Here is a 251,300-nt window from a genome sequence, read left to right on the forward strand (position 1 = left end):
TAAATCCATCCTTATAACTATACCCCAGGATACGGTTCAGGGAGATCAAACATTTGCATGTAGAAGGTGAAGCCATGAAATTGTTAGAAGAAAAGACGGTGAACTCCTCCAACCTTGGAGTGGAGAAGGCCTTTCTATGACGTGTCAAGATCCAGAGACCAAAGAATAAAAGACTGAAAAGTCCGACTATAAAAATAAAAACATATGCCTGGAAAAAAAACATAAGCAAAGTCAAAAGATAAACAAGCTGAAAAAAAAAAGGGAGTATATATCACAAAGGATGAATCTTCCTAATAGACAATATATAAAGAGCTCCTGAAAATCAAGAAGAAAAAAACCAACCCAATAAAAATAGGTAAAGACGTGAGCTCCCCACCTCCGACTTCAGATGCCAATCACAATCAGCAGGTCCCAGCAGACCCTCCACTTCAGACCACAGGCTGCAAATCAGGGTTCCCACGACCCCTCCTCGGGTCTGACGAATTTGCTAGAGCGACTCACAGATCTCAAGGAAACACGTTTACGGGTTCGTTATATAATAAAGGACATGATAAAGGGTGCAGACGAACAGCCAGATGGAGAGGCGTATGGGGCAGGCCCGGGAGGGTCCCGAGCACAGGAGCTTCTGTCCGTGGAGTTCGGGTGCATCACCCTCTCCATGTGGACGTGTGCACCCACTTGGGAGCTCTCCGGACCCCGTCCTGTTGGGATTTACGGGGGTTCCTCACGGAGGCCTGCGATGGCTCATTGACCCATTCCCAGCCCCTCCCCCTCCCTGGAGAACCGGGGGGAGGGGCGGGGTGGCCTGAAAGTTCCGAGCTTCCAGTCACCGCTGCTCTTTCTGGGGACCAGGCCCACCCAGGAGCCCCCCCGAGTCACCTCATTAGGACAGAAGATGCTCCGAGTGCCCTTGTCACATGGGGAATGAGGAGGGCCCCAGGAGCGCCGTGCCGGCCGCGGGGCCAGAGACCGGTACGGACGTTTCCTGTGATCTCACACTCATCAAACTGGCAACAGTGTAGATTTGACAGCCCACCCCGGGTGGTACCATGGGAAACAGGCCTGTCTACACTGCTGGTGGAAGGACAAAGTGCAGCCAGCCTGTGGGTGGGGATTAGCAGAGTCATCAAGCTGCAATGTCCACACTACCAGCCGCTGAGCGTCCCCAGGGGCCTGGGGGGAGGGGGACGCCGCAGACAGGCCCCGGGACACTAGGACTTCTCCCTGTGTCCTGGGCTATATGGTGAGTGTATTAACTACTCGGAGAAATGAAATGGGCTGTCTAACCCCTCCTATCATTTGAGAATCCTCCTGGGAAAGGGGCGATTGTTCTTATTGGAACTTTATGCCGAGACATCCTAACTAAATAAAGCCAGCCGAGTTTGCGGTTCCTTATAATAAAGAGGTGCCTTCAGGGCTTGCTTTCTTTCTTTTTTTTAAAGATTTTATTTATTTATTTGACACAGAGAGAGGGAACACAAGAAGGGGGTGGGGGAGAGGGAGAAGCAGGCTTCCCGCGGAGCAGGGAGCCCGATGCAGGGCTCGACCCCAGGACCCTGGGAACATGACCTGAGCCAAAGGCAGACACTTAACAAGTGAGCCCCCCAGACGCCCCTCAGGACTTTCTTTAAAATCAGGTAGGCCCTTTCTCATGAGGCTAGCTAGGCCCCTGTGTCCCTCTGGGAGGAGGGAGGAGGCCTGGTAACCATGGAAACGGCTGCAAGCAGACTTTCCTCAGGCAACAGTCCCTTGCACTCAGGGGTCCTGGGCCTGTGGAAGCCCCTCGACTCCCTTGCAAGCCAGTGTGCTCAGGCCTCCGTTCTACCACTGGAGGTCCAGGCCTGCGGCTCTGTGTCATTCCCCTTTTAGTATATGTGCTGCTGAAGTGAGCGCCGGGCACGTGAAGCTCCTCAGACGCTCGGTGTGGTTTGGAGGGTCAGGGAATAGGGGCATTCCTGAGAACAGAGGTGCCGGGCTGTAGCATGTTCCAGAGACACCGGGCACACGTCCCCACGCCGCCCCCCCCAGGGCCTCCACCGTGGACGCAGGGAAGCCAAGCACGCACATTCCCAGCCATGCGTCAGCCTGCGCTGTTTGCAGGACAACGTGCTGGCCGGTGAGATGCAGGTGGCCGTCTCCTGGGCCAGACAATGGCTGTGACCTTGTCAAGCTGCTGAGCCAGGTCACTATGGGCTCCTGTCACAGGAGAACACGACCCTGTCCTCATTTAGGCCTCTGTTCGCTGGGTCTCCCGCTGCTCGCAGCCAAGGCCTCCCGCTGCGGCCCCCTGAGAGTGGGCGTCGCTGGGAGCGGAGGGGGCCCCGCCCAGCCCCTCTGGGTAGAAGCTCGGCGGCGCGATGACTATGTGCCAGGCACTGGGCCTGGGGCCCCGAGGTGCCAGCAGGGAGCTCCTCGCTTGCCGGTCACAGCAACATCCTGCCGGGAGAGGGCCAGCCCCAGACTATGGGGCCGCTGCGGAAGCCGGGGGCACAGAGACACAGCTCCTCCCTGACGGAGCTCTCCGCCCGGGAGCTGTGCTCCCAGATCCACGCACACCCTGGTGCCTCTCGGGGTTGCAAGAGCCAAATCCTGCAGTCTGAGCTGAGACTGGCACATGCTGGGAGCCAGCTGGAGGGCGGAAGATGGGAAGTGCATCCACGGGGGTTACTGATGAGCAGAGATGGGCAAACAGCATCCTGGCCTCCCCAGCCACAGGATTCGTCCTGATGCCGGACAGGTGCGGACCCCGAGCCACCTACGACAGAGCTCCCGGAGACTGAAGGAGACGCTGACTCCAGGCCTCCCTGAGCCTTTCCAGATAGATCTTGCAGATCGATCCTCCCAAGGCCGCCGAGGATCTGGCAGGAGCCGTGGTCATGCATTTTTAAGTGGCCATTAGTCGGGGCCCCTTCTAAATGGGTTGTGTGGCTTTGGAGGCTCCGGCTGGGTGGCAGGAAGGCCCTGGGGTGTCTGCGGGACGTGGTTATACCTCCACCCAGGGTGGCCTCTGGGCCGGATCCCCATGTCCCCGCCAAGAACAGGACACTCTGCTCTCCTCACTCTGATACATCATGTCCCCAAATGACTTCTCAGGCCAGGCTGGGAAAACCAGCATCAGCGTCTCCATGAACCGCGCTCTGGGCCAGGCGCTCTTGGGCCCCTAAAAGAGATTTGACCTTGGTCCCTGGATGAACTGATCTCACTCCCTACACACTTGTGAATCTTAATTCTGCATTTTTAAAGTAAATGACACCACCGATAGCTTTGTCTTGGGGTCCAGCTCCCCTTATTTGAACAGAATTTTAATTACAAGATGTTTCTCTGATGTGAACGAAAATGGCTTCAGATGGTGAAGGGTTTCAGGCCGGACACTGACAGGAGTGCCCCCGGCTGTCGCTCCGAGCACGTCCCTGGGCAGTCGGTCACCCTACAGCAGCTGCGCTGAAAATCGGGCCCCGAATCTGACTGTAAGGATGAGACTCTCTCAGTCTGCCCACCACTAAGGGGTTTCGGGATGTGGGAATTCCAGGGCTAACACGAAGACGGTCTCAGGAAAACTGGGATGGTTGTTCACCTTAATCAAAAGGGAAGCAGGGACACCTGGGTCAAGCATCCGCCTTCGGTGTGGGTCATGATCCCAGGGTCCTGGGATCGAGCCCCGCGTGGGGCTCCCTGCTCAGCGGGGACCCTGCTTCTCCCTCTCCCTCTGCTCCCCCTGCTTGTGTGCGCTCTCTCTCTCTCTCTGACAAATAAATAAATAAAATCTTAAAAAAAAAAAATCAGAAGGGAAGGAGAGCTGCAATGCACAGGTGTCCTGTGCTAAGGACAAGGCCCTGATAGGAACAAAATGGGACCTGAGACTCAGGGCGGTGGTGAAGTTTACTAGACAAGCCTGAGAATCTTGAACTCCGAATCCCCCCGACCTGTGGGCCAACAGGAGCAGCCCCCCTCCCGCACAAGGGAAAGCGCCCCCTTACCTGGAGGGCCACAGACACCCTCACCTGGTCACATGTCTCACAAAATTCCCCCACCCCACTGCCCTCCTCACGTACAGAACAGTAACCCAGGCCTCCGCCTGTGTTGGAGGAGAGTCAGGGCACAGGGCCCTGGGATTCTGGAGTGACGCCGGGCCTTCTGCTTCAGAGAGCTTAACGCTATTGGAAAGCAGCCCCTGGCATGCTCCTGGCTCCTAGTAGCTGCTGAGGGCCTTGCCATGGGACAGCACGTGAGACTGGAGCTGTCCCTCCAGGCGACGTACAATTGGACCCACTAGGTTGCAAAGTCGGGCAGGTGCGGCAGCAGTCTGTCACGTGAGGGCCGCGGGACATTTGGGATCGAGCAGGAACAGGCCGGAGGCACAGACTGTGGTCCCCACCCTTCTATCTCCAGTGCCGCCCTGACACCTGCCTCCCAGCACACACCTCGGCCCCTTGGGGTGCTCCCCACGATTGCCAATAGAAAGAGCATCACAGGTCTGATTCATGAGAGGCTCCGCTTGATAGGATGGTGTAGACCACAGATGCGCCGCGCTGTAGTCCAGCCCAATCCACGTGTGTCCCCAGAGGCCCATGGGGAGAGGAGACCCCCCGACGTGCAGGGCTGGAGGGGACACTGTCGCTCTCCATAGAGGGGGAGAAGCAGTGTGGATGGTTTGGCTTACTAGTCATGTGCCTGGAAGCAGCAACATTGGAAGACTGGTGTCAAGAAAGTTTGGGGGAAAGGCGTCGGCAGGATGCCTTTGGGGAAGTGAATTTGTCTAGGGGGTGGGACAAAGTTTGCGGGTCTTTGTGTCCCATCAGTGCGCACAGAGCGAGAACATGCCCTGCAGGGGACAACAAGGTGGACAGATGGCTCCCCTGGCAGATGCGAGCCTTCTTCGCTCTGCAGCCAGACCAGCGAGGGCACGATGCGCTCATGATCTGAGCGGCCACAGTGCAGGGACGGAGCCCGTGTGTGGGCCAGCAGCACGAGCTCCCTCCCGCGAAGGGTGAGGTGGCTCAGTGTCCCACCCGTCCCACCTTTGAGAAGGGTCTTGTTCTCAAGGAGTTCAACAAGCCCCTTGGGGTCCGGCTGGTGACAGGAGACGCCATCCGCGCTGGAGGGCAGTGGGTCATCGTTACCAGAGCTGATGGCAGTTCGGGCCACAGGCTGGTCTTTCCCCCCATGGTGCCTGTGCCCACATGGCATTCAAGGCCTCTCCTAGGCCAGATTTACCAGCATGGGACCTCACAGACCACAGCCTCAGGTCAAAGGGCTCGTTTTATAACAAAAGAGTTGTGACCACAGAAATCACCAGTCTGTCGGATCACATCACCCAGAGCAGCCAGCCTCTCGGCACTTCCGTGCCTAGTCAGGGCTCGGCAAGGGCACCGACCCTGTGGGCTTGGGCTGTTAACCTCCAGGGTAGTCGGTCAACAGCTGAGTGTGCAGTGGTGTCCTGTCTGCAGTCAGCAGAACACACCACCTGGGAGCCAGGAGATGGGCGTAGGACAGGCTCCTCCACCACCGACCCCGGAAACACTGGCAAAGTGTGCTTCTCATCCCTGCAACCTTATATCCTGTGGGATTAGAGGTGTTGGTTTGGGAGGAATGTGGGGGAAGCCCCCACTAAAGTTGCACCGTTACCTGGAAATAAAGCAAGGGGCACTCCTGGCCACTGTGAGTTCTTTATGCCAATGGCCCCGTAATCACAGAAAAGAGTCGCTTCACGGAAGAGGGTCATTGTCTTGATCACACTGATACACGAGGGCAGGGAGGAGTATTTTTAGAACTCAGGGGATTTTCTGGGGCATCTCTTGCTTAGACATTCAATGGTAATAGTATGTTTAAAATGTTTTAACTACTAAAAGGACCAAAACCATGAGCAAGGACCATGATACTATATGAAAAGAATCAGTATTTTTTTTTTTATATCCTAGTGATGATAATGTCAAAAATAAGATTAAGACTCAGTGGACTGTTTAAAGGGAAGGTGAGATACAGCCGCTAAGAGGATTTCTAAATTAGAAGATAGACAAGAAACTACCCAGAGTTAAGAGAGAATGCAGCACAGAGAGACCACAAGATGGGACACAGGGAAGAGGGTCAGAAACCCAGGGACAGAAGAGCAGGTATTAGAGTTACAGGATGAAAATCAGAGGGAACAGGGCAGAGGCGGTATGTAAAGAGATGGTGGCTGGGGAATTTCTAGAACTGAAGATAGACTATTCTAAGATTCAGGAAGCAAATCAAATTTCAAGCCAGATGAAAAGAAATGCTTATGTAGACACATTGTCGTTCAGCTGGAACCACCAAAGGGAGACTTGCAAAACAGGCTGAGAGAAAGGAAAGATTACCACCTGGGGGATAAGACGGTCAGCCGACTTCCCAGCAAGAAGAGTAGAAAGTATCAAAAGTATGGAGAGAGAGCAAAGACAGCCTCTAATTATTCCCACCACCAAACTCCCATTACAAAACCAGAGTAAGAGAAAGAATTCCCAGAAAAACAAAAGCTGAATCTACCTCCAAGGAATCCCACCAAAGGAACTTCAAAAAGGTTTGTTTCAAGAAAGAGAATGATCCCAGAGGGAGTTCCTAAGATAAAAGACGGCTGATGAGCACAAAAACTGCAAACGTGGGTAAATCTAAGCAACCACAAACTGTATGTGAAAATAAAAGTAACAGTAATTTTAGGTGTAAAAATGGGAACGAGCGGGGTGCCTAGGTGGCTCAGTCGTTAAGCATCTGCCTTCGGCTCAGGTCATGATCCCAGGGTCCTGGGATCGAGCCCCGCATCAGGCTCCCAGCTCAGCCGGAAGCCTGCTTCTCCCTCTCCCACTCCCCCTGCTTGTGTTCCCTCTCTCACTGTCTCTCTCTCTGTCAAATAAATAAATAAAATTTAAAAAAAAAAATGGGAATGAGCTACGGATGCTGGGAAGTGTGACAGGTCACACAAAGGGGCAGATGCTAGCCCCGCTGAGCACTGTCAGTGACCGGAAGAAGGCTGAGTCGTGGTTAACCTCAGGACTCGTCACACGAAGAAACCATGTTAAGAGGAGCCACTGAGAGAATAAATATAACGAGTAGAGGAGGAAAAGCGGGGGGAAGAAAACTTGACGGAGGAGGCAGAAAACAAACAGAAAACGCTGAATAAGATGCTGAAAATAAATCCAGTAATAAAAATAAATGTAAATGATCTAAGCTCACCGGTTAAAAGATATTTCTTTTCTTACTGGATTAAAACCAAAATTGATCAGGATATATTGTTTACAAGAGACACAAAGGACAAACCCAAACTATAGGTCTACGGATGGGTTAAAAGGAAGGACGAGTTGTATACGAGGCAAAAAAAAAAAAAAGTAATGTGTCACTATGTTAACATTAGATTAGATCTAAAGCAAAAAAGCAAATGGAAAAGTTCCACTCACAAGAAAACAGAACAGCTGTGAATTCATATGCACCTAGCACTGGAAGGCAGAAAGGGACAGCACCTCTAGGAGAAATGGTCCTTGTCATCTGTGCAGGAGACCTCACCGTCCCCCTCCCAGGGATGGAGTAAAGCAGACCAGAAGAAGCAAGGATTCCACGCATCGCACAAATCAAAGTGGCAAGTTTGACTTTAGGGACACACGTAAATCTGTGCAGCCCGAGTCGAGCATCTGGTCCTCGCGGACGAGGGACACGCATGACCTGTATGGAAAACTCACGCAGCTTTACTGGAAGACAGAAAAGACAGCTGGTACGAAGGGGCAGGAGAAGTGCCCGCACGCGGGACGGCTCAACACTGCAACGATTTCTATCCTCCCTATGAGCACAGCCCCCCAGTTCCAGGGAAGATCCCAACAGGTTTTCTTGTTTTTTAAATAGAACCAATGAGCTGATTCTAAAATCCATGTGGAAGAAGAAAGGTTCATGAGACAGCAGGTCAGATTTGAAGATCGAAACATGGGGGCTTCTCGAGAAGCCACACCCAGCAGAGGCGTGGGCCCAGAGTCGGAGCCGCGCTCTGCCCATCCCCAGCTCACACGGCCACGCGGGAAAGGTAAAATGAAATGGCATTGGGTTCAAGTTCCACTTGAAAGATGAACGCCACAACTTCTGGAACAAAATGTAAGAGAATCGTTTTAGGACTCCAAGAAAGCAAAGGATTTCCTAGCAAGACACAAGACAAACACAATCACGAAGGAAAAGATGAGTAAATTCAATTCCATTAGTGAAAAAAATTCTGTGTGTCAAAAAGACACAGAAATAAAGGAAAAATACAAGCCAGAAATGAGGTTTTGAGAATGCATAAAACTGACCCCAAAAATAGTGCATCCAACTTACATAAAGGCAAATGTTTTTTTTTTTTTTTTTTAAAGATTTTATTTATTTATTTGAGAGAGAGAGAATGAGAGACAGAGAGCATGAGAGGGAGGAGGGTCAGAGGGAGAAGCAGACTCCCTGCCGAGCAGGGAGCCCGATGCGGGACTCGATCCTGGGACTCCAGGATCATGACCTGAGCCGAAGGCAGTCGCTTAACCAACTGAGCCACCCAGGCGCCCCATATAAAGGCAAATGTTAATTGGACTTACCTGGTGATCATTTCACAATATATACAAATATCAAATCATTATGCCATACACCTGAGACTAATACAATGTTATACGTCAATTATACCTCCATAAAAAAATAAAATTTAAAAATGACAAAAAGCGAATGTTTATAAATTAATAAGAAAAAGGCCACCACTACAGTGGGAAATAGAGGGAAGCCCCCACAGCCCGCATGCACCTGCCACCCGCCTGGCCCCCCAGAGCGGTCAGGGAGGCGCGGGCTGAAGCGGCACCTGCACTCAGCTCGGGCGTGGGAGCAGCGCGCCCGTTTGGGGAAACAAAGGTAGGATCCGGGAGGGCAGGGCCTCACTTCCTCCATGCGGTCGTCCCACCCCCACATGGAGCCCAGAGCAGTTTGGGCATGAGATTCACGGCCGCATGGCACAGGGCAGCAGGCTTCCGGCAGCAGCACGGATGGACCCCGCCTCAGTCACACAAAGAAACTTTGTACAGCAGCCAAGATCATCTGCAGCTCCCTGCGTGAGTCCCGCACCGACCCCGGATCAGCCACAGGCGGTGGGACAACCGTCGGTGTGACTCCGTGTGTCCCGGGACATGCACCTGCGGGACGCAGAGGCAGCGCGGCGCCAGGCCGACCGGGGAAACTGTGGCGTCGGGGTTTCCTCCTGGGTCGTGGTGACCCCGAGTCGATGCCCAGAAGTGCCCAGGACAGCGCGGGGCCAGCGACGTCACCACGAGAGCATTCGCTGTCACTGCTGTTCAGGGATAAACAGACCCGCGGGAGGGAGGGCATGCACATGGCGGGGCAGGACACGTGACCCCGGGGTGGCTTTGGGGACGGGCACCTGCTATTCATCTTACTATTCTTGACGTCTTTGTGAGTGTTCCAAATACCGGAGTATGTGGTCGCTTAGTTGGTGGTACTTTGTTTTCACTTTTTTCTTCTGAAGGTGCCTCTTGGGGCTTCTTTCCAAATCCACCCCTGCCGCCCCCACCCCGGCCCAGCCCGCTGGTTTTTAGAGCAACAGAACTGTCCCCGGTGGGGGGACAGCCCAGGTTGAGGGTTCTACCCGGGGACTTGGGTTTCACTGCGACATTCCCCGCCCTCCACCGTGCAGTGACCTTCCTAAGTCCGTTCCGGCAGCTTCTGTGTAGGTCCCCTTCCCTCGGGGCTCCGGTCCCCTGGAGGCTGCGTCCCCAGCTCTGTGCCCTGCTTGTGGACCACAGCACGGGGCACTCAGCAGGACACCGGAGCTGGAGAGGCCTGGGCCTCGTCCCCCAGCCCCTCGCTGCCGGCCGGTGAGAACATCAGGGCCGGACCCTGCGCTGAGACGTGGCCAGACACGAGCTCAAGGCTGTTGTGTCCAGGATGACCCCAGTTCCTCCTAAAATGCTCAGGGCTGCACGGAGTCTTTACTGTTTGTGCAGCCAAAACCTGGGACAGGCCGGGGGGCCCTGGAGCCCCTCTCGGAACAGTTCCCAAGAAAGCTGTGTGATGAGGAAAACAACTGTCTTTCCGAGTTGCTGCCTGGGCATTTCACAGATGACAACCCGCTCACACCCCGAGTCTGGACATTCAGATAAGGACTGGGCCTTAGGAGGCCTCCCCGCAGTTCCTGCTTTGCTTTTCCCAGGCACGTTTTAAAATGACCACTCAGGGGCGCCTGGGGGGCTCAGTTAGGTGAGCGTCTGACTCTGTTTCTGCTCAGGTCACGATCTCAGGGTCGTGGGATCGAGCCCCGTGTTGGGCTCCGTGCTCAGCGGGGAGTCTGCTGGAGATTCTCTCTCTCCCTCTGCTCCTCCCCCTGCTCTCTCTCTCTCTCCCTCTCTCTCTAAAATGAATAAATAAATCTTTAAAAATAAAATAAAATAAAAATGACCACTCACAGTTGAGTCCGTAGAAAGTTAGCGACCTCCACCCCAACCACCTGGTAAGAGGTACCCGTACCATCTGCCTACCTCCTGCCCGCTCGTGACCGGGGACCAAGGACGGCCCTTCCTTGGCCCATCGAGTGTCTTCGACGGGGATCTGTAAGGAATAAACCTGTGACTCTACTTCTGTCATGGGCTGGACTGAAACCGCTGGTCAAACTGGCGGCCCGTGGGTCTCCTGTCCCCGAAGGCTGCTGAGGTCCGGGTCTGTGGCCATCCTTCAGCTGGTCCTAGTTCAAAATACCAGCTCCAGCCTCACAACACACCTTGCGATTCTAAATCCTCTGCACTTTGAGATGCCCATCGTCCACCGCCCAGAACTGTCCCCTCGAGGACCCGGGAGTGGCCATGCCACATACACTAGGGACTCCCGCTCTCCCTCCCGGCCCCCCTGGGAGGTCAGGGCCCGACCCCGCGGGCGCCTTGCTCCGAGTGCACCACGGCCTCTGTCCTAGGGGTCCAGGAGTTTCTTTCTCCTCCGGGGAGGTGCCAGGTAGCCAACCCAGGTGACCTGGTCGCATGGGCCCCCCACCCCGGCACACATACCGCCCTCTGAGCCTCTCCTCTGCACACCTGGCCCCGGAGAGTCTCCAGCGTCTGTCCCAGGGAAGCGGGGCTCGGTCACGCTGGGGCCCCTCCCTCCTGCGGCAGCTCTCCAGAACCAGCTCAGTCTTTGCCGCCTCAGCCCCTGGCCAGCTCTGTTGCTCCCCGACAGTGGCCAGGGCTGGCTGCTCCTTGCCCCCCCATCTGCAGGGGCCCCGGCCTGCCCTGTCCTGCGGGGAGTCCCTGGGGAGACTCTTTCCTGCTGGGAGGGAGTTGGTAACGCAGCCTGCCTGGGGTGCCTGTCACATGGCCAACTCCCTCTGCTCGTCTGCGTGCTTGGGGGGCATGGGACGATGACCGGCTAGGCCGTGTGGCCTCGGCAGGTGCTGGGCACACAGGACCCAGGACCCGCTTGATGGATGACACCCGAGGTCCATCTCCACCCTTCGATTCCCACAACCCGAGACAGGGACACCCCAGGAGAGAGGCAGCCTCCCGGCAGCTCTGCTGTGCTCTGAGGAAGGGGCGGCTGTCCGCCCTCAGACTGTTTGCACTCGGGGGTGGGTGCAGGGGGGCGGCCAGTTCGCTCTGCTGTCTTCCCTCCGTGAGAGAAGCCCTTTGGAATTCTCCCAGGCTGAGACCAAGCCGTGATCTGTTGACGTGCTTGTAACAGAGGAAGGCCCTGGAAAAGGTGTTTCCAAAGGTCTAAGCAGGGGGTGCCTGGGTGGCTCAGGTCGTGATCTCGGGGTCTGGGGATGGGGCCCCACATCGGGCCTCAGCCGGGGTCTCCTTTACCAGGACGTCAAACGCGTTTGAGAACAGTGTGGGGCCGCTATGCGCAGGAGGCCCTCCGGGCCCGCGCAGTGGTTGAGAGCCCCGCCTGGGCGAGGCGCACTCCAGCTCTGCAGCTCCCGGGAGTCCTTACGAGTCTCTGGGCCCTGGCATATGGGCTCCTGTCCCTCCAGGATGGAAGGAGAATCCCACCCTCCAGATGCCTCCCGAGGGGACCTTAGATCTTGCGGTGGTTTTGCAAACAGGCTGGAGCCAGCCGTCCTCTCCCCCGGCCCCAATCTTGGTTTAAGATCACTTAGCATTTGCTTGTGTCCAAGGACACCCCCAGGCCCCTGCACACACCTGCGGGCTCAGAGCGCTCTGGGACCTCAGTGAGCCCCTCCTGTGCCCTCCTAGCGCCTCCCCTTCCGTACTCAGCACGTGGGGAAGGGGGTCAGGGCTGGGACAGCACTGGGCTTGCTGCTCCTGGATGGAGCGATCATCCCTGCGCATAGACTTGCGCACCCTGTTCTACCAGACACATCCCTCGGGAAGGCAGTTTGCAGGCCTTGCTGGACCCCACTGGTGTGATCTTAGGGGGTCGGGCCCCGCTCCAGGCAGTGAGGGGGAATCCCCTCAACCGCCTGCCAGATTCTCGCTGGGGCAGAGCTGACAACGCCGTGCCCCTAACCCCCACACGTCACACCTTCCATACACCCCATGCATTTCTTCTGCCCGCTTTCCCCACAACATGCTCCTCGGTAGGATGTCCCTGCAGCTGTGATGTTCCGCCCGGGAGTGGGCGGAGCTGGAGCCTGCACCTGGTGACGTCACCGCCTCCTCTGAGACACCCCAGGGCAACTCGAGTCCTTCACTGAGCTTTTAGCCTCTGGGGAGCACTTTTGCCAAGAGGAGCTTTTCTTTCCGGAAATTGCACCGCTGTGGGGGTCGCCTGGACAGGTCAGCGGTCTCGGGCATTACGTGAAACGTGAGGAAACATGACAATAAGGATGATTTCCAGAGCATAAAGTTGTGATTTCCTACCATTTCCTAATGGGATTGCTCTTATGTGAGCGCCCCCTGCTTTCCCCTTACAGTTTGGGGGGGTGTGTTTGTGTGTGCGTACATGTGTGTGTGCACACCTGTGTTCACGTGCATGTGCTGGTGCCTACACGCACACACACACGGGCACGAGCCGACACACGTGTGTGCGCGTGCACACCCCCCCACCTCTAACATCGGGTGGCTGGGGGCTGGTGCCTACATTCGGAGCCCCCCCCGCAGAGCCAAAGCAGAGGTGGGGCGCGGCCAGCACGGCAGGTGGGCCTCACGAGGAAGCGTGGCCCGCCTCCCGGGCACCCCGGGTGGGCACAAAACTCCAGGTGAGGAGTCCGGGGTGCCCTCCACAGCCGCCTGTCTTTGCCAGCGGATAGTCGCGCTCCAACAGGACCCAGCACACGGGCAGAGCAGAGCTGCGTGCCTAGGGACGAGGGTCTGGCCCAACCCTGCCAGCCCCAAACGCCAAGTGGTACGGGGCCCTTCGGTTTTGTCTCCTGGGAAAAGAGGCCCCCTCGCCCCAGACCCACACCTGAGTGCGCATGTGTGTGCTGGTACACGTGTGCTCTGAGGACCGATGTTTCTATTGTTTAGAGGTTTATTTATTATTTTAGAGAGAGAGAGAGTGTGTGTGAGCGTGGGAGGGGGGAGGGGCGCCGAGAGAGAGAACCTCCAGCAGACTCCACACCCAGCGCGGAGCCCAACGTGGGGCTCGATCCCACGACCCTGAGATCGTGACCTGAGCCGAACCAAGTCGGATGCTTAACCAGCGGAGCCACCGGGCGCCCCTCTGAGACTAACAGTTTTTAAAATGAGTCTAGATGTGGGACTTTTGGGAGAGCCCATCTGAGCCTGGTCTCAGGTGGCCTGAGCGGAGTGTGGATGTGGCCCCGTCCCCGCTGCCACAGCCACGTGGGGGCAGGGCAGGAAAGCACATCACCGGGGGCTGCTGCCCCAGCACAGGTCACACCACGACTCTTTCAGCTCAATTTATTTTCACAAGACAGACAAATGAGAACCTGGAATAGCTCTTGGTTCTAACAAGAGTTCTTTTCTTTATAAAGAAGAAAAATTGTTCCTCGATTTTCTCCACAGAACGATTTTGTTGTTACAAAAAAATAATTTTTGATATATACATGCCTACTTTGGAAAACCTTTTTGTCCTTGATGGCTTTGAAGACCCACATTTAGGCAGAGGGCACTGAGCACTTTGTGCCCCAGCTGACTCTCTCCTGTGCCCTCGCCAGATGCTCACTCTCCTTTCCGATTCCCCTTCCTAAAGCATCTTACATGAAATGGAGAAGCGTGGGAAGCGCACCCAGCAGGACGGCCCCAGCTAGAGCGGCCCCCGCGGGGGCGGTCGGTGTGGGTGGCGGCCCGGGCGTCCACCGCCTCCCCAGGGGACCCGCGCACGCCGGAGACAACGTTTACGGATGTCTCCTCGCTCTCTGCGACAGCAGCAATGTTAAGAGGCGCACGTGGCGCCCGCAGCATTTTATCTAGAAAGTACCACCGCTCGGCAGGCTCGCACGCGCCCACGTGCAGAGTGATCTCCACAGAGCGTGGCAAACACGGCCGGCTGTTTGGGACGCAGGCTGGTAAAATCTCAGGTAGCTCGCCCATCCCCACCCCGTCCCCACAGGCTCCCATTGGCCAAAAATACCGCTATCCTCGACTACATAAAGCTTGTGAGTAGCAAAACTTGTAAAAATGAAGTGTACAAAAGGAAACATCCATATAATACATTTGCACCCTGTATAGAATTCATCACTTAGAAACTGGCCAACAGTCAGGTAGGACCGATCATCAGTAATAGAAAAAGAACCCCGACGTCCGTCGCACGCACCGAGTCGGGGGTTTGCGTGGTATTCCAGAGAGAGATGCTCATTTACAGTTACAGTACTTGCGGACGGCCTTTATGGTTAAGAAGCCAGTGGAATTTCCCGGCATTTAGGCGAGTCACATTTGATTGTCACAACGTACAAATCTTACAGGTCTGAGACAATAAATACAAGCAGATCGGATGCATTTCTTCATGGCATCAAGTAGCTCAGGTTTAATTTAACACGGCTTAGTGCATTTCAGGGCCTCATTCACAGTTCGACGTCTGTCCCATCACTTTTGCAACAGAAAGTTAAGAAACGGAAAAGTTTATGAGAAAAGAAAACTCCAGGTGGACGTGTCATTACAGAGCATAAAAACGTTAAGCAATTCAATTGTCTTTGAAAAGAATATTCAGCTGCTGACAGGGCTGACTGGTGTCCACTTCTCTGGCCATCTCCTCAGTCCCCTAAAAGTGCTCTTGTCCTTTATGTCCCCGAGCAGCATATGGGAATGACACCGTCACGGAATTGGACCGCGGCAAATGCTCGTGGTAAAACTGAGCTCACGTGTGTCCACCCCTCAGCCAAGCAGAACACGGTGTGACGTCTTCTGCCCCCGACCCGTCCCTGTGCTGGGGTGTCCCAGCCCTGACAGACGAGGACGTGGACCCCGAACGTCCGCGTGCGCCCCGGCTGCCCCACGGCGCTGGCGCTCACCGAGGCTCGCTTTCCTGCAGGAGCTCACTCGCTAGAGAAAGGGGCAGGCACCTGGGCCACGGACGTACTGTGTCCAGAGAGGAAGCAGGTGGGCACGCCAGGCCCACCGTTGTCACCCTAAGCCTCGTTACACTGCGGAAGGGTTAGAAGCCACATGACACCATGGGACGCTGAGCGCTGCGTGCTGGGGAGAGCATGCTGGTATCGGGGAGAACTTGGAAGCATGAGCTTATGCACAAGGTTGAACAGTTCAGCTGAAAATCAGCGGGCTGGAAAGATTGTGCAGCTTGTCCTCTAAGCGTCTCAGCAGAGACAAAGCAACATGCAGAGAGTGACTTATTCTTCACCCCAAATCTGACCCCCAGCGGTGGCCACGTGGACACGGACAGCCTGGAGACCGCTCTCGAATTGCATACTCCACTCTTTGCTCAGCTCAACTGTAATGCTCAGTAACTAAACGAGTGGAAGGAAAGGTTCTCATGCCTTGGGGCACAGAGGGGGGGTCAGAGGGACAGACAGGTGGAGATTCAAGATGGGTCAGTGCCCATTCCTGCATTGTTTACAGCTAAGTGCTGCTTACATGATTGTTTTATGTTGCTATTTAGTGGTTTGTATATTCAGAACTCATCTCTTCGACTAGACTCTGTGCTTCTTGAGGACAGGGACTGTAGGGACACCTCAGGGAGGGCCATGCTGCCACCAAGCACTGGATGGCCAGGGTCACTTCTTCCTTTGGATTAATCGCAAATGAGGACACGCTTTCTTTCTGACCAGCTAAGCCCTTCCCCAGCGCCTCCTAGCCCCCATGCAGTGGGGACGGTCACTTATCAGTATAAGTGACCTTAGGAGCCCCTGGAACTCCCCAGAGGGGGGTAAACAAGCTGGGGTCCTCTCCTCAGCTGGACACATGGGTAGTGACCACGACCCAAACTGCACTCACTGGGCAGGGCCGAGGTGCATGCGTGGAAGGTGCCCGAGAGCCGGGCGTGGGTCTGAGCCGAGGGAAGAGCCACCAGCGGTCCCCAGGCTCCGAGCTCAGGCTGTAGGGTGCCCGCGGGGGATGCCCAGGGCCCGGGGCCTGAGTGCACCCCAACCGCGGCCAGCCCACACGGTCCAAGCATTCGGCCTTAATTTGGACATGACGTCAGCAACAGAGGAAACTCAGTTGTAGGGCGTAAAGGGAAAAGAAAAGCACTATTCTGATTTATTTTAAAAATTAAAGGAGTTCCCGTTCCTTTTCCTTCTGAAGTGGATGAAAAGCAACTCCATCCCCCTCCAAAAACAAACAAAAACCCCCAAACATTCATGGTGTAGATTTTATTGCTCTCAAGGTCTTGGCGTCAAGTGCACAAGCTCATCTGTTAGATTGGGAAGGAATCACTGAGATTTAAAACCTGCGCTGGCCTGGGTCTCCGTGCGAACGGGAGTCCGCGCGGCTCGCTCAGCGACTCTGGGCGGACTCCCCCGGCGCACAGGGGTTCCCAGGGGAGAGAACTTCTCCGGGCAACGAGAGCTAGGGTTAACAGGTGGAAGATCTAAACTGAGTCTTGTAGGTGATGCGTCTGCACGGCGGTGCCCAACGGCTGTTCCAAAACGTCCCAGGTGCTAGTGAGTTAGTGACACACACAGACGGGGACAGGGAAGCAGCTCGCCAGGTGAAGGGAAAGAACCTAAGGCAGTCCCTCCCTGCAGTGCGGGGTCTGAGCCGCCAGGGAGGGGGGCGGTCCTGCCTCAGCCCTGCAGCCTCGCGGGGGCTGTGCTCGGTCTCGCCCTGCCCCACGGCGACCACACAGAATCCAGCGGTGTCCTCCTAAAGAGCGTGTGCGGTCTCGAGAAGTCCTCCCAAAACACAGACTAAGGGCTGATGCATAGTTATTTGTCCAGTTTAGTTTCTATTGTTCCCATCCCTCTTTCCTGCACCTCCTCTCCTAGAAAACTCAGCCGGCCTCTCTTCGGAACGCTGGTTATAGGGCACCAGACCTGACACCGCTAGTGTTCCTTCCCTGGCTAAACAGGGCGAGGGGAGTGTGACTTGCAAACAGCACGCCTGAGGTTTAGGAAGGAAGTCCGACGCAGGCGGGGCGTGCAGCGGGATGCTTGAGCTGGGGCCCAGGAGCCGGCTGCTGGGGGCCCCCCATGCGCCTCCCTCTGCCAGCCCAGCGGCCCCAGCCCCACACCTCCATCTGCAGAACACGCAGCTCCCCTGGGCCACGGGCCCAAGTCAGGTCATGGGGAGACACCCCATGGCGGGGGGAGCAGGGGGGAGCAGTGCCCCCAGGCCCCCGGGGTGACACCCGCCACACAGGGGCAGGCCACCCCCGGGGCCCCGGCACCTGCTTGGGAAAGGGAGGCTAGCGGAGTCGGGGGGGGCTCACCACCTCTACTTTGCATCAGGGAGCGGAGAGCCATCAATAGACCAACTGTAAAAATAAAACCTCTAGAAGCCAACGAGCTCCAAGTGAACAGTCTCCAACCACCTCCAGAAGCAAGGTTTGATGGTGACATACTTTTAAACGAGCATCCAAGGGCCCTGTGGGCTGCAGGGCAGCCCTCTCCTGGCACCGGGGACAGGGGTGTAGCCCCGTGGAGGCCGCAGGGAGAAAGAGGGACAGGGGGCTTCAGGTACCGGGGGAAGGGGCCCCTTCACTATAAAAACAGGTGTAAGGTACTTACACACGGGGTTGGGGGGAAACGGGCAAGCCGTAGTCTGACAATGAAATGGGGCTACCCGTCCATCCGACACTTGGCGTGAGCTTGTCCCCCCAAGAACGCTCTGCGTGCCCACCCCACCGGCCGGAGCAAAGGGGCAGTGCTGGGCAGGACAGGTGGGCACTTTGGGGGCCTGGGACCTGCAAGTCCTCCATCCTGGGAGAGCAGGGGAAGGTTTGCTGGGGTGGGGGGAGGAGGCGAAGGGCCAGGGTGAGTTCCCGAAATAACCGATAAAAACAAAAATGGGATCTAAGTTTAAGAAGAGAAAGCATCCACAGGCTCCCTCTAGCAGGCAGAGTCCTCTCGAGATGACATCGGGGCGGGACCGGTGATCCCAGAAGTGGCCGCCCCCCGCCCCCGCACACACGTGCCCCCCGCGCCCAGCTCCGTGGTGGACTCTCACTCCCTGTGCAGGGGCGCAGCCAGAGTCTTTGTCTGTGGGCCTCCGACGGCTTCACTCTTGGCTCAAGGTTTACTGGTCAATATTAGTCACCAGTTAATACGAAAAATAGTTTCTAAGGGTCTTTTGTTCCGATCTGTGTGTGTTGTTCTGTTTTTAATTGAGTTAATTGGATACCACCGTCAGGTTATGTATGTGCAATCACAGCCAGTAATTATTCCTTTTTCTTAAATTCTTGGTTTCCGTAGCTAGAGCCTTTTTCTATTTCAGTTACTCCTATTAGTCGGCGGACTCCAAAGGAAGCTTTAAAATAGGAAAAAGGCAAGGTTAGACAGGTCGCTTAGCCATCCAATTGGAAAAACTGATATTGGGGGTTCCCGACTTTTGCCTCTGACCCCCCCCATGGGGACTGCAGGCCAGCCCTCTCCCCGCTCCCTCCCCCTCCCACCGCAGCAGCCAGCCTGTCTGGGGGGCTCCGGGGGTGGGAGCAGGAGGTGGCCATGGGCCTGGTGGGGCTGCCGCGCCCTGCGAGGTGCCTGGGACAGACTGGGTGCCTGTCCGTCTGCGAAGGTTCTGGGGGAGTCCTAAGAGCCCAGGACTGTGCAGGGCTGTCGAGTAATGCCCATGTCCTCAGAGACCCTCAGACGGTCACCACGCAGACACGGGGCCCGCCCAGCTGCAGCATACGATGCTGATGCCCTGAGAGCCGGTGGCCGGTTGGTTTGTAGGGAGACGGCCCCGGGACGTGGCTGTGGTCCACATGACCCTATGGCTTAGTGGACAGAGGCCGGAAAGACTCCAGGCGGAGCCTGCTCCCTACGGGCCGGCCACCTCGACGGCCCCCGGGCTCGGGCGCCGTGGCTGGAGCACGGAAGGCCCCCAGCTCGAGCTGTGTTACTCGCATTCGTTACCTGCCCCGACGAACCCCAGGAACGTCAGGATCAGGAGGGGCGAGCCACTTGCAAAGACACCCAAGACGCAACTGAAGAGAGGAGACAGGAGGACCGTGGCCCAGGAGAGGAAGTTCAGGAGCGTCCACGGCCGGCGGGGGGGTTTGAACTGCTGCCCCGGAAACACGCCCTTCTGGTTGTACGTCTCCTGCAAGGCGTCCTGAAAGAGGGAGAACACGCAGCTTTAGATGCTCTCCTACCACGAGGGCCGAGGGCTGATGATGGAAATGACTCCACCGTCCACGTTCCCATCAATAAAGCAACTACTGTGTGTGCGACGGGTCGGGGACGGCAGGACCCTTGTGGAAGCTCGAAGAAAGCCGGGCTCATGCAGGCGCCTCCGGCCCCCGGTCGCCCCCGGCTACCTCCCGAGGGTGGGCTGGTGGGGCAGCGGCCTTGACTGGCTGGGGGCCCAGCGGCCCGGGCGCCAGTCCCACCATCGTTTGCACCTGCTACATTGCCCATGAAAAGCGACCTCGGCTCTCCTTCCTCTGTCTCCGGAGGCTAAGGAGCAGGTGAGCGCAGGGAGACGAGCTGCCAGAGCATGTCGCTGGTGGAAGAGGTGCACACGCATGCACGCCCCCTCGGCACACCTCTCTGCAGCCACGGCAGCCGTGCCCGGGGCCGGGCCGCCTCCTGTCACCGCATCCCCTCCTGTGGGCACCCCTTGCTTCCCGGGGGCCTCTCTGGGAGCCCCTCACCCGAGCCCACTGCCTCGACATGCCGCTGGCTTGGCCCCACGTCTACACCCGGGAGTGGTGGCAGGATCCTGCTCGCAGGTGTTGGGAGGGTCGGGGAGGTGAGCTCAGTTCGCCCACTGTCCTGAGGACCCACCACATGCATTCGGGGTCCGCGGCTTCTTCCAGACGGCAGCTCCATACCTTTCTGAACTGGGACCCAGTCCAGGAGGCGTAGCTGGTACGCACACATGCGTGTGGCGCGTGTCTGCCACGCGTGTCGGGGAAGCAGCGCTCACCCGCGGCACACGGGGACACTCGGACTCATTCCCGGAGAGGAAATGCTGGGCCCGGCCGGCGGAGGCCATCCCATGGGGCTGGCTCTCAGAGCTCATGTCCTCGCCTCCTCCCGACTCCGCGCCTGACCCACCTCCTCCTTCCCCTCACCAGCCTCTGCTGGAACGGCAGAGAGGGTCTCACCACCACCGCCTGCAGACCCCCCAACCGCATCCACCTGTGTCCCCTCCCTGAAGCCTGGCAGGCACTCGGTCACTGTGGCCCAGACACGAGTGGCCAGGAAGGAAGAGCACTGGACTCAGGACTCTGTCCCATTTCCCTCACCGCCCCACTGCCCGCCGTTCCGATCATGCAGCGAGCGTGCGGCAGGAGTGAGGGCAAGAGGCCGGGAGGCCCGGGACGCCCCCCTGCCAGCACCCGCCGGTCAGCTCCCACATCTGCGGAACGGGAAAACCGCATGGCACGAGCTCTGTGGTCCGGCTCCAGGTTACGACTGGAGCTAACTGGTAAATAACCAAAGGCGGGAGCCATCAATGCGTCTCGGAAGCTGTCTGTTGCATCAGGATCAAAGCGCCGAGGCTGGTCACTGCGGGGTCTGCATCTTGCCTGGCAGGGGCCATCCGGACCCTCCACTCACAAGGGGCATCTCACGCTCAGCTGCGGGACGCAACCTGGGCGGTCTCTTTGAAGCACAGCTCAGAACAATTCCGCGAAGTGCAGAGAGGCTCCGCCCACAGGTTACAGCGTGAGTGTCTCGGGGACACGCTCTGCAGAGGGGGACGCAGCCTGACTGCTCACAGACAGGAAGAGGAGGGACTTGCACGGCCGTCTCCCTGTCTCCCTGTGGGGGAGGAGTGAGGCAGGGGCGCCTGGCTGGCTCAGCCGGCAAAGCGTGTGGTCAGGGTCTTGAGCGCGAGCCCCATGCTGGGGGTAGAGTTTACTTAAATTAAAAACAGGGGCGCCTGGGGGGCTCAGTCGGTTAAGCGTCCGACTCTTGGTTTCAGCTCAGGTCCTGATCTTAGGGTCGTGGGACAGAGCCCGGCGTTGGGCTCCGTGCTGGGTGTGGGGCCTGCTGGGGATTCTCTCGCCCTCTGCCCCTCCCCCTCCCTTCTCTAAAAAAAGGGCAATAGAAAAAAGACCTTCTTAAAAAAATAAAAGGAGTGAATTAAATCTATTACGTCAATGCTGACAGGTACAAACACCATGGTGACTGACAGAAGAAAAAACAGAACACCTCACATATAGTATGGCACCCTTGATGTAAATTAATTGTAAGTGACACAAAAAACAACTGAAAATGTTATTATATATTTTCAGTAGTATAGAAAAACATGGCAAATAATAGAAAAACACCCCCCAAAAGTCGTATATGTCAAACCTTGCCACTTGCTGCATCTGTGTTAGATGATTCTAGAAAGTGAACCTTAGGGACAGAGATGAGGCCCCTACTCTGTCACCCCCAGAGGCTGCTGTGTCCTGGCTGGGCCCCTCTGTCCCCCCCCCCCGACACTGTTCACACCTGCACTGAACAGGCGTGTGCGTGTGATCACAGTCCGTGCACGGCCCGTACGCCACGCCGCCTTCTGCACGGAGCATGTGCGTGCTTGCACATTATGTATTTGCACATTATGTCCCCAAGATCTGGTTCTGCTGATGATATGCAGTTTGTTCATTGCGATTGAATTATCGCAAATGAACACACACAATGTCCTGTTTCCCAACAATGCACTGTTACATTACTTTTCCTCTTGTGTTGAACAATACTGTTGCTCACAAATGTCTATTGTAAGATTTTAAACTCTCACATGTTGCCCTGGATTCCAAGATGGATTCTTCTTTGCAACCTAGTGTGTTCAAGATCCATCTGCCTTTCTATCTACTTGATCACACATGCTGCATTTCTTCTTCACGTAGGCTTTATTTTTCTTCCAGAGAGAGTTATATTCTTGGAAATCATACATTTTACCTAAGTTTTCAAATGTATGAGCATAAAGTTAGGACGCTACTCTCATATTATTCTCCTCTGCCCCTTGGTTGGCTTACCTTTTCATTCCTATCAATGCTATCACTCTTCTAACGGGTCACTCTTGCCCGTGGCTTTCTATTTTATTAGTTTTTTTTCTTTTTAAAAGCATTTGGTACAGTTGATTCACTCTTTTGTAGCTTTGCTTTCTGTTAAAATGATTTATGCTATTTTTTTTATTTGTTCTATTCTCTCTGGGCTTACTCTATTTTTAATATGTCTGTGCACGTATAATGTATGTGTATGTCAGTGTGTGTGTGTGTGTGAGATTATTACGAGGATAAAACATGTATAAGACATTTAGAAGAGATCCTGACACATAGTAAGATGTGTCTAATGTCAACTTCACGATCATGCCCTCGAAGGAAGTATGTCTTTTCTCTCCGGTTACTCTAAGATCTTCTCATTGTCTTTCGTGTTCTGCAATTTCATCGATAAGTGGGGGGTGGGGGGGTGGTTGGATTTCTCTTTATTTACCCTGTTCCAGACTTGTGTTTCTTGAACCTGATGAATTCCAGAAGCTCTACAGTTGTCGTCTGTGACAGCTGCTCTTCACCACTCTTGTCTCTTTCTGGACCTGCCCGTAGTTACATATTGGACCTCCGGGTCTACCCTCTGTGTCTTCTCAACTTCCTTTTATAAAAGTTTGCACTTCCTCTGTGCTACATTCTGAGCAATTTCTTCTCAATCTTCCAGTTTACTCTCTCTTCAGCTGTATCAAATCTGCCATTTAATCTATTAATTAAAATTTTACTGTCAATGCCTAGATTTTTGCTGCCTATAAATTCTACTTGGTTTTTCTCAAATCTGTCTTTTTTCTGTCGGTATTGCTCTTTTGTTTTCAGTTCCTTCTGCTCAACCACTTCAAACATACTGATTTTAGTCTCTGTTGATCCACTGGCTGAAGTTGGAGAGTTTACCTCTTCTGTTCTGTGTCTCTGCGCCCTGTGCTCGTGGTCTGGTTACATGCTCATCTCCAGCAGGATTTTACCTGTGTTCCTCCAGGCCTGCACATGCTTCTCTCAGGAACTCTGGAATGGTTTGCCTGGAACCACTTGTTGGGTTGATATTTTGGCTTTGTTCTCCCTGAACTATATTGCTAGGATAAATTCAAACCCCAAGCCCCTCTGAGGGCTGACCTGTGATTATGAATTATCAGGGAGACCTTGTTGAGACCAAGAGGAGAAAGGTGAGCATCAAAGTCATTTCCCTGTGCCGGCACGTATGTTTCTTTCAGTTCACCGTGCGAGGTGAGTTCCTGCCTGGAATGAGGTCAAACCCCTCTCTTCTGTTTCCAGGTAGGCATTAAAACTCAGGACTCCAGGGTAAGGGGACCAGCAAACGCCACTTGGAGGAGTGTGGCATTCCTAGTTCACAGGCTCATGACCTGCTTTTCAGCTCCAAGTTCTTCTCTGACCCTTATTTCCTTAAAAGCTCACCAGTGCCTTTAAAAGGATATTTGTTGTATGTGGAAAGGATCCCGTCATTCTCTACGCCCCCCGCAATGCTGAAGATGAAGATACCGTGTCCTATATGTTTGTGTATCTAAAACACGCTGGCAGCACATTTCAGGGGAATGGAGAAGGAATGGTGTGCTTGGCCCACGGATCTCTTCACGTCACCTAGACTGTGTCTCTTCTATAAATCACCCACCCACACACACACACACACATGATACGTGTAGGCTGGGGATCTATCAGTTTTTACATGAAAAGATGAACCAAATGTGGCAAAATGTGATCAGCCACGGCTGTGTAAGGACCATGCCATCCTTTACACTTTCCTCTAGTGTGTTGATTTCTCACAAGTTAAGAAAGACACTGGAAAGAAGGTAGAAAGCGTTTGAGAGCCGCACGGTCCTCCCGTCTCTGCAATCCGCACGCGTGCCCCGCCTGCCCCGTGCGCCGCCCCTCGGAAACCTCTTCCCGAGACCCCGGGGGAGGGGACAGCCGTGTGCCTTACCTTCTCCTGGTACAGTTTATGAAGCCACTGAGCCGCTTCCTTCTCATCCAGTGGGATCTCTTCCAGAGGAAATCTCCTGTTTGGGTAAGAAGATTGAAAGCACAGTGGCTTACCCGTGGGATGGCGTCAAACAGGGGAGCAGTCGCTGCGTGGTGGGGGGGACTCGCTGGCCCCACCTTTTCTGGTCGGGCCTCACTCTCACGTTCTAAAACCACACACACATCCAAGGCATTCAGCCGGAGCGCAGAGCAGCCGGCACCTGGCCCGCGGGGCGGCGGGGGCCACGGAGGGAGGGCAGGGAGGTGTGTTCTTCCCCAAGGCACAGCCAACACTTTTCATGGGGGGGGGGGGGCTCACGGGCAGTTTAATGGAACAGACCATGCCCCCGTTTCCACTGAGAAGGGTGTGCACTTGTGAGCTCCAGCAGGAGTTTTGGTCTTTCCTAATAGTCCATTCTTCACAAATAATCAAAACTGAGAGCGTCTTCCATTAGGCAAAGAGGATTATGTAGTTCACAAAGGAAATCTACTTGCTCCAAATATGAAAAGCAATAGAGATTCAGAACTTTAATCTTAACTCACAAATAGCTGACTTCGGTGACACTTACTTATGACCCTAATCACCAGCGGGATCACCCCCCCAGGAGCGCAGGTGTCTTGGGGGGAGACAAGCAGGGCAAGAGGGTGCCCCACGGCAGCCGCAGTACCCGAGGCCGCCAGCAGGGGACGCTGGGGACATGCCGGAGCAGGAATGACCAGGGCGGTGGTCTTCCCGCCGGGCTGCCCACCGGGCGGGCCAGAGTGAGAGCAGCCTGCCAAAATCTCCGTGTTTGAAGTTATCCTAACCCTACTGTTTCCAAAAGTGGAGAGCTTTGCTTTATGTGGGTTCTAACCTGTCGATCTTCACCGTATTTGAAATGAAAACGGACACATGAGAACGAGGACATGGACACAGGAGCGAGGCCGGTGCCACGTGCACGCAGCCTCTGGGAACCACTCTACACTCCCAGGGAGTGAAGGAGACGTAGAACCCCTCGTAAACAAAGATGCTCTAACTCTGCGGACCCCGAAAGCTCTTGGGAACCGGTGCACCCCAGCTAAGGAGACAAAGCTCAGAAGGGGTGTCCACTGAGGGATGGCCACCTCCTCCCCTGGTTTGTATCTACATCCTGCGGTGGATCACCACACCCAGGTCCTCGTGTAGGTCTGCTGTATGCAGTATGAAAAGTATAAAATAAGAATTTAAAAGGATGATAAAAAATAAATAAAAATATGAGCACCTATCTCCCAGAGAGGACTCAAGCCCCTTTAAGGATGCTGGCCCCAAGTGCCAGATGAACGCAGGGAGCCTCAGGCCACCACCACCAAATGCCCCTGGCCTTGGCCCCAGCGCAACTGCACCGGGAGGGGAACAGGAAAAGGACTCAAAAGAGGAAAGCTCCATCGGCCGACGAGAGCTTTGCCTTGTTTGATTATAAGCATGTTTTGGACTCACTGGAATATTGCTTTCCTTCAAAATACCCAAAAGGTAAGTATCACAAAATAGCACATTGAAGCTTTTAGACGTTCTAAGAACTTGTCTGTTAAAATAAGATTAGGTGAAATATAATCCCAGGCTTTCTGCAACAAAGGGGACAATGAACAGAGTAAGGCACAGGTCTTCTCCTGCAGGGGTGACTGTCCACTAGGGGGAGCAGTGCAACCCAGTGCTCTGGAGCCGGACCAGGAGGGCTCGCCCAGCTCTGCCACCTCCCGGCTGGGACCTGGGGCGGTTGAGACCAAGCCCCGGGCCACCCCGACCACCCAGGGGCCAGCGAGGGTGAGGACAGGCCCCAAGCCCACCACTGCTGTCACTGCCCTGGGCCACAGCACATGTTCTGGTCAGAGCCATAGCCAGGGCTGGAGGCCACCAGGACCCCCAGGGCCCCAGATACGCCACCCGGTCCCCGCTGTTCCAGAGGTCTAAGGGCAAGGACCTGGGGCTCTCTCCCCGTCCCAGGATGGAGTAAGAGAACCTATACCTCCTCTGAGCCAATCCACTGCAAACCTCAGGAGGAAAAAGCCCCCTGGCTTATTCTTCACATTCACAAAGTTATTCCTGGGGGGAGGGGGGGAACCAGGTGCGGTTGCTGTTTTAGATGTGCTCGGGATTGACATGAAGTGGGCCTCCGAGAGCCCTGGGGGCCAGTCTGACCGGGGTGGACACTCATTGCTGGCTGGTGACAGGCAGGGGCGCTAACAGGGCCCATGACTTGTGCGCACACCAGGGAAGGTCTGGCCTTCCTGCACATTTGAAGGAACCAGGAGGGGCGGGGCTGCCAAGTTCAACTGGGACGATCCAACCAAGAGGAGGACCTGGAGGGCCGGCCTACAAATATGCTTGGAGCTGGGGTCAAAGTCAAAACCCCCTTTTATGAAGAACACCAGACCCCCTGGGCTGGGACAGCTCACCCTTCTGCCTATGGGAATCCTAGTCACTGCCCAAGCTGAAGCTCAGCCCCTTTTAAAAAGCCTCTGTGTCCCTCCAGCAGGAGAGGTTGCTCCTGTCTTCAGAGCATCCAGAAGGGTCTGCCTTCACCCCACACCCACTCCTTCACCTTGTAGGACAGCGAGTGCTTCTCGGGTCTGTCCCCACATCTGCAGTTCTGGGAGCAGGCTGCCTCCACTGGGTGCCCGGGGGCCCAGTGCCAGGGGCTGGGGACACGGGGAGGGGTGCTCACCTCACACACATGTCCGCCTCGTACTTCTTCCCATAGAGGATTCCCAGCAAAGACGGGTTCTTGTTTCCACGGAAATTCAGCGTGACGTCGTAGACGGCTGCGACTGCCGGGAGCAGCGGGGGTGAGACCTGGGCGGGCGCCTGCCTCGGCACCCACGCTCACACCCACACCCGGCTCGGCCCCGCACCCCGCTGGGCCCCACACCAGCACCCGGCTCAGCCCTGCAGGCTCCTCGCCTCACACGTGGGTGACGCACGGTACTGCATTTACTGACCATTTGTGTTCAGATTTACGGTCTGCTTGCTTTCTATTTGTACTCCCTGTTCTTTGTCCCTGTCTTTGATCTTGCCTCCTTTGGGACTCATTAGATATATGTATTTTTTCCTTTTATAAGGTTTTAAGTTACACAACTTTTTCATTATTTATTCATCATTTATTCCATTAACTAGCATTTTATCACCTCTGAAACGCGAGGACCAGCTTCCACACGGTGCCTCCACCTACTGGCTCTCCCTTTCCGTCCCGCTGTCCTGCGTTTTACACGTCATTCACTTATGCAGTCTTGGACTAATCACTTTCGTGTCCTGCTGCACGCAGAGCCCCGAGAGAGAGAGCGGCGGCCTCTTACCCGTCCCTCGGAGGCACTGGACCGCCGTGGTGAAGCCCCTGGTTCGGGGCAGCAGGTGGTACTTGAGGACGGGCAGCCCCTTGGAGATGGCCACCTCCATGCTGACGCGGTGCTTCTTCTCCGTGAAGCGCGTGCCCTCACAGTACAGGAGGAACTAGGGCATGGGGGGGACAGGGGTTATCCCAGGCGACGGGCTCCAACGTTCCCCCGCACCGAGCATGTGCTGCTGATCTGGAGCAATGACACAACACTCTAGTGACAAGTGAGGTGTCCTGTACAATGTGACTGGATTTAGGGCTGCAATCCACACTCCAGCCACACGGAGCCCCTCAGAGAACAGCAAACAGCACGGCACTGATTCTCAAAGAATGCCAAAGACAGCCTCCCAGAAAGAACTGGAACAGGAAGGGGTGCCCAGGCAGCAGCCTTCCCACCATGACTGGAAAATCGTTAGTCTGTTATCCATTTGCCTCAACATGAGGATTAGAAATGCAACTAAGTAGCCAGTTCTCAAAGAAATACTTCCAGGGACCAGATTAGAAACAGAAACGATGTTCAAACTGACCGATGGCCACTACTTCAGACGGCTGGCCCATCAGACTCATGGAAGGGGCTGGAAAAATAGGAGGAAGCCCCCACCCCAGGGGCGTGAGGGGTGGATGTTCTTGAGAGCAAGCTAAATCTTCTCTGAAGTACAAATTGATCCCTAGAACCACAGGGTCCCTGGGGTCTGCTGTGCAGCCTGGCTCCCCGGAAGCTACTCCCTGCAGAGAAGGCCCCCCAAGGGGCTGGGCAGGTGCTCTCAGGGCGACTCCATCACACAGCTGAGCCGGGGATGCAGGAAGGGGCTCATTTCCTCTCCAGGCCCCCTCAGCAGGGCTCTGGGTCTGCACTGGGGCAGGTAGAAGCAGCTGGCCTGGGAGGGGCCCCCCGGCCTGCAAGCTCAGGGGGTGAGGGCCCTGGTTCTGCTGTGAAATTGCTCCCCAGTGCGGGTTCTCGTCGGCCACAGCTAATCATGTAGTCGGGGCGGCGGGGGGGGTGGTCAGGAGACCTAAAGGCATCCGGACTGAAGCCACAGGGCACTCACCCACATGTACTCGGGGTAGTCGGACAAGCGCTTCAGCCCCTTGATGACAGTGTCCCGGTCCTCCTCCCATTTCCGCTTGCAGAACACGATCTCCAGGAAGTACCACGTCCAGCCGATGAGGGGCACATAAAGCAGCTCCCTCTTTGCGAGGACTTTGGAACTCTGGAGGGAGGGGGCAGGCGGTGAGGGTCAAGACCCCCACAGGCGCCCCTGGGACTGGCTTGGTGCTTGGTGACTTTGCTGTCAACGAGGAGGCCCTGCTCTGAGCATGACCGCTGGTTTCCGTACAACCCCAAGGGGGCAGGCGTGCTGTCCTACAGACAAGGAAACTGAGGCACAGGCTGGTGGAGAGAGGGGTGCCCGCTCTAGCCACCAGGCCCTGGGCTGCCTGAGGGTGACCCGGGACAGCCAAGTACAGCTACTTTCACTGCAGTGCTCTGCTCGGCCTGCCTCAGGGGGCCCTTGACATTTCCCTAAGGCAGCTCAGCTGGCCAAGGAGCTCTGTGGGGACTCTGGGGAGGTACGGGTTCACGGGGGCGACGGAATAAACCTGAGCTCAAGACAAGCCCTGGGGAGCTGAGGGCGGACCTGACCTCAACTCTGGGCTCAGAGGCTCCAGGGGCTACACCGGAAGAAAAGGAAAACCCAGACCCCATGCCACTCACCCCCAGCACCTCCCCGGGACCCCCATGTGGCTCACCCCCAGCACCTCCCCGGGACCCTGCACTGCTCACCCCCAGCACCTCCCCGGGACCCCGCACTGCTCACCCCAGCACCTCCCCGGGACCCCACACTGCTCACCCCCAGCACCTCCCAGGGACCCCGTGTGGCTCACCCCCAGCACCTCCCAGGGACCCCCGTGTGGCTCACCCCCAGCACCTCCCCGGGACCCCGTGTGGCTCACCCCCAGCACCTCCCAGGGACCCCGTGTGGCTCACCCCCAGCACCTCCCAGGGACCCCCGTGTGGCTCACCCCCAGCACCTCCCAGGGACCCCGTGTGGCTCACCCCAGCACCTCCCCGGGGCCCCCGTGTGGCTCACCCCCAGCACCTCCCCGGGACCCCCGTGTGGCTCACCCCAGCACCTCCCCGGGGCCCCCGTGTGGCTCACCCCCAGCACCTCCCCAGGACCCCCGTGTGGCTCACCCCAGCACCTCCCCGGGGCCCCCGTGTGGCTCACCCCCAGCACCTCCCCGGGACCCCCGTGTGGCTCACCCCAGCACCTCCCCGGGGCCCCCGTGTGGCTCAACCCCAGCACCTCCCCGGGACCCCGCACTGCTCACCCCAGCACCTCCCCGGGACCCCCGTGTGGCTCACCCCCAGCACCTCCCCGGGACCCCCGTGTGGCTCACCCCCAGCACGCCAAACCGCTCACACATGGTCCACCCACAGAGGAAATCAATTTCAAAGTTGTGGTTGAGGATGACGACCACGTGCTCCTTGCCGAAGCGGCCCAGCGTGGCCTGGTCGGTGAACAGCGTGCACTCCGTGCAGGACCACCACTCCAGCAGCATGACCAGCTCTGCAGACACAGGGAGCGGCGTCAGCAGGCCAGGACGCTGGGCCTGGGTACGGGGACCCCGCCGCGGGAGGTGCCGGCCAAGCCCGTGCTCAGGGGGCTTCTACAGAATGTTCACCCAGGTGGGGCTTCCCGCTAGAAATGAGTTTTGATGGTTTAGGTTTCATAAATTTAATTTTCCAAAATTGTAATGACCTTTTCTAAACAAAAGCCAGGGAAAAGACAAATGGAAAGCAGAAGTGGAAGAAAAGTGTAATCTTAGATGGACGTCTTTATGTCCTATTATGATTCCCACAGGTGCTGTGATTTGAGGGACGATCACATTTTATCCACAGAATGGGGGCACAGGGGGCGGGTGCATGCACACAGCCAGCCCCAGGGCCACCGTGGTCGGCAGTGTGACTATGCCCACCACGGCCAGGCGTCCTAAGAAAGGTGACCCCACAGACCAAGAAGCACGGCTTTCGCGCTCAGGATCACCATAGGACGGTCCCGTTGTTTTTGTGCTCAACACCAGCCCCTCCATCTTCTGATGGGACCGGCCCTTGGGGATGGAGGCCAGGGCTTGGAGAGCAGGCTCCACGCCTGACTGCCTGGGCCTGTTTCCCCATTTACAGAAAGGAGAAAATAGTGGCTTCCTTACAGGGCCCCTGGAGGACTCCACGGGCCACAGCTCATGACGTTAACACCCAAGAACCAGACGACTGGGGCGGGTCCCTCCTTCCCGATGGGCATCCCCACCAGCCTGGGCCAAGGTGGGGGCTGCATAAGCTCTGCCCCCCATGTGCTGCTGATCACGCAGCCTCTGGGGTCCCTTCCTTCTCTGTAAGGTGGGAGCTGGACGGAAGGTCTGCCCCTCAGATGATACCTGGACACTCACCAGCCACAGTCCCTGCCACCCGGGGGACAACCCGAGGCAGGGTCAGCGGAAAAGGCCACCTGTCAGAGGCAAACTCGGCACCAGTGACCCTGCTAGCCCTGGCCGCTTCTAGCCCGCATCCACAAGCCTGGAGAAAGGCGCAGGCGTGGAAGACAAACGATCCGAACAGACCTTTCTCGAGTATTTACAGGCGGCCCACAAGCACACGAGATGATGCTCAGTATCACCAGCCATCAGGATGCACCCAAACCGCAGTGAGACACCCCTTCCCGCTCCTCGGGATGGCTGTCACCGGACACCGACGGGAGAGACAGGAGCCCCGCCTGGCGCCATGCATGTACTGGGCACTTTCTCGGTAACTGGTGTCCACACGGAGCTAGGGGACGACCCCGCGATTCCACCCCAGGGATCTGCCCAGGAGCCACGAAAACAGGTGTCCATGCAAACACCTGTGCACGGATGCTCACAGCCACCGAAAAGCAGACACCAGCCAAATGCCCACCGAGCCATGGCCGGCCTCACAACCACTGTCCTGCCGCCGCGTCACGTGACCCAGCCGCAACCTGGGCGAGCCTGGGCAACAGTGAGTCCGTCTTGAAGGACCGACCCGTAGGGGCTGTATGCGATGTCCAGAACGGGCAAACCCACAGACAGGAGGCAGCTGACTGACTGCAGGGCTGGGGGATGGGCAGCGGCTGTGAGTGCCAGGGGGTTTCTTTCTGGGGTGACCACACCAGGACCACTGGGCTGTATGGGCCGTATAAAGGGTGGATTTCGTCTCGGTAAAGCTGTTGAAAAGAAAAGGAAGGAAAGCAGAGGCCAGGAGGCCGGCCACTTGTGCATCTGGAAGCATCCCCTGCTCATACGGGGGGGTCTAGCCGCCCCCCCCCCAGGGAGACAGAGCCCAGAGCCGCCCTCTCCCTCTCTCTCTGTGGCTCTTGTTTATCGGATGGTGGCAGCCCTGGAGGGCCTGTGCCAAGTCCCCGGGCGTGAGCTGGTTCACGAGGGACTATGGTGGAGACTGTTGCTTCTAAAGAGACTTGCTGGGGAATGGGGGAGTGTTTTCTCCATTATCCTAGTAAGAACGCTTGAGACGCGCCCTCCGAACACACCTCCAGTGCGCAATCCGGCACCGTTACCACGGGGCACAGGGCTGGACGGCGCACCACATCACCCACCCTAGGCCCCTCCAGGGTGCGGCCGATTTCAGGTCCCTTTTGGAAGCGGGATGGGGCAGTACGTGTCCTTCTGGGACCGGCTCACCTCACTTCACGCGATGTCCTGAGGTTTCATCCATGGTGTCCCCTGTGGCAGGAGTCCCTGTGTAAAGGCTGAATAATTTCCCACTGCATGTAGGACCGCGTTTTCTCTATCCGTTCATCCATCGCTGGACACGTGTTCAGACTGTGGGCTCGTGGGAACGACGCTGCCGCGGACACGGGCAAGTTCTTTCTTATCCTTTGTTCGAGAGGAGCCAATACGGCCTCAGCCTCCTGACTCAGAGCCGCCAAGGGCGGGAGTGCAGTGCGCTGCTGAGCCGCAGGCTGGCTCGGGGGGCCCCCTCCCCAGCTGTGTGGCCCCACCTGCGAGAGGGACGGCACAGCCCCCTCCCCGTAGGTGCTCCGGAGCAGGGCCGCCTCGCGGTCAACGTCCATGAACGCTGGCTCTCCCAGCCATCCCTGTGTTCCAGAGGCGCCCAGAGACCACAGACGGAGGGCCGGATGGACAGGCACCCCAAATCCCCCACAGACGTTCTGTGAGGACGAGCCACGGCCCGTCCCGGAGAGCGGCTCTGTCGGAGCGTCACCAGGCTGCTCCTCCCTGCCCGCCAGTCGGCAGCCCAGGGGACGGCGGGCGGGGGTGCCTGCCCATCTCATCTGGAGACCAGCAGCCTCTCTGTCCGTGGAGCGTGGAGCCGCCAGGCAGCTGCCAGCCCGCCGTCCATGCCTGCGACCCCGGCCCTGCGGGGGAGCACTCTGAAGGAGTCTTGCTGGTGGGCTCCTGGGCCCAGCCCTCATTTTTTGGTGTGATTTCCTTCATTCAGAACGAGCAAGCTCTCTCTTTCAGCCACTCACTGCGCATCGCCGTTCTCAAACTCCCTGCATTGACTCGATCTGGATAGAGCGGCTGCGAGGGAGGCATTTTCTCTTTTCCAGCCGGGAAGGTTCGGCGTGGCCAGGTCAGCGGGAGCCAGGGCCCGGACAAGGGTCACACTGGGAACGCGCTCAGGGCGGCTAGCGGGAGGGCGCCGGGCATCACAGGGTGAGAGCAGGGTTCGTGTCCAGCCAGACACTGGACAGTGGCTCAGGGTCATTAGAACAATGATGTGACTGCAGCCCTCCCCGCGTGCCCCTGCAATCTGGGGGAGCCTTCCACTCAGTCCAATTCGGAGGGGGACACCTGTGGAACACCCCCGCTTCAGCGGGTCCCTTGGGGGCTCCCACAGCCTCGCGCTCAGCAACAGAAGGGGCGCCGGCGTCTGGGATGCTCCCCGCACGAGGGGCTCACTCCAGTCTGCTTCCCGCCAGGAGACAGGTTTTGTTCTCAGGCTTTCCTCCACTTCGTTGTCTTTGTTACAAAAATGCACTTGTCTTTGCTTTTTTAACCCATCTTCTTCTAAGAGTTCTCAAGTTAGTCTGATGTCTGTTGCCCACCCCACCTTTTGTCAGCAAAGTCTGACATCAGAGGCCGCTGTCCTCCTGGCAAATACCAGAAGGAGAAGTGAGCCCAGTGGGACTGGAACTCTCCCCCAACGTCCCCTCCCTCCCCCACCCCACGCACACAGCCCCCCAGACCCCCACCCCCACTTCTGCCCTGCGTGGTTCTGGTTCAGCCTCACAAACCGGGCATGGTCATTACTTAACAGGATCGCTTAGATGTACCCACTCACCAATTTCTCTGACTGCCCTCTTTCCAGCACCTCAGACCCTGCTGTATGATAGCTTTTGTTCTTCCTAAAGAACTTCTCCGACGGGAATGTCACGTGCGTATCGTGGGCCGCAAGTGCCGCCGCTCTTGGCTGGCATCAGACTGTTCTAGGTCACCCTCGTTTGAACAACCGCCGTCGGTCGGTCTGTCCATTCCTGCCGGCACTCGGGCTTTCCCGTCTGGGTATTTCTGCACCTGCTCTTTGTCTCCGCTGTGTGTGACCTCCCTGGAGCGTGTCTGAGCGTGCGTGTCGGTTTATTTTCCCTGCTGGGAACACGCTGTCCTCGAGGAGTCACAGCACCACGTCTTCATCCACCCAGGAGGATCCTGTCCCAGCACCACCTGCCGCGCCCCCTCCGCAGATCCGGCCTCTCTCCCCGTCCTCCTTTCAGCCCGTGTCACCCTCTCCTCCCGGGTCTCTGCCGCACACTCGCGTCACTGTGCCTGGCCTCCCGTGAGCTGGGTCCAACGCGACGTCACATTCACCAGCACCAGCTGACAGTTCACTCTAACAATACTCTGCAATTACAATTTTCATTTATGCGCGTTCTATCTGATTCTTTTGTCACCGTTTGCTAGTGTTTTGTCTAAATCTGCCGGATGTTTCTTGTCCTCCGACTATGAGTTCATATTTGCTTTGTCTTGATCTGTGAGATTCTTTGAGCCTAAAGTGGGAGGTATTTCCCCCAGACAAGCTGACCCCAAGGGGCACTGCTAACCTGCTCCACCCCAGCCACGGCTCCGGGTCCAGTTAAATCCGGTCCCCCCCCCACAGCTGGTCCATCTGGGGCCCCCGGAAGGCAAGCTCGAGGTTCGGTGCCAGCCCCCCGCTCTCTGCTGAGGGGATGGGGCAGCGCTGAGAGGTTCCCTTTACGTACTGTGCCCCCAGCCACGTGCTAACAAGCCGGCCTCATCCAGGCCTGAGCTGTTTGGGAGTGTTTTAACCCTACAATCCTGCTGCAGGTAGAGTCACAATTTAGTTTTTATTAATTAGTATTTGCCCCTTTGGTGTGTATTCCTCTCACCCAATTATACTCACGAGCAGCTCATTGTATGTTTCACACGACAGGACTTTTAATTCTCCCTCCCCCACCCCCACAAAAATCTTTTATCTGAAAGAGAAACCAAACCCTGGGAACTGGAGCTGTTAAGCATGTAAGGCAAGCTAAAGCCATGGGCCAGCTCGCCGGTCTCGGCCGAGGCCGCGGGAAGTCGTGGGCCTCCGAGCCTCCTTGGAGGTCTTCCTGCCTCTGCTCCTGAGCTGGGAGGCTAACGGAGACTCATCGTTTCCCAGAGGATATAAAATGGGTATTGTTTTCTCTTTACTATAAAAGAAACATGGTCGGGGCGCCTGGGTGGCTCAGTCGTTAAGCGTCTGCCTTCGGCTCAGGTCATGATCCCAGGGTCCTGGGATCGAGCCCCATATCGGGCTCCCTGCTCAGCGGGAGGCCTGCTTCTCCCTCTCCCACTCCCCCTGCTTGTGTTCCCTCTCTCACTGTGTCTCTCTGTCAAATAAATAAATAAAATCTTTAAAAAAAATAAAAAATAAAAGAAACATGGTCTTAAGCTAAAAAATGTAAACAACACAAAGTCAGACATATACATAAATAAATGTAAATAGTAAAAAGGAAAAGGAAAAAAATAAAAACCAAACAAGCAGTAAATAAGTAAAACCTAACAATGCACAAAGCGGAAGCCCCTCGTTCCTCCAGTCCCTGGGTATTCGGTTTCCTGGCGACCCGGGGGACCCTCCAGGCACGACCAGCATGTACACGTGCACACCCAGCACACGCCGTCCTCAGAGAAACAGCAGTGTGCCCTGTACCTCGGTGTGCGCCTTCCCCTTTCGCTTGGAAATGTATTTTGCAGACGGCTCTGCGTCAGTAGGGAGACGCCCTCGCTGGTCAGGGCTGCGGGGGTCCGCAGCGCACTCACCGTACTCGCGCCCCGCGAAGGGGGCCCTACGGCGGCTGCCGGTTTGTGCTGATGTCCAAGTGGTAAAAGGAGAAGGTCTGCACCGACGGCGCTTCTGCACGGAGCGCTCAGGCACGTTCGTATCTTGTGGGACAACGGTCCAGCCCCGGCAACCGTGGGCTTTGCTGTGGGGCGCCGGCGTCTCTGTCACCCGGCAGGTGGGGACTGATTTTACACGCACACGCACACGCAGGTGCACGTCGGCCACAGACACACACGTCTACACGCATACGTGAGATCAAAGCGGGCAAGGGTCCTTGTCCTTGACAGACAGGTGCTCGCACGCACCAGAGAGCGGACAGGCCACCCGCGGTTGGCTCGCGGCGCCCCGCTGCCCGGCTGGCGAACCGAGTTCATGTCTGTCCTCAAATATCCAAGACCAGGTTAACCATACAAAACTGCGTCTTCGGTGGGTCCAAGCGGTCGGCTGTCGGGATGTCATTTGGCTCAACCCCGTGGAGAGGCTGAGCATCCTTCGTGCGTCTGCTGGCCACCCCTGAGCAGCCCCTCCGTTCCCGCGTGGGGACCGCCAGCCGGGCCCCACCTGCCGCACACGTCATCGGGAGCATTCCCCACCCCAGGGGCCCCCGCCTGGCAGGGAGTGCAGGCCGGTCTGTTCAGAGTCGTCTGGCACAAAGGACGTCCTTTCCCCCCACTGCCCAGCCCCCACCTCCCTGCATGCGCGGCGCGGGCACACTCACGGCTCCACAGCGAGTAGGCGAGGCGGCAGTTGAGCCGGCGGTAAAGCTGCTTGTTCACTGGCCAGAGGACTAGTGTGCAGAGCTGGACGAAGTTGATGACCAGCCCGCTCACCACGAAGACGAACCCGATGAGCAGGTGCACCATGAACTGGGTCTTCAGGTAGGCGAGCAGGCCCATGGTCGCTACTCAGTAGCGAGCGCAAGGTCCTTCACTGAGAAGAGCCGTCCTGGAAAGGACAGGGACAGCAGTGAGGACGGGCGCCCGGGACCCCGGCGGCGGCACGCGGAGGACAACCCACGGGGCGCGCAGCGGAGCCCGCCAGCCAGCGGCTCACTCACGCCACTTTCCGCGGCCTTTCCTTCTGGAAGGGACACAAGCCACTCATACGTCACGCACACTGCCCCCCACACACTACACACTCACACACACCACACGCACACAAGAAAGGAAGAAAAAAACCTAAACAAATGCCCCCAAATATTACTAGTGATTGATTACCTCTAGGAAAAAGCTTTACAGATAGTATTTATTTTAGACGTTTTTTAGCATCATTTAAAAGACCAAACTGCACATGAAATCTCTATAGAACAGATCCATACTATCTCAACGATTTACTTCCCACACTGGGGTGCACTTGGATGCTAACAGCCTCCGTCTGGGCTCTGGCTCAGCGCGGGGACTCACCCAGGGGCCCAACCAGTCTTTCTCCCCTTTCCACGTGCATCTCTTACTTCCAACGGTGAAGCCCAAAGCTCACACTTCTTGGCTGCGCTTGTCCCGTGAGCTGCCCTGTAACCCCCCTTGTGGCAGAGAACCAAGCAGGACGCTGTGATCCAAACTCAGGGCTGCCCGTGGTCCGCAGGAGAGGGGCCCGCATGCTCTCTGGGGATGGGGCGCGGAGCTGGCTCTGAGACAGGCTCCCCAACTCTCCGGGGCAGGTCCTGCTTCACTCTACAAGCTGAGCACACCTGGGGGCACCAGGGGGCCGGCTGCCCCCCGAGACCAAACCGACTGTGCTGGGAACAGGCCGCTGTGATTTCTGAGGCTGAGTCGCAAAAGCACAACTTTTGCCCGGCCCCTGGTCCTCACGGGGTCGGCTCAGGGGGAGCCAGTTGCCGTGTCAGGAGGACATTGGCAGCGAAAGCTGGCCGTCCAGGCCCAGTCAGGCCTTCGGATGCCACAGCCCCTCCGCAGCCCCGAGCCACCAGCCGCTGTGGCTGAAGGGACAGGGAGGGCAACTAAGGGCAGTGTGTCTCAGACCAGTGCTGGGATGGTTTGTTACTAACTGGTTACTCCGCAGTTACTGTAACTGATCCTCTGAACCTAAAGAACAGAAAACACACGGGGACAGCAAGACACTTCACTTCTTACTACATTGTTGGGGACGCTGCAAACCCTCCCCTCCAAGCAAACAGCAGCACGGACAGCTGACTTGTTCAGGGTCCAACCGTGAGAAGCAGTAGGACCAGATTCCAACGTAGGCAGTGAGATTGCATCCACACACTTCCCACGGGCAGGGGACGCTTCTGGAAGGCAGAGTCCCGAACATGCCAGCCAGGCCAGGCCTGACGATGTACTCCTTCCGTGTACTAGAGCTAATGGCTTTGTCCGGACCCAGCACCGATGCCCATCCTCTAGCACCTAACCGGCAGGCTCTCTACCCGCACTCCCACCACCTGCCACACAGGCCAGAATAACCAGGGTCCCCAGAAGCCAGCACATAGATTGCCGTACCAGCCGTGATGCTTTTAAAAGCAGATTCCCAGGTTCCATGGCCGACCTGCTGATTCCATCACCGGGGCACGAGGTACAGGTCCATCAAGGTGCAGCTCAGCACAGCTCAGATGTGCTCACTGGTGCTCAGCGTGATGGCACCTGGAAGGCCACGGCCGTGGGGGCCGTGGTCACATCAGGGCGCTTCCCTTCGTCCCTGCCCAGGCAGTGCCCAGGCCCTGGCAACGCCACCAGCCTCTGGCACTGTGGATCCGGCTTCCTTTTCTCTAGGCTCACGTGAGTAGAAACACCCGGCAGCTGCCTTGTGGCTCAGCACAACGTACGCACCACCGTTCAGCCTGAAGGCACGTCGACCTTCCACGGCGCGAAGGTCCCGGTCTGCCGACTCACCTGCCCATGGCGCCTGGCGACCATGCATGCTCGAGCACAAGTCTGTGCGAACGCAGGCTCTCACTCGGGAATCTATTCCAGCCCCGAGGTTATGAAGTAGCCGGTCCCTGGGCTGCCTGAGTCTCTGATGTAAAAGTCCATCCCCAGGATTCCCTGCAGAGCCGCACCCACCCTTAGACACGCGTTTCTCAGGGCCTCACCACCACCACACCCCTGTCTGCAACGCTGGCGTCCAGGGTCCAGCTGGCCCCCCTGCCCCAGACCCCGGGGCTCGGCAAGGGCCCTGATGAGGGCTGACGGATGTGGCCTGGAGCTTCGTTCCGACAGCTAGCCTTCTTTATGACTCATGTTCACGACCTGCCCTTGTCCTTCCACGGTCACCCCAGGTCGGTCCCACCCGCTGTCTGCTGGGCTCCCGGGACCCGAGGGTGAGCGTGGCCCTGGGCTCTCCTGAGGCTGGCGTGTTCTGACCTGCTGCTGGCCACCTGCCTGGGCTGTCAGTCTCTGGCTCGGATACCCCAGAAGTGGGGTCCAAATGCATGACTCCGTCACTCCCTGTGGGCCAGACTCCATACTAAGGAACGTCAGCTGCAGCGGTTCAGGGGTCCTCCCACATGCCCACCCCACGAGAGCTGCTGACCGTCTGCTTGGATGCTGCCCCGCTCGGCCCGCACGCCCCCAGCCTCTCCCCGGCCTCGATGGGCACAGCAGGAGTGTGGTGGGGGAGGTGCAACTCAGGCTGCCGAGAGCACCTAAAAACGGCTTAACTCTGACCAGACAAGCGTAAGTCAGGCTCTGCACGTTTGCACACAGTCCGGCACTCTGTCAAGTTTTACTTTTTAAATAGAACTCTATTCTTGCAAATGCAGCCCATGGGGTCTGACGCTCACGGCGCCCGCCGGCCACCACCACCACCGTCCGTGTTTAAAACACACAGCACTGAGCTCTTCCGTAAAGTCAGGAAATGCATTTCATTGCACTTCCTCTTGAGGTTCTCTGTAGGACCTTATTGTAATGTAGCAGGTGATGCTTCAGGGTCTAAGATTCTCTAACAGAAATCCGTACAAACACCCAAGCTTGCGTTTCTGCTGCAGGGCCGCAAGCTAAGCAGCTCCCCCTGCAAGCAAAGTACTTGGTGACGCTCCATCCTGATCATCTCCATCTGCGCGTCATCTCTGCTTATGACTGACCGTGCTCGGGGCATCAGGAACTCTGGGTGACGCCCCAGGATTAGGACCCGCAGTGCTGGGGCATGCTCATCCGAGCTCCTACAGACGATGCTACACGGTGCCCACGCGGGTTTCACTCGTATCCGTTTCCCGACAGCATACCACACTTCTGTAGGTCAGAGTCCCCTGAGCCCAATCCGGGGTGTCACGGTATCACACGGTGATCTTCGTTTGCAGGTTCCTAATGACTATGAAATGATAATAAATCCCGTAAGGTGGGTTCTTGGAGTCTAGACCTCCATGTTACAGATGAAGAAACTGAGGCCCAGCGGCTTCAAGACCTGCCGCTCAGGACAGGGAAGCCAGAGCCCCGCCCTTGGCCACAACGCTGCTCCCCGACGTGAGCGCCCGATACATGGAGAGGAGAAGGCCCAGCATGCAGCCCTTCACCCTGCCTAAAGGACACTGGGATGAGCCCCCTGCGCCCGGGCCCCCGAAGACGCCAACTGCTTACGAGGAGCCTGGAGGCAGGACAGCCAGCCTGTCCCCCTCCCGCGGCACCTTCACACTAATGCTCATGCCGTCGCCGAGGCAGCAAGGAAGCCTGGCCTGTCTCTAAGTCCCTTCATTAGATAATAGGTCTAGGTTGTTCCAGAAGGCTGCGTCTGCACAACTTGATCCTGACGGTGAGGTGGCTGCCTCCTGAGTTGCGCCCCTTGGCGAGCTGCAGGGGGCAGGGGACGAGCTGCACGCTCAGGCTCCTCAAAGCGGGGGTACAGTGTGGAGCCAGCCCCCCAGGCTAGAAGGCCCAGAACTGACTGCTGGCCAATCGACAGGGGCAGAGGGCCAGGCGGCATGGCGAGGCTGAGCTGAAGTTGTTCACAGAGCAGCAAGGTGGCCTCACGTGGGAGCTTCGGCGCCACCGAGCTGTCTGTGGCTCAGGGCCACGAGGGGAAGTGAAGAAGCACCGTGGCGCAGCTCAGCACTGTCATGAGCGGGGCCTGACCACTCTCAGACCCCACAGGGGCACCTCTCGTTATGGCTCAACGGAGTCCCCCAAAAGCTATGGCAGGGTCCTAACCGCCAGCACCTGAGAATGCGGCTGTATGTGGAGACCAGGTCCTTAAAGAGGTGATGGCATTAGATGAGGTCAAGGGGGTGGGCCGTAACGCAATCCGCCCGTGTCCCCAGGAGAGAGGTTAGGACACAGCCTCCCTCAGAGGCAGGCCATGTGAAGACACAGGCGGACACGTCATCTGCAAACAGGTTCTTCCCCCACAGCCCTCCGCAGGAGCCAAACCTGCCAAGCCCTTGATCTCCGACGTCAGCCTCCAGGCTGTGGGAATAAATGTCCACCCGGCCCATGGCGCTATGACCCGGCTGCCCCAGCGCAGCGATCCACCTCTTACAAATATTCAGGCCTCGTTCCCAGTCCCGTAATTCAAGAAGCGTGCAGGCCCACTCCCATGTCCTGCTGTAAGCTTGGCGCTGCCACCCAGGGCCTGCCCCAGGGCCTGCCAGTGAACTGCTGCCGGGCCTTCCCGAGCTCAAGGGCAGACCCGTCACCAGACGCCCGCAGACCCTCTCTCGCCAGCACTGGTCCTATTGTCCCTCTTCGTCATGAACTAGCCGGTCCGGTGGTCTGACCTTCAGATATCCTCCCAGGCACCCCCCCACTCCCCGTCTTGGTAGAAACCCCCATATTTCCAACAAAGCCTTTGCACGGGAACAGAAACCGAGGTCCACCATCCTCTACACGCTCAGTGGCGGCCGGTGACCGTGTGCGGACGGGCTGCCATTTGGTTTACGCGCGGACTCAGCGCCTTTCGCGCCTCTGCCCCTCCCCCACACGGTGTCCACGTCGCGGCGGGGAAGCAGCACGGGACCCTGCGACGGCACCAAGCGGCCCCGCGGCCGTGCCTCCAGCGTGGAGCTGCGCTCGTGACCCGCAGTCCCGGCCCCTGGGAGCCCGGGAGGAGGCGCCGCCGCGGTCGGCCACTCCGCCCGCCGCCCCGTCCCGCCGCGCTCAGAGCCCGGCGGCCTCAGCTGGCCCGTCTGAGGACGGGTGTAACCTCGGGCAGACGGGGGCTGGTGATGGCAGAAGACATTAAATACGCCAGAGATGCATGGCTTTTGACGTTTGATGCGTGGTCTGAATGACGGGCTAAGAACCGCTGCGTTCCAGGTGGATTTCGGTCATCCGCACTCGGAGCCCATCGTGAAGCAGAAGGAAGAGGCGGCCGCCAGCTCCCTCCCTCCCTCCGTGCCCGTCCGCTCCCCCACCCCACAGGCGAGCACCCCGTGCGGCGCGCAGAGCGGCCCCGGCCTGCTCCCAGGCGAACAGGAAGGCCGGGCTTTACCAGGCATGAGCCCCGGTGTTCGGTCCGCGTGTGGAGAGTTCTCCGAGTCAGGCAGCCCCGGAGGACACGCTCTCTGAACAGGACGGACTGCTGAAAACAGAGAGGAGAGGAGAGAGAGAGAGAGCATGGCCTCTCTCAAATATTCCTCAACTACCTAACAGAATGCAGGTGGCAACGTGACGCAGAACCAGGACCAAGCCTCATGCTGGCTGAGCAAACACGCTGCACTCACGGTAGGACTCTAGCTGCTTGACCGGCTCCTCCTGGCTCTTGCTGTAGACACGGCCGGGACGAGCGTGTCTGGGAGGTGCCCCGGGCCACGGCCGATCTGATGTGAGCCGGGAGCCCAGGGCCGCTGGCGGCAGACATCCTGCTGACAGCGACCCGGCGGGGCAGAGCCAGCCCGCGGCCTGGGAGGCACCGCCTCAGAGGGTGCCCGGCGCCAGGAGCGGGGCGCACACCCTGTGGCCCCTCGATGACATCACGAGTGAGAACACAATGCCGCCACTCCTGTCTGCGCTGAGCTCGCCCCGATGCCGAGAGAAAGCGCTGTATCCCCTCAGCGGGTTACTGAACGCGGCCAGGAAGCAGCAAAGGTATTTTCACGAGTCCAGCTAAAATTTCAGATTAGACAAACACAGTCCTCTTTTTGAGGCTTTAAGGGGCTACCTTCAGTCCCTGGGTAAATTCATTTACAGGGACCACCTCGTCCTTCTATCGGCCGAAAAACAGGACATATTACTTTGCTAATAATCATCTGTTGCCAGTCCAACCTCAGCATTTGGAACCACCAAGAAGTCTAAAAATCTAAGAGGAGGAGTAAAATCATCACTATTTGCAGATGACAGGTCTGTATCCTGTAGACCCAAGAGAAGCCGCTGTAACCGAAGCACTACCACGACCAGGGACAGGTGCAGAGTGGTGGAGAGAGGAAACACAATGGACAGAGATCCACGTTCTCGGAACATTCGATAACGAGCTGACTGAAGTCACTGAGGGCACCACGACAACAGAGAGGTGTAGTTATTTCTGACTTAGTGGTTCCAGGACCCTGGCCCCAGGGGGTCATCTGAGACCCTGGAGCAACCCAGGGGGGCTTCAGGGCTCCCCCCACAGACAGAGGCCTCGCAGCCTCCCCACTAAGTGAGGGTGGAAGGTGGGCCCCACGGCGGTGGATTCATAGCCCCAGGCGCAGACCGGCCGACTGCAGCCACTCGAATGACCCCAGCGGAGACCAGCAGCGGGACCTCCCCGCGGGGCCCAGCCCGGATTGCTGAGCCATGGAATCGTGAGCCAATGAGGCGGCGGCAGCTATGAGCACTGCGTCTAGGGTGGTTTGTTAGATAGTGATACATGATACACGGATGACACACGAACCAGTCTAAGATCCTTTACAAATGCAACTGAATCCTAATTAAAATACCAACAGGTCCCCACCCTGCCCTGGAACCAGATAGGCAGATCCTACAGCTCATATGGAAAAGCAAACAGGACAGGGAAGCCGAGAAACCGTGAGAAAGAGCCAGGGAGTAGCCTACAAGATATCCCAGCTGCTACAGAGCCTCGATAATGCAGGGTGAGGCCTGGGCCTCCGAGCCGACAAGCAGACCCGCGAAGGCGAGCAGGGCTGGCGCCCGCACACCCCACAACCACCACCCGCACCCACGTGCTGGACAACCCGCCTTACACATGCACTCACTTCCCGTCGTGTCTGCACTTGGGCACATTTGTCTTTCTATTGCATTTAATGCTGTTACAATGAACAGAACCCAAAATTGACTTAACGCCATTACCAGGCTCATGAGAATCCTAGCATCACATGTTTTCTCAACCAATGGGTAAAAAAGATCCAATTAAATGACATACGAAAACTTCCCCTCAGGCCCCACGAGTACCACGCAGCCTCTGTGGGCTCCCCCACCACACGACGCCAGGTGGGAATCGAACCCTAAGAGGGCACCCCAGCCCCAGATCTAAGCCCTAAAGGAACCCCACCCCCTCTTGGAACTGCTGGTCTGGGATGTGCGTGGGACCCCGTTCCAGGCAGTGGGACACAGGGAAGAAGTCCGCAGGGACTTCCAGGAAGGCATGTGCTTTCCTAGAATAAGAGACAGATCCCTCTGGCAACGCCCTTTGCCCTTGGCCCTCTTCAGCGAGGAAGGGTGTCCCAGCCTTCCTGGGATCCAGAAGACCCACAGTGTGGACAGGAGGAAGCCCCTGGTCCTCCGAGGCCGGAGACCATGCAGGCAGCTCCCGTCTGCGAGAGGCAGAGAGGACAGAGTGGCAGGATTTAACTCCTGGCTCCCCACCGCCATTTCTGTTACTATTACTCGCGCAGGTCTGCAGAGACTACGTCGGTGCTCCGTCCCGGTTTGCCACACGGACGACGCGTGCCACCTGTACGTACATTTGTGACCAGCAGCACGGCTTCTTCATCTTGAACCTCTCACACCCCACCATGCCACGTCCACGAAAAGGTTCCTGGAAGAACAATGGGACCAGAGCCTCTGGGAGCGCGTCCACCCAAGAGTCTCCTTGGAGAGCCTCAAACTCTGGGCCGACGCAGACAGGCTGCGGTCTCTGGGGAGCAGGTGCACAAAGCTCGTGGGAGAAGTGGCTTGGGGCTCAGAGAAAAGGGAGCTGCCAATGTCGCCGGACTGGAGACCCTCCAGGCAAGAGGCTTCCAGAAGAGCCACATGGATCAAAGCGGCCCCGGCCCCAGGCCACCCCCCGGTGAGGTAACACTCATCCCAGCAGGTGCCATCTGAGAAGGGAATGGGAACCGCGGACCAAGGACAAGGACAGTAGGGCTGTCACCCCCCGGTGGTGGCTGCCGGGTCTGTTCCCACCGTCACGTCTGTGGAAGCCTGGCAGGTGGGGGAGGTCAGAGCTGAGCATGCACAGCAGGGGCGGGGCGGGGGCAGTTGCTGAAGGACCTCCGGGCCCCCACCGCACCCCACCTACCCCAGCTCTGCAAGCTCCAGCGTCGTTGGTCCCTCTGAGGTGGTTCAAATGGTTTTACTGGCTGCAGCAGTGATGTTCGTGGTGGGAGGGACGTGAGAAGCTCCCACAGCCTGGTGACTACACACTAGATCTGTGACAAGTCCCTGGGCCTGCAGGACGCAGCAGGCGCTCCTCACACCAAGGCAGCTGGTGGTGCCAGAGCAGAAGAATGCTCTCCAGCGGGGGCAGATTGTGGCAACCGAGTCCCAAAATGCATGCATGCACACACAGGCTCTCATACGCGCATGTGCACACATGTACATGCTCTCATACACACAGGCACACATGTGCACATGCGCACACAATGCTCTCATACGTGCATGCGCACACGCTCTCATGCTCTCGTGCACCATGCTCGTACACAAAGGCACACACGTGCACACACGTGCTCTCATACACGCACATAAGCATGGGCACCACACACTCATGCATGAAGGTACACACGCGTGCACATGTATGCACAGTGCTCTCATACATGCAGGCACACGTGCACGTGTGATATACATGTGCTTTCACACACGCGTGCATGCACACTAATGCACACACATGCATGTGCACACGTGCTCTCATACACACATGCTCTCATACACATGCATGCATGTGCACACGTGCTCTCATACACACACAATGCACACTCTCATAATGCATGCACACACATGTTCTCATACACGTGTGAATGCACTCATGCACACGCATGCATGTGCACATGTGCTCTCATACGCACACACACAATGCACACTCTCATAACGCATGCACACACGTTCTCATACACGCGTGCATGCACACGCATGCGCTGCACACATGCTCTCATACACATGCACACACAATGCACACTCTCACGTGCATGCACACAATGCTCATACACTCATGCACGTGTGCTCTCGTGTGCACATGTACACACATGCATGCACGCACATGCACATGTATGCACACACATGCATGAACACATGTGCTCACACACACACAAAACAGTCACAGCTAAGTTGACTTGTAATTTTGTGACAATGAACTACCCATTATAATAACGGCATTCTACTTTTAGAGAAACAGATGAGGGTTTGCTCTAGAATTATTCAGTAAATTGGTTATTAATGCACTTTCCTACAAGTACAATATATTCCACAATTTAAAAAATTATATGGGAGCTCTGGTTTTCCCTGGGATGCAGAGAGCTCATCACTCCCACCCTGACAACAAGAAGAAAGCCAGACAAACTGCACGTTCATGGCTTTTCTTGGCCCACCAGAGATCTGAGGTCACAGGACAGCCAACTGAGAGGAAATCTAAGGCAAGATGCAGAAATGACCCCTCGGTTCCCTGAGGGTTCCCTGGCGCAGACTTGGGGTTTGGGAAGAGGAGCTCAGCTAGAACAGCAGACCTGGCGAGGGCCAGGGAGAGTGTGGTGTCCCAGAGCTGCCGGGGGGGGGGGCTCCCCCTCCTCCCCTTCTCTGTGACCTCATCCGATCCCTAGCAGGTGGTGCAGGGGTGCCTGGGGAGAGTCCTGGGAAAGCTTTTCAGTACAAACTCCAGAATACATGGGTATTTAACAGTGTTTACTATGTAAGAATGCAAACCTTAAAGGATGAACAAAGCCATTTACAAAGATAAAAAATGTCACATTAGCCATGAAAGAGGCATTGTGATTAAAAACTAGATTTAAGAGTGGCAGGGATTCAAAATGAGATAAGCGAAGTGGGTTTCAAATGGCCGTCCTCCACTCCCCTCAGAGCTGTGGGAGAGCCCCCACGTGTCCCTTCCCGTCCCGGACACAGGCGCGGTTTGGAGAAGGTCACCTGTCACTCCGCAGCTGACTCTTATCTGAGCTTCCTGTCTGAGCATAAACTCAGAACATCTCAGATATATATGGTTTATAGTACAGTCTCCAAAAACATCCATCAGACCTATGAAACACAGTAAGTAGAAGGTGAATGAAGATGGTCCTCCACGAAGGCCAGCGTCCCGCTACCCTGGGGCGCCGGCGGTCACCGACGCAGGAGGTGCACAGAGCAATGTGCTCGAGCTCACATGGCCTTGGGCAGCGGGGCCTGGGCATGGCCAGCACCAGGGCAGGGGGGCGGGGCACACCCTGCCCCTTCTTCCTTCCCTGCTGTCACCGTTCCCCAGACGGCAAAGCGGAAAGGGTCTGTGCTGGGGCGCCTCGCACACCACCAGGTCCGGCCCCCAGGCTGCCCCGCGCTGCCCCACCCCACGGAGTCGCGGGGACTGTGCTCTCAGGGACGCGCCGGCCACAAGAGGCTCCATGAGCCCTGGGGAGCGGGCCTGGGCTCGGCTTCCACGGCAGCCGCTGGACCCTGCGCGAAGCAGGGGCCCCTCACCTCTGTGCCGCACCCCCGGGAGAGCTTCTCACTCTGAAGTCAGGTTTTCCAGGACAGATCGGGCAGTGTGTGGAGTCCGGGGAGATATTATGGGCAGTCGCATCCTGTGGGCCCTCCCGGCCCTCCCACCATTTCTAAGTAGGTGTGGAAACCCAATTCCTGGATCTTCCTCCTTTGCTCTCTCTGAACATGGCCTCTTTCCCACGCTTTCTCTCTTCCTCTGCTTTCCCCAAACCCCCAACAGTTGACACCCAACCTGTTTTGTGCCCCAGTTTCTCTGTAATGGCAGCCAAGGCCCACAGCAGCACCCTTTCTTATATGAATCCCAGATGACCCCGCAGCCACGCCTCCGGGCCAGTCCCCCTCCAGGCCCCCCCCAGTCCCCTCCTCACGGCCCTGTGGAGGCTGGGGGCCCGCAGGCATGGGGGCCCGGGGAGGATTCAACCCCAGGGCAGGACGGCCACAGGGTGGGGAGGAAGGTCTCTAACTGTCCCCTCACCCCGGGCGTCCACCCCCTCACCCGGCTTGTTCTCATCCTGAGCCACGGCAGGAGTGGTTTTCCTATATGCATAGAGGAGTGCTGGTCCTACTTCCTCACCGGAGAGTGAGCAGAGAGCACTCCTGGTCTGGGACCCAACCCGGAGCAATGGTGCCCAGCGGACAGTGACCCCCACTGGGCAACCGCGGCTCTCCTGTGCTAGGTCTTCCCAGCTCCCTCCCGTTACACTGATCTGTCTACACTGTAACACCCACAGCCACGGGCCTACTGATGGGGACCACGAGATACTGCGCATGCCTACCAGAAGCACCGTGTCAGCACTGTGGACCCACCACGGCACCCAGGTCACGGGAGCATTCCAGCCAGAAACTTTGGGTCAAGAGTAGGGGAGCACCACAGACTTTCCCTAGAACGTGATGCTTCCACACACATTTCCAAAATGTGGCCACTTTACAAATTTCACAGAATTTTGATCCTGGGACCAAGAAAAGTAAACTTGGATTCCCTGATCCTTCGACTTCTCCCTGGACACTTTCCCTCCCCACACAGCTCTGGCTGAAAGGAATGACGCTCTCAGTAAGAATGTGCCGACTTACGGTTTTCACCTTCTTGCCACTTTCCCCAATCTCTGCCGGCACCTTTGTAATTAGGTCCTTTATTAAATCCTCCTCTCTCTGAACCCCGTTTCTTCTCTATCAGAACCAGAGAGACACAAAGAATGAAGACAGAAATTACAGCAGTCTTGAGATAAGCCAGTTTTCAGAAAATATGACTCCTGCTCATCCTTTGTGAAAAGATCACTTGAGGATGTAGTCCAGCAAAACAAAAAGGAAGCTAACAAAGAGAAAGGCACGGGATTTAAGAGAAAGAATTCACCCAGTTATGCAATGAAAGGAAATGCCAGGATAACCACCTTATGAATGGCCCAGAAAGAAACTGCTCCAAACCAGAACGGGAAATCTTTCAAGACGAATTTCTTCAACCAAAAATAATACTAAGGGGGGCACCTGGGTGGCTCAGTCAGTGAAGCGTCTGCCTTCGGCTCAGGTCATGATCTCAGGGTTCTGGGATGGAGCCCCTCATTGGGCTCCTTGCTCAGTGGGGAATCTGCTTCTCCCTCTGACCCTCCCCCCCGCTCTGCTTGTTTCTCTCTCTCATGCTCTCTCTCAAATAAAATCTTTTTTAAAAAAGAATATGATTAAGGAGAGAAGATTTTTGGTATTGAGGGAGGAATAGGTTTCCTTTCTCAAAAATAAAAAGCAAAGCAATTAATATTTTCAAGTAATAAAAAATGCTATGCTGGGAAACTGTGATCCAAACACAGATCACGTTAACATGGGGCAGGAGTTTCCACAGCTGGTTTCACATGGGACTTGATCTTCCTCCTTCAAGCAGCAAAGACTTAATGACTCTAACCAAAGATCTAGAACAGTGCCTGGCACGTGGTAGCTACTCAGTAAATACCTGCCAGAGATCTGAGCACAATTAGTAAATCAAGGAACAGAGCATATGCCAACTATTCAGGACCATAAGCAGGAACAGCAGTGTGAGTAGAAGACAGGTGGGAGCTCACTTTCCTTGAAACCAGGGCATATTATATTTTGGAGAAATAAAAATGTAAAAACATTTTAACGTCTGGGTTAATTTTGAATATGAGGTATCATTTTTAAAGATGAAAACAGTCCGTTTGTCACTTAGTCAAGTGCGAATGATCTGGAGAAAGTCAAGTCAGCCAACATGCCAGTCCCCACACCCACCATGTTGTTCTCCACTGAAAAGGAGGAGTGGGTGCTGGAAGCAAGCATATTGGGCCCAGGGCTCAGGAAACCATTCTTGTCCCAGGTCCTTGGCCTCCACACACGATGTGATCATTTTGAATTTCAGTTTCTTATTTGAAACTGAGGATAAGATAACCTTTACTACCAGTACCACAGGATGGCTCTGTTTGAGTGTTCTTAAAAAAATCTTCAAGTTATAGGGTCCCTCCCTACCTCATAAACACACTGATGTCTAAAAGGTCCTTGCTAAGCCAACTTTTAATGGGTATTCAGGTTCCCAAGCCAGCAAACAAGCGTGCCATTTTCTGTACAATAGATACTTGAATCATTTTGAGCATCTGTAAAACCCCACAATTCAGACACTAATCCTAAGAAATGACTTGCTACAAGAGGGTCTCACAGTCACATCAGTTTGGGAAATCCCGCATGCTCCACTCCATGCTGAAGACACCTGATTCATGCTCAAGAGCTCCACAGAGAAGAAACGGTCTGACCCATCACTTTCTCAAATTGTGTGTTCAGGGGAGCTTTTAGTATCTCTAACTCGTAAGCTTCATGCATTCAGACCCACTTTCCCTCGGGCAGTCAACATCAGTGAGATTTTAATTCTTTACACACACACACACGCACACACATCTAGTTAGAAGTCACTAACTTTTTCAAAACAGCTACGGCTATAATTTCAAATAAGGGCTTTGGTACTAGTTTGTCTTTCCAAAAAGAACCCAGAGGGATAACCATACTTCAGCTACGACAATGGGGGACCTTATCCACAAACCAGCCGTGGGGGGGACAGGCAGGCACTCGTGGGGAGGGGACCTGCGGGGGCACCGACAGCGTGCTAGAAGGAGAGCACCCTCGGCCTCTGCCAAACGTCTTCATACGTTGCAGACAAGCTGCTAAAATGTTTCTCCTATGAGGGTAGTTTTTAGAGGCAGGGATCTTTACTCTTTAAAAATGAGGAAAATGGGGGCGCCTGGGTGGCTCAGTTGGTTAAGCGACTGCCTTCGGCTCAGGTCATGATCCTGGAGTCCCGGGATCGAGTCCCACATCAGGCTCCCTGCTCAGCGGGGAGTCTGCTTCTCCCTCTGACCCTCCTCCCTCTCATGCTCTCTGTCTCTCATTCTCTCTCTCTCAAATAAATAAATAAAATCTTTAAAAAAAAAAAAAAAAAGAGGAAAATGCCTAAGCCACCATATCAAATGGCATTTAGTCCAGTGACCTCGTTAAATATTCGAGATACGAGAGGAGGGCAACAGAGCTCTTCCTGATTTCTCCCCGGAGGCCATGAGGCCAGCCACTGCCTGGCTCCCAGACTGCCTCCTGGTTCTCAGCCTCCCGCACACGACGCCACTCCTCGGCAGTGAGAAGGTGCAAAATAGATCTTACTGGGCTCCCAGGTCGTGCCCCGTGATGGGGGGTCGGCAGGCTCCTTTACCCCGATTTCATTCAACAACTTAAAGAAGCACAAACAAGGGCGCCTGGGTGGCTCAGTCGTTAAGCGTCTGCCTTCGGCTCAGGTCATGATCCCAGGGTCCTGGGATCGAGCCCTGCATCGGGCTCCCTGCTCGGCGGGAGGCCTGCTCCTCCCTCTCCCACTCCCCCCTGCTTATGTTCCCTCTCTTGCTGTGTCTCTCTCTCTGTCAAATAAATACAAAAAAAGATTAAAAAAAAAAAAAAAAGCAGCATAAACAAGTCCAGTGTTCATTTCACCATGAGGCTCAGGAAGGTGTGAAGTCTGAAAGCAGGTGCACGCCGGCGACGTGGCTGCACAGAACGGTGGCCGGCAAGAGACGGCAGGTGTGAGCGTGGGAGTGGGAACCCATGTCCCCTACACCTCACACGTGGGTCCTGGGGGTCCTGCACCCAAACGTGAAGCGAGGCTTTCTGAGAAAAGCATGGCTGCCCCCCGCCGCCCCAGCCGCTGTGCCCCGACGTGCCGCTCTGCAGACAGACCTGCTGGGCTCCCACGAACCTCACTCGCGGGCCAGGGGCTCCACGCGGCATCTTCTGTGACCCCGCAGCTCCGCCACACTGCCTTCAGAGAGGTGCTCCAGCACGGGGCGGTGAGATCTACCCCCCCGGCCACACTCTGGCCGCGACCAGCCCTCTTGCTAGTGACGGGCTCACCCCTGGGCCCGCGGAGAAGCCCGCTCTGGACAAAGTCCTCGCCTGCAAGAGGGCAGTGGACGAGAAGGCCTCCTGGATACTGTGATGTCGAGGGGAGGCGGCGGCTGCAGCCGTCTGAGGGGGCCGGGCCGTGCAGCAGAGCCATCGAAAGAACGTGGGTCTCCGACAGCATCTTGGAGCAGGACTTAGTATCTGCAGCTGAAAACTCCCCACCGGAGGCCATGAGCCTTCTCCTTGAAGGGCTTACAAATGCACGAAGCTGGAGGCCTCTTGAACAGAACGCAGTGCTCCTCTCCCGGCCCCTCCCGTGGACCGTCGGGGCTGCCACAGCGGGGAGGCCTCCTGCCATGCCGGCCGAGTGCTCGCCAGCCTGCGGCGGGACCCAGGGAAGGAAAACCCCAACGTTTTCACCCAGTTCTGAGCTTGGAGGACAAGGACAGCGACAAGGGCTGCCTGACTCCTCCACACAGGTCACAACAAGCTGCAAAAACATTCTCCAATCTGGACTGTCCACGCGTGGATGGAGTGCTGAGTGGCTGGGACACGCGTGGGGACCTGGCGAGGTGGGCGGTCTGTGGGGCGGGTCAAGCCTGACCATATGGCCTGCAGGCGGCCAGTTCTCAGAGTCACGCAAGCTGCCTCCCCCCCTCCTGACCTCCACTCGCCATCCATTACGGGGACGTGGGGGAGGGCATCTTCGCTGCCGCCACATCTGGGCTGATGGTCCCCCTACTCTCCAGAGTGTCCTGAAGTTTATGATAAAAGTCAGTGATGGCTCCTCCCAGGGGTGCTCCGTGGGGCCTGGGGAAACACCTCACACTCACCAAGGCCCAGAACTCCTTTAATAAGGGACGAAAGTCCTTCTTTCCCTCACCTGGGCTAATTCTTCCCCTAAATCACTCATGTGTTTATCTCCCTGTGTAATTCTCTTTGTAAGTTCTACCCTGTTTACATAAGATCTAAACTGCAAATACCTGTGGGGCATAAATTCATTCTAAAACAATACAGAGTTTGGGAGGAAAGGGCTCCCAGGTCCTGGTGGGCAGGAAAGGGCCACCGGGTCCTGAAGGACACGCCCTGCCCCCTCTGATGGCCGTGTTCCCTCCTCCTCCTCAGAAACAGAAGAGGCGTTAATCGGATCAACAGGAGAGAAGGCTTCCAGAGAGGAGAACTCCCAACCAGACCGCGTGTGTACTGAAGAAAACAAAACTAATGTGGGACAGAACCTTCAGAAGAGCTGATGTCTCTCCACCGGAAATCACCCCACCCTTGGCTCTAAAACATAAAGCTACCCCAGACCTGGGGTTCTGGGTTTCTCCAGAGCCACCCTGTGGGAGAAACGCCAGCCCCATGAGGCTCACTGCCATCACCTGGTGCCCTGGGTGTAGACTGTCTCGTGCAGACAGGGCAGACACGGTACCCATTTTACAGGCGGGAACGGATGACCCAGAGCACACACGCCCATCCACCATCACATCCTTGTGTGGGTCAGGCTGGAGAACCCCAGGCTCGTGTGGCCCGCACCAGCTCCTGGACTCCCCACCTCCCAGCAAGAACTGTGTGCGCACGGGTCCTGCTGCTGATTCGCCATAAACCAGCTCAGCATTTACAGGTGCAACAGGGTGGCGTCCTCCAATGGGTACCACCACCTTCTACTTCATTCACGGATCACCTGTAGACCCCCAGCACCCACGGCGGGCAGGCGGAGGGATCAGAGGTGAGGGAATGGTGGGGAGCGGCCCCTGAATCTTCTCCAGGAATGTCCCAAACAGAGAAGCATCCACTGATACCCTACCTGGTGCGGTGGGGGTCACCTGGGCCGAGCTCCGGACACAACTTCCCTGCCAACCATGAGGTCCCCATCCCAAGCATGCGGGACACGGGCAACAGGAGGGGGGCAGCGCTGCAGCCGCGGGGCTGGGACAGCCCAGAGCCCGCCAGGCCCAACTCACCAGTAGAAGTAATAGGCCAGGGCCACGGCCACCAGGGTAGTGCACACCCCCGAGAAAAGGTAGGCTGAGTAGCTGGACAGCATCTTCGGACCCGTGAAAGTGCGTGCGAAGGAGACCAGCGGCCTGAGTGGCTGTCAGCCTCTGGCTGGTGGATAAGGACGAGGGATTCCGTCCAGAGCTACGCTGCCTGCGTCCGATAGGCCGGGGCTGCCAAAACGGTCTGCTCAGTGAAAAGGGGAGCATGCACTTCCGGGGTGCCACCTTCCGACCCAGCAGCACCCTGTGAGTCTCGGAGACCAACTCGGACAAAACCGGGCCTCCCTGCAATGGTGGCCACCAGACCAGCCTCTCCTTCTCCTGCTGTGGGGCCGGCCCCGGGCCCACTAATCCAATAAGCAGCTTTGCCAGGAGCTGAAAACAGGGGGCGTCACGGGGCTCGGCCAGGATGCAGCTCAGCGGGCCCCGCCCGGGCACCTGACCCCGGAACCGCAGACCCCAGAGTGCGCACACCGTCTCTCCCCGACCTTTCCAAGGCTGACAACAGCACGACAACCCCTACACGGCGTGGCCGGGGGCGGGGCTGTGCGGCCAGCTAGTGGGGTGGGGCCTCCAAGGGATGGGCAGACACCCAGGCTCATGGGTCCCAGCTGTGACACAGAAGGGCTCCAGGACCACATGTACAACACCCAGGTCCCAACTCCAGCCCTTGTTCTCAGGTAAAGGACCGTGGGGAAGAGCCACACGTCTCACTCTCGGGAAAACAGCGCTGCAGAAACGGAGATAATGAGCGAAGGTGGGAGGGTGTGTCCTTCTCCCCGGTCTCCCCGCCTGAGGCTGCTGAGGTGACATCAGGTGACCCGGGACAGAAGTCTTCCCAATGAAGGAGGCCTCAGCAGACACTGGAGGAAGGGGGAGGGGAGGGGAGATTTGACGGTGGGAGCATCCTGAGGATTCTCCTGGCCGGTGTACCTTCCTTCGGGGCTATCACGCTGTCCTGGGACGAAATGAAGTCACTGCTTTGGGCCGCCTCCATGGCACCTGACCCAGGAGGCGGGCCCAGTGCCCCCATCTGCCCAGCGTGGCCACTCCCGCCCCTGGAGCCCTACACACTGCATGGCCGGCAGGGAGTCTCCAGTGTGGGCATGTCCCGGGGGACCCCGAGGTGGTGGTCCTCGGGCCTCTGGACAGCTCCTTCTAGAGGCTTCTGTCATCTGGCTCCTGGCCCGAGAAGCGGTCATTACCCTCCGCGGGAAGGGGCTCTGGAGGATTGCCCTGAGCATCATGTTGCTGGCTAAGGCTTTCCGAGTCCTTAATCCCCAAAGTGGCTGGAGGAGCTGCTGGCCTTGGAGGACCGGCTCTAAAATAGCTGTGCCGTCGTCCTAGGAGACAGCGGTGCCCCGGGGGTGCTGAGAGCCCGAGCAACAATCCTGATCCCTGCCAGGCATCCAGACGGCTGCCTTTCTAATAAACCATGAAAAGAAGACCCTCCTCTTGCAGAGAGCTGCTCAGTAGGTGCAGAACCACCCCTCGGGGGACCCTGTGTCTGTGACATGTGGGGACGCCGGCCTGTGAGCTTGTGAAGCCCCATGGCTGAGCCAAGGTCTCCACGAAGGGCAGCAGGTGCCCCTGACTTGTCCCGTGAGGTGGCACCTGGAACTGACCTTTGCCCGGGGCCATGCCCCGCACGCACACACCTGCACAGGCTTTCCGAGGCCAGGCTGGTTCCCTCCTTGGGAACGGCTTCTGGTGGCCGGTGACTCCTGTGCTCCAGCCCTCCCCCCCCCCCGCCCCCACGGCACGGCCAGAATGATGTGTCTGAAGTAGACACTGGGTCACAGCCCACCCCCAGCTGCCTCTGCCAGCCCCCCAACATACCTGCCAAATTCCAGGCCCCTGAGACGCGCCCCATGTCCTGTCCTTGTCCCCAGGCTCCTCTATGTTCACAGGGTGGGTCGTGGGTGCACACCCCCACACAGCTGCAGGCCCCCCTGACCGGCTCGGCCGCGAGACTGGAACCCCAGGGGCTCCTCTGGGCCACGTCCTGCCTGTGGTCAGCGCCTTCCTCCAGAGCTGTGGCACCCTGTTCACGGGGGTCCGCTTCGCTCCTGTTTTCCACCGGACTCTGGGCCCCCGGAGGACAGTGACGCACTCACCCTCTGTCCGAGTGCTTCGACACGTGGGGGAGAGAACAGGAATGGTCGGGCTGAAGCAGAGCCACTCCCGAGCCTCTGGCATCCCGTTTCCACGCTGGGCACGACGTGGGCCACAGGCATGTGGTGCTCTGGCTGAGGGACTGTGGCCCTCGGGGGCTCTGGTGCATGGTGGCAAGAGCCCCTTCCCTCCCAGCGGCACGGCAGGAGGCCCGCTGTCGGCCCTGGTGAGATGGTGCTCAGCACAGCCTGGATTCTGACCCCAGCTGAGCCTCAGTTTCCCCCAATGTGAGGTGTGAACGACTGTTACTCCGGGGGTGAGGTGGGGATGACATTTAAGAGGCGAGCGCAGGGAAAGTGCTGGGTCCTTCCCAGCCCCCTTCCTGGGGAGGACAATGGCCACAGAGATGAAAAGAAATACCCAAGATTTCTCTCCGGGCTCGGAGCCAAACCAGAGCAAAGCCTGAAACCTGTTCTTGGTGACGCCAACCGTATGGGACGTTGAAATAGGTATAAATCTTATTACTCTATATTTTTTGTGTAAAATTGAGAACGTTTAGATCCTGGCTGCATTTGTTTTGAAATAAAGATGCCCCCGTAGCTGTGTTTCTGCCGGACGGAGGCCCCACCGGGCAGGCTCCTGACCCGGGCCTGGGCCACGCCGTCCTGGCCTGAGGGCCGCCCCCACTCCCGCCGGGTGCGCGGCCCCCACTCTCCACGCCGCCTTGTTAAGGGCAAGGGGAACAAAGCTAACTTGAGCACACTGCACAAGAAAATGTCACAGGAATCTAATCTCTAGATTATTTCCCTGGGCCTGAAAATCAGTGATTTATATCAAAATAGTACAAGAGCAGAGCAAAGACTGTGTTGACGAAAATCCTGTTCAGGGTCCTCAGAGAAGCAACAAAAAAGGTATCTTTCAAAACTATGTAGCACCTTTACTTCAGACTGAATAGTCTCTCCCAGGGAAGCTCACATTCCCTCTCTCGTACACCTGACAGGGAAGCTCGGGGGAGACTGACTCTTCGTAACCGGTGGGCTTCATTACAACCAGCAGACACGGGGCAACGTGCAATGATGGGATATGTTGGGACCGTTACGCAGCGCGTCAAAGACTAGTTCTCCGTTTTCCCTGCTGACCCCTTCGTCCAGCGGAGTGGCCCATGATGATGATGAGGGGCCCCTAATGAGGGGCAGACGCTCTCCTGATCCGGGAAACGAGGTACCAACAAACACCCAGAAATAAAGTAGTCCTGGGCCGTGCTCCGCAGAACTCTGACTGTCCCCAGAGAGTCAGCCGTCAGAAAGTTCATAAAGCGCAAGCACCGGGAGGGAGGGGGGCAGGGGAGCCTGAGGCCGGGGGTGCAGAGAAAGGCCCCGTGGGCCACGCACTCGGCCTGCGGCGGCCACCGCTCCCCCACGGGCTGCACAGCGAGCGGCGCCTCTCTCCAGCCTCCAGGACAGACGCCTCCAGGGGAGGGGCAGGTGGGGCAGCGCGGCCAGCCCTGGGCTCCCTGCTCCTTCTGTCCGTCTCCCTGCTGTGAGCCCCCCGGCCCCATCCTGCTCTCCCCGCTCACCTCCAGTCCTGGGCCGTGCTCCGCAGAACTCTGTCTGTCCCCAGCTAGCTTGGCCCCACACAGGAACGGATGCCCTGATACCAGCCACCTGCAGTCCTGGCCCCTCGGGGTGGACACCCCTCCCCCCGGACCGTCCCCGAGTCGGGTGCTGATGACCCGAGTTAACGGGGAGGGCTTGTTAACACTGCGGTGTGAGAGACGGCAGAGTCAACGTGGGAGTGAAGAGAGACCACAGGGGCCAGGCCCAGACACGCTGGGGGGGTCTCCGGGGGGCCTTGCCCACATGCACGAAGCCCCACTGAGGCGCATCGGTGAGAGGACACAGACATCACACCCACACACATGGGTGAGGGGTCAGGCGGGCCACGCCAAGGCCAAGCCAAGTGACAGGTGCAACATGCAAATTACGCATTTAACGATCACAGTGGCTCTGCTCTCTGGGAAGTGCCACCAACTCCAAGTCTCTGGGCCCCAAATCACCAAATAGCTGGCAGACCCGGCATCTGAAACCAGATGTGGATGACGTGGCCTCTAAGCACGTTGCTGCCCCCAGCGTGGCCAGTTCCACGCCAGGCCCCCAGGAGCGAAGCCAGCCGCTCTCCGGGGCGGGCAGGGCGTCCTGGAGCTCGTCCGGACGTCTCCACGCCCCAGTCACATCACAGCCAATCACTGTTCCCTGCGGTTCCCCACAGACACTGTTGGCTCCTGACGGCCGGGGCCTCAGGAAAACCCTGCCGCCCCAGGGCTGCAGAGCGAAGCGCAGAGTTTCCAGAAGGGAAGACGTGCTCGGCGCTCTGCTGCAAGCCTCTGGCTGCCGGACTCACAGACACACGTGTCCTAGCAGTGAGACGCCCTCCCTACAAAGTCTCACCGCATTCATTAGGTTAACGAGACGCTGCCAGCCCACTGGGAACGCGCCATTTCACCAGCCTGTTTATCCAGATTTAGCGCAACATCAGAACCGGGGAAGAACCTCCGGGTGCCAGCAACACACTGCCGGCTGAGCAACAGGGAGAAAAGGGGCCAAAGCACTCATCGGCCTCCCTGGAAGGCGTCCTTGGGCCCCTCCTGCGGACAGTGGCATGACCCACACCTCACCCCTGTCCCCCACTGACCGCTAGGACACGGAGCTCCTGGCGCTCGCCGGCAGCCCTTCTTTGGAAAGGTTATGAGCTTCCTGAGCGTCTCTGCTGGTCCCAGGAAGGAGCAGGGAGAGGCCCAAGCGCAGGGAAGTGTCCTCCAGTCCTGGGCACTTCCAGGCTGTTCCGGAGGACACGGCCAAGGGTGCGGTCCGCTCCACGCAGCTGTGGGAGGTGGGCAGGGTAGTACTCAACCCACTCCGCAGCTTTGAATGCGAGACCAAGTCAGAAAGGAGCAGAAACCAAACTGCGTTCCTGGGAAGGCTCGCTGCTTGGACTCACTCTGGGGTAAACGAGACGGGGGTGGAGGATGCAGGGGTGACGCCGGCACTCTCGGGGATGGCTGACACGAAGCCCTTCCAATCCACACCGGGACACGTGGAGAACACGGGTTACTATGCAAACCAAACACAGGTAAACAGCCGAGGTGTGAACGCAGGAAAACCGGCGGCCAAGTCTCAAGTGCTTTGAAGCATCTTCGGAAACTCAGCACCAGCCGCTGTTTGTGCGGCTTATAATTACTGTGTGGCGCTGACGCAGGCCGGTCCGGACGACTGCGCACGGGGGGGTGTCAGGGCAGCAGGTGTCTGGGGAGAATGCTACCACTCCTGGGGAGGTGGGCCTGGAGATGACCAGCCACTCTCAGACACAAGGGTCCATGTCCCACGCCTCCCACAGACGTCACCCAGCTCTCCGGCCCTCGGCCGCCTCGGGGAACCATGCACTAGGGTAACAAGGACGCACACTTATTTTTCCAAGTCTCTGCACTTGAGACTGGTTGGCAGGCTGCGTGTCCCCCCTGCAGCTGCCGTCCAGGGGTGGATGATGGGGAGGAGGACGCGTGCCCGGCACTGAAGCCCCTGGGAGAACCACGAGGCAGCTGCTAGAGCGGCAACCTCCACCCAGGCTGGTACAAAGGAGCACTGCGGACAAATGTCAGCGTGCTATCCAAGTAGGGCAGCCGGGCATCATGTCCGGAGCCGACACTCCTGCGCACGCACCCCTCCCAGGAAGCCTGATGCTGTGGCCAGGACCCAGCGCCACCCGTTTGTCACTCATCCCCAAATACACTCCTACCTGGAAAGCAATTTGTAAATGAAATATAGTTTCAGACCTGAAATCTGTTTGACAACGATTGTGAATCCCAAAATTCATTTGCCTCAGCTTGCTTGGTTCCTCATCATTTCAACTAAAAATCACTATTTGAAGTTCTACCGAGCCTCTCCGCCCAGTGACTGGCGCACAGACAGCCCAGCTGGGGGGCTCTCTGCTCCCAGGCAGGGGGGTATGTAACCGCCAGGAAGCTGCCACCCTGCTCTTCCGAATGTCACCACGAAAGCCAGCGCACAGCCGGAAGGCAGCCCCCAGAGCACAGAACCCCGCGAAGCGCCCGCACCGGGGAGAGCCTGGGGGGTGCTCCGTCCATGCCCCGACTCTCTGGTTTGGTCTGACAGGCTGACAGCACGTGGCACCTGGGAGCTGGCATACAAAGCCCTCCTGCACTCGGTGATGCCAGCGGTAAGAACACAGTTGCGTGGAGGACCCCTGTTGTTCCTGGTGGCACAGTGCCTGGTGGGGTCGGGGGACTAGAGGAGAAGCTGGGCTGGACCCCGCCTCCCACTGCTGCAGGATGGCCAGGGGCTGGACAGGTGCGGAGCAAGCCGAGGGCCCAGGAACCCCGGGGGCCTCCCTCCCCTGCTTGCTGTGGGCCACCAGCTGCAGGTGACAGGAGGGGCTGCCACGCAGGGACGTGTGCCAGGCTGCTGTGCCCGGTGACCGGTGGCGGGACCACTAGTCTCCTGAGCGAGCTCCTGGGTGTCCTTCCCACCTCCACACACGTATTCTCAGACAAGTGCGCTTCGCTGTTGCCCATGTCCCTCTCAGGAGCACGGAGCCGCCACGGGAATGCTGCAGAGGCCCTGGGGGGTCAGGCGACCACCGGGTCTGAGCCCCCTGAGCCGTCCCCTCTCCTGCAGAGGGCCTTACTCTCCCCTCCAGGAGGCTGCCCAGTAGCTGGACGGCTGCTGCGTGCACCTGCTGCCCACCTGTCCCAGCTGCCCAGAGGGGAGTCTGAGTTCCAGAACCACGGTCAAGATGCTCTAACACACCTGGAGTTCGCAGTCCTACGGGGGGGTGACAACTGGTCAAGCCGCCTCTGCATTCACACTGTCACTGGGCATCCTGACGGCCCTGTGCGCGTCCGCTCGTTCAGCCCAGTCACACAGCAGGGAAAGAGCACAATCAGGATTCTGACCTAGGCCATCTACCTGCAAAACCACCGCTTCCGTAAGCAGGGACTGTGCCCTAAGCAACCAAGAGGCCCAACCAAGCAGAAATCCCATTCTCTCCTCCCACCAAAAGGCAGGTCTCGCTGACGGCTGACCACCTGGGCTTCCAGCCAACGATGGGAGCAGTGGAGGCGTGCCCACAGGGACACTGCTTAAAGGCGCGTTCTCTGGCTAGCTTCCAAAATCAGGTCTGCACAGATTGGGAAAAACTCCGAAGACACACCCTTCAATCTGGGACACTGTGATGTCACACCCACCCACGGGCTGGTGTAACCCATCCGCCCAGTTCTTCAGCTCAAATAAACATTTTAAAGTAAAAACACCCCAGGGACGCCTGGGTGGCTCAGTCGTTAAGCGTCTGCCTTCCGCTCAGGTCATGATCCCGGGGTCCTGGGATCGAGAAGCGCATCGGGCTCCCTGCTCGGTGGGGAGCCTGCTTCTCCCTCTCCCTCTGCCTGCAGATCCCCCTCCTTGTGCTTGCTCTCTCTCTCCTCTCTCTCTGACAAATAAATAAAGTCTAAAAAAAAAAAATTTAAAGTAAAAACACCCCAGCTCTCGAGCCCTAATGAGATTTTGTAAATTCGTTGGGAGTACGACATTCTTGCTCTAAAAACGTGAGACCGTGCAGAAGCAGGGCAGGGGACAGGAGGTCAGCCATCGTCTCCCCAATGCCCGGGGCTGACCGCTGCTCTGTCTGTTTTTGCCAAATGCTGGCGCACACAGGACACCAAGTGGGTGTCGCACTCAGAGCCACCTGCCAGGGACTGAAGGCTTGTGCCCGCCAAGTTCACGAGCTGGAACCTGATCCCCGAGTGACGACATTAGGAGGCGGGCCTTTGGAGGTGGTCAGGTCATGAGAGGGGAGCCCCCATGCTGCGGTCAGTGCCCTTAGGAAAGAGACCCCAAGAGCGCCCTCGCCCTTCCCCCATGAGGACCCAACAAGAAGCCACCAGCTGTGAAGCAGGAAAGGGCCTCCCCGACACCAAATCTGCCGGCACCTTGATTGTGGACTCCCGGCCTCCAGAAGTGTGAGAAGTGCATGTGCGTTGTTGATAAGCGGCCGGCCCGTGGGACTCTGCCAGAGGCACCTCCAGCGGTGGATGCCACCGTCTGGTTCGCGCCCAGAGTCTGCCAGGGTCTGGCGGGTCACACACAGATAACGAGTGACAGCTGACAGAGGACAAGGACTCAGCGTTGCCCAGGTGCTCAGCTGCAGGTGCTCTGCTCTCAGAGACCCCGCTGGGTGCCGCATCACCCACCCACACCCACGGCAAGCGCCACTCCGGCCCCTCCCTGCTTCCCCAGCCCGGGTGCAGCAGGGGGCTGGGGAAAGAAATCTAGCATCCTTTATTTTTGAAAATGAGTAGTGCTATCTTTATAATCTTTACAAGAGACTATCACAGCCCTGCCTGGTCTGCCAAGCCCAGCAGCACCACCACCTCGCCCTTATCCAGGCCACACGCCTGGATTGACACAAAATGTGCCCACAGATCCCGTTAAGACTCAAGCAGACCAACTGTGAACACGGGGACTTGAGACCCAGCACAACGACCCTGGTGGTCTCGCCCGACGCCGCCACCACGCTCCCTCACGGCCACTTCCTCCCGCACTGTGCTCGGGCTCTGTGGGGAGCGCCCCGGTGCAGCCAGCTCACCTCATCTACCTCGCCAGGACACGAGATGACCAGGAACCTTCTCTCAGGCACCAGGCACGTTCCTGTTGACCTGTGCTTCGAAGACGTCCTCCCTGACAGGCGCACCATAAACAGCCCACATACAGCCAACTCGTCCCAGCTCTGGGGCTAAAAGGCAAGCCCTCCAGCTCCCTCCTGATTGTGGGTACCCTCAGTCCACCCTGGGGTTTGCGGGTCAGACAGACCAGCCGTGGCACCTGTGCGGATGGACGTGCGTCTTCTGGTGCCCAGGAGATGGCATCTGGCCTTCCTGTCCCCTCCCAGGGCTGCCGGCCTGCGTGACCGCCCTTCCTTCCTGGGACTGGCCTGAGGGCACCATGCACCATCCACCCCCTACTCCACCAGACAGGTAACGAGGTGCCATCCATCAGCCCCTCCCCGCAGCCAGGGCTGTGTCACGGCTGAGGCTCCGCCAGGCTCGTGCATCCGAAACAGCCACGCTTTTACGGAGTCTTTCCAAACTGCTGCAGGAAACAAGCTTCATCTGGAGAGAAGTCCCGCTCTGGTTGCAGACTGTGTCCTGCCGGCTTTCAGACCCCTCTCGGGACCCTGACCTTGACTGGGGGGCCACGCTGCTCTGCAGAGCCTGCTCTCCCCTCCCCATGCGGCGGCCCCATGGCCGTCGGAAGGTTCGGTCTAGACCAGGGACAGGACGCCGCTTGGGGCTCTTGCTGTGTTGCGATGTTGGGGATGCGCACTTGGACAGAGGCCCAGCCAACGCCCAGCTTGTTCTGAAAGGTCCAGAGGTGGTGTCCTTCCTGCCCACTTGGCTCCCCTCAGCAGCAGGACACCCAGCACCGGCCCCCAGTTCCCAGCAGGGGCTGGCTGTCACGTCCCCGTCTAGCCCTCCCCGCCAGCAGGACGCCCCGGCAGCACGGCCACGGCCTCAGCCCTCCCCAGGGGCTTCAGTCCGTCCTGGGCCGTGGGGACATCTGCCGTAGTTTGAGCTCATTCTGTTGCTTTGGTTTCCTCGGGAGGCGTTCAACTGCCCCCAGCTGCATGCCTGGGCGCCCAGGTCTTCTCTAACAGGCCCCAGACGCTTTCTGCACGCAGCAGAAACCCCTCCCGTGGCCCCAGCAGGCTGCCCTCCAGCAGCAGCGAGTTCGGGGAGAATGGGCTGTTTGTGCTCAGGCTCAGTTTGGGGAGCTGCGGGTGTTGCTGAGCAGCTTCACTCAACAACAGAGCTGAGGAAATACCCCTGCAAAACAGGGAGGTCCCAGTGGTCACTCCTGCTGGCATCAGGCTGAATCCTCTGGACTCATTTGCAAATACAAGGAGCTAGTGATCAAATCACGGGAGGGAGGGACAAGTGTCGGGAGGGAAAGAACAGACGGGTGTTGCAGACCCTGCTCCTAGTCCCCTGGAGCTGGTAGTGCTCACTCCGCGTAAAGAAGCCGGAGCTGGGGGCCACGGGCGCTGCGTTGCTGGGCGGTGCGTGGGGCAGGTGACGCACACAACGGCCAACAGCTCCCCCATCGAGGGGGTCCCAGGGCAGGCGCGTGCTGCACCCCCGGGTCCCTGCTCTCCTGCCTCCACCTCAGGCTTCCCAATGACCTGAGCGGGCAGCCCACACCCTGCACTGCTCTGCACCCCCTTCCCACTCCCCCTCCGGGTACCGGCGGCAACAGTCACCGAACGTCCGATTGTGAAATGGACAAATCAATGGAAGGGAGCAGGCAACTTAATTCATGAGCAAATGTTTTTATCTCCTGTCTCCTGTGCCTGGAATGGGGCCTGTGACAAAGCCTCTGAACCCCGGGCCGGGCTGTCCGTCCGCCTGTCCCCGCCTCGCATGGGACTGCTGGCCAAGCCCGGGTCTGGCTCCAAACACACCCACCTGTTCCCAGTTGATTTCAGCTCGCAGAAACTCACCTCCAGGAAGACTGCAGACAACTCTTCTCTCGTAAATGTCCGGGTGCTTCCCTCGCAGCAACCCCCCAGCCTAAGAACTTACTGGTCCACGTCTGTCCCCGTGCACATGTGGTCCCTGTGCAGGTGCCCGTTCCCTGACAGACAACAGCGGAGCCCAGCCTCAGGCATCCCCAGTAAAATTGTGCCTTTGCCCCCATCCCAGAGCCGCGGGCTCCTGTCCTGCGTGTGTTGACCTGTCAGTTAAAGAAACAGTTTGCCAGCCAAGGAAAGCAGAACTGACAGCTCATCAGCCCCTCTCTATCGGGAGCACGTAAGAATTCTCCAGCTTTCACAAGCGCTGAAGAAGGGAGCAAAGAGGGAACGCGTGTCGCAAGCTAGCGCTGCACGGCGGGCCGGCCGAGGGAAAGAGTGAGCCGCGCAGGTAATTTACACGTTCTTGTAGCTGCATTAAAACAGCGAAAGCAAAAGGGGAGGTTAATTTAATGATGTATTTGATTTAACCCAATGTAGCCAAAATACATCCTTTCAACATATGATATTAAAGAGGCGAGGAGCGGGGGCGCCTGGGGGGCTCAGCGGTTAAGCGTCTGCCTTCAGCTCAGGTCCTGACGCCAGGGTCCTGGGATCGAGTCCCGCATCGGGCTCCCTGCTCAGCACGGAGCCTGCTTCTCCCTCTCTCTCTCTGCCTCTGTGCTTCCCGCCCCCTCTCCCTCTCCAATAAATTATTAAAAAAAAAAAAGGCTTGGAGGAGCCATTCACACTGTGTTTCCTGCAGGTCCGTGAGGCCTAGGCGCTAACTCCCACTGCCTCCTGACTCAGCCGCTCCCTTCCAAGGGCTCAACAGCCGTGTGTGGCCGTGGCGCCGGACATTGGACTGTCTGGCTCTGCCAAAGGTTACTCAAGTGACATTTGTGGCAGACAACAGCCTCTGGCCCCCTGAGCAGGGAGAACGTACAGACCCAGAGAGCACTCTGCTCCGTGGCCTGACAGATTCCAGTGCGGAGTCCCGAGCCCTGGAGACGGCCCTAAGACAGGTCCAAACAGGTCCTGGGCCGTGGGGACATCTGCCGTAGTTTGAGCTATTTACCCAGAGGCTTCGCCTTTGCTTTGGAGCTCAGGGTTAGGACGGATGAGCCACGAGGACTCTCCTCCAGGCTGAGCAAAGGTGGGGGGCTCCCTGGGTGAGTAACCCAGCCCAGCCCTGCTGTCCCAGGAACACACGGAGGGTGCGGACTTGCAGACGGGGGACTTGCAGCCACGAGGACTCTCCTCCAGGCTGAGCAAAGGTGGGGGGCTCCCTGGGTGAGTAACCCAGCCCAGCCCTGCTGTCCCAGGAACACACGGAGGGTGCGGACTTGCAGACGGGGGGGCCCCTCCACGCCCAGGCTTGCCCAGCAGCTGCACGGTGCACGGGGGCCCCTGCTCAGCAGGGAAGGCCATCAGTTCTGCGGGAGGGGGAGTGACACAGCCCGCGCTTACCTGAGGTCCCCTGGGTCAGGCGAGCCAGGCAGTCCCTTGAAAGCAATGGAGTGCACGGGAGGTGCTGACTTTTATTCGGCCCTCAGCCCCTCCCCGTCGGAGCCGCAGTGGGGCGGGCTCTCCGGGGTGTCCTTTTCACCCGTGACTTAACTCTGGGTAACCAGGAGGCAGAAACAGACAGCAGTGTGGCCTCGGGCAGCCGCTGCCCACGTCCAGCTCATGAGCGACGGGGGAAGAGCCCTGCTGGAGACGGAGGCTGTGGCCTTTCTCCTTTTTATCTCCACAGAGACCGAAAGCCAGGACCCGACTAGCCCCCCACGCTGAAAAACAGAAAGGCAAGTCTACCCGGGTAGAACCACCGATGTGTGTGGGGCACAGTGAGGAGGAGACCCAAGGACACGGGGCAGGACACTCCTTCCATCAAACTCAGGTCAAAGTTCTGGAATACGGGCTACTCTGCTGCATGGTGGGACGGAGTGGGCGGCCCACCCAGAGTCCACTGTCCTTCACTTCTGTACCAACAGGACAGACATCCTGTCAGGCAGGCCACCGCCGGCCAAGCAGGGAGGGACCCAGTCCCCTGTGACCAGGGCCGCAGTGTATGGCCTGGGAGACACAAGCCACTAGGAAATGGCCCAGACATGCCCTTCTCCTTCCTGCCTGGAATGCAGATGGAAGGGCCTGGGGAAGCAGCCCTCCTGAGATCAGCAAGCTGTAGTCAGGGGAACAGAAGCTGCAGGCAGAGGAGGAGGTCAGAGGGAGCCTGGTCCCTGTGGTCCAGGTAGCTGCTGCCGAGCCTGCCCCGGGCTTGCTGGCAACGGGAGAGAAACTGGCCTGTGCGCCCTCGGACGCAGACCGAACCTGCTCCTCACAGACGTAGAACCCTGCAGCACAGGTGTCCTTTGTCAGCGAAAACTATCCTGAGCTGCGTAGCCCCCCACCCCGGTTCACGAACACGGAGATGCACCCAATCCCAGGTCTCGTCCTTATGGCATGAGGATGAGGTCCGCACTGTAACAGGTCCCGGAGGGGAGCTTCTGTTCACGGACAGCCTGGAGGCTGCACCCAGCATGGCCCCAAGGGACGGTGTGCCCCATTCCTCCTCGAAGCACCCCTGCTCTCCTGGCCCCGTTGCTCCTCGTGCCAGCCCAATGCCGCCGGGCAGGGGCAGCCGGCTCTCTCAGGAACACACTCTCCTGCACGTTGGGAGGCCGAGCGGGGGCTCCCTCCCCAAGCAGGGCCCAGCTCAGAGTACCTGACAAGGGACAGGCTCCTCCACGCTCAGCCCCCCCAAGGGCCGCACCCCCCCCGCTAGTCACACGAGAAGCCGCCTCACCCAAGCTTTGCTGGCCACAGAGCCCCCAGCAGCCCTTCCACCACACGGAGGGCTCTGCCCCTGGGACGGAGCCCTCAGTGATGCCTTACCACGCCCCTTGTGGCACAGACGTCTATTTTTTATTTGGAAAGTCAAACACAAAAACCAACATCTCACGCACCCGTGCACCTACCACGGAGATGAAACATTCGCCAAATTGTTTCAGATCTTTGTTTCTAAAGAAAGCTTTGTGTGTGGTGTGTGTGTGCATGTGTGATGTGTATGGGAGTGTGCGTGGCACGGTGCTGGGGGTGTGCGTGGCATGGAGCCGTGGGTGTGCGTGGCACGTGTGCCATGGGTGTGCGTGGCACGCGTGCCGTGGGTGCGGGTGTGCGTGGCACGGTGCTGTGGGTGTGCGTGGCACAGAGCCGTGGGTGTGCGTGGCACGTGTGCCGTGGGTGTGTGTGGCACGCGTGCTGTGGGTGCGGGTGTGCGTGGCACGGTGCCGTGGGTGTGCGTGGCACGCGTGCCGTGCATACCTCCAGGACCCACAAGAAGTGGGCGTGGCAGCTCACTTCCCCCCGGACCCCCCCGGAGCTCAGGACACCTGTGAAGTCCTGCGGGCACCTCTGAAGCTGGGGCCACCCGTGTCCATCTGTCCACAGAGAAGGGGGCTCTAGCGCAGCCTCCTGCCTTTGGCCACAGGCCACATGCTGTCCAACTGGCCCCAGCCTGCAGGGACACATGCCAACTACCTGTGCCTATCGCCCCGTGCCTTGTCCTGGACTGCGGCTGTCCGCCCCACGTTGTGGAGAGGCTAAGCCTAAACACCCCGTTGGCCATGGCGGCACCCTGTGGGCAAGTGAATCTGGGCCGGCCAGCACGGCCACTCACGTCTGCCCTGGAAACATAGCCGTGTGGCCACCGGGCTCACACACTACCCGCCACCCACCGGGATCCTCCACACCTTGGCCTCCCGTACCTCCTCCTCCCCGTCTTCCCATCGCCGGATGTGCATCGGACCCGGCCTCAGCCGTCCCTCCACCGGCGGCTAGAACCTCTCGACGACGCTGTGCTATGCGGTCTGGTGGCGGCACGCTCACTGTGGCCCCCGCACTCCTGCCCCTCCGCCTTCCCTGCAGCCAGGGGAACCCCCAGGAGCCCCGAGATGCATGATCCTGATTTCTTCCAAACACACACACACGTGTGTGTCACACACACACACACACGCCCCCCCCCCCCGGTCATAATGTCCAGGAGACCAGAGATGCATGGTCCTGATTCTTTGCAAACACAAACGTGTGCACCATGCACAGCACACACGTCCCTCCCACACATGCCCAGTCACACATGCGTGCACATGCACGCACTCAAACCACAGCAAGTCTGGCTGCCCCCCGCCCAGCACTGCAACCGAGCCCCATCACCTTCTCCTGACCTCCACGCCTGTCCCCTGTAATCCACCAGGTTCTCTCTGCCCCGGGAAGATCATGGAAATTTTGTTCCCGACCATCGCCTCCCTACTACCCCCTGGAACGCAGCCGTCACGTGTGTCTGTGCCCTCCACAGAGGGGCACCTGGCAAGTGGCAGGCCCTCCGCCAAAGTCAGGAGATTGTCCAATGAGATCCACGCTACCTGATGGCAGGGTAGGGCAGCCTGCCCTCTCCCCGGCCACCTGGAGGCCTGACCTCCTGGGGACACTTCCTGGGGGCGAGTCCCCACCCTTCGCCCACAAACCACACTGGACACCGCAGCTCCAAACCCAGGGATCAACGGAAACTTTCCAGCAAAGTCTGTCTTCACTTCAAAGTTGTTTGGGTTTTCAAAGCCTCAACGGGCACAGTTCTTTATATGCAATTGGACTTCTGAAAAATCCAGCACGCATTGCTAGCTGTGCTGTGTCCCTAGCACGTGCAGCATTGAGTCACACAGCAGAGAGGACACCCCAGCGCTTACTGGACGTCTTACTGGAACCAAGAGCCAAAGCCTCCCTCCTCACCTGAGGGTCCCTCTCCTTCTGCTGACATCACGGGATGAAGGAGTTTAATCTACAAAAGGGAAAATCTTCATTCGACAGAATTTAGCCCAAATAAAGAAGCCTATGTCCTCTTGTAAACCTTTACAAAACAGCATCAAGGTCCAGAGAAATCAGCAAGAAGAGCTCGTGGCACCACCCCTTCTGCTGGTGAGCCACGATCTCCCTGTCCCTGCGGCGCGTCCCCTACCACGCTCGTCCCAAGTCCAGGCCTGGCCCATCCCAACACTCTCGTGACATAGTAATGAACACCTTCCTAGGAAAACTTAGCTCTGAGAATCAGCGGCAGGGAGCTAATTACTGATCATCAAAAGGACAACCTTTTGATGTGTTTTGTTAGTGTTTTGTTACCACTGAGAACAACTTGTCAAAGGCACTGAATAACTGAAGTGTTCTAAATTTGTTCATTGCCATGTTCAAGTCCAATGCCTCGTCAAGTTCTTAGTATCCCTGCGGGGAGCGGACCGGCAGCTCAGCCCAGAGTCCTGCGCTCATGCGGGAAGATGCACACACACGAGCACCGAGCCATCCACGGCGCACCTGCCCGCTGGCGGAAGGGTCCCCCTGCTCGGGGGTGCTGGTGGGGGAACGTGGCGAAAGCTACTGGCGTGGACTTAACCCGCGCCCATCAGGCCGTCTGTGGTCACAGCCGTGTAACAGAAAAAACACGTGTGGCCTGCATCCTGGGAGAGGCGGGGCCGGCAAGCGACACGCACACAAAGCAACAAGCCGGCCTGCAGTTTGCTCCAAGGCCCTTCTCCAGGCTCCAGGACCCTTGTTTGCAGGTGGCGCCCGGAGCCCGCGTCCAGAACCGTGGGGAGGACCCGGGGAGAGCGTACGGGTGCACACGCCTCGGTGCTGCGTGCCCAGGAAACGAGGGTTTGAAGACACTGCAGAATCCAAGTCCTGGTTCTAAGGTCTTCACGCTATTTAGGAAGAAAGTAGGGACACCGACGAGCCTGAGCGAGGCCAACCCACATGCCGATGCTGTGAGGACACCACCACAAGGGCACAGCGGGTAGATGAGCTAACAGACATCAGCTCAAGAGAAGGCAGTAAAACGAGGGGCGAGGATGAGGATGATGGCAGCGGTGATGCAGGGAGTCCCCGCGTCTCAGCGATCACAACAAGGACAAGCAGCAGGTGAGGCCGGCAGCTGTGAGATGTGAGGCAAAAGACGAGCCCAAACACTGAGTCACAGGAAGACAGAAACTCAAGGCCACAGACATGATGCTCAAACACCCACACAAGGCCACAGTAACGAAGCAAGGTGGTAAAATGGGCTTGAGGCAAGCGGCCCTGGAGAGACAGGCGGGGGCCGTGCCCGAGCCACCAGGAAGGACACACGGATAGGCTGGGATTAGGCGAAGCGCACCTTCCCAAAGGTCAACACCACCAAAGACAAAAACACAACCAAACAAAACAACCAGAAAGGCTAAAAACAAGGACCACATACAAAAGGATGTGTGTTTTGTGCACGGGCACACATCTTATCTGTCCCTCTCCAAATACAACCAAAGTAACAAAGCCCCGATGCAGACACGTGGGGACAGGCAGAGACCACCTGCTGAAAGCCAACTGTTTTCACACTGGCTCACAAAATAAAATCAAACTCCGCTACATATAAGAGAGATACCTCCCCCAAAGCAACTTAGCAGGGCTGAAAATAATAAACGTGTACTGGGAAAATGCAAAATGTAAAAGGAGGATTCAAAATCTTAGTATTGGACAGTAGACGGTCAGACCCGGTGAAATGAAATGAGACAAAGCAGGAATGTTTATGATGCTAGGAACTCAAATTCTTAAAGAAGACAGAACAGTTTCACCTCTGTGCACCAAATAACCCACAGCACTTTTCATAAAGCAGAAGTCACGGGGGATGTTAAAGAACAACTCACAGCACGCTAATAATGGGACATGCGGATCTGTCTCTTCCAACCCGAGGAAGAACAGCGGTCAAGAGGACGGTAAGCAGGGAGGCTCAGGAGGTGGGTCTAAGGCTCTGGCACTAATCCTGTCGCTGGTGAGGAAAGCCACACCTCTTTTCACCTGCCCGTGGGACATTCACGTATTAAGCAACAAAGAAAGAATCAACAAGTTCCAAATCGTATTTGGAGTGCAGACAATGTTTGCTAGCAACTAATAACAAGATCCAAAAACAGGGCCTTTCCCCTGAGAGGTGACCATCCATCCTCCTCTTAGACAGTCCTCTCCGGGGATATAGAAACCAAAAGTACACGATTTCTAAAAAGCACAATGAAACTGAAGCCGTGCTTAGAAGAAATGTTATCACATTAGGTATTTAAGTCTTTAGAAATGAAAGCATGAAAATAATAGAATCAAGCTTCCAACTCGAAAAGCTAAAAGAGAATTACAAAGTCAGGAAGGAATTAATAAAAGTAAAAACAAACAGTGAGTTTAAAAAATTCTAATTAATAGCTAAACTTGAAAAAAAATCAATAAAACAGTTAAGTCACCCATAGCAATAAAAAATAATGAAGAAAAAGTAGAACAAAAATACACAAAATAAAAAAATGGAATAACCATCAAAAGAAAACTTTTTTTTTTAAATCGTGGAAATAATTGCACATGTCTGTGCAAACAAATTTGAAAGCCTAACTGAAATGGATATTTTCTAGAAGGAAAAAATTTACAAAGAAAGGGACTACAAAAAAGAAACTAAGTAGACCTAATTTTTTTTTTTAAGATTTTATTTATTTATTTGACAGAGAGAGAGATAGCGAGAGCAGGAACACAAGCAGGGGGAGTGGGAGAGGGAGAAACAGGCCTCCTGCTGAGCAGGGAGCCCGATGCGGGGCTTGATCCCAGGACCCTGGGACCATGAACCCAGATGAAGGCAGATGCTTAACCGAATGAGCCACCCAGGCGCCCCAAGCAGACCTATTTTTTTAAAGATCTATTTATTTATGTGAGAGAGAGAGAGCACGCAAGCAGGAGGGGTAGAGAGAGATAGAGAATCCCAAGCAGACTCCCCGCTAAGCACAGAGCCCGAAGCGCACTCGATCGCACGACCCTGAGATCATGACCTGAGCCGAAACCAAGAGTCAGACACTTAACCCACTGAGCCACCCAAGCACCCCAAAGCAGACCTATTTTTATAGAATGAAAAGGTATCTGTCAGTTACTTGTAATGAAAGATGCCAAACTCAGATGATTTTGCAAGTTAATTCTACCAATCCTCTAAGAACAGGTTATCTTCATACAATTTAAAGAAATTTAAAGAAAAAGTCCAGATGCCGTTTATGAAGACAGCATGGCACTGAACGCACATGGAAGAAGGAACACAGAAGAAGGAAGCCTGTCTACATCGATGGCTCCCATGTGTGATGCAAGGAGCCTGGGGTCCCCGAGCCCCTAGCAGGGGACACAGAAGTCCCCTGTTTTCCCAGTATGTCTTGATGAGGCAGGGCTGTCTTTATGTACTTCAACCAAACAACACAGACTGAATTCAGGAGCAGCTGATTCTGGCTGCTTCCTCTGTTGCCAGACATGAAAGAGACTCGTAAAACTATAAAACTGTGCCACTCTCCTCACTCCCTGGGTTCAGCTGTGGAAAATGTAGTTTTTCTTTATAAAAAAGATTATTTATGTTAACATGTAATAAGTTTATTGCTTCTATTTTAAATGGATGATTAAATAAATATTTTTAAATGTTCTCAGGATTAATTTCTAAAATAGTCTACATGGACAGTAGGATTTCTTGACCAGGATACTGCTGAGATTTTGGACCAGAAGCTGTCCTGTGCATGGCAGGCTGTCCACCAGCGTCCCTGCCCGCGCACTGCTTACCAAGAATGACACCCTGCACCACCAGCTGTGTTAACCAAAAACATCTCCTGAAGTTGCCAAATGTCCCCTTGGCGGTGACAGAGGCAATCACCCCCAGCTGAGACCCACAAGACATAGGACTCGCACAGACACACACAAAGCTCTCTGCAGGCCTCAATAATTTTAAGAGAGTAAAGAGAACAAAAGTTCAAGAACCACTGCTCTTTGCTTATGAATATGAATACAAAAATTGGTAAAAAAAAATTATTAGCAAACTAAATCTAATAGCATGTTAACAAGACAAAACATCATGACCAAGTGGGGTCTGGTCCATGAACGCAAGGATGGTTTGATATTGGGAAATCAATAAAATTCTTTATATCTCTTTAACAAGAATGCTAGGCTGGTAATTTAACAAAATTCAACCTCACTTCCTGACAAAAACAATAAAGTAAGAGTCAGTCTGAAATATCCTACATACTCATTCCGTCTTCCCTGCAAGGTGATGATCTCTCAGCTCCAAAGCCACTTACGCACAGCACCAGCCGCACGTGGGCAGAAAGGGAGAGCCCGGGCCAAAGCTGAGGAGGCAAAGCCCACGCTCCAGGAGCCTGGCGGGGCTTCAACGCTGCAGAGCCCCGAGGCCCCTCGTCACCCTCCACGGACACCGCCTCCACGGCGCTCACCGGACCCCGGCTAGCCGCACAGCACAGCAACGAGCATAGCGCAAGCCCGCCGGGGCCACGCACGCACACTGCCAGGCTGGAGAGCGTGCGCTGGTTCTAATGAACCGGTAACTGGTAGCTGTGCTCTGAAACAGTAATGCAGACATTCCCTACGGTGTGTGGGTGCGTGTGCACGTACGTATACACACGCGTGCTCCAGAACACGCATGCTCCAGAACACGCATGCTCCAGAACACGCATGCAGAAGGAAGTCCTCGGAATGAAGCAGAGCTGTGCGTCGTAAAAAAACTTCCAGGCCAAGTCACAGTCATTGGTGCAGATATATATTATAAACACATATAAATGTGTTTTCGAAAACTCTGCGCGTGTATGTATGTTTTTACGTGTATTTTTACAAGTTCTGGAAGGATCAACCACAGCCAGGAAAGACTGGGACTTGCAGTGGAATAAAGAATGAAATCTTGATTATGTATTACATTTGGTTCTGTGTTCAATTTTCACAAGCATGCATTACTTTTATAATTAAATAGTAATTTAATTATTATTATTAATTAAATATTAATTATAATTAATTATTAAATAAATTATAATTAAATGTTAAAAAAATTACCTTGCTTGCTTATTAAGTTCTAACCTTTTGTCTCTACGGTGGTAACAACAGTCTAACCAATTACCCTGAGCACTGATAAGATTTGTTTTTTCAAGGAAAAAGCTCACCTTGTAGGATATCTGCCTTCTCTAGACACAACTTGGCCAGTCAAAGTCTGAGCCCTTTGCTTGGCCCCCTCATACCACCTGCAGGGTCAAGAATTCCTCCTCCCACAGCAGTGGGAGCTACCCCGAGAGCTCCAGGCACCTGGAGCCGCAGGTGCCCTGGCCTTCTACCTCCCCTGCTTTCTTGGAGAGCAATCCCTCCCCCTGCCCTCTGCGATCTTGGCTAGGAAGGCGCCTCCCCGCATTACGGCCTGGGTTGAGGTCCACAGGACACGTGGGCCACAGCGGGTTTGAGTGCTCGGTGAGGCCCTTTGCCCTCCTTGGGGTGCACGTCACATTCCACGACGGACCAGCGCCCCGCGGCTGCACGCCCTCGTCAACCCTGGCTCCGCACAGACTCCACATCGGTGCGTTTTAATTCTCAGTTCTCTGATGACTCATCAAGGTGCACACCTGTTTTCATGTGTTTATTAGGTATTTCGACATCTTTCGAGAGGTGCCGGTCAGGTCATAAACGAACGATTCGCTTTATTTCCGTGTTGAGGACTATCAGCTTTGTGGGGGTGGTCACTGTCACACATCATCTCTGTTGTGTTGGGTTTTGCTATGCCTTTGCTATATGTGGAACTTAAACAGAAGAACTGGGGGGATGGAAGGGAAAATAAAATAAGATGAAATCAGAGAGGGAGGCAAACCATAAGAGACTAACTCTAGGGAACAAACTGAGGGTTGCTGGAGGGGAGGTGGGTGGGGGGATGGGGTAACCGGGTGACGGGCATCAAGGAGGGCACGTGATGGAATGAGCACTGGGTGTTACATGCAACTGATGAATCACGGACCTCTACCTCTGAAACTTAAAAAAAAGTGGTCCACTGTATATATACACACACACACACACACACACACACCTAAAAGTCGTTTGGTTTGTGAATGTTGATTTAATCTTACTGGATGCTTGGTTATAAATCAGATCTGGGAAGGGTCCCATAGCTATTACCAGGCCTGGAAAGCACAATGCTCCCAACCTGCCATTCTTCCTCCCCTTCTTTCTGCCAGCCTCAAGTGTTACTTTGCAGTCCCCGACCCCAGAAATAAGGGAGATCAAAGTGATTTCCATCTCCACCCTCCCCAAATTCCATCTTGCTGGGAGAGGTCTGGCTGATGGCCAGTGACCCGTGGCCACTCTCCCCCAGAAACAAGCCATCGTCAGGGACACGTGCCTGCCATGCATGATGCAACATGCTTCACGGATCCAAAGGCTCTCGGCGGCACGCGGGGGGCCAGCACCCCTGGCCGGAGCCCTGAGGAGGGAGAGAACCTCTCCGGCTTGAGCATTGAGCCACCGTGGCCAGACCGTAATCAAAGGAAAGGCACCAAGAGCTCCACTGGAGGCCACGGAATGGCTTGATTTCCTTTTGCAGACAACCGGTAGCTTGCAACAGTTTCACAGTCGAGACCCCAAGCAGTGTTATGAACTCACCAACAGTGAGGAAAAGCAGGTGACCTTCTGTTGATTCAGAACGCTGGAGATGAGCTGCTCAGAGTAGCGGGTGGTTAGCGAGGGGATCACATCTACATCCCCGCTTAGCAAACAAGGGCTCATAATGAAACACTTGACCCTAAGGAGACCGTAAACAAAGTAACTTCAGTTTGAAAACTAAAGCGGTGCCTGTGTTTTACACAAGCCATGAGGGACTCCAAGTCTGAGGCTCCACAACCCCACTCAAACCCTAAGAGTTGTTTGTTTTTACCAAATGGTAGCTATCAGCACACTGTTTGTTGCAATTACCACTCAGGAGGTTAAACTTCCTGCCCACAATGTCCGGGCCTCTCTGCAGAAAGTTCTCGCAAAGACAGCCGACTCCCAGGCCCAAAGAAGCCCGGGCAGGCGGAGGCCCTGTGCTCCCGGCTCGACCGACAGAAAAGGAACCTGTCACTCGTCACCCAGTGGTGGAAGACCCCAAGAATGAGCGTGGGCGCAGGAGGGAACCTGAGAGGAAGGTCCCTGAGTGCTGGGAGTTGGGACACGGAAGGATGGGAGAGAGGCCCGGGTCCCTGGAGGCCACACCGAGGCACAGGCTCTACCCTCAGGCCCAGGAGAACCAGCACCCACCGGATTGGGTGCTGTCCCCCAACGCCGCTGGTTATCACTGGGCTTCGTGGGGGGGGGGGGGAGGCCCACAGCAGCAGACCGCCCCATGCAAACATGGGCTCTCCTCACGGCAAACACGCACACTGGCCTCCAGGTCACCCGTCCAGCCCTGGCTGCCAAAGCTGGATGGCCACCGCTCCGTCTCCTGACGGACAGACCCCTGGCCTTCCAGGTCTGCTAACCAAGTCCAGGTGCGGCTCTGCGGGTGTCAGCAGCTACTGGGCCCCCACAGAAGGCCCTGGACCGTGCGTGGCTTTCAGCGTGGCCCCGTTTCTTTTTTTTTTTTTTTTTTTAAAGATTTTATTTACTTATTTGAGAGAGAGAGAACGAGAGAGAGGGGGGAGGGTCAGAGGGAGAAACAGACTCCCTGCCGAGCAGGGAGCCCGATGCGGGACTCGATCCAGGGACTGCAGGATCATGACCTGAGCCGAAGGCAGTCGCCCAACCAACTGAACCACCCAGGCGCCCAGCGTGGCCCCGTTTCTAACTCAGTTCATCCCGCCCGGGAAAGAACAGAAGGGGAAAGCACTTTATCAGATTACCCAAATCACTGGATTTTGGACAAACAGGGACTGGTTATAATAAATACCCTTTTGGCCACAGGAAACCTTTAAAGTATCTACCTCCTCAAGAAAATCAGCCGACGATGCAGTAAGGCCTGGCTGGGCCTCCCGTGCTTCCCTCAGTGCCGTCGAGGCTGGACAGGCGGGGTGCGCTCGTGGCTGGGCGCCCATGCCTGCCGGCACGAGCCAGCGCCAGATCCCGGTGTGGACCCAGTCCAGCGCTATCACAGGGAACAGAATCACCACGCGTGTGCGCGCACACACACACGTGCACGCACGTCCCCGCACCTCCATCTGACTCACTGAGGCACGGGGCAGCAGGGCTGGTGGGACAATCGTCCTTACGGCTCCAACATGAAGTCTGAAAGCGAGAGGCACGAACACGACTGCTTACGGAGGACTGGAAACCCCACGCTGGCCAGAGCACGTGCCGTTAGCTCCAAATCAAACGGAGCGCACCCCAGGGAAGCTGAGAGCTGTGCACGAAGATGCCACCGACTCAGGCAAAACCAGGGATACGGCCTATTTGGGGCCCTTTCAAGTGCCGTTCCTCCCTCCCCACTGCCTGATAAGGAGGCGCAACAGATGGCTCGGAGATGAACAAACCCAGAGAGACCCGGAGGTCACAGGTTTCCCCGTCCCCTGCAGGCGCGGGGATAGCTGAAGGTGGCCGCCTCCGGGATGTGAAGCAGGGCGGCCTCTGGCCTCCAGCCCTCTGGAGGCAGAGGCCCCCCATCGCCCCCACACCAGAACCCCACCCGCAGCCACCACTGCCGACCCCATGGGCGCAGCCCCCTCTCTGGCACCGCGCCAGCGGGCGTCCACAAAGCAGAAGCCCAGGCTCGCTGGCTAAATGTGGCTCTTGTTTCAGTTTGTTTTAAACTGTGGCAAAACATACAGAAATTTCCCATCTTAACCATTTCTAAGTGTCCAGGTCAGTGGTATTCAGTATGTCCACACTGTGTGCCACCATCCCCAGCGTCCACATCCAGGAACTCTGTCCCCAGGAAACACTGACCCGTCCGCCCCCAGCGCTGGCTCCCACTGCTCCCGGGACCTGTGGCTCTGGTCGTCCCCGGGCCCGCGTCTAAGTGGACTCACGCAGGCTTCATCCTCCTGTGTCTGGTTCCCGTCCCTGAGCACGACATCGTCAAGGTTCATCCGGGCCGTAACGTGGGTCCGAACGTCGTCTCTAAGGCTGAATAACACTCCACTCTGTGTGTACACCGCATTTCTTCTCCTGTTGATCTTACAGCTTCAGCTTTCACATTCAGGTCTGTGATCCATTTTTAATTTTTCCATAGGGGATGAAGGAGGGCGAAGGTTCGTTGCTTTTGAACAACAAACACATATATATATGTGTATATATATACACAGGGGTCCAAGAGTCCTGGCTCCTTTCCCCATTGAATCACGTTGGCACTTCCGTTGGGAATCAATGGACCATAAACGTGTGGGTTTGCTTCTGAAATCTGTTCTGTCCCGTTGATCTTCATGTATACCTTTTGCCAGTTCCACAATGTCTATATTGCTATAGCAGTGGAGAAAGTCTCAAAATCAGGTAATCTTTTGTCTCTTAAAATCATCCTGGTGGTTCTAGGTCATTGGATTTCTGTGTAAATTTTGGAATAAGTTTGTAAATTTCTACAAAAACCCTTGCCAGGATTTTGATCGTGATTGCACTGAATCTACAGATCAATTTTGGTAGAATTAACATTTCAGTAACATTGGGCCTTCTGGCCAATAATAGACTATAGGTCTTCCCATTTAGTCTTTAATTTCTCAGCATACTTTTTGCTTATATTTATCCATAAGAATTTCATATTTTTGAAGCTCTTATAAATGGTGTTTTATTATAGCTTTTAATTGTTCAATGCTAGTATACAGAAATAAAATTAATTTTGTTAGATTGACCTTGTACCCTGTAAATTCACTAAATCCACCTATTCTAGTAGCTTTTTAATAGATTTTTTAGGATTTTCCATATAAACCATCATGCCACCTATGAATAAAGACAATTTTACTTCTTTTCCATTCTGTACATCCTTTATTTATTTTTCTTGCTATTTTTCTTGCCACTTTTCTAGCATAATGTTGAGCAGAAGTGGTGAGGCATGCTTGCCTTGCTCCCGATATGAGAAGGAAAGCCCTTGGTTCCCCAGCATTAAGTACGGCGCTAGCTGTAGGTTTGCACGGATGCCCTTTATCAGACTCAGGTGCCTACTACTAGACTGCTGAGAGCTTGTGGGTTTTTTAGCATAAATGAGTATTAAAGTTTGTCAAGGGCTTTTTTTTTTTTTTTTTTTTTGCATTAGGATAGTTATATGGTTTTTCTTTTTTGTCTGTTAATACAGTGAATTACAGTGATTGATTTTTTTAAAATTTTTATTATTTATTTGACAGAGAGAGAGACAGCGAGAGAGGGAACACAAGCAGGGGGAACGGCAGGCAGAGGGAGAAGCAGGCTTCTCGCTGAGCAGGGAGCCCGATGTGGGGCTCAATCCCAGGACCCTGGGACCATGACCTGAGCCGAAGGCAGACGCCCAACGACTGAACCACTCAGGCGCCCCTACAGTGATTGATTTTAAATGTTAAACCAATCTTGCATTCCTGGGGTAAATCCCCCTTGGTTATGATGCAGTGTCCATTTTACACGTTGTTGGATTTGACTTGTTAAGATGTTCTAATTCATGAAGGATTTTGCTCATGAGGGATACTGGTCTACAATCTTTGCCTGGTTTTATATCAGGGCAATGCTGGCCTCATGAAGTGGGTTGAGAAGTACTCAACCATCCTCTTCCAATGACTGGGGGACCTTGTGCAGAATTAGTATTATTTCTTCCTTAAATGTCTGATAGAATTCATCAATGAAGTCATCTGGACCAAGCATTTTCTCTGTTGAAAGACTTTTGTATATAAATTCAATTTTTCAATAGATACAAGGTTATTCAGGTTACCTATTTTGACTTGAGTAAGTTTTAGTGATTTGTATCTTTTCAGGAATTTGTCCATTTCATCCATGTTCTAAAATTTCCCCAAAGTTTTTCAGAATATTCCTTTGCCATCATTTTAACACCTATGGGATATGTAGTGATTTCTCATCTCTCGTTTCTGATTTTGGTGGTTCTCTTCTCTTTCTTCTCTTTCTCTCTTTCCTGATCAGTCTAACTAGGGGTTTATCAATTTTAATGATCCTTTCAAAGAACCAACTTTTGGGGTTTTTTTCCTATTGTTTGTTTTCTATTTCATTGATTTCTGCTCTTTGTTATCTCTTTCTTTAGTTTGCTTTTTTTTAAGGTTGAAGTTGAAATCATTGATTTGAGAAGTTTTATGTTCTAGTATGATCATTTAATGCTATAAATCTCTCTAAGCACTGGTTTACCTGCATTCCACAAATTGTGACACATTATGTGTTGACTTCCACTAAGTTCAAAATGGTGTCTAGTTTCCTTTGTGATTTCCTCTTTGAACCAGTGGCTATTGAGAAGTATGCTTATTTTGTTTCCAAATGTTTGGGGATTTTTCCAGATTCCTTTCAATCACTGATTTCTAGTTAATTCTCTGTTGGTCAGAGACCATACTTTGCATGGTTGAGTCCTTTTCCATGTTCTGAGACTTGTTTTATTGTCCAGAACGTGGTCTGTCTCGGGGAACGTTCCGCACGCGAGTCCTGCAGCCGCCGCCGCGTGGGCTACTAGTCTATAAACCCAAGCAGGCCGAGCTGGGTGATAGCGCGGTCCGAGTCTCCTACATCTTTACTGATGTTATGTCTACTTGTCCTATCAGTACTGAGACAGGAGTGCTGAAGTCCCCAACTATGACTGCATCTGTAGGTCTCCTTTCAAGTATATCATTTTGTGCTACTTTTATTTTGAGGCTGTTATTAAGTGCATACCTATTCAACATGTTATGTTTTCTTGATGAGCTGACTGCCTTTACCAGGATAACATATCATTCTTACTCCTGGAAATACTTCTGGTCCTGAAATCTAACTTATCTGACTCACCCATCTTCGGATTTGCATTTGTGCAGTACAGCTCTTTCCAACCTTTTCCTTTAAACTGGGTCTTTTGGGGGTCCTGGGTGGCTCAGTCAGTTAAGCATCCAGCTCTTGATTTTGGCTCAGGTCGTGACCTCAGGGTCGTGGGATCAAGTCCCACGTTGGGCTCCCTGCTCAGCAGGGTCTGCTTCTCCCTCTCCCTCTGCCCCTCCCCCACCCCCACTTGTGCTCGTGCATGTGCTCTCTCTCAAATAAATAAGTAAAATCTTTTTAAAAAATGAAAAAAATAAACTGTCTTTATATTTAATGTGGATAGCACTTTAATCTTTTTGATCTGACAATCTCTGACAAAATGTCTTTTATTTGGAATTTTCAGGCCATCCGTATTTGATGGGATTGTCAGTATGGCTGGGTTTAAATCCATCATCTCTCTATTTGTCCTATCTGAATTTCTTTACTGCATTTTTTCTTTTTTCTATCTTCTTCTGGCCTCATGATTTTTTTAATGATTCTATTTTATTTCTACCACAGCTTGTTACTAGACCTCCCTGCTGTTTCTTAGTGGCTGTGCTAGGGTTTACAACACACCTTCACTACATCCCTGTCTACTTTCCAATATTTTAACGCTTCCTGTTCATTTTAAGAACTTTATAACAGTTTCCATTTTGTTCCTCCTAGACTTTGTGCTACATTGTTGCAGACCTTTTATTTCCACTTACATTGCAAACTACAAGATGTCATTATTATCTTTAAACAGTAAATCATCTGTTTTTTGGTTTTGTTTTTTTTTTTTAACACAAGGGGACAAAGGTCTTTTCTACTTGCCTGCACTTCTGCTGCTCTCCATTCCTTCAGATCCAAATTTCTGGCTCCTCCCTGAAGGAGCCCCTTCACAGTCCCTAAAGAGAGTACGCCAGAGATACATTCTTTCAGCTTTTGAACTCTGAAAAGTCTTTATTTTGCCTCCACTTTGGATAGATATTCTGTTGTCTTTAGAACCGTAGCTTGAAGATTTCCTCCTCTCAGTATTTGGAAGATGCTCCTCCATCATCGGGATTACATAGTTTCTGACAGAAAGTGCGCCATGAATTCCATCTTTGTTCCTCTGTGCATAGTAGGGTTTTGCCTCTGGCTGTTTCTAAGATTTTTCTGCTTTTAAAATTTCCAGAAAGTTGATTAAAATGTGCACTGGTGTAGTTTTCTTCCCGTTTCTTCTGCTTGGGGTTTGTCGAGCTTCTTAGAAATGAGCTTTCATCAGATTCGGGAAAATTCTAACTATTTTCTTCAAATACTTCCCACCACACACACACCTCTTTCTCTGAATTCAATTTCATATGCTATTCCACCTGATATGGTCCCACCCACACTCTGTTCCTTTTTTTATCCCCACTGTTTTCCAGGTTTTGTTGTAGGAAGCTTCTAGGGCTATCTCTTCATGAATACTGATCTTGTCTCTACAAAGTCTGACCTAGTCTGAACCCCATCTAGTGCATTTTCTAGAAGACTCACTGGGTCTTTTCCATACCTTCTGCTTTCTCCTGGTTCACATTTTCTCTGTGTCACTGAACACATGGAGTGTATTTATAATTGACATTTTAACATCCTCGCCTGCTCATCCTACTGTCTGGACAGATGCGGTTCCACCCAGATCTGTTTCTCGTTGTTGATTTCTCTCCTCTTTTGGGTTATATTGTCCCACTTATTTGTAGGGCAAGTGATTTTTGACTGGCTCCAGACATTGTGAACTTCATGTTGTTGGAGGCTGTTTTGCTGCAGTCCTTCTGGTGAGGCTTTACTCGGGGACGTAGTTAAATTACTTAGAATCAGTCTGATGCTTCAAGGCTTGCCATAAGCTTTGTCAGCTGAGTCCTGAGCAGGCCGCATCCAGGGCTAAGGCAATGACCTTCTGAGGACTCTACCCCACGCCCTTTGAACTGTGAGGTCGGGTGAGAACACAAACTTCATTCCCAGCCCTGGGTGAATGACCAGAACCTACTCCTCTCCAGCGCTTTCTCCTCTCATCTTGGTGATATTTGCACACATATGCACAGATCAGCGCTCACCCAACGACCAGGAGGACCCCCTCCTGAGCTCTCTAGAGCCCTGTCTCTACACAATCTCCTCATCTCCACTGTTTCCCCACAAATTCTAGCCTCGGTGGAACCCCTTGGTGCCAGAGTGTCTCCAGCTGGTCCTGGGCTCCTTCTCCCTGTGCTCAGCTGGACACTGTGGGCAATAGTTTGGGAGGCCAGGGGCTCCCCTCACAGGGACAAACTGTCCCATGCCCTGCTGTGCAGCCTCTGGAACCTACAGCCTTGCACACCTGTTTGCTTTCCTGCTACTTCAGGCAGGATGTGAAATCCAGTCCGTGTCTCCCCATCATGGCTAAAAGTCGGGGGTGAAACCTTGTAATTTTTTTTGAAACCTTGGATTTTTAATTCAATTTTCCACTAATCCCAAGTGCACCTCTCCAATGGACTTAAATGGTCTATCTGGTCTGAGAAGCTCCGAGCTGTAAGTAAATCTAAGGCAGGACCTACGTCACCAGAATGGGCCTGACTACCACGCAGCTGACTTAAAGCCAGCTCTTGAAAAGAACAAAAGCGCTTACCTTTCTCTTTCCAGTCTCGGATCAGTCACTGTCAGGGAAGCATCTCATTAGAAGCCCGTCTGCTATTTTAGAAGAACGCTGGGATCGTGCGCTGCCCACGTGAACCGAGAACGGCGAGCCTGCAGCTAATTAGCAAAAAGACAAGCCAGCGCCGAAGATACGCCTCGTGCCGAGACACCTTGAAACACTCAAGGCCCTTCTTCTCAATTAACGATCTCTTCCCGATTTATTTGGTGAGGTCAGGAACACCACTGACGTCCTGTCCTAAGTAGCTCACCACCCGAAGTCCCCTTTCTCCTGACACTGAGCTGGGGCTGAGGCAGAAGCAGCTCTGGAGGCCAGGAGGTGCCTGAGAAGTCTCCAGACCAGCGGCTGATGCTCCAGCATGGGGGGCAGATGGGGTGCTGCTCTGCATGGGGACGGGGGGGCGTGGGGGCCGTGGCGCAGGGGAAGGCTGTCTCGGGGCACTGCCGGAGCCCACGCTGCAGGGGCAGCAGGGCCCTCCTCCTCCTCACCCCTTCCCAGTGTTCAACAAAGCCAAGAGCCCAGTCCCGGACTCGTGAGAGGGATGCAAGTCCCTTGTCAGGTATGTGACTTGAAAATATTTTCTCCTATTTCATGGGTTTTATCTTTTTACTTTCTTGATGGTGTCCTTTGAAGCACAAAGGGTTTTAATTTTGATCTTAAGAGCAGCCACAGAAAAGACAGATTACCTTCACAGAAGAGAGAGCCTGGCAATGGTTTCTTAGCATACAAAGGATGGCAAAGGCCCGTGCATAGATCTTCAACGTGCTAGAAGGGCCCCCCTGCCACCCGAGAAGTCTCCAACCAGCAATATGCCTCTGAAAAGCCAAACAGCCTTTCAGACAAACAGAAATGGGAAGGGTTTTCCAGCAGCAGAATCAAGCTGAAGGAATCTCTAACACACGCAGGCTTCGAGCAGGAAAAGTGCTCTCACATGGAAAACCAGAGATGCAAAACAATAAAATGCAAAGAGAGTGGCAAATACACCTACAAACTTGAAACAAGAAGTAATACAGCAGAATGTCTGATGAGGTTAAAAAAAAATTAAACACGCAACCACGCGTGTGTTGGGAAGGGGCATTTGGTGTGTGCTGAGTCCCTGGATCATCCCCAAGAGTAAAGAACTGGTTAATGTCAGATAATTGACAACTATGAATGTTGTAATTTCTGAGGAAACCATCAAAAGAAAAGTCTGTAACTTCCAAACTGCTAGAGGGCATAAAAATGAAAGGATCAGTAATTACCTCAAAAAAAAAAAAAAAAAAAGCAAGGAAAGAGAAGGAAGGGGGATATACGGCACAGATAAAGCAGTCAGAAAATACAAGGTGGCAGACTGAAACTCACTTCACCAGTAATTACATTTAAAGGAAACTGGATAAAGGCTCCAGTTTAAAAAAAATTTAATTGATTGTCAGACTTTAAAAAAACCATTGTCAAACTTCAATTTAAAAAAACTTTAATCATATGCTACTTCTGAGGCACAGCTACGATATAAAGAGACAGAAAGGTTAAAAGCAAGAGGAGCTCTGCAGGCACATGCGGACCCACAGCTGCTGGTTCCATGTGAATTTCTAAGTAGAGGTAAAGCCCACAGCATCACGGGGGGAGACACCTTCGTCAGCGAAGCGGACACTCCAGCCACAAGGAGGATACAACAATGTAGAAACTGTATCACTAATAACACAGCCGCCAAATACATAAAGCAAGTGGATGTCAGTGCAAGGATAAGACAAATCTGCGGAGATAACTGGACCTCTTTCCTAACTGATAGAGCAGGGACATCTAAGAAAGACATCAATAAGGACGAGGAGGCACACACATGTTCTGGGAAGGGCCAGACAGGAAATACTGTCGGTTTTTTTAGGCCAAATGGTCTCTACCACAATTACTCAACCCTGTCCTCGTGCAAAACAGCCACGAACGACACGGAAACAAACGAGTGTCTCTGGGATCCCATAAAATCTTATTTATAGAAACAGGTGGTGGGCGCCTGAGGGGCTCAGTCGGTGAAGCATCTGCCTTCGGCTTAAGTCATGATCCCAGGGTCCTGGGCTCCCTGCTCGGCGGGAAGCCTGCTTCTCCCTCTCCCACTCCCCCTGCTTGTGTTCCCTCTCTTGCTGTGTCTCTCTCTGTCAAATAAATAAATAAATAAATAAATAAATAAATAAATAAATAAATAAATAAATAAAATCTTTAAAAAAAAGAAAGAAAGAAACAGGTAGAGAGCCAGATTTGGCCCATGGGCTGTGGTTTGCCAACCTGATATAGAGGGTTTGAATACCATGATTCATAAACTTTATGAACCTACACAAAACACTGTCCCCACCAAGTGCAGAATATAATCTTTTCAAAGACACATAGGACATTTCCAAAACTGAACCAGATGCTGGGCCATAAAGCAAGTCTCAACACATTTCCAAAGACAAGCAGCAGTCAGAGCATATTCTTTGGCCACAATACACTGAAGCTAAAAAAAATAAAATAATAATTTTAAAAGGCAACAAAAAGATATTTGATAAAATCGCCATAGGTTTATTTATTTATTTTTAAAGATTTTATTTATTTATTTGACAGCGAGAGACACAGCAAGAGAGGGAACACAAGCAGGGGGAGTGGGAGAGGGAGAAGCAGGCTTCCCGTGGAGCAGAGACCCTTCTCTCTCCCAGGGAGCCTGGGCTCGATCCCAGGACCCCGGGATCATGACCTGAGCCAAAGGCAGACGCTTAACGACTGAGCCACCCAGGCACCCTCACCATAGGTTTAGAAATCCAAAACAGTTATCAATGGTGAAAAAATTTACATATTTAAAAATCCACTGAATGGAATAGTAACAAAAGGATTTCCTATCACGACTTATAAAGGCTGAAACAGTTCAGTGATCGAGGGTTACACCTAAGTGTACGGCAGAAAATTTTAAGAGGCTGAAAACAATTGACATAAAACATGACTCAAGAAGTTAGAGAAACAAAAAGTAAATGAAAATGAAAAGAAATAACATAAAAAGCAAAATTAATGAAATAAAAACTGTACAGAAAGCCAGAAAGCTGGCTCTTTGAAAGGATCGATAAAATTGACAGAGTTTTGACAAGAGACAAGATAGAGAGAGAGAGACGCATGAATAACGTCAGGAAAAATAACCCAATGCTGCGGGGTTTTTAAGACCAAGTGGGGTTTATGAACAGCTTCACGGCAATATACTTCAAATGTAGCTGAAAGGACAAAGTCCTGGGAAGAATAACTGACAAATGGTTAAGGAGATACAGACACCCCAAACAGCCACAGCAGGAGTCCCAGCGCCGCCGAGCCCCCGAGCCCCTGCCCCTGGGGACGGCCACCTCTGCACGTGGCGGGCGACCTGGGCAGCAGGGCTGCGGAACAGGGCGACACGGCTCCTTCCACATCAGCGACATCAGACAGCGGCCCGTGGAAGTGGAGAGAGACACGGGGCAGGACATTATTCCCCAGGCGCCCATCGGCTGGGGGCCACTGCTCCGGCCCGGAGGCCACCCGGCGGGGACACTGGCACCCTGGTGCCAGGCTCTGGTGAACTGGATTGTGAAGGGGACGGGGAGAGGGGTGGCAGACACGGGAACAAGAGAGTTGGCGGGCACGGTCCACGCTGTGGGGTGCCCACACTCGAGGTCGGACCCTCAGCCGGGGGCGGGGACCGCAAGGGCCACGTGGCCACACAGGCTCACGTAGACCAGGAAGCACAGGTGCCCCTCCCAGAAACTGCCGAAGGAGGAGCAGCGAGAAGGAAGAGGCGGCCGGGGGGGCCGGGGCACTCGCCACGGTGTGTTCTCCAGCGGAGAGCGTATTTACTGAGAAAGGCACTACTTAGATCACTGCACTCAAACATTCCCGTGACAGAGAAGGACGGGGAAGGACAGAGTGGGGGAAGGAGGAGCAGGGAGGGCCCCATGGCCACTTGGTGTTTGCCCCCATGGCACAGGCAGGCATGGTCCATACAACAAGGGAGAGCCTGTGTCCAGGGCCTGGGCCTGGGATGCAGCTTGGCGGCCAGCCTGCCGTCCCCAAGGCCAGAGGTGACAGGAGGACCTGGGTGGCAGCTTCCCACAGCCCAGCCAGGGCACGGCACCGAGGCGGCCTGGACCACTGCAGACCTGTGGCTGGAGAAACCCGCTGGCCCTCCGGCCCGGTGGCCCTCCAGGAACGCAGCCACCTACGAGATCCGCCCAGGAAGATGCACTCTGCCTTGTCAACCCAACACGACCCCGGGGAGGTGTGGGGCTCCCATCCCCCTGCCTCTCTCAGCCGCACCTGCCACAGGCAAGGGCGGTCCACCCTGTCTCCTAGTGTAGACATGCCCAAGCATCTCCACAGTGGAACACACAGCCTTTTAAAATTCTGGGTGGGGACTATCTACACAATCCCTGTCTATACTGTAAAGGAGCCACTACAGGATATTTTAGTAATAATAATAGCAAACTCATGGGTGGTCGGTATTTGCCAGACCCTGTTGTAAGCATTTTCTGTGTATCAAGTGCACTTGCACAAAGGGGGCCCGGGGTCCGGCAGGTAGACACACGTTAGACCCGCCTCACTCGCTCTGGAGCTGTAGGTTTCGGAGATGAGGGGCTGCCCAGGGTCCCATGTTGCCTCCCTCCACCCCGTGAAGCTCCTGAGAATCATGATGAGCCCCATCTAGTGGGAACATGACGTGGGCCACAGATGCAACGCCCACCTTCAGTCGTATAGTCCCTAGCAGGCACGTTAAAAAAGCAACAAGAAACAGGCAAAAATCATGTAGTCATATTTTATTTAACCCGATTCACATCCAAAATATTATCATTTCAACTTCTAATCAATATAAAAGAACATTAATGAGATATTTTACATTCTTTTTTTTCCTACTAAGTCTTTGAATGGATGCACCTTTCACAGTGAGAACACATCTGAATTCAGCGGGCACACCTCAAGCGTGGCCCCGTGAGACGCGGCCCCCACGAGATGGGCCTCGGGAGCTCTCAGGCAGCACAAGCTAAGATACGACATTCTCTCGGGATTGTCTTCCTCCCACTTCCCTTTTCCATTTACGTGGTTTTTAGAAGCTTTTAGTTTCACTAGTTCTTTTGCTTCAAATGTGTCTATAATGATAAATTAACTCCTCCACTGGTTAGTAGGTACGGGGGGTCAATATTTTATGTGTTTTCTTTTCCTAAAGTATTTCCTAATTAAAAAAAAGCCAACTCCTTCTTGGAAATGCAATATAATCACAAGTTACAGAGTAGAAATTAGATAAAATTATTAAATACTTCCAATTTTCTTTTCCTTCTACAAAATTTGGAAGGAGAAGAAGAAACCAATCTCTTTCTGGAAATAAATGCATAATAAATGACAAAGAATAAATGATGAGTAATTATCATCGTTCCCTTTTCAAGTTCCTTCTTTTCCCAAAACTGTTCTTGTTAAGGCCGGGCAGTCCGCTGCTGGCCACAGCCTGGACCCTGGGAGCCGGGCCGTTGCTGGGCCACCATCCCGCCACTGCCCAGGGACTGCGGCCCCAGGGATGCCAGCATTCGCTGTCAGGCACGAAGCTTCCTCGTGGTGACTTCGGTGAGAGGTGGGACAAGAGGAGGTGAACCGAGGCAGGATCCAGCGTGGACACCAGGCTCGGGCGTAGCCTGTCTGACCCCGGAGGGTCCACGGCCACCACCAACACCACCCACCAGCATGGACGCCGCCACTCAGGGAAAAGGAAACGCACTTTTCCGGATTATGGTCCGGCATGAGCTCGGAGGCTGGGGGCCACGCACAGACTGCCACCACCAGCGTGTGCCTGGCACAACAGGTCTCGACTAGAATGCACCTCACTGTACACGGTTGAACAGTTCCCTTCTAATCCCCCCAAATCCCGGCAGTAATCAGGGCTTTACAAGAGCTCCTGGCAAATAAAGACAGCTTACTGTTATGGGTGGAATCATGTCCTCCCTGGATTCACACACTGAGGGCCTGACCCCCAGGGCCACAGAAGGAGGCCGCATCTGGAAACAGGGGCATAGCGGACGCAGCTTGTGAAGATGGGGTCACCAGGGTGGGCCCTAATCTAGGGACACGGAGACACATGCAGGAAGGGCACCACGTGGAGAGACGGGAAAGAAGGTCGTCTGCAGAGCAAGGACAGACGCCTGGACACAGCCACCCTCCCGGCCCCCAGAGGAAACCAACCCTGCAGACATCTTGGTTTCGGACTTCCAGCCTCCGAAACTGTAACCAAACACTTCTGTTACTTAAGCCGCTAGGTTACAGTAGCCCTTAACAAACTGATGAACTTACCATTTCAAACAATCTCATTTATAAGAAGCCTCCCTGTTGTTTGCATTCTTTCTCCCCCTGCCCGCCCCCACCACCCCACCGTGTCCGGAGGGCGAACTCTGCCGTCAAACCACCAGCCCTGGAAACAATCTTTCCAGCGGCGACAGACAACACACTGTTAAGTGTCACGCGTGTCACACCCGAAACGTGCGGGTGTCCGCACACAGGGGCGGCCCGGCGCCTCTCTCTCCCTTCCCTGGTGGAGGTATGAGCGGGAGTAAGAGCACTCTTGTTAAATAAACCTGTCCTACCATCCATGTGATTGCAAATTTCGAGGTTCATTTTCAAAAGGCCACAGGCGTAGATGTGACCCATACACACCCCCACGGCAATAAGCAAAATTGTGACACGGGGAACCATGCACACAGCGAACAGGTCGCAGCTCTGGGAGCCCGCGGCCGCACGCAGCCCCAGACCCTCAGGGTCCACGAGGGTGCGCGCGGCCCCGCAGCTCCCACACGCGCCCCTGAGAGGCCGCAGCAGAACCACACAAGCACAGAGGGACAGGCGCCCTACGTGTCCCCTCCAAGCAGCCATGCAGCTGTCCCAGGGGCGCTCATCAGCGAGCAGTCCCTGCTGCTGGCAGGCTGGTGGCTTCCAGGGAGAAAAGACGCTACTCTGGGATGTGCTGAGCCATGAAATGATTCAGCAGCAAGGCCAAAGTTGGCACCAACACGTCGCCCGGCTCTGGGATGACACACAGTCACCCCATGTTGGTGCGGGCTGGCAGAACGGCCTCTACCGTGTTCCAGAGACACGCCAGGACCCAGCGAGACGCTCCGCTGTAACGACCGTGCTGCCACGGCCACGGACAAAACCCACCCTCTCCCCCAGCTCCACCCGACGGGGAAAAGCAGGGAGAAGCCGGCGTCAGAGGACGGGCACGCCGGGGTGCTGGTCACCCGGGCCGGCTGGAACAAGCCTGTGCGGAGCTCAGCCCTGGTTCCTATTCCCACTCTCCCTTCTCGATGAGTCACCTTCTAAGTGCTCTGGTCCTGGGGGCAGCCCGGCCAAGACCGCCGCACGCTGCCCACGTGCCATCTCCAAGGCCACGAGGTGCCCGATGTGTGCACACCTCCTTCCGACGCGCTTCCACAGTGTGCTGGCTGCGAACCCCACGGAGCCAAGCCCAACCCTCATGGTCTTTACCCAATGACAAGCGCGAACGGCAGAGCTCAGCAGCACAATGTGAGCTAAGGAGGGCGAGCCACAAACACCGTGTGCAAGGTGGGACCGTGTGTTAAAAGCATGTGTGCAGGTGTCTTAACTCACGGGGAAGGGGACGGCTTCCCTAGCGAAGTGACAGCCAAGTTGAAGGATACCTAAGATTTCACCAGGCAAAGAGGGAAAGAGCAGTCTAGACGTAGGTGTGTGAGGGCCGAGTCAGAACCTGGCTCAGTGGGGAAGCCAAAGAACGGGTGTAGCAGGAGAAGAGCGTGAGGAAGAGGAGGTGGACGTCAGTGGAGAGTCCCCGCAGGGGATCAGAGCAGAGGGGAGCAGGGACGGCCTTCGGGCTATCGGAGTGAATTCGCTGGAGTAACCCAGTGCGGCCTGCCTAGAGGCAGGGTGGTGGGTCTTGGAAGCAGGAGGTTCCACAAGTGAGTGGCTGGGAAAGGGGGAGGGACACAGAGGAAAGGGGGTCCCCGGCAGGGCCTGGGGAGATGGAGGAAGGGTTGTGGGTGCCAGCAGAATGGACAGGAAAGGACCCACTGAGCTCCCAGTGCCCACCTGAGAGAAGATGCACAGTGTGCGGTGGAAGGTTCAGGGCTGGGACCAGAGCTGGGGGCGGGGGCTCACCACACAGCGTGAAGACAGCCTCAGATGAGCCCTGAGAATAACCCTGTTCTAGATACCGAATAGCCTTTCCTTTACGTTTAGATTCTAGTTCCAAAATCTGCACATGTGATCTATCACACACTAAGATATCAGCATCATCTTTTTTAAAACGCCTGGCATTACCGTGTGTACCATGTACCGCGTGTGAATGGGGGCTCTTCAGCCAGCGAACAAGCCTCACCTGAACGAAACTGTTCACATGGTGACTTTGCTGGTTCTCAAACAGCAGAGATCACCCCAGGTGGATGGGTGGCAGAGGAGTCAACAGAAAGCCGAGGTCACCGAGGACAAATTCTGAGTCACATTTTGTAACTGCGTCTGAAACTTGTTACAGCGCTTAACAAGGATGAGCTGGGGAGGGAGGGTCTTCTTGGCTTAGACTCCCCGAGAGTACATGTGTGTCCCCAGGTGACCTCAGTCATTAGGGACACCGAAGGCTGTGACGTTCTCTCCCCTTCCCCTATCGGCAGACCTTCTTATTAGCCAGTGACATCTTTAGAAGTCCCTGTTTGAGTCCAGAAAATTAACCTGGGGGCGCCTGGGGGGCTCCGTCGGTAAGAGTCTGACTCTTGGTTTCAGCTCAGGTCATGATCTCAGGGTCATGAGATCCAGCCCCAGTCGGGCGCCGTGCTCAGAGGGGAGTCTGCTTGAGATTCTCTACCTCTGCTGCCCCTATTCACTCTCTCTCGCTCTCTCTAAAATAAATAAATCTTAAAAGAAAGAAAGAAAAAGGAACTAACACATTCCCACATCAGTCCCACTCCAGGACTCCCGGCAGCAGCAGAACCTCTCCGGGGAGACTTGCAGGAAGCTACGGACAGGGCCCACCCGAACATCAGCCCACAATCCAAATTTACACAAGAGACTGGCTTCTGGGCATGAGATGCAGCAGGGCAAGTGGTGGGATTCAACCCTCAAGAAATGCAGACTCTGGTATTATTGTGATTATCATCCTCATTATTTGATATTATTAGCGGCTGTATATGAAGTGTTCGGAGATAAAAAGGAAACTGAAATCCATGCAAGGAACAGAATACCCAGCAAGAAGAGCAGCAGATTTGGAAGGAACTGAAGAGAATTTTGTTTTTTAAAGATTTACTTGAGAGAGAGAGTGCGTGCGTGTGCGCATGTGCACACGAGTGGGAGGAGGGGGGAGGTAGGGAGGGACAGGGAGAGAGAGAATCTCAAGCAAGTGCAGAGCCCGACATGGGGCTCGATCCCACGACCCTGAGACCATGACCTGAGCTGAAATCAAGAGTCAGATGCTTAACCAACGGAACCACCCAGGCGCCCCAAAGAGAATGAAAAGTTTCATGAGCTGGTTACACAGCAGACGGGGCGGGGAGGCAGAGCTGGGGGCCTGAAGAAATCACCTGGGATGCAGCACGAAATGACAGAGAAGCAGCACGAACAAGGGTGAAGACGCTGGAGGGTGGTGTGATCCAGCCTAGCAGCGCTCAGCAAACTAACAGCCAGGGTTTCTCCAGAATGATGAAAAGCACAACACTTGATCTCCAGGAAGCACACAGAATCCAGAGCAGGATGAGTGAGAAGAAAGCCCCCCCCCCCCCCGCAGTGAGACGGAAGACCGCCAGAGGGAGGGAGCGCAGAGCGGCCGGAGAGAACCGGAGACGGGCTCGGGAGGCCAGCTGGTGGGACGGCCACCGCATTGGCCAGGGCACGTGACGTGACACCATCCAACTCTCAGAAACGGCCGGACACTCAGCGCCACACACACCGTGGCCTCTGCCCACAAGGTGCTGAAGCTGACGTCAGTAATAAAATCGCCATGCATTTAGGAAGTAAAAGTGCCTTCTGTTTCACTCCTGGGTCACAGGAGAACAACGACATTTAAAGGTGCTGAGACTGATCAGGGAGAGCACCGCACCCCAAACACATGGCACGCAGCAGAGCAGAGCGGGGACAGGGAGAGCCCAAAAGTCTGAGGACAGAAATCAGGTCTCAAAATTAAGAAGCTTTGCTTAGAAAAAGTAATACAGAATTAAAAGAATAATAATGAGTCAACTCAGTAACCTAGAAAGAGACACTGGAATAAACCCAAGGAACACGGCGAGAAATAAAGGCAAGGAAGGCAAAGGAACTGTGGAGGTGAGCCGCCAACCCAACGCGGGCTCTTCGTCAACAGCAATAAAGTAACAGAGAGAAACCTGTGCTAGGAGGAGTCAAGAAAACAGAAAAGCAAAAACAATTTTAGAAATGAAAGGGAACTTCATGTCAGAGAGAGATTTGAAAACTAAGAAAATAGTATGACCTTTGCACCAAGAAATGGAGAAGGTGAATGTGACGGAGAACGTGGTGGACAGCCCCAAGATGACCCCGTGGTTCACAGCCCGGCGCAACCCCCTCGCCATGGGCTTCTCCCAGAAGGGGCTCATGAGAGCCACGAAGGGCCACGTGGGATGAGGCCTCCCAGCACGGGGACTTGCGTCCTGCCGGCACGCTCCGCCGCGCAAGCTGCCATGTTGAGAGGCGCTCAGACCAAGTACTGGCAGGGGCTGAATCCTGACGACAAAGCAGGAGTGCACTTGGAAAGGGCCCTTCCGTCGAGCCTTCAGGTAAGACCGCAGCCGCAGCCCAAGCCTGAGGACCCGGCGACGCCTGGACCCCTGCACCGTGGAAGCGGGGGATGACGGTGACATGGAAACAGCAAGCGCGTGCAGATTACTCCCTGGGAAAAGAAGCTACCAAACCATATCCAGGCAGGACTGGAAACCCTGACGGGTCTGCGGCTCTTAAAGAGACAGAACCAGGACCTAATCGTGGATCCACACAGAGGCCAGGCCACGGCCAAGAGAACACCTAGAATGCGCGACCTCGGTCTTGCAGAAGCTCTGCCACACAGCAGAGAGGATTCACCACCCCTCAGGAGTCTGGCTCATTCGGAGCAGACCACACAAGGACAGGATGTGACAAAGGACAATTAGAAGCCAAACTCACTTTGGACACAGGTGCAGACAATCCCCCACAAAATATTACCCACCAACCACAGTAATGTAGCAAAAAATCATACACCACGGCCAAGCTGGGATACTTCCAGGAAGGCAAAGAAGGACCCATGTACTTCACCAAATTAACAGATGAATGGAAAAATCGTACATGATCCGCTCAATACATGCAGAAGAAGTCTTTATAAAACCTTTTCAGCAAAATATTCTTAGAAACAAGACAACTTTCTTAACCTGAAAGGAAGCATATACAGAAAAATAGGCAATCTCTGTTCCTGTAACTTCACCATTTGGAACAGGTGACACTGTCCAAGGAGGTATATTAATATCGGTGCCCCTGCCACACCGTCCCCCTGCCCCCCATGCGAAGGAACCGCTGACCTCTTGAGTCCCCTCCCAGTATGTCATCATCCAACACGAGAGCTTGAAAAGGTGTTCTCACCCCTCTCCCCCACCCCGCGTACGTGGCTCTAAACCCGAGGAGCTTCCCCTGAGGGACAGGAAGCCAGCCACCCAGAGACAGGCCCCTGGGCTGTGCCCAAGCCTAAGCCTGGCAGGCCACCTCGCACCAGCAGAGGGTACCTGGAGCACGTGTCCCGGGAGCGCGGCTGACACCCTGGTCGGTGTGACTGTGAGGAGCCCCCCCCCTCCCCCCAAGCCTCCTGGGCGGGGTGTGTCCCACTCAGGGATGTGGGACCTGCGGCCCGGGTCACTCCTGGCTGGGGCCAAAGGCACCTCGGAGTCCCCGGGGGCCGGAAGTGCGCTGCCTGCCACGGGGTGCAGCCCGCTAGGCGGGGCCGCTCACTCTCAGGTCGGCCACACCGGCTGGACGGCCCTTGTCACTGCCACAGCCGCATGCCGCCCTCCTGCCACCACCGCGGGCACACGCATGAGCTGACTGTCCCCTTGCGGTTGGCTGGCGCTTTCCCAGCGGGCCCTGGAAGGACCGCGTGTCCGGACAAGCCTGCGGCCCCCGTTTTCTCTCCTGAGACCCCCCACCCCCACCCCCAGCGGGCTGCTTGCTTTCCTCTCCCTGACAAGCACGGTCCCTGGGCCCCGGGAGTATCTGCAAGCCGGGTCTCTCCATCGCCCCCCCAGGTCAGGCTCCGGGTGGTGCAGGCGCTCAGCACAGGCCTCTCCAGCGACAGAAGCTTCCAGAACGTCGTTGGCGGCTGCACCGTGTGGGTTTCCTGGTCGGGCTATTCGGTTCACTGATGATACATCTGTTGGATTCCTTTGCCTGCCTTCTGTCTCTATAATTTTCTCATTTACTCTTTTTTAAAACTTTTGATTTCAGTATAATATACACACAGGAAAGTGCACACAGCACACACACCCGTGTGACCAACACATGGCTCAAGGAAGAAACCGTTGCAGCGCCCCCAGGAGCCGTGCACGCTCCCCACCCCGCCGGGAAGCCACTCCCCGGGCCCAGCCGCGCAGCACTGTGTCCGCAGGAACGGAACCGGGCCGTACGCAGCCTTCGCTCGGCCCGCCCGTGACAGCCACACACGCCTGCTCGTGTAACCGCGTCGTTCTCTTCCCCGCCGTGTGAATATTCCAGAAGCTATTACCTCTTCGTGTTCTTTCGAGGTGGGCATTTAGAGCATTTCCAGGGTTTGTGCATTAGGACCACGGCTGCCAGGACGTCCTGCACGGGGGTCCTGATATACGCATACTGGTGCACGCCCGGGAGTGAACCGGCTCCGGGGCAGGCCCCACCACGTGGCCTCCTCCACGCAGCGCCCGTTTGCTCCACACCTTCCCAAACACTGGGTTTCTGCAGCCTTTTCATGTCGCAGCCCCTGGTGCGTGGGCCAGCACCTCCCCGGGTTACATTTCCACATCTCCCTGATGTGCAGGTGAGTCTTTACTCTTTATATTTTTCTTTGTCTTCCCACCTCTGATCCTAGGGAGAGCAACAGGAGGATTCAGAGCTAAGATTGGGGGCGAGGGGGGGCGGTGCCTGGGGGGCTCAGTCAGTTAAGCCTCTGACTCGTGGTTCCAGCTCAGGTCATGATCTCAGGGTCGTGGGATCGAGCCCCATGTCGGGCTCTGCACTGGGTGGGGAGTCTGCTTGGGATTCTCTCTCCCCCTCCCTCTGCACCCCCTCTCTAAAAAGTAAAAAAAGAACTAACATTTGGAACTGCTTAGTTGTCGTGCCAACACCGGAAAGGGAAACAGCAGTGTTTCCCTAAAATCAGGAACAAAACCGGGACACCCTGTCGCACTTCCATTCAACACTGTCCTGAAGGCCCCAGACTGGCCGTAAAACAAGAAGGCACAAGCAAGAGACAAAGCCATTACCACTCACAGATGACATGACGTCCACACAGAAAAACCCGAAAAGGGGGGGCACGTGGGGGGCTCAGTCAGTTAAGCATCTGATTCTTGGTTTCAGTTCAGGTCACAGTCTCAGGGTCGCAGGATGGAGCCCCACGGCCGTCCTCAGCGGGGAGTCTGCTTGAGATTCTCCCTCTCCCTCTGCCCCCCCAAAATAAAAAAGTAAATTAAAAAAAGAAAAAGAAAATCCTAAACATCTACAAATAAATGACAGGAAATGGAGATTGGTAAGGTGACTGGCTATCAACACAATACCCAAAATCAAATGCATTTCTGCTCAACACCAACAAGGAGTTAGAAAAAATTTTTAATAAATAAAATTTAAAAATGCCACTTAGAAAAGCAACAGAAGTCATCAGGGCCCCTGGGAGTAATCGTAAGTGCAGACGTAGGCAGGCTGAGGAACGTGGGGGAGACTCACGGGAAGCCACAGACAATCTGCACTAATGGAGACACAGGCCACGTTCACAGCAGGAAGAATGGCCCGTGACGGCGAAAAATTCCTCCCAGTTGATCTACACAGTCAGTGCCATTTCAGTCAAAATCCTGACAGTTTTTCATGAGACTTCAGAAGCCGACTTTAACACGTAACACAGAGAAGCAAAGAGCAGGAATGGCCAGCTGCTCCTGAGACCCCGCAGGAAGGATGAGCAGACGCACCGACCAGAGGGACAGAGAACCAGACAGAGGGCACCCGCACACGTGGCCACGTGGCCACAGTGCCACCAGGGGGGCAGGGACCACTGTGGACAAGCGGCGCTCCCGTGGGGACAGAAGAGCACTGGGCTCCCCGCTTCTCACACCACAGAGTCAGCTCCAGAGGAATGAGGGGCCTCCAGGTGGGAGGCAAACCTCAGAACTTCCACAAGAGAATGCGGGAGCGCGCATGAGTGCCCCAGCGTGGGGAAGGACTTCTCAGCAACAGGCAAAAGGCAGCACCCATAAAAGGAAAGATGGGTGAATCCACAGGAAATCAGGCGGTTCTATTCACCAATAAAGTAAGAAGACAGGACACAGTTGGGAGAAGGCCGGGGGCACACACACGAGGAAATGGATGGTGCAGAACCACAGGTTAAGAACAGCAGGTGAAGGAACTCAGAGCGGGAACACGGGCGGCCATCCGTGCAGGGAGACGCTCAGCAGCATCAGGCAGGAAATGCAAATCAAGGCCACAATTAGACAGGACATTTTGCATCCACTCCACTTGCGAGAACTCATGACAGGATCAAGCGCTCGAGAGCACGTGCGTCCCCCGTTGTGCAGCGTGGGACACGCGTCGGAGAAAGAGCGGGGCCGCCAGGCACACTCGCGTGCCGGAGCCACGCCACCCGGTGGCTGTAACCTGCAGCGGGCCAGTGGCCAAGGGGGTCCGCAGACATGGGTCCGGATTAGGAGTGCTGTCCGGCGAGCATTCGGGCACATTCTGTAAACATTTTTCGCGGACCTGATCTTCGTGCTGACTTGAGGAGGGCCTCCTGCACACACGTAGAGACGCACAGAGTTCCCGTTTCCCGGCGGACACGGACTCTGGGTGCTATCTCCTCGTCCCCTCCCCACACCATCAGAGAACCCCATCCTGTTTCCAGCAGCCCTGCTTGAGATGGATGAATAATATTTTGGTTTTCATCTGCATATGAAGCCTCGGGTTTCTGTTATCCATGTTTTTGCTTCTCATGCATTTAAAAAGTGCCCATTTTGTCCTCCTTTCATTAGCTCAGTTACTTTATTTCAAAAATTAAACAAATGTTTTAGACTAGATGTTATAAAAATTGTGACCTATAGGCTGAATTCCGGCAGCAACATTTTTTTATTTGGTCTGCAGTTTGTTAAAAATAAATAATTGCATACAACAACCCAGATTTCTCAGGGGCTCCTGGGTGGCTCAGTCAGTTAAGCATCTGCCTTCGGCTCAGGTCATGATCCCGGGGTCCTGGGATCGAGCCCCGCATCAGGCTCCCTGCTCAGCAGGGAGTCTGCTTCTCCCTCTCCTACTCCCCCGCTGCTTGTGTTCCCTCTCTTGCTGTCAAATAAATAAATGAAATCTTTAAAAAAAAAAAACAAAAAAAACCAGATTTCTGCCTTGTCCTAGCAGACCAAAGATCTACTTCCTCTCGTCCTGCATTCACCTGGCCATGTCAGCTGGGGGTCATGCTGGCTGGAGGTCAGTGCTGGGGGTGAGGGTTCAGTGCTGGGGGTCAAAGCTGGGGGTGAGTGTCTGGGGGTCCGTGTTGGGGTCATGCTGGCTGGGGCAGTGCTGGGGGTCAGTGCTGGGGGTCCGGCGAGCATGCCCAAGAGAAGAGGCCTCGGCCATCACTCTTGTCCACATAGCCGTCCTCCTCTGTTTCACACCTACATTTCCCCTGGCTCCCCTTCCTGCCTGGCCTCTGTCAGAATCTGTGTTCACAACTTTTATGTAGTTTTATTTACCAAAAAAGAAATGTTTGTACCCAATAACTCCCTACACTATAAAGAAAAGAAGTGAAGGGCACAAAGCAGTTGGAGCTCCGAGAAAATGCCACATTAGCCTGGAGCCAGAGGTGAACTGCAGGCTGCCACTGCATTTTCTTTCTTTTTTTTTTTTAAAGATTTTTTAATTTATTTTTTTGACAGAGAGAGACACAGCGAGAGAGGGAACACAAGCAGGGGGAGTGGGAGAGGGAGAAGCAGGCTTCCCGCTGAGCAGGGAGCCCGACGCGGGGCTCGATCCCAGGACCCTGGGTCCATGACCTGAGCCAAAGGCAGACGCTTAACGACGGAACCACCCAGGCTCCCCTGCACTGCATTTTCTAACATGTTCGCTAGAACCCAAGTTATAGTAGTACGCCCCTTGACTCACACAGCTGAAAATAACCACTAACGGGTGCTAACGTGTGTTTGCTCTGCCCTCCACGACCATCTGGAAGCCCCCGGTTCTTTCCCAGCACCGGATGCTTTGCTGTCGGGTACCAGCTCACCGCCGGGCCCAGCGAAGGAGACCTGCCATAACCACAGGGCTTTTTCTAAAACAAAACCAACTCACTACCCGTGCCGCACAATTATCAACACTGGAGAATCATGTTTACCACATCCTTCCACTTTTGTGGAAGTCACTAAACGTCATCTGTGAGGCAGTCACAGGGCTTGGACACTCAGAGCCCCCTCAAGGGAGAACCTGCCGCACGGTGGCAACGCGCCCTCCACGCACAGCCGGGCCTGAGGGATGCCGGGCTCCCGGGCTGGGGGCAGTCCCAGCCAGAGGCCCCCGGCTGAGACCTTCTCAGAGCTGCATGAGAGGTCCTCCCTCCCCAGCTCTCCACCACCGCTGTCTCCTCTCACCTCATCAGACCAACATGGTGAGGGCCCCCATAGCACCCCACCCCTGTGCCCCTTGGCCTCCACAGCCTCTCTCCCAGCTAACCTCCTGCCCCTCTCTTTTGGGCATCTGCTTCCTGCGGCACCCAAACTGATGCACTCTCCATGTAAGAACTGACTTCTGGCCCATTTTGGCAAAAATCGCTGCTATTAAGCCTTATTTTGCAAGGTATACCAGTTGACGGACTTCTCTCTGAACATGAGGATTATGTGTATCTTCCTAATAAAAGGCACATTCATTCAGTGGCTCCAGTTAGACTTGGACAGTGGCCTCCAGTAGAAACCAGTGCTCGGAATGCTGGACCAACCACTGGTGCACTCCTTACACTCATCCCCAGGACAGCCCTTCACCTCACTCCCACCAAGGGCACAAGGCAGCTGAGCACACACGAATTTGCATAACCTGACTTTTTCTCCAATGCAACATCATATCTAGCATGTATCTGTTTCCACCATCTCAGATGGGGATTTCTGATCCCCAGTCCACCAAGTGTAGCCTTCTGGAAGTAAAAAGTTTTTAAATGACTACTTGCGCGAAGCCAACCACTTAGTTTCAAAAATGTAGATTTTTCATAACTGAGTTTTCTGAGTATCAAGGTGCTCTGGATTCGAGAAGACCTTTGAAGTCTAGACTCATCACCTGCTAGCTGAGCAACCCCCACCAAGCCCTCCCCGCTCAGTTTCTCCGTCCATGTAATGGGGGCGAGGCCACTGTCCTCACAGGGCTTTTCCAAGAATCAGACAACATAATCTGCACATGAAACACCTCACAGAGCCCCCGTCGTTGCAGCTGTTATCACAGGACAATATGTAAAGCCTCAGTGAGGAGGCAGGGGACACTCTTTAACGTCAGCACATGCTTCTGAAGTCTTCAGGTCAGCCAACAACGTGATGAAGAGAGCTTAGCTCCCCCACCAGGTTCCCACCATAGGGGATACAATTCGCCGCTGAGCGACACATCTGGCTGAAGGTACTTCCTTGCAGCATACAGCTTTTTACTACTGCTCGCGGTAGAATTCATTACCATTTTTCTTTATTACAGATTTCACTCCCCACCCACTTTCAGAAAGGAATCGAGAAGATCCACATTAATAATGCATGGCCTCCCCAAGTCGCCTGGGGACAGGCCTCTCGGCCACTGGCACGCTGTTCCTACCACGTGCCCAGCCTCAGTTCTGAGTCGTATGGAAGAATGTCGCCTGTCACATATCGATCTGCTAGCACCAGCATCGAAAAATGTACCCTACCTGCGACCCTTCCAGCTACGCTCGGGAAGGGACAGCGATCAAACCACAGCGTCCACAGCTGGCGAGACTGCACCCTGCAGTGAGGGCGGGGGCCGGCCTCCCCCCAGCCCGCCCGCCACCTCCCAAATGGTCGCACAGATGCCCTCCCAAGATCACCACCTCTCACACTTCGCTCCACAAAGATAATCCAAACATGGCAAATTCTTTTAATAACTGAAAGGAAGCCTGTCCAAGAACATACCACTCATGTGTTTGCCTAAAATGCAGCATTTTGAAATTAGTAATTTGTGATGAATGTTAAGATTATTACAAAGTAGTTTTAGGAAGGGCAATTAAGTCACAGACATTTTCCCTTACAACTTGAAACAACTCATTTAAAGCCTCAAATATTCTTTGGTTAACCAAAAGTCAAATCTATGAGATTTCTAAGTAATTGCTTTATAAAATTCAGTCTGACCTTACTGAGTAACTAAAGATCTTACCTTATACAAATCATTTAAAAGGAAACAGACAAATGTAGCCACTCAGGTCCTTTGCTCTATAAATATCAATCAGCCACAACTTCTACCAGTAAACTCTTTGAGTTCTGACAAGGCCAGGGAGGGAAGAAAGGGCTAGAGACGGAAGCTACTGCTTTTGCCAGATTTGACGGGCGCCGCTGCTCACAGTGAGGGGCACCTGGTCCACACCGTAAGCATGCTCTCCCCTGTCTCCCATGTTAAGTCAGGCTGAAAGTCACCAGAAGATGTGCATTTCAGGGGTAAAATGTGATTGGACAAGTTAACCAGACCCTTCCCGTCCAAAAAAACCCGTGAATCTCGCTCTTCTCAACACAACTTCTGTTTTTTATTTTCCCTGTTTACAAGGATTTCAATATTTCCCTCCTACCTCTGATTTGACCCCAGATGAAAATGTATGGACTTTTAGCAGATGGTGGGGTCTCAGAAGATGGGAGCCTGTGGATCTTAGTTTAAACCTGGTCATGCTGATCTGTGACCTAACCTTCAGCAGGCAGCCAGACCTCTGTTCTCACAGACCTCTTTTCCAAGGTTGAGGTGTGATCAGAGGCCACGGGCTACGTATCAGGGTGAACTCAGTGGGAAGCAGGAGTAAAAATGGACAGATCACCTTGGTGGATACACTTTTTCTACCTTTCAAAATAAAATATCTGCTTTGTTTGCTTCCCCAGCGCTGGCCCACAGACCATGTTCGGGCCAGGGAGCACTCATGCAGGTGCTGAGCCTGCCACGTGGGCCAGCCCAGGGCCGAGAGCACCCTCCCTGGAGGCAGTTGAAATATCCCTCCTGCACCTTCCCTGACCATCCTACAACCCTGCCTCTCACCCTGCCCTCGCACATGCCTCAGTTTATTGTTAAGACACAGACCTCTTGGTAGAGATTCTCCAGGTAGGGCCCCACACGGGTGGCATGAACAGCAAACTCCGGCCACACATGGCCACTATGCATACACATACACATGACATCTGGCTCAAGACATTAAGGCGACTGTACCTTCCAGGGCCAAGAAGAGGCCCTTCCCATCCTGTCAATCCCATGTAGCCTCTCTTTTAAACAATGTAATCATGGAGATCCCTAAGGGTGACTGAGAAATGGATACAGAAGTGAGCCATAACCGGCTAATTCTAAAACTTTGAAGGGGATGAGAAGGGGGGGTGCATAGTCATGATGATCTAGAAAAGGAAGAGGGGGCAGCAAGGAAGTGATCAAATTAGGGAATGTTCAGAATCTGACTGAGACTCCCTATGAAGCTTTTCAACAGAGAAACGTGGACTAGCAACCCATAAGTGAGTATCATCAGCCTGCAGAACTGTAACCTGGAGCAAGGGGTGGGGGTGGGGGCTCTGGGTGTAGCCCCCCACACCGGGCCCCAGCAGCACCAGCACACCAGTGGTGGACCTGGGCTCCCTGGGATGACTGTCACTTCTCGGATGGGCGCTGCTTCCCATCCCAGACTCTGAAGGCCAGCGGTCCTCATTTTTCCTTCTATTAAGATCATGTTTCCTACAAAAAGGAACCTACCTGTTCAAGTATTGCCTTAGACAAGACTATTAATATTGTGCTAAAAAAAAAAAAAAAAAGGCCCAGGAAGCCATTTATAAAAGCATTTTCCCTACTGCACTGAACTTCTCTCAAAGTTAAAAAAAAAAAACACAACTGCACAATTTTTCAAGGTAGCTGCAACTGCTAATAATCCTCCTTTCCAGGGTCCTGGGGGTGGCCCTGGGGGTGAAGGTGGCTCGGGCCCCAAACAGCTCTTGGATCACTGACTGACCCCATCACTTGACTGGAACGGTGGAAATTCACAGTCGGCCTTGGTCCAAACGCCAAAGTCAAATCTGAAAACTCAGCACACGCCACCCCCTTTGCATCTCCACCTGCAGCCCTCCCTCGGATTGAGCAAAAAGTGAAACTAAGCCTGGACCACGGCCTGCTGGGGTCAGGGGCGACGCGCAGGGTCCCAGGTCCCCAGCGCCCGGAGCCAGGCAGGGGGCCCGTCGCGACCGCAGGGGGAGCAGAGGGGGCCCGGGCAGAGTCCGCGGGGAGGGGGGGTCGCGCCCTCCCTCAGCCCCGGCCACCAGGCCCCTCCCGGGGCGACCCTCCCCCAGCGGCTCCCCCCCCCCCGCCGGCCCCCTCCCCTGGAGGCTGCAGCGGCCTGAGAGGGGCAGACAGGGAGGTGTCCTGGGCCTCCTCCGGACAAGGCACCGGGGAGGCCAGGGGTGCGGGGACGACCCGGGCCCACGGACCACCCCCAGCCCCCCCCCCCCCCCCCCCCCCGTCCTCCCGCAGGCCCCACGCCGGGCGGAGCGCAGCCGGCCCACTGTGGCGCGGGGCCAGCGGGCCCGGGGCCGACTTCGGGCGGGGGCCGACCTCGGGCGGAGGAGCGACCTGGGGCGGCGGGGGGCGGGGGGAGGGGAGCGACCTCGGGCGGCGGGAGGGGGGCCCGACCTCGGTGGGGGCCGCGCCGCTCACCTGCAGCCGCCGCCACCTGCTCGTCGCGCGCGCGGCCTCGGCGTCGCCTCCACGGCCACTCCGGCCGCTGCGCTCCGGCCCTGGGCGCGCCCGGCCCTGCGTCGGGCCTCAGCGAGTGCGGCGCCCGCCGCCCCCGGCCCCCATCCCGCCCCGCCCGGCCCGCCGCCCTCCGCCCTCGGCCGCGCCGCCCCGCCACTTCCTGTGCGCGGCGATCCCACAGTTCCGCCGGCGCGCGAGGAGGGGGGGACACGCGGGGGGGACACGCGGGGACACGCGGGGGGGCGCTCGGGGGGGACGCGGGGGGGGCCGGGGGGGACACACGTGGGGAACGGGGGACACGTGGGGAGGGACGCGGGACAGCGGGGTTCCTGGCCGGGGGGGTAGGGGGGGACGGGGGGGCGCAGGCGGGGAAGGGGTCCTGGCAGAGGTCGGGGAACGGACGCGCGTGAATCCGGGGCGGGGACCGGAGCCGGCGGGGCACGTGGGTTGAGGGACCAGCCAGGCAGGTCAGGAGGCAGGACTGACGCAGGGAGGGGACCTGGTGGGGGCGCAGTATGTGGGGGGGCGGGGAGACAGCACCGCGGGTCGGGCGACCCCGCGAACCCCCCCATTTCCCTGGGGTCCCCTCACCCCCGCGGGCACCGGCTTGTTTCCGGGCGTGAGCACCTCCCCTAGCCCGGGTCACGGCCGGGGGGGGGGGGGGGGGGGGGGGCGTGTTACCGCCGCCGCGGGGGATGGATCCCGCGCGTCACCGTGGGGACCGTCTTGGGAGCCTCGGCTCCGCGGGAGGATAGATTTCAGACCCACGTGCAGCGCCCTTTGACTTATTTATAGTTGGCACCAGGCCGGCAACATTGTATCAATTTGATCCTGGAGGAAGCTTCCCGGAACTGGGGGGGGGGGCGGTCGCCTGGAACCGGCCTCGCTAGTGTACCCCGCTCCCAGGTCACTGACCGCTCTCCCCTCTTGCCTGAAGAGCGCCCCAGCTGGACAGGGTTGCCTGAGTTCCCCGCGGAGCACCTGCTGGTGGCCAGCCTGGACAGCCCCAGGGAGTGCAGCCAGGAGGAGGGTCATCTCCATTCTGCTTTCTCCACTGGGTACCTCGCCTGACCCGCTGCCTGTTCAGGTCCTCAGGTCAAGCTGGACCTCCTGAACTTGGACCGGTTTCACTGGAAAACTATTTAAAATACCAGGCGCTGTTACAATCAGCTGGGTCTTATTTTAAACCTCCTCCCATTATTTCAGAAAACACTTGGACTAAAATAAAATAAAATACACATACGTGCACCTGTTCTACTCACAACTCCCTTATGCTTGAAAAAGGAGTTATGGCTTGCATGGTTGGTGGAAATGTATTACTCCTAAAACCCTGGAGCCCGCAGCGTCTCTTCTAGCTGTCTTGTCCTACAGGTAAATTCCCACAGGAGCCTGCAGATGTGCATAGAAGGATGTTCTGACTTACGGCATATAATTAACAAAAATCTGAAAACAACCCATAGACACCTGGTTCCATAAACTCCAGCATATTCATTTAATAATATTTTTAATTTAGAACATTAAAAAATTAATGTGGTTCTACATATGCTGATATTATATAATCTCCAAGATTTGTTAAATTAAAAAAGACAGAGAGGGAAGATGCAGGGCAGTGTGTATACAAGGATCTCCTTCCTGTACTGAGAAGCAGTATACGCATGTACACATCCAGAAAACTTCTGGAAGGATCAATGTGAGACTGTTATCTGAGACTGTTATTGGCTGGACAGGGGTAAGGCAACTCTATTGTTACTAGGTAGTAAAGTTTAAATTTACTGTATGCACACATTTTATAAATACTTCTAAAAAACGAATTAAATGTACCTCATCGTTCAGACACTTGATGGCCACTTAATAGTTACTTCGAATTTTTAGATCAGCTCAAAATACTGTATTTGTCGGGGCGCCTGGGTGGCTCAGTCGTTAAGCGTCTGCCTTCGGCTCAGGTCATGGTCCCAGGGTCCTGGGATCAAGCCCCGCATCGGGCTCCCTGCTCGGCGGGAAGCCTGCTTCTCCCTCTCCCTCTCCCCCTGCTTGTGTTCCCTGTTCTCGCTGTGTCTCTCTGTCAAATAAATAAATAAAAATCTTAAAAAAAAAAAAAAAATACTGTATTTGTCTCAACACAGTAAAGCATCATCAATGTCATCTAATCTATATTCACATAGAATCTATGATCATTCAGACCTAAGCTAGCAGGAATTTGCATCTGGAAAAGCTCAACTGAACATATGAGCAGAGTAAACATTTAAACTTGGAAGTCAGCCAACCAGCCCTTAACTACTTACTGGGCCCTGGGCAGAGCACAAACTCAGATGGACGGGAAACGTGGTCCTCCCTAAGATTTACTGAGTTTATTATATATGTGCATTATTTCACCTACTTATCAAAACCCAGCCCTGAGGTGCACGCTACTGGCAGCTGTTTTACCTTTGGAGAGACTGAGGCCCAGGGAGGCCAGGGTCTTGGCCGCCCGTGCGCTGCAGAGCCGAAGCCTGGCTCCGGACCCTGACTCAGCCACTGTGCGGGGCCAGCAATGATGGTTTCTGTGTTGGGAGAGGGACTTGGGTCCCCAGCTGCCTAAATTAAAATGAGGAAAGGACAAGTCTTACCCAGGGTGTTAGGTGGCACACGTGCAGAGGGGCTTTGTGCATGACTAAGAAGCAGGGGAGGGTTACTTGAGTGCCCTCCACGAGGGGGACGAGGGGGACGTAGCTCCCGGGAGAGGACTCCCATTCATTATTTGCTCTAAATCTCTGACCCAACTGGCTTGATCCCATTTCACAGGTAAGTAAAAGAGCCCAGGAGGTGGTCCTAAGATCAAAGGGCAGACAGTTGCCTGCCTCCAAGCCTAGAAGCAGTCTTTCCCGTTTGGAGAGTCTGTCTCATTGGAGAACTTCCCCAGTCGAGCCCTGCCCAAGGCCTGCTCAAGGGCACGGGTGGCAATGTGGGCTCCAGGTGGGTCCGGGCTGAGGAGGGCTTCCCGGAGCAGCTAAACACGGACGGACATCAGCTTGTCGTCACTCCGGGGAACTGAGAGACAAGGCTGGGAGCTTAGCCTGTGACCTTGGTCAAGGACATGACCCATTTGGGTCTTCGTTCCCTTTCCTATAAAGCAAGGAGGTTCTCACCCCAGACTTCCCTGATCCCCAAGAATTTGCCAAGAGAGCTATGGCTGTGGGGCTAACTCAGGCATTTCTAAAAGTCTAAAGTGCATATTTACCCAAGATGTAAAAATTTACCAAAACTAAAGATAGTAACTTTCCTAGAAATTAACTCCAGCACGTTAGCCCCTAGCCTCAAATGGATAGATGCTATATGTTTTTAATTCATACATAACAGGAAAAACAATGGTTACAAATGTAAGTTTTTCAGGAGACAAATTACTACTAGGAGTGGTAGGAGAAGTACTTTAAGTAGGCTTCATGCTGGGCGTGGAGCCCAACACGGGGCTCGAACTCACGACCCCGAGATCAAGACCTGAGTTGAAATCAGGAGTCAGAGGCTTAACCAACGGATCCACCCAGGAGCCCCACAGGAGACAAATTATTTTAAAAATGGGCTTCTCTACGGGCAAAAACCCTAAAAGGGATTTTTCACGGCAGAGACTGGGAACCCCCAGGGCACACTACGACCCCGTCCCGAGGTGGCTGTTGAGAAACGGTGTTCAGCCTGGAGGTCCCGAGTCACACGAGACATCAAGTGTCAGTGGAGAATATTAAGTGGAGGCCCGCCCTGGGGGGAAGCCTGGCGGGAGCAGCCTGGAGGTCAAGGTCACAGGAGTGGGTGAAGCCAGTGCTCTGCAGAGGACAGAACTTGGGCAAATGTGCAGCACGTGGGGAGGCCCTCGGCGCAGGGATAAAGCCCCGGGTTTGAATCTGGGCTCATTATAGCTATGAAGGTGGGTGCCCCACTCCGCCAGGCGGGGAGAGAAGTAACTTCCGGATGCAGCCGCCGAGCTGTGGGGATTGAGGACCTGTGAGCTGAGCGCAGGGCCTGTTCTGATGAGAGCCACACAGCTGATAGCTGTGGACTGTCCTCAGCATCCCTTAGTGAGTCCCCGGGTAGAGTCAGGGATGCCGAGAGGGAGGGCAGCTGGGCCGGAGGGCGAGCAGAAGCCGGCTGTGAGGCCCCCTCCCTGCGTAGCCCAGTGCGTGGGAGCGGGTGGGGGACCGCAGTGCGTCAGCTCAGGGCTCACCATCACTTCCTGGGAACACGCAGAGGAGGAGGGACGTGAGGGTCACGTCAAGACACGCAAAAGAAGCACATCCTTTCGCCGGGGGACGGGCTGTGGACGGGAACGGTGTAGTTTTGAAGTGAGTGTGCGTGCTCCCGTTTCCTCAGGGCTGGGCAGGGCTTGGGGTGGAGGCCGGGCTGGCAGGTGCCCTCCGCCCCATGAGATGGAATGACTTCTGTCGCACAAGCCGCCTCTGCGTCTGGTGGGGACGGGAGAGGTCGTCCCAGACGGAAGGACCCTTGGACTTGCTGTCAGAGGGCTGGTTCGGTGGGGGGACTGGGTTCTCACCTGGCTAAGCAGATCATCTTGCTCTTCTGCGCCTCAGTTCCCCGTATGGTTCAAGGGGAGTCATGTGCCGCCCCACCTGCCCCGTGAGGGCTCTGGGAGGCCCAGGTGAAGGCACGCGGAGAAAGCCATGCTGGAGGTTTCTCTGCCATCCCTCCCAGGGGCCCTTCCCCACCCCGCCGACCACCAGTCTCCCCAGCAGCACCCTTCAGTGTCCTCGTGGCTCTTGTCACTGTCCGATCTTGCCTGCTTGTTTCCACCCTGGAACCCCACCCAGCCCCGCTGCCCCCAGCCCCTGGGCACTGTCCGCTTTCACACTCGGAGGTCTGCGGCCGCCGAGGGCATCCCTGGAATCGCCGGAGGGCCCCCAGGGGCGAGCAGTGTCTTCCCTGCACACGGTGTGTTCGTCTGTGGGGCCACACTGACACAGCCCCACGGCGGCACGACTCAAACGACGGTCCACCCTCTCAGGCTGGAGGCTGGGAGTCCAGGGTCACACTGCCGGCAGCATCGCCTCCCGCTGAGGCCTCTTTCCTTGTCGGCGGGGGGATGCTACCTTCTCCCGCGTCCTCACGTGGTCGTCCCCTGCGTGTGTGTCTGTCCTCATCTCCTCTTCCTATAAGGACACCAGTCCTGCTACATTAGGGCCACCTAGTGACCTCTTTAAAGACCCCCTCTCCAAACAGTACATTTAACATATGCCGAATACAAGACTTAACATGAATTTGGGGGTGACAGCCCCCCAAACACTCGGCCCATACACACGTGTTCTCTCTCTCTCATTATGTTTATTTTTTGGAAGAAGCATGTATTACTCATGTAACGCTAAGTCTTCTCAGGTCAAGGGTGCGGGCAGGAGAGCTGTCACGGGCACGCCGTCGGAGAAAGCGGAGCGGCTCTGCTCTGCCATTCCCGTCCCTGCCGCCCCCCTCAGCCGGGGCTCAGCTGGGACCTCCGCCTTTGCAGAACAAGATCTAGAGGGCCCCTGGAATCTTGCAGGAAAGAGAAACAAGAGCAAAAGTAACGACTGTCTAGCAATCATCCTCGAGAGAGAGTCTCTGCACCTGCCGACCCAGCGAATCAGAATCGGGGCCAGGAATAGTGAGACAGTGATGACAGGGATGACGATGCTGGGGACAGGAGCCAGCACCTGCTGCGGGTCCTCCACGTGCCACGCTGTTCTAACGACTCTGTGACGTAGGGACTGTGGTCCCGAGACTGAAGCACAGAGAGGCTAAGTAACTGCCGGAGGTCACACAGCCTGGGAGTATCAAGGCCTAGTCCCTTTGGCTGGAGAGCTTCTTTGCCCAACTCCTTGTGAATAATGAATAAAAGTAGGAGGAGCAGAACCTCCATCCCTTGACAGAAAAAAACATCCCTCCCTGGAAGGTGGCCAGGCACTTGCCATTCACGGAGAATTTGGGCGAGAGCCGCTGCAGAGCTGGGGACAGGAGTGGACGCTCCCAGCAGGTGGGAGGGTGGCCTGGATGGTCTGCACACCCCTCTGGGCCTAGCGGTTGAGGCTCAGACTCGTTCCTAGGGCGTCGGCAGGATGCCCACGTGGGATGCGGTGCCCACCCATGTCTGACCCTCTCTCCTGGGGACGTACAGGCCCGGTTCCTGCTGCAGCCCCTCCCGCCACGGCCAGATCCCTGCCAACTCCCAACTCTATCGCTGTGACCTCGGCAGCAACATGGGGATCAGAATTCCTGGTGCAAAATTGTCTTGCAGGTGAAATGAGAGTCTAGGTGTGACACGTCCACCACTGTCACTACCAAGAGACCTGAGCACACACGCCCCCCCGGCCTCTCTGCCCCAGGAGGGGGGTGCCCCCTCGAATGGAAGTGGGCTGGCTGTCTGCTCCCTCCCAGGGCCGTACCAGCCCCCAGGTGCGAACCACTGCCACGCGAGCACCACTCCAACACCAGGCAATCTAGAATCGACTAGCAGGTGGACTGCCGAGAGCCGGGCCTTCTCATGGCAAACCCGCCGTCATTGATTTTATAGCCTGGCTCATGGAAGCGTTGTGGTCTCAAGGACGTTTCTGCCCTGATGAAGACGGGGTTTGAATTTGTAAGATCTCCCTGTGCACCAGGGAGTGTGGACTCTGCCCACAAGGTAGGACTCTTACCTCCACGGGGGGCACCCTCGACCCCCACTCTGACCCCTGCCTGGACTCCCAGGGGCAGATCCGCTCAGTGGCCGCCTTCTGCCCCCCTCCTTCCACTCACCCAGCACATGCCTGGGCTTTTGCGATTGGCTTTGACTGTCAGTACTCAAGAAAACATGGGCTGAACAGACATTTCTCCAAAGAAGACATCCAGATGGCCAACAGACACATGAAAAGATGCTCAGCATCATTCATCATCAGGGAAATACAAATCCAAACCACGGCGAGATACCACCTCACACCTGTCAGAATGGCTAAAATTAAACACACACACACAAGAAACAAAAAGTGTTGGCGAGGATGTGGAGAAAAAGGAACCCTCGTGCATTGCTGGTGGGAATGTGAGCCGGTGCAGCCACTCTGGAAAACAGTATGGAGGGTCCTCAGAAAGTTAAAAATAGAGCTACCCTATGATCCAGTGATTACACTACTGGGTATTTACCCAAAGGAAATGAAAACACTAATTTGAAATGATATATGCACCCTGATGGTTATAGCAGCATTGTCTACAACAGCTAGGATATGGAAGCAGCCCAAGTGTGCATCCACTGATAATGGATAAAGATGTGGTATATGTATACACACAACGGACTATTACTCAGCCATAAAAAAGAATGAAATCTTACCATTTGCCACAACATGGACGGAACTAGAAGGTATTATGCAAAGTGAAGTAAGTCAGTCAGAGAAGAACAGTGATCGTATGACCTCACTCACATGTGGAATTCAAGAAACCAAACAAAACCAGAACCAGACTCATAAATACAGAGAACAGACTGGCGGCTGCCAGAGGGATGGGGGATGGGGAAGAGGAGCAGCGGGTGAAGAGGCCCAAACGTCCAGGGGTAAAGTAAACGAGTCGGGGGGGTGAGAAGTGCAGCGCGGGGAACACCGTCAGCAACCCAGGGCCGCTGGAGGGAGGGAAGAGACCGGCCAGGAGGGGTGGGGGGTGGGGGGATGGGAGGACAAGGAAAACAGGAAGGGGTAAGGGACGGGGGGCAAGGGGGATGGGGGGGCAGGAGGGCAGGAAGAATGTGGGGTTCAGCCCACGCTGGCCGCTCTGTCTCAGCTCCTGGCCATCCGTGAGGCAGGAAGAAGATTTTGCCCCCTGGATTCCTCCCTGTCCCCCAAAGCCGCCGCTGTGCTGTGAGCTCCTCAGGGCCCCCTCAGCCACAGACAGTGGTCCCTCCACTGAGGGCGAGTGCATGAGCCAGCCATCCTGAGGTTACGGGGCGGAGGCGGTGATGTCCACACGTCCAGGAGCCCACACGTCCTGGCCTGGGTCTCAGACTTTAGCCCCCAGAGCAGGAGGGGAGGAATGTAACAGGTAGTAACAGGTTGGAGCCCCCATCTGCAGGATTTTGGTCGACAGCCCAGGCAGACGTCTGTGGTGGCGTTCTGTCCTCCCGCCCTCGCAGCCCCGCCAGTCCTGCGCCCCGGCTCTGCCCCCCAGATGCGCAGCCAGCCCGCCTCCCCCCGCAGTGGTCCATGGCAATGGCCCCCACTGCCCGTCCCTCATGTCTCCTCTGAGCTCCTGCTTGCTGAGCATCTCCTGGGAGCTGGACCCTTGCGGGCAAGGCCGTGGCCAGCAGCCCCTCGGGCCCCTCCTCCTGACCTACAGGTTATGGGGAGGCCCCAAACAGCTCTCCCACCTAGAACTCCCCCTTTCCACTGCTCAACCCTAGAGCCAGACACCAAGAGTCGGCGCTGGAAGATTTGGGGCTTTGCGGCCCTGCGGGCCGATCCGGGCCTGCCTCGCTTTCGCTCTGTGCTCCCTCGTCACGGTGGTGGTGCAGCTCGCTGCAAATCAGTAAAGTACAATTGTGGAGGGAATATTGGAGATACTCAAGGACTATTTTCAAGCAACTGAGAAACAATCTTCTCGCAGAAAATGAATTGCTAATTACAAATCATCACGATCTATTTACTAAGACAATCAACACTACCGTACGGCTCTGAGTTTCTGCTGGTGTCTGAAGTAAGGAACCCGCATTCCCCAGATGCCAGCAGAACCCCGAGGGGGCCCCGTCCCCCCGCGGACCTGCCCATCTCACTGCGCTCTTCCCACGGCCTCAGGCCTGTCTCCTCGGCCCTCCGGGCTCCAGCTCCCACTGGAATGAACGTGCGCCCCTCTGAATCGTGCTCCAGACACATCCAGCAACCCGCCTCCATCCTCGCTGGGCCCGTCTCCTGGGTCCCAATCCTGCCTCTGCCGCTTATGACTGTGTGACCTTAGGCAGGTTTTTTAACCGCGCTGCGCCTCCGTTTCCCCACTTCAAATGGGAGATTGAAAGGAAACACTGCCTTCGGGAGTGTTGTGAGGATCGATAGGTATCAGGTCAATGGGGCCTCACGGGGCGTCTGGTGTGGGGTGCTAGATAAAATCAGCTGCGTGGGAGGGCTCGGGTGGGCATGATGATCACCGCGATCAGCTCTTCCTCCCTCTTCATCTGGGAAGGTCGGGGATTCTATTTTATGATTTGAATTATTTATGCATTTACCTGTTCAACTCCATAAAGCAGTCATTCTTAGAAGGTGACCCCGGACCTGCCCCAGGCAAGATGGGAGCCTCAGGAAGCCAGTTTTCCGGGCTCACCCCAGACCTGCCGAATCAACAACTCGGGGACGGGGCCCAGGGATCTGTGTTCTAACAAGCCCTCCGGGGACTCCGACACATGCTGAGTCTGAGAACGTTGCGAGAAAGGCTTTACCTTTATCTTTAAAAAAATCAATCAAAATAAATCCAGCAACCCAGGCTGCAGGGGTGCCCAAGGAGAGGAAACTGAAACGTCCCTGCCCTCTCTGCCCACACCGAACACAGTCACGTACTTCTCCCTGAGGGCGCGCTCAACCCTGCTCTGCTGGAGCCCCAACCCAGCCCGGGGTGCGTGCCCTGGGGCCACCACTGCCAAGGACAGATGGGGGACAGAGATGGCAAACGAGATCCTCCCACAGGCCTGGAGGCCAGGGGTCCGAGGTCAAGGTGCCATCGGCGGGCGTGGTTTCCTCTGGCGATGATTCGGCCCAGGCCCCTCTCCCAGCTCCTGGGGTTGCCGGCAATTCATGGGGTTCCTGGGCTGCTTGTTCAGACTCTCGGACCCCGTTGCTGAGCAGGAGGCTCACGCTGCCCCACAGAGAAGGGCACCAGCTCCCAGACCCGGAGTCGGGCCCCATGTGCTGCCCCCGTGGCCCCACCCAGGCACAGGGCCTGGAGCCAGCTGACCTCCACCCCGACTGGGCTGTCCCGGGAGCAGGTCACCGCACACACCCCTGCCTCGTGGGGCCGTCCCCTGACTCAGGACCCCCCACCACCAAGCTCCGGCTTCAGAGCCTCACGCGGCCTGCAGCGAGTGTGCTGTCCCTGTGGGAGTGCGCGTCTCATTTCATTATGGAATCCGATATGAAAACGGGGTTGGTTTTCCAGAACTCCCAATCCAAACAATTTACAAACTGCCTTTAGCAAAATAAAATTACAGCAAAATAATATTTGCTCTCGCAAACATCATTATCTTTAAAGTGATGAATGCCACTTGTCATATCAGAGGAGGAATCCCGTACAGAAGAAACCCGCGCACATCTCCCTACGGCTGCGCCCCATTCAGGCTCCGGTAAAACGTTTGGATAAAGAAAGGAAGAGGGCTCCGCTCTCACCGGAGTGTGCATCCCTGGCACCTGTGGGCGTGAACGGCGGGGAGGGAGTGCCTGTCTCGCGGCTAGCGGGTCCTGATGTCTGTCGGACATGAGCTCTGCTCGGCTGTCCTGGGACCGTGTCAGGGTCGTGGGCCGTGGAGGGGGAGAGGGTCGAGCTGCGTGTTCTACCCGAGGGTCTGTTTCAGGAAGGAGGAGGCCCGGGTTCGCAGGCTCACAGGGAGGGGTGAGCTAGGGCAAGGCACCCCATCTCTGCTTCGGGTTGACTCTGTCCCCCCCTTCCCCACGCCTGCAGGCCACGTGCCCCGGCCTCCCTCCCAGGGCCACCCCGAGGGGCACACAGCACGCTCACCTCCAGGCCCAGGCAGACATGACCCAGCTAGGCCTCAGCTTTGCGCCAGTGGGGCCAAGACCCAGCCCAAGACAATCCAGGGCAGGGTCAGCAGCTTGGCTTCGAGGGGGCCCCGGGGCACCAGGGGGAAAGATGGCAGGCAGCCCCTGGTGTAGACGAAGGTGAAGCCTCAGACAGGGAGAGAACTTTGAGGCGTCCCTTCCACCAAGCTGGGAGCTGCACACCAGGCTTCCAGGAGCTTCTCGAAGACGCGCAGAGCAGAGCGGGGTCTGTGGGGTCCAGGCCCACCTGAGTGAGGCTCAAGAAGGTCACCGAGCAGGAGGCCCCTCAGGAGCCCCGTAGCCAGAGCTGGGAGGAAGGCCTCCACGGGGCCCATACTGCTGGAAATGTGTTTATGTCTACACTGCTGGCCTCCGACTTCCTTAGCTGTTTCCAGTGCCCTCTGTGTAGATCCTGGTGGCCTTGGGGTGAGGACAGGTTTATGCGACATGCTCATCCGGTGCCTCTCCATTCCCAGGAATGTTTGGGGGATGGGGACGGGATCAGGATGTAGCCAGAAAAGTCATTTCCATAAGACAAATCACCTGAGGTATGAGTTTCCTGGGGCTGCTGGACAAATGAATGCATGTAGGGCAGCTTGGAACAATGGAGGTCTGTCCTCCCACGTTCTGGAGGCCGGACATCCCAGATCAAGGGCGCACAGGGCCCTGCCCTTTCTGAAGGCTCTGGGGGAGGATCCGTCCTGCCTTGTCCAGCTCTGGGGGCTCCAGGGTCCCCTGGCTTGTGCCACATCAGCCCGCGCTGTGTCTCCACCGTCACATGGCTTCTCCCTGTGTCTTCGCTCGGCCTCCACGTAAGGACACAGCCGCTGGATTAGGGTCCACCCCGCTCCAGTCTGAAATCATCTTAACTCATTACGTCTGTGATGACCCAGTCTCCAAACAAGGTCACATTTGCAGGAACTGGGGATTAGGGCTCCAACATATCTTTCTGGGGCCACAGGTCAACCCACAACACCCAGCAAATCGCAGACTCAGCCCAGGCCTGGGCTTGGTGATCGGGGTGCAGTCTCTGCTCGGGGGTGATGACAAGCACGGGGGACAGGAAAGCCCAAGCTTAGGGGCTTGTTCTAGGTCTGGGGGCCAAGCAGCTGGAACAGTTCTCAACCCAGGGGAGGGGCTGGATGGGAGATGGCCTATTGGCGGAGGCCCCACACCGCACCCCAGAACCGCCTGGTGACAGCCTGCTCAGGCTGGCGCACTCAGGACGCTCAGGACACCCCGTCTTACTGTGCCTCCCTGGAAAGGGGGGTTTCCACATCCGGTTCTACCCTCCTGCTCAGTGCGGTCCCCCTGCCCCTCCTGGTCCGGCCCCCTGGCCTGTGCATGCCTCTCTTGAGGCCCTTGGCAGCCCGAGGCTTCTGCCTTGCCGAGTGCCAGCTGTCTGGGCACCACAGTCTGCCCACAGCACCCGAGTGTGGACATCCTGAGTCATCATCAGATGCAGGTTCCGTAGGCGGAGACGGCCATCGAGTGCCAGCCTGACGGCACACAGCCCGGGCCCAGGAGGGACCCAGCAGGGGCTGGACGGCGCGGGCCGTCCCTGAGGCCCTTCGACTTCAACCCTGTTTTGCAGTAAGCGCCGGCTCGCTCCTGCAGCTTGCTGTGACCCAACACTCCTCCCCGATCCGAGGAGAGCTCATGGATTTAGCCAGAACTCTGGTCTCCAGACCGCATGATCTTGTGGGAACACACACAGGGCGACAAGCAGAATAGCAACACTGGCTGGGTGACATCCCCCCCGGGACCCCCACCTGTGTTAACAGAGGCGGAGGCAGCGGGAGGGGCCAGTGACTCCGCATTAAATCACTTCAAATATCATGATATTTGCTATCTGACATTTCGAAAGATCTCCAAGGTATGGGGTTGAATACAAAGACTAGTACATGGTGTGTGTTATATGATCCCACTTACGGGAAGAACTCAAGCTGCACAGCATTCCACATACTCTGGGCACATCGTAGGGGACCCGGACAGGCAGACCCCACGCTCCCAAGGGCCGGAGGGAGTGGATCCTGGGATGGGGCAATGAAGGGACCTGAGGGTGGAGTTGGGTGCACGTGGACACAGTCACTAACCCAGAAGCTCCCTGATCTGTGATTTTTCTTCTTTTTTAAGATGTTATTTATTTATTTGACAGAGAGAGACACAGCCAGAGAGCGAACACAAGCAGGGGGAGTGGGAGAGGGAGGAGCAGACTCCCTGCAGAGCAGGGAGCCCGATGTGGGGCTCGATCCCAGGACCCTGGGACCATGACCTGAGCCGAAGGCAGACGCTTAATGACTGAGCCACCCAGGTGCCCTCGTTTTTAACTTTTTACAAGAATACATTTCTGTACCACTTGGGTAATTAAAAAATCGGTTTTGTTTTTAAAGCCACAGCATTTTCAAAGGACAGTAAACCAACAACCACAAAACCAAAAAGGAAGGGTACAAGATAAGCATATAAAGAGAGCTTCTGTTAAAGAAAGCATAAGGAATCAGAGTTGAAAGGATCAGGCATGAATTTGGCTGTTTTCTGGCAGCTAAGGCGGCACGGGTCCGGTTCTAAGTACATAAGGGAAATACATTTATCTAAAAAGGAAAACCGCTTTTCTTCTGGATTAAACCAGCAAGCACTCATTGCGGCGCCTGGATGCAGGAGGACCCTCCCCACGGTGACGGTGACCATGGCCGCTTCTCGCTCGGGCCCGGCAGGCTGTGACAGCGGGAGGCTCAGGACACCGCCGCAGGGGTGGGGACAGCCCCGCGTCTCCGCACGCACAGAGGAAGCACGCACCTCTCGCAGGAACTCCGGGAGTACATGCTCTCAGATTGTTACTATCATATCCCATTTTACATTTGAGGAAACCAAGGCTCAAAAAGTTCACATAACTTGCCTAAAATCTCAGGTGCGTGAGTGGTGAACCCAGGTTCACTTGAACCCAGGGCTCGGGAGGTTTTCCCACAAATGCACCTGCGCACCCCGTGTCTCTCCTCCCCGCCCCGGGGCGCTTGGGACCTTGCGTCTGCGGGGTGCGAGTCCTCTGGGGAGACCCCCACTGCAGGGCACACGGCCGCAGCGTATGCTCACCCCAAACACCACAGATCCGGCTGGGCGGCACCTGTCCTGGTCCTCACCGCCGTGTCCACACTGGGGCCACCTAGAGATTCACATCCACACCAGCCCCGGGCATCCTGCAGGTAAAGGAAGTCTCTCACACCCCAGATGGAGGACAAAGCTGGGGGGGATCCCAGGATGCCCCAATGACACCTACAGGAGGAATCCTGAAGGAGCAAACCCACACCGACAGGGAGAGGGTCTCACGTGCAAACACTGCGTGCGGCCGCGGGGGCAGCTTCTCACGTCCCAGTGAGAGGGTCCGAGAGGGGGCTCTTCCCCCTGGGGAGGCGCCGCCATGCCGTGTTCCCCTGTCCCCTCCGCTCCCCGGCCTCACCGCCAGGAGTGAGGGACGCAGCAACGAAATGTTGTGCTCCATGGAGGCCCGAGGGGGGCGGGCTACTCTGAGCCTGGTGCCAGCAAACCTCCACCCCAGTGTTTATGGTGTGAAATACATGTCACATTTGCCACTTGGATCATTTCAAAGTGTGCGGGTCAGTGGCGCCCGAGCGCTCACAGGGCCGTGCAAACATCCCCACCGTCCAGCTCCGAACTCTCTCCTCCAGCCGTCACGCCCCACTCCTGCCTGCCCCCAGTCCTCAGCAGCCGCCCCCTGCCCCCCACGTCTGGGCCTGCCTGTCCCGCACAATTCACGTGAGCGAAACCACGCGGAGCATAATGTCCCGGAAGTCCATCCACGCCCTTTCCAGGGCCGAGTGCTATTCCCTGTGTGCACGGACCCCAGCGGGTCACTCCATCTGTCCGTCCGCGGACACATGGGTCGCTTGCACCTTTTGGGCGCTGAGAACGGGGCCGCTGTGCCCACGCACGTGCAGGCTCATCTGGACACCTGCGTCCGGGTCCCTGGGGCAGGTCGCGGGGGCGAGTGGCCAGTCATCTGGGAGCTCCGCGTCTGCCTTGTTGAGACCCCCCCCCAGTCCCACAGCAGCCACACCTCCCCAGCCGCCAGCCCCACAGGAACCGAGCTTCCTTGCTCAGACGTGAACACATGCCTCACCCTCCCACGTGGCCAGCACCCGCCCCCAGGATGCCGGCTCGCTGCCACACTCCAGCCAGGCCACCGGGCCCACCCCGCCCCCTGGGTGGACCATGTGGACCCCAGGGAGGAGCTGGGGACAGACTTGGAAGCGGGCCTTCCAGCCCAGCCTCAGGTCCTGCTGCCCCAAAGCAGGTCCCTCTCAGAGTTCGGTTCAGTGGTTGTAGTGGGTCAAGGCCACACGTCCACCAACGTGGAGTGGACTCTCAGGGACACCGCGCCAGGGGGTGACCTATGCCCGGGGTTACCCAGGACTGCCCGCATTAGGCTCCTGTCCTGGCGTCATTGATAACAGTGCCCCCTTCCCCTCTCAGAGCTGTCCCGCCTGGGACCATAACTTACAAGGTCTCCCTGCCTGTGACCCCCAGGCCCCGACCTCGAGCCAGATGGCGTCCCCTGGTTCCCCATGTGTGTGCGTGTGTGTCCTGAGGATGACCATGCTTCCAACCAAACCTGCTTTCAGGTTTGCTCGGGGCTGACATACCCCGTCTCCCCACGCCCCGAGCTGGCCTGATGATCCTCTTTGACAGCGAGTCAGGCCATGGTGCCGGTGGAGGTGTGTGATAGACTGTTCCAGAGAGAAAACCTCTGCAGACTCCGTGGGCTGGGGGCTGGTTCTCCCCTGCACTACAGGCCACTATCCCCGGGGTCACGTTGTCACCGGGAGCCATCTCCACCCACCTAGAAGTATGTTACAGAGTCCACCCACGTGCTCTTGCTTATGTGTGTGGTGTGTTCCTGTGTGTGCATGTGTTTCCATGTGTGCGTCTTTCTGTGCATGTGCATACGTGTTCCTGTGTGTGCGTGTGTTCCTGTGTATGCATGCATATTTCCGTGTGTACATGTGTGTTTCCATGTGTTCCGTGTGTGCAGTGTTTCTGTGTTTCTGTGTGTGCATGTGTGTGCATGTGTGTTTCCATGTGTTCCATTGTACATGTGTGTTTCCATGTGTTCCTTGTGTGCATGTGTGTTTCTCCGTGTGTGCATGCATGTTTCCGTGTGTGCGTGTTTCTGTGTGTGTACACGGGTGTGTGCATTCATGTGCATACAGATGCATGTGAATCCCAGCACCCTTGATGGAAAGGCAAGTGAAATTAATCCAACAATGGTAGATGTATTTCCAGAATGACTGGGATCAGAACCCCATGGAAGCACACAAATCGCTGGTCTTAGGAACCCAGGTGAACCGCCCAGGAGTGTTCTCCTCTGTAACTCCCTCTGGGGGTGTTGGGTCTCATCCTGGGGATGCTCTCCCTCGGGCCAGCCTGCCCCCATCCCTGCTGGTGCCCGTGTTTGGATCCTGGCACATGGGGCTCTGTCCCTGGGGCAGCATCCAGCACTTCGGGGGCGAAGGCTGCCCCCCACCGCCGGTGTCTGCACACAGGATGCTCAGGACCTTCCTTTGCTGCTGGGGGCTGGGGGGGGGGCTGCGCTCATCTCTCTTCGAGCTGCACTGTGTGGCCAGAGGTCCAGGACAGGAGCTCCTAACGGTTCAAGCCACTCGGATGCACTCACCTGCTTTCCCAGGGACAGGAGCTCCCTGCTATTCCTACAGCATTACGCACATTTTCCCACTGGACTCCACACACGGCTTGATTTTTGAACCCATGACGAGTAAAGCAGTAATTTTCATAATGGAAATATTTTGTTGTTAATGAGAGTAATACCAGATTATTAAAAAAAATCCTGCCAAAGATACACGAAGGCTGACACTAGTGACTAGTTACAGAGACGGATTTTATTTGTAATTCCCAGTAACGATGCAATTTCAGAAGAGCTGAGCCCACTGGCTTTGCCCAGAGGCCACAGCAGCGGTGTTCCCAAGGGAGAAGGAGGGAAGAGGGAGGAGGGGATTGTCAGGCTGGGACTCCACTCCTTCTGCAGGGCTCCACGCAAGGGAACGGCTTCCAGGTCCTCAAGAAAGAGGGGCCCAGCTTGCAGGGCACCCGTATACGGACACTTCAATGGGGCAGGGGCGCATTCACAAATGTGACCGCTCAATAATGCTCCAAGGAGGGAGGGGAGGGGCTCCCAGGCATGAACCCACAGGGGGCTGGGTGGCCCTGGGACACGGCCCTGGGCTGCTGAGGGCTGACCACAGCCCTCGGTGCAGGGGATTGAGCGGAGCTGCCCAGAATTCCAATCCCAGGAATTCAGGCGTGCATGAAATAACACGTCTCCCCATAATCAACCCCAAAACATAACCACTGTTAATATGCTGATGTTGAGCCTTCAGACCTTTTAGATACGATTTTATATATACTTGTGTCTTTAACATCAATAGGATTAAACTGTACACGTCCCTTTGGTTTGACAACACATTGTAGACCCTTCTCATGGCAACGTCTCTCACTGGTGAGAGATATTCCCGTGCGTGAAATCGCACAATGCGGACCAGCTCCTGGGAATGGGGATCAGCCAGTTCGCAGTTTTGTCAGCCACTCTACACAGTGACACTCCTGCCTGAGAGAACTGAATCTTACGAAGAGGAGTCAGCCCTTCTCTGGAAGGTGGATGCCAGGCATCTCTCCTCCTTCTCTGTCTGCAGAAGCCCCTGGGAAGGCTGTCCTAGGACAGGGGAGAGCCGGGCCCTGGGGCAGGCAGGCGGCCTGGGGAGGGCTGAGCAGGCAGGATCATCTGACGTGGGCCAGAGAGGCTCCCGGGCGGAAGGGGTCAGGGCCGTACTCGTTCCCCTGTGAGATGCACCGCTGCCCGCGGGCATGGTCCTGGCCAGGCCAGAGGGCACCGGGCAGGTGGCGTCAGGACTGAGCTCTGGATGTTTGGGGAGAGCGGCTCTGACCCAGGGAGCACCTGAGAGGGGCCCTTCGCACGTGCCAAGGTGGGCGTGGTGCTGGGGACAGGACCGACCTCGGGGGCTGATGGGGCCACCGGGATCTGAGACGTGTCGGGACAGAGGGTCCCTAACCTCACAGAGGAAGTCCAGACTTCCCCTTGATACCGACGGGGGGGTGTGCCCCCAAGTGGGGGAAGCACGCACACCTGTCCACACACACCTGTCCACACCTTTGAGCACTTGCACGTTGCTCCCACTGGCTGTTTCTAGAAAGAGAACTTTCAGATCAAAGAATAAGGACATTTGAAGCCTGATACCTCCTTCGAGACTGCCCTCCAGAAGCACGAACCCGTGCAAAGGCAGGCAGAGGCCCAGCTGCACGGCCTCAGTCTCCCACACCCTAACCTGGTATGGGGAGCAGTTCCAGGCCGTGCTGTCTGGTGAGGGGGGAGGCTGAACCCCTGCTCTTGGAGGGCCACCAGCCCTGAGGCACAAAGGTCCCCAATAGTGCGGACGTCACCCTCCCATTCAGCAGAAGCACCTTCCTTGGGGGGGGGGGTGCACCCAGGGGTGCAGGTCTGGGCTAAGTCAGCCCGAGACCCTCCTGAAGGACCCGGTTTGCAATCCATGTTCATTGCCGTCCCCTTCACTTCTCAGGAGCTCCTGGCACAAAGAGGCCCACTGGCTCCAGAGAAAGAAAATGTCCCTACCTCTGCCCAAGGGCTGGAAGGACTGTGCAGATCACAGCCGGCGTGGGAGGGACGCAAGAGCAAGAAGTGGGCTCCCCCAGGCCCCATCTGCCTCCCCCGCCTCCGCGGGCCCCCATCATCCGCCTACCCCACTGCTCGCCTGTCACTGCCCAAAGATAAAATCCAACATTGGCCCTAGGGAGTCAGGATGCTGGGGCTCTGCCCCCATTTGACCTCCCACCCGGGCAGAGATGGGCCAAGGACTGGAGCCCCGAGGGTAAGAAGTTCCAAGACAACCCGCCCCGCCTCAGGGACCGGGACCCATGTTCTAGCTGCGGAGACAGCATCTGCAAATTCCCAGGTGGCCAGTCCCCACGAGAAGCCCGCACGGGGGCAAGCTAGGGCGCGGGGCCCATTTAGTGCTGTGGTCCAAATGTCTGTGTCCTCGAAAAGTACCTGTTAAACCCTACCCCCCGCATGTGATGGTATGAGGGTGGGACCTCTGGGAGCTGAGTAGGTCAGGAGGGTGGGCCTCCTGGAGGAGGTGCCCTTACGAAAGGGGCCCAGAGAGCTCTCTCACCCCTTCCACCACGGGAGGAACAGTCTGTGACCCGGAAGGAGGTCTCACCAGACCATGCCGGTACCCCCCAGAAATGGCTGAAGGTCCTCATGAGCCTCTGGGGAGGAGGGGCCCAAGCCGGAGAGAGGGACAACCTCCAACAGTGCCCCTCACACACCAGGTTCACCAAGATGGCAGCACTCGCAGTGTCTGGATGACGAAAGATCACGGAGCACACATGAAAGGGGAAGGATCCCCATGTCTCTCGGTGGATGCGGCACCACTGGGTCCCCACACACAAGAAAGAAAGACCTCCAGCAAGCCCGTCCTCAGCCCTGTCCCATCAAGATCAGCAAGAAGGCCCTGCCTCCCCCATTTCCTGCCCGCACGCGGTCCTGTAAGGACACCCTCCCTGGCTCTGCCTCGGGCTCTGAAAGGTCAGGAGGCTGACTCCTCGGGGCTGGCGGGGGAGCTGAACCCTCCACTGGCGCTCCCCACGAGGTTTCTGGAGCCCCTAATCCCTGCCAGCGGCACCGAGTTAGCCGAAGCCTTCATCCGGAACTAAGCGTTCCACTCTGGGACCCGGATCGAGACACAAACCGTCCCAGCTGGCCCAGGACTGCGGGCTCTCTGGGACGTGGGAATTTCAGGGCTAACGTTGGCGTGAGTTTGTCACCCCGTATGAGAGCACCGCCGGGGGAGCTGAGTCCCCTTGTCTTACGGTGGGCACACGGTGGGCTGGCCCCCGCACGCAGCTTGCTGCTGGGGACCCAGGCCTGAGTTGTGTGTGACTCTGGGCGTGGCAGGCTGAACAGAGGCCCCAGAGACATATATGCACGTCTGAACCCAAACCTGTGAGTGTGGCCTTCTTTGGGAAAGGGTCTATGCAGGGCCCTAAATCCAACAACAGCTGTCCTGAGGAGAAACACAAGAGAAGACGCAGACACAGAGGGAGGACGGCCGTGTGACCAGGAGGCCACAGCCAGGAGCGCCAGGAGCTGGGAGCTGGACAAGGTGACCTCGGGTGATCTCGGGGTGCCCTGCCGACCCCTCGAGCTTCAGCATCTGGCCTCCAGAGCTGTGAGGACACATTTCTGCTGTTTTTCTGCTGCTTTATGCCCCCAGCCCGTGGTGACTTGTCACGGCCGTCCCAGGAGGCTCACCCATTGGGCGAGTGGCTCATCCTTCACCAGCGGGGGACAGCAGTGGTCGCTCACTGGGCTGAACAGAAGCCGGCGCGAGCCCCCGGGCACCCCGCCACGCTGCAGACGCCCCCACCCCCACCCCTGCCAGCCGCGGGCCTGTGTCCACAGGAAGTAGGCGTCGGCTCCCTCTGTGTCCACGGAAAGTAGACCTAGCCTCAGAAGAATCCCACCATTCTCAACCCCACGGCTATCTCGCCACCTTTAGCAAGTATCCATTAAGCGCCCAATGTACACAGGGTGTGGGCAGCAGAACTCTGAGACGGACTCCAAGATTCCCGTCCTGGGGCGCACCCCTTCTCCCCATGGTCCCCAGACTCTCAGGGTGGTGCAGGGAGGGTTCTGAGGATGTTGTTAAGACCCGAACCGTCGACCTCACGTCGGGGAGATGATGGGAGCGGCCTGGCCCAGGCACAGGGCCCTTCCCATCTGGGTCCAGAGCCAGAGCAGAGGAAGCAGAGACCTAGAGAGGTGGGGACAACTCTGCGGCTGGCTTTGAAGAGGGAGGGACCATGGGAGGGAACCCGGAGGGGCCGCGCCAGCAGTATGCTGAATTCTGCCGACAACCAGGACAGCCGGCAGGAGACCCCGCCTGCAGACGAGCACAGACCAGCCGACACCTCCATGTCAGCTTGGGGAGACCCTGGGCAGGGGCCCGGCAGGGGCCCCAAGGCCCGATGTCATTGTGCTCCTGCCTGCAATGGACAGTCCTGTGTGTCTGCCCGCTGCTGGCTTCCGTGCACAGCTTCAAACCAGGCAAGCCCCTGGCCCCGTGTTGGAGCCCTCTCCCCCTGCCCCCCAACCCAGCCCCCCAGGGAGGCCGCAGCCAGCCCCTTCCTGCTCTCCAGCCTTGTGCAGACCTGCCGAGGAGACCTCCGCCCGCCTCCAAAAGCCTCGCCGTGTGAGAAACCCCCTTCCCGTTCCTTCCTGGTGCAGTCTCCACATCAGGACGAAACCTGGGTGGGGGTTCATCTGGCTTCTGTGCAGTGACTGCAACACCAGCATTCCCAGCAGGCATGCTGAGCTGCACCGTCTGGAATCTTCTCTGGCTGGGGTGGCACCAGGAGGCAGGCCCTGCCAGGCAGCAGGCCTTGGCGCTGGAAGCACCTTCAAGCTGCTGTCCCAGGGCAGGAGGGAGAAGCCCCATGGGCCCTGGCGCTGCCGGCCTCCTGCATCCCGGGCAGGGAGCGCTCTAGCCGTGCGGGGCTGTGCGGAGTGGTCTAAACCAGAGGACTTTGAGCCCAAACCTCTATCTGCTTCTTTTTCACCTGGGGCGGCTTCTGGACACTGTAGGCCCTAACTCTAGTCCATCAGTTGAAGACGATGTGGAGGATCGGTCAGAGCTGCCACTAACCCCCCATCCCAGGCCTGAGCCCGTGGCCCCCGCCAGTCTTCAGCCACAGCAGACGGCAGCGGGCTGGCTGGGGCCTCTGCTGTGACCCCCATCCAGAGGCAAGTCAGCAACAGCTGTACTGTGTATCTCATCTGCCACCTCAACCCACAAGACAGGGCGGACGCCACCGCTCGCCTGTCCCTCTGTGGAACAGGAGGGGAGCGCGTCCAGCCTGAAGCAAGGGTCACTGCCCCGGGAGCAGGAAGCGGCTCCGTGAGGCCGTGGGAGCAGCCCCTGCTGGACACCAGCTGTGCACGCTGCGGGGACCGCCCAGAGGTTAGAGACCCACGCTCCAGGCGCAGGTGGGCCGGGGTCCCCACACAGCGCCGTGCCCGCTCTAGGCCTCCGTCCCCTCGTCGGCAGAATGGGATAAAACAGCACCTGCCTCAGCAGATTGTTGTCAGGAGGAAACAAGTTGGCTCCAATAAAGAGCTCAGCAAGGGGCTCGAGCACATGCCTGGCACCGTCACTCCGTCTCTCCGGCCCCATAGGGCTCTCAGACGGGCACTTGATTCAAGACCCAGGCAAAGCCCTCCAGCACTGCCAGGCCCCGGAGCCTGGTCACATCCCAATCGCTCCTCCTGACCCACGGGGCCCCTGGCTTGTCACTTCTCCAAGTCTGGTGAGGGGTATAGACCCAGGGTGCCAAGGTTCCATCCAACTCCAGTGAGCTCAGAGCCCGGGGTCCTGGTGTCCGTTGGTAAGAGGGAATGAGATAACTGGATGCACCTTCCTTTGGCCTCCCCGTCCGCTCCAGATGCCCGGAGCACTTCCGGCTCCTCTGACCTTCCACACATCCCTCTACAGGAGAATCTGTGCTGGCAGGCTGTAGCATCTGTCCCCAGACCCCCCACCTGGCCTGGCCAGAATGAACGCCCCTACCCTGTGGGCCTGGGCTTGGCCATGACACCTGCCAATGGAACGTGGGGAGAAGTACCAGCGAGCTGGCTCTGAGCTGAGGCAGCCGAGTCTCCTCCCCCAATGGTGAGGAGGTGCCCCGGGGATCACAGCTCCTCAGCCTGGGTCTGGAACGAACACAACATGGGGCAGCCGAATCCCGAGCCCAGAGAGCCCAGCCAATATCAGCCATTACTGCAAAATGTTTCTGCAAAACATTTTTTTTGGCAGAAGTATGCATCAAAGACTGACTAGTCAGTACAAGACTGCAGCCGCTTTACCAGCCAGGGAAGAGATGCACGTGGGGAAGGCAGAGCGGCCTCTCTACTCAAGACAGCCTTCACATGGGGGAGGCAGCATTCCCCGATAAGACATTCACAAGAACCCTCATGCTAGCTTTTCCTATCACCACCTATAGGCTACAAGACTGAGAAGGATGTGCACAAGTGGTAGGGATGGGGGTAGGAGGAAAACGTGACAACCATGGTCAAGACCAACTTTTCCAGGGCCAAACATGGCTGTCTAAAGACTGGGCTAACTGATCCACTCAACACAGCACCCAGCCCCGGGGCTATGGCAGTGAGCAAAGAGCATAGAACCAGAGCCCCTGACGGTGGAGCCGAGCCTCTCCCGGGGAAGGAGAGTCAGCTGACAAACAGATACGTAAGTAGAATACATAGAACCTCAGGTAGTGATAAGCTTTCCAGGGAGGAGTGTGCGCTGGGGAGGTGGGGCGCGCCCCTGGTGAGTTCTGGGAGCAGCAAGGAGGCTAGCGTGGCTGGTCCAGGCAAGGTCACAGGCGTGCAGGGCCTCCTGGGTCAGGAAGAGCCTCTGGCCTTTCCACGGAGTGAGCAAAGAGCTGCTGGAAGGTTCTGAGCAGCAGAGAGGTCTGGGTTAAATCTCTGAAGACGCGTACCCCAGGATGAGGCTCCCCTAAGTCAGTCCCTGTCATTAGTCATTCCTTTCCCATGTGAAAGGTTGTAGGGCAGCTGACACTGCGCCACTCCATTGACGTCAAATGTCCAGAACAGGCACATTCATAGCAACAGAGAAAGGATCGGAGGTTTCCTGGAGTGGGGCTGGGGGAGGGGGCAGGAGGACAAGAAGGTCCATAGCCTAAAGGTATGAGGTTTCTTTTTTTATATCTTGAAAAGTTTCCCCCTTTATTCCCCCTTGTTCACTGTGTTAATTTGATCCTTTACCACCTCCAAATATGATGGTATTTTTTTAGTAGTACGAAAAAATATAGGATCTTTACACATTTAAACCTTTTCAAACATCAGTCTGATGCTGAAAATGTCTCCCAGTTGTCCACGGAAGGGGTTTGTTTTGCGGGTGATGAAAATGTTCTAAAATTGAGTGTAGGGATGTTTAGACATATCTGTGAATATATGAAAACCCCTTGAATTGTACACATTAAACTGATGATCATATGGCATGTGAGTTGTATGCCAATAAGGCCATCTTTATTTTTTTTTGTTATTTTTTAAAGATTTTACTTATCTATTTGAGAGAGAGACAGCGAGCACGATCAGGGGGAGGGGCAGAGAGAGAGGGAGAAGCAGGCTCCCTGCTCAGTGGGGGCTCGATCCCAGGACCCCGAGATCACGACCTGAGCTGAAGGCAGATGCTTAACCGGCTAAGTCAGCCAGGCTCCCAATAAAGCCATTAAAAAGTTGGGACATACTTTAATGACTGAAGCTACAGAGTTAAAAGCCATGCTCCTCAGACACACTGTGACATTCCATCTCTCCCTGGACTATGGTCCTGGCCCCAGGTCAAAGTCCCAGCCTGGCCCCATCCCAGTGGGCCCAGGACAGGACTAACCAAAAGGCCTTGCTCTCAGTCCTGGGAGACTCCACGGGAGAGGTTAATTCCCAGGGTGGGGCAAGGGGTCTGTAGACGGCCCGCCCCCTGAGGCTCAAGGCACAGCAGAAATGATTCTGTACGACAAAATAGATTTTATGGTGGCTTTACGCTGTATCTTCCCTTTTATTCTATCCTTTATAATTTGGCAGGCTTGGAAAATCAGGTGTCAGGAACACGGGGGTGCTTCTGAGCTGTTCCCCCAAATTACTGTGTAACTCAGAAAAGTTTAACTAGTTTAGTTAATTCCACGTGATGCTCTGCACTCCTTGAAGGGAAGCTGGGAAGGTGCTATTTAAATCCAAGGTATAATTTTTGTCCTTATCTGAAAGGAACAGCTGTGAACAGTACCTGCTTCAGACAGCTGCTGTTAAATGTAATTATTTCTTAGCTTGTGAGTTTTCCTGTACGGAGATTTGGTGCCAAAGCTTGTGATATACGTAAATATGTAACACCTAGCAGGATGTCAGTGGGAGGGAAGAAGACAAGGCTCCCATCTTTTGACTACTTCCTTGGGGCTGAAAACATTCAAAACGCCTCCTCCTTCCGCTGCCAGGCCCCAGCGTGGTCCTGCCCCGGATGTTACAACACTCTGCTGCTCTCCTTGGCCTTCCCCACTCGAGCCCTGTTCTTCAGCACCACGGCCAGCTCTGGATATTCACATTTGAAAAACAAGCTTCCTGCCCAGCTCGGCCCAGACGTTTTTGTTCCATTCCCATGTCTTTTCTAACTCACCACTCTTATATCCTCCCCCAACCACATTCTTGTGGGCTCCCACATGGCCAGGTCCACCGGCTGAGATGACATGGCCAGAAGGTGCTAGAAGAGCCTATGGCCTCTAGACACACAGTCTGTCCATGGATCATTTTCTTTCCTGGATCCTTAACCCCAAACCCACCAGAATGTCCATTGTTGGTCACACAGATCTGAGGGTTTAACCCCCTGCCAGGGCTGGACTAGTAACAGGGAGAGCCAGCCACACATCAAAATGAGAGAGAGAGAGAGAGAGAGAGAGAGAGAATATTTTAGACAGAATTTAATCCTGTATTTGATGTTTAAAAAGAAAAAGCTTCAGGGACAGCGACTTTCAGAATACAGGATAAGGACCTCCAAAAATTTGTTTCTCCATAAAAGTGATGAGAACACTGGCAAAATTTATTAAAACTAATTTTCTAAACTTTGGAATTTAACCAAAGGCTTGCAACAAGAATCTCAAGAAATTCAAGAAAAACAGCTAAATCTGAGAAAGAACAATGAGCTTTGAGGGCATTTTAGCTTGTTCCATTCCCATCCACCTCTTCAGCTCTGCAGTGGTCTTGAAAACCAACAGCGTCACAATCCCAGGAACCATAAAAACCAGCAGCCTAGCACCCACTGGAGGGGCTAGAATGTTTTGGGGGCTTGCCAAAAGCCCCATCTCCTGATATGATAATTGTCATTATTTGGCCTGTCTGGTAGCTCCCTGGAAACCCAGAAATAAAGACAAGCAGGGCTTATTTTTATTTGACCTGACTCAAACCTTACTTCTTGTGAATAGCTTTTTCCCTAGGACGATTGTTGAAAACAATCAGTGGCAACTGTTTAACAGCACTGCTGCTGAAGCTGCATTACCTCAACTGAGGTGAGTAAGTTGACCAAAACTTAAAAGGAGAGGGGGGAAGGAAAGATGGCGGAGGAGTAGGGGGCCCTATTCCAACCGGTCCCCGGAACTGAGCTGGATATCTACCAGACCACTCTGAGCACCCATGAAACCAGCCTGAGATGGAAGAAGATCTGGATCTCTAGAAGCAGAATATCGCAGGCGGTTGGTTTTGAGGTGCGAAGCGGGGAGCCGTGATTCCGTGGGCAGATATCGGAGGATAAACGGCAGCGGGAGGGTGCCTGGCTGTGGGGATCCTACACCGCCGGTGAGTGACAGCCTCACGCGCTGGGGACGGGCACAGACTCGCAGACCGGTAGCAGTGGGGAAAGGACTTTAGGGCAGCCCCTGGGGCGGAAACCCAGAGCGGCGGGTCACGCGTGTGAACTGGGAGCGGCTGGCGGTTTTAGAAGCACAAAGGGCAGAGACGTGCCCCGACCTGGAGGCAGGACTGGGGGCGCTGCAGAGGGGCGCACAATCCAGGACGCTGCAGTTTATAGCAGCACAGACAGAAACCGAGACAGTGTGGCCTGGAGAGCTCACTGAAGAACAGACTGTGATCTCTCTGCTCTGAGGCAGAGGGCTGGAAACGGTCTCTTCTGCTCTGACTCACGGAAGAGGCGCTGAAAGCCGCCAGGGAAAGCCGCCAGAGAACAAAAGCCCCAAAAACTGATTCCCACTGAGCCCATCCCCCGCCACAGGGGGGCAGGGCAACTCCGCCCAAACAGGGTTGCCTGAGTAACAGCACGGCAGGCCCCTCCAGCAGAAGACAGGCTGGGAAAACAAGAGGCCAGCAACCCTAAGGTCCCTAGAAAATAGGTGCATCTTGCTTGGGTTCTGGTCAATAATTTGGACTCTATACATTCCCTCAACCACCCATCAACAGAATGACTAGGAGGAGGAGCCCCCAAAATAGAAAAGATTCAGAGATTATGACTTATGCCACAGATTTACAAATGGATGCAGATATAACCAAGATGTCAGAGATGGAATTCAGGCTAGCAATTGTGAAGACAATAGCTAGGATAGAGAAATCAATTAATGGCAACATAGAGTCTCTAAGGGCAGAAATGAAAGCTGAATTGGCAGAACTTAAAAATGCTATCAATGAGATCCAATCCAATCTAGATAATCTAACAGCTAGGGTAAGTGAGGCAGAAGAACGAATAAGTGACCTGGAAGACAATATAATAGATAAAAAGGGAAAAGAGGAGGCCAGGGAAAAACAACTCAGAATCCATGAAAATAGAATCAGAGAAATAAGTGACACCATGAAGTGTTCCAATGTCAGAATATTGGAATTCCGGAGGGAGTGGAGAGAGAAAGAGGACTAGAAGATGTATTTGAGCAAATCGTAGCTGAGAACTTCCCTAATCTGGGGAATGAAACAAACATTCGAGTCCTAGAGGCAGAGAGGACCCCTCCTAAGATCAAGGAAAACAGGCCAACACCCCGGCATGTAATAGTAAAACTTGCAAATCTTAGAACCAAGGAAACCATCTTAAGGGCAGTTAGGGGGAAGAGATTCCTTACGTACAGAGGGAGGAACATCAGAATAACGTCAGACCTATCCACAGAGACCTGGCAAGCCAGAAAGGCCTGGCAAGACATATTCAGGGTACTAAATGAGAGGAACATGCAGCCAAGAATACTTTATCCGGCAAGGCTGTCATTTAGAATGGATGGAGAGATGCAGAGCTTCCACGACTGGCAGAAACTGAAAGAATATGTAACCACTAATCCGGCCCTGCAAGAAATATTAAGGGGGGTTCTATAAAAGGAGAAAGACCCCAAGAGTGATATACAATAGAAATTTACAGGGACAATCTATAAAAGCAATGTCTTCACAGGCAACATGATGACAATTAATTCACATCTTTCAATAATCACTCTCAACGTGAATGGCCTAAACGCTCCCATAAAACAGCACAGGGTTGCAGATTGGATAAAAAGACAGGACCCATCCATATGCTGCCTACAAGAGACTCATTTTGAACCTAAAGATACATCCAGACTGAAAGTGAAAGGATGGAGATCCATCTTCCATGCCAGCAGACCTCAAAAGAAAGCTGGGGTAGCAATTCTTATATAAAATAAATTAGATTTTAAACTAAAGTCTGTAATTAGAGACACAGAAGGACACTATATCATTCTTACAGGGTCTATCCAACAAGAAGATCTAACAGTTGTAAATATCTATGCCCCCAACATGGGAGCAGCCATCTACATAAGCCAACTGTTAACCAAAATAAAGAGTCATATTGATAACAATACGTTAAGTGTAGGAGACCTCAATACTCCACTCTCAGCAATAGACAGATCATCTAAGCAGAAAATCAACAAGGAAACAAGAGCTTTGAATGATACACTGGGCCAGATGGACCTTATAGATATATACAGAACATTCCACCCTAAAACAACAGAATACTCATTCTTCTCGAGTGCACATGGAACTTTCTCCAGAATAGACCACATACTGGGTCACAAATCAGGTCTCAACCGATACCAAAAGATTGAGATTATTTCCTGCATATTCTCAGACCACAATGCTTTAAAACTGGAACTCAATCACAAGAAAAAATCTGGCAGAAATTCAAACACTTGGAAGCTAAAGACCACTCTGCTCAAGAATGTTTGGGTCAACCAGGAAAAGCCTATGGGATACTGCAAAGGCGGTCCTAAGGGGGAAATACATAGCCATCCAAGCCTCACTCAAAAAAACAGAAAAATTCCGAATTCACCAACTAACTCTACACCTTAAAGAACTAGAGAAAAGGCAACAGACGATGCCTAAGCCACGCATTAGAAGAGAAATAATTAAAATTAGAGCCGAGATCAATGAATTAGAAACCAGAAACACAGTAGATCAGATCAACGAAACTAAAAGTTGGTTCTTTGAAAGAATTAGTAAGATTGATAAACCACTGGCCAGACTTATCCAAAAGAAAAGAGAAAGGACCCAAATTAATAAAATTATGAATGAAAGGGGAGAGATCACGACTAACACCAAGGAAATAGACACAATTATTAGAAATTATTATCAACAACTATATGCCAATAAACTGAGCAATCTGGATGAAATGGAGGCCTTCCTGGAAACCTATAAACTGCCAAGACTGAAACGGGAAGAAATTGACAACCTGAATAGGCCAATAACCAGTAACGAGATTGAAGCAGTGATCAAAAACCTCCCAAAAAACAAGAGTCCTAGGCCTGATGGATTCCCTGGGGAACTCTACCAAACATTCAAAGAAGAAATAATACCTATTCTACTGAAGCTCTTTCAAAAAATAGAAACAGAAGGAAAACTTCCAAACTCATTCTATGAGGCCAGCATTACCTTAATCCCCAAGCCAGGCAAAGACCCCATCAAAAAGGAAAATTTCAGACCGATATCCCTGATGAATATGGTTTCCAAAATCCTCAACAAAATCCTAGCTAATAGGATCCAACAATACATTAAAAGGATCATCCACCATGACCAAGTGGGATTTATCCCTGGGATGCAAGGGTGGTTCAACATTCACAAATCAAGAGATGTGACAGAACACATTAATAACAGGAGGGAGAAGAACCATATGGTCCTCTCATTTGATGCAGAAAAAGCATTTGACAAAATACAACATCTTTTCCTGATTAAAACTCTTCAGAGTATAGGGATAGAGGGAACATTCCTCAAGTTCATAAAATCCATCTATGAAAAACCCACAGCGAATATCATCCTCAATGGGGAAAAGCTGAGAGCCTTTCCCTTAAGATCAGGAACATGTCAAGGATGCCCACTCTCGCCACTAGTGTTCAACATAGTACTAGAAGTCCTAGCAACAGCAATCAGACAACAAAAAGAAATAAAAGGTATTCAAATTGGCAAAGAAGAAGTCAAACTCTCTCTTTTCGCAGATGACATGATACTTTATGTGGAAAATCCAAAAGACTCCACCTCCAAATTACTAGAACTCATACAGCAATTCAGTAATGTGGCAGGCTACAAAATCAATGCACAGAAATCAGTTGCTTTCTTATACACTAACAACACAACTGTAGAAAGAGAAATTAGAGAAATTAGATTCCACTTACAATAGCACCAAAAACCATAAGATACCTCGGAATAAACCTAACCAAAGAGGTAAAGGATCTATACTCTAGGAACTACAGAACACTCATGAAAGAAATTGAAGAAGACACTAAAAGATGGAAAAACATTCCATACTCATGGATCAGAAGAATAAACGTTGTTAAAATGTCTATGCTACCCAGAGCAATCTATATCTTCAATGCCATCCCGATCAAAATTCCAATGACATTTTTCAAAGTGCTGGAACAAACAATCCTAAAATTTGTATGGAATCAGAAAAGACCCCAAATCACCAAGGAAATGTTGAAAAAGAAAAACAAAGCTGGGGGCATCACGTTGCCCGATGTCAAGCTATATTACAAAGCAGTGATCACCAAGACAGCATGGTACTGGCACAAAAACAGACATATAGACCAATGGAACAGGATAGAGAACCCAGATATGGACCCTCAACTCTATGGTCAAATAATCTTTGACAAAGCAGGAAAAAACATGCAATGGAAAAAAGTCCCTTCAATAAATGGTGCTCGGAAAATTGGACAGCCACATGCAGAAGAATGAAACTCGACCATTCTCTAACACCCTACACAAAGATAAACTCAAAATGGATGAAAGACCTCAATGTGAGACAGGAATCCATCAAACTCCTAGAGGAGAACATAGGCAATAACCTCTTCAACATCGCCCACAGCAACTTCTTTCAAGATACATCTCCAGGGCGCCTGGGTGGCTCAGTTGGTTAAGCGACTGCCTTCGGCTCAGGTCATGATCCTGGAGTCCCTGGATTGAGTCCCGCATCGGGCTCCCTGCTCGGCAGGGAGTCTGCTTCTCCCTCTGACCCTCCCCCCTCTCATGTGCTTGCTCTCTCTCATTCTCTCTCTCTCAAATAAATAAATTAAAAAAAAAAAAAAAAATCTTAAAAAAAAAAAAAAAAAAAGATACATCTCCAAAACCTAGTGAAACAAAAGCAAAAATGAACTTTTGGGACTTCATCAAGATAAAGAGCTTCTGCACAGCAAAGGAAACAGTCAACAAAACAAAGAGGCAACCCACAGAATGGGAGAAGATATTTGCAAATGACACTACAGATAAAGGGCTGGTATCCAAGATCTATAAAGAACTTCTCAAACTCAACACCCAAAAACAAATAATCAAGTCAAAAAATGGGCAGAAGACATGAAAAGACACTTCTCTGAAGAAGACATACAAATGGCTAACAGACACATGAAAAAATGTTCATCATCATTAGCCATCAGAGAAATTCAAATCAAAACCACATTGAGATACCACCTTACACCAGTTAGAATGGCAAAAATGTACGGGGAAAGAACAACAAATGTTGGAGAGGTTGTGGAGAAAGGGGAACCCTCTTACACTGTTGGTGGGAATGCGAGTTGGTACAGCCACTTTGGAGAACAGTGTGGAGGTTCCTCAAGAAGTTAAAAATAGAGCTACCCTATGACCCAGCAATTGCACTCCTGGGTATTTACCCCAAAGACACAGATGTAGTGAAAAGAAGGGCCATATGCACCCCAATGTTCATAGTAGCAATGTCTGCAATAGCCAAACTGTGGAAAGAGCCGAGATGCCCTTCAACAGATGAATGGATAAAGAAGATGTGGTCCATATATACAATAGAATATTACTCAGCCATCAGAAAGGATGAATACCCAACTTTTACATCAACATGGATGGGACTGGAGGAGATTATGCTAAGTGAAATAAGTCAAGCAGAGAAAGTCAATTATCATATGGTTTCACTTATTTGTGGAACATAAGGAATAGCATGGAGGACACTAGGAGAAGGAAGGGAAAAATGAAGGGGGTGGAATTCGGAGGGAGAGATGAACCATGAGAGACTATGGACTCTGAGAAACAAACAGGGGTTTTAGAGGGGAGGGGGGAGGGGGAATTGGTTAGCCCGGTGATGGGTATTAAGGAGGGCACGTACTGCATGGAGCACTGGGTGTTATACGAAAACAATGGATCATGGATCACCACATCAAAAACTAATGATGTATTGTATGGTAACTAACAAAACATAATAAAATAAAATAAAATAAAAACTTAAAAGGAAAAGCTGAGTAATGAGATGTCCACAGGGGGCCTTGAAACACCCTCATATTCTGAGAATCTAGAAATTAGAAATCATTAATAGAAAGAAATTTGGGAAATTCACAAATATGTGAAAATTAAACAACCGATTCCTAAATCACCAATGGGTCAAAGAAGAAATACAAGATAAATTAGAAGATACTTTAAGATAAGTGAAAATGAAAATACAACATGCCAAAATGTAGGAGATGCAGTGAAGCAGTGCTTATATGGGAATTTATGACTGTAAATACCGACCTTAAGAAGAAAGATCTCAAATCAGTAACCTAAACTTCCACCTTAAGAAACAAGAAATAGAAAAGCAAAGTAAACCCAAAGCAAGCAAAAAGAGGAAATAATAAATATTAGAGCAGAAATAAATGAAATAGAGAATAGTAAAGTCATACAGAAAATCAGTGAAACCAAAAGTTAGCCCCTTAAAAAGATCAACAAAATAGATAAACTTTCAGTTAGACTAAGACAAAAAAAAAAAAAGAAGACTCAAATTACTAGAATAAGAAAGAAGAGACATTCCTACTGACCTTATAGAAATAAAAAGGATTATAAGGAAACTGAACAATTGTATACCAAAATGTTAAATAACCTAGATGAAATGAACAAATTCTTAAAAAGACAAACTGCCAAAACTGGCTCAAGAAGAAAGAAAATTTCAATGGACCTATAGCAAGTAAAGATGTTGAATTGGTAACTTTTTAAAAAACTACACACACAAAAAAAAGCCAGGCGAAGATTACTACACTGGTAAATTCTATCAAACATTTAAGGAAAAATGAACACCAATCCTTTACAAACCCTTCCAAAAAATAGAAGAGAGGTAAACACTTCCCAACTCATTCTATGAAGCTAGTTTACACTAATGCCAAGCCAGGCAAAGACACCACAATCAAAGAAAAATACAGACTATATCCCTTATGAATATACACACAGAAATCCTCAACAAAATACTAGGGCACCAAATCCAGCAATATATAAAAAGAATTATATACCATGACCAAGTGGGGTTTATTCCAGGAATTCATGTTCAGTTCAAACTATGAATATCAATCAGTGTAAGACACATATTAATAGAAAATGTGATCTTCTCAGTAGAGAAGACTAAATTTAATTCTCTTTTATAATAAAAACTCTAAGGAACCAGGAATAGAACTTCCTCAATATGACAATGGACATCTGCAAAAACTCACGGCCAAAATCACATTTAATGATGAAAGACTGACTGCTTTCTTCCTAAGATCAGGAATAAGACAAGGATGTCCATGCTCACCAATTCTATTCAGCACTATACTAGAGATTCCAACCAGGGAAATTAGGTAAGAAAAAAAATTAAAAGCACTTATTTGGGAGCACCTGGGTGGCTCAATCAGTTTAGTGTCTGACTCTTGATTTCAGCTCAGGTCATGATCTCAGGGTCGTGAGACTGAGCCCTGCCTTGTGCTCTGTGCTACGTGTGGAGCCTGCTTAAGATTCTCTTCCTCCCTCTCTCTCTGCCCCTCCACTACCCCCTCTAAAAAAAAAAGCACTTATTTGCAGATGATATGATCTTGTATATTGAAAATCCTAAGAAAATCCACAAAAATACTATTATAACTAATAAGCAAGTTCAGCAGAGGTGCAAGATACAAGATCAATACACAAAAATCAATTTTATGTGTATGCACTAGCAATGAAGAATCAGAAAACAAAATTAAGGGTACAATTCCATTTATAATAGGATCAAAAGGAATAAAATAGGAATAAATTTAACAAAAGACATGTAAGACCTATACACTGTAAACTACAAAATATTAGTGAAAGGAATTAAACAAGTGGAAAGATATACACGTTCATGGATCAAAAGACTTAATATCATTAAGATGGCAATACTCCCCAAATTGATCTACAGATTCAATTCAATCCCTATCTTTTGCATAAGTTAACAAGCTGATCCTAAAATTATATGGAAATACAAAAGACCCAGAAGAGCCAAACAATCTTGAAACAGAAAAACAAAGTTGGGGGACTCATACCTCTTGATTTCAAAACTTACTCCAAGCTATAATAAACAAAATGGTATATTTGGGCATAAGGATAGACAGATGAATCAGTAGAATACAATTGAAAGTCCAGAAATAAACTCTTACATTTATAGTCAATTGATTTTCAAAAAGGGTTCCAAGGGGCGCCTGGGTGGCTCAGTTGGTTAAGCGACTGCCTTGGGCTCAGGTCATGATCCCAGGGTCCTGGGATCAGGCCCCGCATCGGGCTCCCTGCTCGGCAAGGGGCCTGTTTCTCCCTCTCCCTCTGCCGCTCTCCTGCTCTCTCTCTGCCAAATAAATAAATAAAATCTTTTTTAAAAAAAAAAAAAAGGGTTCCAAGTCCATTCAATTAGAATAATCTTTTCAACAAATGGTGCTGAGACAACATAATACCCACATGCAGAAGGATAAAGTTAGATCTCTACCTCACACCATATACAAAACTTTACTCAATAGGGACCAAAGACCTAAGTGTAAGAGCTAAAACTATAAGATTTTAAGAAGGAAACATAGGTGCAAATCTTCATAACTCTGGATTATGTAATGGTTTTTTAGATATGACACCAAGAGCACAAGCAATCAAAGAAAAAAATTAATTGGACTTTATTAAAACCTTTGTCCTTCAAAGGACACCATCAAAAAAGTCAAACAACCACCCAGAGAATGAGAGAAAATATTTGCAAGTCATACATCTGATAAGGGACTTGTATGCAGAATATACAAATCAACAATAAAATGACAACCCCATAAAAAATGGGCTAAGGATGATAGAAATACACATTTCTCCAAAGAACACATACAAATGACCAAGAATCACATGAAAATATGTTCAACATCACTAGTCAGAAGGGAACTGCAAATCAAAACCACGATGAGATATCATTTCACACCCACTCGGATGGTTATAATGAAAAAGACAGACATCCTTACCAACACAGACACAAGTGTTGGTAAGGATGAAGAAAAATTGGAACTCTCATTCATTGCTGCGGGGTGGCACTGTAAAATGGTACAACCACTTTGGAAAACAGATTGGCAATTTCTCAAAAGATTCAGCGCAGCGTTACCATATGACCCAATTCCACTCCTGGGTATATACCCAAAGGAAATAAACACACATTCACAAAATACTTGTGCATGAATGTTCTTAGCAGCATTATTCATAATAGCCAAGAAGTAGAAACAAGTCAAATGCCTACCATCCGATGAACAGATAACAAAATCTGGCATATGTACAACGGATCACGACTCCACCATGAAAGGAATGAAGTCCTGACACATGCCACCACATGTAGCAAAGTGATGGAAGGGGGAGCCCAGCATGGACATGCCATGTTGCTGGACAAGGCCAGCTGGATCTGTGAACAGAAGGCTGTGGATGGGGAAAGGTCTTTCTACAGAACACAATCTACTTTCCTGAGAGTTGATCGGAGGTGAGGTTACCTACGTCCCATTCCCACTAGAGAGGCGGTCATGGTCCCCAGGTCTCAGCCAGAGCATGGTGGGCTCTGTGAGGACACCTCGTCACCGCACTGCCACGTGCAGAGGCTCAGGAGAGAAATATGAGGCTCAGGAGAGTTGTTCCCTGAGCAACGAGCGTCCCGCATGCAGATTGGTCCCTGGACCTCTTGGTGGCTGCTTTTGGGGTGACCGCTGTTTGTCTGCCGCATGGAGGCAGAAGGTCTGTGTGGAGGAGGCAGGCACACTATGTTCTGGAGCAGGGGAGACACTCAGTGAGGCCAGTGTTGGGGGGCGGGGTGTGCATGCCCATGGAGACACCAAAGGAGATGTGTGGGCCAGCTAAGCTTGAAGGACGTGCCCTCCAGGCCTGCTCTTCCAAAGTGGTAGCATGGCCTGGAGTGGCCTTGGGGGGCCTGGCTACCCCAGGGGCTGTCTGTGGCCCTGCTCTGCCCCAGGGGCATGCACCGTGGTCCACCTCTGGAAGCCCACGGGACCACTGGCTGAGCTAATGGTCAGAGAGAGATGGTCCAACATCCCAGGGCTGGCTGCTCATCCACATCTCCAAAGGAAGGACACAAACACTTGCACACACACACATGCACACATACACATAGACACATTTAAAAAATAATTTATTGACATGCAATTCACATGACACAAAACTAACCGTTTTAAAGTGAACGGTCGGTGGCACGTGGCACCTGCGCCATGTTGAACAACCCCCAGCGCTACGGAGTTTCACGTGTCCGTCCCCCCAGGCTGCACCCTGACTGGGCAGCAGTTTCTCCCCGCCCCTCCCCAGCCCCTGACGACCACCAACCTGCCTTCTGTGTCTGTGGATTTACCCGTTCTGGATGGTTCCTGTAAATGGACTCGTACGACATGTGTCCTTCCGTGTCTGGCTTCTTTTGCTGGGTATGATGCGCAATACAGCGTGTGACCGTGCTTCGGTCCTTTCCACAGCGGAGTAATACTCCACTCACCGTATGCATGTCCACATTGTGTTTATCCCCTGACCAGAGGTGAACACTTGGGTTGTTTCCTCCTCTGGCCATTGTGAACAGGGCTGCCGTGAACAGGCGTTTATTGGAGTCCCTGCTTTTGGTTCTTCGGGCACATACCCTTCTCTGTAAAGGAAAACTAAGCTCCCCTTGAGTCGCTGGGAAGCCCCTGGAAGGTTGCAGAGTGAGCTGAGCTGACCTGTGTCTTACAGGACCCCTCCGACCTTGTGTGGCGGTGGGCTGTCCGGTTATACGGGTCAGACCTGGTCAAGGGAAGGGAAGCCATTCGTGTGCCTCAGGGAGAAGGACCCCAGGGGAAGCCAGGGAGCAGGGATGGCCCTTGAGCACCCACTCTGCAACCTCGGGCCGTCCTGCCACGGGGACTCCCTGGAAACCATCACCAGCTTCACACCACGTGCCTTTCCCTGCCTGCACAGCCGCTGGGAGCCAGGCCACGGTCTCCCACGTCACCAGCGGCTGCCTTGCCGGTGGATCAGACCCAGGGAAACGTGGCCCCAGCTCCTCCTTCGCAAAGTCACAGAGCTGTTCGGGGGCCATCTACACAAGGAACAAGTGAGGGACAGGGGTCCTTGCAGGCCTGGGCCAGGGAGGGCACGGCCATGTGTGGAAACGTCTTTCTCCCAGCTGGGGCTGCTACAGCCTGCTGATGACATGTGGGAGCAGAGGCCAAGGGAAAGAAGAATCTGGTGTTTTATCACGAATGCCAAAAGCAAAATCTAGAGCAGTTCCAAAAGTCTAAAAGATCACACTACGTCAGAAACCCATGGCTCCGTTTCAGGTGCCCCAGAAGCCGTGTCATATGGCACAGTTGGAAAAAAGCCTTAAAAACAAAAGAATGTGACGGGAGAGCCCAGAAGCTTCCGTGCCTGGAAGGACTGGCGAGAGGGAGGCAGAGTGGCAGCACAGAGTACAGTGCGGGATGCCAGCAGGAAGGCCAGCACCATCCTATGCCCAGCCCCCCGTGAGGGCACGAGGGGCGCAGCGGAGCTAGAGAGGGGCTTCTGTCCGGGCAGCGGAGAGGGCGCTGGTCCCAGGGCAGGGGAGGCAGAGTCTGGGCGGGCCTGGCAGAGTCCGTGGGGTGGCATGGGGGCTCCCTCTGGCCAAACCTGGGGCATAAAAAGCAGTGGGTGATGTAGACCGCACAAGACTAAGTGACATCCCACAAGTCCATAGTGACATCGACGAGAGAGGGAAGGAGAGGAGGCAAGTGTCACTTGTCTCCGGGAGGTGACATGCAGATGCCTCACCCTGCAGACTGGCATTTAAAGGGCAGTGACCACCCTTCCTCTTGACCTTTCCATGGTGATGAGGAACAGCACAGGAATCAACCTGACAGCCAAACCGTGGACCTTCTGCACGGGCCTGTGACTTCAGACTGCCACGCGAAGAGAGGGCGGAGAGGACGCGGGGGTGTTCCTCCACACGGGGACCAGAGGTTCCGGGCTGCTGCGGGGGCTGCGGGCCCTGACCGGACACCCCCACGTGACCTGTGAGCACAAGGGGGGACCCTGGAGTAGGGACTGGATCTTGCATTATTATAACGAATGGACAATTGCTGCGAATTTCCTTAAAGAAACACACAAAGCCAACATGGCAACTGTTAAGCGTTGCCGCGAGTACTGCAAAAGGCCCTCACGACGCTCCTCTTCCCGAGCACGTGTCTGCGTGAGGCAGACCCTCTTCAGGCATGGCAGCCACAAATACGACAGGCAGGAGCCAGGGCAGGTCGGGACCCCGCTGTCTTCAACGGGGCCAGGTATTACAGACGTCTGCAAAACCGTAACACATGCCACGCTTCTCGTTCAAGTTTTCGTCTTTAGGAACATACAGGGTTTGGTCTGGTTTTGTTTTTCCATGAAAATGTGTTATTTACGTTAAGATGAAATGAGTTTATCAGAAGAGGTGGGAGAGCTAGCTCGCTCTCTGTCCACCAGGCAAGGGCACTGCGAGAAGCCAGCAGGCAGCAACCGGGAAGAGGCCCTCACAGCTCCCGGCCGAGGCTCGGCCTCCCAGCCTCCAGAACAGAGAGGAGTGAACGGTGCTCTGATCCAGCAGCCCGAGCCGGGACAAGCAGCTACAGGGATGCTCGTCAAAGTCTTTTGGTGAACTTATCTTTTCACTCCTCTCAGTAAAGCCCAAACGGAGCCGTTGCTGGGTTACAGGGCCTCACGCGTGTACTTTCAGATAGTTCACCAAAGGGTTGTGGCATTTTACACGCCCCCCACCAGTGCTAGGAGCTCCTGTCGCTCCACGCCGGGGCTAACCATACCGTCTGTGTAATCTTAGCCATGCTGACAAGTGCCGTGCTGGGAGCTCACGGAGGGTGGTGTCTATTAAAGTGGACACGTCATGTGCCTGTTGGGCACAGTGGGTCTTCTTTGGTGAGGTGTCTGTCCAAATCATTTGCCTGTTTCTTAAATGAGTTGTCTTCTTATTGTTGAGCCCAGGCAGTTCTTTGCTATACTGGACTCCAGTCCTTTGATATAATTTGCAAATATTTCCTCCCAATCTGTGGCTTGCCTGTTTATTTCTTAATGATGTCTTTTGATGAGCGGAACTTCCTAATTTTGATGAAGTCCAATACATCAGATTTTCTCTTCTGGTTATGGCTCTCTGTGTGCTTTCTAAGTAGTCTTCGCCTACCTCAAGTCAAAAAGACATTCCCTTATGCTTGCTTCTAGAAGGTTTCTAGTTGTAGCTTTCACATTCAGGTCTGGGATCCATCTCCATTTAATTTCTGAGTACGATGTGAGGCAGGGATCACAGTTCATTATTTTCCATGTGGGTTTCTAGTTTCAGAATTACTTATTGAAAAGACCTTCTCACCCCCATTAGATTGCTTTAGTGCCTTTGCTGAAAATCAAATGATAGCACGAGTGAGGGTCTATTTCTGGACTCTCTATCCTGCCCATCCATCGATGTATTTGACTTTCTTTGCCAATCCCACACTGTCTCCATCACTGTGGTTTTATAGTGATACTTGAAATCTGGTAATGTGTTCTCCAATTGTTCTTTTTCAAGATAGCTTTAGATATTCTAGATCCTTTGCATTTCCATACAAATGCTAGAGCCAGTTTGTCAATGTCTCCAACAGAAGTCCTCTGGGACTAGGGTTGCGATTTTTCATTAAACCACTAGATTGATTTGGGAAGAATTGATTTTTTACAATATTAAATCTTACAAAACACTGAATAGGGTATATGTCACTGATTATTTGGGTATTCTTCAATTTCTGTCACCACATCATTTTTTATGTGTGTGGCTTATTCATTACTGAAATCATAAAATTTTTTTGCAAAAAGCTGAGAAATGCAGCAAAGTAGATATAATAAACCGAAAAGAAAGAAGAACTCCACAGTCTTCCCTACTGCTCAGAGAGCATCCCTGCTAACATCTCAGTGTCCTTTCTTCCAGTCCCTTTCGCATGTGCAGTCCGTGTGTTTTACGTAGTTGGGCTGGCCGTGTGTATAAAACCGTGCACCCTGCACTGAGGACTAAGCATGTTGTAGCAAACCCTGTTGGTGCCTGGCCCACGTGTCCTCAGGCTTCTCCAAAGGCAGTTCCAACACCCATGCCTTGCATCTCTGCCCAAGGGTGGCTCTGGCCACAGGGCCTGCGTGGGGCGGCGCACGGAGCTGGGGAGGCCCTGGGGGGTTGGTGTCACAAAAGCAACCATGGCTGCTTTGGCTCCTTTGTGGGAGCACCTTGAGGGTGTTCTCCAGGTTCCCACCTGGCTTCCTGCTCACCAGAGAAAGCAGTCCGTTCCCCTCCCTTTCTCCCTTCCCATCTCACACCCCAAAGGGATCCATCACCTCTACGCCTTGAGTTGGATTTGGCGGGAACCCCCACTAAGACACATCCCCCCCACTCCCCAGTTATTGTAATTCTTCGGAAAATTATGATTCACGGCATAATATCCCATCCAGTATGTTCACGATTGCTTTCTCAAGCCTTCCCTCTTTCTGGTGAGCTTTTACTCTCAGAGAAGTGCCATGAAGACCCAGAGTCATGCATGATGTGTTTTTGGTATCTGGAGTAAATTTCCGCAGGATCAGAACAGGAGTTTTTTTTAAGGCTCTGAATTTGTGCTGCCAAAACGCTCTTCTGAAAGAATTAAACCAATTTAGAGTCCTTCCAGCAGGATATATTTTATCATATGCTAAGTGGCCCATATTTTCTAAGAGGAATTAGCATGTACTCTTAGTTTCTGTAGTGGGAAAATAAAATCTGAGTGATTTTTTTTTTTCCATTTCAGGGAAAAAAAAATCTTCCCCTTTGGGAAGAAAACAGGCACGCCACTGATTCTCATGGGGTCCTTCCATGTTTCTCTTGTGCGGCGAGTAGCCGTTATTTCTATCAAAAAAGGCTAATCAGAACGCCCACTGAAGAAGCAGCAGCACCCACCAAGATAAGTTTCTGGGCCATGAGTTCGGTCTGTCCTATATTTGGAGCAACTCAAGAACATTTCACTGAGGGCCAGGATTTGAGAACAAATTGCTTTTTCGCTTTCAAGTGTTTTTTCATTTGGCTGAAGAAATGTAATAAGGTGAGCAGGCGTGTGTAGGTCAGAAATGTGGTTAATGAAGAATAGGTTCTTAAAAACTAGGTTTTTACCTTGGTATCCAAATAATTCCACCAGTTAGTCTCTCAGCATCCACCTCCCCCTGGAAGAGCAAGACCCGAGGGCATCGCTTAGCCTCTCCTTGGTTGCTGTGGTAGAGAATAAGGTCCACCCAGAGAGCCCCACCTGCTAGGCCCCGGAAGCTGTGAATCCGTCACTCTACGGGACAAAGGGCGCTTTGGCGACGGGATGAGGTTAAAGGTAGGGAGAGGTCCTGGATAGGCCGTGTGGACTCGGTGTAATCACAGGTCCTTGCGAGCGGGAGGCAGAGGGTCGGAATCAGAGGAGGTGTGGCGGCAGAAGCTGAGGGCATGGGGATGGTGCCCATGCTACTGGCAGTGAGGATGGAGGAGGGCCGCGAGCCAAGGAGTACAGGCGGCCGGCCTGGAAACGGCGAGGAAGTGATTTTCCTGGAGGAGCGGCTAGGAGGACAGCAGCCTTGTCAAGGCCCCCATGTTGGGACTCCTGACCTCCAGAACCGTAAGGACACACGTGTGGTCAGCTGTTAGGGAGCCACAGGAAACCAACAGTTACTTTCTGCTCTCGTCTGCTTATCAAAGACTCTCACAAGCATTTCTCGATGGGAAAATCCCTTGTACAAACACCACGTTCTTTAAGTGTCCACCTGTTAATAATGAATTTTTAAATAAATCAACCAGCTTCCCCGAGGCTGCAACTCCGCAGAACCTGTCCAGAGGCTGCTGACCCGGGCCATCCGCGGGGACCCGGGGCAGCAGCTGCAGGCCTGGGGACAAAGCCGGGGAGGGGAAAGTAGTGACACCTGGCCAAAAATTTAAAAGAAAAGTTGATTCTATTACATACAAGATTTACATAAAACGGACATCTTTACAAAACCGCCCACTAGTTCGCTTGCTGGGCTTTACTTGTGCAACAGGCCTGCACCACGCATCAGCGGGAGCGGTGTAGGCGACACCCCCTCCCAGACGGCCGTCCACAGAGGCCCCACCTGCCCGCTCCCCGCGGGGGAGGACAGAGGATCGAGCACATGGTGCCTGCGGTCCTTCGATGGATCTCAATGCAGTCTCACGCCCACGGGGTCGTGTTTGCCAGAAACTTCCACTCTCACTTCCAAGTTTAATGCCTTTAAATTTCCAATAAGCCGACATTAAGTGCCTACTGCGTACAAGGTGTGCAGATCCCTACTCCTTCCAGCTCAGGGCCATTCGGGGGCGACTGGAACGTGGGTCACACTGCCAATCCTGTGACTTCACGTGTTCTTTCCTTTAGAAACTATGCTTTAAATGGCCATGCGGTCCTGTCCCTTGCGCCCCACACCTGTATCCACGCTGACACGTGGTGTTTCATGTCTTTCAACTGCCGCGTCAGGGTGAGCCGCTGTTAGTGTCCCGCTCCCGGCTTCGGGCTGTCCCAGGTGTCTCTGAGCGCGTGCCCACCCTGCCGTCCGACGGCGCCCGCCTGCAAAGCCAGCTGAGTCCAAACGAGGTTACCCTTGCCACCTGGTCTGCTTTAATGTTCTGATTTTGCCGTTTGCTTGTAAACTACTGAGCCCATCTCTCTGACGGTTCTCGGTGTTTCCAGAGCTTTTCTTCCTTTGTACCAATTCTGCCAAATCATTGGTTTTGAATTTTTAGGAACTGGTCTTTTGTCCAAATTTTTAATATATCGGTATGAAGTTGTTCATCACAAAGTTCTCGTGATGTTTGTCTGCTAAGTAGGTCTCTTTTTTGGTTCATATCATTTATTCAAAATTTTGGGGGGTTTTTTCCTTGGTCATTCTTGCCAAAGGATTACCATTTTTTCTTGAGTGGTTTCCCGAGAGCCACGTGTTGGTGGCATCGATCTGTCTTACTAAGTTTTCTGACTTTCTGGTGCCCGATGGGCCCAGCCGGCCTCAGGGCCACCCCTCATCAATCAGAAGATGAACATTCAGTCAAAAAATGCCCTCAATTGATATAAACTGACTAGCTGGTTTAAATTCTAAGGTGAACATGGCCTTTCGTGTTTTAACTTTTTTTTAAGATTTATTGAGAGAGAGAGAGAGAGAGCACGAGCGGGTGGGAGGGGCCAAGGGAAAGGGAGAATCTCCAGCACAGCAAGGAGCCCGACGCAAGGGCTGGATTTCACGACCCTCAGATCACAACCTGAGCAGAAACCAAGAGTCGGACACCTAACTGATGGAGCCACCCAGCCGCCCCTGTATTTTAACTTTGTTAATGGGCCCGAGTCAGCTGCAGCGTCCCAAGGGGCGAGGGTCCCGGCGCCCCCGATGTTGCTGGTCCTGGGGCACCAGGCTGTTAACCCTTGGGCCACCACGTTTCTTGAGAGCCCCCCGCTGTCAGGGATCGCCTTCAGTGAGCACTCAGTAGGCCCTGAGCTGGGGACTTAAGCACATTTTACCATTTAGTTGCTGAAAGTCTCCTTACTCTCACGTTACAGGTGGGGACACTGTGCTGTGACCGGGACAAAGGCCGGTGTCTCTATCTACAGAAATGAAAGGGCTGTGCCGCCTGGAAGGGTCGACTACCCTTAGAGCTACAGCCCCAGGACGGCACTTTGCCCAGGTGACAGGATGCACTAGGAGGGACCGTCCGGCCCGGGGACAGAGCACCCATCCGTGGGGGACATCTGGGAGCCCCTCAGCCAGTGTCCAGCAGGCTCAGAAGTCTTAGGAGCCCCACGGGGCAGAGAGGGGATGAGCTCAGACCCAGAGGACAGGGAGTCCCTGTTCCATAGCAGAAACACCCAGAGGGGGTGAGAGGCCAGTCCAGACCCGAGCCACACACCCCAGACGGCAGTCAAGGGCGTTAGCGTTCCATAGAGGCCATGAATCCAGAGTCCAGGAAGCCCGGGCCAGTGCGGGGGCCCCGTGCAGGGCACCCCGCAGGAGGTGGTTGCCGCTGTGCCTCCCCTGCGTGGCCCAGCCCCCTCCACCCTAATCTCACCCACTCCTCCCTGCCCCCAGCACCCGTGCCTTCAACTCCAGAGCCCCTGCAGCAGGGGCCACCAGCACCCAGGCCTCTGTCCGGGCCTCAGCTCCTTTATGCTTTTGGAACAAGGGCGCCGCAGACCGTGCACCTGCCCTGACTACACCTGGTGAAGGACCGGTCAGGTCTTGTCCATGCGGTCTGCTCTCATGGGACCAAGGCCAGAAGTCGAGGGCCAGCCCCAGAGGAACCACCGGGCGCAGCAGACTCCCCACTCGGGCCCAGTGTCCTCCCCTCAGCCCTGTCCTCCCCGTCCTCTGGGGGAGGTTAGCCGGACCCCGCAGGTCTGTGCCCCTGTGGGGGCGCCGCCGGATCACTCGGTCATTGCTCAGTAATCATCCTGGGCCACCGTACACTGATGCACCACCTTTCCTTCTCTCTGGGCCCTCAGGCACCTCCTGATCATCCATGACCTCAGCACCCCCACCACTGCCCCAGGTCTCCCTGCACTCGGACCTTCACACGTGGGCAGTGAAGAAACGAGGTCCCCTATCCGGGAAGTCTTCAATTTCCTTAGCGTTTCCTCCCATCCTAAAGCCCTCCACTGTGAAGGGCACACAGCACCAACGTCTGGAATATGGGGGCTTGGGCCATAAAGTCTGGGGTACGGTAGGTCTTGGATCGAAGCAGCCATAGAAGGTAAGTATGGATTGAGCACGTGCCACGTGTGGGGACACGATAGAATTTAGTGTCTTTACCACCAGCCACAGAGGGTTCTTAGTGATCAGGGTGGGTGTGCGCCCCAGCAGAGCAGGCTGACCGGGGCCAGGCCTGGGGGCAGCCCCCACATGGGGGCTGTAACCTCCGACTCCCACGGCCCTGACCTGCTGACCACGTGCTCTGGGGCCTCTCAGGTGCTCTCCTGGCCTCCAGAGCAGAGGGGCAGGCACGGGAACTGCTTTTACAGAGCTGGTCTCTGGGTGCTCACTGGGGGGCGGGGAGCAAGGGGCCAAAGGTCCAGAGACAGTAAAGCCAAGAGGCTCTGAAAGGGCACAAGAGGTCATGACTCCCCAGGCGGGGCAAGGAGGCCCCTCCTGTCAGAGGCTGAGCCCCACCCCCAAGGACAAGGCGCCTGCAGGGCCGAGAGGAGGACCTGACCCCACCCTGGCCTTCCAGACCCCATTCCAGCCACCAGGACCTGGATTTCTTGCCCCGTGACCCCCCCGCCCACCTCCAGGGTCTGCATCCTATGAGGGAGGGCCACCCCCCGCCCGAGGGGCTGCCTGTGGAGGGGGGAGGGGAGCGGGAGGGCCAGGGCCAGGAAGAGGAGGGGCAGCAGGGAACAGGCTCAGCGCTCCCCACACCACTGCCTTCCAGAACCCACCTCAGAGCAGCCAGTGTCCAAGGTCTGACCCGGTCCGGGGCTCGGTGGCAACGTGTCAGGTGGGAGGATGGAGCAGATCCATCACCCATCAACAGACGGACTGTTAGCTTGTTTGTGGCTTTCAAATGCTGAGGCACAGCCATGTGGCCTCGCCTGTCCCGCCGAGCTGGGGAACGGACTGCCGGGGTGGGCGGGTGCTCAGAGAAAGGAGCTGGGCTCTGAGGGACGAGCCCGGGGCCGCAGTCCCAGCAGCGCGCACCGCGGGGCAGGAACCTGAGAGACACCCACAGATGCAAGGAGGGCCACACACAGTGAGCGCCTTCTGTGCGCACGGAGTCACCTCCAAGTCAATCTCTTCCAAACACCCCCTGAAGATAAGCAACATCACTTCAAGGGGTCACTATCTTCTCCTCATGGGTGAGAAAATCGGAGTCGATTGAATGAAAGAGGTGGAAGTCCCCCTGCTAATCCAGGTGACCACTCTGACCCTCAGTGTCCTCGTCTCCAGGGCAGGAATGGTGACAGCCACTGTGGCCCCTCTGAAGGTGCCAGAGCTCAGAAGGTGCGCACCTCCTAAAGCAGGGCACACACGTAACATGCTGCTGGTACCCCAGCTTCCAGACTCCAAACACCCGTCTCAAACTCTCAGGCCACAGTTGAACACATGTAAACGGGAGGGCGAACGACGCTGGACATGAACACGCCTCGGTCAGCAGGCACATCGGCCTCCCGGGACCAGGCCACAGACAGCCCACCTGGACTCAGCACAGACCAGCCGCTGGACCGTCTGGTTAAGAAGGGCACGCTGGCTAACCCGGCTTTTCTGAACACCACGCGCAACCCGGCGGCTAGAAATAGGCCCAGTGGCGTGGGCGCCAAGGAGGGAGACATTGGCTGAGACGTGAGTCATCTACAGCTCTTGAATGCCAACACTTCTAGAAACAGATATTTTGGGTTCCTCTGGAAAGTGCACCAGGGATGGAGAGGAAAAACCCTCTGGGCCTGAGGCTCGGGCAGGGCTGGGGACGGTGGGGCGGGCAGCGTGCTCGCAGGAGGACAGAGGGCAGTGGGCAAGGGGTCCGAGGAGCACAGACTGGTAGAAGGGGAAGGGGTGCAGCCCTGAGACGCTGCTCCCCACTCAGCCATCTTCGGTCAGTTTTGGCCTGAGTCTCACGACAGGATTGGGAAAGGGTCCCAGGAGAGCGCAGGCCCTCCTGGGGAAGGATGGCCTAAGGGCTCTGTGGGGCTCAGACATGGATGCACCCGCAGCAGGGATCTCCGCAGGCCTCCCAACCGATCCCAGCATGTTGCCCCAGATGAAGCAGAGGCCAAGGTCACCTGGGGACAGACACAGAGTCAGGAGGCCTCAGGGGGCAGTGGATCTGCTCCAGCCCCTGTGGGTGGCAGACCTCGGCTAGAGTCACTGGGGAGCACCTGCCCCATGGCTTATGCCCCTGACGGCCTGAGGGACCTTGGACAATTCAGGACCTCTCTCTGAGCTGCTTCCTTGTTTGCAGAGAACAGAGCAGAAACAGGAACTTGAGAGGATTCTGGAAGACCAACAACAAGAGCCTGTCTGAGATCAAGGTATTGGGGCGGGGGTCAGCCAAACCTGATGCTTCGGGTTGGAGGTGAGCCCCTGGGCCTCCGTTGTGGGTCCTACTTGCTTAGACTCCTTACAGTTAGGAGAGCCAGTCATTTCCTGGTGCCTGCCTTCCAGATAACAAGAGAGTTCATGGGGCGTCTGGGTGGCTCAGTCGTTAAGCATCTGCCTTCGGCTCAGGTCATGGTCCCAGGGTCCTGGGATCGAGCCCCGCATCGGGCTCCCTGCTCAGCGGGAGGCCTGCTTCTCCCTCTCCCACTCCCCCTACTTGTCTCTCTCTGTCAAATAAATAAATAAAAATCTTTAAAAAAACACACAAAAACAAAAACAAGAGAGTTCATTCCACCCAAAACCACCTAAGAATAGAACAGCCAGGGACAGGGGTTCTGGGCAGGTACCCCTCCCCAGGCCTGAAAGCGGGGAGAAAACTGCTTTCAGTGGTTGGTGGGTGGTTGGCGTATGGGAACGTGGACACAGAGCGGAAGGCAGCAGGCCCGTGAGCCTCCGAGGACAAGCCTGGGGCCTCGAGGGAGGCACAGACTCTCACAGCCGTCAGATCCGTCCTGGCTCCTGTCAGGGGCACGGCAAGGTAAGTTTCTAGAAGCTGACTTCTCATAGTAGAAACTGCCGCTCGGTCATGCCATTTTCCCTGTTTCCGACTGCATCACCCCGGAGCTCGCTGCTGAGGCTGCCCGGCCCGCGGGGTTTCGGGGCTATCTGACACCAGAAGTCTGGGGTCAGAGCCTCTCAGCAGCAGGCGGGAACAGGGTCCCCCAGCCCCAGGGGCCTATGCTGGGAGATCTGGGCCACTCCCTTGTTGCCTGCTGGGGCGCCAGGTCCCTCTGCCCTAAGCCTCCAGGACTCTGGCCCATTACGGAAATGCTGTAGCTCACCCGCTCTGTCCACGGAGATCTGCCAGGTCCTGGCCCACACCTCAGCCTTTCCCGCCCCTGCCCGTCCCAGATGCAGCAGCTTGCTAAGTGCCCACAGCCCCGTCCCCAGGCTCCATCCTGTGCCAGCATCCCTAGCACCCAATCTGAGCCAGGTCAAGGCTCGGACAGGAGCAAACGGATGATTAAAGCAAAAACGTTAAAGTCTATGAAAAAAAAAGTGGTTACTTTTAGAAATTGAAAAGAGGGACGGGGAGGAGTTTTTTCCCCCATAAACACAATTTAATAATTTAAAAACCCTTTATGCTTTCCACTGATATTATTTGAAATACGAAGTTAAATTTCATAACTAAAGACCAATTAAAGCTGTAAACACACTGCTTATTTCCAGACTACGTGTCCTGGGGGCCGCGTGCCCCCTTCCCGAGGGCCACGGCCTAGTCAGGGGTGATGGGCCCCCACTTCGCTCCAGCCCCCTCCTCCTTAACAGCTGTGATAACAGACCAGATGCGCATTTCTGCCAGAGTGTGAGTTTGGGATGGTGGGTGGGTTTCAGTGAGTCCTGTACTCCCTCCGCATGTGGGCTTGAATCCGGGAGGGGGGGGTCCCTTCACCTGCCCAGGGAGACAGGGCTCAGACCCCCCTCCCAGCAAACACCCACACTGCACTCCTCTGTGGACCAACGGTTGGCCGGGGTTGGGGGGATGGATCAGCCCGGCCCCCGCACTCAGTAGAGCTCGCACAGACAAAACCCATAGTTACAAACTGTGCTTAGTGCCATGAACAAAATCAACAGGTGCTAAGGTAAGCGGGCTGAGCAGGGGAGCCTCCTTCAGCAGGGAGACCAATGACCACATGTCCCACATCCACTCTCCCCTCCTCCCTCCTAACACAACCCCAGGATTGGCCGTGCAGCTCTAGAGATGTTTCTCAGCTCCCCTGGCAGAGAGGGGCTGGCAAACAAATTATAAATGATGGGCTGGGACTTCTAGAAGAGTTCCTTAAAGAGGGCTGCCTCTGCCGAGGGAGGAGTCCTTTCTCTCTCGTCCCTGCTTCATCCTCCTTGTTCCTGCCCGGAATATGGTTGTGATTGTTGGAGCTCCAGTAACCATTTTGTGACATGAAGTGACCTTAAGTTTGGGAAGCCCAAGTTTAGACAGCAGGCAAATTCTAGAGCCAAGCGCTGGACTTTTCATTCTGAAACCTGTATTTTTCACCCTTTACAACTCCTTTCTTCTCAATACACACACACTTATGTGCACACACACGCACACACACAGAGCTGAGATGGAAAACCAGGCAGCCTTTTGGTGTCAAGTAGAGCTTCTTGTGGGACGCAAGGCCCCAGTGAGTGCAGGGAAAGCTTTTGCCATGTGAGCTCAGCCCCAAGCACAGGGAGCAGTCAGACCAGAGGACAGCAATTCTTGTTTTACTGATGGTTCAAAATCAAATTCTCAATTCCTCTCTGTGACCGCAACCAGATAAAATTACACAGTGCCAGCAACTTATAAATAGAAGAAAATAAATGGGGAGAAATGAGCAGATTAAGCCATGAGCCTCCAGGAGAAATCAGAGGAGGGAATTCGCTTTGTTCGTATTTCATTCTGCCAACGCCGTGGCTAAAATTCTCTGTGCTCTGCATCTGCTGCGTGTGGTCCCTGGTGAGTCTCTGGCTCCATCCCGTTCTCACGTCAGCTGAATCTGAAGTGAAAATGCAGAGCATCTCATGCTGGAGCCTCTGCACTTGTGACGGTGCTCAGGATGCTGAGTCCATAAAGTTAGACACACATCGGGAGACACGTGGTCCCCTTGATGGTCTGTATTTGGTGGGCACCGCGCACCTGCCGGTGAGGACACAGGAGGGGTCCCACAGAGAGCAGCCCCCCAGCCAAGCCAGGGAGCGGGACACCAGGTCCACGGCCAAAGTCGGCAAGGGGATGCGCTCTCCCCACCAGCACTGCTCCCGTCTTGCTGCTAGCTCAGTCACGTGCTCATTCCTCTTTGCAAACTTGCTCAAAGTCCAATTGAAGTCAACACGAAACACTGGCAAACCGAACGAGAGAAAAGATTAAACATAAAAGATCCGGCGCGTTGTCTCTGGAGCTGCCTGGCTTCTTGGGTGTACAAAGGCAGCACGGCTGTGATTCTCTTCTGCCGCAGAGAGGACAGCAACGCTGAAATACACCAGAGGGAGGCGGTGTCACCGCGAGAGCCCGGGAGAGTGAGGTGTCAAACGTCTGGGCTCACCTTCCCAATCTCTCTGCCAGGACACGTCTGTTACAGGGGGCGCATCTCAGCAAGCAAGCCCAAGCCTCCGGTCAGCAAGTTTCGGAGCGGGACAAAGAGCCTGCCCCAGGGAAGCCATCGGGCCCTGGGGCTCGGAAGGATCTAGAGCACCTGGCGCACAGTCGCATCCGCCCCGGTCCTGCCTGCCGTCCTTTATTGTTAAACTTTTCATTTTGAGGGGCGCCTGGGTGGCTCCGTTGGTTGAGCGTCTGACTCTTGATTGAGGCTCAGGTCATGATCTCAGGGTCGTGGGTGGCATCGAGCCCCGTGCTGGGCTCCACACTGGGCATGGAGCCTGCTTGAGATTCTTTCTCCCTCTGCCTCTCCCCCCACCCCCTAAAAAATAAATAAAAACAAACTTTTCATTTTGAGAGAACAGTAGATTCACGTGCCATTAACAGAAATAACAGACGCCCTTTGCCTGGGTCCTCCAATGGTAACACCTGAGAACCCTAGTACAGGATCACATTAGGACGCCGACCTTGGTGCAGCCACCCTCCCACAGCCACACCCCCTTTACTCCCAACCACCAACCGCCCATCCTTCCTGGCTCCATAATTTCGTCATTTTAAGGATGTTTTCTCAAAGGATCATACATATGCCATTTGGGGGGGTTGACTTTTTTGTACTCAGCTTAATTCTCTGGAGACTTGTCCAGCTGGCTGTGTGTGTCTCTCACACACACACAATTTACACGTTCATGCTCACACTGGCACATGCCCGCATTTGCATGTGCTTGCACACTTGCTCACACTCACATGTGTACACACACACCCCAGGCCACATGCTCAGGCTCACACTTGCACACATATACACACCTGCACGTGCTTACATGCTCACATTCACACACACTCACGTTAGGGGCTGAGCTCACGTCCAGGGCCCTTTATGCTCCTTGGTTTTTGACAATGACGAGCTTGAGGCAGGAAAAAACAAAAACTGAACCCGTTGTCTGCCTGCCGTATCTCTGCTTCTTTTGCCTGCTACTTTGGCGAGGCATTCCTTTGGTTTTTGTTGTGCTTTATTTTTACTTCTTAGGCCGTAAAACTCATTAGCTCAGCACTGAAGCGGGGACAGGCATCTGAGGACAGGAATCTTGGCCGCTCCCCAGGGGGATGGGGTGACCGCAGGCCTCCCCTCCCTGCCTGTCCAGGCGCTCCCCATGTCGGCAGGGTGGAGGCCCCACTGGAGGGTCCTCTCTTCCTGCCCTCCCGCCCCACTAAGCCCAAGGGCATGGCCACATCCGGGGCAGCCTGGCCCCGGGTCCTCCAGGGTCAAGGGAGGCCCTGGCGATCCTGCAGGCAGGGCAAGGCAGGGCGGGAGAGCCTTGCTCGTTTGAACAAAAAATATAAGGTGGTGGCAGAAACTCAGCCATTGGGATGAGTTATACTTTATTTCAATATTTTAATAAGCCAAATAGATACCCAAAAAACTGATGAACAGAACATCAAAGCTTTCAATAAAGGCAGGATCGGGCCCTGGCCTCGCTGAGGTCTCTTCTCACTCACCTCCCGCCGACCCGGCCCTGCTACCATTAATAAGGGGGAATGGAGTCTGGAGGCCCGCAGGAGGCTCACCTCCTACCACCGTCTTCAGCTACACACCTGACAACAGAAGGCACACCGTGCAGAGGGATGCTACTTCAGCCAGTACTTTACTATCGCAGCAGAAAAAAGGAAGGTTTCCTCTTGCCCTGGCAACAGCCCAGCCAGTGAGAGACATTGTCATGGCGCAGCCAATGAGAGACTGTCACGGCCCAGCCAATGAGAGACTGTTTCAGCCCAGCCAATGAGACTGCCACGGCCCAGCCAATGAGAGACTGTCACGGCCCAGCCAATGAGAGACTGTCACGGCCCAGCCAATGAGAGACTGTCATGGCCCAGCCAATATGAGACGTCATGGCCCGCCCAGCCAATGAGAGACAGCCTCGACCCAGCCAATGAGAGACTGTCATGGCCCTGCCAATATGAGACGTCATGGCCCGCCCAGCCAATGAGAGACTGTCATGGCCCAGCCAATATGAGATGTCATGGCCCACCCAGCCAATGAGAGACTGTCACAGCGCAGCCAATGAGACGTCATGGCCCACCCAGCCAATGAGAGACAGTCACAGCCCAGCCAATGAGAGGCCACTACACTTCCAGAGCCCAGTTTACTCCAATGGACTTTCTGTTTACAACAGCCCGAGCCCCCACCCCCTCCCATCCTCTATAAAAGAGCGTCCTCTGCGCTGTTCTGACTGGTCTACGGTGCTGCCTCAGCGAGCTGTCTGGGGGCCCCCAGATAAACCCGTCCTTGCTGGGAAGTTAACTGGCAGTTGTGTCTCACGGTGAACAGCAGCTTGACCCCCAAAGCACGGGTGGAAGACGGCTGCAGCCGGTGAGGTCCTCCGGTCACCGGAGTGGCGGGGTCTTTGGGAGCAGGAGTCGGAGCCCGCCCCGGACGCCTGCAGCCGTTCCGCCGGGGGCACCCCCAGCACGCGCACGCGCACACACACGCCCGCGGGCGCACAGCAGCCCCCCCCCCCCCCCCGGCTGCCCGCAGAGCAGAGCAGCACGGGGACAGGTCCTCTCGTGGGCAAGAACCGGCAGGAGCCAGAGGCCCCTGTGGGCCTGGGTGGACGGCGCTCCCCGACACCGGGAGTCTGCTGCGGGCTCTCCGGGGGCGGGGACGCAGGTGGGCCGGGGCCAGAAGTGCCCCCACTCAGAAATGGCCCACGGCCAGGACGGTTTGGAGGGCACGAGGGGCTCCGGGGACCGTGCCCAGGACGGCAGCGCGCAGCGTCTGGCCCTGCCTGTCCCCTCCCGCAACCGCCCCGCTCCGCCCCGCCGGGATCCACTGGGCGCCTTCATTGCTATTCCAAGCACCCTCACCGCTGCAGCTCGGTCTGTCCCACTATTTATAGGCGACTAAAGAGCCACAAATTACTATTGTAACGCTGCCGTTACACTTCTGAGCGCTGAGGAACACAAAGGGCTGAAACGCTGGCTGACGGACCTCGTGTCTCTGGCGGGTTTGCAATAAAACTGCCTCTTTTCTCTTAAGCGATGAGTGTACTTCCAAGGCCTCTCCAAAAATATAACTTCCTTTAAATAAACTGCTCCATCGCATTTCCCTGAGGGCGCGGGCAACTCTCCTCTGCTAAGCCCTGTCACCAGGGAAGGGGGGCGGCTCGCACACGCGGGCTCAGCAAGCTTCCCGACCTCCCCACTCGGCTCCAGCCTCCCTGACTCCACGGCCACCGGCTGACGTCCTCCCAGGGCTTGGAGGTCGGCCTGCGGGCCGCACAAGCAGGCTGGAAAAACCACCCAACACCCGATGGCTCACACTTGCCCGCAGCCGCTCTGTGCCCGCAGGCCTGTCAACACTTTACACGCATTAATTTAGTGAGTCCTCACACAACCTGAGGCCGGGGCTACCGCGATCGCGGCGCGGCAGACGGGGCCTGGCTCTCCGGCTCCCTCCCACTGCCTGGCGCCCCCCGTAGGGCCGGCACCCCACCGGCAGGCGGGGCAGCCCCCTGCTTGGGCCGGAGTGCTGCTTCACCCTTAAGTCACTCGCCAGGAAGCCAGGTCAGTGCAGTCACCACAGCGATCAGGCCACGAAGCCCGCGTGCACGTGCCTTGTCCTCTCAGGGGCCAGGGGGCCCTCCTGACGGGGCGGCCAGGTGGCAGCACGATGGGAGGAAGCCTGAGGCGGAGTGGGGCTGTGGGGGTCCTGAGCCCCTGGAGGGGCCTTTGGGGAGGTACACAGGCTGGCCCTCGGGGACAGCACCTTGCGTGGGCCCAGACCCGGGCCAGAGGCTGCCAAGGTATGGGGGACGGTGTGCCAGGTGACACGGACGGAGCGCAAGCTGACCGGCCGCAGCTGCCCTGCCACCTCCCTGCCACGCTGGGTCCCGTGAGGCTGCTCCCCAGACAGCGCTTCTGCCAAGAACCTCGGGCACCCCGGGAGTGACCCGCCGGAACCTCGAGACGTCTCCCCTGCCCGTGGTCAAGGAGCGAAGGGCTGTCCGGGTGGGGGAAGAGTCCAGGCCCGCCAGCAGGTGAGGACGCGGTACAAGTCTTCATCAGCGCCCCCCAGCACCCAGGCTCCGGTTGTCTGGGGTGTGCCCTGAGGGGGGACCCCGAGCCAGCTCCGCGGGTGTGCAGACCCGAGGGCCGAGCCCGAGACCCTGCACCGGCCAGTCCCGGGACGGGGCCTTTCATCAGCCTTCCCAGGTTCTCAAGGGGCCACCTGAGGGGCTGCAGCACTTCACCCCGACGCGCCGCCCTGGCGCCCCACACCCCGCTGCTGGGTTTCGGCTCCTCTCTAGCCCGCCCCCGCCCTGAGCTTCCAGGCCCTTCCGCAGCGGCCATGCGTGAGTGGGAGCACCCCCATGTGGAGCCCCTTTCCGGAACTCTGCTAGATGTCTCAGCGGTTCGTCCCAACTCCACCTGAACGTCACTTGCCTGTGATGCACCCACGCCCACTCGGGATGACGTGTCCCCGGCAAAACCTTCTTTCTTGGGGGTTTCGTCCTGGGTCTTGGGACAGAGCCCTGAGGACTGCAGGCCCCAGGGAACCAGCAGGTGGCAGCTCTGTGGCCCCCCCCACCACCACATCCACCCCAACAGGACTTGGGTGACTTTTAGGGCCACCCCCGGGGAAACCTGAGGCAGAGGGGTGGCGGACCCCAGCCTGGGTCTGAGGGGACACCTGGTCCGCACGTCTCTGGGCCACAGTGGCTGCTGGACACGGCCTCCAACGTGGACCCTCAGGCAGACGCAGCCGCTTCAGGCTCCTGAGCAACGGGGGGCAGACGGCACCAAAGGAAACTGGGGGGACGCCAGCAGCAACCATGCACATGAAGGAGGCTCCACCTCACTGGGAACGCGGGACCCTCGTGAGGCCCGTCACGCGTCCCAGGCCGGCCAGGGCCCAGCACCTGCTGAGCACCAGGGAGACAGGGGCCCTCGCCTGCCCGTGCTGGGCGTCAGCAGGGATGGCTTCCCTGCGGGGCCAAGGCGGGAAGGGACTGGGCAGAGGCCGCGCACGGGGACAGCAAGTGTCGGAGTCGGGGGAGAGGGCAAGCCACATTCCCACGGCGGAGCCTCAGCGTGCTGCCGGTGGGGGGGCCCAGTGCAGGGCGGCCAGCTCTCCTGCACACACACGTGCGCTCACGCACACACACCGTGCTCCTTCTGCACTTCAACCGTGGACGTGTTCCTATGGACCCAAGCAAAGTATGAACACAAATGCATTTGTACACGAGTCACGGTGCCCCCCCAAACCATGGTCACCCTGTGAGGACCCTGGGACCACAGCCCTGTGTCTGCCAGGCCCAGGGTTCCCCGGGTCAAGGCCCTGATGCCACCCACACCCTTGCTGGTCCCAGGGAGGATGTGTCCCAGGCCGTTCATGGCAGCACAGACCAGGGCTGTGGGCAATCCGGGCTGTCCAGGCGGCTCTCCAGCGAGGGGAGGAGTATGTGAACCCACGGGGCTCCGCATGGCTATGAGCCACGGATCAGACATACCTACCACGCACAGGCAACGGGACTCAACTGATGCCCCTGCACCCCACGGACACAGCCAGCCAGGCCCGGCTGTGGGACACCCTAGGGCCAAGGGCCCAGGCTTCACGAGATAACGGTAAGAGGAGGCGGATGGAGCTATGGCCTGAAGAGAAGCGGCGCACTTTGAAGCTAGGAGTCAGGGGGCCAGTTCGGTGGTTCCCAGTAAGCCCGGCAGAGTCACCACGGAGCACAGGAACCCACTCGGCGGACACCAGACGAAGTGAACCATTCCAGGTTCACAGCAGTGCCACCGACAGATGAAGGGACAAGCACAGCTCAGTCCACCCGCACGGTGTTGTGTCACTCGGCCACGAGCAGGGGGGGAGCACTGACCCCCCCACGACGAGCGTGGGCCTCGAGGCCACGATGAGTAGCCAGAGGAGCCAGGCACAAAGGGCCACGGAGTGTGCGCTTCCATTTACAAGAATGTGCAGCACTGACAAGTCCGTGGAGACCGAGAGAGGATCGGGGGCGCCGGGGGCGAGGGGCGAGCGCCGACGGGTGCCGGTTCCTCTGGGGTGATGGGCACATTCAAACCGGACGCGATGACTGTGCAGGCAGGTGTCCCCGAGGCCGCTAACGGTGAATCAGAGGTTGTATTTACCAGCACAAGAACGGTTTGAACTGTGACGGGAACGACTGACTACACTGGAGGCTCTAGGGGCGTGCTTGGGCGGTGACCCCATTCAAACACACAGGCGGTGGTAACTGTACAAGTCGGGACGGTCCTTATTCGGCGGGGGACACATGGGGGCGCTTCCGGGGGCCGCGGGGTGCTACCGACCCGGCTGGGGTCCCCTCGTGATCGCAGGAAGCCACACACTGCCTCTGAGTGGTTTTCTCTACCTGGCTTCTGGGGCGGACAGACAAACACACACACTCTATGCGACACCCCCAAGGGTCAGGGCACAGTGGCCGTCTCGGCCGTGACCGGGGTGCCGGTGCTGGGTGCGGGGAAGAGAGGGTGAAAGTCACCTAACGGTGAGAATGTATACGTTTCTCCCCAGGTCAGGTCTGGAAGAAGCAGGCTGCCCGGCAGGGTCCAACCCTCCCTCCAGGGTCCTGTCCCAGCGACCCCTCAGCCTGCACTCCCAGGAGAGCACCAGGAGTGTGCACGGAGCACGGGTAAGCTACCTAGGGCCCGGCCCCAGGGCAAGAGTACGTTGTGTGTAGATTCAGACTTCCCGTTTGCATAAACTAGAACAGAATGATTTATAGTTAAAATGATTTCAATTTTACAAAATAACCTAACCAATTAATACGCTGGTCTCACATAAATGCTTGGCTTTTTAAACATCTCATTTCTAAATCCCTACAGGGTGACAATAAAGTGAAAATCATGAAAATAAGATTTTCACCTTCCCCCTTTTCACAGTTTCTTTGAAGAACCAGGTTGCCCGTCCTGTGGATTCCCCACTCGTGTCACTGAGCATGTCCTTCTGTCCCCAGCGTCTGTGAACTGGTCTTGGCTCTGCAGGTCTAACCCGATTCAGGTTCTTCCCTCTCCTTCTGGGCAAGATGCCCTCGCAGGCAGTGGTGTGTTCCTCTACCAGGAGCCACGTGTCTGCTTGCTTCTGTTTTGTGGGGTCAGCACCGCGGGTTTTCACCACCTGGATCCCTTGACCCAGTTGGGGCTGCACGATGGAGTCCACCCTTCCTTCCTCATCTATTCTTTCTCTAAAGTCGCCCTCATGGCCTCTGGACCACCCTCCTGGCAGGAGCGGGTCTGGGAGCACCTGGATGGGAAGGGCAGGGTCGGGGCGTGACCCTGCCCTTCATTAATCCTTTTCCAAAGGACAAACGGGGTCCCCAGCACCCTCCAAAGTCCTCAGTGACGTACTTCCTCCGCGCATCTGATGGCTCCGCCCCGCGGCAGCTCGTGCCCTCGTGACACCTCCTGACGGCCTGAGTGCTGGCCGGGGCCCGGCGGGGTGCTGCCAACATGACACCCGTCCCTGGAAACGTGACGTCCAAGCTCCCACGCTGCACCTGCCCACGGGTGTGGTGGGACACAAATGGTAGGGAGAGCGCGTGGGGTGGGCGGGGGCTGCACAGGGGAGGGGTGGGGACCATCCCGTCGGAGAGGGGAGCATTTGGCTCATCCTGACCCTGAGATGAAGCTAATTCCTGGTGACATTTTGCCTCCTGCTTTCTTCGTTCTGGGGACACGGGGCTGCTGGGGGGGGTTAGAATATGGGGAGACCCACCCCTCCTTCTGCCCCATGCACACGGACACAGCCTGGTGTTTTCAAATAAAAGGTTGAGGGGCGCCTGGGTGGCTCAGTGGGTTTAGCGTCTGAGTCTTGTCAGCTCAGGTTGTGATCTCAGGGTCATGGGATCGAGCCCTGGGTCAGGCTCCACGCTCAGCGGGGAGTCTGCTTGGGATTCCCTCTCCCTCTGCCCCTCCCCCGCTTCAGGCACACACGCACACTCGCTCTAAAACGGAAAAAAATTGTTGAGCTTTCTGGAGAGCAAACCATGGCACAAGTTATGTAAGGTGTGTCGTGGTTTGAGGACACAGAGTTTCACAAAAACTGCCTTCCATTTTATGCTAGAGTCTGCAAGTGTCCATCTGATCATTGGTAGAGAGGGGACAACAATCCCCAGAAGGACGCTGAGAAATACGTTACTATTTTCACCATCGCTGCAGCGGCCGAGGTACTTTTCCTGAGGGCTCCTGATGTACCTCTCGGTCTGCAGACCTCTGGGCGCACTCCTCAGACCTCAGTGCCTGTTGTGGACTGAACTGCGTGCCCCCCAAACTCACAGGTCCGAGTCCTGACCCCCAGCACTTCAGGATGCAACTGCACCCAGAGGTACAGGTGGTTCAGTTAAAACAGGGTCACAGGGTGGGTCTTAACCCGAGCGGACCGGTGTCCCCATGAGCAGAGGGGATGAGGACACACGCAGAGGGACGAGCGCATGAGGACGCGGGAGAAGACATGTCCACGCGCCCAGGCAAGGCCTCGGGAGGAGCCAGCCCTGCCGCAGCTGATCTCGGACCTCCCGCTCCAGCCCTGGGACAGAGCACGCTGCCGCCGTTCGAGACTAGGTCTGCGCATCGGTTAAGACAGCCCGAGCGGATGGACAGCGCTCCTCCCCGCTGGCTGCCCCCGGCCGAGGACACTGCCCCAAGCAGCTGCTTGACTCGGCTCTGCCCCCTCCGGGATCTGTGAAAGGTGACCTCCCCAGACGGCCCCTCACCTGCCACAGCCAACCCCTCAGCCCACTCTGCTTTCCCCAAACCCCAGCTCTTCCTCCACTGGAACGTGAGCTCCCGGACAATGGAGCCGGGCGCGTGGTGGGCCCTCTGCGGAGGCGCACACCGGGGCTCCATCCCGGGGACAGCCCACGGCACAGCGGCGCGAAGCTCCTGTCCCGGGGCCCGCGCACAGACGGCCTGCACCTGGGCTAATGCCTGGCCGTCACCGGCTCAACATCCTTCATGATTTTAAAGAGAGGCCCCATACGTTAATTTTGCACAGGGCCCCACAAATCCTGCAGCCGGTCCTGCCTCTGGGACCCCCCCACCCCGTTCCAGACATGGGCCCCACATACCTTGAACATCCTCACCAAGGTCTTACACGCACTTCATGGCCAGTAATTGATTCCAGGGAGGGGTGGGGGTACCCAGTCCAAACAACGGGACCCAGCTTCGCGACGGGCCCGGCTCTGTGGCTCGTTGGTGCTCCGGAGCTCTGGGGGTGCCAGGCAGAACGTCCTGGCTACTCCTCGCTGCCCTCCCGCTGCCCTCCCACCGTCTGGGGGCAGCGGGACGAGAATCCCCAACTCAGGCTCTGCTTCCAAGCAGATGACTCACTGATGACTGCCCCAACTGGCTGCAGGCCAATGCTGCCGGCGCCACATCCACCCTGGGCCGCAGGCTTCAGCCCCGGTTCACAGAGAGCGGGAGCCTCCCACGGCGACCCGAAACCTGGGCAGGGCCCCCTGGACGCCTCGCCCACACATCACAGGTTCCAGTCCCAACTGGAAGCTGGCCTCCAGCTGACAGCAGCTCCAGGTTCCTCCCACACCAGCCCCTGCTCCTCCCTGCCAGGACTCCTTGGGAGCCCTGGGGAATGCCAGCCTCCAGCTCCTTCAGAGACACACGCAGGTGCCTCGAGCACAGCAGAAAACCTGCGGGAGTCCTGGGGCTGGGGGCCTGTCAGCGCCGCACGGCCAGCCAGGCATCAGCCCCGCTTACGACTCCTCACCCTTGTCAGAAGTCTACCCCAAGTAAAGGGGAAGACGATGCTTCCTGCTTTGAAACCTCACGTCGGGGAGACTGGACGCGCCGCCCGCCCCACCCGGGGTCTCCCGTTCACGTGCCGTGGGCCCGGAAGTTCCGTGGGAGGGACCGGGTGGCCAGCAGCAGGCCCCTCCAGACAGAGTGTCTCCGAGCCGGTGAGCGAGGGCGAGCGGAGCCCCAGCACGGCCGCTTGGTGAAGGGACAGGGGCCACGCGGGGCTGAGCAGGGAAAGGGGCCTGACCAGCAGTGACCTCACCTGAGGCCTGCACCACCTCCAGATTTCCCCCGGGGCGAGGGCCACTGAATCCCGTCTCCTGTTTCAGCCAGCCTGAGTCTGGCTTCAGTTAGTCAAAGCATTCCGAATCAACATGTCCCTCCCGAAACCCAAGCACATCACCGATTCACGTCAGGGCAGAACGTAGTACATAAATAATTACAAAAAGACAGCCTTGACCGTCCAGCAAGCTGCCACAGACACGGGGCTGGGAAGCGGAAGGTAGGGCTGCCTCGCCCCTCAGAAGCCCCCACACATGATACAAACTCAGGGACCCCCAAGGCCCAATCCACCCAACACTGAAACAGCCGAGTCTGCTTCCCGCCCAGGAAAGATCTGGAAGAGAGGATTCAGGACCATTCAGACTGGCGCAAAGCAAAGGGGCTCTGAGAAAAGGCGTCAGGTCGGGGCTGTTCCCCTTGGGAACACGGGCTGAGAGAAGCGGGGGCCTGGCCCGGTGGGCAGGGGGCCCTCGGAAGCAGAGCTGTGGGTGTGCAGGGCTCAGGCCTCAGCAGGGAGAATGGGCAGGGGGATGGTTTCTCCACATCTGGGTGACCCAGGGGCTTTAGGCAAGACAGGGCGTTCTGGGGGCCCCTGGGTGGCTCAGTCGTTAAGCATCTGCCTTCAGCTCGGGTCATGATGCCAGGGTCCTGAGATCGAGCCCCACAGTGGGCTCCCTGCTCGGCGGGAAGCCTATTCTCCCTCTCCCACTACCCCTGCTTGTGTTCCCTCTCTGTCAAATAAATAAACAAAAATCTTAAAAAAAAAAAAAAAAAAGACAAGGCGTTCTGTTCTTCAACAGGAGGACTGCCAAGAGCCATAATGACTGGATTGTTCTCCCTCTCAGGGTGCAAGGGCAGACACACCCCAGGGCAAGGCCCACGCCACTCAAGTGCCAAGAAGGAAATGGGGTCCTGGGGTGTGCCCAAGGGATTACCCAACCCGAGGAGTGCTGGCTCAGCCCCTGGGAGTGGTCTGGCCCTCCAGCATGGAAGGCAGGATCCACTCCCCAGAAAGGAGCCAGCCCAGGAACTAACCCACCACGGAAGAGACAGGACCAGCCACAGGCACTCAGTTACACGCTTGTCCCCCTGCCCCCCGGGTGGCCCAGGCACCACGTGTCAGGAGCTCCTAGGGCACCCTGACACACTGAGGGCTGGTGACGCCGAGCTGGGTCAACCCCGTCCCTGGCCGCAGGATGCTCTGCGGTGCAGGGTGAGGGCACACAGGGAAAGGCAGATGGTGGGGCGGGGCGACCGGGCTGTGGACAAGGTGGGGTGATGAGGTGACCCAGAACGCCCCCTCCCCGCCCCCTGCCCCGTTGCCCAGCACAACCCCTGGACCCTGGCCAGGGAAATCTGCAGCACTGCCAAGCAAGGCGGAGTGCTTTGGGTGTCCAGGGAGTTTGGGGCCACTCTCTGGCTTAGTCAATCCTAACTGCCCCCCACCCCCGCAACATTCCAGTGTTTTCGATCCCTTTCACTCTGGCAATCCTCCCAGAGCAGGAAATTTTCCAGGGGCAGGAAAGGGATGGGGCCAAGCTCTGAAGTATAAGACTCAGGAGAGAAAAGGCCTGGACTTGGGGACTGTGGGGGGCAGGATGCTTAGTCAGCCCCAGCGTGGGTGGGCCTGTCCTAATCAGGCAGGCTGGAGTGCAGAGAAGAGGATGGAGGAATGGATGGGAGCCGAGTGGCCATGGGCACCGGCCAGGAGCTGCGGACAACCAGCAAGAACAGAGACCTCAGGCCCCCAGCTGCCAAGAACTGAACTCTGCCAGCCGCCAGTGGGCTGGGACGGGGACCCCACACGTCACCTGTGACAGCAGCCCTGCCCTCACCTCAACTTCAGCCCGTGAGACCCTGAGCAGGAGCCTGCGGGGCCACGCCCTGGCGCCCGACCTCAGCACTGCGGTCCCAGCCCCCGAGTGTGCAAGACTGAATGAGCATTTACAGAGAAAAGCAGAGAGAAGAAGGGAGGAAAGAAACAAGAGGGAAGGGGGTGACCGCAGGGAGGGGCAGTGAGCCGGACTGCCGGGGACCCGCGGGGAGTGCAGGCCACTGCAAGAACCGAATGTCGTTACTCAGAATCCCACGGTGCAGGTTCCTAAGCGCGGCGGGCACACGCTTGGAAGAGAGCAGGTGTCCACAGTGCCCCCATGAGCAAGGCCCCGCGGTGGGCGAGAACCCAGCGCGGCCACCCAGGGCCCCCCTCAAACTACACAAAGGAGCCGTGGCGTGCCCGCCCGCTGGGTGCACTGGCTACGCACCGCTGACCCAGCTCTCGGGCTGACTCCCCTTTCTTCCCGTGCTGTGTGGCCCCCCAGCAGGCTGCCCGGCTGTGCAAATAAGCAGCGGGGGCAGGGGTTGTGACCCACGGGCAAACCGTAAAGTTCGGGGGCTCTGCCGCCCCACCCCGGGAAAGGACAGGGGTAAGGTTGGTTCCCCACAGCTTTCTGCCTGGGGCTCTACCCACACTCCTGGGTTTCCAGAAATGGGGTGCCGGCAGCAGGGACACCCCGTGGAGCCGTCGGAGATCACCGACCCCACCCACAGGCAGACGAGGTGGTTAGGGACCCACCCGAGGAGGAACCAGGGCACCTTTCCCTCTGCCCACCTCAGACGGGAGGGCGCTGGCTACGTCGGCAGGAGCACCCACCCCCACCACCCCCAAACCTGGCTTCCAACAGGCCCTGGGGGCCACACCTCTCCTTTGCCTACACATCAGCCTCCGACCCTATGAATCCAGAGGCTTCCAAGAGGTAGGCAGGGCGGCAAGCCTTGGGGCCACAGGCCCCACAGATTCCCCCAGGCCCATCTGCCAAGTGCGTAGGGCTGCCTGCCCACCTTCACGCTCCGCCTTCGAGGTCTGCAGCGCCAGCCAGGAGGGCCCCGGGCAGGGTACACATTCTTCCTGGGGCCTGCTTCCCAGCCATTGGCAGTGAAGAGTCTGCAGCCTCCAGGAGAGGGACGAGCGCGGAGTACAGAGCCTGGAGCTCTGCCAGCCACCCCTGGAGGGAGGGGCCTGGGCAGCTCAGAAAGGAAGCCCCCACGTTGGCCTCACCTGTGGGGCCAGGCAGGCTGGAGGTGAGAAACCAGGCTCGAAGGACCCCGACCTGCGTCCAGCCTGGGGCCTGGAGGACAAAACAGGCTACTGGGCCGACTGGGCTGGGTGAGGATCCATGCAACCATCCCCATCGGACAGACTCAGAGCCCTGCTCACCCACCCGGGGCACAGGAGACAGCGCCAAGAAAAAGAACAAGATGGGGCTTTAGCCACTGGCCAGTGGGACAGCATTCCTGATGACCTGGCCGGGAGGGACTAGAGATGTAATCCAAGGACCAAGGGCGCCCCCAGAGGCAGCTGGTGGGACTGCACCCGCTCCCTGTGGCAGGTCCCAGAGGGATGGGAGCGGATGAGGGAGAGGACATGGGGGAGAAGCAGGGGAAGCGGACATCCCAAGGGGCCACCCAAGGGGGCTGCGCTGCCCTCCCTGGACCTCCACCCTGCCCTTCACCCACACAAGGATGGAGGGCTCCACGCAAACAAGGCCACTCCACGGAGGACGCCGCCATGGAGGAGGACGCCGTGGAGAGAAGACACCATGGGGGTAACACGTGAGGAAACAGGTTACTTTACAGATAGAATTGCCACGGTTCTTCAATCGTCTCTTCCGTAAAGGGCGGGTGGGCGACGGACAGGATGAGGACAAGTAAGTGGGTGGAGAGAGGTGAGAGATGACAGGACAGAGGACTAGGAGGCGGGGAAGTAGCGATGACAGGCAGACATACACAGGTAAGTAGAGGCTCAAGAGGTGGACAGACAACGGAGACGTGAGTGTGCCTTTGCATGCGCGCCCACACGTCACGCCGCAGGAACAGAGCCATCAGCGGTGCAACCTCAGTGCACGCGTCCGGCTGACCGGCAGCTCAGAGCGAAGAAACTCCCCTCGGAGAGGGATGGGCCATGGCAGCCGCCAGCGTGCCGCGAGACTGGGCTTCGGAGGGGAGTCTCAGGGCGCGGGGGAACGGCTGCTGCAGGCAGACAAGGCACCGCGGGACACAGCTCCCTCCAGCCAAGTCCGGCTCGGAAAGAAAATCAGCCCAATTTACAAGCTAAGTGGCCCCTTTCAGTAGAGTCTCCAAGCCTGCCCACTGCTGAGGTCAGCTGGTTGGCGCGTTCTCTTCACAGTAGAAAGGTCATTTGGGGAAACGTTTCCAGCTGGGATTTAACTGGCCCTTACAGGCTGCGGGCTGGGACCGGGAGCCTCAGTCCTTCCCACAGTGACGGGGCGGGCAGCACGTGGATGCCCCCTGGGGCCCTCCTCTTTCTTCTGCAGGCTACGTGCCACAGGATGGGCCCCCCCATCTGCCCCCTCCAGCGCACCCAGCTGTCCATCAGCCACCATGGTCGGGGTCTCTGCATCCTGCCGCCCATTTGGGGAACTTCTGGGCTGAGGATGAGGAGAGTCCTTTGCTGCCAGGCCCCTAGTGATTAAGAGGCTATTTTTATAAGGCAGCGTGTGAAAAGCCATCAGTCAGAGAGCGTCCCAACCCAGGGCTGCTGGCAAGACTGTCCCCAAGTCCACCCTCTATCCCACTACCAGAGGGACAGGTGCAAAACCGCCCTGGCCAGTCACTCCCCTGCGTGAACCTCCAGCAAACACCAGCCCCTCCTCACCTGCCGGCCCTCACCCCAACGAGACCCCCTCCCTTGCATCCCTGATGTCTCTTTGGCTTGGGCAAAAGCTGCCCCCTGCTTTGCCCCCCAACCCCACCCAGGGCCTGACTCCCTCCTGGTCGTGGCTAAAATGGAAGGGGGTTAGAGGTCACAGTAGTGCTTGATGAGAAGCTAACTCAGAGGACCCCCAGGCTGACACAAGCCCTCTGGTAATTCAAGGCTGTGCTGTCCTTGACCCTTCTCAGCAAGCCAAGGACAAAGCTTGAACTCTGGTGACCCGGGGTTGGTAGCCGAGAGCCCATGGCCCAGGGGCAGTCTCGGCACCAGGATGGAAGCTCCGGTCCTATGTGTGCCAACACAGAGGTGGCACAGGGATCCCCAGATGCCCCCTACGTAACCACTGAACTCCAGAGCTCGTGTGCCCAGGAGAGACCCTGAAGCAGAGCTGGAATAACCACAAAACTGTAAATCACGTTTGCTACAGGAATTTCTTGTCACCTCGGACACAAACCATATTTGTTCTAGACCCTTTAGTTGTTCAAGAAAACGATCAATTAATCTATTAGCCTTGTGATCAGTCACCCACCACCACCCCATGGTGGGGGCTCCTACTGGTCCGAAAGCTTCACACAGGCTTTCTCCCCAAGTTAAAGGAAGCCCCCAGGATGGGGTTTCTTTTGGGGATGAATGAAAATGTCCTAAATGGACTGTGGTGATGGACTCAGAAAACCCCTGAACCGCATACTCTAAACGGGCAAACTGAACAGCCTATAAAGCACATGTGGGTAAAGCTGTTTCAGAACAAAACAAGGCAAAGGGACCCCAGAAGACCCTCACCCACACCAGCCCCTCCTGAGCCGGGCAGGGCTGTACCCTCCACATCAGCATCCTGGGAGAAGCAGCCGGTCCCAGAGCTGAGGATTCTTGCTGTAACAAAAGTGACAGATGGTGGGTGCTCCCCACCAAGAAGCCGGCCTGATGTCTCCCACTGGCCCAAATGGGACACGCGATTAAAACAAGTAACAGTAACGGGATTACAACCCACTGGATAAAACAGGAAACAATGAGCCACCGACGCAAGTCACTCGAGGAGTGAATGGAGAGTTTGATGAGAAACTGGGTACTGGGGCTCCGGAGCCCCTCAGCACGTACACCGTCAACCCCCAAGGGAAGGGGCCACATTCACAAGAACCCTCCGTACCAGAGCCAGCAGGAAGCCGAGGCCCAGGCAGGACAGAGAACCGGCTTCGCTTCTGACTCCTGCATCCCCTTCGTCTAGACGAGAGGAGCCACCAGACGCCCGCAGTGGGGACGACGTACAAGACCGCCAGCCTGAGATCCACCCAGCGTCCAGGTCCTGGATGTGAGGCAGAGATGGAGGACCTGGTTCAAGGGACTAAACAGTAAGGAGAATGTGATGCAGGAGACTCCAGATGGGGCCCCGGGGCCACAGAGGGCATCACCGAACAGACCAGAGGGTTGGATGGCACTGAGGTGCCCATGCTAATTTCTCAAACTCGATGGCTTGCCGTAGGTGAGAGACTGTTGTAGAAAATGTTCCCTAAGTTACTCCAAGTGATAGGAGTCAAGTCAGCGCCTAACTCCCAAATGGTGTGGGTAAAAAAGCTCATTGTATTTTTAACTCCTCTAAGTTTTAGGTTGTTTTGGGGAAAAAAGCAACATGATCCTCAGCACAGTCGTGTTACTCTCCCATTTTACAGGTGGTTATGTGAAGGCTCAGAGTGGCTGTCACCTCACAACAGCACACAGGTAGAACGGCTGAGCCTGTCTCCCAAGAAGTCACCTGCTGGGGCCCGTCAGCCAGGTCCACGAGGGACAGGCAGGGGCAGGGTGGGACGGCCAGCGCTGTGCACCCCTGCGCAGGGGCGAGGCGAGCTCTCCACAGCCGTGAGCAGACGGCACTCTCAGCCTGTCAGTCTGCTCTGACCGGCTGTGCCACCGTGGTGACAAGAGCTCACGGGGTGAGCGGCGCAGGGAGCCCTCGCCTGACGCCACGCCCCATCCCTGGAGGTGGGAACCGTCCAGAACCGCGGTCACCTGCCACCGGCCTCACATCCCGCGCCTGGGTCCGTACCCAAGGAGGGCGTGTCCGCGCGGGGGTCTGCAGCGGCCCCACTCACAGTGACCGACAGGTGGGGAAGTGCCCCAAACAGGTGCTAAGGCGCCCCCGCTCTGTGGAAGGTCGCATTACCCCACTTCACACTTGTGAAAGACCTACCTCACTGTTTTTGCAGATCAACCTGAAGATTTCCACTTTTAGGTGGAAAAGGCGAAAAGCGAAAACCGCGTCCAGCGGCAGGTGTGCAGTGAGCCCCCGTGCAGGCGGCGGACTGCACCCGAGCAGCGAGCGCGGCCCCCCACCTCCTGCCCCGCGAACCACCCGCGGCATCTCAGCCTCCGGCCCCGGGGCTCTCAGCTGCGTCCCTGAGCATCTGGGCTTGATCTCGACTGATTTTGTGTGTCCATTAGCTAAACATGTCCTGGGGATCAGGAGAGCCTGGGAGAAATGATTTTTGGGGTCTGGGAATGCTCAGAAGTTTTCCACGTAAACTAACGGCACTTGATTCTTCGCCTTATGTCGTCTCGGCTTACGGAGAGTTTCACAGGAGCGTGGTGCTTTTGGATGGCAGGGGGAGATTGAGAACCCACACAACAGAGTATCACTCAGCCACACGGGCAATGAAATCCTGATACTTGCGACAAACACAGATAAACACTGGAAACACGCTATGTGAGAAAAGCTGCACACGAAGACCCACGTGGTGGGATTCCATCTACATGAGAGTCCAGAATAGGGACATCTGTGCGGACACAAAGTGGGTGTCAGCTGGGGTCAGGGGCCGGGAGGGGACAGCTCAAGGACAGCGGTCTCTCAGGACGAAATGGTCGAACACGGACTCTGGCGATGGCTACACAGCTCTGTACTGAGAACTACGGACCTGTTCGCGTGACACGACGGACTTGTGAGGCGCATGAATGACAGCTCAATAAAACGATTTTAGAAAAAGAACGCACATGGGGTGCCTGGGTGGCTCAGTCGTTAAGCGTCTGCCTTCGGCTCAGGTCATGATCCCAGGGTCCTGGGATCGAGTCCCACATCGGGCTCCCTGCTCGGCAGGAAGCCTGCTTCTCCCTCTTCCACTCCCCCTGCTTGTGTTCCTGCTCTCGCTATATCTCTTTCTGTCAAATAAATAAAATCTTAAAAAAAAAAAAAGAAAGAAAGAAAAAGAACGCACAGAGAAATAAACAGGACACCTGCTCCTGGACACAGGCTCTCCTGGGGGCAAGGGCTGGTGGTCACCCTCCATTTCCTCTTGAGGCTTCCCTGCTCTGCCCAAGGACAGCGCGTGCTGATGGAGGACGAGGGGACGCTGCCAGTCAGACACAGGGGGGCCACAAGCCATCCCAGCCTGCCAGCGTGCCCAGTCACGGTGTCCACACAGCATGGTCGGGGAGGGAAGGACCACAGTGTGGCCTGAGAATGGCCTAGAACCCCAACGCTCAGGAAGCTACGAACACTCTGGTTTGAGGACGGCAGTCAGGTAGAACTTGTTTTTTCAGAAATTTCTAGTGTGCTTGTTTCCTTAATTTTTTGACCAAAGAAATTTCAACCAAAACAATAAAGCATCTGTCCCCGTCACACACAGAAAAGGCAGGAGCAGCAATGGGACCCCGGCCCGGGGCGCCACCGGGGAAGACTTGGGGGCTCAGCGTGTCCGCCAGGCCGGTTCTGCCAAATCACTTTGGAGAACAGAAACTATGACCTCCAGGAGGGAGTAAGCCTCCACCCCTGAGCCCCAGCCAGTCCCAGGGGCCCCCGCCTCTGTCCACCCAGCTGATGGAAAGGGGGTCACCAAGCGCCACTCCCCCAGCATGCTGCAAGGCGTTAGGAACTGGGGTTCGGCCAAAGCCCGGATGGGCCTTTAGCTGGGCTCACCTACACACCTCAGCCCAGCAGTGACGGGGCTGGCTGACCCAGACGGTGCCCACCTCCCACCCATGCAGCCCTGACCACGCCACAGCACTGCCTGGAAAGCTCCGGAACCCACACGGCACTCACTCACACCGGCACTGTCCGGGGTCTGGCAAACTGCCGCAGACCCTCCGGGTGAGCAGGGCTGAAACGGAATCAGAGGCGCCGAGGGGAAACGTGAGGGGCACGTGGGGCTGCCCGCAGGAGTCTCTGCCTCTAAGTCACATGAGCCGACCTCCCTGCCTCAGACACATCAACCCCGAGCCACGGGGCCGACACAAAGCACAGGTTCAGCGTCCGCTCCAAACACAAGTTTATGAAGAGGACGTCCAGACAACCGCGGCTAACTCGGCATCTTCTCCCGAATTCTGTGAGAGGCGTATGAACAGCTGTTCCCACGCAACGGGTACAAGTATAAACGCTACTTGGGATCCAGACCCTGTCAATTCACACCACCAGTGATCTTCTGCATCAACGCCCCAGAAGTAGGACCTTGCTCGTAAGAGCTGCAGAGCACTTTATTCATGGACACCCCCCATGCGTGGCCAGTCCCCGGCCCCAGGCAGTTTTAGGTCTCAGGGGACTTCCTGGCCTGACCAAGGTCAGCACGGCGTCCACGCTCTGCAGCACGGGCACCGAGCGGGGGGCCCGACCCTCTGCCAGCACGGTACGTCAGGGAGCCACGGGTGTCCGTGTCCAGAGTCTCGGGAGCAGGGCCCTGCGGTCCTGCGCCCCAACTCCACTCAGCGCGGAACGGAGGAGCCACGGGGCAAGCGCCCCCTGCGTGCGCTGGGCCTGCCGCGCTCACTTCCGGCTCTGCCGCGGCCGCCGCTTGCTCTGTAGCTCCTGGCGACCGGCCACCTTCACTCTGGCCCCCGCCCGAAGCCGCCGCCTCTTCTTTCGAGCCCCTCTCCCACCTGGGCCCCCGAGCTGCTCCTGCGGCCCCGTGGGTTCAGTCCCCGAGCCCCGCCGCCGCCGCCGCCTCATCCTCCTCTCGGATCCGGAGCTCGGGTCTGGCCGTGAGTCCTCCTTCCCGCCTTTCCCTAAAACAGCAAGGCCACGTGAACGAGGCACCGTGAAGGCCTGGTTAGCCCACTTCTGCTCTGACTGAAGGCGCCAGCTCCAGGGCCACACAAAGGACACACAAGAGGACCCGAAGGCCTCAGCAGCAGACCCGCCCCAGCCAACCAGAGCGTCCTGCCAGTGTGGATGTGAAGTTCCACGGCCGTCAGGCAGATGTGACGTGGTGGTGGCTCCCGGCCGGGCAGGCTGACCGGAGCAGGCCTTCAGGAAAACCAGAAGGCCGGCAGAGTCGGGAGCAAGAAGGCTGCAGAGGTGTGACTCAGAGGGTGGGCAGGCTCGAACCCAGAATGGAGCGGACTCAACCTGGTGCACGACAAGAGCCACGAGCCAGGCCAGTGACCGCAGCGAGGGCCCAGGCGTAAGCCAACATGGACGGAGGTGGCCCGGGCAGGAGCAGAACCAGGGCAAACCAGGAGACCCTTCAAAGGGCAGACCCCCGAACCCGAGACCGTTAAGCACACACGGGCAACCACGGAAGGGCTCTCAGCTGGGGGGGGGGCCACCAGCTGTCCCTCTTCTGCAGCCCTTTCCTGCCCTGGCTGTTGCGGTGCACAGGGCCCATCTCCATGGCAGCAGGCAGCCCCGTGCCCCGGCGGGACGTGGGGCGTTAACAAGCACAGAGCAGCCCCCAGCGGGGGTCTAACCATGGCCTCGTGGATGAGCTGGGGAGGAGGGGGTGCAAGGGACACAGACCGCAGGCACCAAAGCCCCATGGCCGGCAGACACCGCCAGTCCTACCTGGCTGCCTCTGTGACCTGGATTTTGGCCGCTTCTTTGTCCTCCTCTCCTGCCCCTCTTCCTGCAGGTTCCTGTAGGCTTTTTCGGGCACGTCATCCTCTGGGAAGAGGCCTAAGGACCAAGGCAGGCCATCAGGAGGCTAAGGGCAAGCTGGGGTGTTTTCAGTGTGCACGTTCAGGGCCCCGTGCTCAGGCCCACACGGCTACCACCGACTCCAGGCCGTGCGTGTGGGGAGATGCCAGCCAGAGCCAGGCCCTGGAGCGCTCACGCTACGTCGTCGTCGATTCCCTGAAATGCTTAGGCTGAGAGGGGGCCAATGGCGATGCTCTCCGTGTCGATGGGGGTCTGTGCGTGGAAACCCCATCACGTGTACGCAGTATTCAAGCACATCACCGTATGAAAACGTTACCTACAAGTACCGAACTTGAGCTCACAAAGAGCACAACATACTTGCGGGTACGGTGTGATGGAGGGAGGGAGGACAATACGAGGACAGTAAAATACCGATGGCAGAGCCAAGGTGGCGGCCATGCGAGTATTCACCGTCGACCCCCTCTATGCCACCGCTCTACGTCTAAAACCTCACAGTGAAACCGGGGAGAGGCCCATCTTCACTCCTATGCCTTATCACCGGCTGCACCGGGCGTACACGGGGAAGTGCCCAGATCTGCTGCACCGCAGACCAGCCACAGGGCAGGCCACGGAACTCACTAGACACGCAGGTTCTCGGGCCCCTGCCCTAACAAGCAGGCACTCAGCAAAACAAGCCTCCCAGGGATTCCAGCACACACCCGGATCCGAGAGCCACCGAGCGGGGCGAGGACAAGCTACAGAACCCCTCAAGCCCCCTCTCCCGGAGAGAAAGCCCCGCCTATGCAGCGGTTAGTCCCACTGGAAGGGCGACCACGTGAGCCAGTGCGCCCAGGAGGACGACGGTGTTCCGGGCCAGGGTCTCGGCATGAGATGCTCACCTTCAGCAAGGTCCTGCAACCTGAAAGGAGAGACAGGAGCTCACCATGGTCGCAACTTCCACACAAGGGGGGACGCGGCCCTCCTGTCAGCTGCCCGGGGGCCGCCCTCGATACCCCTCCACCTGCACTCTGAGGGTGGACAGAGGCCCCCAGAGACAGGTGGAACAGAGCGAGGGCAACTCCAAGGGGAGGGGGAGGGGTCGCCAGCCACCTTCAGGGCAACTTACTTCCGGATCACTTTGTAGAGGCGCTTCCGGTTCTGGGAAGGGGTGCCCTGCTGACTGGCCACCGCGAACAGTCTGCTGGCCACGGCCTCGTAGTCAAACTGTGGCACAAAGAGAGACGCAGTCACCTCCCAGGTGCTCCGGGAATGTGCAGCGAGCAGAGAGAGCACGTGGACCAGGCGCAGATCCTCCGGTCGGGTCACAAGGACACGCCCGGACGTCCTCCCGACTCCCCTCCGCAAACACTGCGTACAACACGGGGCAGCGAGCACACTCCCCGGGGCTGCCGCCACCGGGTGAGGGGACCTCCTGGGCCGGCCTCTGCAACTACACCCTCGGGCAGCCACGTCCAAACAGGGAGAAAGAACACAAGCCACGTTAATTTACACGGACGTCATTTAAGCCAATATCCCTAATTCTTACTAATTTAACACGTAACCAATGTTCACGGCTCTTCAGTAAGCATTCTGTTTCTGCTGGGCTCTGACCCCGAGCGGGACCCGGGACGACCTCTCGGCACTGCCATCTTCTCTGCCCGGTGCCCCACGACGCGAGCAGGGAGCGCACCCGAGGCGGCTGACGGGCAGGGAAGCCCAAGCCCTGTCGGCCGGCCCCCAGTCCCAGTTTCAAGACCTCCCTGCTTCTGTACATGAGGGCCCGGAGCGCCTGCCTTCACGGAGTGCAGAGGCAGGGCCAGGCCCACGAGCCCAGGCCACCCACCTGGAGGACGGGGCCCACGCTGTCCTCGCCATCTCCCGGCAGCACCTCACTCCTGTCGCGTGCAGCCCCATGGGGGGAGCCTGGAACAAAAGGGCCCCCGTGAACTCAAAGGTGCGTGCCCAGTGTGCAGAGCACCCCAACACAAACACCTGGGAACCAAGAGCCCTGTGTGCCAGGGCCCATGACCTGGGCAGAGGTGCAGGTGTAGGCTGGGGCAGGGAACGGGCAGCCTCACACGGAGGGGAGAGGTGCCACTGAAAGAGACATCCCAGAGGGGGGGCTGAGCAGTCGTCCTGACAACAGAATTAAGAGGAATTACGTGTGGATATCTTAGGAAACCAATGCAGTGTCAGAAATTCCAGAATCAAGGAAGGGGAGCTAGATCCAGCCACAGGGCAAGCCTGGACCAAGGGACCACAGAGACCGTGTTTCCGATCATCCGGCTTTGATGTCACTGCATACAGAACAGTTCTGGACAACAGGCAGGCGAGGAGGACAGAGAATGAGGACGGCAGGGCCACAGGCAGGCACAGTGGGCCTGCCAGCGCCCCGGTGTCAGAGTGACTCAGGCTACCGAAGGACAGGACGGGCAAGACGCACAGGACGGCTGGATGAAATGCTGGGAGCACGGGTGGAGGGGGCGTGAACGGAACCACCTAGGAGCACTCCAGCAGGGGGTCAGAGCTGGCAGCAGAAAAATGAACCCTTGAATCTATGTGGTCAAATGACCTTTCCTGGGGGAAAGACCGTTTCTTCAACAAACGGTGCGGGGAGAACTTGACGGCCACAGGCAAGAGGACGAAACTGGGTCCTTCACCCATGTACAAATTTAACTTAAAGGGGATAAAAGACCCACATGTAAGAACTCAAATAATACAACTCTTAAAAAAAAAAAACACACACTGAGCAGGGAGGGGCGCCTGGGTGGCTCAGTAGGTTGAGCGTCTGCCTTCGGCTCAGGTCATGATCCCAGGGTCCTGCGATTGAGCCCCATGTCCGGCTCCCTGCTCAGCAGGGAGCCTGCATCTCCCTCTCTCTGTTCCTTCCCTCACTTGTGCTCTCTCCCACTCTCTCTCTCTCTCAAATAAATAAATAAAATCTTAAAAAAGAAAGAAAACAGAGCAAAACCCTCACGAGACTGGCCGCACCAATGACTTCTCAGACGGGGCACTGAAGACACACGTGACAGAACAGACCAACTGAACTTCATGAAAACTCAAACGTCTGTGCATCAAAACTCACTATCCAAAAGGCGGCCCACAGAATGGGGGGAGATATTTGCAAATCACAGACCTGAGAGGGCTTGAGCATCCAGAATGCAGAGACACCTCCTAACGCTCAGTAGCACACGACTCGCCTGAAAGCAAAGGACCTGAGCGGACATGTCTCCAGAAAGATGCACAGACGGCCAACAAGTGTGTGAAGATGCTCCACGCCCCCGGGACATCGGGCACGTGCAGACCCAAACCGCAGTGAGATACCCCCTCACACCCATGGGGGTGGCTCCTGGCAACAAAACAGGACACTGGAACCCTGCACAATGCTGGTGGGTATACAAAGTGATGCAGCTGCTGTGGGAACTGGGAGAGACCTCAAAAATTTAGAAAAAGAATTGTGTGACCCCACAATCCTACTTCTGGGTATTTGCCCCAAAGAACTGAAAGCAGGGTCTCCAAGAGATCCTTGTTCACCCAAGGTCACTACAGCATGAGTCACAAGAACCAAGACATGGAAGCACCCAAGGGTCCCTTGATGGGTGAGTGAGTAAGCATAAGGTGGCCATACCTACGGCAGAATATTACTCAGCCTCAAAAGAAGGAAAGAAACTGACACATGCTAAGACAGTGATGAACCCTGAGGACACCATGCTCAGTGAAGCCAGCCAGCCACAGAAGGACAAACACTGTGTGACCCACTCACAGGAGGGACCCAGAGCAGTCAGATCCACAGGGACAGAGAGTAGAAGGTGGGTGCCAGGGGTCTGGGGAAGGGGTGTGGGGAGGGGAAACGACAGTGTTTAACAGGGACAGTTTCAGTATGGAAAGATGGAAAGTTCTGGAGATGAACAGTGGTGGTGGCTGCACAAGCTTGTGAATGCACTTGACACTTAAACATGGTCAGCATCTCTCCTGCCCACCGATGTGGCCGAGGAAGCATCGTTCAAGTCCCCCTGCCGACCACCGTCCTGCCTAAGTCAGAGCCTCCCAGGGCCTGGACCGCTTTGGAAGCTCTTCATCGGAGGTCTGAGCTTTCAAAGGACCAGTGACAGTCTGAGGAGCCATTCTGAGCCATGGGGGACGCTCTCGGACTGTGGGGTCACGAGATCCAAACACCCAGCGCCCCAGAGGCTCTGGGTTTGTCACCTGCGCCGCTACGGAGGTGGAGGCAGCCAAGAACGTGAGGCCCACAAGGGGGATGGAAGAGTTGCGGAAGCAGAGACGACTGTCTCAAGAGAGGGTTCTCAGAGGCTTGCTGCCCCCTCCACCGTGAAAAACATCTCTGTTGGCGGCACTAAGGACGACACTGAAGAACACCATCGGAGACCATTTCGAACACCATGGGAAAACTGACCGACGGACATCGTGCCTGAGGGAGCCAGTGGCAAGAAGAGAGGCCCAGCTCTTGTACCATCTGATGGCCGCGACTGCGCAGACAAGGCTGTCACTCAGAAATACCAGACTGCGAACGACCACAGCCGTGAAGCGAGGACAGCCCTGCCTAAGCAAAAGATGGTGAGTGCTTCCTCCAGCCAGAGGTCCAAGGGTTCTGGGAAGTTCGGTGGTGGCCGTGGGGCGTACTTCCGTGGGTGAGGTGGCTCTGGTAGCAGTCGAGGTGGGGGTGGTGGCCGTGGGGCTGCTCTAACAGGCTTGGGAACGACAGGGTAACAACTCTGCAGCCGGCGGAAGCTGGCATGACTTCGGCAGTTGCAGCAATCTTCCAAATTCTGCACCCATGACAGGAGGGAATTTTGGAGGCAGGAGCTCTGGCCCCTGAGGTGATGGAGGCCAATACTTTGCCAAACCACGAAACAAGGTGGCCGTGGCAGTTCCGGCAGTGGCGGCAGCAGCAGGAGCTACGGGAGCGACAGGAGGTTCTCATCGCTGCCAGGACACAGAGCTGAGGAGGAGAGGAGAGCCGGGGGGAGCCACGGGGGGCCACAGGGGGAGCCACGGGGGGGGAGCCACGGGGGGGAGCCACAGGGGGGCCACAGGGGGAGCCACGGGGGGGGGGCCACAGGGGGAGCCACTGGGGGGGAGCCAGAGGAGAGCCACAAAGTGCCAAGGAAGCTACGGCTTACAAGAAGACCTGGGACCTCAGCCACGCACCGTGGCGGCAGGGCCGAGCTGCTGCAAACACCTGTGTGTGTGGGCAGAAAACTCAAGGACTGGATTTGTGACTAACAGTATAACAGGGTATTTTAGTCTCTGTTCTGTGGAAAGTGTAAAGCATTCCAACAAAAGGTTTTAATGCAGATCTTTTTTTCCACCCATGCTGTTGATTGCTAAAAACAATAGTCTGATCACGACACTGAATAAATGTGTCTTAGAAAAAAAAGTTAACATAGTAAACTTCACATAATGTGTATTTTACCACCAAAAAGAAAAAAAAAAAGAGTGGGAGGCAGGGAAGAGTCCTGAAAGTGGTGGAAGACACACCCCTACAGCCACGGGACACAACCCAGTCCACGGCGCACATGAGATCAACCCATGTCCCACAAGGACCCACATTAGCATCAAGACTGTCAACAAACCAGACCGAAGCCCAGGCCCTGACCCCAAAGGCCTTCAGTGGGACACCACCCATGGCATGTTTCCCCGTGGTAGGCTCCGTCCATCGGCGTGCTCACTCCCCCATCTAGAGGGCACCTCCTGGGCTGGGGCTGCTCCCAGCACCGGGACGCAGCTGCGATCAAAAGAACTCCCGGTCCTGGGGGAGCCGGCATCTGGTGGGGAGATAGGACCACGAACGACAGACAAGCAATTCACGTAATTTTAAGTGATTTATGCCAGAAAGTAAGATATCTTGTGGAGCAACCCAGCGAGGGAGACAGGGTAGGCGCGGGGAGGTCCAGGTGGGCCCGGTGATGGAGGGTGGGGACCAGAGAGGAGGGGTGAGCAGGGCAGAGGCACCGGGGAGGAACGGTGGGTGAGAAAGGAGCCAGGGAGTCAGGACGGCACCCTGAGAACAGGAGGCCGGGGGGCGAGGCCCAGGACGGAGAGGACACACCCTGGCTGCCGGGCCGGGGACAGAGGCCGGGGGCAGGCCGAGGACAGGGGGACCAGACGAGAAGCGAACGCAGGGACCCCGCAAGCACCAAAGCTCGCCGGGCCAGAAGGGGCGCCCTCACACCGGCTGCGCTGACCCTCCCCTCACCTGGCTCCTTGGACAGCACATCCTGCTCGCACTCATCGTCCTCCAACACGCCATCCTCCTCCTCCCGTGCGTCCAACTCATTCATGAGGTCTTCGATGGCAAACGGGGCCTGTTCCACGATCGCCTCAAAGATGCCCCGAGTGATGTTATGCAAAACCAGGGAGCTGCGGGACAGCACGTGCCGGAGCAGGCCCGTTAGGCTGGGTAAGCCTGTCCCGACCCCCCAGCCCCAGCAGCGGCCACTCCGCTGACCCTGTCACGCACACACAACTCCTTCTCTCTTCCCGACAGGGGAACCCGTGAGAAAGAAGAACCAGGCCGGAGGAAAAGGCCCCTGCCACTCACTCCTGGGTCCGAGCAGCAATCGTGCAGAAGGGATCGATGAACTTGAGGTTCTGGTCTGCCGTCAGCTACAAAGAAAGGGGGGGGAGCTGCCTCAGTCCCTTGTGCGTGAGCACGGTGGGGGGGCTCAGCCGCCGCCCGCAGCCCACTGGCCTCACCTCAGCGGCGCCCACTTTGCTCAGCTCCTCTAGGAAGATCTCCAGGAAGTGGCTCTTCACCCCGCTGGGGGCCTGGCTGTCGGGGTGCAGGATCTCCGTCGTCAGCAGCTCCAGCAGCTGCTCGACGTGCCTGAGGAAGGAAAGAGGCCAATACGGCGGGCAGCCACAGCAGGCTACGAGCCCGCGACGTCCCCCACCTGACAGGAACACCATCACACGCCAGCGCCCGCCCCACGGGAGGCGGCTGGTGATCTGGGTCTGCTCCAGCACAGACGACTCGTAATTACGGGTCGGTGACCATCGTCGGCACCAGCACACGTGGCGAGGCCACGTCTCAGCTACAAACGTGTACAAAGTACACGTTCGCACACGCCTTCCCTTCTGTGCAGGGACCACAAGCGGAAGGAGAAAGGCCTGGCGTGACAAAGGCTACACCACCGTGTCCCGCGTCTCTCTGTCCTCACGGGGACCTGCCCAGGAGCGCACACCACGGCAGAGCGAAGGCAGAGAAAGGAGACGGGGAAGAGCTGCTTCCCCAGTCCCACTGCACGGAGTCGTGGCCCCAAGCTGGCCACATCTGCCGCCCCTGAGCACGCTGCTGTCAGTGGCCTCAGAGGCCTGGGGCTCCGGGGTCAGAGAGTTCTGGCGACAAGTCTTTGCTGGTCTACATGCATGGGGCGCTGACTACCACCCCTGAACTGGAGAACACGCACTCCGTAATGAGCCCCGGGGGGGGGGGGGGGGGCGGCCGCAGGACAGCGCTGGGGATTCACCGGCCACAGAAGGGAAGGGATGCTGTCTGCGGCTCAGGGAAGGGGAGCCCTCCGCCCAGGCCAGTGACAGTAACGAACACTGACCAACCAACCAGGTCTGGCCGGCTGAGCGGGAACGGGGACAGGCTAAAGGAACAGACGGCGCGGCCCAATCAGAGACTACCAGCTTCTTCAAAAGGGTCTCTCTGCATCTCTTAGCGGCGTGAGGAAAGAACTCCTCTCACAAGAGTTATCAGAGATAAAATGTCCCTTCAGCCTTCGGTTCCGCTCGTGCACTCGCCACCTACGAAGACCCAAACCCTACGTCCTGACAGCGAGAGCCCTGGCCTCGGCGCCTCGCGGGAATTAGAGGGGGAAAATCAGGCTCCGCAGCGGCACCCTCGCCCTAAGCATGACGTCACTCATCATAATTCTAAACTCAGAAAAGCCCAGGGAACTACAGGCCACTCCTGCCGGTCTGTTTTATAGGGGGAAAGAGTGGCCCTGGGCGAGGATGTAACCTCGCTCTCCGGGAGACCCCCCCCCGGCGGGAACGCACGCTCCGCGGCAGCAGCTGGGCTGGGAGCTGGCGGGCACGCTCGTGCGCAGACTGCAAATACGCTGGTCTAGCGCACCGTTCCATTACAAAGCCACTCAAAATATATTGTTTCCAAGTCTCTTTCCTCTTGCCGCACCCCCAAAACCACGCAGCAGGGCGCTGACACGAGGGGCGCCTTGGACACGTCACAGACACCGTGCGTGCTCAGACGCCACCGTGCACCCCGCACACAGGACACAGAAGCGTCTGCGAAATCTTTGTGTTGGGAGCTCGCGTTGCATTTCCTTCGTTTAACAAAACTTTTCCTAGTTCCTTATACTGGGAACGTGTCACTCTCATAATTAGAAAAAACTGTAAAGAGATGAAACTTTAATTTTAAAAACTTTAAAATGTGAACTCAGAACCCATTTGGTGCTGTGGATCTCGGTCGGCCTCCTGGACGTCCAGAGGCCGGCTGCCATCACCGGGAGCCGCAGCTCAGCCCGCCCTGCCCCAGCGTGCTCCCCGGGGTCCCCGGAGGGTGGAGGAGATCGGGCTCGGCAGAGCCCCACCGGCCCGGGGCCAGGGGAAGCCCGATGCTGGCCACAAAACGCAGGCCTCTTAATTTGGGGGACACGGACTACCCCCATCACAAGCACCTCTGTCAAAAGTGACAAGTTTGGATAAATTAAAAATTTCTAGAACCAAAGCAAATACCACTGATAACAGAACTGAATATGCCATGTAATACCAAAAAAGAAAAAAAAAAGCACCTTAGCTGTGCATCAATTATATTGAAAACCAGTATTATGATAATGAGAGAACTCAATTTGGATTCATAATAAGGGCTTACATTCAAGGTCAAAAACATTCATTTCTGTAAACACATGCACAAACCAAAATTTTAAAATGCCTTCATCTTAAGCACCATCGGGTCACCCTTTAATGGGAAGATTGACATCTCTTTATGACGAGTAACTGGGAGAGAAGCATATGGCCCCGGCCCCAGTGACAAGACGGGCTCGCCTGTGAGCAGGAGCCGCTCTCGGGATGTGCCGTGAGTACCAACCTTTCTTGCCACCCCTGCGTCTTCAGGGCCTTCAAGGACTCATTCAGGACCATCCGCATGAGCTGTGGCATGAACGGAGACCCTTGTTAGTGGGGCACAGCCTGGATTTCCCCAGAACCCCCTCCCCCCCCGGTCATCCCTGTGGCCCAGAGCGCAGAGCAGGCCCTCCAGAGCTGTTGGACAGGACACCAGAGAATGCGTCGCTGCCCCCAGGCTGGGATGCTCCCGCCTTCCGAGAGCACCAGGAATTCTGGCTCACAGCAGACACGCTGGGGAGCAACTGCTGGGCCATGAACGAAAGCCAAATGAACGGTCCCTATTTCAGGAGTGGGAACAGAGAACAAAGTGCCTGTCCCCCCCGGGCAGGCTGAGCCCCTTGGGAAAGGCTCCTCTGAGCTTTCCGAAGGACTTCTCTCCCCAACAGTGAAAGTGTTTGCTTTCTCTCTCATCCCCAGGGCGGGTAACTCCCCCATTAAAAAAGCTCATCCTTTATGACAAATCCCGACTCCTGCCCCACGATTGCCCGTTTCCCCTCGGCAACAGCTCACGGCTTTTCCAGCCGGTTTTCCTACCGCCCAGATGTGAAGCGGCAACCCAGAGAGGGCTCCAGGAGTGTAAAGTGACAGAGGATGCACATGGGGATGGGTCTCCTGGCCGTCAGGTGTGCCCCAGGACACACGGGGCCCAGAGGACACCACTCACTGTGCCTACAGCTGCCAGATGCTTCGCCTCTCCAGGGGGCTGTGCTGCTGGGTGCAGTCACACGGGCCCCCACAAAGCAACAGAAGCCATCCTATCAAGCACACAGCAACTACATCTTAGGGAAACTCCTGTCTGGTAAACCCGTGCTTTGTGAAAGTGCACAGCCTGGCCCCTGCCCCCGGCCTCACATGCTTTAGCTTCCATCTTCCTCCCTTCCTGAGCTCCATGCCTTGCCCACTAGCTGGTCCTCACCTTGACATCTGAGATACACAGGGCCCACATAACCCCGGGGCCAAGTCTGAGCTGGGAGCTGATCCCAGTGGCAGATCATGAGTAACTGCAGCCCCAAAGGCAGCCGTCCTCAATGAGGCCCAGCTGGGTCACCTGCTCTCAGACAGCAACACTATCCTAAGCCCCAGTGAACACTGCCGCGGGAACAGGAGTGTGGTTCAAATGTGGGGTGGGGATACGGAGTCTGTAAATCTCCCAACTTTCCTGCATCTCTGAGGGCAAATCAATAACCTAAATTCTGAGGAACGCAGCATCAGAAAGAAAAAGGGGATTCTGCATACCATTCTACAATACGAACCGTCCTCACCCAGAAGAAAGCAGCTTCCCAACTGGGCACCCTACAAGTGGACAAGGGTCTACGACTAGGGCGTGAACTCCACGCAGGTTTGCTGGCACTCACGGCTCATGGCAACTCCAGCAGGGGTGCAAGGCTGCGGCCCCGATCCTCCCCAGACAGGCCATTTTCATCTCCTCCTCTGAACCGGAATCTGTGCACTGCTTAAGTACGGAGTTCTCTGCCCGCTCACCAACCCTCAGAGACAGGGCACATGCCGGGCAACCCTAGGCCCTCGAGACTTATGGGTCACAGTACTCAAGGGCGCAGCCCTGCCAGGGCAGGAGACGCTCGGAGGCCGCATCGCTCGGGGCCGTGCCCCCAGCTCCCCCAGCCCCGCCCCCACGCCCCCCATGCCTGCCGCCGCCGCCGGCAGCCTCACCATGTAGAACTTATCCAGGCGCAGTCTGTCGATGCCTGTCCACTCGCGGTTCATGGTTTGCCAGAATGTCTGAAGGAACAGATGCTCTGCAGGAAGAAAAAAGGCCAAAGAGAATCACAGGGAACACAGAAGCCACTCTGGGAAGTGAGGTGAGACAATATGGAGAAACCTGCTCAGGACATCATGTGCGGCCAACCTCTGGGGTCCTCAGCCCAGTCTGCTGCACTCAGAAGGGGTGTTTGGAACTGGGCTTAGAAATGGGGCTGGAAGAACCTCAGAAAGAAAAGCAAAGCCCAGCTACAACCTCAATCTGCAGCCACGTTCTCTGAAGAATAGGCGCAAAGAGCTGGCAAAGCCACTAAAAGAGAAGGGCTGCTTGGGCCGGCTCTTCCCCTACTGGGGCCAGAGACCCTGCCTGACCCCCACAGGCTGGCTCTTCCCCTACTCGGGCCGGAGACCCTGCCTGACCCCCATGGGCCGGCTCTTCCCCTACTCGGGCTGGGGATCCTGCCTGACCCCCCCAGGCTGGCCCTTCCCCTACTCGGGCCGGAGACCCTGCCTGACCCCCATGGGCCGGCTCTTCCCCTACTCAGGCCGGCGACCCTGCCTGACCCCCCCAGGCTGGCTCTTCCCCTACTCGGGCCGGCGACCCTGCCTGACCCCCCCAGGCTGGCTCTTCCCCTACTCGGGCCGGCGACCCTGCCTGACCCCCCCAGGCTGGCCCTTCCCCTACTCAGGCCAGCGACCCTGCCTGACCCCCCAAGGCTGGCTCTTCCCCTACTCAGGCCAGCGACCCTGCCTGACCCCCCCAGGCTGGCTCTTCCCCTACTCGGGCCGGCGACCCTGCCTGACCCCCCCAGGCTGGCCCTTCCCCTACTCAGGCCAGCGACCCTGCCTGACCCCTCCAGGCTGGCTCTTCCCCTACTCGGGCCGGCGACTCTGCCTGACCCCCATGGGCTGGCTCTTCCCCTACTCGGGCTGGGGACCCTACCTGACCCCCATGGGCCGGCTCTTCCCCCTCCTGGCTCAGGCCGGCGACCCTGCCTGACCCCCATGCCTGGCCCCACTACATCCACTAACCCACCAGGCACAAACCCTCCCGATAACGTAGGTCAGACACACAGTGCTATACGCTAACCTGTGTCCCCCAAATTCATGCTGAAGCCCTAACCCCAGGACCTCAAATAAGACTGTATTTGAAAACGAAGTCTTTAAAGAGGTAATTAAGGTAAAATGAGGTCACTGGTGTGGGCCCTGCACCAATGTGACTGGTACCCTTACAAGAGATGAGGACACAGACACTCACAGAGGGACAAGCGTGTGAAGACACAGGAGAAGGCGGCGTCTGCACGCCCAGGAGAGAGGCCTTGGGGAACCAGCCCTGCCCACGCCGGGGCCTAGGGAAACAAACGGGGCCTCCCTGATCTCCAGCTACAAGTTTCTCCAAAGGGTCGGTCAGACGGTTCAGTGACGGGCAAACTAACCCATTCAACCGTCAGCAGGGGACTGTTTTGTCCCTGGCCTTCTGCTGAGCACAGAAACTCTCCTGCAGGTTCCCAGATGCTAACGACACACTCCCAAATTGAGACAGTGGTTACCGTCCCTAACTGTGACTACTCTACCGACTTCCCAGTAACCGGGGGTAACCGGGGCCTCACCAGCAGCAGCCGCAGCCGTCTCTGCCAGGGGCGCGGGCTCCCCACCCCGGGGTCCACCCCCACAGCTTGATTCAACTGGACCGGAGTCTAAACATCAAGATGTCTAAAGATGCCCCAGCGATCACAGAGGCAGGCAGCAGGGTTGAGAACTACAGATCTCGGGCAGGACAAAAACGGATGGGTCGGGGAAGCGCCCTGAGGGAACGCCACCATCAGCTGACTCGGTCCAGCAACTTGGCCACACTGACTAGATTTCCATTTTCATTTTAAAACGCAAGTTACTGGCCCTTCAGCCTCGAGCTAGGTCCCCGTTGGACAAACAAGCTAATACTGCTGAACACTTAGAACAACGTTTCGCATGTAAGCCAGGACAGGGACCTCCCTCTTGCTCTACATCTTAAGAACACAAGCCTTCCACATCTGGTAGCCAACTCTCAGCAGTTCTGCCCTTCCCAAAGGGCTTCCCCGAGGCGAGGGTACTCACGTGCCTCTGTGGTCTGGAAAGCATGGATGAGCTGGGAAATGGTCCTCCCTAGTTCCTCCTGGGGTAGTAAACAGTAGAAAAAACTCCCTCAGACCCTGAAGAAACATGGTCTTACAACAAGAAGCACAACAGAAAGACAACCACACGAAATCTCCACTCGCTCACCACGAGAACCAGCTCCCACCGGGCTTTCTACCCAGCGTGCTTCAGGTCTGCAAGCTGCACCGTTGCAAAAGGCCTCCCCCAGCAGCCAGAACCAACAGAAGCTCATCACAAGCAAGGGCAGCCACTGCTCCCACGACCGGGGCTGAGCCTCAAGCAACAGAGACTGGCAGTCAAAGGGGGGCACAGGAGAGATGGGGCCACCTGACCAGCCGGAAGAGACGGACCAGACCCCAGAAACTACTCGCTGCCTGCCCGTGTCACTGTGCTAAGCATCCCCTAGGGCACTTGCTAAATAGACGATCCCAGAGCCTCCCCTCAGTAGGCGTCAAATACAGCACAGGAGTCTGCAGTTTAAGTAAGTACCCTCACCACCAGGTGATTTTGAAAAAAAGTAAACAATTCACTCTGACACACACTGTTTTAAAAAGGCCAGCATGAGGGGCGCCTGGGTGGCTCAGGAAGCTGGGCGTCTGACTCTTGGTTTCGGCTCAGGTCATGATCTCAGGGTCGTGAGATCAAGCCCTGCATCGGGCTCCACGCTGTGTGGAGTCTGCTTGGGATTCTCTGTCCCTTCCCCTCTGTCCCCCCCCACGCATGCTCTCTAAATAAATAAATAGAATCTTAAAAAAAAAAAGCTAGCATCTTAGGGCAGTGAAACTGCACTGTAAGATCCTGTCCTAGTGGGGCATGTCACCACACACTTGTCCAAACCCACAGAATGCACACACTGACGGTGAACCCTCACACCCACTATGGGCTCTGGGGACGGTCTGTGTGAGGCAGGTTGATCACCTGTAACGAACACACAGCTCTGGGGGGGGGGGGAGGTGGCTGTTCACGTGTGGAGGAAGGGGCTGTATGAGAGTTCTCTGTACCTCAATTTTGCTGTGAACCTAAAACTGCTCTAAAAATAGTCTAATTCTTAGAAAAATAATTAAAAAAAAAAAAAACCTAGCAGGAGAAACCCTTTTCTCAGCAGACTTGGATTCTGTCCCTCAGTTTCCCTATTTCGGCGCGGTCTGCCGCCTCGGACACACACCCGAGCTGGCAGTCACCTGTCACACCAGGGCTCCCCTCAGCAGCACCACACACACTCTAACCAAAGGCCTCGGCCCTCTGACTGTAAACAGTGTTGAAGCTACGGGCGCCTGGGTCGCTCAGTCGTTAAGCGTCTGCCTTCGGCTCAGGTCATGGTCCCAGGGTCCTGGGATCGAGCCCCGCATCGGGCTCCCTGCTCAGCGGGAAGCCCGCTTCTCCCTCTCCTACTCCCTCTGCTTGTGTTCCCTCTCTCGCTGTGTCTCTCTCTGTCAAATAAATAAGATCTTAAATAAATAAATAAAGTGTTGAAGCTATAAAACTTCATAACTCATTGTCTTTCGCTACGCTAACATGAGGGTCAACCACGCGCCCATCTGTCCTCCCACTGACGCTTCTGCTACCTCCTCATACACTCACCTGGAGGAGCGGCTTGTCCTGCATCCACATGCAATAAAACAGTCCTTTCCAGACCTTCAGCAGCTCGTCATGAGTGAAGCCACCTGCACCAAGAACAGCGACACTCAGACCAAGCAAGCCCAACTTTGTACTGCCGGGAACAAAGCCAGAGAAATGCGAGGGCCTGAATTAGATCAAAGCGCTCTAAGTAGAAACATACCTGGCCCTCCCCTCCCTGCAGGCCCTCCCTCCCCTCCCTTCCATCCTCTCAACTCAGAACCCGCTGGACCTGTGGCTGTTAGTATTCCCCCACGGAACGGCCCTTTCGATACTCAATAAACACTAAGAATCTACGAGTATCCATATCCAAGGCACCGTATTCCATCTGTGGACACTGAACATTGCACGGATTTGCGGGCGATAACTCATTCAGCTTTACATGTTGCGGTTTGTGCACTCTTCTGTGTTATGCTTCAAATTTTAAAAGGAAACATTAACTCATTCAAACTAGTAAGACACACAGACATATAAAACCCTTGAGGTATTTATGGCGGTCCTAACTCTGTGTCCGGCACGCTGTTCCTGAAGCAGCGGTTCTCGGACTTTGGCACCAGATGGAAATCGCCTGGAGAGCTTCTTACACCAGGCTGCCGGCCCAACCGCCAGAGTCTGACTCCTGGGGGCTGGAATGGGACTCAGAATTTGCCTTCCTAACAGGCGTCGGGGTGATGCCGATGCTGCTCACGGGCCGCGCTTTCAGAACCGGCGCTAGTGACCAGTTCACAGGAAGCATGTCGTCCGCCCGGCGGAGGATCGCCGCGGTCTCACTCAGACCACAACCCAGTAATTATACGAAGAGAGAACTGCCAACAGCAACAAACGCCGCTCCGAGTGCCCGAATACGGGCAGCAGGGACAGCAGGGCGCACCGTCAGAAGGGGACGCCGGGCCCCGCGGGGTGGGGGCGCAGCGCCCAGGGCCCGCCGGGCAGGGGTGGGGCTGTGGGAGGCACCCTCGCACACGCCGCCGCGCGGGCCTGACCGCGTGCAGGACCCACGTGCTTCGGAGGTCCCCCCGCCCCCCCACACACACCACAGACCGCGCCTCCGCCGACCTCCGGCCGCCCCGCGCACCCCGCCCGGCCCGGCCCGGCCCAAAGGCGCCCCGGCCTCGCAAGGCGCCCCGACCCCGCCAGCCCCGCGCCAACCTGCGGCCCGCTGAGTCCTGGCGACGATGTATTTCCGGAGCTTCTTCACCGCCCGGTCCCGGGTCACCTGCTCGTTCCCGGCCAGCCGCTGGGCCAGCTGGATCTCCGGCGGGAGCGGCACGCGCGGCCCCATGGCGAACGCCCCGGACCCCCGGGCTTCCGCGACCGCGTCTTTTCCACTCGGCGCGCGTGCGACGTCACACGGCCGCGCCGGTCTCCCGCGGGCGTGCGCATGACGTCACAGGGCCGCGACCGCCCCTCCCGGGCCACGGGCGCCGCCGCTTAGCGGCCAGGCCCCGTAATGGCCGCGTCGCCTGCTTCTGCCGAGGCTCCAGTTAAAGAGAGGCGGTGAAGCGTGCGCCTGCTAGGGGACTGTAGTTCACCCCGGCCGCTGAGGGGTTGGAGAAGGACCCCGTGCAGCCCCCAGGAACCGCTGAGTCCGGGGAAAGTCATCCGAAAATGCCACGACCGAGGGAGGCGGTGGCGCGGGCGGGTTTCAGCCACGGCCGGGGCGCCCTTAGCCGTGCCCCAGGGTCTGTCTCCGCCGCTGACTCGGGGGGGGAACGGAAGCCCTTCTGGGCCTCGGGCGGCCTGGACCGGGAGAAGCCGAACAAACCCGGACGAACTCCTCACGAGAGAAGCCGGTCATTGGAAAAGAGAAAGGGGGAGTCTAGTTTGGGGGGCGGCAGCCGGCGGGGGTGGAGGCTCCAGCCCTGACCACGGACCTCTCCACCGCCGGCAAGACGGACACCGAGAGCTTTCTAGAGAGAGGGTCGGGGGTACGGGCCGGAGAGCAGGCGGAGAGTGCGTGATCCAGGTGGGGCTCGCTGTGGGCTCAGCCCCTGGTCGTGGGCGGGGAGGGCACGTGCGGCGAGTGGGCTTCTAGGCGTTGTTGCTGTCTGGGCTTTTCCGGTCAGGTGTTTACAACGGTCTGGACGTTGTCAGTGTCTCAAGAAAGTGCGATAAGGAGTAACCGTTGGCATCTGTTGGAGCAAGAGCGCTGGCTGACACCAGCATCACTTGTGGGGCGGATGAGCCTGAAGCTCGCCCAGCCTCTCGGTCTGCACCCCTGCTTTCAGGATGTGGAGGAAGGCTGCCCACAGTGCATGAGAACACCACGAGCTCAGGTCTAGGACAGTTTGCGAGACAGCTGTCCTGATGTCTTCACAAAGTTAATGTCCTAAACAAGGACTGAATGGATGAATATGTGTAAGAGGAGGGAACGCAGCATACAAATCTTGACTGGACCCTGGTTTAAAGAAAAAGCTAAAAAGTCATTTTGGAAATAATTGAGAAAGCTTTCATACAGACTATGTGTAGATTATGGTGCAGGATAATTGTTTCTTTTCTAGGGTGTGATGGTGTTTATGTAGAATGAGGTTAAGCAGAATTTTTCTATAAAGGGCTATGTGTCCAGGGACCCCATGACTACCCCCAGGTTCCCTGATTTGCTAGGAGGACCACGACTATGATTTATTAAGGCAAAAGGATACAAAGCAAAATCAGCACAGGGAAAAGGCTTGCTGAGTGAGTCAAGGAGGAAGCTTCCAGAAGCTTCTCCTGGTGGGGTCACACAGAATTTGCTTAATTCACAGCAAAGGGCTGTGACACACTTGTGAGATGTTTCTAGCAGGCAGCTGGTCAGAGATGAGTGCCAGGCTTCTACCGGGGCTAATCACAGGGGAACCCTCTGCCTGGCTTGTACCAAAATTCCAGACTCCCAGAGGGAGAGCTGGTGTTCATCACAAGCCTGTGAAAATTAACGAAAGGAAACCTCACCCAAGTGGAGCTGGGAAGCTAGAAGGGGGATCCCCACCACTCAACCGCAATTACAGGAAGAATTTTCAATCACAGATGCAGCAGAAGAATCCTCCACGGGAAAGAATCACCAGTGAGGGTCCAACAGGGAAAGATGCATCCTGCATCTCCTACAAGAGATCGGCCACCTCTGCAATGTAGCTGATGAGAAGCCATCATCACCCCGAACTCATGCTTTTCTCCAACGGACGTCTGTTCAAAACAACCTCTTCCAACTTCCTCCTTCTTCCCCATAAAATAAAGTTTCTTTCCTTCGTCGGACTAGCCTATGGTTTTTTCAGTAGCTTGCTTGTTTCCAATTACAATTCTCTGCTATTCCTGAATAAACCCATTTTAGCTGGTAAAAACAACTTTTTATTTTTAGGGTCAACAAGCCACATTATTTGTGCAAATGGTTTTGGCCTAGTGAGGCGCTCTTATCACATAGTGGTGGGAACCCTCTTGACATCCACATTCTCAGACACCAGCCAACCTTATGAGCATGAGGTTGTAAGGAGAGCAGTCAGGACTTAGGTCAACTCTTTTCTACACAGGTAAGATAGTAAGTATTTCCAGAATTACGGGCCAAACGACTGCTGTGGGGCAAGAGCAGCCTCAGACAAAACGTGAAGGATGAGCATGGCTGTGTACCAATAAAACTTTATTTTCAAAACCAGGTGGTATGTGGGGCGTCTGGCTGGCTCAGTGGGAGCATTCGACTCTTGATCGTGGGGGCGAGTTTGAGCCCCATGTTGGGCATAGAGCTTACTTCACAACAAAACCAAACCAGGTGGTGTTGTGGATCCGGCCCATGGACGGTAGTCTGCCAGTACCAGGTATCGCAAAATGTTCTTACTTTTAGGAAATAACCACAAAGTGGTGATAGTGAAGTGTCGGGTTGTCCGGAAGTTAACTCAATAATCACTCGTAGATAAGCAGGTGGGGCAAAATGTTAGCAAAGTTTGACTCAAGTGGCAGGAGCACAAGTATTGCCCTGTTTTTCCAACTTTCTCTGTGTTTGGAGATTTTCATGACAAAAAGTTGGGAAACATTTTACAAACTGGTTTTAAGATTTTATTTATTTGACAGAGCACAAGCAGGTGGGGGGCAGAGGGAGAGAGAAGCAGACTCCCCGCTGAGCAGGGAGCCCGATGCGGGGCTCGATCCCAGGACCCCGGGATCATGACCTGAGCTGAGGGGAGACACTTAACCGATTGAGCCACCCAGGCGCCCCTAGAAACTTGTTTTAGAATCGGAATGAACTCTTCCACCAACTGTTTAGGTGCCATCTATAAATAGTGACGTGAATAAGACAAGGTCGGGCAATGAAGAGACACACTCGTGCGCTATACAAAGGGCAGCGTGATGGCTGGGAACAGTCCTAAAGCAGGAAAAAGAAGATGGAAGACAACCAAGCCTGAGAAAAGAGCAATTTTAACAAACACATAGTGAATTTGTGACACAAAATTTCACCAAAATAACGAAATGCACCAACATCTACTTTAGAAATATGCTTTATAGTATAAACAGCTATCGGATGCTGGCAGCTAATGAAAGATTTGCATCATATCCAGTGTACCTAAAAAATAAATGTGCAGGGCACCTGGGTGGCTTGGTCGGTTGGGCGTCTGATTCTGCTCAGGTCATGATCTCAGGGTCGTGAGATTGAGCCTCCGTGTCAGGCTCCGCACTCAGTGGGGAGTCTGCTTGAGATTCTCTCTCTCACTCTGCTCCTTCCCCCATGCTTGCTTGCACTCACGGGCACACTCTCTCTCTCTCAAAATAAATCTTTTTAAAAATAAATAAATGAATAGGGCGCCTGGGTGGCTCAGTCGTTAGGCATCTGCCTTCGGCTCAGGTCAGGATCCCGGGGTCCTGGGATCGAGCCCCGCATCAGGCTCCCTGCTCAGTGAGGAGTCTGCTTCTCCCTCTCCCACTCCTGCTGCTTGTGTTCCCTCTCTCGCTGTGTCTCTCTCTCTGTCAAATAAATAAAATCTTTAAAAAATGAATGAATGAATGAATGTGCTCTATTCTGAATGCGAAATTATCCCTCTTTCCGAAACTTCTCAAAGTCTGCTGTGCATTGCAGGCAAGAACCAGCAATGGATACTAAAATTAGTGGCAAAAGTATGATAGGAAATATATTTGCAGAGTCTCAAAGATACTTACTGGTTACAATAGGAAAGTAGTAACTCTACAGTGGAGAAACCTGGCAGACACCACTTTATTCAAGATGGAAGTCAGTATTACCCGGGAGGAGACACATGGATACCAGGTACCCTCAATAAGATGCACTGAAAGGACACAGTGAGGAAAAAAAAAAAAAAACAACTCTCTAAAGACCGGATAGACAAGGGGAGCCAGTTTAGATTTCAGTCTAAGTCAGCATGACTGTACATAAACTTTGTTTGAACCAAAAACCTGACTTATGGCCCCGCTACCCACGCATCACGCACCTGCTTTGTGAATGAGTCAGCTGAAGGAAAACCATCTTGTCCTTGAGATTCCCGCCAATGCCCCTGCTCCCCACATTCCTTTACGATAAAACTCAACCTGATCATGAGGAAATATCCCCCAAGCCCCAAAGAGAATCAGTCCTCAAAAGAAGGTGATCTATACTCTTTAAAAGGATCACGATCCTGAACGACAAAGACGGAGAAACTGACAGCACGCAGTGTGGCAGGAGCCTGGGCCAGAAAGATGGCTTTACTGGGACAGCGGTGAATGAGTCAGTGCTGTGGGTCAGCTCATCTGTTGTAAAGCAAGGTTTATTTCCTGCTTCTGAAAACTGCTGTTCCTGCTCATGTACAGCGCCAACATTTAGGGAACGTTTACAGAAACTATACTATCTTTGGAACCTAAAATTATTTCAGTATAAAAAGTTTTAAGTATTAGAAAAGAAAAAAAAGAAAGTCTAACAGGACTTTGGGGAACGGGTGTCTTTTTCAACTGGTACACACATTACCCCATCGTGTCTGCTGCACAAAGACGAAGCTGTGTGTCTCTCCGCCCGCACCCAGGACGGTGTCAGGTGGTGACAGTGTGAAGGACAGCTGTGAACAGCTCACTGGGTACGAATTAGCCACAGGAGTATGCCTATTTCTTCCACAAATAGTAAGGACCATCATATTTCCGTACAGTATCATGTAGGGCCACCTCTCATCCTTGTCCTGCCCGTGTTTTGTTTTCTGGAAGGCAGAAAAATGCCTGTTTGTGGATCCTGTGTGTTGCTCCCTCTGCAGACTCTAGGGGAGGACCCATCCTGCCTCCCCCGGGCTCCCAGCGAGCCTGGGCTCGGGGCTGCTTTGCTGCGGTCTCCGCCGCCCTCATCGTCTGGCCTCCTCCCCCACACCGCTGTGTCTTCTGGTTTTCTTATAAGGGTACCGGTCACTGGATTTAGGGCCCACCCTGGTCCACTAGTAACCTCTCTTAACTAATGACAGTTGCCACGACCCTATTTCCAAATTCACGTCCCCTTCTCAGGTTCCGGGTGCACGTGACTTTCAGGGAGACACTATGGATCCTGCTACAGAAGGGGGAAGGAAGATAAAATCAGTCATAGCACCACCATCTCATGAGACTTTGCACCCACCTTTAGTAAACCCTAAAACCGTGCTGCAAGGGAAGTATGACTTTTGCCATTCTGTAGGTGAGCGAAGAGGCTCAGCGGTTACACTTCTGCCCGGAGCCTGTAAGAGACAAGGCCAAGGATACGCCCAGGCTGACCCACGGTGCCCTGGAGGGTGTGAGAGCCCGCCGTCCTCCCCAGGACTCTGCTCAGGTGCCCCGCCCAGGGGCCTCACCCTCCTCACCCGAGCCCCGAGCCCACTGTCTGCAGACCTTCTCTCCAGACTCAAACTCATTCACTCACGGAGCACACGTAGGCTCCTTCCTCATGCTTACGCTCTCAGTTTTTCTTTATAGAATATTAGGGAAATAAGAAAAGTTACAGGAAGGAACCAGACACAGTCTCATGGTCTGAAGGAACAAGTTGGTACATAGCTGCTCATTCTCTTCTGTGCACACGATTTTTTATTAATTACACATTAATTTATTAATATAACTTATTAATTATATTAATCACACGATATTGACAGTTTTGAAACTGCTTTTCAGTAACACACCTAGCAGTTTCCTGTGGTATTATTAACTTCTCAAGAATAGGCAATATTCCTTGGGCGCCTGGGTGGCTCAGATGGTTAAGCGTCTGCCTTCGGCTCAGGTCATGATCTCAGGGTCCTGGGATCGAGTCCCGCATCGGGTTCCCTGCTCAGTGCAGAGCCTGCTTCTCCCTCTCCCTCTACCACTCCCTCTGCTTGTGCTCTTCTGTCTATCTCTCTGCCAAATAAATAAATAAAATCTTTAAAAAAAAAAAAGAATAGGCAGTATTCCAAAATAAGACAATTATTTTTTCTAAGAACAAAAAGTGTTTAAAAAAGCTTTGGAAAAATACAGAAAATCACAGGGAGCAAAGTTATTAAATGCCTACGTCCACCCTCAGAGATGGCTACTGCGAACGGCTCCGTGGCGCCTGGGCCCCACCGAGCCCCCGGGGACCCGAGTCTCCAGGGAAAGCCTGCAAACTGGCATTTCAACAAGCAGCTGGGGGAGCAGCGGGCAGGGAAATGGGGAAATGCCCTTCTAGAAGCACTTCCTCCCAACAGCACAGCCCCTTGTTATGGACAGGGGCTGGGCACAGAGGGGCTTCTAAATTCTGGGATGGAAATTTTTATACATTTTCTCTCCATCCAAGAATTTTCCTTGATTCCTGGCATTGATTGCTCCAACTGTGGTTTTATTTGTGATTTACAGAAGTGTATGAGAATCAAATATTTATTTAGGGCCTCCTGTGTGACAGATACAACGGTGAGGACCAGACCCAACGCCGCCCGTCTGGCTGCTGGGAACCCCAGCAAGGACACAGGTCGTTAGGAGACGCAGAGAGAACCACTGGCGTGCCCAGGGCAGGGGCACCAGGCATACCCAGAGAGTCAACTGCCCCCCAACCCGGATCCCGGTCTTCCTTCCCTTTGATTCTGCGGAGGCTTCTTCACTTAGGAAACCCTTGGCCTGCATTAGCTTACAACAAGGGCCTTTTAAGATTCTACATCTGTTCGCTCCTTTGACTTGTCCCAATTTCTGCAGTTCGCTGCACCCCTCCAGAGGGGCTCAGGGCTGCCTCGGCCGGTGCCGGTTCCCTTCAAGGGCCCTGGCTCAGATGTAAAGCCATAGTTCACTCAGTCCGTAGCGACCGCAGGTGGCCAGGCCTGACATGCACCCTAAGGGGGGAGGCAGGACCCTGGTGTGCCCACGTGGGGCACCTGGTTTTGGGTTTATCTTCACTGTTACTTCCCTTGCTAGTGAAGATGAACTGGTAACCGGTAAATGATTAGTTGTATAAATGTTCCATCTTTCCTTTTCTTTCTGTTTTTCCTTTCTTTTTTTTTTTTTTTAAGGGTTTCTTGGGCTAGAATTTAATTAGCAACACATTCTGATGACAATTTTTTGCATGAGGGAACATAAGCACCAACTGATGAGCTCCGGGAGCAGGTGTGTGGATCACCTGCCTAAGAGCACAAAGAGGAAAGCAAAGGAGGTGAGCATCTTGCTGAGGAAGAAAGAAGCCTGAGATGCTAAGAAAAAAACCCCTTGCCTTCCGCATGCCGGGAAAATCAGAGACTTCACAGGTAGGGCTTCACAGATTTCAGGCTGAAGTGATATCCAAGGCCCTGGAGTGGCTCCAGGACTCCGGGTGCGGAGACATGATATTAGGTCTTTTTCTCTGGCTCCAGCAAGATGAGAACCCGGGGCATCAAGGAATGAGAGATAAATGTCAGCCTTTTCCAGGGCCTTTGGATAGAAAAAGTGATGCTAATTATGGGAGAGATTTACGTTAGTGTACGAATTAGAGACAGTCGTAGTAATAACACTATCAGCTCGCCCTGGGGCTCGGATGCTGTCCCGAACATTTCACACTGATTAACTCATTTACTACTTAAACTCAAAACCCTATGAGATTGCTTCTGAGTATTATCCCCACAGAGAGGCCAGAGATGTTCGGCAACTAGTCCTACGCCACGCAGCGGGTGCAAGGGAGACCTGCATGTGCACTCGAGCATTTGGCCCCCAGAGCCTGCTCCCTGTGGGGGCTCGCAAGCATCCGTGTGGACCCAGCCCTGCAGCAGTAAGAAAACCCTGGCTTCCGAGAGCAGCACCAGAGACCAACCACACATAGGGTCAATGGCCAGACCGTGTACGTGGGACCAGAGAACTCTGACCCACAACCTCTATAAGAACCATCTGGAAGCCAGACCGCGGCCACAGGCCTCTGCAGCCCCACCCCTGGACCAGTCCGGAGTCGGCCGTGACTGCCATCTTCTCTTCCCCTCCGAACTCAGGACAGCCGGAGAAAATCGAATACGCCCCTGAAATCAATCCCACAGGATGCCCAGCTTGTAGTGAGCCCACCCGCAGACTCCACAGAGCACACCTGAGTCTTCCTTTTCTTCCATGACAAGCTGTCCCCCACCCCTGCCTGCTGTGAGTCTCTGCCAAACCCCAGCGCTGCTGGGGGCCCCCTTGCTGCAGCCAGCTCTGAATAAGCAGCCTTTGCTTGCTCTCCTTTGGGTTCGCTTTGCTTATTTCCCCGGGTGTAGCCTCCTATCTGTAAAATGTCAGCACATGAGGAGCGGGGTCCAGCAGGGAGAGAGCGCGTCAGACCTGAGGAGGCATCTGTTATAAAATAAAATTCAGGGGCACCTGGGTGGCTCAGTCGTCAAGTGTCTGCCTTCTGCTCAGGTCATGATCCCAGGGTCCTGGGATCGAGCCCCATATCGGTCTCCCTGCTCGGCGGGGAGCCTGCTTCTCCCTCTCCCACTCCCCCTGCTTGTGTTCCCTCTCTGGCTGTCTCTCTCTCTGTCAAATAAATTTTAAAAATCTGAAAAAAAAAAAAGAAAGAAAGAAAGATGATTTCAGGTAAGGTCACCTTCCCTCAGGGGGAGCAGCAGGGGTCTGATCCTGCAGATTCCCGCCTCTTCCTTTGGGGGAGAGACAGGGCCCAAGGGACCAGGTACCTCCTTGGTGGCCACCGGAACATTCCTCACTGGCCAGTTAGGACTACATTTCTGGGGGAGGTTGGCACTGGGGAAGGGTGTGGTTAGGTTAGGGATGAAGTCCTGGCTTGGTGACTTGGCCTAAGTGGCTCCGTTCTGGGCCTGCTGGTTTTCTTTTTAACACATTGCAAGATGGAGCAAAGGATGGATGGAGGGATGAGAGGAGGGAGAGGTGGGCAAAGCCCACTGAGCTGCAGGACATGACAAGACCAGAGAATTGCCTTCCTTTCCTCATCTTGGCAATTATTTTCTGATGCTTTGTTTCCCACATAGAGGAGTTTTCCATTTTTATGGAGTCAAATCCGACTCACTCACACATTTACGCAATTGTGAACGGGTTGTGGGATTTCCCCTTCCCAGCTCCCCAGGGCTCAGCCACCCCTGACCTCCCACCCTTCCTGAACTTACAAACCAGGCTTTGCCCCTGGCAGGTACCAGAAAGCCTTGTCTCCCACACACCTGCTCGCCGGGGCTCTGTGTCGGGCCCACCAGCAGCTAAAGGTGGGCCTGCTCCTGCAGGGTCAGCACCCAGTGAGCGGGGAGGCCAGCGACAACTGATGGGTGGGTCGCCGGCTGCCGGGGCCTGGACCTTTCTAAAAGACCAGTCCTGTCCAGACAGTTCCTAGCATGGGCCCTACCCCTGCCCTGAATAAAGTGTGGGACCTTCCCTGGGTGGTGGAATCTGTCTAATCCTAACCCAAATCCTGCCCTAACCTATCCCTTCCCAAATGCCCTCGCTCTGACCACACCTCCCCCAGCCGGGCCGAAGCCTTGGGAGCCATCTCCTCCCCATGCCCGGGGCAGTTTCGTGTCTCCTCTGTTCACACAGGCCAACCCTCCACCGTGCTTCTGAGTCACATGCTGGTGACTGACCTCCACAGTGGCTGGCACAAGTGGGGTGTTGGGCCAGGCCTTGCAGATGAGCGATGCAGGGTGGTTGAATGCATAGGGGGGTGAGGCAGGGCAGGGCCTGATCCTGGCCTCTGGGATTCCGCGACAGCCTCCTGCCCCTGTGCCCAGCTCCTCCAGGTCCTGGCTGGGCACAGGCCCCTCTCCCCTGCCCTCCGGCAGCTCTTATCTCAGGTCCTGCTCACTACTTGCCTGTGGCCCACCCCCTACCCCACCCCATCGCTGCGTCCAGCCCTGCACAGGATGAGACTCCAGACCGTCCCCTGAACAACCCACCCCCACCCCCACGTGGGGCCTGACCCCAACTGTCCCCTGCAGTGGGGACACTCCGCCCCGACCCGCCAGAGAAAGACGAAACCAAAGCCACAGTGCGGGGACCCCCCTACAGCACGCGACCACTGGTCCCCACACGGTGCGGGCAGTGAGGGCCCCAGGTGCTCGCCCTCCCCGTGCGCGCCCAGCGGAGAGGACTGCGACCGTCCCCCGCCCGGGCCCTGCGCCGCCAGCCCTCGGGCCTAGCCCCGCCCCGCCCTCGGCCCCGCCCCCGCCCCCGCGCCGGCCTTCGCCCCGCCCTCGGCCCTCGGCCCCGCCCCCGAGCCACGTGACCGCCGCCCCCTTTAAGCAGAGCGGACACCTGGGCGCTGGGCGTTGCTCTGCCCGCCGCTCCTCCTCCGCTCCTCGCTCCTCTTCCGTCCGCCGCCAGCATGATGTGCGGGGCGCCCACCGCCTCGCAGCCCGCCACGGCCGAGACCCAGGCCATCGCCGACCAGGTAGGCGGCAGCGGGCGGGGCCCGCGGGTGCCAGCCTGGGGTCGCCTCCCAGAGCGCCCTCCAGCCGCCGGAGGCCGGGCCGGCCCGCCTGGGCTCCAGCTCCACGACCGCGGCAGGTGGCGGCGCGCGGGGCCCGGGCGGGCTGCGGGGCGGGGCGGGGCGGAGGCCTGGGGCTGCTGCCGTGACGCCCGTCCCCTGCCGCCGCCCTGGGCCCGCTGCGCCGGGCGGCCCCGGCCTGGCCCAAGTGGCTCCGCCAGCCGACCGCCGTGAAGGGCGGTGACTCAGCCCCACGAGACCTCTGGAAATGAGGAATGTGCGGCGACTGCTGTGCGAGCCCCGCCTGGGCCGCGGCTCCGGGCTCTTCCCCGCAGCCTGGGGCCGCAGGGCCCTGCCCTTCCTCACCGCTCCTGCTTTTCCGGGACTAGGAAACGCCTCCCTTGTCTGCGGAGTGCTGAACGTGCGTAAGGCCATTTGCTGTTGACCACTGGAAAGTGACCTGGAGCAGTGGTGCTGCTGCTGGGGGAAACTGAGGCGGCAGCCCCTCTGCCGGCAGGTGTCCAGGAGGAGAGAGGCGGGGTCCCCACCTCCCGCACGTCTGTACTGACTCCTTAGGGGAGCACTCTGGGCTGCACGCAGGAATAGCCCTCTGGGGCTGACCGGCTTCCAGGTCCTTCTGTACCCGCGCCAGTCAGTGACAAGCGCCTGCCAGTCGTGTACTGGGGCCTTCCCTGGTCCTCTGCCCCCGCCCGGTCCCCTGAAGGCTGCTGACTGACCTCCGGCCCCCTCTTTGTCCCGCTGGGCCCCGGTGTCAGTGGGCGGCCCCTCTGCAGCAGGGCCAGGCCTGGCCACGCTGCCTGTCGCACCACCTCTGTTCGGGTGTCCTTACCATCCCTTGCCTGCAGCCCGGGGCTTTCCTGCCTCCAGTCCCGAAGCCGGCGAAGGGAGAGGTGATTCCTTTCCCAACCCCCCGGGCCGTTCTGAGGGTGTCACTCACCCCCCCCACACCCCGAGCCCCTAGTTTTGTAAACTGCGAAGTCCGTTCCGCGCAGACCTAGCATGGCGCTTGCATGAAGAGGGGGGCTCCAGGTGAGTCTTCAGACGCAGGTAGGCGCTGGCCCCGGGGAGACAGGCAGGTGCCACCATGACAACGGGCAGTGACACGGAGAGAGCAGCAGGACAGTGGCCGGCCTTCTCCCTACCTGGCTGCCCGGAGTCCAGCCTTCTGTCCGTTCTCCCCAGCAAGGGCGCCTCCCTGAAGGCCACACAGGCCGCCTTTTGACTCACTGTGTGTAGGATGGTGACCCGCCCCTTGCCTCCCAGGAACGAGCCTGCCTCCTGCAGCCAGTGTAAGAGGAACCTCTAACCCTCTGGAACTAGCCCCGTCCCTCCCTCACGCAGTCTGCACACTGCAGGGCCTACCGTCAGCCCCGGGAGGAGCTCTTACACTAGATGAGACTAAAAAAAAAGAGACAAACCTGTATTCCTGTGCCATAAAGACGCTCAGTTCCTAAAAGCCAAGACCTTGGAAAACAGGATTGACCCGAGTATGAATACTATTTGACATTTAAGATGAGGATCAGCTTCTGCCCAGAGGCTCTGCATCTGAAAGAAATCCTCTCAAAATGCAGCAAAGTGCTTTCTACTGCGAAGCCCTGTGTCTGCTGCATCCCATGTTATAGGAGACATGCAGGAACAGCCCAGTCGTGCCCACAGCAGGGAAACAGTGAAGAGAATTGGGGCACACCTATATGATGGAAGAGTACCTTTAAACTTAATGTAAAATCTAGTTTAAAATTTTGAAAATGATTTACTTCTCAATTTTAAGAGTAAAAAATTATATAGCCTTTCAAACAAACCGTTCAAGTGTTAAGACTGAAAACACATTGTAAATTGGCATATAGTACAGTAATGGTAAAAATACATATTTTTTAAAGATTTTATTTATTAGAGAGAGAGTGTGCACACACAAGCAAGGGGGAGGAGCAGAGGGAGAGGGAGAAGCAGACTCCCCGCTGAACAGGGAGCCCGATGTGGGGCTTGATCCCAGGACCCCAGGATCATGACCCGAGGCGAAGGCAGGCGCTTCACCGACTGAGCCACCCAGGTGCCCCGTAATGGTGACAATATTAAAATATCCCATGATATCCCTAGAACAGGAAGGGCCAGTGATCTACTGAAATAGGACCATGGAAACCAGTCGATTGAAAGCATTGTTTTCTGCGCTTTATGGGGAGAGCTAAGAGTTTAATGCGTCCCTCCGCTATAAAGAACAATCAGGTTACAGAAAGGCTGTAAAGGGGGGCGCCTGGGTGGCTCAGTTGCTTAAGCGACTGCCTTCGGCTCAGGTCATGATCCTGGAGACCCGGGATCGAGTCCCGCATCGGGCTCCCTGCTCAGCAGGGAGTCTGCTTCTCCCTCTGCCCCTCCCCCATCTCATGCTCTCTCCATCTCATTCTCTCTCTCAAATAAATAAATAAAATCTTTAAAAAAAAAAAAAAAGAAAGAAAGGCTGTAAAGGATAACACAGGAATCCAGTGTGTAGCATTTCACATGAGAAATAGACTGTGTGAGCACCTCTCGCAGGAGCGAAGCCACTAAGGTTCTCCGTTCTGTCCCCTCCCCAAGGTGAAGGCCCAGCTGGAAGAACAGGAAAATAAGAAGTACGCTACCTTTAAGGCTGTGGAATTCAGGAGCCAGGTGGTCGCAGGGATGAACTACTTCATCAAGGTGAGGGTCAGCCACGGGTGGTGGGTGGCCGGGAGGGTGGCAAGCAGGAAGCTGATGACCCGAAGGGATCCCCTACCCCTATCCAGGGCCTTTGTCATGCAGGCTGGCCCAGCAGGGCACGTGGGGTCACAGGGCCTGCCTGCCCCTCCCTCGCCTTACCCCCTTCCATCTCTCCAGGTTCAAGTTGACGATGATGAGTTTGTGCACCTTCGAGTATTTCGAAGTCTCCCGCACGAAAACAAGCCCGTGGCCTTGTCCAGCTATCAGACCAACAAAGCCAGGCATGACGAGTTGGCGTATTTCTAGTTCCCACCCTGAACAGGGCTCGTCCATGTGGTTCTGTCCTCTGTGGACGTGTCTGGGACCAAAAGCAAATGTCGTTTCTACACGGGGCCACTTGGGGGGGGGGGATGTCACCACCTCGTTTGCGACTCTGTTCCTGACTTTCAGCGGGAGAGACAAAGTCAACACAGTCACTGATCTTAATTACTTTCAGAGAGGGCTTATATTCTCTTTAAATCCATATTTTTAAATGTTTATGAACTTACTCCTTTGTTTGGGTGTTTTCTTTGACCTGAAACCATAATCACATACAGGAGCGTCGGGAGGTGAAGGGACGTGTTTATGCGGTGGTTTTAGAGCTACTGGCTGCTGTGCGGGGGGGGCCCTCCTGGGTCACGCGCTGGCCGCAGCTGGCCAGCCCCCGCCCTCCCCCTGCGGAGCTGCGCCCTGGGGGAGTTGCCCAAGGTCCCCGTGAGTGGGCGGAGGACCCGGGATTCCAGGAGCCTGTGTTCGAACCACAGCTACCCACACTCATGCCTTGACTCCATCCTGTCTCCAGGCCTAGTTTCCCCCATAAAAATGAAAGGATTTGGGTAAATCTGATTCTAGAGCCTTAGCTCCAGGGTACTTGGACGCATTCACACACCGCCTTACACTCTGGTAGAAACACACAGATGCGTGCGCAACGGGTGTAACACTTCAGGTAACAGAGGTGGGCGTGCAGAAGGGTCCGTCGGCCTCGCTGAGCACCGGCCTCCTGCAGGGTCTCGAACTTCTGCTCTGAGCTGCGGGTGCGGCTACGGTGGAGCCCCTGGGCAACAGCACATCTCCAGTTCTCAACAGAGGGTCCCCGCGTCAGTGACGTCAGTCCTGTGCTTGGTTTGCCCCGGGTCTGCGTTTCATAAGCAAAGGGCACACATTACTGTTATCGGGAGAGGGAGGACTGGTGAGGTGTCTGGGGTTCAGGTCGTGGCAGGAGGTTGTTCTCGAGGGTTCACGTTGGTCTCGGATTCCCAGACCTCTTTGTGTCCGCGGCGTGGGGCACGTCGAGCTGGCTCTGCGGCTGCAGGATCGGGCTGTCTGGATCTCGAGGGAAGGAAGAGTGCGCTAGGGCAGCGTGGTGAGCAAACAGCTTCGAAGCTTTGAAGAACACCCTAATACGAGCTGTGTGCGTCCTAGTCACTGTCCTTGAACTAGAATAAAAAGCTTTCCTAACAGGCTCTTATTCTTGGCAGTCAAGCAATTTTGCATTGAAATGAAGATTGAGCATATTTTGCAACTCAGCATGGGGACAGTAATCCAGAGCTGGTTTGGGGGACATACGCTCTTCCATCTGCCCCCTGGTCCCTCAGTGCAGGGACCACCATGGGGCTCCTGTCCGTGTCTCCCTACAACAGGACTTTTCTCTAGTTCTGCAACTCACCCACCAGGTAGCCCTTCGTGCCAGGCTGGTGACGCCCCCCCAACCATGGCCCCTCACACACCTGGAATGGCCCCTCACTGAGCCCTCCTCCATTCACCCCTGGGAGTACCATCTGTTCCTCCAGGACCAAGAAGACTGCGAAAGGGACCCAGCCCACTGCTGAGTGTCACAGACCCCGGTGCTCAAGCTCCCCAGGTGGGAACGAGCCCCCCTGGGCCAGCAGGTGGGCACCTTTCCCAGCTGCCCTCAGGTGAGCTTCCTCTCCTCCGCCCAGAATTCTCGGCGAATGTCACTTTTCCCAAGGCCTGACCCTGCATCCCCCCCGGACCGGACAGGTCAGCGCACTCTGCCAGCCCTGGTTCTGCCCTTCCAGGGGGCCCCCGGCTTCCTCACCAGCTCAGAGGAGCAGACCCCACCACACCTGGTCTCTAACTGCTCCTGGCACACGGTGCCGGCGGAAAGCACAGTCAGCTGACTCAGATGAGATCAGGTGCACATCGGCCTGGAGATAGAGGAACAAGTAACTGAGGTCACTCATGCACTGGACACAATCATCGGTGTGGGTAATCTGTCACCACCAGGTGGGGTGCCTAGGAGACTCTCACTGAGCTGCTTGGAAGTGGCATTCATGCATTTTCTGTCCTTGCAAAAGCAGGCACATGGCTCCAGCAGACAAGGGCTAGAAAAAAATGAGAATTCTAAAGGAACATGTGAATTCCTCTATAGTCCAGGTCTGGACAAAGGCTTTTAATCTACAACTCCAATTACAGACTTGGAGAACGTATTTGTAACTTATTAAGGGTTAACGCTGCTAATGTATAAAGAACTCTTAAAAGTGGAGAGAAAAGGATGAAAAATCCTATTGTAAAATAATCAAAGACCTGAACACAATCACAACAATTATTAAAATGCCCATGTAACACTTTTTTTAAAAGATTGATTGATTTGAGGGGACGCCTGGGTGGCTCAGTCGGTTAAGCGTCTGCCTTCGGCTCGGGTCATGATCCCAGGGTCCTGGGATCGAGTTCCGTATCGGGCTCCCTGCTCCGCGAGGAACCTGCTTCTCCCTCTGCCTCTGTCTCTCTCTCTGTCTCTCATGAATAAATAAATAAAATCTTTAAAAAAATAAATAAATAAATAAAAGATTGATTGATTTGAGAGAGAGAGAGCCCACAGAAGGAGAGGGAAAGGGAGCAGCGGGGAGCCCGATGCGGGGCTCGATCCCAGGACCCCAGGATCATGACCCGAGACGGCAGGCAGATGCTTCACCGACGAGCCCCCCAGGCGCCCCTCCACGTAACAGTCTTCATGAGAGAAGAGCAGAGTGAAACCGCGCCGAGGCCGTCTCCGTCCTGCTCCCCTGACAAACGTCCGGAAGCCTGTAACCCCCCAGTGGGCTGGGAATGCAAACAGGTGCTGGCCCTGTGCGGGAACTGGTGGCCTCTCGGGTCCACAGGCACATGGCCTTCCAGCTGGCGCCCCCGCTGCACGGGGACCACGAGCACAGAGTTGGCAGCGGCTGGCAGGCAGGTGGTTGGCAAGTGAGCACATGATGGAGGAGGGGACTCCTCATCTGATTCAGGGCTTCCTGTCACTGTACCGTGCCCAGCTCACCTCTGCAGGCCCCGGGCCTCCCTCGCCTGTCCATCCCACCTGCCCTGGCCTCCACTGCGGCAGCTCCGGCACCAGTGTCCAGCCCGGGGGGACCCACAGCCGCCCTGGGCGGGGCAGCACACCTCCCAAGCCCAGGGGTGCCCGCCCCTGTGGGGTGGACTTCGACCCACTGGAGGAGATGGGAGACCTGGAAGCCCAGCAGGCCGCCTGGCCAGCTAGGTCACACCCCGTCGGGCATCTTCTCTCCCTGCCTTGTCCCTTTTTCTGTCCTCACCTGCCAGCCTGGGATGGCACCCCCCCCCCATACTACTGTGCTCAAGAGTGGGACTAGGCTAGGCTCTCTTCTGGGAACCCAGTCTGGGAAAGCCCTAGGTGCTGTGGTCTCCAGGCCGGCCTTCCCAACGCCCCCAGGGGAAGCCCGAACCAGGAATCCTCCCGATGGTTGAGGTTTGACAGCCACGCGTGGTCCTCTGCTGGATCTTCCATGCAGAGCCTCAGAGAGACAGGTGACTGTGTGAGGACCCAGGTACCTCACACCCCCTAGGACGCAGAGGGCTGAAGTGGGTCCCCCCTGAGGATGGCCCCGAACCTGTGGATGTTACCTTACTTGCAAGGGGACATTTCAGATGTGATTAAGCCAAGGGTCTTGCGTTGGAGCGGTGATCCTGGACTCTGTGGGGGGCCCAATGTCATCCTAGGGTCCTTAGAAGAGGAGGCAGGGGTCAGAGTCAGACCAGAGAGGCTACACTGGTGGCTGTGATGTGGGGGGGCCACGAGCCAGGAACGCAGCCCCTCTAGAAGCTGGAAAAGGCAGGGAGTACATTCTCCCCGGAGCCTCTAGGAGGAAGCAGCCCTGCCCGCCTATCTTGACCTGTCTGCCCTCCGCGCTGGGCGTGCGTCAGCGTCGCTCTAAGCCCCTGCATCTGTGGAAGTGAGTTACACCAGCCACCCACAGTCGTCCACCGGGAGGGCCTTGCGGGCCCGAGAGGGGGCATGGGAGAGTCCGCAGTGGGTTCGAGAGGTGGAGTGTGACATTCCAGACATAAAGCGATTCCCATGTCCTCTCCCACCCTCCTCCGCCTCTCTGGCAGGCGAGGAGCCTGGTGTTCCTGGAGGCTGCCTGCGGATTTACTCACAAAGGTGTGGGTGACTCACAGTGGGAGCTCGGTACCTGCCCGGCCAGTACGACCAGCACTGTCACCACCAGGGGTGAGGGAATTGAAACCCAGGCACTGGAACCCAGAAGGAGCAGTGACACGCATCAGTGGCTAAAGCCGGTTCTCCGAGTCTGGCCTGGAGGGGCTGGGGAAAGGGAGTCCCACCCTCCCCGGCACCCCTGCCCTCAGGCGGAGCTCACGGGCCAGGAGTCCCACCCTCCCCGGCACCCCTGCCCTCAGGCGGAGCTCACGGGCCAGGAGTCCCACCCTCCCCGGCACCCCTGCCCTCAGGCGGAGCTCACGGGCCAGGAGTCCCACCCTCCGCGGCACCCCTGCCCTCAGGCGGAGCTCACGGGCCAGGAGTCCCACCCTCCCCGGCACCCCTGCCCTCAGGCGGAGCTCACGGGCCAGGAGACCCACCCTCCCCGGCACCCCTGCCCTCAGGCGGAGCTCACAGGCCAGCCCCCAGGGCACAGAGCAGATGAGAGAGAGGAGACCTGGGCCTCAGAGCGGGGGTCAGGTCAGGTCCGTCGGGCAGGCTCATTCCTTTAAGAGGGGGGGCATGTTCAGGGCCTCACTCCCATGCGTCTCAGCAATCAGCACTGCTGGGCGGGCAGGTTGTCCGGGGGGCGAGGGGCTTCAGGTACTAGGGGATAATTAACGGGGAGTTCCTCACAGGAAAAGAAATCACTGCACTGCAAAACCATCATCAGAAAGAGATTTATTTGTGGATGGATAATCATGAGTCAATAGCACACAGACACGGACCTTACAGTGCTGGTACGGACTTTATTAACATCCACACACGCACAGGAGGTAGGGCTGGAGACCCGGGGCTGCCCAAACCACCCCCTGGGCCTCAGAGACCCTCCCTCCCTCTCCCACGCAGCAGCCGCCGCCACCATCTGAGTTCATTTCCAGGAAGGCCCAGGCCAGCGCTGGTCAGGCTCTGAGTCAGCGCCTCGGTCCTCCTGTCCGTCCAGTTTTGCCATCATTGGCCAAAATCCCAACTAAAATTCTAAATTAGAAAGTATGCAGCTGGACAGTCAAAAGCATTCAAAACGCCATCCACACACTCGTCATCCTTGGGGGCTGGATGTTGTACATGAGGGACTCACCTCCCGCGCCTAAGAGTAACATCTACGCTGCCAGTCAGGACAATGGTCCCAGGTATTTTGTGGGGGGTCTATAGTCTTGCTGCACATTTTGCTTCCCCTCTGTTCTCTGGGATATGCTGAAGGCTGAGACCAGGCCCAACTCTCCATTTCTTTCCCTGGACAATCACCCTCCTCGTGCCAGGAGCTGGGTCCCACGTGAGAAAGTAAATAGAGTGGCTTTGAAGCCAGGGACCTTGTTCCACAGCTCAGAACAGTGTGGGCGGCAGGGGGCACCCCAGCTCCCTCCCCAGACTGCCCGGCTCTGCAGAGCATGCGGCCCAGAGGTTTAGGGTGGCAGGCTGCCCTCTCCGTTCCTCAGCTCAATTCTGCAGGGCGAAGGGCAGGGACCCTTGCTCTCTGGCTTCACGGGCAACCTGCGGGACAGTGAGTGACACCCTGGCCAGGTAAGTGGCCCACAGCCTCAGGAAGGCCTTTCCCACCAGAATGGGCTTCCGGATGCAGAAGGTGGAAACCTGCCCCATACTGGTGTGGGGCCAAGGGCGGGGAGGAGCTGCGGTTGACCTTGTTCACCCCCACCTGAAGTTCATTGGCAGCCGGGGCTCAGAGTTCAGGGCTCTGCTGGTCTCCGACAGTGGGAAAGGTTTTAAAACGTGTTTACCCTGCCAGAATTTTAAAAGAAAATGCTGGGAAGAACTTTCTGTTAATCCAAAGTTTGGAAATATTCTCTAAGTCGGAACTAAAGTCACTCATCAAATTCTGTCTTAAGCAAAGGAACACATTGTGTCGTTTGTGAGTACAACCTCAGGACAGGCAGGAACGTGGTGGTTCGTGAGACAATGATTAATCAGCATCGGCACACAGTAAAACAAACGGTTTTGTACTGCGAACCACCTGCACAAGTCCACAGGGAGACATGCGCCCTAGCAGCCTGGCATTTTAGGAACCTGGCCAGCCCGCTGCAAGCACAGCCCCTGGGGAGCAGACCCCAAGACCGGGCTCCAGTCACTGGAGACTTGTGCACTACTGAAGCGCCCCCAGAGGGGTGGTGAGCTGTGCAAGCACAGAGGTGGGGCCCAGACCCTGCCCATTCACCCCCTGCCGGCAGAGGCTGCAAGTGCAGGGCTGGATTCTGCAACCATAGTGAGCTCTCTATAAGATAAACACGCATGGGTTCAGGACACTTCTCACCTGCACAGACCCTCCGACTGCTCGACTGCCCGTGCCACACAGTGACCACAGCACAGACACACACATGCGCACACCAGCTCTGTGGCCACATGCGTGCAGGCATTTGATCACTGTGCCCCTGTGCTTCGGGGGTCCAGCCTCACCAGCGACCTCGGGGCAGAAATGAAGTAGGAGGTCTCCTGGGGGAGTGTCGTCCCTCCAGACCAACCAGGCCCAAGCGCGAGGCTTCCGGGCTTGGGGCAGTGGACCTGGCCTCCCAGAGCTGCCCGCCCAGGGATGGGGGTCCTTCTGAGTGCCCAGCCAGCTCATACATCTACTGTGCTTCCTCTATGAACACACAGGACCTGGCTCTGTAGGGAAGTGTTAGCGCAAAGAGCTGCACGGAGTGAGTGACAGGATGAGAAGGGAGGCCCCCTGCAGCCTGGCAGCGGGAGGTGGCATGCAGTGAACACTGGTGGGCTCCGCAGCCATGCCCCTCTGGTGGGCAGAGCAGAGTCTGGGGGCCACACGTCTCCCACCTAGACTCAGACGGCGAGGACCACACTCACAGCGTCCTGCTCTGCGCATGATCCCCTCTGCCCACTCAAACTTCCTTCCCCGATTTCTGGCCCAGGCAGGTGCTGGGGTGGGGGGTTCCCGTCGAAACCCCGTCCCACGGGAGATGTGCTTAAGGGACGCCCAAGCGACCAGGTGGGGGGCAGAGAAGGAAGACAGGGACTCCCGGCTCTTCTGGTGTGGGAATACAGAGTGCTCACAGGGGGCCTCTGATTCAGGAAGGTGTAGACCCGAAGCCCCAGGCAGGTGGTCCCATCAAAGGGCAGGACGGGTAAGGAGAGGGCGTGCTCATGGTGCCAATCCAGCAGTCAGAATGCTGTCACCTCCTTTACTGTACATTTCATCTGGGATTGAACATGAGGTCAAGCAAGGAGGTATGGCGGAGTCAGGAGTGGCCTCAGGACACCCAGTGATGCCAGGGCCCAGCCGCCTGGCCCTGCTCCCCCCGCCTCCTCCCCAGAGGCAAGGATTCACCCTGCCCTCCATCTCCAGCACACAGCATTACTTTTCCTGCATGATGGAGGTGGGAGGGGATCGTACATCTGCACTGAGGACTCAGGCATCATGGTGCGGGCAGCGTGCTCTGGCCTCCGGCCGAACATGAAAAGCACCCTCCTGGGCGCCTGGGTGGCTCAGTTGGTTAAGCGACTGCCTTCGGCTCAGGTCATGATCCTGGAGTCCCAGGATCGAGTCCCGCATCGGGCTCCTTGCTCAGCAGGGAGTCTGCTTCTCCCTCTGACCCTCCCCCATCTCATGCTCTCTCTATCTCATTCTCTCTCTCAAATAAATAAATAAAAATCTTAAAAAAAAAAAAAAAAGAAAAGAAAAGCACCCTCCACTTATTCATTAGGGCACTTTCGCCAAAACACACTCAGTCCACTGAATAATTAGATGGTGTTTTAAAAACTGGTTACAGCAAGTTTAAGAACAGGACAACAAAGCATCATTTGTATCATCGCTGACATATATTACAAAAATAATGCAGATTAACACGATTACCTTAGCAGAACTTGACAATGATTTGAAAATGGTTTTTAAAAAAGGATATTTTGTAATTCATCTTTAAGGTCACAGAAGCTTTGAAAAACTATTGAAATCTGTACTCTGATCATAAGCGGGCGATTAAGGACCAATACATCTCTCATCTCAAAATATATAATTATTACTTTGCATGTTACTAAACTATGGAAAATAGAAACAAAGATTAATTCTAATTTGGACCCAACCTGTATAAAAAAACCACTGCTAACGACCATGGTGGACTTCTGGGTGGGAAATTCTAAGCACTGACAAGCCAGGGCCTCTATGTACACAGAGGACTGAGCCTAGGATCGCATGGGCTCAGCAGCAGCACGGGACACACACACCTTGCTGGGAGCTGGAGGGTTGGACAGTCTCCCACAGAAGCTCCCAGGACCCTGGGATCATGACCTGAGCCGAAGGCAGACGCTTAACAGCTGAGCCACCCAGGCGCCCCTGAATGTTTCTACAGGAGCCCCGCACTCTGCAGAGGCTCTCAGGACGCCCGGGTCCCGCTGCCGATGCAGAGGGCTCGACACCACCTCTCCCAGTGCTTGGGGCTTCACAGTCAGAGGAGACAGAGGAAAACGTCCTGGATCCCGCCAGAAAGTTCACGATGTGACAGGAAGCTTTACGGGTGGAATAATCATCCTACATATAGTAAAGGGAAGTAAAGGAACTGAGTGGAACACAAAGGCTAAGCCTCTGAAATAAAAGATAAAGAACAGGGAGTCAAACAGTGTTTGCGGGGTGTGCCCCATGGCTGCCAGACACACACAGTGAGCCCTTCCGCCCTACACCATAGCTCCGGGGAGGCTTTTCCGTCATCCCACTGCGGAGACACACATTTAGATTCCTTCCTGTCTTACCCTTGCTCTCGATATTAAAAAAGAGAGGGACAAACTTGCTGGCTGGTGGCATGGCCGTCTCCCCAGCTCTGCTTGGCAGTGACAGGCGGCCAGGCTCTGCCCCAGGGCTAAGCGGAGCCCGGTCCTCAGAACCCGGACACAGGACAGGGACAGATACCCTGACCTGCGCCCGCTGTGGGAGCCACGAACCACTGAGCCTGTGCACAGGCTGTCGGGCACTAATGCGTAAGTTAAGACACTCAGGACGTGGACGGACTGGGAAGAAAGAAAGTGGATGGATGGGGCGCCTGGGTGGCTCAGTCGTTAAGCGGCTGCCTTCAGCTCAGGTCATGATCCCAGAGTCCTGGGATCGAGCCCCACATCAGGCTCCCTGCTCAGCGGGAAGCCTGCTTCTCCCTCTCCCACTCCCCCTGCTTGTGTTCCCGCTCTCGCTGTCTCTGTCTCTGTCAAATAAATAAATAAAATCTTTAAAAAAAAAAAAAGAAAGTGGATGGAACAACATGGAGACCAGCATTTCTTGGTTTCGGGGAGTCTTCATCGGAGTGAAGAACACGGCACTGAGGAGGTGGCAGTGGTTCCGGAGGCCACGGGGAACTGCCGCAGAAGGGGGGTGCGGGTTGCAGGACAGGACCTGCATGTGGGACATACGCAAGGGGCTCCCCGGGGAGGGCCTGCTTTCCCAGGGGCCGCCATCTGCCCCCCCATCCTGCAGGCTGTGGGCTCCCGGGAGAGGTGGACCTCTGTACCCCCCCGAGTAGGGATGGGGGCTCGGGGGCCGGGTGCTGAGAGCCTGGAGGCAGACTGAATCTTCAGGATGGGCACCACTCCCTGCTTGCAGCCACACCTGGGGGTCCTCAAACTTCTGGGCAAAGTGGGGCCAGAGAGGTCGCCCCAGCAGTGGACAACCAGCCTGGTGTCAAGGCCTAGGTTGTGGCCTCTACCAGAGGCATCTGGGAGCTGCTCCTCTGGCACTCTGCCCTGGCCCCTCCCTGAGGTGCCGACACCCTCTCCTGTGAGGGGCAGGCACAGCTGCAGCTGGCTTTTCGAGGGGCCTCTTGCTTCCTGGCTTCCGGCTGGCACAGAATGCAGAACCGAGCAGGGAGCGGCAGGTATCCCCCGCTGCCCCCCCGTACCCATCTCTGCACGGGCACCACGGCTCGATGCATCTGTTCCCGGCAACTGGGGGCAAACACAGTGCGTACTCGACCTGCCGTGCCACAAAATAGGGAACACAATGTGCCAGTCCTCCTACAAGCTGTCCTTGACCCACAGGACTTTTCCTCATCTCCATCACGTCACCCAGCAGGTCCCTGGGCCCACGGATGGGCATGACACATGCAGACCAGCCTGAATGTTCAGGGTCCTGGAAAAGTGCCCCCCAGCATGACTGCACAGTGCCTGGGTGTGCCGGGCCAGCTGCTGTCAATCTGTCCCCGCAGGGAAACCTTCCCTGGTGACCTACCCAACAGCTAAGTGACAAACAAAATGTCTGAAGTGGGAGCAGAGAGGATCAGGTCAGAAAGACAACACAGATTTGGCATAATTCTTCCAGACGCAAATGGTTAAAACCCAAGTCTTCCTTGGGGACACACAGAGCCCGGGCTTCCCCAGCCCCAGCCCACTTGGGACGGGACACACCGCGCCCCAACAGTAGAGCCGCGGGGAGCTGCATTCCCCAAATTACAGATTTCTGTGATTGCTTTGCTACTTTTGAAAAGCACGACCAGCACGTTTTCACAATAAGACCAGTTGATGCTGGACACTCACGAAATAAAAAAAGACCAAGTTTCAGTCACAGCTCTAAGGCAGACGCTACATGTTCACAGGACAAGGGAGACACCACACGCCGTGCACTGGGGTGCGGAACACGGGCCTCACAGCACTGTGGCCTGGACCACGATCTCCGGGTTCTCGATGTCCTTTTTGCTCTGGACCATCCTCAGCTCCAGCTGCGCCGGGCTGGGCTTCAGCCCTCCCACTGCCTGGGCTACAGGACAAAGCGTCAATGACAGGGACAGAGCAGAAGCTACCCCGACGTTCCTCCCCCCTTCCCTTGCCTGAGCCCTGACAGCCCACACCACCTCTGGAGTTCCCACCCCGGGCTCACACCCCACAGGCTGGCCCTGCCCCTGCGCGAAGGCCAGCGGTGGCGGCAGGAGCCTCAGAGACCCCGCTGCCAGCACCAGAGCTGTCTCCCCGCTCCCCCCCCGCCGCTCTAAGTGCCAGCCACCTCACGCGCCCTTGGCCCTCTCCAGGAGGTACCTTTTGCACATTTGATGGTCCGCTGCAGAACGTGGTGCATGGCAGACACGGTCTTCTCACAGGCCACCTGTGGGGAAGGGGGGCACAGGAGATACACACACCTTGTGGCTCCCCCATTCCCATGATGCCCAGAGTCCGCATAGGGTCTTCTGCGTCCACAGCACTGTCTCCACCCAAGTCACCAGGGCACTGGCTTTACCATCACATGCTCCCCACCCTGCGACGGCTCACCACAAAGATCCTGGGAGAGCTGGGCAAATGCCTGCGTACTAAAATTAACCGCCTCCCTCTGGCCCGTGTACTCTGGGGAAGGGCTGAGACTTAGGACCTGTCGATATTGTCTGGCGTGCAGTAGGTGCTTAATACAAGTGTTTCTGGAATGAAGTAGTTGTAAAGAATCTACACGGAAAAGAGCTCCTACTCCAGAGTTGGCCAAAGTCATTGCTTGCTGGCGTCTCAAAGTCAAAGACTCAGGGCTTATCAGGAGCTGGGGAAGTGAGTGGAACGCCCTCCCACCCAATTCCAGACCCAGGGCTGTGCTGAACCTGGATTTAGCCTCAGGCAGCCCGGCAGCAAGGCCTCCACTGGGCACCAGCTGGCCAAGGTGCCCTGTACCAGACAGAATGCCCACGGCTGCCAACTAAAACAGCAGGTCTGTGCTCACCCTCATCCCTGGGTGTCGGGGGCCAGGGGGCACTGGCCAGGACACAGCACATTAGGGCTTCACATCACAGCACCTGTCCCTGAGCCCTGTAGGCAAGAGGGGCTGGGCTCTGCCCAAGCCCTGCGTGTCACAAGTGGGACTGATGTGATACGGAGGGCGTGGGCCTGCCCCCAGGGGGAGACAGGGCCCCTCCTGGTGTCCAGTAAAGACAGCTTTAGGGGAACCCACTTCCAGATCCCAACTCGAAGTTCCTCCTTCCTCCAGTGGACCCGACACAGATGAGGCATGCTTTGTCTCTCTTAACCACCCCTCACAGCTGCCCCTCCTGTGCACATTCCAGAGATGGGGGCCTCCTCCTCTGCCACCACAGTATGCAAAGAGGGGCCCAACGGCTGGGGTGGCCTTGTGCACAGCGGGTCTCCAGTTCTGTGGTTCTAACAATGCTGAAGGAAGACACAGCATGACTGATGTCATAAAGCAACTACACTGCATGCGGTGCAGAAAGAGGTCAGAGATCGCGGCTGTCACTCCTGAGCTTCCCGATGGAACACATGGGAAAGACCCCCGACACCCCACACCCCAATTTACCAGATCAGTAGCAACCGCTCCCCTTGCCCAGCAATGCCTGCGCAAAATGGCTTCCTCTGTACACACGTGCATTTGTGGACTTTTACACACGATGTGGGAAGTGGGGGGAGAGATGGACACACAGACAACTGCTAGCAAGAGATGAGCGTCTTTGCAAGTCTGACTTCGGAGCCCTGTCCCCCATCCCTCCGAGGGGGCTCCCAGCCTCTGAGTCTATCGAGTCACTGGGGCAATGACATTTCAGGGCAAACGTTGACTGGGCTGCTCTCCTGGGAGATGCTCCCAGTTACACACTCACTGAGGCCACAGTGACCCCTCTCAGGCCTTGGCTCACACCCCCGGGACTTCGTCTGGCTCAGGACTGCCCCGTAGCCGGACCCGGCCGACTCCAGCATGGTGTACGCAGTCCTCCTGTTTAAGCCCCTGCAGCACCCAGATCGTCCCTGCTGGAGGCAGGGAGGGGGCTCATCCTGCTGACCTTGAGGTTGTTGGGGTGTTTGTGCGTCCACGCCAGGAGCATGGCGGCGAAGAGGTCCCCGGTGCCCACAAAGACCGCATCGACCTTGTGCATATCCATGCGGATGCGTTCTGTCACCACAGAGCCATCGGGGTTCCCTGGAGAAGAGCACGGCCAGTGGGCCCTAAGACCCTGGGCCAGCAGAGCACTGGGAACTGGCCTGCCCCCCTCCCCGCTTCTCCCCTGCACGGTGGCAAGGAGGGCCAGTGTTGCCTCTCAGGGGCTCACTGGGACGGACGCCCCATCCCCAGGAAGAACGTGGACACTGGAAGCCCCAGCAGGATGGCCCGGGGGAGCACGGCCCAGCGGCACGGGGGGACCAGCACCTGTGACAGGACGCAGAGGGAGCCCATGGCAGGAGGAGCCACGAGGGCGCCCAGAGCCACAGGGACCGTGGACCTACTGAAATGGGGGTGTGTGTGCGGGGGCGCGCGGGGGTGTGGGCTATGCTCTCCCACAGACACAGACGGGGTGGTGCGAAGGCCGCGTGCCCTCTGGGGCAGTGAGTGTGACCCCGACTCGCGTGTCATTTTGGCGCTGTGCAGCAACAGCAGCTCAGGGGGCGTCTCCCGATTACCGATCGCACCGGAGGCCCCAGCCCTCCCAGGACTTACGGATCCTCTGGCTCCCCAGCGCAGTCAGGAAGTCCCTGCCCCTCGGGGAGAGCAGGTTGGAGCTGGTGATGACCACCGTGTCGGGGCCCATGGCGTGCAGCTCGTCCATGACCTGCGGGGGCACGGGGGGGCATCAGCCACACCTTGGCCGCCCTGGCCGGGGCTCCCGGCGGCCCCTGTGCCAAGAACGCACTTCAGCGGCTCGGCTTCACGGGGCGGAGGCCGGAGGCTCTGAACGTGAGCGAGCAGCCCGCGCCGAGCGGCCGCCCCTGCGGGAGGCCTGAAGCTGCGCCCGCTCCACACAGCCCAGCACGCCCTCCCGGGACACAGGCCCGGGGACGAGACCCCCGGGGAAACCGGGGCTCCGCACTGCCGGCCCGCCGGAGGGGCCGCCCGCCTCAGGGAAGGGGCCCCCCGCGCCCCGCAAGGCTCTCACGCGGACGCCGCAGCGGCACGGGCGTCCGGCTTTCTGCTCCCGGGCCCGCGAGGTCCCCCGCGTCAGCCCCGCGGCTGCGCCCGACCCTCCGCAGCCCTGGGCCCAGGAGCCGGAGGAAGCCGGCCGGCAGTCACGCGGCGGTGCCCCCTCCAAGCGGCTCTCCCGTCACGGCTGGCGGAGGGCCCGCCGTCCTGGGGCAGCAGCTCCGGCCGCGCGCTCCGTCCTCACGCGGGGGCCCTCAGAGCGGGGGCAGCCCTGTTCCCTCCGCACGCCGGGGACACAGGCTCCACAGCCCCCGGGCCTGCCGCGCCCGTCACTGGGCCTGCTGGGCGGACCTGCCCCTGCCGGCGCGAGGCCACAGCTCTGAGGGGGCCCAGCCACGGACGGCGGACGGCCCCGCTGCACCGGACCCGGCCGCCGCTCGGGCGCGTGGCCAGGAACTGCATCTAAGGCTCCGTGACACACGGGCTACGAGTCCCGTGGGGAAAGCTGAGAAGGGCTTCCAAGGACAAACCTCACCTGCCTCACTTCCAGACGGCCTCTCCCGTCAGCGGGCCCCGCGGCGGGTCCCGGATGTGCCCGCCTGGCCTCTCCCGTGGGACCCGGATGTGCCCGCCTGGCCTCTCCCGTGGGACCCGGATGTGCCCGCCCGGCCTCTCCCGTGGGTCCCGGATGTGCCCGCCAGGCCTCTCCCGTGGGTCCCGGATGTGCCCGCCCGGCCCCCGTCCCGTCAGCGGGCCCCGCGGCGGGTCCCGGATGTGCCCGCCTGGCCTCTCCCGTGGGTCCCGGATGTGCCCGCCTGGCCTCTCCCGTGGGTCCCGGATGTGCCCGCCTGGCCTCTCCCGTGGGTCCCGGATGTGCCCGCCTGGCCTCTCCCGTGGGTCCCGGATGTGCCCGCCTGGCCTCTCCCGTGGGTCCCGGATGTGCCCGCCTGGCCTCTCCCGTGGGTCCCGGATGTGCCCGCCTGGCCTCTCCCGTGGGTCCCGGATGTGCCCGCCTGGCCTCTCCCGTGGGTCCCGGATGTGCCCGCCTGGCCTCTCCCGTGGGTCCCGGATGTGCCCGCCAGGCCTCTCCCGTGGGTCCCGGATGTGCCCGCCCGGCCCCCGTCCCGTCAGCGGGCCCTGCGGCGGGTCCCGGATGTGCCCGCCAGGCCTCTCCCGTGGGTCCCGGATGTGCCCGCCTGGCCTCTCCCGTGGGTCCCGGATGTGCCCGCCTGGCCTCTCCCGTGGGTCCCGGACGTGCCCGCCAGGCCTCTCCCGTGGGTCCCGGACGTGCCCACCCGGCCCCAAAGGTGCAAGCCAGCACCTTGTAACAAGCCTCTTCGTGCACACACAGACACCTGCACACGTGTGCCCAGACAGCGCACCACCGCACATACGTGCACGTGCACACACCAACACCCCGACGTGCCAGCCGCGCACACGCCCTCTCGCTGGTCTCTGCTGGACCCCGCTTGGCACAGACGGTTTCTGGGCCGTCTTCTCTGTCTACACTGGCTGGGGCGATGGCACGCTCGTCCGGAGGGCGGGCCTCCCGTGCACACACACGGGTCACGGTGCGCGGGCCTCCCGGCACCGGGCACAGAGCGAGCGCTCAGGAACGGCTGCGACCCTCGGCCCACAGCCTTGGAGTGTCTCCTGTTTCCTGCTTTGGAAACAGGGTCTGCGCAGATGCAAGCAGGTCAAGACGCGGTCACCAGCACGGGCCTGGATCCGATCCGCCCCGCGTCCTCAGGGAGGGGGACACAGACGCACCAACGGGAGGCCACTTAAGACAGAGGCAGAGCCTGGCGATGGGTCTACAAACCCAGGGACGCCAGAAGCTGGGAGACAGGCAAGGAACGGTTCCTCCCCACTGACTTAGGCCGAGAACGGTCCCCCCGACGCCCTGATGTGGGACTCCTGGCCCCCGGGGCCACAGAGCAGACACTTCTGTTCTCATATGCTGGTCTGCGGCACTCTGTTACGGCTGCCCCAGGAAGCCCCCCTCCAGGCACCTGCTATGAGCAGAGCAGGCAGCGGGTCAGCCAGACCCGGACGCACGGTAGAGGTGCAGGTGCCCACCACGGGGCCCCCACGGAATTTACAACACATCCCTCAGCCCCTGCTGGCCAGCGGGGTGCCCATCCCCCACCCCCAAGGGCATACAGCTGTCCCCTCCCCACCACGCACGGTGCCACTTGTCCCATGCCAGGCCTCGGTGCCACTTGTCCCATGCCAGGCCTCGGGAGGTCTTACCGCTAACGCTTCTTCTTGACTGTGGATCTTCCTGCCGCTCAGTAACCTGTAAGACAGGTGGGCACAGGTGAGACCTTGCGTCTCCGGGTCCTGCTGGAAACGTCCCCAGAGCTCCTGTGGCACTGTAACCCGCTCCCATCCCCGCAGGAGCTCAGTGTCTGCTGGCCATCACAGACCTGGTCGCCACCGCGACGTGGCTAAGGACCAGCCAAGAGTAAAATTTAACCACAGCAAGGGACAGCAGCACATGGCCCCTCAGTGGCCCATGGGAGTGACCGACGTCCACTGAAAGTCAAAATGCAAAATGCAAACTGCAAATGGTTAACATACCGCTCTCACACAGGTCCACCAAGGGTTCAGGGTCCTTGGGGTGAGCTGCCATCCTCCAGGATGGACGGGCCAGGTCGGGAACCCCAGGTCCCTAGGAGTCCAGGCACCCTACCCACTCCTCCTTCAAAAGGCAGCCTCAGAGACAGGGGAGACCCCACTGATGGTCCAAGAAACTGCACTGTGGCAGAGATGAACCCATGTGGACGCTCAGTTACACACCCCACGGCACCAGGCACTGCTCATTACCCACCCCTACCCCCCGCACTGGTTCTTCATCAGGTGGCCCCGCAGTCCGAGAAAAGCCCTCTGAAGCTCGCTACCACGAGGGCCCGGCTGACTCCTTTTAATCCCATGTAGAGATTTGGGATGTGGATTTTGGAGTACCAGGATGGTCCCCTGCATCAGCTGGCATGGGCTCTCCAACCCGTGGCCTGTGTCACCCACATGTGCCCTCAGCTCCTCCACTTTCTGTCCCCAAAGGCTCTTGCTGCTCAGGAAAATGGCTAGGGGTCAGCGCGATCACAGGACTTGGGGTGAAATGACCACCTGCTGCTGTTGTCGGGCCAGGGCACCCCCAGGCAGAATGGCCTGTCCCCCACCCTGCTGCCCGATCTCTGCTGTGCTCTGAGGCAGGCCCTTCCTGACCGGCAAGCCCCGTGAGGAGGTGTGAAAGCTTTCGTGGTTTCAGATTACTTACTCAGCCTCAAACTGGTTGGGGGTTATAATGTCTGCAACCGGCACAACCTTCTCTTTGTAAACGGGAAGGAGATCCTCTGGAACGTACTGAAGGGAAGGGGCGACAGGGGACACAGGCTGACACACACAGAGGAGGGCATGTTTGCCGAGGAGCCCCGTGGTCCGGGTGGGGGCCCGCAACAGGGCGCTGCGCAGCTGGCATGGGCTGACCCCCGCCAACCCTCCCGGTCTGGGTCTCTCTGGGAGCCAGGGGGTGATCCTTGCCCGTGGATTTCCGCCCCCCTCACTGGATGGCGTCCCCTGCTCTACATGACGTCAGGGGCGGGAAGCTACGGCCCATCTGCTCTTATGTGGTTGGGGGGAAGGTAAAAAAAATAACGTTTGTGACACTGAAGTTATAGGAAAATTTCAGTATCCATACATAAAATTTTATTAGGAAATGGCCATGTCTGTTCCTTTGCGAACTGTGGCTTTTTTTTTTTTCCCTTGAAAATTTTATTTTTAAGTCATCTCTACACCCAACATGGGGCTTGAACTCATGACCCTGAGATCAAGAGCCGCACACTGCTCCACCAACTGAGCCAGCCAGGTGCCCGGGGCTGCTTTTTGATACAGCGGATCGTAGGGCCCCAAATATCTGCTCTCTGGTGCTTTACGGGAAACCCCGTCTGCCAACCCTTACTTCCAGGTGAGGATGACACAGGACGTGTGCAGTGTCCTATGTGTGGAAGCACACGCATGGAATCACTAACCATGGAGCCCTGGCCATTCCATTCGTCACCCATCACCGGGTCGCACACTGCGGAGACAAAGGGCATCTATTAACAATCGCTGCACCCGACAGGATGAGAGCCCGTAACACTTCTTTTCCTTGTTAAATTTCACGTATGCAGCTAACAGCGTGGGAAAAGCACCTCCTACCTTCAGTCACCTTGTCACCTGGCGTTCTGCGTTTTGTCGTCCGAGACGACTGAGTGCTCTGATTTCTATCTGACCATCATTTGCACCTTTTTTGAGAGAGGGACACAGAAGAGCAGTCCCATTCGCTCCTCCTGGCCGAGGCCAGTGTCGCCTGTCCCCATACAAGCTCGTTCCCTTTGGGCATCAGGCCAGCTGAGGGTGGGGACTGGCCTCTGCACCTGGGACACCCGCACCCCAGGGAAGGCCCAGTCTGCAGGGCTGAAGTGACAAGAACACACAGGTGCTGCACAGAGCCTCTGATGGAAGGGGCTGCGCAACGTGGGCCCCCCAAACCCGGCTCCTGCTCTCGATGGTGGGGCCCCCACGTCAGGCCACTGGAGTTCCCTCCTGGATGTAGGAAGTGTCACATACGTGGGAGGGCCCTGCAGAGCCCTGAATGTGCACGTCTGAGTCCCAGGGGGAGACAGTAACCCGAATCTTCCATGTCTCTTAGCAGGAGAGGCCTTTGGGTGGCAGACACCCTAGGGGCTGGTGTGGCCGCCTGGGGCTAGGGACAGACAGGCCTGGCACGCGCCTCAGCCTCGCCCTCCACAGCTGGGCCCCACCTGGCATGTCCACCCTCACTAGACAGGCCCCACCGGGACATCCACAGCCTCCGCCGCCCTCTCTAGGGCCAACAGTGGCCACACACACCCCAACCGCAGGGTCTGGCCTCTCCAGCCTTCACATGCGGACACGGATTACCACACGTATGCAACCCACTTCTCTTTAACTGTCCCCACAGGCGCCAGGGTCACTGTGAAGACGTCCTGAAGCCTTTCCAGAGCCCTGAAGGCACAAACCCCTGCAGGCCCAGCACATTCAAAGCTTACAGGCTGGGGGAGGTAGAATGGGAAGGAGGGGCGCCAGAAGGAAGGAGGCCAAGCCACCCATTCAAGGGCCGCAGGTCCACCCTGCCCGAGGAGGTGATGGCCCAGCACCCACCATACACCAGCTTGGAGTTCTGCTTCTTCAGCTCCTGCACGATGTCCACCACCGAGGCCAGGAAGGACTTGTCCCTCGTGTAACCTTCGGGAGGGAAATCCGGGCAACCCTCATAAAACAGAAGGCTCACAGCAACTGACCACGCCCAAGGAGAAAGCGCCACCAGAACCATTCTGCTCCAGAGAACGGTGGGCAGGGCGCAAAGTGTCCCCAATGTCTGTAGTCATTGAGGGGACACCAGGCATTTCCCAAAAGTGTTAAGTGAATGGAAGAAGCTGTGAGTGAGAGGTGTACAAGGAACACTTTCCCTGTTGTCTTTTCCATTTTCAATAAGCGTGTTCCCTTCTAACTACGTAGATAAATACAAATATATATTTTTACCATAAACTTGACTAAGGAACCAAGGCAGCAGGTGGCAGTAGGTGGCTGACCTAGGTGTTTTCATCCCCACGTGTCCCCCACATGGCCCCAGGAGTGTGGTGACACGGCATGGCCCATCTGAGTGAGCGCCATGTGGCCGGGACCCCCAAGGTCCTGCTACGGGGGCCTGGCGGTCACTCGGGTGGCAAAGGCCATCCGTCCTTGAAGGCGGCCGGGACCAGGGCCGAGCCCACCCCCCGCTAGAGCGAGGCACACAGGGACCAGCACCCAGCTCCCACGGACTCACCCGTGAGCACGTAGTCATATTTATTCACGCTGTTCAGCTTCAGCCCCTCGTAGAGCTCGTGGAGCTCATCTGAGTTCAGCACTTGACCCTTCCAGTGTGCATAGCCTGTGGGGAGAGCAGAACATCCAGGCCCGACACCCAACGGCCCACCGCGGCCCAATCGCTTGGTGACGCCAGGGGACAGCGCTCTCCCCGGGGGCTGATGCGAGGCCCGAGATGCCGGGCTTCAGCGGCTCCCTGCCCTGACACCATCAGCCTCAGAGACCCCCCCAAACACCCCTGGCTCGTATGCCCCCAGAGTTCTTCCTGCTGACACCAGGGGTCCCCCTCCCACCGCCCGCACTCTCCGGAGCCGATCCGGCGCCACAAGGACGCTCAGCTCTCCAAGCTGGCGTGCTGACACACCAGACGCAGCTGTGTGCCTTCTCCCTGAATTGTGGGGTGCGTGGGGTGTGTGGAGGGCTCGCTCTGCCAGTCTCTGCTGTGCACATCCCCCATCCGGGCCGAACGCTCGGTAGGCAGGGCCCGTCACGTCCCGCCACCCCAGCCCCGCAAGACTCCGCTGCAACCGGAGCCGGTCTCGGGTCAAGCTCTGACCAAGAGCCAGATGTGACCTGGGTTCTCGGCCCTACCAGGTGCCCGGGGTGCCGTGCTCGCTCCAGGCACACAGGCAGTGAGCATGCTGCCAACGGGACTCCTAGAGGACCCCCCTGCCACGTAGGAGGACCCCTGCCCACGAGGCTGAGGGCTGGGGCCACACCACAGACACCCCGCAGCTCACCCATGAAAACTTGGTGGCTCTGGAGTGTGGGCCCGGTGCCTCACTTCTCCCCACCAGCTCTTGCCCTGGGCTGATTTAGCTCCTGCTGAGTCCTGGGAGGTCCCCTAGCAAATTGCCAGGTCTGGGGGTGGTCCTGGGGGCCCCTGGCACACTGTGGCTATCCTTAACCCCTAGGAATGTCCCTCTGACCCTTGAGCTCCCAAAGCCTCCCTCCTCCAAAGCACATCACCCTTCCTCTCCCCAGCGGGGTCTCTCAGACTGGCAGCACCAGCACCCCTGGGAGCTCATATGCAGATTCTCAGGCCCAGGCCCAGCCAGGTGAGTCCGTCTTTGGGGGTGGGCCCGGCACTCGGGTTTAGCAAAGCCCCAGCCTATTCTTATCCACAGCAAACCCGAGAAACGCGGACCCAGAGTAGGGGTCAACAAACCAGGCCCCGTGAGCCTAACCTGGCCTGCTGCATGCTTTTGCATGGCCTCCAAGCTGAGAAGGAGTTTTTACGTTTCCACATGGTTGGGGAGAAAAACGAGTAATACTTTATGACTTGTGAGAATTCTATGAAATTCCATTTTCAGTGTCTGTTAATAAAGCTCCAGTTTTCTTGGACCTTAGCTGCGTCCTGTCCTTTACATGTGGTCTCTGGCTGCTTTCACACCGCGAGGACACAGAAGGTGCCAAGCCCCAGGTAGTTACTATCTGGCCCTTAACAGGGAAAGTGTGCCAGCCCTACACCGGAAAGCCTGCTCACCCAGGATGGAGCCTCTCCAGCCTCAACCTATGGCCTTTTTTTTCTTTTTTTTACAGATTTTATTTATTTATTTGACAGAGAGAGAGCACAAACAGGGGGAGTAGCAGAGCGAGGGGGAGAAGCAGGCTTCCTGCTGAGCAGGGGGCCCCATGCGGGACTCGATCCCAGGACCCTGGGATCATGACCTGAGCCGAAGGCAGACGCTTAACGACTGAGCCACCCAGGTGCCCTGATCTACAGCCATTTCTGACTTGAACCACAATGAGCTCTGTTAGAAGAAACAGGCCCCAAATGGTGTCACTTACGTGAAGACCCCAAGTCGGTAAACCAAGACTTAATACTGAAGCAAAGTGCCGTTTAAACCCTGGGAAACTGGCTGATAGACCTCCCTGCTCCCCTTAGAGGGGCAGTCTTGCCCAAGTAAGATATTCCCTGCTAGTACATTCTTTTCTTCTTCTTTTTTTTTTAATGCTCTCTCTGCCTTTAAAAACCTTTCTTTCAGGGGCGCCTGGGTGGTGCTGTCGGTTGAACCTCTGACTCTTGGTGTCGGCTCAGGTCATGATCCCAGGGTCCTGGGATCGAGCCCCACATCGGGCTCCCTGCTCGGCGGGAAGCCTGCTTCTCCCTCTCCCACTCCCCCTGCTTGTGTTCTCTCTCTCTCGCTGTGTCTTTCTCTGTCAAATAAACGGATAAAATCTTTAAAAAATAAAAAAAATAAATAAATAAAACCCTCTCTTCGGTTCAGCTCACTGAGCTCCCCTCTACTTGCCAGATGGGATGCTGCCCAACTCATGAATCATTTAACAAAACCAATTAGATCTGCAAATTTACTTGGTTGAATTTCATTTTTTAACAGATTCCGTTCGCACCACTAGGCTGGCTAGAATGCAAAAGACAAAGACAAGTCAAACAGGATGTCCTGAAGAGGATGAGCTCTTAGACTTCGAGGTAGGGCCGAAATGTGACGCAGCCAGCGTGGAGAACAGTCTGGCAGTCGTTCACACGATCAAACACAGAGTTACTATCCGATCCAGCAAGTGTGCTCCTGGGTCTATCCACCGGGAGAACACTAACGTGTGCACAAAGATGTTCACAACAGCAGCATTCATTGTTTCCAAAGATTTGTTTGTTTATTTGAGGGGGGAAGGGGCAGAGGGAGAGAATCTCAAGTGGACTCTGTGCTGAGTGCAGAGCCCGACGTGGGGCTCAATCTCACGACCCTGAGATCATGGCCTGAGCCAAAATCAAGACTCAGATGCTCGACCGACTGAGCCACCCGGGTGCCCCAGCAGCATCCCTAACAGCCATGATTCATAAACCCGTGCCCATCAACAAATGGACAGAGAAGCAAAGTGTGGTCTGTCCATACTGTGACGGACTATTACTCAGCGATGACCAGGAGTGACACACGGGAACACTCTACCACACGGATGAGCCTGGAAAACATGAGGCTCAGTGGAAGAAGTCAGACACCAAAGGTCACCTATCATATGATTCTGTTTATACGAAATCTCCAGAATGGGCAAATCCGAGGAGAATGAGAGATGAGTGGTCCAGCGGCCAGGAGGAGGGGCAATGGTGAGGATCAGGGAGTTACTCTGGTACAGTTTCCTGGAGCAGTGAAAATGTTCCCTCTGTGAGTGTACTACAACCACCGAATTACACACTTCACCAGGTGAATTAACTTGATGGCACATAAATATCATAAGAAAGGTGTTGTTTAAAAAAAGGTCAGGGGAGCCTGGGTGGCTCAGTCAATTAGGCGTCTGCCTTCAGCTCAGGTCATGATCCGGGGTCCTGGGATCGAGTCCCGCATCAGGCTCCCTGCTCAGTGGGGAGCCTGCTTCTCCCTCTCCCTCTGCTGCTCCCCCTGCTTGTGTGTGCTCTCTCTCTCTCTCCCCCTCGAATAAATAAAATCTTAAAAAAAAATTTAAAAAATAAAGCAAGAAGGGCTTTCTGACCTGGAAGAGCGGATCACAGCTCGCAGGACTGTGTACTTGGGAACAGAGCTGCTGGAAGTGCCCCTACACGGGCCCGACCCCAGGAAACAAGCAGTGTGGGCGGCCACATTCAGAGGCCTCTGCAGTGACCAGGCATTGCTCAGGGGTCCCCGCATGCAATCCACAGGACCGCTCGTTGAGCAGGGTAAGACGGCATGTGGTTGAAATGTCTTGGCCAGTCACGCACGGTGTGAGCCAAGCACCGAGCACACAGTAGGACCACATGGTGGGAACAGCACAACAGCGAGGCCTTGGCCAGACAGCCGGAGCAGCGCAGTGCTGGGCAAGGACGCTCACGGGTGGGGACAGGTGGTGCAGTGACTTTCTCCCCGCATACACAGGCCTTAATGGGTACTTGTTCACAGTGAGTGCTCCCGGTTCTTTTTACAAAGAGGCAATGGGGCGCCTGGGTGGTGCAGTCGGAAGTGGCTCGTGGTTTCGGTTCAGGTCATGATCTCAGGGTCATGGGATCGAGCCCCTCGTCAGGCTCTGCACTCAGTGGGGAGTCTGCTTGAGATTCTCTCTCCCTCTGCCTCTGCTCACGCTCAATAAATAAATAAAATCTATTTAAAAAATTTAAAAAATAAAAATTAAATAAAAAGGTAAAAACCTGGGCACCCAGTCTGTCGGTTGAGCATCCAAATCTTGATTTCGGCTCAGGTCATGGTGTCAGGGTTGAGATCGAGCCCCGTGTCGGGCTCTGTGCTCAGCGGGGAGTCTTCTCTCTCTCTCCCTCTGCCCCTCCCCCTGCTTGTGCTCTCTCTCAAATAAATATATAAAATCTTAAAATCTTTAAAAAAAAAAAAGGATTCTCTCCTCTCCCTCTGCCCCGCCCCCTGACTTCACAAGCACACTCTTCATCTATCTTTAGAAAAAAAAAAGAGAGAGAGAGAAAGATAAAAAAAAAAAAAAGACCCTAAATACTTCCGGGTCCAAAGCCCAGGACTGACCCCCTGAGATTCGGGATCAGGCTGCATAGACAGCCCTGTTGAGCCCAAGTGGGGGTGCTCGGGGTCACTGCCGGCCAGGAACTGCCTGAGGGGTCCCCTGACCAGGCAGGCACTGCATGGCATCCAGAGGCTGGGGTGGGGGCCCTGCCAGGAACCGCAGGAGTAGGCCCCACTGGACGGGAAGCCCCCATCCCCTTCTGGCCCTAACTACCCCTGCACCTGCATGGGCTCCACACACTCGGGGGTCTGGTCTTCATCCACCCCTTCTGGGTCAGGGTCAGAGGACCCCTCGGGATGGTCGGTCCACCACCAACTGAAGAGGCTCTGTGGGAGCCCAGAAGGCAGCTGCGTGCTCCTGAAGCCCCCTGAGGCCCCCTCCCTCAGCCTGGGATCTGTGCAAAGCGCAGTGGCAGTTTCTTGGCTTCTACTGAACCGATGCTGATTACAGCACCATGTGATATTTAGCAATGAAGTTAATGCCAACATTTAGTGGCCAAGCCAGTTTGGCTCATTTACTTAAACAAACAAAAAGGAAGGTGGTTAAAACAGCCAATAGAACCTGTGGGATTCAGGGAAGTTCGCCGAATCGACTTAAACTTCTTAGGGCTTCTCCAAATTTCTCAGCAAGAACCCTCGGCAAAGCAAAAGCAGGGAAGGGCTTTCGGTGAGAACTGTTTTCTTCTGAATCCCAAATGTCATTCTTCCCCTCAGTTCATGACTCACGATATCCCATCCCTTCCGAGAAAAGCCACACCAGCGAGCTTCAGGTTATCCTTCCTAAGCGTGCGGGCTGAGGCCCAGGCACCCACCCGCACACCCTGCCGGCGCTCTCCAGGACGCTCTGTGCTCCCGGGGTTCTGTCTGCCTTCAGAGCAACTTCAGGAGACGTGATGTTGGGGTGTTTCCAGGAAGGGAGTGGCCTCACGCCCCTGCCTCTGCAGCACTGTGGGGTCACAGGGGAGGCAGCTCCCGAGGCCGTGGGGTCGGGGTGCGGGGAGTGGGCTCGGGACGCTTGTCCCGACAACTCGGGACCTTTCCGAGGGCAGTGTCCCTCACGGGCCCCAGAGTTCGCAGTTCTGTTTCAAAGCCTCTGTGCACAGGTGTCCTTGTGTCCCCTGAGCTGAGACAGACGACACCACGTGAGTTTCCGAGGTGCTGGTTTTTAACAGAGAGAATCAGGACCTCCTTCCGCCGTCGACCAGCGGCACGTGCACACGCGGGGCCCCGCTCACGGCCCGCGGTCACCTGGAAGGGGGCTCGGCCCCGCAGCAGGAGCTAGGAGCAGGTCCCTGTTTCACAGAGGAGACTGAGGTGCCGGGAGGCTCCCCCAACCTGCCCCGGGTCACTCAGCTTCAAGCAACCGGGCTGAGATTCAAATGCAGCATCCACACCCAAGGCCGGGCCAACCCAGCCCCCTCCGCCCCTCACGGGCCGGGCAGCCCCTCGGCTCCACCTCCTGACCGTGAGATGAGGGGTGGGGCCCCCAGATTTCTAAAGGCCCTTTCTCCGGCCCACACTCCGCTTTCCGGTGACTGCTCGGGCCAACAACGCCTTACCTGTGTGGTTGGAGAACTGGACAGAGTTCAGCGCGTCAATCTCAAATCCCAAAACCTGCGAGACAGAGAAGGACCAGGTGAGAGAGAGCCAGGACCCCGGGGGCAGGCAGGAGGCTCTCCCTGAGCGGGGTTCAGCCATGCGTGTCTGGTGAGGGGCTGCGTTTGGAAGCATGTCGGGGAGCCACCAGCTTGGAGGGCCAAGCCTTGGAAGTCCTGCCAAGCAAAAACGCTTGGAAGTGCAAGACAGCGAGGCGTCCATCTGTTCAGACACAGAGAGAGGGCTGTGAGGCCCTCTTTGTTTCGAGAACGTGGGTTTGAGGCCACCACCCCTCTGGGGGGGGCAGGGCCAAGGGCTCCCTGCTGGACGACACGGCTGGCCACTCCGTCCCCAGGAGCCTGGCTCTCGAGCCTCCGGGGCACTTCAGCCCCGGCCCGCTGGCTGCAAGGCGGGACCTCAGTGCGGAGCCAGCCGACCTGGCCTGGGGGGCTGGTGGACACCCTGTGGCTGCAGCACAGCTAGGCACGCGCCTCACCGCACAGGGAGGTGACTGCACGCAGGTTCCAGGTGCCACGGGGTTAAAAAGGAAGCTCATAGAAAGTAAGAGCTCCTCCTTCAATGAAGGGGAAGAAAGGTTATGTCGCAAATGGCCCAGATGCCTCCCCCCCAAGCCAGTGTGGACAGTTGTTTGCCAGTGAAGTGGCAAATCCCAGGGCGATCTTTCCTTTTGCTCACCTTTCCCGTTTCTCCACATTTAACAGGCAGGTATGGATTCACTCAGGCAACAAGACGGCTGCGGAGCCCCCTGGGGGACGAGCCACATTATCTGTGGGGCCCTTCCCATGATCCCTGGCCGTCAGAGGTGGTGGGCATCAGGACGCTGCCCAGCCCAGCCCTCGGCCTTCGTGTCCTACTCTGGCCCGGGGTCCCTGCCAGGCCCCACTGGCCTCTTCCACCTGACCTTCCCGGCTGGCCCTGGCTGGCCTCATTGCAGACAGACCCAGGACCAGGGCCCTGCTACACGGACCCTTGACAGCTCTCGGAGCATCCACTGTGTCCCTCCTCATCCCTCCCAGAGCCGGCTGCCTGAGGAAGTCTGCCCAGTACTGCACAAGGCCTCTGGGGCTCGGGGTGAGGGTAAAGCCGTGAGCTGCCAGCCACCACAAGGGGAGGCCCGAACACCCAGGAGCAAACCAAAGCCTCATCAGCGTGAGCGGCGTACCAGGGCCTGCCCAAGTCCTCCAGACCCGTGGGAACCAGGCAGGCCCCCTACGAGAGCAAGGGGTGGGGCCCCGGGGCGATCGGCACAGGGCTGCCCTCACTCAGGCCTTCCTTCTGTGCCCCCCAGCCCTGTGTGAATGAGGCAGGCGGGGCGGGGGGGGGGGTCGGGGCTCACACACGGGCTCCAACCACAACCTGTCTGTGGGATACTCGAGTCCAAACGGGCTCGTGGCCAGCCCTGACTCTGGAGCCATGTGAAACCATGTCACGACAGAAAGGCGTCTGTTGCACAGCTCCCTCTGGGGTTGGCACTGGGCCCATGCCAGCAGCCAGCACCCGCCTGCGTGAGGGCAGCGAGGGGCCGGCCCGTCAGCCTGGAAGGATCCTGTCTCCTCACCTCTCGTCAGTGCCCCCAGCCCCACCACGCCCGCCCCCTCTGTGGCCCCCAGTCCCACCATGCCCGCACAGCTGCCCCTGGGACGGGCAGGGGCTCCAGGAGGGCACGAGCCTGTTCTTCAGGACACGTGGGGACAGAGCAGGGCCTAATGAGTATCTGCTGACACATGTGCCACACCTCCCCTGGTGTCTGTCTCACTGGCCCCCTGCTCCAGACCCCAGTGGGCATGGCGCCTCCCCTCTACTCCCTCCCACCCCGGCCAGGTCTCAGTTCACACCTGAGGACTGAGAAGCTGAGGCCGCCCACGGGTCGCCGGGAGACCCCAACCACACAAGCCACACCCAAGCAGTGGAACACCAGGAGGCACCCACAGAAGGGCCAGGACAGCCGCCGGCGGGGGTGTGGGACGTCAGAGCCCCATGAGCCCAGCTGCTGATGGAAGAGTGGGTGTGACCCCAGGGGAAGGAGGGGAAGGAGGGGAAGGAGGGGAAGCAGGCCTCAGTGTTAACACCCCCATAAACCAAATGCCGTCGGGTTCACGCAGCCTGCTGACTTTTGGACTCTTCTCCCTCCCCAACCCCAGGAAAATGAGAAAGAACAAAGGAGCCTTTTATGACACTGGTCCACAAGGACAGGACAGGGGACGTGGGTGAGAGATTTCAACAAACTTCGGAGACAGATAGTCCATAGGGCACAGGGACACTGAAACCTCAGTTCCTACAGAGGGGCCTCATGGGGTGGGCCGGTGTCCCGCGGAATATGCCAGAGAAGGAGACAGCAGGAGGGGTGGAGAGATGCAAGGAGAAAGACTGGCGGGTGTGTGGGAGAGACAAGGAGAACAGGAACCCAAGGGCCGTGGGTGGCCAGTCCCTGGCCGTCCCCTCCCTCTCCTGCACACCAATGACTTCCCAGCCTCTTCCCCTACTCACCCCAACACCACCCAGCCCACCCTCCAAGTCTCCCCTGAACCTTCAGAGATAGGCCCCACTGCTCTGGTGGTCTGGAGAGGCTGCTCGGGCAGCTGGGTGTGGGGAGTGGACGTCTGGGTGCTGCTCACACTCCCCGCTGCCCGGGGCGGGGGGGGGGGGGGCCCACAGGCGAGCTCCCTCTGTGATCGTTCACTGAGCTACACACCTGTGATCTCTATCGAACAAGCCTCTCCAAAATATTCAAGCGGATATTATCAGAACTTAAATAAAACACAAATCGCCAGTCTCGTTAAACTACAGTTAAAACCGGCCCTTTGCAGATTTGCCTGCCCGATGCACAGACTCCTGCCCCCAGCTTCAGCCAGCGCCGCTTCAAATCCCTTAGGATTCTCATCAAGTCTAAAGAAACAGCTCTGAAGCGACCATGACACAAATCCCGAACCCCCTGCCAAAATATCCTGCTCCAGTGCTTTTGGACGTGTAGATAATTAATCCTTTGAAGCTGGCAAACCGATCGGAGAACGAAGTCCCTATTTCGCGCTCCTGAACGACAGTGAGCTGAGCCCCGGGCCAGGGCCCGCTTCTCCACTTCAACAGCGGCAGCGGACGCGGCTTATTACTCAGCGCACGGCCCCCCCCCGCCCCCCCGCCCCCCCGCGGGCACGCCACTGCGCAGGCGCGGCCGACTACCCAGCAAGCAGGTGCCGCAGCGGCCGCGCCCCGTCCAGTGGGCTGCACCCTCCACCCCTCAACCGGCGGGGCCCCCTGTGGGCTCGCACCCAGGCAGAGCCCCTCCCCACACGCCCCTGCGGGCCCAGCGCCCCTCCCAGCTTCCCGCTGGCCGCACAGCTGCTTCCGGAAGGTGCCAGGTGCGGGGGCGCGCAGGTGCCTCCACGAGGACCCCGCGGCTCGGGATGCAGGTTTCCCGCGCTTTCCGAAAGCAGGCGGCCCTCGGGAACCTGGGGCAAGACAAAGCAGCCGAAAGTGAGGGGCACCCCATGCTTTCCAGAAGTTCACATTGCTCCATTCCGTTTTAATGAAGGGCCTGCGTTGGTACAGTAATGGTTTTTCCATAAAAGCAAAAATCCTCTCCAGGTTTCCCCCGGTTAGCGTAAAGAGGTAGCCATGTGGGCCGTTTGTACAAGTGAAGTGGCTACTGTGAATTTCCGGAAAGCGGGGGACAGTGGTGCCTGGTTAATACCTAATAAATCCTCTGTGGAGATAACTGCTCTGGTCCCCACTTCTGGACGGAACCCTGCTGCCCCCGCCTCTTCCCCCGCCCCGGGGGGAGCCACACACACTGATTCTTGGTCCAGGAGTCCGTTGCAGTGTCCCGGACGCACGGTGAGCGTTGGGGTGGGTGGCCTGGGTTCTCCCCAGCCACGCTCACCGTCTGCTCTGTGTGCGGCGCACATCCAAACTCCTGTCCCCGGACAGACTTCGCATGAGTCCCATTCCATGGGAACAGTCCCTCGTGCCCCGTGGGCTCCGCGGATGGACAAGACTGCCCCGTATCGGGCCAACTTATGGGACGGCACTGCCTGTCTGTGTATTCTCGTGGGTGAGAGTCACATCGTTCCATGGTGAACCTTGGAGCCCACAGCCCCTGGGGACACGGGATCCTAAAGACAGCCCCAGTGACCGTGCCCACCCCGCACAACCCCATTTGAGTGTGGGTGGCACCGCGGAGGGGGATCACTCTCCCGCGATCACGGACTGGGGCCCCAGGGAGATCACCCCGTGGAGTCCACTCTCATTACAGGTGCGCTGTGGAAGCAGGTGTTTGGGTGGGGGAGCAGAAGGGGTATCAGCCTCTGGAGGAGGGAAGGAGTGCAAGACTGTCTTACGTGGAACTGTCACTAAAGCCCCACTGTTACTAAAGCCGGAATCACAAAACTTACAGGAATCATATGAAAAACAAATGTAACAACTCGCCTAGCCTCAGCCCTCCCTAATTACTTGACCACCTCTTATGATGAGCTCACTCCTGAGCGACTGGACTCTGGCAGGATCCCCCATAACGGAGGCCACCGTGCACACACCTCTTCCACGGCCCGGGCAGTGTGCGGTCACCATGGAAACGGGCACACACACAGGAATCAGCCTCCGCCACCCCCCACTTTTTAAACATCTACGAGCGCACCAGGAGCACACGGTGAAAAGATGCAAAAGATAATTCAAGAAAGAAAAAGAGGAAGAAATGCTGTTCGGCCCAGGAAGGACAGCTGAAGAAAAGCCTTGCCACAGGAGGGGGAACACGGCCCCCACCCACTCTTGCTGCTCCCCGCCCCCAAGCAGAGTCCCCTCCTCCCAGCACCGCCAGGCTGGCAGCCTCATCTCTGTTTGCACCGCCTAGTGCAGGCCTGCGTGATGGTCCTCACCACCCCCCCAGCCCCCAGGTGTACCCGTGAAACCCCAGCCCGCAGACCCCCCGGCTGCGTGTCCCAGCACGCCATGATTCCACATTTTGGCTGCAGAGCTGCTGCCCACGTTCTGACCCCCGCAAAAGCTCTGAAACCCCTATGTCTCTGTGAGCAGATGTCCTGAACGTAGACTACCTTTCTCTCAAGCCCCCGAGACCTTGTGCAGATCCTTGCCTTCTCAGCCTCTGCTGCAGCACCCGGACTTGGTGGTGGTTTAGGGTTCTGGGGCGCCCCACCAACCGTGAGCCCCTAGGACGCGTCCACCATCCCCTGAGCCTCAGGATGAAGGCTGGCATGGCCAAAGCCCCGGCCTCGGGCTCCACCAGCAAGCCCACTCCCATTCAGAAAAAACCCGGAGCCTTGGGCAAGCAGCCCCCACAACAAGGCACGCTCCCTCTCCCCAGCCAGCCCCTGGGGAGGGGGAGGGGCCCTGGGCGGGTGACGCATGTTCTCTGCAGCCAGATCCCCCTCACTGCCGCATCATCAACACACTCTGCTGACAGCCACGCAAGACACGGTCATTAACTCAGCAGCTCGGCAGGCGATCCGCCCTCGCAGGGATGCAGAGCACTCAGAACAGCAGGAGTGGGGAAGCTCTGGAATATTCCAGCACATCCTGCCCAGATCACCCCGGTTCCTCTGGGGGAGGGGGGTCACTGTCTTCAAGAATCCTCACTATGGCTTGTTTTGCAAGACCTGGAGCTGCTTCTACAGGAAATCAGAATTAGGAAAGAGGGGACACCAGAGTGTCATGTGACTGAGGGCATCCTGATCAGCCTCGGGGCTGAGTGCCCGCTGTCCTGCCCACCTCCTGTGACTACTCAGCCCCGCAGTTCAGCTCTACCCACGTCCACTGTCCTCTGACCTCCAACAGGAACTCCTACTGGAAACAGCCCTCCATCCCTGAAGCGGCCTGCAGCTCACCTGCATTCCCACGGCCCTCTGCCCATGTGTGCGCCTCCGCCTCAGCTGTCACAGCCCCGGACCCCCACGCTGCTCGCAGCACACCCCATGCCCCCCTGCCAGGCCTGCACAGGGTCCGTGTGCTAGCGGTCGGGTTCTGCTGGGGGCTGGGCTGCACTACAATGCCCTAAGAGAAGGGGTCTCCAGGCAGCACCTGGTATGGACAGGGAACAGGGCGGCTGCTTTGGGTGGGCAGGGAAGAGAGGCATTGCCCCCCTGGGCCAACCACGTGATGCTACCACATGGCCCGGGGCCCCACACCGGCCTCCTTTTTTCTTGAGAAACTCCATCATTTATTCTGTTCCTCGGTGTCACTCTTCCACATAGCTGTGTGAGCAGAACGGGCTGGTTCTACTTCAGAAGTTCCACGGAGGCGTGCCCCGGGCATGGCCAAGCCGGTGAGCCACAAAGCCGACGGCCCCCGCGTCATGTAAGCCCCCTGCGCACGGACACACACTCCCTTCCACAGGGCACAGTGCTACCCCAGACCCCTGTGAGGACAGTCACTTAGACAGGAGACAGGGCCCCACTCAGAGGACAGCGCACACAACACACACACACACGCACACGCATGCAGACACGGCAGGGAAAAGATCAGAAAATGGGACCAATTAAGTTCTTGCTTTCTCCATGACAAGCGAAGAGGAACAGAAACCTTAGTCCCAAACCAAGAAAGAGAGTTAGGAAATCAAGAAATTAAGCAATTCTGGACCTTCTTGGGGAAACAGCAAAAGCAACACCTAGGTTGCAGGACTGGCACAGCCCCGACCAGCCCGGGGACTTCCAGAGGCTGGGGCAAAGGAATCATTACAACTGGCAGGAAGTGAAGCAAGCAGAGCTACGTGTCCTGGAGCACAAGGAACATTCCAGAACACGCTTGGACATGTTCCAAACCCAACACACCACCTCCAAGGATGTGAATGTCCATGTGTCAGCGGTCTTGCACTGTTTGCCAACATGGGCATCACCAGGAAAAACATTAAGGCAAAAACCATGTCTTTTAAAGGGGGCAGGGTGACATTCTTACCAAATGTAGTTCTGCTGCACGAGGCCCTTCTATCCTAGGAGTGCTAAGGAAAAAATGTAAAGATCTTCCTCTGAAGAAGGCCACCTTGAGGCTCCAGGGGTTCTTGAAAGTGAAAAGCTGGAAATAAACGACTCCCCGCCACCCCCACACCGCCACGGAGATCCTGACATGGGATTTAAGTGGGTTTTAGGCAAAAGCCCAAGTCAGATTCTCAAGGCTACTGGAGGTGACCTTTCAAGGCTGCACCTCTCCACTGTGACCCTCCAGTGATGCCCCCAGCCCAGCACAGAGATCCCACCTGTCCATGGCAAGGAAGGCTCCTCCCCTGGAGCCCTCAGATGACATGCGGCTCCACCAACACCCTGACTTCAGCTTCTGGCCCCCAGCGCGGCGAGAGGATCTCTGTGGTTTTAATCCCCCCAGTCTGCAACACTTGGGAGAGTGGCCCCGGGACACTCACACCACCCCACGGATGGCGGATCCGCTGTACCTTCACCACGATAGCTCAGAAGCAGGTGGTGCGGCTGCCTGGGGGGTTCCGGGACCTCCGCTCCCCACGGCAGGCGCTGCCGATCCAACGTGCCGACACACACGCAGCCGGCTCGCTCGGACCGCACCTCCCAGCCCGGGAGAACGTTAGGTTTCCAATTTCCGAGAGGAGGCAGTCCCACCAGTGTCTGGTGTGGGAGGCAACAGGCGCCGGGCTGCACTTCATCTCACCCCACCTCACCCTTCCCTGCTCTTTCCCGGCCCCAGAATCTAAGGCCAGAGCAGCAGGAAGGCCCAGCCGTGCACAGGGAGGCGCCCCCGACGCATCGTCGGCCTGTCTGGCCTTGACCTGGCAGCCCTCTCTCCACGGACAGGGCCATGAAGACCATGCCCTTACTCTCCTTGCTCTGCAAACATGGGGTCATCCCGCCCGACGTTCTACTTCCTCTGTCACCAGTCACTAGAATATACTTTGGACTCGGCCTGAAAACAAAATTCAAAAACAGGGTCAAGGTTCTGCTCCTCTGTGTTTCATCTGACATTTTTCTCTGCCCAGGGAGGGCGGCTGCTCATGGGCTGCCTGCCTGAGACGGCAAGCAGTGCGCTTTGGGGACCTGGCAAGAAGCAGTTTGGGAACCAGGGCCCTGAAGCCCAGCCTCGCAGGCCTCCAGCCAGCACACGTCTGCGCCACAGACACACTCACGGTGGAGCGGCGGGAGCACCCCAGGAACGGGCCCCCCGGCACCCCCGGCAGAGCTCCGTCTGGGCAGTGCCCCGGGAGCCGGGCCCCCGCTGACTGCCAGGAGTACTGTTCTCACTGTGCACATGAGGCTTGGAAAGCCTCAGCCGGCAGCGCCCCGTCCCTGAGCCGAACTCCAAGACAAAGGGACAGTGGGCCAGTGCCCACAGGGGCTTCTCCGGTCTCTCCGAATCTGTGGGGCCCAGCCAGGGCCCACCTCCTGCTGCCCTTGCTAAGTTCTCTTCCCACACTCAGCTGCGTGCACAAGCATGCCTTAGTCCAGCTCTACCGGATCGGCCAAATTGAGAACATACTCCCCACTGAGCACAACTCTGGGCGATCCAGGATGATTCCCTTCAGGACCCCTGCTGGAACGTGCAAGTGCGGGCCTCCAAGCCTATTCCGGGCTCTGTCCAACCCAGCCCGTCCTGCGCTAAGGCTGGTCCGAGGTCATTCGGCAGCCATCCCCACCCCTCTCACTGCCTGGCTCTGCTCCAGAGGTGCACAGATGGGGGTGGAGGGGTGGGGAGCAAAACGCCCACATGGGACCCTGTGGAGCACCCTGCAGTATTAACTGTTTGATCCTCCCAGAGCTAAGCAACCGGGGCCAAAACAAGCATTTGCAGGCTGATAAGAAATCTAGACTCTGCTCAAGGAAGCACTAAGTGTGTCCAGTGAACTAAGAAATTTCTGGAAATTGTTCTCTTTGTGGGCTGAATTGTGTTCCCCAAATTCCTATGTTGAAACCCTGGCCCCCAGCACCTCAGAATGTGACTGTATTTGAAGACAGGATCTTTAAAGAGGTAATTAAGGTAGAACAAGGTCACCAGGTGCTCCGATGCAATCTGACCGGTGTCCCTATGAGATCAGGTCACAGACACACACAGAGGAACCAGGTGAACACAGCATCCACACGCCACGCAGACACCGCCGTGCTGACACCTTGATCTTGGACTCCAGCCTCCAGAATTGAGGGACCGTAAACACCTGCTGTTTGAGCTGCCCGGCCTGCGGTACTTTGTTACAGCCGCCCGAACACACGGACATTGCCCTGTTTGGGGTCCAGCTTGGGGCGAGCATGTTTGGAGGACCACCACCCCTGGCCTTCTCCCCTCCTCAGCCCTCTCCATCCCCCGACCCTGTATCTTATTCTGGTAATTAGGAGAAAGAGGAGGAAATTAGGGCAAAAAACACACATAGATAAGTAACTGAAAACCCAACCCACATCCCCTCCTGGCAGAGGTCCCAGTCTCCACAAGATGCCCCAGGCACACTTACGTGCCACCCAGCCCTACCTTCCTGTCTGGTCCTCCTGCATGGTGGTGGGTGAGCACAGCGCCCCGGGCATGCCGACCCACCTCATTCAGTAGCCAGCAACTCCAAGAGATGTTCACACACCCATCTCCCCTGGCCCTAAAACAACTTGGGAGTAGGCATCATGCCCATTCTACAGATGAAGCAACTGAGCTCAGTGTGGAAGATGGCCCCCTGCTTTCGGAGACTACCCTGCCATACTCCTCCTGGGCCTCACAACCCTAGAAGGAAGTGCCGGGATGGGTCAAATCAGAGGCAAGAGCCCCTCCACGCCCCACGACAGGTAGAAGGAGATGACATGACCATCACCCTTGCCCCCAGCCTGTGTCCCACAGCCCCAGCACACAGGTAAGGATGCCAGGCACTAGCGAAACCCCAGGTAAGAACCGTAGCTCAACCTTAAGAGGCACTTTGGTGTGGAAGTTCAGAACATGCCTGGAAGGAACAAGGGTGCATCCCTGGAGGACCCAGGTGAGCCGAGGAGGGGAACGGTGTGCCCAGTGCAGGGAGAAAGAGGAGAGTGGGTGTGGATGGACAGGGAGGAGGGACTGGGCACAGGACACAGGGAAGCCAGCAGGGGCCCTGCACACCTCTGCCAAGGGTAGCTCCCATGGCTCCCTGGCCAAGAAGGGCGAGGGCTGCTCCTGCCACTGGGACAGCAGGCTGAAGCTGTTCTCAAGAGCCCTGCCTGGTCCTGCCTTCCAGGTGGGCCCCTGCTTCAGAGACCCTGCACCTTTCTCCCCAAGCACAGGACCACTCCAGTGACCCTGCCTGCACAATCCACCCTACTCCAAGGAGCAAGGGGCACGCAGTGGCCCAGCCACACCTGCTTCCTGCCCCGGAGGGTGCAGGCCAGGGACAACAGGCCAAAGGTGGCTAGTCCAGGAGAGCCACGACCTTGCCGTGGCCACCCAGCACTCCTGCTGGGCAGACAAGGCAGGGAAGTGCCCATCACCCTGGTATTGCCTCTGGCCTCTGGCTTTCATGCCCACCGCATCCAGGCCTCCTTCTGCCCCTCCAAGGGCCATCCAGCCATAACCTTGGGGCTGCAGCAGGAAGCAGTGGGTACCTGGCCTGGGAGACCCATTAAGGACCGGCAGGAGAGGAGGGAGGGAAGCCCACCATTAAGTAGAGGCTATAAAACATTTGAAACGCAGCTTCTAAAGCCAAAAGGGTACGGGCCTGAATCGGTCTCTGGGCTTTTCTTCTTCAGAGCCAACCCTTGCAGGGAGGCCTTCTCTGCCCCACCCGCCTCTCTGGCGACCACCTCCCAGAAGCTGGGACCCACCCTAGCCCCCCGGGAGCCAGAGTCCGCGAGCTCGCTCCTCCCCCTCCCAGCAGGTGAGCACTGCAAACACCTGCCTTCCCTCCCTGGTCCTGCGCCCCCGGGGCAGGGGCAGGAGGCAGCCCGCCGCATTCTCACGTCTGCAGGGAGCCCCCGGCCGCCCGCAGCAGGCAGGGGCGCGGGTGGCGAGTGCGCCACAGCTCCCGCGCGGCGGCCTGAGGCTCGGCGGGCGCCCGCCCCGCGCAGGGGCCCCCGGTGCTCCCGCAGCGGCGGAGCGCTGGCCGGGCCAAGGTCACGGGGCTCGGCGGCGGGCGCCCCGCCGCGGGCCCTCACGCGGGGACCCCGGCCGGTTACGTAAGCCGGGCCGGCTGTGGGCGCTTACCTGCAGCGGGAACGTGGCCGCCCGGTTGCCCACGTAGCCGCGGACGACGTGGCTCTGGATGGAGAGCACCCGGCACTCCTCCTCCATGCCGGGCCTGCCGCGGCGGCGCGGGGCCGAGCGGGCGTCCGCGTGTCCCCCTCTCGCTGGGTTCCGCTCGGCTCCGTTCGGCGCAGGCGCTCGGCTCGGGCGCCAGGCCGCCTCCTTGTGACCTCAGCGCGGCCGGGAACCGCCGGTCCCGCTCGGCGCCGGGTGGGGGCGGGGCTTCCGGGCAGCCCCGCCCCCAGCCCGCCCGCCCCGGGACCGGGAAAGCCGGAGCCGCGCCGCGTTGGGCCCGGGCGGCGGGGTGGGGGTGGTTCTCGGCCCACCGGCCGGGGCACCGTCGCGTCGCTCATTCACTGTCCGAGGTCCGCGGGCCTCTGACCCGGAGCGCGTGCGACTTGGACGGCCCGCGCCGCGGGAGTCGCCCGCCCCGCAGTGCCCGCTCCCCATCCCAGGGGCGTCAGGACCGGCGAACCCCCCGCAGCGCCAGGGGCCGCCCCTCCGGCCACCGCGCGGACCGGCGCCGGCCCTGCCCTCCCGGGGCGCCCGTCTAGGGGACAAGGAGCGGCCGGTCGTGCCGTCCCCACCCCCCACCCCCGCAGAGGCCTGGGGGTAGGACATCTCCGCGGTGCCATGACACCCTTGGGGACCCCGAGGCGCCCGGTCCCCCCCAGCCCTGGACACGTGGCCGACCCTCCTGCTGCAGGGTGCCGGGTGTCCACGCACCACCGCCCGCCCCAGCTCCACCTTCAGAGCCCACCATTAAGCACGAGTCCCGTCCCCCCACTCCCCAGCAGTCACTCCCCCGCCCTTCACCTCCCACTCCCACCTCCGCGGGGCTGAGGCATTCCTTGGGTTCCCCCTTGAGTTTCCCGAGCTGCCCCCAGGGCTTCACACTTTAGGACTGGGTGATGTGGGTCCCTTGGCTGCTTGTGTTTAAACCTCTCTATCCTGGGGTGAAGGCTGATGCGGTGCTGGCGAGTGCGGGCATAGACAGGAAGGAGGGCAATGCCTTAGCTGTCCCGCTTTTCAAGAGGAAGTACATCCTAATTAATAATAATAGCTAACACTGAGTGCTTACTATGTGCTAAGCCCATTTCCGGCATTAACACATTGGAAATCCTCTAATATGGTAGAGGTTCACCCAGTTTCACCCAGGAGGAAACAGGAAGAGAAACCAGAGGTTACAGAAGCAGTGACAGGTGTTGCTGGGTGAGAGCCCTGTGGACCGCAGGGGCCAGGAGCGCTAGCCACTGTCCTCACTGCCTTCTCTCTGTCCTGCTCTGTGAGGTCAGCTGCCCTTGGCTCTTAGGAGGGCCTGATGAATCTGTCTCTGTCCCTGATCTCACCGCTCCCCACCTAGATCTCTCACCTCATGTCCCTCTGCTTTTCTGGACAAACCTCATAAGCACCCTCCCCCTTCTTCATCCACACCCCCCTCACACCTTCAGCCCAGGTAAATCCAGAGCACTAGGGGGGGAAGAGGCTGACAGGCCTCCTGGACCCCAGGCTCTGATACCCTCTTCCTGACAGAGGGCCCAGGTGGAGGTCAAAACCCTGGGCATGACATTTTGGTGAGTTCACTTTTCATTGGGCTTTGGAAAGATCCTCACTCCCAGTGCACCCCTGGGTCCCAAGCTAGTCATGGGAGAGTCACCTGGAGAAGCTGGTAAACTAGCCAAGGCCCAGTCCTGTCCCACTTCACTGAGCCCGGCCACCGGGGCGCTCTTTCAACTCTACAGGTGCTTCTGGGACCACGCAGGTTGGGCAGATAAAGGGTATTTTATGAGCACTGTTGCTGCTAAGTATCAGTCCACAAACAAACCTCCTTCCTGAGGACTCAGATAGTGAAGACCCTCAGAAACCACCAGTCTATTGAAAAGATACTCGCAGACCTGGCCAGCCAGATGATGGATGGGCTGCCTCACCACTGTGTCGGGGTGGGGGAGGGCCGCAGAGCCCCTCAGGACGCCCCCCACCCCCACCCCATCCTTCCAAGGCAGACCCGCCCTTCCTGGGAGAGAACTCAGTCCCCAGCACAGAGCAAATGCCCTGCAGGGTCGCTCTTAGCTGATTAGGAAGAGTCAGCTGACTGCCAGGTCCCTTGGGGGGAGGGTGGCTGGAGAGGCAAGTGAGTGGGGTCCAGGAGGTTCCCAGAAGGTGGTTCACTGAGAAAGAACTGAGGGAACCGAGAGAATTTGTGGCCGAGCCTGTCTCTCTGGGGACCCCCGGAGCCAGGTGCCTGTGCACCTCTGTGTCCTGGTTATTACACCTTCAGAGCGGCACCCTGGGGCTGGAACCCTACTTGGGCCTGTGTCCACCTCCCCAGTACCTGGGGCTGTGACCTTATTTAGAAATAGGGCCTTCTGCAGATGTAATCAAGTTAAAGTGAAGCCGTTAGGGTGGGCCCTAACTCCAGCATGACTGGTGTCCTTATGAAGAAGGGGAGCGCACTCGCCTCCACAGCCCGCAGAAGGAACCAGCCCCGTTCACACCCTCATCTTGGGCCTCTGGCCTCCAGAGCTGGGAGAGAACCCGTTTCTGCTGCTGAAGCCCCCCGGGTACCTGTGTCAGAGTCCGGACTTCACCCCGGTGCACCGCCCGCTGGCCTTCAAGCTTGACCCCCTAATGGTCCCAGGTGCTGGCATTGGTCCCCAGGAAGCAGACAGCCATGAAGGGACAAGCTGGCTGGACTCAGCTATCATCGTGTGTCCCAGATTTTCTGAGGCCTCCCCAGCGTCCAATGTGTCCTACCAGCAGACCGTGAATACTGATTTCAGTCTCCGAAAAAGTCATCACTGTGCCCAGGCTCCTCCCAACCAGAGTGCTGTCTCTGATGTCGGCTACAAGGGATGGGGGCCTCCAGAGACTTAACCACTATCATCACTATTATATTATATATTGTATCCCCCAGGATTCATATGTTGAAGCCCTACCCCTCAAAGTGATGGTTTTGGAGATGGGCCTTTGTGGGGTAATGAAGGTTTAATGGGGTCGTAAGGGGAGGTGCCTGATTTGGTAGGTTTGGGTCCTTAGAAGCGGCAGCAGCAGAGAGCGGGGTCCCTGCATGCAAGCAGTGAGGACAGGCACGGGAGCGCGCAGTGAGCGGGAGAGGACACCTACAAGCCGGGAAGCGAGCTCTCACTGGGCCGAATCCGGGCAAGTCCAAGTGGAACCTTCGACTTCCAGCGCCCAGAACTGGGAGAATAAGTATCTGTCATTGGAACTGCCCAGCCTAAGGGATGTTGTTGTGGCAGCCGGAGCTAAGATAATAACTGCAAACATCCTTTGACCTTGTGGACCAGGTGTTTCTTTGAAGCCCTGCCTCTACAGACCACAGCACCTCGCATACCGCAATGTCACGGGCACGCTACGAGGGCGCGCACACGAGGAGCGTCTTTCCCAGCGCCGGCTTTATTCAGTCCTCAAGGTTAACATGCTGATGAGGCAGGTTCAGGATTCCAAACTCAGTGACATCTCACCACGTGTTGAACTTGGCTTCTTGCAGGTCACCCAAAGCAAAGCAGGAGACGGGCCACACCACACATTAGGCAGAACAGGACGTAGGAAGTGAACAGTCCCCACGCGACGTCAGTCTGTGGGCGCGAGGTTGAAATAAGGTCTCAGTCCTGCCCCGGTCAGTGCTCGGCGCTTACTGCCTCTTACGTTCCATCAGGGAAGGATCTCGGTTCCTCTTGGAGATCAGTCGGGCAGAGCGCCGGCGGCAGCTGCCTGTCTGACGTGGTCAGAGGTGCAGGGGTCAGTGTCTGAGGAGCCTGACGGTTTGCTGCAAAAATCCTCCCTTTCTAAAGGGATGTCATCAGTCTTGGGCCCTGCAGACCTCCTCTGCTTCTGCTGGTTGTCAGTTCTGGGGTGTGGTCGGCCGGTGCTGGCCGGGTGATACCTGGTCTTAGCTCAGTCCTGGGCCCTGCAGACCTCCTCTGCTTCTGCTGGTTGTCGGTTCTGGGGTGTGGTCGGCCGGTGCTAGTACCACTGCAGGACCCGGACTGCTCGCCTCGCTGCCTGACGCAGGCCCCTGCTTGACAAGAGAGACTCCATGGTGCTCTCTACAATACCATTCCACGAGGCCGCTCTCGGTCCCACTGGCTGGTTTTGTTCTTGCCGGAGAGGCGGTAGCCAAGTGTTGTAAAGTACGGTTTTGTTATTATTCACAGACGGTGAGGTCAACAGATGGGGACACACTGCCATTGAAAAGATAGTTCGCCACTTGAGCTTTCCAAGAGGTGGGGGCAGCACACCACACAGGGCCACGTGGGGAAGCACCAGGTGGGTTGGGAATGGGGGGGCACAGACAGGAGAATTTATTGGGGTTTCAAGGAGAAAGGCAAGGCAAGGCAGGCAAGCAGGGTGGTTATTGATTAGTTTGAATACCTTTGGCAGGCTCTGGGGTACAGGGCTGTCACTGGTTGTCTGGTCCCTGGCCCCGGGCAGAGGGATAGCGGGAGGAGTGGCGGGGAATGTGGGCTCCGGGCTGGTTACTTTGCATGTGAAAGGCACATTTGCTATCTCTGAGCGTTGACCAGCCCTGGGAGGGGTAGTCTCTCCCCAGTCAGCCAGGCCCAGATGCCGGGCACGGAGACTACAGAAAATGGGAAAAGGCAGGTCATACACACGGGTGAGCTCTGGAGTCTGAAGCCGCACCGCCCGGGCGGATTCTAGCTCCTCCAATGCCCTCGGACACCTTGGAGTGACAAGTTAGGTCAGCTCCTGGACTCAGAGTCCCCATTTCTTCAAGTGTAGAAGGAAGAAGAGTATGTAAAGCGGTGTTGAGGGGATCCAGCAGATTGCCCCATGTGGAGACTGAGACCCGGGCGGGGCGTGCGTGAGGGCTCTGGAAAGTCTCCTCGTCATTATTCATCGGGATGTCCTTGGCCTGCCGGAACAGAGCTGGTGGAAAATGTCACTTTCTCTCATGACTGCTGGGCTCCAAGCCGCCATTTTTATGGGATGAAGAATCTAGTTTGAAATCCTTCCATATTTACAAGTGGCTCCATCCTTCTGAGAACAGGCTTTTGGACATTTCTCAGTTCCAGAATATTCTTTTTAAAAATTTTTTTTATTTTTTAAGTAAGTTCCATGCCCAGCTTGGAGCCCAGCATGGAGCTTGAACTCATGCACCTGAGATCAAGGCCTGAGCTAAGATCCAGAGTCAGACGTCAGGGCCTCTGGTATCAAGCCACGTGTCAGGCTCTGTGGTGAGTGGGATTCTCGCTCTCCTTCTCCCTCTGCTCCTCCCCCTGCTCTCTCTCACTCTCTCTCTCAAATAAGTAAGTAAACTCTTAAAAAAAAAAAAAAAGAGTCTGACGCTCAACTGACTAAGCCACCCTGGCGCCCCAAGAATGTCTTTCTTAAGAAGCAACAACTCGGGGCTCCTGGCTGGCTCAGTTGGAAGAACGTGTGACTCTTGATCTCGGGGTCGTGAGTTCAAACCCCACGTTGGGTGTAGAGATTACTTAAAAAAAACCCAAAAACTTAAAAAAAACAAAGAGGCAACAACTGAACCTCGGGCCTGGGTTCCAGGGTGTTCTTTATTTGGATGGATTATCTTTTTCACTTTCCTCTTGGGAAGAGCCAAGATCTTTTGAACCTTGAGAGCACTTTGGGTCAGTGTCAGGAACACTAGAGAATCCCCTTAGATTCTTTCCTGACCTGTGCGGGTGTGGTTCTACTTTTTAATCCTCAAACACGCTGGTCTGGTTTGAGACTCACCTTGCAGTGTTGGGTCAATAAGCTGGTCACCATGACAACCCCTGAGCTCTCCCTGAAACAGCTCCAGGCCATCTGGAGAGTTTTCTCCCAAGAGTTCAGGAAAATGTGTAATAAGAGTCATCTTAAGCCCATGAGGGGCTATCTGCTCACCGTTCCTGACCCAAAGACATAACCTTGAGCCTCCCCTGCTCTTTTGGACCAGGCTTTACTGGAAATGTTTCTTCTTTCTCCTTAGTGATACTTCAGTTTGGAAAAGAATCAAAATCTGGGCGAACAGCCAGGAATTTTAGACCCTCCAGGGGCCTGTTGGGGCAAATTATTCACACAGAAAGAATGGAGGGAAAGCGAAGGAATTCGCTCTCATAGTAGGAGTTCCCTGCGCCGTCTGGCCGGACACGGTGTGCTGACCCAGATTCTTGCCGTTACCTTCCTGGCAACCGCTCTTTCTTACTGCGCCCCACAGAGATGCGTAAAGATCGCTCACGGTTCTCTGGTTGCAAGAGAAACTCATGTCCTAGACAACTTGGGAAAATGACAAACATTACAGGGAAGAAAATGGAAACCGGTCACAGTCCCACGTCCCGAGGGCAGACAGCTTTCTGGTCTTCTTTCTGGGCACGCCTGTGTGCGTTTACACGAATGTGGCAGGTGCTCAAGACACAGACTGACGTGAGACTTTCTTCTTCTTTTTTTTTTTATGATTTATTTATTTTAAAATTGGCAAATAAAAAACACAGGAGACAATTTTAGGTATGAATCAGTATCATTTCTCCCTCGAGTTTTATGGAAGTCAAAAGTGCAAATGAAAGGGATGAATCTAATTGTGGAAGCTAGATTTTTGGAGGCAGAGGATCTTCCGTTTGCTTCTGAAATCACATGGAGCAGGCTGTTGCTGCCTGGATCGCGGGGCCTGGCGCTTCCCCGGCAATCGCACGTGGAGAGAGACCCGGGGCCCCTTTCAGCGAGCGAGCGTGGGGTGCTGGGAGCAGGTGGGCACTCCGTGGCGGGTGGTTCAGGGTGGGCGCTGGGCCTCCTCCCGCCTTTGCCAGCCCCCCAGTAGGGTCACTACGGAGCGTGCGGACCCCGTGTTCAGACCTGGCTCCCGCAGGTTTTTTTTTAAAATAAAACTGGGCTTAGGTCTCATTCATAGACAAGTGGTACTTAGTTGGGGCGTTGGTGAAATCACGTGTATTCCAGGTTCTGTCCATGGGCTGCACACTCCAGCCACGCGTCTGGACCTGACGGGCTAACCCAGGACTTACTGACCGCTGAGTCCTAGGCAGATCCACGGCCTAGAGACTGAGGTTAGGGGGTGATCTGCGCTTGAGGCAGAACCCGGCAGACAATGCCTGTTGGGGTTACCCACGGTGCCTGGCTCAGCACCTGCCAGGTGAGAACCAGCACCTCCCCAGGGCGTTTCTCCAGACACATGGGACGGGCTGCGGAAAACCAGCCGCCCTCAGTCCTGAGCTCGCGGACACAGAGCAAAGCAGGAGCCCTGTGCTCGTGCGGTTTTCCGACTGGATTCAGTTCAGTTCAGCAGGTATTTGCTGAGGCCCACTCTGGGCCAAGGGCCCCTGCTAAAGGCTGCAGGTCTTTGGACCCGCGCTTCTGCCCCCTGCGTGCGTCAAATTCCCCGGCCCCAGTGAGCCTCAGGGCTGATTCGGTGGGTCGGGGTGGGGCCCAAGTTCTGTGTGGTGCCCTGTGCTGGCCGGGGTCCACGCTGCGAGGGGCAAACCCACAGTCCCGTGGCTCCCTCATGGCTCCCTGACTGCTGAAGCCTGATTTCCTTGCCGGGAAACAGGGACTCAAGGGAGGATTTCCCTTCCGGAAGCCGTGAAGACTAGACACAGTGACAGGTGAGCACAGAGCCTGGCAGGCGAGAAGGTGTCTGGCGGGGGGTGACTGGGAGCTCCCACACCCCTGGGATGGAGATAGACAGGCCTGTGCTCCAAGCCACGGTCCTGCTCTGTGCGAGCTCTAGGAGCATCCCCCAGCACCCACACAGCCCCTCTCCAGCCTCTGGCCCCACAGAGATGGCTGCCCACCCACCGAGGGTTTCCCTGAGGCCACAGCCCCCAGCGGTCACAGCCTCCCTCCTACCGTCCTTACCCAGCTGCTGTGGATTTTATTGAATAAATGCCTCTCAATTTGTTGTAAGCCCTTTGATCAATCTCCAGAGACTCTGAATAGTTGTTGTTGCTGATTCTGACCAGCGTTATCAGAGGTCTCTACCGGGGAGCAGGGTCCCTGAGCAATTCACACTCCCTTTCCAGAAGTCCTGCCTCCTTACTGTTCTTAGAATTCACTGAACAGGTACCTGCCGCAGGGCCTTTGTATGTGCTGCTCCTTCCACAGTATCTTCTCCAGACACCCCTATGGCTTCACTTTTCAGTCTCTTTGGGCCTCTGCTCAAATGCTACCTTCTTGTGAACAGTCTTTGCCAGAGTCAGGTAAATGAAGGAAGAAACATATACAAATGAAACCATGGATTCTGTTTAATGTTCTTTCCAACACTTAGTACAAGCAGCACCGCTTCCAGATTGTCTGTACTTTCATTAAGTTCAGTAGAAACTTAGAAGGATCACACAGTGTAAAGTCTGGTACCAAACTGTACAAGACTGGTCAGATGTATGGGGGGGATTATTCCTCACGAGACAGCACCAGCCCCGGGCATGCTCCCCGCTCTCCTCCCGGGAGCTCTGACTTCACCTGTCTTCCCCTTCGGTCCCCTCCGGCAGGGCCCGGACCCCGCGGACTGTCGCCCCTGCAGCACAGAGCACGGAGCAGGGCCTGACACACG

At 56.2% G+C, this 251,300-nt stretch overlaps 4 protein-coding genes and 2 long non-coding RNA genes across 10 annotated transcripts; 2 read left to right on the plus strand and 4 right to left on the minus strand.

Annotated features, from left to right (window-relative positions):
* Positions 1-14,864: 14,864 nt before the first annotated feature.
* AGPAT3 (1-acylglycerol-3-phosphate O-acyltransferase 3) lies at positions 14,865-165,067 on the minus strand. Of its 4 annotated transcripts, none has more exons than XM_036098994.2 (9): positions 164,811-165,067; positions 36,830-37,056; positions 30,180-30,349; positions 28,829-28,990; positions 27,742-27,895; positions 27,114-27,216; positions 24,395-24,470; positions 19,397-19,595; positions 14,865-18,788 (listed from the first exon to the last, which is right to left on the minus strand). In XM_036098994.2, the coding sequence occupies exons 2-9, from the start codon at positions 37,005-37,007 to the stop codon at positions 18,700-18,702; spliced, it is 1,131 nt and encodes a 376-aa protein (XP_035954887.1). In that variant the 5' UTR covers positions 37,008-37,056; positions 164,811-165,067; the 3' UTR covers positions 14,865-18,699. The 4 variants fall into 4 exon arrangements, with proteins under 4 accessions (XP_035954887.1, XP_035954884.1, XP_035954886.1 ...); XM_036098991.2 differs by lacking the exon at positions 164,811-165,067 and adding an exon at positions 105,339-105,482; XM_036098993.2 differs by lacking the exon at positions 164,811-165,067 and adding an exon at positions 66,380-66,400.
* Positions 165,068-174,946: 9,879 nt separating this feature from the next.
* RRP1 (ribosomal RNA processing 1) lies at positions 174,947-192,277 on the minus strand. The gene is made up of 13 exons (XM_036098990.2): positions 192,072-192,277; positions 190,887-190,969; positions 189,267-189,324; positions 187,125-187,210; positions 185,416-185,477; positions 183,057-183,186; positions 182,902-182,966; positions 182,557-182,720; positions 178,183-178,262; positions 177,466-177,563; positions 177,239-177,258; positions 176,268-176,378; positions 174,947-175,489 (listed from the first exon to the last, which is right to left on the minus strand). Exons 1-13 carry the CDS (start codon positions 192,202-192,204, stop codon positions 175,251-175,253), a joined length of 1,329 nt encoding a protein of 442 aa, XP_035954883.2. The 5' UTR covers positions 192,205-192,277; the 3' UTR covers positions 174,947-175,250.
* Positions 192,258-194,148, plus strand: LOC144381314 (uncharacterized). Its single transcript, XR_013446234.1, has 2 exons — positions 192,258-192,888; positions 193,926-194,148. It is a non-coding gene; the product is annotated as an uncharacterized LOC144381314 (long non-coding RNA).
* A 3,536-nt stretch (positions 194,149-197,684) lies between these two features.
* On the minus strand, positions 197,685-202,004 carry LOC144381316 (uncharacterized). Its single transcript, XR_013446267.1, has 3 exons — positions 201,854-202,004; positions 199,522-199,718; positions 197,685-198,206 (listed from the first exon to the last, which is right to left on the minus strand). It is a non-coding gene; the product is annotated as an uncharacterized LOC144381316 (long non-coding RNA).
* A 476-nt stretch (positions 202,005-202,480) lies between these two features.
* CSTB (cystatin B) lies at positions 202,481-205,933 on the plus strand. Of its 2 annotated transcripts, none has more exons than XM_036099002.2 (3): positions 202,481-202,659; positions 205,285-205,386; positions 205,564-205,933. In XM_036099002.2, exons 1-3 carry the CDS (start codon positions 202,594-202,596, stop codon positions 205,690-205,692), a joined length of 297 nt encoding a protein of 98 aa, XP_035954895.1. In that variant the 5' UTR covers positions 202,481-202,593; the 3' UTR covers positions 205,693-205,933. The 2 variants fall into 2 exon arrangements, with proteins under 2 accessions (XP_035954895.1, XP_077924540.1); XM_078068414.1 differs by lacking the exon at positions 202,481-202,659 and adding an exon at positions 202,885-203,116.
* A 4,633-nt stretch (positions 205,934-210,566) lies between these two features.
* Positions 210,567-242,955, minus strand: PDXK (pyridoxal kinase). The gene is made up of 11 exons (XM_036099001.2): positions 242,729-242,955; positions 231,562-231,616; positions 225,529-225,633; positions 224,862-224,945; positions 223,709-223,755; positions 222,958-223,043; positions 221,931-221,976; positions 219,258-219,369; positions 218,605-218,741; positions 216,875-216,941; positions 210,567-216,599 (listed from the first exon to the last, which is right to left on the minus strand). The coding sequence occupies exons 1-11, from the start codon at positions 242,813-242,815 to the stop codon at positions 216,487-216,489; spliced, it is 939 nt and encodes a 312-aa protein (XP_035954894.1). The 5' UTR covers positions 242,816-242,955; the 3' UTR covers positions 210,567-216,486.
* Positions 242,956-251,300: the final 8,345 nt, after the last annotated feature.

Source organism: Halichoerus grypus, chromosome 1 (assembly GCF_964656455.1).
Source record: "Halichoerus grypus chromosome 1, mHalGry1.hap1.1, whole genome shotgun sequence".
In the NCBI taxonomy this organism is placed as follows: Eukaryota; Metazoa; Chordata; class Mammalia; order Carnivora; family Phocidae; genus Halichoerus; species Halichoerus grypus.

Bases quoted from the DNA above. Each gene is read 5' to 3' on its own strand.
- AGPAT3 (XM_036098994.2), bottom strand. From the start codon at position 37,007: ATGGGCCTGCTCGCCTACCTGAAGACCCAGTTCATGGTGCACCTGCTC. The intron at 27,217-27,741 runs GTAAGAGGCCGC...TGCTCCCGGCAG, and splicing joins CCAGTGCCTCCGAGGGACGG to TCGCAGCCGTCTACGACGTC. The intron at 18,789-19,396 runs GTAACGAATGCG...CCTATTTTAAAG, and splicing joins CCTGGGGTTCGTCGGGGCAG to CTTCCTTTGGAGTCCGCCGA.
- RRP1 (XM_036098990.2), bottom strand. From the start codon at position 192,204: ATGGGGCCGCGCGTGCCGCTCCCGCCGGAGATCCAGCTGGCCCAGCGG. The intron at 178,263-182,556 runs GTGAGGGGAGGG...CTTTTGTTCCAG, and splicing joins TGTGCTGTCCAAGGAGCCAG to GCTCCCCCCATGGGGCTGCA. The intron at 177,259-177,465 runs GTAAGTTGCCCT...CTCTCCTTTCAG, and splicing joins CTCTACAAAGTGATCCGGAA to GTTGCAGGACCTTGCTGAAG.
- CSTB (XM_078068414.1), top strand. From the start codon at position 202,964: ATGAGGAATGTGCGGCGACTGCTGTGCGAGCCCCGCCTGGGCCGCGGC. The intron at 203,117-205,284 runs GTGCGTAAGGCC...CCCCTCCCCAAG, and splicing joins TTGTCTGCGGAGTGCTGAAC to GTGAAGGCCCAGCTGGAAGA. The intron at 205,387-205,563 runs GTGAGGGTCAGC...CCATCTCTCCAG, and splicing joins GGATGAACTACTTCATCAAG to GTTCAAGTTGACGATGATGA.
- PDXK (XM_036099001.2), bottom strand. From the start codon at position 242,815: ATGGAGGAGGAGTGCCGGGTGCTCTCCATCCAGAGCCACGTCGTCCGC. The intron at 221,977-222,957 runs GTAAGTAATCTG...CCTGTCTTACAG, and splicing joins CCCAACCAGTTTGAGGCTGA to GTTACTGAGCGGCAGGAAGA. The intron at 218,742-219,257 runs GTAAGTCCTGGG...GCTCTTCTCCAG, and splicing joins GCTGGGGAGCCAGAGGATCC to GGAACCCCGATGGCTCTGTG.